The following is a 288358-nucleotide window of genomic DNA, read 5'->3' as shown; positions in this document are numbered from 1 at the left end:
CCCATTGATATTCAGTTTACTGCAATTACAACACATCTGAGGAAATGCACTTTAATCTGTAGGTCTGTGTTAAAAATCAGAGTAATTTAAAGTTTCTGTATATAACATTAGTAAACCTGAGTGTGTTGTGAGTGCAAGAGGGGGCTGATACACCTTTTTCCTGCATCATCAGCAGTTTAAACTTAGATAATTGTTCCAAACCTCCCTTTTCCTGTCCACTCTGCTGTGCCCCACACACACACACACACATTAATGGAAGCTGAACTCCCACAAAGGCCCAAGTGGAGTAGGGCGTTCTTTGCCTGAAATTCACTTCGGCACATGATTTGAAACTCCTGGGACCTTTCAAGACACTCGGATTTCTCTTTCCAAAGAGGAGTGAAATGGCTCCATTTGCCTCACGCCTCCCCTCCACGAGCCCCTTGATGGTCCTAATGCGACAATCCCAGTCTGTGACTCTGTTGAGCAGCAGACCTTTACGGCACAACGCTGTCTGTGAGACGAAGGGGAAACTAGATACTTTCTTTAAAAACCCCTGTGTGTACTTTTCCTTCTCTGCCCCAGAAAAAAATTAAGTCTGCCATCAGCGTCATAGGCACTTATAGAAAGTACTTCAAATCCTTTTTTTTTTATTTTCTTTTTTTAAAAAGGCAGAGAAAACAGAGTAGAGATCCAAGAGGATTTGCATGCACGCCTCATGTTCACTTTAAACTTAGCTTTTATTCATGGAAGTAGATCATGTCCAAATCCAGGATGTTGACTTCCATATGGGTCAGTCTGACTTAACGTCTGTAGAGTCCAACTTAAACCGCTCAGGGGATGTCACGGGTAAATGTATTGTGCTATGGACAAACTCAACAAGGGCTCTCTGTGTTCACTGACCTTTTTGTTACACACACAGACTTTAGTCTATACAGTAACGTCGATCCACATACAGAAGCCAGAAGTCTTTTTTATCTCCCCGTCAGCCTCTCAAAGCAGTTACTGAGCCGTGTGAGCTGGACTGCTAGTGCGTGACAGTGTGAGGGAGCCGTGAGTGCACACGGCAGTTAAAACATAGAAAATACACTCTTTAACAGAGCAGAGTCAGATGAAAACCAAATCTCTCAAACACACACAAACATAATTAATCTCAATAACAAAATACATACATGAATTGCATCTTAAAGGAATAGTTCAACATTTTGAGAAATAAAGTGTATCCGCTGTCCTGCCAAGCGTTAGATGAAAAGATTTGATCTCGCTCTCATGTCTGTACGCTAAACATGAAGCTACAGCCAGGTAGCTTAGTTGAGAACAAAGACTGGAACCTAAATCCACCTGCAAGCACACGTTACGTCTTGTTTGTTTAGTCTGGACAAAAAAACTACGAGAAAGCACGAACATCAACCTGTCGACCCAAACATTGACTCAAAATATGGAACTATTCCTTTAAGCGGGACAATACATGTATTCAACGCTATGATAATAAGCTAATAATAATAATTATTATAAATAATAATAATAACGCTAAATAATGATTCGTCCCCAACCACTGGGCCCGGTACCGGTCCGTGGGTCCCTTGGTACCGGGCTGCACAGAAAGAATGAATTACATTTTTTGGGAGTTATTGTCAGTCGGAAAGATGTTTTATTTTGAAAAATGACGCGGTGCGTCTGAGCCTCTTGACACATGTCAAGAGGTCACGTGATATGCTACCCCAAAAATGTAACTTAAAAGTATGTTTTAACTCTGGATTCAAATCAAGGCAGAATATCCTGATTGCAGATAAACAAGCAGTGACCGTGAAGGCCTGTCCGTGAAAATATTGTCACCGGTACGTGGCGCAAAAAAGGTTGGGGACCGCTGGTGTAGAGGACAGGGCCTCTACCTCCCTAACATCCTGCAGGCCCCTCAGGTCCTTCGCCGTCACACAGGCTGCGTACACGTCCCTCCTGCCTGCCCGAGCATAGTCAGGCTCGAAGTAAACACCCACGGCCACAGTTCTCTGGAGCCATCTGCAGTATAGGCGACCCCTCTGAGGAGCCAAAAATATGGACAGGGAAGATATTCAGTCTGGATACCACTAAGAGGTGTGTCCTACTAAAGTATGATGTGCTCCTACGCTATGAAGACTTCAGGACGCTCCTCTCTCAGGCTGCCGACAGCGTGGGGGGCTGTGGGGAAAAGACAGCAGCTGCAAATCTACTCCAAAGTGAAAAACACGGATCCTGAACGTAGCGGGAAGCTGCTGGTACTGTCCCGAGGTCGACAGTTGAATTGCTCAAAGCCCAGCTCGCCGTGTGCGTCTCTCCTCGCCTGAGTTGGACTGCAGTGTGCCATAACCCCACAGACCACACACTGACACACTGAACTGCCACGATTAAGCGGCTGCTTTTCAGTGTGTAAATAGAGAGGTCTGGCTCAGGTAAAGGCTCTGATTCACACCATGTGGACATCACTCTGGAAGCCTCCATCGATGAGGTGCTCACCGCACACAGGCTTGATTACACTGAAGCCGAGGAGGCAGAGAGGCTGTAGGTGTACATTTGATGGACTGTCAAAGTCAGTCATGCAGAACCAGAATGTGTTACAGTAAGCTACGCTCAGTCAGACAGGCTTCACAGTAGCAACGCATTGTGGGCTCTTGTCGGGCCATTGTCCATTGAGCGACTGCAGAAGGCATTGTATTGTTGAATGTCATGCGCGTCAGATGGATTACCATGGACCCGTTTTCTCTCAGCCTTGTTGTGCAGTAAGGCCCCGACTGTGGTTGCAGAAAAGTAACTAATACGAGAGAAATATAACAATAGATGCAGGGAGATAGATAATTAAAAAGGAGAAAAGGAAAGAAGCAATGCTACCCGCTCTGTGAAGCTGCACTAAAGCAAGGCATAATAATATCATGACCTAAGTCAAATGTTGACTTCATGTTGCAGCAGGATGGAAGTAGTTGTTGAGATGAAGTGGTGGACCGACCAACCGACCAACATCACCATCCATCCAGCCATGCCGGTAGCATGACAACAGATATGTGTAAAGTAATGCTACTCTCTTCTTCCAACACAGAGAAGATTTCAAGCAGATGAAAAACATATAGAAGAAGATGGAAAATAAATTGAAACTGAATCCCCATCAAAAGGTATAATCTGGTTTGATGGAGGGATGAGAGAGTGAGTTGATTATGACAGAAAATAAGGGCTTTCACCGAGAGAAACTCCTGTAACACACAGGAGAATGGATTCAGCAAGATCAACCGACTCCACCAACACTCTCCCTCGTCGTCCTTCACTCCGTTACGTATTTGGCCATTTTCCAACTGTGCTCCGGCACACATTCATCCCGGCCCCCTTATCTCTCGCTCACTCACACTCTCTCTCTCACACACACACACACACACACACACACACTCTCTCATTTCCTCCCAGACATCTCACCATCGCTGCTACTACGACTGTGTCTCACTCTCACTCTTCGTGGCCACACATTCTTTCCATCCCACGCTGTTCTCCAACACCTCACTCTGTCCACCTCACTCCCTCTCACTCGACCCACGGCCTGGAAAGATGCCTGTTCCCCTTTGTGAGGAATAACAGATTTGAACTTTGTCAACCAACGTGCCACTTCCCCGTCACCTCACGCCGAGTACATCTGTGTTTGTAATCCTCACCAGCGCTATCGCTCACACACTTTACCCTCCGGTTAGCCCAGCTCTGCTGAGGGCTTACGTGTGGGTGTTTGGTTGCTCTAATAAAAAGCAGCAAATTGTGGATAATGTTCCCAACTGTTCAACACAAAACTAAACAGCAGAACAAAAAAAGCAGGAGCTCTGCAGCCTCTCCATCCTGCAGCACCCAGGACACTATTTATTCCAGATGAGAGGGCAAACTTTGGCGTAAATCACACTCACACTCTCTTAAACACACACACTTATAATTCTACGTCATGATCCATACATCTATCTTCACTCCAAACAGTGCCATAAGGGAAAGGAGAAATGTAATTTGTGCGAGTGTCAGTGTGTCAGCGTGCAGCCATGAATATATGCGTGTGTGTGTGTGTGTGTGTGTGTGTGTGTGTGTGTGTGTGTGTGTGTGTGTGCTCCCGGCTACTGTCAGCTATCCCTGGTCGGCATCACGCAGCACCATATGTCTGTCTGTGGAGCTGTGCTGACGTGTGCCACCGCTGGAGGCCAAGGCAGCCGCAAACAGCACAATGACAGCTTTATGCCCACATGCCATGCATTACAACGCTGGAGCAGTGAGCACGTGGGACTGAATACCACTGAATTACAGAGGTGAGACAACACGAGTGCTGGTTTTACACCTGCAAGATTCTGTTCATGATTACAGGCTTAGCAGCCCCTCCACTCCACCCCCCAGTCCCCTAGAGTCAGAAGAGGATACGTAGTTGGCTTGTTAGTATCATGGACGGATTAGTGAAAAGCCCCACCGGCTACAGGACCAGTTGCCCCTGCACCAGGGCCTCTGTCTGAGGTGACATTCACTCATTTCAAGTCAATCAACAACCACAATTAGACACAAAATGACCACAAAAAGAAAAAAGGAAAGAAAAAAACAACCACAAAGAGTTGAAAAGAGATGCTAAACGACCTCATAGATTCAGTCTGGAAGTCTTGCTTCAATACCTTTTTACGATATCTGTGTCCAGGGGCCGGTTGTATCATAATCTGTCCATGGCTGTATCTGTTACAAATATCAGCTAATATTGTATATGAGTTGATATTCAACAAAGGTATGTATTCACTGAATAAATAAGGTAACACTAAATGTTGTTATATTAGTCAATAACCAGGGCTTTGACTTAATTTTAAAGTTTCTCACCGTGCCCCTGTGCTGAGCTCAGGCAGTGGATGCAGACTCCTGTTGCAGAGGCACATCTGTGCCAACACTTAAAGTCATGAGTCAATACATTAATGTGTGTCTCATGGCTGTGCTTGGTTGACAGGGAAGAGGACCTGTTGGGCCAGCATGAGACCAGCAGCCCTCAGCTGACAAAGCCCTATATAAACACAAGTCTACTGGCCACAGCACCAATACGACACTGATTCAGTCATTATGCTGATCCAGTCGAGCCTGATGGAGTCTTTAGCAACCCCCTGAAATTAGGTCAATCTTTCTACCTTCTCACATAAGGCATGCTCTTGAAACCATCACAACACAACGTGAGTGAGGGGGCTTCTGCTCATGTCAGTAATCTCTCCCAGAGAAATGCTGATGTGGAAAAGGTGACAGGTGAGATCAATGTTGCTGCATGTGTGCCTGGCAAAAAAAACAACTGAAAATATAGGCCAACGTCAGTATCCATAACGTTATTAATATTATGATTTAAAGCAGGCTGCAGAGACACATGTCTCCTCGCTGTTAGGACCGACACAGCTACACTTTACCGGTCTGCATTGCATTGCATGAATTCATACCTTGGTTTTCCTCGTCCATGTTTGCAGCCTATAAATCAAAGATCCCCTCCAAAAAAAAAATCGGTCACAGAAACTTCCCTTGTGCGAAAAGGGGCTCCGGGTAGCCTTCTACAGCAAAACACGCGCCCTAATTTCCAGGACGCTCTTGACTACACAGGTTGTCTCACTGGCAGCGTCTTTCTTTGCGCAAATGTTGTGGCCATTTACGCCTCACGGTCGCGAGGCGGTCCCTCCGGTGCCCGTCAGTCAGCGCGCGGCGCGTGTCTCGAGCGGCAGCAGAGGTGTCTTTTTGCCACAGTGGTCGAGCGTGTTGTCGTTACCCCTCCACATACGCCTTCACTCACTAGTACCGGGAGAGTAGTTGACATGCGGCTGCGTCAAGTTAGCTAACACGCCGCCGGAGCCTTGACGGAAGTGTTAGCAATTAGGCCTTCAAAGTAAGAGTCACGCCGAGGTTTTACCGAGGAGGTTATTTTTATTTTGGAAGTACACATAGAAGGTCTTTGTGATATTTTGTGTATCTTGACACTGGTTGTTAATCTCAGCTCCGCTACACAGCGCCGTGCTGCGCTTCAGCGTTCATCGCCGACCAGCGCCCACGTGACTCCAGGCAATAATGAGAGTATAGCCAATAAAATAGACCTACACTATTTGTGTATTGATTATATGAAAAGGTTTGATTATGCTGTCACATTTGGATGTATCCCTCAATAATTAATACCAATTGAATGTAACATGTACCTGAATAGATTAGAAGATCACTCAGAAAAACTCATTTCAGATATTATCAAAAATGCATCATATTACTTGTTACTTCATGTTGTATTTCGTTCATTTCCAGCCAATTTGAGTAACTAGCATATTTTACAAGAATAGTACAGGTTTAGCTTGCACAATTATAATCTGAAGAGTAATAATACTAGTAGAGCAAACATGGCGCATTTTCTTTTACGCGAGAATTATAATGTTCAGTTTGGGTTGTATATTTTTTAAGAGGTGTTAACTCAACTTTATTGTCATTTTGGAGGATGTCGGGTTTTTTGTCCATCCAATTCATATGAATGAAGGCAAATACCACTATCAACTATTCAGATCCAGATGAACACAATTCCACAGGCAAAGGACTATTTACAGTATGTGCTGTAATACACAGTGATACACATTGAATGTCTCTTTGGTACAAAGCCCTGTGGTCAGCAAGACTTTAAAGAGCTTTATAGAGTATTTCAAAGGCAACACATTTATAAGATTGAAAGGTTTGTGGTCTGCGTGCAACAGCTGCCTACCTCGAACAAGTCTGACCATAATATAGCAAATTGATCTAGAGCTACACAGCTGCTCCAATGTAATACAATAACGTGTACTCTATAGTCATACAAAAAGTTACCAATCCAAAATATGAAAAACTGATTTCAGATCACCATGAGGAATTATGGAGGAGACTCTTACATAAGCAGGGAGAGCGATCAGGTTAAGAAACAGTGGGATGAGGTACACACACACAGGAGAGAGAGAGAGATAGAGAGAGAGAGAGGGAAAGAGAGAGAGAGAGAGAGAGAGAGCTTGTTTCTACAACACACGTGGTTTCAATTATAGCATTCCTGCCTCCGCAGAGAAGGAGGGGGTCTCACTTCCTGTGTGCATTACTCCAATGGTCAAGCATGAACAGATGTTTTAAGGTATTTATTCATTTGTTTATTCATAGGTGTCTCTTTTAGACAGATGTTTCGCTCACAGTACTCTGTCCTAAACAAAGTGACATTCTCCAGACATAACACAAACAGTTCTCTCGATGTCTGATAGTCGTGAGGTCCAGGCTATAACTTTACAATATTTGTTGAAGTAGAATAATTAGCAATGGATTTACCTCCCTTTTCATATTCAATTCCATTCAATTCTGAACATTTGTAAAACTGCATTAAATCATCATTGATATACTGATAGCATATTAGACAAAAAGCCTAAGATTGCTTCACCATATTCCAAAAAACATAATAGTAATAGGGGACAAGTAGAAACCAAGAGGCTCACATTAGTCATTTTCTACAAATTCACATCAGTAAGATTACACAATCCACTCAACCCCCTCAATCCGGCACAAGCCAGTCTCGTGCAGTCTGGTGCCAAATAACAAGAGCAAGAGCAATTGGAAACCTACAGCGTGATCCTGAATTTACACCTGCAGATAAACACTCTGCTCACACTAGGGGAAGTTTTGCTGTGAATATCTTAGACATTTGGGTGCATGCATCCAGACAGTATTTGTTTTCTTTGCACTCTGGCGTTAAACCTAGTGAAGACTAAGCTGTGTGTTTGAAAGGAACCCAAATTATTTGAGATGTGCACCACTTAGTAGAGAGGGGAAAAAAAACAAAGGAAAACAGGGGGAAAGGAAGCGGTTAGGAAAAGGAAATTTCTCACTTTCCTCCAGTTAGGAGGTTTTGCATACTAGGTGGATTGATGCAAAGCAGTTATCACACATAGCGAGCCCTGATTTGAATGTTTTCTGTGCTATAAGTGCAAAATACGTCATATGCATAATTTCTGCGCTAGCTTTGGGAATATGGTCCGACAAATAGGGTGTTACTGTCCGTTTATGTCAGTGCTGGATCCGGTCAAGCAGCGCATCCTCAGCGAAGTAGTAAGTTCCATTAAAAGCAATTAGATTGCTGAGTCTCTCTCTCTCTGGCACACAAACACACTCAGTGCGCTCTACTCCACATAAACGTCATGCTAATGTGTTTGTGAGTCATGAGAGAAACCTCTCGGTGTGGCCCACATATCCTTGGTGATGAATTTAAAGCTTTCAAAATCATCCAAATTGCAGTTTTGGCTCAGTCTCTCGTTCACGTCCGAACCACAAAACGAAGGCCGCAAAGTCCTCACATGTAAGTCTGTAAAAGTCTGAGGCTTGAAGTGAACATGTGTGGGGGTTTTTTGGGGCGGTCTATGTGTCTCGTGCCACTGAGGTCACATACATTCCCTCAGGGAGATGCACGTCTGGCAGATTAGGCCGACCATCACGGGAAACGTCTGTGGTTCTCCTGACCGACTTCACGTGACCTGATTGAGCAGTCATACCACTTCATATGCTCCAGTCACCACGGCAATGCCCTGAGGGTGATCACCTCCTCCCTTTAACGCGGCCCAACCCATAATTATACACACACAGACACGCATGAGCAACCCACGTTTCTCTACCTCCAACCCCCAAAATCACTCCCATCATAATCTAATCATCGTCCCCCTAAATACACTGTGAACGGGATCAGTGAGGCGCAGCCTGTGTTTAAAGTTAGGGAGGAAATTGTGGTTCAGAACCAAAGAAGAAATTACGCATCCTCCTCATAGCGTTTATCCCCCAAAACAAATGGATAGACTTTCATAAACCAAGGGACGTGACAGGGTTTTACACCTCCTTCCTGTTGTGGAAGGTGAAAGGGTTAATATTTTGGTGATGGCATGTGCGACAGAGGGTCACAGGAAGCAGAGGGCAGCAGGATTTCCTCCCTCCCTCTGCATCTTGACCACCGACTGATTGAAAGGCAAAGTTGAGTTGATTCTCTGCACCCAAGGACACATATGAGTAGAGTCTTTATTTGGATTCTGTCTGCTGGGCACAAAGGCAGCAGTGTATGCCCGAGAACCTGTAGGTGAAGCTGTGTGTGTGTGTGTGTGTGTGTGTGTGTGTGTGTGTGTGTGTGTCGCTACATTTAATGTACGATCCCTCCTCGACCTGCCGTGGTTACATAACACGCTGTAAAGGTTATTACTCCTAAGACTTTCTCTACTGAGCTTTACAAAAGGATTTACATCCCATACACTCCATTACCACATGCACAAACACACAAAATCAACCCCAGTTACACTTCAGTGATTAACATTGGAGAGAGTGTGTGATGAGAATACAGGATAACAGCACAAAGATGTGCAACATGCTGGATCAAACAATAGCCTGAGATAAGATCATGGTCCTCATTAAGCTGTAATGAAGCAGTTTACACAGAAACATTTAACCAGTCATTGCATTTAATATATTGATGCTGCTAGAATGAAAATCATGCACATGGGTCATATCTGCAGTTTTTCTGAAATATGTGTGATATATGAAATACATAATGGAAATAATGAAAATAAGGTTATTATGTTGACAGATTGTTGATGCCCTGCACAATATGAAGCTGAACTCCAACACATAATGCAAGAAGGCAAATGTAAAAAGAAAAAAAGTCACACCAACACCTCCAAAAATAATTGGATATTGGAATGCTCTTTTGCTTGTGTGACCTAATTCGTTCCCACAAAATGACTGCAGCACATACACAAGTCTCCCTCCTCCACATTTCCCTCTCTCTGTTTGGCTTCCTCCTCTTCTCCTCCCCCACTCGCTCTCACTCCTTTGATTCAGTTTCGAGGTCAGCTTGGAGCTCATCTCCGCACCTGATCTCTTCCTTTTTAAACACTTTGCATACGCCTCTTGTCCTCCGGTCCACCGCGTTCAAATCAAAGGTCTATTTAAATAAAGTGCAAAGAGGACGTGACACAAAGTAAAGCCAAAACCTCAAACTGGGGGTGAGGGGGATCAGCATAAATCTCAGTTTAAAGACTAAAAGCATCAGAGATAAAAAATCATGTGGATTATTGTTTGATTACATCTAGCGTTCCTAATCCATTCTCTAAGCATGCCCATGGTGTATTAATGTAAGCTATTTATAAACTGGCTGATGGATCACATCACAATAGAAATGTTGTTTGTAAAGCAAATAAGCTAACTTTGCAAAGATGTGGAGTTTCATTGTTTTTGAGTGTCTTGTTTTAAAAAATGCAGACGTGACATTAAGCGGCTCCAACTTTGTCAAACTTGGGCTTTATTTCCTGTTTGGTTGCGAAGCAAAAGTTGATGTCAAACAAACACTTTGGAGTTTAAAACTGAGTGTAACAGATGCATGATCTAAAGACTCAGCTATGTGGTCTGGAGAGATTCCTTGTGATTGGTTCAACTTTACAGAGAGAATAGACAAATGAACCAAAACTATTATTGCCAAGATAAATAAAATAGTGAGTTTGTGGAGGAAAGGAAACCGTTCGCTTCTTTGTCATGAAGTTCAAGTCCGGACTTTTTTCAGGACTAAAACTAAAGCTGCTCTTTGCGGTGTCACCTGGTGCAGATGACAGTCCCACAAGCTGTTTCACAGGCAGGAGGTTGGTTTAAAGGAACATTTGGACATTTTGAGAACTATGCTTTCTTGTGAACAGTTAGATGAGAATATGACTTTCACGTCTGTACAATATGCAGCTGGAACCAGCAGCTGGTGAGCTTAGCATAAACAGGTGAAAACAGTTCTTCTAGCTCTGTTGTAAACAAAATCCACCTCAAGCCCTCCAAAGGTCACTGATTACAACGTCACATCTTCTCTGTTTAACTCGTAAAAAACATTACAAGCGTAAAACAGCCACGTGTCATTTTTTAACGCTGCTGATTTTTCTTATCCAGAACCAAGCAAGCTGTTCTAAAGGTCAGTAAGCAAGGAGTGTATTTCCCAAAATGGCACACTATTGCTTTAAGGCAGAAAAAGACAAATCTGAATCTGAATATTTCAAACACACTAGTGGCTCATAGTCGTATTCATTCAGAATTTGACTCCTGAGTCTGAGAGAAGATTGCTATTAGGAGTTTTATGAAGGTATAATGCAGGCGTTGGGAAAGTAACTCAACTAGCAGACTCAGTTTAACATCTGTAATAACAAAGAGGCAACTTCTCTTCGCTCTCACGGGCAAGATTAAAAACTAAAGAACCCATCTGTTAAAAAAAAAAACCACTCTGAAAAACTAGTTTAAACTCAAACCTGGATAAACGTAACATGCTTACGTTTCAAATACTGAATTAAAAAATCAAAAAAACACCAACTCCACACAAATTAATTGCTTAAAGTTCATGAACAATGTGTATGGGCTTAACTATGCATTGCAGCTTTAATTGAAGCCCTGCCATTTCCTTTTGCATTATTATCACTCTTTTACACTCACTCAAATAAAACACGTGAGCTGCTGCAAAGGCTGAAACTCTCTAATCTTTATTCCACAACCCTGTTTTTTTTCTTCTAAAAGGGTACAAATGGTGGTTGGGAAAAACAGAGTAAAGATAACCCGACTTATCTTTCATCTATAGATCGCTCCCTCTCTTTCCTCTATGATAACCCTATTAAAATATTTTCCTCTGGCAAATCCCTTAGAAATAAATCCTCTATTTCAGAAAAAGTGAGCGGGGGAGGTGAGGGGAGAGAAGAGGGGGGGGGGGGGTTGTCTGTCACATGGAGGAATACAGTTGCCTTGGCAACCCCTGATGGTTTTACTCCGCAGCCTGGCATCAGAGTGACTGGTGTGACTGGTTATAGGGTAAGTTTGCTGGGGATATTTTGCACCGAGCGAGGGTGTCAGCAGTTTGAACAATCTACTTAAAAGAAGTGCATATTCAAGGGAGGTGCCAAATGGGTCTGCTGGCTCAGATTAATTTATTACAAGTGGGGTTTCTTTACATTTAGAAATGGATCACAGATGTATTTTTAATTGACGTAGATGAGATGAAGGAGATGGAAGTTGAGTTTACATTCTCTCTCCAGAAATATAGATTCATGGATGACGTAATCCGTGGTGTTGGAAGTGTGGAACAATAAAACAGATATTATGAATCTTGACCATTAGCAGCACAGCAGTAGAAAATCTGCTTCCACTGATGTTCTGACAGATGTATTCTTATTATGAATGTTTTATTACAGCTTGATTATTCTCCCCTCTATCTTCTCCAAGAAGGTTACCAGCTCATGATGTCCTGTTATTACGGGGCGGTGGATCCAGCACAGTGACGAGATGCTTCCCCCGTGTGAACAGTTCTGGTACTGCAACGATTCTATACACCCTAAAGTGAATGTCTCGACTATACAATAATGTGTCAAGTGAGGTGACAAAAAGCCCCTCAAGGTCAAAGGGTTACATGTAGTAACATTAGACACATTTTTTTCATCTGCTTGAAACCTGTGAGGTTTGCAAGCTGTATTTGTGAGAGGAAACGTTGACTGAAGATTGGAGGAGAGCGTATGTTACTGTTCAGAAAAGTAAAAAAACTAAGTTATAACTGCTTCAATATGACTTAGGTATTTCTGATACTTGTTCTGATGTACTGAGTCTCAAGGAAATTGGTGGGGGTATGTTACACTGTTATTATGATCTTAATATATAATAAATAAATAATAATACATATTCCTTTTGCAGGTGTTTTCTTTCAGTTTCATGCTTTGAGTGTTGATGTAGATTAGCAGCAATGTAAATTAACTCACCTTTATCTCAAGAGAATATCTCTGGGTTGAAAACAGGCTCTGGTGTACTGTTTGTATGGGAAAAAAGTACCAGTTTGAAGCAAAACTCTGGAAACCATTCAACCAACATCTAGTGCATGAAATGTAATGATTCATCAATATTCTATTCTCTTGATGTGTAGTGTGGACATTCATGACATTTTGTTCTATTTAAGATTAAATCATCTACGTAACAGAAGATAAGAAAGAAAAAGAAAAGGAAGAAAGTGGAAGACGTGTAACGGAAGAAGGGGCTGCATTTATAAATGTTGATAAAAAACATAAAAGAAATTTCAAAACACCCTAAACATGTGCCAAAATATATTTTAAAACATTAAAAGGCACTTCATAAAAATGAATGAATGGTTATTAGGAGGACAGAAAAGGCTCATGATTGTGATTTAATTAATTTATTACTACCCAAATTCAGTTATCCTCACCCTCAGTTCTGTAACTTCAAAGACCAGCCCCACACACATTTTTCACAGAAATAAAACTAATGTAAAAAAAAGTAACTTTGCAGGAAAAGAACATTCACCAATGCCTTTCTAGTGATATGCAGAAAGTACCAGAATGAGTGAGACGACATGTGTGTGCACACAAAAAGAAGACATGCAGTGATTCCCATTGGGACTGCACTTAATGACAGACGGTATATTTCCGGAGTGGCAGCTGTACTGCTCTGCTGCAAACCTCCGCTGACACAGCTCACCCCAAATAAAGTGTCCGAGCCACAGAGGACAAGAAAAACAACATGCTTGTTTGCATCATGCGGTGTAGATATTTACGTTTTAAATTAAAGTGAGATGTTGACACTGAGCACCTAATAAACATGTGAAAAACAATGAAGAGTGGCTACAAAGTACCATAGTAACAATCATCTGTTTTCAATTCCACGCCCAAATCCTCAATATCCAGAGAGAATAGGCAGTGTCACAATCCACTATTCATCAGACGCGATCTCCACGGACAGGACGGGCGGCTCCTGGATCTCAGGTGGCGAGCTGAGAGGGTTAACGTGAGGCATTGGTTCCCCCTCCACCCTCACACATCACCGCTCACTCCGGCTCATTGTTGCGGTCTTCACTGTCGTCCTTCCCCTGCGAAGGCACTGGGCGACAACCAGCCGTGTCACTTTGTTGCATCTTCACACAGAATTAAGCGTCCTGTTCCTCTACATCGCTGTGCAGTGCCAGACAGTTTCTTTCAGAGGGCTGAAACATGGCATTGCCCACAATGTATGGATTCAAGTCCAAATACAGGCATTGAAGATTCAGTGGATTTCAATATGCACCTGTGAAGAGATGAGGAGGTGGTCAGGCAACAGTTATCTATCCAGACATGCAAGAAAATGGTAAGGGGTCGCTGAGCTCATACTTTACATCAGCTGCCAGGTCATTAGCTAAACTATGTTTATTTTGGAGGCACTAAAAGCAGTTGACGTGAAAATAAAATATTAGTTCCTATTTGAAAAGCAAAATAGTGTCGGCTGAAGATCGGAAATTTGCCCAATTTACTTGTCTTTTATTGCAGTAAATTGCAATTGCAGTGAAGACATGCCAAAGTAGGATTAAGGTTTGATCGTCCTCACTTATGTATTTTGGTCACAATTTGTAAAAAATTGAAATGCATATAATTAAAGGGATGCAAATAGTTTCAGCCCAGACATTGTCATGAGTATGTTAAAACTCCCACTCAGTATCCTTGCAGCCTCTGCCTAAAAAAAAAACAGCATTGGCCATATTCATCCTTTAATTCACAAGATACTTGAAGCCAAATATAGCTAGGATAAAATAATAACACAATATTAGAAACACCTGCAAGAAACATAGAAGCAGCACATACTGCAGCCACCAAACTGACCGTAACATCTCTTTAAACATTATTAACATTAGTATGTCTGGATGAAGCTAAATGCTGACTAGTAAACTGGAAATTGCTTTTAAATTGAGTTAAAATTAATCTAATATCGATCTAAAGAGGACAAACGGTTTACAGTTGGTACTTCATCTCACGTCAGCTGGCCCCGTTGAACTTGTGGAGGAGTGCGTGTTGAATAATTACCTGTAACCTGACATTAAACATCATCGACGCGACCAGGTAGATATAAGGGAATCTGATTCGCAGTCGCCATGCGAGATCAAAAAATATCAACAAAGTCCTCGTCAAGCCTTTGGAAAACACTCCGTAAGTCCGACCAGCGGAGCCCGAAAACCGGAGCACTAGATAAGACAGACCCGCCATACAGGCCGTCTGCTAAGGTAACGGTGTCCGTTAGAGAGGCGAAGATACCGGTGAGTGACGGTTCATGTTTCTATCGATGGCTGACTGCGAGCTCCATTTTTTGGGGTTCTGGTTGTTTTGGCAGAGCTGCTCCACCCCAACGGCGTCTCTATCTATTCCTGTTATGGTTAATGGGAGGACTCGTAACGGTGTGACACACACACGGAAGTGGAAAGTGTACATAGAATTTGTTTGCCCTGTAAAAAAACTGAAGGCAGATTTTTAATTTGTATTTATTGTTTGCACACTACATACAATTTATGAACAAGCAAAGCTGCTGGGGATGCGCCTTTTAAGGCAATACAAAATATATGAATTAATAAAAACAAGGTATTGGGTGTATTTGGTAATAATGTTATACGTTTATAAAAAAAGGATTTTTTTTATTCATTTGACATTTAATGGCTTTGCCATAGTCAAATAGTTTTTCTCAATAAGTTAACATACGGCTAGAATCAGTCCTTTTTTTTTATTGATGCGGAATTTCCTCATTAATAAATAACTATACATTTGTTCAAGATAAACAGGTTTAAAACATATGTGTCGGGCTTCTACTTTCATTGATCAATAAACATTAATAAAATAAAAATTAAATTAATAAATGCAAATTAATGTTAACTTTCTGTCAATCAACTAATCACATAATCCTTGAAAGGGGATTTATTGATTAGTCAAGCATCTCTGCGCACAACAAGTTGTTACTGTGTCAAGTTGCCTTTAAATACGCATAAGTGCTGCTTCACATAATTGAGATGTATCAGAAATGCATCCGCTGACACTGTTTTAACCTGACGTTCTACTAGATTGTTTATTGGGGAAAGTGCCTTGAGAGCGTCGTTCAGAGAAGCACAATAAGGCACGTCATTTCCTCAATCCGTGTCACACTCTGAATAGTCCGTATTATTCGTGGTTATTTTAGTGTATATTCGTGGTTATTTAGGTGGCCAAATTAAAATGTTCTTGTAAAAAACACAAGACTCCCGACACTTTTAGATGATATTTTCTGATTTCATAAAAACAGAACTGGTGGCTCGTCAGCTGCTTATTTTGAGGAGGTAACTGATCGTGAAAATGTCCGTGGGCGTATCTCCTCCGCACACCGGAAGCACCATCTGGTGGCGGTGGCTAACTTCATTTTTTTTTCCTCCTCCTCAGGGGTGGTGGCCGCTGTTTTGCTTCATAGCTTTCCAGATCAGCCCACGAAAGCATGGGAATGTTGCGGGGGATTTTCTGACGAAACTTGTGTTAAAAGTGCCCGATAAGTTACTTTAAGTTCTCCCCGCCACTCGCCGTTGCACTTCACAGGAGCTCGGCTACACTATCCAACGACCGTAAGCGAAGAGCAGTTGGGACGGTCCACCGGACAAAGGAAAAGAGACGAGTGAGCTAACGTTAGCTCCCCGGGATCACTCGGCATTCCTCCCGCTGCGGCGCGATGCAGGCCATAAAGTGTGTCGTTGTTGGAGACGGGTAAGTTAACGCAATCGAGCCGACTGTGAGTTGGTTTTGATATTTAACTCGAATAACGAAGTGTAAAATGCTGTCATCGGGACGAGCTAACGTTATATCCGTTTTCTTAACGGGGAAAGTTAACTAGTTAGCTAGCTAACGAACTTTAACTACTTGTTCGTGCTTCATGGGTTTTATTACGTTAACTATAATCTCACGATATACGAGTTATTCGCCGATGTTTTTTTTAAATGTAGTGTTCAAATGGCAAACTATTGCGTTACATAATTGCTAGTATGCAAGCGGTCGGCTAATCCTTGGACTTAAGTTACTCTCGGGTGAGTCAGACATCACAGTTCACACGTCCCTCCTCACCCGAGTCCAAATTTGGCAACATTTACTTTATAAATTGAGACTTGTAAAGAGTTAAATGAGTTAGTTAGGCGCAATGTCTGTGTGTTGGTTTTAGTTATCCGCTGGTGTGTGTCACACATGCGACGTGTTTCCAGCTTCGTATAAGTATATTTTGTAGACTTTGTCAGCAACAAGTACAGATTGGTGACTGATTAAAGAATGAGCCTGCGACTTTCAAACGTTTAACAATATGTGAGGTAAACATACTCGCAACTTCTTGTTCAGGGTGTGGTGGATACCGCAGCAGCGGAGTCATTGATGGCCCTACGACGACTATATTGTTTTCGGTTTTGACGAAGGGGGAGCTCTCAGTAGAAAAGGTTCATTCGGCCCTTGAGTTTCATGTTTGTAAGCTTTCACATTCGGCCAATGCAATCTTTATTTGTATACATATACTTAAATACACTATTCTACACCGAGTCTGTTCTCCCACAGCCATGGTTCACTGACACGGTTGGTCAATTAATCTGCAGAAAATACAGTTACAGCTTCTCAAGTGTGATTTAATATATTTAGGTTTTGGACCATAGGTCGGATACAACAAAAAATATTATATCTGAATGTAATGAAATATAATTGCATACATAGTAGGAAATCATGTCAATGTATAACCAAAATGGCCTTTTGCATGCTTTTTTGGGGCGTGTGAGACCATCAACACATTTTTTCTTCTCTTCCTCTCCTCTAGAGCTGTGGGTAAGACATGCCTGCTCATCAGCTACACCACCAATGCCTTTCCTGGAGAGTATATCCCCACAGTGTGAGTATCTGAGTCTGGAAGCTGATCAACACTAGCAGTCATCCCTTGTTGCCACCTTTATGTCCATAACAGACACTGCACGATTAAGAAGGCGTATTATTCTTTAGTTGCTTTTAGTTATTAAAGTACAGTTGTTTACAGAACAGGTTACTTTCACTGCTGTGGACTGCAGCTAAGTATACAAAGCTATTTGGGGGAAACTATGTTGTGGGGATAAACGAGCATCGTTTCTTATTCAGTGTGGCATGGACTGGCTCAGAAGTTGATAATCATGAGTTTTGTTTAGAAAAGTAATAAGTGATAAGTCATTTTCAGATTAATTAAGAGCATGTTTCCCATTTTAATGCGTAAGTAAAATTTTGATGTAATAAATTATGTAATTATTAATAATTCATCAGTTTATATTTACCCTGACGGCTTTAACTCGTGGTATCATATTTGTTTCTTTCAGGTTCGACAACTATTCCGCCAATGTTATGGTTGACGGGAAGCCGGTGAACTTGGGTCTTTGGGATACAGCAGGACAAGAAGATTACGACAGACTCCGCCCACTTTCCTATCCACAAACGGTACAAAAAACCACAGTCGGACAATTATATATGTGTAAATTATTTTGATTCTCTTTGAAGTGTGGTGTTTACCCTTTAAGTATATTTTGATGACGGTGGCTGTCTTACATAATACTTTTGGAAAGTTTGGGGATAAAGAAGGAATAAGGAAGTAAGAAGGAAAGAAAAGCACCACACCTTGGTGCTGCATGAGCACATAAGGAGCATTTCTTACTCTTATGTTGAGGGGATCTGATTGTAATGCTGTCTTTTTATCACCAGGATGTGTTCCTCATCTGCTTCTCGCTTGTGAGTCCCGCCTCATTTGAAAACGTCCGTGCCAAGGTGAGTTGATGCAGTGCCGGTATGATAAAGACTGAAGCCTGCAAAGGTGTCGACATGGATTTGTTTTATGACATGGAATGATAAGAGGCACCAGGGGAGATTGTGATTGGCCCACGTTTATTTTCCTGGGATGACTCATAGATTTGTAAAGATTTATTTTGACTCATATATCATCATTACAGCATCATTCAAACATGTCGGAAAGAGGCGCAGAGTTAATAAAATGACACATAATAAGTTCACTAGTTAGTTTAATAATTTTTCTCCTCTGAGAACTATTTACAGCAATATAAGAAACCGTTGTTCCACAATTTGATTAAATAGGTTGAATACAGGACTTTAACTCCCGGAAGAAAGTTGAACTTGCTAAAAACTGATCGCATTCTCAGCAGCATGTTTATTGCACTTGACTAGAACTTGTAAATGTAGACTTATAATCAACACAGCATATATAATAATCTCCACACTGTGTCACCGTGTGAGTTTGATTGAGAATAATCTTGTATTGTGCAATAATCAGCATTTCATGCCCATAGCTGGGATAACATTTTTTTAAATTCTTGTCAACTTCACAAACCATACTGTAGTTTTAATGTGCAGAAAATTCTGTTTTGCAGATTTACAGCATCTATTATCAACATGATTATACTTCCAATGAATCGCATGACCAGTATGTGAAGGCAGTCACTGTTAGTGATGCACCCAAGATATTATCCTCTGACTCCCACCGTTTTGGTTCTCTATCCCACCGTTTTGGTTCACTCACTTTAAATGTAGTCTTTAGTCATTCTAGAAATCACATGTTTAAGTTAACATAGACCAGTTCTCAACGCTGTGTTCTCTGTGCAGTGGTACCCTGAGGTGAGACACCATTGTCCCAACACTCCCATCATCCTGGTCGGTACCAAGCTGGATCTGAGAGATGACAAGGACACCATAGAGAAGCTGAAGGAGAAGAAACTCTCTCCAATTACATATCCCCAAGGACTGGCGATGGCTAAAGAAATCGGTAACAACACACATCATCTTGACTGAGTTATCTCTGACTTTTTTTTTTTTTTTTACTGAAATACTAAAAGAAAACATATTTGGTGTGTGGTTTCCTCAGGTTCTGTCAAGTACCTAGAGTGCTCAGCCTTGACTCAACGTGGCCTTAAAACTGTGTTCGATGAGGCCATCCGGGCCGTCCTCTGCCCTCCACCCGCCAAGAAGAAGCAGAAGAAGTGCTCCCTCCTCTAAGACTTCCTCCACTGGACCGGTTACAGGGGAACATGGCCGCTAGTGGTGAGGGGTGGCAAAAGATACAAGAGAAACACACCAGTATACACACAAAAACATTGTACTTCAGATTCTTTCCTTCCATAAGTGTAGCTACAGCAGATCTACCAACTGTTTCCATGAAAGATTTGACGTAGGGTCAGATTTAGGAGAAAGGGTTGGAAGATGATAGACTCTAGCTCTTTCTCAACAACATATACTGTATAGACAACACTATAACATTCTTGAGGCCTTCTAAAGTGGATTGGATGTTTTGTAAAAATAGACTGTGGAATGTTTTCAATTTGCTCTTCCACTGGTTGTCCACCTTTTTTTTTGTTTTTTTGTTTACAGTCTTAGTTGTTTGTTTTGAGTGGAAGAAATATTGCCAAATACATCCTGCAGACATGCTGTATTTTAACAGAAAAGAAAACCTTTGTTCTATTGTCTCAACCCTTTTAAACCTTCAAAATACAGCTTGCTGGTGTGTGTTGCTGTTTGTTCAGCTCCATAATCAATAGCATTTTATTAATTTTCCCTTTTGCGAGGGCGGTCACGTGTCATCGCACTGTCAACAAGGAACTTGAATCTAATCATCTGTGAAGTTCTTTTTGCTTTAAGTTGCTGTTTGTGCACCGTGAATCTCTTTACCAGTTGGGTTTTCAGTCCAAGCACATGATTCATGGTAATTCAGTCTTGTGGATTGAATGATGCCTAAAATGGACTGAAAATTGAGACCGGGAACAGATCTTCTGATGCCAACTGTGCTATTAAACAAATGTCAAATCTAAAATGATCCAGTATTTTATGTGTTTGGCTCTAATCCGACCTGTCATTCATGTTTTTTTTTTCTTCTCCCGCAATCCTCTTTGCAATATTTCCCTAGAAGTGTGTCTCAACTGTGTAGCTGCCCAGAAGTGCAACGCTGCAAACTTTTATTAGATATTGGATTAGAACTGTTTTGGTGGCGGGGAACAAGAGCACCTTTATTGCTCTGTGGGCATTTTATCAGAAACATTTTGTGCAGCACAATTGATTCCTAATAGCATCACTACTGGCTAAGCAATGCCACTAAGAAGAGCATTTATGCCTGCTAATAACGGTAACAAAGCTACTGTCGGTTATGGTGTAGTATACGGCGTACTCATCTTTTTGTTATAATCATGTGATTTGACTGTTTTGTATCTTTCTTCAGAGGTTACACTTCACTCACTGTATTGTTTAACTAACACTATGAATATCCTTTTGTTTATTACCTCTACAGTTAACGCTACCTTAATCTCCCTACAAGCCTAGCTTTTTGTAATTAATGCGGATAGCATGTATGTGCAACATATACTGAAAACTAAGATTAGAATTGCAACGGTTATATTTTTTTGCTTATTTACAAAAATGTATTTGAACTACTAGATCAGGGGTTAAGTACATGTTGCTCATCTGTATTGTATTCAGACATCAAGCTGTGCTTTAATTCAAGCCAATGTTGTGACTCTTTAGTCTTATGGATAAAAGCTATTGTCACTTTTTGAAAAAGCCAATAAATTCAAGTAAAACCGACTCTTCTGCCTCTTTGTTGGACAATGCAGACGCACATGTTCCTTGATGCAACACTTGTCATGCAAACATGAAATTTAGGAAGTGGGAAAGACGGACACTTGTAAAAGCATAAAGTAGAGCTAAACAGGAATGGAACTAGACATTTGTTTTCATTCTGTTAGCTCTGTAAAAGCTTGTATCTGTTCATATAAGTGATTATTTTTACAGTCAATGGAATGTTATAAAAAAATATTTATTGTAACCATGGAGTTAAAGACTGAGGACCAGGGGCACGTCAAAATCAAATGCAATACAGTTTGACCATAAATTCTAGTTTTACAAAAGAAAAAACTATTTGAGTGACGAGTCAGAGGTATTAATTCAATGTTTGATTGTAGTTTGAAGCGTTGAACAGTGGACTACATTATATTGAAGCAGATTTACTGCTCTGCCAACCCCATTTACAAAAATATAGATATGAGAAGATATGGAAAATGAAAACATTTCAACATGCAGTCCAGTTTAGCACCACAAACATAAAATATACTTGAATAAACACCAATAATTTAACATTGATCTTGCCAATTGGCAGATCGGTTGCATTTGATTGCCAATAAAGCAGCCAGAGACTTAATAAATTAGATTAACACCAACTGATAATAAAATAGAGCTTTATGACAGTGAAGATCTCTGATCAGACCAAATGTCAGTTCTGGAAACACTAGTGACGGATCTCAATGAAAACCCAAAGTTCAAACATCACACAGATGTGACAGTATCAAAGTGCTTCAATTGTGTGCAAATAAACTACAACTTGCATATGTGGCAAAGAAAACATTTTTATTACAAGATAAATCAAAACCTGACACGGTCATGTCAACATAATTGACAATTCATAAACCCACAAGGTTTGTTATAAAGCATTTGGCACAAAAATCAAACTACAATCTTGGTTAATTTACCATCAGTCATAATACAAACACTTTTTACAATCTTTGTAAATCTTCAGGCTTCGACCAAGCACCCGTTTTTAATCTTGTTGCTGTGGTTCAAGACTCAACACATCGCAACAATGCCCCTGAAGTTGTAGGTATGCTGGGAAGAAAACAAAGTCTTGATTCAGAAAAGTATGATGCAATGAACCGAGTATGCAATGAGTAAGTTTGTCATTGGCAGATGGAATAATAAAAAATAAAACAGCCACTTTGAGTTGAGATTTTAAGCAATCACATGTTATAGCTGCGGTAATCAAGCTGGCTAGTTTTTAAAGGTTTGACAACCACAAGTTTTAACACCGGAGACCCAGTATATGGCCTGAGGGTTGTTCAAGCAAGTACAAAAAACCCTCAATTACTGAATTGCAAGGATCATAAATGAGCGGCTACAAATGCCCGTTGTTTTCATTGACAGATGGGTAAACTCTGATCTACTGCAAAATAAAATAAAAATCAACCCTTTTCAGAATCAATAGCATGCAACTTGTTTACAAGCAAACATTACCTTTCTACCAGCTCTGCACCAACAATGTCATGGATGTGGTACTTCATGTGGAATTTCACATGGGAGGTTGTTCGGCGCTCCTCCAGCTCTGCCTTTAAGACTTCACTATATTTGGACTTCTTCACCATTCCTAGCACTGCTTTACGACCTAACAGGAAGAGCGGTAAGATGGGTCGAAAACAAACAGTGCTCCAATTAGCAAGGCGCTGTCAAAAACAGTCAAATGAGAAATTTACATGAAACATCATTAAAACAAAGTATTGTTGAGACGGTTTTTTCATAACACCCACCTTGTAAAAAGTACTTGGTGAATTTGCCCGAGTTGGGAATGGAAAGCCACCAGCTGCCCGCATCCCTCACAGTCAGAACCCCTGACTTAACCAGCTGCCTAGAGGGTGAGAAAATGTGTGTGCTGATCTTTTTAAATGTACTTTCACACATTGTGGACGGATAAAGAAGTGCCAAACACAGGAGAAGACACACATTAAAGCAATTTCAGGTGGTAAGTGAGTCGTTCATACGTTATTTCGGAGTCCGTGAAGAGAAACTCCTTGAGCATCTTGTCTTTGCTGAAGCTCAGTTCTGTGCAAGGACAGAGCAATTTCTCCAAGAACTTCTCCACTGTCGCCCGTGTAGGCCTGCCATCCTCCCCTGCCAGCACTTTGGTCTTGTAATCGGAAGCAAAAACCAGCCCGAAAGCGTCCGCATCAAACCCGAGCTGGAACATCAGCAGTTCTCCTCGCTCCCTCAGTTTATTCTGTGGGCCATAAGGAGGACGGTGGGTTTACACATTCAGATAGATACACACACACAACCTTCCTGACACGAAAGAGTTGTCTTACCAGCTCCTTGTCCACCAACGTCTTGTCATTGTTGATGCTGTAAAGTTGGTGCTTCATGACAATTTGAGGCAAGCGGTCGTTGAAGAGCTTCCTGGGGAACAGCGTCATGAGATACTCAAGGGTGGATCTGATGTCAGTCGGCCCTTTAAAGTCAAACAATTCATTTTAATATTAAATGAGATTACACATACATGTTAATAGCTTTTAAGCAGCTCCACCTACCATCTCCATCATTGACTGCTCCGAACTTCTGCGTTTCATTTCTTCTTTTCTTCAACTTGAAAGTGTCTGAAATCAAAGCCCGTTTCCGGTTCATACCTGGAAAGAAACACGTGGCAGACAAATCGTGACTTGCAGAATAAACCTGTTTATCAAGACAGCCGCTTTTCTCTCTCTCTCTCTCTCTCTCTCTCTGTGCCTTTATTTATAGCCAAGCAATTGCAACCGTTCTCTTTATACATCTGGTTAACGCTAGCTATCGCTAGCTTACTTAGCTAGCACTTCGTTGTGTGTACTCTAAAGACATGAGCCAATATTTGATCAGTTAAACTAGATAAAACTTACCTAATCGCTACTAATAGCATTAATATTGGTATTCACATCGCTTAGGTCACATTCGTCACCACAGGTCTAACGGACAGCTTAAACAGTGTTCTTTATGCTGCGGTTTGTTTTATAACGGAAGTGACGCATCTGCCACCAAGCGGATTGGAGGAGAAACTGCACCCGGAAGTAGCGTTGAGTTTGGTGTTTACAGAGAGAGTTGTTGTTACTTGTTAGCTCGTGGCGCTATTAGCTTCCCAGCCAGCGAGACGAAAACACGTTGTGTTTTCTTTCTTTACTTGTTTGTGTCAATTAGAACATACGCTGCAATATATGATAGTCGTTTTTACACAAAGTCCTCTTGGTTATTGTGTCTGACGGGGCATTGACAGAAAGGTAACATTAGCTTAACGTTAGCTGCTTTTGTTGTGCATGCTGCCCGTATATATAGTTTTAACTATGGATGTATATAACCGTGGATGTAGTTTTAGTAGTAATAAAGTCGTTTTCATGTTGTGACGCACATGCGGAAATCAATACACAAAAAGTAGCTGTTTTTGCAAACCTTCATTAACCTAACATACAACAGGCATGCACAGCAACACACCTCTACAGAGTCAACGCAGACACACGTCTGCGGTACACGACATTCAATACACACATCTGCATCTTTACATTGTGTGTCTGCATTCACATAACACATACACAAGTGACCGTTATTTACACAGATCACGATGGGATGTGCTCAATTCGGGTGCATATATAGATACATAATATAAACGTTGTTGATTCCATGCAATAATATAATAGATACATATCCTTAGAAACTGATATACAATAAGCATATATTATGTTCAATATAAAGCATACAAAATAAAAAAGTGCTATATACATGATACACAAATAGTGGGTTGTCTTGTGTCAAACAGTTTTAAAAACAACACAAGTGATGAGGAATCACGTTTGTTTCATACATCATTGCTCTTTTCCTCACTAGGTATCAATGGACCAGCACAGATCCCATAATCCCAATTCCAGCTACCAAAACCCCCAGTCGGCATATAGACGACAAAGAGATACCAGTGGAAGAAATCACAGTGAGAATAAACGCTCCAGACCGAACCACCACCAGCATCAGTCTGGGCCAACACCAGGGCAAAACCCACGCAGCTCTCAGGATTTGAGCACCAGAAGGGAGTTGTATGAAAGAGACTTTCCAGTGTACAAACAGCCTGTCGAAGTAGGATGTTTTTCCCTCGACTCTGCGGGTAGATTCGTCAATGACAACAGGCAATTGAGATACTATGTGGAACCTGACAGAAATCCTAATTTCGACCTGAAGGATGGATACAAGGACCGCTTCATAAAGAAAGACGAAAGTAAGAAGGAGAAGCTGGACCACATCTTACGATGGATCTTGGCCAATAAATCAAAGCTCAGCTCAAAGGCGACTGCAGCCTCATCATGGTAAGTGTTATTGTTAGTTTCCAGGTCAGATAGATACTCCCGTGGGATCTATAGTTGCTACTCCAACCACCTCTAACTTTCCTGTCCGTATTCTTGGTTCTACCTCTGCTCTTCCCAGTGCTTTAGATTCCGACTTTGTGACATGGCGTGGCCATCTGACCAAGCTGCTGACCACTCCTTATGAGACACACGAGGGCTGGTTGCTGGCAGTCACCAGGTTCAGGGGCACGCTTTACATCAGCGAAGTGGAAACTGAAGTTTCCCAACGGGAACGAGAGAACCGCACAGAGAGACACAAGGAGATGATGTACTGGGGATACAAGTTTGAGCAATATACATGTGCAGGTAGGTAGTTTAATGTAATATAGTATGATATTGGCTGCTGTTTACTTAGTTTTCTTTCAAACTTCGATCTTTGATCAATCCTAATATTGATTATTTCCCTAACATCAGCTCAGCTGTGATGTGCATCACAGAAAAAAACATATGGTTTTATATTTAGTCACATCTGTGGAAGCCCATATCTGTCAGGAAAGGAAAAGAGTAACCTAAGCAACATGTTCTTAATGACACAATTCAAGTAAATAATGTTAATGTTAAATAATGTATCTAAATATGTCCAAATTATAAGATACCGAGTCATCACTTTATGATCTATTTTTTAGATAGTCAAAATTATGTTAAAAAAAAGTTATAAGTTCATAATTATGTTGTATTTTAACTTTGGACTTACTTTCTCAAAATGGAGCATCCCCTCAACGGAGTGCACCTGTGCTCAAGCTATACAATCTAAACTCTGACTTAATATGGATCAAAGTCAAAGTTTTTCAAGTTTAAAAGTAAATTGCGACTTTGCGTCTCGAATTTAGTCCCGAATTATTCTGATTTTGAAATTATTATGAAAACTTTACATCAAATACTTGCCTTTTCATAATATTGACTTAAAAGGCAAAATTCTGTACATAATTCTGATGTAGAGTAAGTATTTTTATTTCAAACTTTTTGTCTCCATGTCTTTCCGTGACACAAATGTACTTCCATACATTCAAATCTAATTTTATTACATTTGACACATGAATCCAAATCTTATAAAAGCAGATAGGGTTTTAAGCACATGTTTAAAAGATAACGCCTCACCTTTGTCCATCCCTGTAGATAGCATCCACAGTTTACCTGACCCAGGCGGAGTGGTAAACACTAATGAGGCCTTCTGCACTGTGGTGCAAACTCGGCTGGCAGATCACAGACTCCTGTTCTCCGGTGAGGTGGACTGCCGGGTTAAAGACCCCAACGCTCCAGCTCCTGCATGCTACGTCGAGCTGAAGACCTCTGTGGAGATCTGCACCCCGAAACAGCGCAGCAGCTTTCACAGGTAGATGACGAAATGGGAAAACATCACATGATTCTTCACTTTTTCATGTCATGCTGTTTGTTTGATTTTAGCCACTCAAAGCTGTTATAATCCTCCTTGTGGTGGTCTTCAGGTTCAAACTGCTGAAGTGGTGGGCCCAGTCTTTTCTCCCGGGAGTCCCTCGTGTTGTGGCAGGATTTAAGGATGAGGAAGGAGTGGTTGTCACTGTGGAGACTTTTCCTATCTCTAAGATTTCACAGCTCATCAAGGTACAGTGAAGTCGATAAACTACTGGTCATCAAAAGCTTATCTGAACTTTGAGAAATCTATTTAGAGCTTCTTTTTTTTTATAAAGTAACTATTAATAAAAAAATGTTTCCACTTTTTCTGTCTTCTGTATTTTTCTGGACAGAATGAACACAACTGCTGGAAGCCAACAGTCTGTATGAACTTCTGTTGTGACTTCCTGTCTTTTGTGAAACAAATCGCTACTGAAGACAATCCAAGGTAATGACAGACTGTTGTTCACCTTTTCAAAACAAATTATAGTTCAACCAGATATCTTTCATGAATCCTTAATATTTCCCTTCCAGCGTGGTGTACCTGTTCTCCTGGGAGCCCCGCAGAGATGTGACATTCTCCATCCATAGGGACTCCCAGTATTCCTTCCTGCCACACTGGTATGTGTCGGAGATGACCAGTAGTCAAGACTCACACCAGCAGCCCTGATTTACAACCAAGACGTGGTCAACTGTTAATATTCATTCAGACCTCCAATGGAGGATTCTCAGATTTTATGATAATGTTTAAATCTTCAGAACAGTGGTTAATTGTTCAATGTTAATTGAAACAAAATTTGAAAACAATGTAGTTGTTTTTTTAAGTTTGTATTGCATCCGCAGTTACAAGGTTTATTTTCACGTTACATGTTATGACAAAACATTTCATTCGTGAAGAAGACCGTAATTAATATGCATGGTGTATTCTTGTAATCATTGCCGTCGTTTTATAATGAATAGTGACACATACGTCAGCTTTGGATTCCTTAACTGTTGAATAAAGCTAATGTTGTCCATCTGCCGACTTAGTGACAGTTTCTGTTTTTTCCACACTTTTCTATCCTCTGATAGTCAGTTAACATGTCTACAGTACCTGACATTTAGTGCCTCGCCTTCACGTGAAAGCTGCATTTTATTTTCTCAATCTTGAAATACACATTTATTTGAGATTACGAATTTAAAAGGGAACACAAATTACTCATTCATTTAGTTGCAGGTATATAGTTTGCTGATGTGCACATACATGGTTAACCTGAGAACAACAGGCGTGTGAGACAGCAAAAAGGTCTGAAACTTAATAGAGACGAGCTCATACGTGCTAATGTCATTCCTGTTTTTTGGTAAATTGACATAACATTCTTAGTATGCGCTACTAGCGACACAACTGGCGCTGATCAATACGATGAACAGTCCTAAATGTGATGTTACAAAGTAATACTGAGAGCAGAAACTCTTGTAATGATTAAAAAAACAAGTTAACATATTGAACAATCAGTGAAAAGGTTTCAAGGGGAAATGCAGCAGAATTTCACCAAATCGGAAAAAGAAAACAAATACTGTCAATTGCTGCAAACTTAAATACACAACACTGCGAATAGGACACCGACAAATAATGGAAGACAAAAAGTTCATACAGATCAATACAATCATGCGGACTGTAGACGGTTGAGTGCATCATGGATTTGTGTAAATCGTCAACAGTCGTCACAGTTCATAGTACAGTTTAAGATATATTGAGAGGCACTTAGCGCCTACTGCATATTTATACACATGTAAGTTTTACTCTGTGTATCGTTAAGTACTCGTTCCCATTTATGTTAAATTCATTTTTACTTAAAATATTATAATTGTTTAAATTAAGACCTTTCAGAGCAGATTTTACACATAAGTTTACAAATATGAATGGGAGCTTCTCACCCATTTAACATCTTTGTGTAATAATGACATCATAACTCAGAGGATTAAAAAAATCTGGCAGGAATTCCATGAGGATTCTATCAACTCTGTTAAATTCATAGTTAAAACATAAGACGCAGTGTGAGGAATGGTCCGGTAGCTTACATCAAGGCAACACCTACTGTAAGAAGCTTATCTTATTGGTATCATCATTTGCAGCCCTAGAGTTGAAGGAAAAGTTTTTCCATTTTGGGAAATTAGCTTTTATATCTATACGGAGAGATTTTCGATGACAAGATTGCTACCACTCTCGTGTTTGAAAGGAAGCTGCAGCAGTTGGATAACTTAGCGTAACACAAAGACTGTAAGCGAATAAACAGTTAGCCTGGCAACACAAATCATCGACCAGAAACTCTAAAGCTCACTTATTTACCGGTTGTAGTTTAAAACCTTCAAACCGAACTATGAGTTGGTCAGGAGCAGTAATTCCCAGAAGTCTTAACTAATGAGTGGTATCTATCTTCTCATCGATCTCTCGGGAAGGAAGCAAATAGGGGTATTTACATATATTTTATGTAATATTGTGATGAAAATCTCAGCTGTTAAGGTTAACATCTCAAGAGATTAAATCAAGACCAGTTCGCACGAATGGAAGCAGTTAAGAGGTTAAAAAAGAGGTTATCATAAGTATCACACGGATCTGGTCATGGTGTTTGTTTTGGGCACCAATCCCGCCTCTTATTGCAACGTTTACGTGACTGAATCAATTCCTGGCATCAATACATCATCGGATTGATTTTAAAAAATGGCTGTATTCAAGTAGGCGTTTTGTTCACTGCTTTAGTTTCGTGTTCAGGCGCATGACTTTGAAAGTAGCAGCAGTGATCTTCTCGTACACCACAAACATGAGGGCGGCCGTCAGTACTGTCTGTAGCAGCTTGGCCTCCAGGCCTTTGTACAAACCCAGAACACCATACCTCCTGTGAGAGAGAGACAGGCGTGTGTAAATGATGAGCTGAATGCAACAGCCTCTCACCAGCGAGCTCTCTGTCAGTGTCAGTTTGTGTTCGTGGCTGCACTCACTTGATTCGGTCCTTGAGCAGGGAGAAAATGTTTGAGAGGCCTCCGATCACGCCGCCTTTCCCATCACCTTTGTACTGGCCGAACTGATGAAAACACGTTCAGCAGGTTAGCTTGATTTGATTCAATTATATTTGGTGAGCGACTTGAGATCTCAAAGATTTTCTGCACCATTAAAATCTGCACGGTCAACCATATAGTGTGATTACAAAACACTTCAATAGAGCTTGTCAAGCTCACAAAAAGATGTTGAACTTTTATACATAGATTTTCTATATTTTATTATTATAGTTTTTCTTTTTCCTAATTAAGTCTGAATGTGGCTTTAATATTATCTTGCCACCAACACATGTAACAATATAGATAAAACGACCCAAAAATACAGAATATCTTCTCACATAATGTGTGAGATATCGAAAAAAATAGACAAAAGGGTTTCATATAACTTAATATTTACCCTCAGGATGGCCTGAACTGTCTGAAGAGGATATGTTGCCGTGGTAGCAACGGCCTTGGCAATGGCTCCGATGAGAAAGATCTCTGCTGAGGAAATCTGTGGTCGGAGACAGAGATTTAATCCACTCATATCAAATGCTTTTGCTTGAACATTTATAGAACTATTAGATTGAGAGAATGATGAAAACATAAAATGACCAGCGGGTGACTGCCTGACAAACGGACCCTTTAGCTTCAGAGATGTCCGACTGTCAGTGTCCTCCACTTGGGTCCAGTTTTAAATATTACTATTAAATGGATTGCCATTACATTTCTTACAGACATTCAAAGTCCAGAAAGGAGGAATCATACCAACTTTGGTGATCCCTTCATTTAACTCCACCATGAGGTCAAATTAGGAATGCTTGTTTTTATTGGATAAGCATTATGTTTTTGTTTTTTTTACTTCCTTGACTACAGTTGAAAAAAAGTCAACCGCCTCAAACAGGAGACGAGGCGCATAGATGAGCTTCGGTAACGTAGTATTCTACACGACACCGGCCGTGACCTCTCACCTTCTTCCCTCCCTCGCCTGCCCTCCTCTTCAAGGCCTCGTAAAACATGAACTGCACAGCCGGGTTGAGGACGAGGATAAGAGAGGGCAAAGTGCCGTTCCACAGCGTTGCCACACCCTCATTGGCTATGATCTGTGAGAAAGCATCTGAGTAGAAAAAAGCCCAAACAATGCAGGGTTTTACAAGAAGAAAAGAAAAAGCACGTGTGAACGGTAAGATATATTTATGAACACACACCAAAGATGCCCTTGTACTGGGTTTGCTGGAGGTCTTCGTTCCTGAACTTTGCTCCTTGCAGCTTCAGTCGCGTGTTGACCACCCACATGGGAGTGGTCAGGATCACATTCACCATCCCTGAATGAACAACAGATTGTTAGCGTTCTCATATAGTTCCTGAAGGTACCACGTGGAGTTGTTGACCTCCAGCGGCTCTCTGGAAAAGTGAGACGTTTACATTGTTCCACGGATCAACAGGTGGCATTAATGCACCAACTAAAGTAGAGAGGGAGACTGCTTGCTAGCAAGGAAACATGGATTTCAATTCATCAAGCAACAGAAAATACATTATATTTTGATAAAGAGATGAATCATTTTTAGACATATGTCAATACAAAATGGATTCTCTATTCTCAGGTTCCAGCATCTCTGTTGTGAGGATGTATTGCTTTTCTCTGTTTTAAATCCTTATGAACTGAATATCTTTAGGTTTTGGACTGCTTGTTTGACAAAAGACATTTGACATAAGTACGTTTTACCGTGCCATATTTATTTTCACAATTTTCACCAAACGATTCAACAATTACTCAAAAAAGAATCGTCAGATGAATCAATAATGAAAATAATTGTTAGTTGCAGCACTAATGTTTAACAGTACAGGTAAAAATATGCTTTTAATGCTTTGAAACGCATTTAACATGTACACTTTGTTTACGCCACAGGGCTCCTTTAAGCCCGTCAGTCAAAACCTTTGAATAGTTTTCTGTCGGGCCATGAATAATTACTAGTTTTTACCCGACACGACCCCCATGAGCAGATCTTTGCTGGGTCTGGACTTCCCTGGACCAGACGCCGCCAGCTTCTTCAGGGTGTTGAAGGTGTAGAAGTAGACAAAGTTGGAGCAGCAGAGGCTGGAGATGACTGGTAACCAGCCTCTGTACAGGGACTGACTGGGAGACGAGATGGAGAGTCAGACTTGGAAAACTAAGCAAATATTCACATTGGAGAATCCAGAGAATATTTTGACATTTCTTATTAAAAAAATGACCGAAATGATTAATCATCTACTTGATGAGGATCAACTAAATAGTAACTGAATGATCAACTGTTTCCGCTCTAGTTAAGACAATTAAAACAGCCATAACTCAAAATCAATTTAACCCAGACCCTTTACTCACAGGCCTTCTTCCTTCGCTATCTCCGCCAGGATGATGGGGGTGGAGTTGGACTTTCTCTTCTCATCCACTGAAAAACCAACACAATGGTAATTAAATAAGTCAGCGAAACAGGCAGCTCGAGTTCTACTCATCCTCAACGGTTGGAGAACATTTTCTGTGGCTTTGGAGAAGCTTTCTCAGGTCAGAAGTAAATAACCCAGGGGATGTCACCAGGGTCATCTTACCTTGAGTGTAAGACTTCAAATTTACAGCAAAAAAACTACAAGTATAACAAACTAAAAGTCAACAAACGGGTTCAGTAAGTTCAGTAAATATATACATTTAGAGAGCACCTTTCAAGAGCAAAAAGTCACAGAGACAATTAAAAGTAAGGCTGTATAAAACATCATAAATAAATAAATTAATAAAAGCCAGGACATCTTGGTCTAGTAGTGAATTAGTGGACTAAGTTAGTTGTTATAATAGTTGCTCCATAAACCTCCAGCTCACCCTGCAGTCTGCTTTTGGCTGTGTCCAAAGGAAAGAAGACCGTCATCGCTGTCACACTCCCCTGAAAGACAAAACCCATTGTAATGAAACTAAACAAATGGCTCAGTCAAGTAAAAACAGTTTGTTTTCTTCCATATCAGCGCTGCTGACATCGATGTAGTAAGACCTTAAAGACCCTGCTCGTCCATAAACTTCACATATATCTTATTTTACTGCTCACCATTGCACCTGCCACAGCGTGAACCAGCGTCTCGTAAGACAGAAGGCCGTCAGCCAAGGCCCCGCTGGCGGACATCTCTGGCGTCTCTCCCGGTCAGTCAGACCACCGCGCGCGGATCCAAACAGCGGGAAGTGACCGCGGAGGGATCTGAAGAGTGGAAGCTAGTGCTCGGTCTGTTTTTAGTTTAACGTTTGTTTTTATAGCTGCGGTCAGGGAAATTGTGGAAACAGTCACAGCTCCAACTCCATGGGGTTGTATTAGCGACTTGAGAGAAAAGGCAATTTAGAAAGAAAAGTGCTGATAATGTTTCCTCCCAGTCTCCATTCATTGGCTGAGGACGGTCGGACCGGGTTGACAACTTCTTCTTCGTTGGTTTCTCTTCGTGGGTTCTTCACTCTACGTCTTCTTCTTCTTCTTCTGATGGCATTTAGGAAGCAGTTAACATTCATTACAGCCACCTACTGACGCAGCTGCAGAGGTCGATTACAAATAAAAACAAATAATATTTTTTGTAATTGAGTCATTTTTAGAATTGTTCTAATTACATTTGTGTGCAATTACATTTGTGTGCATTTGTAGTTCTATATTAAACGTATATATTCCTTTTTTTATTTTGAAATATCTAATTGTAATGCCATATTTAAATAGTTCACTTAGTTCAGTCCACGTGTTTTCTTATTAATAGAACAAGACAATGAAATCTCGTCATTCATCTCGTTAAACATCACTTGAAATCATTAAAATCTGTATGACCTGTGTCTTTCTAAAGATGTCTACCATATTATTTTGAGTGTTTAACATGTTATTTTCAAGAGCCTGGGGGGAACGACAAATACACATCAACTATTTAACTACTCAAACTATTTATTGTTAGAAATCCCCAGTTGAGAAAGTATCGTTGAGATCTGTAATTCAAGCAAAAGTAGTAGTCAAAGATGGAATGTATAACTACATATATTTATTCAAGTATTATACTTATATTGAGTATTTTCAATTCCATTACATTTATTTCACAACTATAGTAAGAGATACTTTGCAGACAATTATTCTACATTCATATTATACATTATATGCTGCCTATGTTGTTATTCAACACTGATAATATTAGTTATATTACATCACACTGACTAAACTTACTTTAATATTGTAGCTGGTCGAGGTGAGGGTAATTATAACTTTTACTTTATACACTGTTTTGCACTTTAATATCAAATAAATAAATCTGTACAAAAATGTAGAGTCAAAAGAAGTATTGTAAAGTAGCAGAAAAGGTGACTCAGAATTGTACTTTGAACACCTGAACTCTTGCTCTGACCACTTCATAATTAAGCTTTACATAACTCTTGATGATGATCTCGAGCCGTAGTAGTTAAATTCTCCGTAATCTGCTGGGGAGCAGCACTGGAGCAGGAGACACCGGCAGACTTAACAAACTGGTTAAGAAGGCCGGCGCCAGGCTGCAAACTGGACAGTCTGGAAAAGGTGGTGGAGAAACTGAAGAAACTGTTATCCATATTGGATAACCCGGACCACCCTCTCCACCACACTGCAGGGACAGCCGAGCACTTTTTAACAGACTCATCCAGCTCCGCTGTCACAGGCACAGATACAGGAGCTCATTCCTGCCCTCTGAAATAACACTTTATAATAAATCACCCTTTAACACACAACTATAACACCTTTACACTGTTGTTTGTTCGGTTACGTCTTTGCACTATTGTTTTGTTAGTTAATTTAATATTATTTTATTCTATTTTTTAAAAATATATATTGTGCATTTTTGTATTTAATATACTATATTTACTTATATGTATAAATGTTGCTGTAGCAAAAGTAATATCCATCTATCTATCTATCTATCTATCTATCTATCTATCTATCTATCTATCTATCTATCTATCTATCTATCTATCTACCTAGTGTGCAGCTGACAGCAGTGAACTGGACTTTGCTTTTGTTTTATGGCTCTGAGTTGCTGATCCGTTGACGCACAGTGGCCACTTTGTTTGCTCGGGTCTGCGGTCGAGTCATTCTGTGTTTCGAGTGTGGGAGAAAAAAGTGAACGAAAGGAACAGATTTGTTTGGACTTTTTCTGCTCTTGTGAAAAGATGTCTCGGTACCACAAGGCAGCAATTGATGGCTACTTGGACCTCTTAAAAGAGGCCACGAGGAAGGACCTGAACACTGCGGATGAAGATGGCATGACTCCCACCTTACTCGCTGCTTTCCACGGACATGTTGATGCGCTTCAGCTCATATGCAGCAGAGAGTAAGCAAGTTACAAGTTACTTTACTTCCTGGGCTTCATTTCAAATTTAAATAAAAGTTATAGCCATGATCATCGCCTCAGTTCTCTAATGTTTATTGAAATGTTCAAATTTGTGGCTGTATTGTTGCACAAAGACATATAAAGATGTACATTTTATTGCAAATTATCTTTTAATATAGTATGTATGATGCTCTAAAACTAAAGTAAACTAAAACCAATAGAACTTCATGGCTGAAAAGTTATGTGTTTGATGCCTTTTTTTATTTGTATTACCACTTTAACAGTTATTTAGGACTTCCTCTGCGATTTTCAACACATTTTGCATAATTATATAATGAGCTAAAACTTAATTCCACTTTCCCCCCATGAGCTGAGCCAAATGTTTAATCAGCCAAAGAAAGCCTGAAACAAAAGACCCCTTTATCTGTCCCCACCGGCCTTCATGCAACACAACAAAAGACAGCCTTAAAACTAGAACAACATTCTGACTAAAAAATTAGGTTAAGAAAAGATGTGTGTCGGATATTTAGTCGGGCGTAACACACGCATAACCTACGTGGCCAGAATTGACTGAAGCTTTTTCCGCTTTGGTAGCTGGAATTTATGACAAGCTGTTGCAGAAACATCAATCAGGCCTTTTATGACAGTGACAATAAGGCATGGCACAGGAGGACTTTAAATCTTAATAGTTTACTAATTAGGCTATCTGTTTGATATTATTTAGTTATTATGTTGTGAGTATATGTATGAAAGACTTTATGTAAAGTTATTTTCTTACATTTAAAGGAATAATTTGACATTTTGAGAAATGCGTTTATGAAATGTTCTTGTATTTGGGTATATTCATGTGTGTATTCTTTTTTAAATAAATTTGCACTGATGTGCTTTGTATTTCAGGATGAATACATATTCCCACTTTATAATTGTGTCCCTTTAAGAAGTGGGTTTTGTAGTTCAAATCAAATACCAAAATATGAAATAAATAATCGTTAGAATGTTTCTTTTTCGAACCAGTTTGAACTGGATAGAGGAGGGATCATTATTACATTATATGTTATTATATTATATTATTATACAATAGAGAGTGGCAAGAAATACAAAAGTAAATAACTTAAAATTAATATATTTTGTGTCATATAGAGGAGATCCCAACCGGAGTGACATCTGGGGAAACACACCGCTGCACCACGCTGCGGTGAACGGCCACATACACATCCTCAGCTTCCTGGTCAACTTTGGTGCCAACCTTTTTGCCCTGGACAATGAATCCCACACCGCCATGGACGTCGCTGCGTCTCGTGACCGCATGGACTGCGTGCGCTTTCTAGATGCTGCCGCCTCACAGCAGACCAACCAAAACCCCAAGAAGGTCGCCAATCTGAAGAAGGAGGCCGTCAAAGAAGCGGAGAGGCGCGTGAAGCTCTGTGAGAAGGTGAAGAAGAGACACCAGAGCAAGATGGATAAAATGCAACGTGGAGCGGGCAATACCGGGTCTGTGTCAGAGGCCAGCATGGAATCAGGATTCTCAGACGGTAGTACCATGTCCAGCGTCAATGAGCAGTTCTCCAAACTTATTGCCGCTGATAAATCGGGCTCCCTTACAGCCAGAGTTAAGGGCACACTGCAGAAGAAGCTTGGAATGAAAGATAAAGGCACACTGCAGAGGTTGGGAGGAGACGGGAACGTTATTTTCCTCAAACAGGAGAGTGGATTGGCCGAGCAGCCAGAGTTTCTGGATGTCTTCAATGAGCAGGATGAGAGCACGTTAGACATAGATGGAATGACAGGCTTTGAAGATTATGACAACGACGAGCCAGGCCAGGTCAAACAGTCCATCTTCAATCGGCCCGGGCTTGGAGGTCTGATTTTCATGAAGAAAATAGGGCTGGAGTCAGAGGACATGCCGAGCGAGAACAACGAAAGTCTTGGCTACCTCGTTCAGAATGAGTTGTTTGAGAACGAAGACGGTGCTGGCTTTGAGGGGAATGGTGATGCTGACCTGCCCTGGGATCAGGAAGATCTGGGACTGGATGATGAGGACGATGAGGAAACTTCTCCTTTGGATGCATTCCTGTCTGCCATGTCCTTGCCAGAGTTTGCCCTTGCATTCAGCAGAGAACACCTAGACCTAGAGGCGCTGATGCTTTGCTCTGACGAAGACCTCAAAGGGATTCGCATTCAGCTGGGACCCAGGAAGAAGATCCTGGAAGCTGTTGCCCGCAGAAAGAACACATTGGAGACTCCTGGCATCATGAAGGACAGCTTCTTGTGATCTAAAACACATTATCAGTGATTTATAATCCAGTTTGAATCTTAAAATTAGTCTACTTTTTGTAAATAGAGCCACGAGTTTAATTTTCTGTATAAAACAAACTGTTTCTCTCAACACATATTTCTACTGCAAAAAGAATCAAACTTGTAATTCACAAGATCTTGCAAGAATCTGCTTATTGAGAATTATCCATGCTACAAACAGCATGACCTCCAGCAACTTGATCTTAAATCCACATTATCATTGTAAACATGTAAACACAATAATTTGTAACCGTTTCTCAACATAAATGAGATAACAGAGTCAGTGGCAGATTTTTACAAATCATGTTTGCAGTTGACGAAGATAATATCAAATAAATGAAACGTAAAACTAATTTTGTCTCCTAGGTAATAAGTGTCTGTGTCCTCTGGTTGTCATTACGTTGTGGGTTCTTAAGCCTGGTCACACAGTCACATTGTGAGGACTCTTCCTACCTACCTTACTGCAAGTGAGGAAGACACAAGCAAATAAAGAAAGAAAATGTACCCATTCGACACACATGTACATCATAAAGAATTGTGCTGATCAGATTTGGATCTTAGTCTTCTGCAGTTCAACAAGAGACGTAAACTAAACCCACCAGGCAGCTGTTTTCAGATAAAAAGTTCTGATAAAACCACAACCTGTCCAGCACCAAACGGCAGACAGAATAAGCAATGAGCTGGTGACCATAGTCTAGAATTTAACAGTTAGAAATCAGATTATTATTTGACCAGAGCCAAGACTTGAAATATTCCCTAATGTCCAAGTCTCCATGTGTAAATAGGCAGTACCAGTCATATAATGAAAAGCAAGATTAATACTTCTGCTCGCCCTGTCAAAAACGTTGAGACGTTGTTAACCTTGAATAACTTTAATAATAACTCATAATATACAGATATAGAAACAGAAATCCGAATTATCGCTCAATCAAAGGTCTCAATTAAATGAACGCGCAGGAGCTGAAGCGAAGCCGGAAGTACTCAGAGGTAAATTCTCTTGACCTGTGGGCGGGACTTCCGACGAGACCCTTTAAATCTTGGTCGTTACTCGACGGCGTGAGAGGAGAGTGTGCTCGCGCCGTAGCGGTCACGAGTATGTCCAACAGGTAATACGCCTCACTGTGACAGCTGTTAACCGCCTGGTCTCACCTGGTCTCACCTGTCTGCACCTGCCGTGTGTTTTGCTGAAGCGACGGATTACTTTAACTCGAGAGGTAACGAAAGGCTCCCTCTGCGCCGCTAAGCTTCATTAGTGCGCGAATAAACAATCTCAGATATTCTCTCTGCCTCGTTGCTTCTCCCGCGACTTGTGCAAACCATCACTCTTTAAATTAGAGCTAACTTACTGAGAACTACCCCGCCGACTAACATCCAAACCGTGGGTTTCATCCAAAGTGGCCGTGCATAACTGTCATGTCTCGTCTGCCTCCGCTAACCTCCCAGACTCGGCTCGCTAAGGGAGACATGGCTGAAATAGTCGCCGCCGGGTCGCCCTCGCCGTCCACGGTGTTGCAGGAGGACTCCGCCGCCGCCACTTTCTCTCCGAGCAGCGAGGACTACCTGTTCGTGGAGGCCTGGCACCCCAACGCGGTGCTGCAGGGCCTGAACAGCCTGCGCCTCAACAACGCCTTCTGTGACGTGACCCTGTGCTGCGGGGGGCAGGAGTTCCCCTGCCATCGCATCGTGCTGGCCTCCTTCAGCTCCTACTTCCAGGTAAACCTCTCTCTCTCTCTCTCTCTCTCTCTCTCTCTCTCTCTCTCTCTCTCTCTCTCTCTCTCTCTCTCTCTCTCTCTCTGTCTCTCTCTCATATGGTGCTGTCAGTGACTGGCACGAGGAAGCCGGATGTTAGAGTTAAAAAACAACATGCAAGCTGCTCTGAATTGTGTTTCTTTCTCTCCTCCCAAGGCCATGTTTTCCACTGACCTGATTGAGTCCAAGCAGGAGCGTGTTGCCATCAATGGAGTTGAGCCTCAGATGATTGGCATGCTGGTGAGCTACGCCTACACGTCAGAGGTCTACATTTCTAAAGAAAATGTGCAGGTAAAGTTTCTGCCCTTATCTCTTCTTTTTTTTGTTTTGTCACTGTTCCTGAAGAGTGTGTTTGCAGAAGCTCTGTTCTTTGTGTCCAGGCGCTGCTGGCTGCAGCCAACCTGCTGGACGTGATGGCGGTGCAGGAAGCCTGTTGTCGTTTCATGGAGCGCCAGATGGATGAGACTAACTGTGTGGGCATCCACTGCTTCGCCGAGGCCCATTCCTGTAAGCTGCTGGAGAAACACAGCATGGACTACATTCATGAGCACTTCAGCACTGTTTCTCAGCAGGTGAGATGCTGACTGCGCAATATGAATAATGCCTCCTGTCATGGGCGGTAGAGTTTTTATTTTTTATTTTTTTGTAAACTTTCTGGATGGGTGTTTAGTTTAAAGAAAAATAACAGTCTGTTTTGAAAGTATGCATGTAAATTGTTGCCTTAGTCATTTTTCAAGCAAAAATGTCAAAGCAGCTTCTTAATGTGACGGATTTGCTGTTTTTCTTCGTTTTAGTTCCCATTATATATTGAATATCTTTGGGTTTTCAATTGATGGTCAGAGAAAACCAGTAATAAAGGCATTATTTTCTGCTGTATTGCAGGGGGACATTTTTAAATGTAAAGATTTTTCACAGCTAACAATTATACCTGCTATCGGCTAATAAGTGTTTGTGTTTGCTAATCTGAGAACGGATAGTCCAGAGTCCCTCACCAGGATGCTTGAATCCGGTGTTGTGCGGTTCATGTGTGAAAGGGTTTTGTGCTTGTAGGTTGTCATTCACACTTTTTTTTTTTCTCTCGTGCCTTTTTTCTTTCCCCCACCAGGAGGAGTTCCTGTCTCTCTGTGTGGACAAACTCACAGAAATCATTACTAGTGATTCACTAAATGTGCCTCAAGAGGAGATGGTGTTTGAAGCTGCCATTTCGTGGTTGAATAAATGTACCACTCGCAAACAAAGCTTTGAAAAGGTCAGTTTACACAAGCTCGGGTACATTTCAGGTGCATCCATTTTATAATGGGCAACATACTGAGCCCTGTGACTTTGCAAGTAGAAATGATAACTGTCACATCAGATCTCTCTCGGTCCTCAAAGGTGCTTGAACATATCCGGCTGCCTCTCATCAACCCGTACTACCTCCATGATGTGATCGAGTCTCTGGATGTGGTGAAGGAGAACCAGGCGTGCCAGAAGCTCATCTCTGAGGCGAAGGACTACATGCTGCTGAAGGACCGGCGTGGAGAACTCTACTGCTCCAGAGCGAGGCTGCGCAGGTCCACAGGTGTTTACCTCCTTGCATTATCTGTAGTGGCTGCACCTTTGTCCATCTGTAGATCTTGTGCGTTTACTTTTGCTACACTTGAAAAATAAGTACTTTCTAGTTTCATAACTTGGACCCTCTTTGCACCGTGCACTATAAAGCGTTTTGGGTGATGATCCGATAGAGCTTGACCACCTGAAAGAACGGGTGTAAATGCATACATAAGTTGGACTTATTTTGTTCCTTGTCTATGGAAAGGTACATATTCATTAACCTGCAATGAATCTACAAAAAACAGATGATGAAAATAATCATTAGTTGCACCCGAGTATGTTTTATCCTAGAGGGAAGGTTTACACGTTTTGAAGGCCAGCGCGCCTCGCCTCACTCCTCTCTGTTACTCTACTCCTGTTGCCATGACAACAGATACAGCTGAAGTGATAGTGACAGTTGGCGGGGAGGACGACAAGGTGGTGCTGCGCAGCGTCGAGAGCTTCGATCCTGTGACCAATCAGTGGAAGATTCTGGCCTGCCTGCCCTTCGCTGTGAGCAAACACGGGCTGGTCGTGTCAGGTGAGGAAACGCGAGGTTTAGGATCCTCCATATTGTGTCGCCTCTCTGAAATGAGCAGCAGCTAAGCTCAGACAGTGACAGGCTTCTTTCCGTCTTCTGCGTCTCTGGAGATTCCACCCTGTACTTGGCGGGAGGAGAGTTTCCTGACGGCTCAGCCAGCCGGGAGATGTGGCGCTACGACCCTTGCTTCGACTCCTGGATGGAGATGGCTGCCATGAATGTCGCTCGTTCGGAGTTGGGTAAGGCAGTCGTACAGAAAACTTGCCTCACCAAAAAGTACCTTGTATGAGAACCTACGAGTTCCTCAGTGAGTTCAATCATTTAAACTACACTATTAACTGTAAAAATGTCAATGACTGTCAATCTGCTCTAAGCTCCCAAGAAAGTCTCTGAGCAAATGGAGCATTCTCTGGTTGTTTATGTAAAATTGTCTTCTCTGTGACTGGACTTTTATCTTCCTCCTCAGGCCTGGTGATGCTGGACGGCTTCGTGTATGCAGTGGGAGGCTGGGAGGGAAGCTCTCGTCTGGACTCTGTAGAGTGCTACAACCCTCGCACCAACTCCTGGCAGTTCACGAAGTCTGTCAAGATGGCCGTCACGAGTCCCGCTGTGGTGGCCATGGACGGACTGCTCTACGTCACTGGTAGGAAACGCAGTCTACACGCACACTTTTCTCTAGGTTATCCTTTTTTTTGGGCGGGGAGGATTTACAGATTTAGTTTTTCTGTGCTGCTAGGTGGTGCGGTTCTAGAGGATGGGGACGGCACAGACCTCGCTCAGGTTTACAACCCTAAAACCTCTTTATGGACAGAGGTTGCTCCCATGCAGATCGCTCGCTCTGGTTCCGCTGCTTGCACGCTCAAAGGAAAGATTTATGCGATAGGTGCGTGATATACTTTATAGCGCTGCACAACAAAAACACAGCAACTGCTCTCATGAAATCAAGTTAAATGTCATTTGTTCTCCCAGGTGGATGGCACGCCTCGACGGAGAACACGGATAAGGTGGAGTGTTACAGTCCTAAGACCAATCAGTGGACCATGTGCGCCCCCATGAAAGAGCGACGCTACCGGCCCGGCGCTGCCGTGGTTGATGGAAAGATCTACGTCCTGGGAGGAGAAGAAGGCTGGGACAGGTGAGGGGTCAATCTGGGAAACCGTCAGAATAATGTGCTTGTGAATCTAATGCACCCTTAATGCCAGCGGGAACCTGTGCCGGAGCCCAAGAACCATTTTAGGAACCTTTCAAACATCAAAGTCATGAAACAATAAATGCAAAGAATCTTGTTTTGAAATCCGACCAATTCATCTAATCTTCATGGTGCAGTTTAAACGCAAAGACAAGTGTGCAAAGGGTGCTGATTTATTTCCTGTGGCTTCTTCTAATGCTGATCACCTGTTGTGTGCAGATATCACGACACTATCGAGAGGTACTGTGACGAGACGGACACGTGGGAGCTCGTCGGGGAGATGCCCACCAGTCGCAGCTGGCTCAGCTGTGTATCCCTCCAGCTGAGGAAGGACATCCCCATGAGCAGCTTTCCCGGGACGTCGAGTGACAACTGAGCGACGGCGTCTGAGGAGGAATTCTTTCATGGTTATTCTTTGCGCACTCCGCAGGGGACGATGTACCATAAAGCTCGGCGCTGTGGAAAACGGCCAACTGAGATGATGCCTAGCTTCGGCACAGCGCTCTTTGAGCCGTCACTGGCGCCAAAGAGTAGTCTGTTTTTAATCCGACAGCTTGTGGAAGGAGTCTCACTTCGGTCCCGTCTTTTGGCGCGGTGACGAAGGAAAGATGGTATTCTGAATCTTAAGTAACTGACAACTCTGTGAGCAGTCTAAACTCACTCTGTATGTTTATGGTGCTGTTTTAATGTCCGAGCGCCACAAATCTTTGACGGTTTGAAGTGTATTTTTGTATTATATTGTGGCGTATTTATTTAGGTGTTACTACCTGTGAGGAAGACTTAAAGTAAACATTTTGCGCCTTCAAAAGATGCTCTATGAGCCAAATCTACTGTGAAAAAGTTGTTTAAACGTGAGCAGTGTTTTTGTAATTAATCATTCGGAACTTACAAAGTTCCGAATGATTGTCTTGCCACTTGTAATATGTTGTGTATATTTTTGTAACGTAATGAGTCATACATTTTAGTAACTTTAAATGGAGTGGATTCTAATAAAGATTTGTAATTCTTAACAGAGTGCAGGTGTTTGTTCTCCTCCCCCCATTTCACAAATAGCCTAAAAACAACAAACACAGGAGTGATTTAAGAAAAGCAAATACCGGTTTGGTGTCATTAAATGTAATCCAAGAGCCCTGCCCTGCTTTTTTAATTTTAACCTAGAAAGACTAATTTTTCATTATTGAATATTCAGTCAGCGTTTTTTTTTTTTTTTTTTTTCAACTGTGCCTAGTTTCTGGCGTATTTACATTCCTACCAATGGTTTCAGAATATTACACTGATCTACATGTAAGAGCGAAGATTGCAGTAATGTGACAATAAACAAGATGGGACAAGTATACATTTATCACATTATTCACATTATCACATTCACATTATTAAGGAAATGCAGGGATGCCTGAAACTGAATGTAAATATACTGTTTGTTTTAAAACACTCCAGGATACCTAACTTAAAGTAAATTTTTACTCTTGCTTAGACCAATATTAATTTACCAAGTAAAGATTATCAGTAAGTACAAATGCTGCTTTAAAATGTCTAAATTAGGGATTCATTTAATTGCGCATTAAGTAATTCTGATTTGTGACTTCTACTTTTGAATAATATTTTTTTCTTTCTTTTCTTTCCCTAAATCTAACTGCTGTCAAACTGTTTACAAACCAGTTTCTCATAGTTTATAGTAACTCTGACGGTCATGTCTAGAAGGTAGACCAAGTTGAGCGAGAAGGTTAAAACTGAGCCGTTTGACGACGATGATAATCTAATGACACTTCAGGAACCGAGAGCTCGTCAGACAAAAAGCGTGTTACAATCCAGACACGACCGATTCTGAGCCTGCCATGAGAGTTTATCTTGAGATCCTCTGTCGTCTTTGATCGGCTGTGAGATGCAGTGGATTGTGGGTAAACGTCAGTCCGCCGCCATATCTGTCTTTCGGTACCGGTTGAAGGAGATAGTCTGGAGCCATGAGAGGAATCCGGTCTCTTAACAGTCTCCCCGTGAGTCTCGTAGTTTCCTCCGTTTGATCGGAGCTGTGTGACCTCCTGGAGCTGACCTCTGCCCGCTGTTTCCTCTCGGGCTGCTCACGAGGCGCGTTTAGCTCCAGTTAGCATGCTGGCTAGTTAGCTCGCGAGGCTAACTAATTGTGTAACGTCAGGTTTGCGTGCACGGTTTTAGTAAAAACATCCCGGACTCGTTCCTGGGCAATGATACGGGATATACCGCGAGGTGCGCGTGCTGTACGTTAGTCTGTTGGCTCCGTTTAGCTCTGTCGCTTTTCTTGTGGTTCAGCTGAATGCAACCTGAAGGTCATCTCTGAACTTCACGTATTGCTTGTTTTGATCGAGGTGTCTCGAGGGGAACAACCCTCCTTAGTTCAGTGACATCCGGGTATTCGAACTGACAGCTTTGTTTACGTGCTCGTCTTGTAACGTTTCTAAAGCTGCACAGGTCATATTGGGTCGCACTACGAGAGAGAGAGAGAGAGAGAGAGAGAGACTCCTAATTTTTAGCCTGTCAATGTATGTAAAGCCTTATATAGAAACGACCATTATATTGTGTATAAATGTCATTATTCATTGGGTTGATTCATAAAAAACTGAATCTGATGTACAAGTAAAACTATCAAACAAAATCAGTTCTATCAACTATTTTCTCCCTTGTATAGTTACATCATGCTTGTTGGTTGTCACCAGGCCAATCGTAAAGTGATTTATTTATTTTTGTCCTTATCTTTTCTGTGTAACCTTCAGAGGCAACAGGGCGTGAATGTATAAAGTATCAAGTAAGATAAAAGGAACTTAATGAAAAAGAAACATGTTTTTTTGGGCAAATTGAATGCTTTTATTTCCTGTTGGTCATCTGGTGACCTCTCATATTTATTATTATTACTTGGAGGAGGTGTTGTGGGAAGGGAACCACTGGAATCTCTCAATCACTTGTGTCCTTAAAACAGAGTTAGGTAGGCGACAGCTGCTGCTATGACATGCTAGATGTCATGTTACTCTTCAGGGATCTAGTGTGAGCCTGCTTCAGTGGCGCGCTTGCAAGAAAGTAAATCCTCTCCCAGTCCGCCGTTGAACTGGACCCAAACGTTTTGCACTACTTGAAGCTTCACCACTTTCTCGAAGAAACACTGTTGGGTTGAGTCGAGGTCACTGGACGCCAATAGTCTTGAATTTGGTGTCATCCCTTCCCACAGAAACGTTGCTATGCCGCTGCCAGGAGGAGCGAAGCTCTGACTGAACCCCTCGCGGGCCGCACATCACCGGCACCTCTCCCTCCCCAAAATGTCCAGGTAGGTGCTGCTCTCGACTATGCAGCTGTTGCACCAACTGAACATGTATGTATTTATCTTAACAGTTTGATTTACAAGTTTTCAGTAACATGTTCCCTTTTTCTTCTTCAGGTGTCCAAGCTCCCGAACGGTCTGGTGATCGCATCGCTGGAGAACAACTCTCCCATGTCCAGCGTCGGCGTGTTCGTAAAAGCTGGGAGTCGATACGAGACTGTGGAAAATCAGGGTGTCGCTCATGTGCTGCGACTGGCAGCAAACCTGGTAATTTTGAGAACGTGTCTTCTTGTGGGGGACAGTTGGCTCCCATTTACCTTTTGCAGTGTGTATCGTAAAACACAACCTGTTTTTAGATCTTGCTGTAAAACAACTTTTTGTTGTTTTTTTAGACCACTAAGGGTGCGTCTGCCTTCAAGATCTGTCGCGGTGTAGAAGCACTGGGAGGCAGCCTGAGGTCAGTGACTCATGCACACACTGAACGTCCCTGCATTTTCAGCTATAAATACATACCAGTGTGACCATAGCCCACCACATTGAACCAACTGTGTCGTGATCTGTTTATCTCCAGTGTGACATCATCAAGGGAGACCACCGTCTACACGGCAGACTGTCTGAGAGATCATCTGTGAGTCCTTTTGTCAAGTCTGTAATGTGGTTTTACCCCTGTGTTGATGCCTCAGTATGCGTTAATGTTACTTTATCTGTATGTGTGCGCAGAGATTCATTATTTGAGTTTTTGGTCAACGTGACTGCAGCTCAGGACTTCCGGCCATGGGAGGTGAACGACCTGACCTCCAGGGTGAAGATCGACAAGGCTATGGCTCAGCAGTGTCCTCAGATAGGTCAGTAACAGGAACAGTTCAGCTCCTAACAAACTTTAGCAAAACATTGTTGTATTGGGTTTTTCTTGCTAGCATGTCGGCACACCTTTGTCCAGTTGAAATAGAGCAAGATTGGACCGATCTGACAAACGCATGTGCATTATTTACTGGCAATTTCTCAATTGGCCTCTTAATTTCTGTGGGAACAGAACTGGGGCATAGTGGGTTGTTGATGATCATGTTAAAGACACATGTTACATGTGTCAAAAATAATTTAAGTATAGTTTTGGAGGTTTAATTAATTAATTGAACCCTTATCATGGAGCGGTAAAGAGAAATGTCTCATTACTAAAACTAAAGACACTCCAGTTTTTGTTTCACTGTGACTTTACAAGTGCTTGCTTTGTGTAATTTGGGCCTTTTTCTATGTTCTTTCACAGGTGTAATTGAGAAGTTGCATGAAGCAGCGTACAAAAACGCCCTGTCCAACTCTCTGTACTGCCCAGACTACATGGTCGGTCATGTCTCCTCGACACAGGTATAGATCTTTGTTAGCAAGGTGTGTGAATAAACATTTCATTGTTTGTTAGTGCGTACGCAGCTCATGCACACCTCTCCTTATCGTCTTCCTGTAGCTGCAGACATTTGTGGAGGACAATTTCACCACTGGCAGAATGGCTCTTGTGGGACTAGGTGAGTGTTTTTTTAATTATTTTTTTAATAAATGTGTAGTCTGTATTCTGCGGTCATAGTGGTAACGTTGATCTAAGTAAACTGCTGGTGTGTCTCCCCCTCTGAAATATTATAAGGCCTCTGTCCAAGGACATGGAGGTAGTCGGGCCACTCCTCTGGATGTTTCTATCCTTGGGGTTTGTGCGGTGTGTTTCAGTTCGTGAAGGTGCTCTGTGTTCCATTAAAGTTGTTTGTTAAAGTTAGTTTTCTCTGATCTGTGCATCCAGGTGTGAAGCACTCCGTCCTGAGGCAGATGGGCGAGGGGCTCCTGAGTGTCCGCAGTGGGGCTGGAGCGCCTGTGACTCGGGCTGTGTACCGTGGAGGTAAAACTCTTAACTTCAATCGTGACATCACATCTTTTGAGCTCTATCATTATTGTCCTGATGCTATTGTGCGTCTGTGTTTGAGTGTAGGTGAGCTGCGGGTGCAGAACAATGACGACCTGGTGCACGCACTGATTACCAGTGAGGGCGGTGTGACGGGCAGCGCGGAAGCTAATGCCTTCAGCGTGCTGCAAAGGATCTTGGGAGCTGGGCCACATGTAAAGAGGGGCTCAAGCATCACCAGCAAACTGAGCCAGGGTATTGCCAAAGCTACCACACAGCCCTTTGATGTGAGTAAAAATAATAAAAGTAGTAAGGCATTGTTTGTTTATTGTAGGAGGGTGTGTCACATTAGTTATAAATGCAGAGTTTGTCTCCTAATGTCAGATGTCTTTCAGGCCACAGCCTTCAACGCCTCATACTCTGACTCGGGCTTGTTCGGCGTCTACACCATTGCACAAGCTGACTCTGCAGGAGAGGTGATTTTCTAAATTCACTTCTTTTTAAAAGACAAATAAAACAAATGGAACTGCATCTAAAATGTGTTGTTTGTTGCCGTCGTCTGTGTAGGTGATCAAAGCTGCCATTGCTCAAGTGAGAGGCGTGGCAGAGGGAAATGTATCGGAGGCGGACGTCACCAGAGCAAAGTGAGTTCACTTGGTAACGCTGGACATAGAGGTGAAGTGGCTGTGTACCACAATAATAACAACATGTTGTTGACTCTGGTGTGTGTGGCTTCTCTGCCTAGGAACCAGGTGAAATCAGAGTACCTGATGTCAATAGAAAGCTCTGACGGTTTGTTGGAGGAGATCGGAGCTCAGGCGCTGACCACTGCAGCGTACCAGCTCCCTGATGCTATTCTCCAGGCTGTAGATGCCGTCACCCATGACGATGTGATCACTGTGAGTGTCTCATCTCCTGCCGATCTTGAATCATCATGTTCAGTTTCTCTTCACGCCCTGTAAACCTGTCCGAGAAAAAAAATCACAGACGCACACATTAAATGACTAGCTGGTAAACAAAATGGAGCATTAATCAGCTAAAGAGCCCAAAAACGGAGCTTAAAAAATGAAGTTAATGGACTTATAATCATCAAATTGCCAGAAGCGTGAGTCCACATGAATGTGAATGTTGCTTCATATCGGCTGAATGAGTAAATGGGCAATTGTTTGCTAACTGGTTCATGATAACAGCTTTATATTGCGATAATGTGTCAGTATTGTGCTGACAGCAAAAAGAACAATGAATTCAGCTTAAGTTATTTACATACCAGACCTTGATGCACATGGGAGAATTTTGTCTTTAGGATTTTCTGCCAGAAATGTTTATGTTAACCCAAATTGTGATTGTTTCTCAAACCTAATCAAGTTGGTTTGTTGCATAAACCTAAGGAGAAAACTTCTCCCATGTGTCTTTTATTTCACTTTTAACCAAAGACTGTGCGTAACATTTTGACAAATGTTACGGTGTGTGTGTAATCCAGAAATAACTCGAGATAAATGCAGAAAGATTTCCAAAAATGTTAAGTTTATTAATCCAAGAATGCAGATGTTTTTGTGTTCAAATTTAGATATACGACTATTTTTTATGACGGTAAATGGAGTTGTCTACTGTTTGAGTTATAATTCACAACATGGGAACTAACTAAGTAGTATATTTTAAAACCCTCTTTTTACAGGCTGCAAAATCATTTGTTGATGGCAAGAAGACCATGGCAGCTAGTGGACAGCTGGTGAATACACCATTTGTGGATGAAGTATGAAGATAAAGTCGAATAACTTGGTCATGCTGTGCCTGGCTGCTTACAAAGGAAAGAGGACCTTAAAGCCACAGTCTCCTGCAACAATTCATTTGATGTCACCAATCATTTGTAGTCTGTCCTGTAAGCACCAACAGAGAGCCAGGGGATCATAATGCAATTTCTCTTCTTTTTTTTGTCAATTTAACTGTATATCTATGTAAATTAAAGATCGTAATAACTACTGGTTGTTGCTTGGATTTGTATTTTGGCATGAATCCAGATCTACTGAAGGTTTTCATTGCTGCACAAAGAGTATGAGGGTCATCTAGTGTTTTAAAGAGCTGTTCAGGCAGCAGCTATTTTTAGCAATCAAGAGATGTTGTTTCACTCAGTGACCAGTAGGGGGACTCAAAACAAACACGCAGGATTAAAAGTTGCCAATGTTGAACATTCTACTGTTTTTGCTTTTGCAGAACAGTTGTGGAATAAGTATTGAGTATACTTTCCTGAAGTAAAAGAGGCAGTATCAGCTAAATGTATACAAACACTCAAAATAGAAGTGTTTTACTTTATCAAAAGTACCTCGGAGTGTGTAAGTTCTTACTTACACACAGTTCTTGGTAAGGTGTACCCTAAAGAATAATAAGCTTATAGCTTAAATGAATGGCCAAATTAATATTTGGTGCACCTGGAGCAAAACGATTTGCTGCCTTTTTTCCCAGAGACACAAAGTACTCATGTGATGGAATAATACTTCCATTTTGTTAGTTTATGGTAAATGTATTTAGGGTTGAAACTAATTAATATTATTACCGATCAAAGCAGTTGTTTTTGGTTAATTGTTTATCAATAAAATGCAAGATCAAGTGTAAAATTATCAAATCACAATTTCTCAGAGCCCAAAGTGAAGCCATATTTTTTTTATCACATACAAAACTTACATTTTGTGAAGCTGGAACCGGCGATAGTTTGCTTGATAAATGTCTTGAAAGTTGAACTGGTTATCACAATTGTGTGTATGCCCTAACTTGACAGGTCTGGCTGATTAAACGCAGCTTTATTCAGGAGTATGCTTCATGTGAGGACCCTAATGTAAACATGAAATACAAATTACAAAATAATTAAATAAGATGTCAACACCAGACATACCATAGTTCATATTGTGGGTTCTCCTGTAGCACTGATTATGTTATCACAGACTACGGTTATCAGCGACCCCCTAGGAAATAGGGCGACTCAGGACAACACGAACCCCGATTTCTGCATAGTATCGCGAGAAGAGAACGGGAGCCCCCCCTCCTGAACGTGAAGATACTGAGCTCAGTGTGTGAGTGTGTGTGTGCGAGTAAGTGTGTGTCTCGCTGCGTGGGGGTGTTCGCCTGATGTCATTTGGCAGAAAGGGAGGCTGAGCTAACGGGTGGCAAGCACAACAATAACGTTACCGCTTTAGAGTCCGCATCGGGACTTGTGACGTCTCTGTGGGATTTAAATACCGTTCGCCCGAAGAAGAAGAAGAAACAGCAGCAGAAGAAGAAGAAGCAGACGAAGAAGAAGTGAAGCTAACGGACAGAAAGTACCAGATGCTATTCCAGCGGAGAAGGAGAACAGTGATGGGTTCTCGTTCTCCCGACGGCTAACGTTAGACCTCCTCCTAGAGAACACGGACACTACGAAGTGAGGGGAACTGGCTCGGCTTCCTCCTCCTCCTCCGCATTGTGTGACATTGTGACATGTTGCGGTCTCGGCCGTCGAGCAGCCTCTGGGCCGCAGCTCGGCACACCGAGCTCGAATCTTGGAACTAGCTAGCTAGCCTGTCCGCTAGCCGCAGCTGTGCCCGATGCTGCTGCTGCTAAACACGGATCCGAAAGACGACACGAGCGGTCCAGGGGCCCCGGAGCCGAGTGAGCTGTTGGTTTACCTTGCCGGGACCACGAGTTGGGAGGGGTGGTGGTGGGTGGGGGGGAGCGTTTGAGATGTGATGCTTTTGCGCTTCGTGTTTGAGTCGTTTGTAGCTGGAGGCTCTCGCTTGCTTGACGCGAAGGAGCTAACGTCGCTGCAAAATGCACAGCAGAACCACAACAGCGGGCTCCTGTTGAAGGGGGCGAGGTGAGACTGAAACAAGACCGCCTTGCGGCTTTTGCCACACTCGGGGTCACACTTTGGACGACGACCGCCACATTTTCCCACGTCATCCCGCCGCTTCATCAGCCGGCGGGATGGATAAACTAACGATCATTTCAGGGTGCCTGTTTCTGGCTGCAGATATCTTTGCAATAGCCAGCATTGCAAACCCAGACTGGATCAACACGGGCGAATCAGCAGGTAAACGATTCAGAACTACTGTAATATGTTGAGTGATTTTGTTTTTGTCCCAGTGTTCATCATACCGCATGGGCCATCAGGTAATCTCCACAACAAAGATGTGCTCCATTGTGGGGAGGGTTTCATCTGCAGCAGCATCTTTTGTCCGCCACAGCAGTTTGTTCTGTGCTTACTTGAAATATAAGACCAATAATTACAATGTTATACCTTGTTGATCAGCAGGAACAACTAATTATTAGTTGTATTCTTTAGTCTATAAAAAGGTTAGAAAGTAGTGAAAAGGACCGTCAGAGTTTCTTGGTGGTGTCTTCTCATCACCACTGTAAACAAAACATATTTAATTTGCAGTGATATTTTAAAAAGGTAAAGCAGCCGAAACCAGAGAACGTTTGACCTTTTGCTGAAATTTGTATTAATCAAGTATCAGGAAATTCACTGCAGATAAGTGATTGATCGACTAATGAATTCATCAAGCCTAACATGCCAAACTCTTGCTTGTAATAGCTGCTTCGATGGATGATTTGCTGCTTTTCTAGGTTTTATTTGCCAAACTATTTTGAGTTTTGAACCCTGGTAAAACAGGAAATTATTTGACAATGTATTCTCAGGAAATGGCATAGACTAATAGTTGATGAATGAAGGAGAAAAAAAGAGCAACAGATTAATCATTAGTTGCAGCCTTTTTTTCTATCGACTGACTGATTGATTCATCGGCTTATCATTTCAGCACTAAAAGTTATTCCGCTCCTGTATTTCTCTGGTGCCTTGACATTTGAAGTGACCTCCATATGATCAATCCAATCAGCGCTCACTTGAGGATTCAAGGCAGGTGCTCATTTGTGGGGTCCCTGCTGATTTTGGACAGAAGCACGTGCTGCCAGTCCTCGCTTTATTTGTGTCAGTCCCGAGAACACATTCGGGCTATTGATAGACAGCTGCTCCTCTTTGTTCCCTCAGCAGGATGACAGCTTAGTAACTGGGTCAGGGAGGGTCCATCATCCACCAACGCACACCCAGGCTGTGTTAGCTCTACAGAATACGCTATCTGTACAAAAAAATAGTAATAATAGGATGCAAATAAAATGAAGCCACCATCTTTATTGGCTTGTATTGAAGAGTTCCCATGTGAAGTTTGTGTACTACAGCCAAAGGTTTGTGGGTAATTTCTCACTACCTGCAGACAGAAAGGTGATACTTTGCTCCATTTAAACTGCATTGTGCTGAGTGAGGGTGTTGTAGAGGGGGTTTCAAACAGCAACTGACTTCCACCTTGCTGTCACTGTTCTCACTTCCACTCAGCGGGAGTACTTTTCTTTCATGGCCCTCTTTGATGATTGTGATGTAACTTCTCTTTTATGATTTTATGAGCGACGTAGGCGATGGACTAGAACTCTGTCACATTTTTTTCTCTCATCATTTTGAGAATGTACCAGTCGCTGTTTTGGATTATATTATGATCGTACACTAATACAGGTTTTTAATCCAGTAAATATTATGTCATGTGCTTTGGTCTAGAAAGGCAGTTAGTTTGCTTGTAAATGAGAGTTTGTGTACATTTTCACATTGGGCCGACGGTTACAGTATCAGTCCATCTTGGTTTGGCGTGAGTAGCAAATCTGTTTATAATAGTTTATTTAGATTATCTAGTCAAGGTTCAAATAAATGCAGATTGTTATTATATAGCTGCACATTAACTAGAAATTCAGCATTATCTGTTAAAGTTATTTGAGACAGAGCTTTGAGTGTTTAAAGATGTTATATCTTTATGGGTTGAGTGTGCCCTCACACAGGTGTGGTTAGTTATTGTGGTACCACTTTTCTTTAACCAAATCATCAAATGAATAGTAAATTAATTATTTATGATTCATTATAATGAAGTTTATTTATATTTCACATTTCAATTAAGTAGTTTAAGCACCTCACATAAAACATCAAAAGCATTGACGCAAAATAAATTAATTTTAAAAGCACATTTAAAGAGAATTGATCTTGTCATTACAAGATAATAGAAAATATAACAAGCATATTACAAGATAATAGAAAATATAACAAGCATATGATGTAAGCAGAAATAATTAAGTGAAAGAAAATATATATATATGTATGTATGCTTAAAAACATTCTTCTTGCTTTGATGCGATTGTACCATTTTGTATCTTTTATACATGGTTAAATGATCTTTCCATGACACATTCACTAAACCAAAACAGTGTGTTCCTTGGGTACATCAGTAGGCATAACGACAAACCTATTTAGAAAAAGGTTTGACATTTCTTGCAACCGTGGTTCCTTTTTTGACCTGCCTTCTCTTTTAAGATGGCCTATTACATAATTTTACAGTTTCTTTTTGGCTCTCTGTTAAACAGTCTTTTGTGTGAGTCCTCTGTTACAGGTGACATGACGCTAAACAGGATTAAGAGAGACATTTCTTGCAGTGTTTGCAATTGTGTTATTTCAGAGTTGAACTGTTTGGTCTTCTACACCGTTACGCAGACTAGAGAATTGCTTGTAGTTGTAATGAAGTAGGAGCCCCTGCTGACTCCCCACATTGTGTTATCTCCATCAGCTGACCCAGCTGTGTTGTTGTCTTGTCAGAGGGACTCGGTACTTCACAACCTGCCCTCTTTGGACCTCAATAGTCCAAAGAGTCGTCTTTGTGCTCAGAGCGCGGAGAAACAGACATGTCCTCCTGGGCATTTAGCGTCACTAAAAGCTGACTCTGCTGGTTTGAGCAAAGCTTTTTTGTTTTTTGAAGTAAACAAACCGTAAGACTTGGGCATGGAAACGCAACCTAGGTCATTGGCCAGTTAACGTTTACGTATATGAACTACTAACAAGTACTATTCCAACTTAGCATTACCCTGATTTTACTTTGCGAAGGGTTTTAGTGTATGCAGTGAGCTGCTGAATGAAATAAACAAGGCTGCTGTTGCTGGAGATTACAAGCTGATAATTTTGATAGAAAAATGTCACACTGTTTCTCTTTTCAAGTGAGCGTTTTTGAATAATGACAATGCATCTCTACCATTTTTCATCATTGATTATGAATAATCGCCACACCAAAGAGATTTCCCCTCACAGCAGAAGATGTTTATTACCCTGAAGTGAATGCTGTTCAGTATCACTTATGTGATAATAAACAGACATTTATTTTTCCACTAAGTATTAGGGAGCTACATTACAGCTGGTGTCAGTCCCAGAGTATTCATTTTGCTCAAAACGTAAGCATTGTAGTCAAAGAAACTCGTCAAGCTGGTTGTAGTTAGATATTAGTCACAGCATATCAAAAACAATAAATTTACAAAATGCCCGAAAAATACTTTTAGTAACTCAGGTAAAAATTGGATTGGTGCGCACTGCTACTGTAGATTTTTCTGACATCTAAAATGAATAAAGTTGGAGAATATTAAATTGTGTTATCTTAGGTATCCCTTTTCAAAGCACAAGAACACACAGTGTCATTGACGCAAAGCAACTGAAACCAGGCCAAACCAATATCGTCTAGTTGCAGAGATGCAGTCAGCAGTTCAGACCTGCAGTTCAGTCCAGCCTGTGCCACAAACGGGAAAGGACAAAAAAAAAAAAAAACAGCACTGCAGATGCAAACATGACTGTTAAGAAAATTGTAATTTTGAAATGTGCACTAGAGTGTTGATTGTGAGCCTAAAACTCACTCCCTGCAAGTGGCCCATGTGTTAAAATAATTGAAGCGGATATTACTTTCATTGCCTGTTGTGGTGGAAGCATTTCATCTGCTGCAGAATTACTTATTTTGCTTTCACATAGTTGGGGGTTGTAGATTAGACTAGACTAGATTCATCATTTAGCGCTGAGGTTCAGAGAATACAATACTCTTGTGGGTTTGTCTACCGTGTTTTTTTTAATGTAAGTTTGGAGCGTACACATCAGCTTTGCTCCAGTGGCTCTGCAATGCAAGTGGGCGCTGTAAAAGCCTCCAGCAGCAGCAGCGGCAGAAGACTCAGCTGTTGGCAGCTTTAGCTTGCCTGTAATGCCGCCCACCACAGTTCAGAGGCCTGTTTGACTCATCCCTCCAGAGCTTCTAAAACAGCAGCAGCACCCACCACCCCCCTATACTCCACTAATGACAGCATCATCATGCTGAAGATGTGCAGACACAGACCTCATTTCCTCTCATTTGGACCGAGACATGGTGAGAGGAGCATTTTGGTCATTGTGAGCACAAATCTCACTGCAGGCTTACCGGTGGGGGTGTGAAAATATGCAAGGCCCCAGAATGGAGAATTGGCCCATTTATTTTCTAACAAAAACAGATTAGTTTGTTTACTAAAAAGAATCCATTTTGACCGTTTCTGGCAGGCTCAGCATATGGTCACACTGGCCGCCTCCCATTTAATTATCAATTAATGCCTGTGCAACAGATGAGTTCAAGCTTCTTCTTTTTCTTGCTTTAGTTAACTTGTAGGTCAAATCTCACGTTTGTGCACATTGCCACCAATGTTAAACAATCTGCCAATAGAAATATTATTCAGTGTTTTTTTCTTATTTTTATAGTGATGCTACCAGACTGCAAACTGCAACTCCGTTCTCACAGACTGTCTATGATCTCTCTGCTTAATATGTCGGCTTTGGTTGGGGTTGGCGTGGGATTGGCCAGCGTAAGAATAGCCAATCAGAGGCAGAGTAGGGTGGTTCATGCCAATTTAGGAAAAATAATCTCGGCAGGCAAATAACCCCCTAAAACGGCAAATTGTAATTTGTATACTTTGGTTGCGTAATGGGAAAATATAGTGTTGTAATGTTCCACCACTCTGCGGTAAAACAACTATCTCATCCACTTTGTCATCCAAATTAATCAAACCAGATATAATGTTTTAATTGACAAGCTTTTGAGGTCCTGGTTGGGGATTTAGTTCCTTTTAGGGAGAGCCAGGCTAGCTGTTTTCCCTGGTTGGCACCAGGCGGCAACTTCTGGGTCTGAAAAGTGATGGCCATTCTCTTTAATGGCCATCATGGGGGGCGGCTCCTCTGGTTGCAAAAAGAAATCTGATTGTATAGAAGTCTATGAGAGAAGGAACCTACTTCTTGCTTAATTTGTTGCCTCAGTACGAGGGATGCATCAATACCGATACCAGCATCCGGTCCGGTACTGTGTTCATGTACTCATAAAACTACTCCAATAAAACCTCACCCGATACTAGTATTACAACGTGAAGTTAACCTCTCGCCAGTGGAGGCTCATTAGTCGCCCAGCTGCAACAATAACCCGATGCATAAGCAGGTTGAATCCATAAAAACAGACTCTAGTCAACCCGTCCAGGAGAGTTAGCAGCCACAATGGTGCTTGCATTGTCATGGACTCATACAACTACTTTAATCTTCCCTTATCATCTGATTAAAAATAAAAGATTTGGAAATCATTGTTAGAACTGTAATGGTATTATTAAGTGCTCATATCAATACTCAGTCTTGACAAATACTCAAATGCACTTGTACTTGTTCTTAGTCTGGGAAAAATGTTATTCCTGCATCCCTACTCGGTAAATGTTGTAAGATTTTGAGTTTATGGTCTCAATCGTTAGTTTCAAGTCTTTTTCAACACAGTTTGATGTTCATTTAGTAAAGTATGGTCCCATAAAACAGATGATGAAGCAATGTATGCTTTAGGGCGTGGCTACATGGGGTGATTGACAAGTCGCTACCGCAGTGTTCTCGGTCTGTGAGTTGTCCTAGTTTACGTCTTACTACTTTAACCAGTTTATGAAAGTTCATTGTAACATTTTGGTCACCTCAATTGTTTATAATAATTCAGCATTTGATTGTACTTAGCTCCACCCTTTCGTATTAAAAACCTGGTGGCAAAATAACCAAGATGGCGACAGCCAAAATGCCAAAATTCAAGGCTTTAAAACCGTAACCAAATGGTTGACGTCACAGTGAATATGTATACAAATATACTGTCTATGATCTCTAGTCAAATAAACATACTACCTAAAATATCAAACTATTTATCCTCATGTATATTCTTGCACAGTAAACGTTTGTATTTGTGTCAGCTGAAGTGAAGTCTCCCGCGTATGAATGAGAAGTACTTATCATGAACAGACTGTTGCTGTTTGACTATCAGTCAGACATTAACCAGAACTTTCTGCGTACGCGCCTGGCTGTTGACTTGTTTACCTGTGTCTGTCGTAGCATAGCGTGCCTGCCTCTTGTAAGGCAGGAATTCCACAGAGAGCTAGTGAAACAGCAGGAGGCCAGAGGATCCAGGGGAAATGGCCATAAACCGGAGCCATTAACTGCAACTTTTTACTTAATGTTACCCTATTCCCAGCACCAGTCGCTGCTTTCTTTACTTCGCTCACCCCCTGTACCTCATTTGCTCGAGGTTACTCTGTGCCGACTTCAGGGCTAGGCTGTTGAGTCAGCCGTTACCCAACAGCCAGGGGCCATTTTTGTCACAAGCCATGACCTCCATCTATTTTTCCCTTCACACTTTACTTCACTGTTATTGCATAAGTGTTCTGCTCGGCGATAATTGAATTGCCATAGAAATAATTTAAGACTGAGAACATACTTATGTATTTTTTCCTTGACTGTGATGAAGTGTGCGTCTCTGTGTAGGATTTAGGTGGGTTTTAATGCCTGTAACAGTTGACATAAAGTCTGCAGTTCCTTATTTAGCATACTTTAACGTCAACAGACTCCCAAGGAATTTCTCTTGAATCATTTGAATTGTTTGTGTGTGTGTTGTGACTGTAAAAGCAGTTCTTTCCCCGGGTGTTACAAAGGGGACAGGATTTCCTCTGGACCGGCTGCAGAACCCACCACACCCCCGGGGCAATAAAAGCATTCTTCTCACACACACTTTCTGTTTGTATTAAAGTGCTTTAGACTCAATATGGTTATCAGCAGCATCATATATTCATTGTGTAAATCGCGAAAGGGCTATAGTAGACGAGTTATGAAATATGGAGATTCGGGTGCCAGGGGGAGCAAGTAACATGCTTGACCTTCTGAAATTCCAGCTTGCATGCTTGTCTTATGCTCGCCTCCACCCACCTGCTGAGCCACTGTTGAACTTTATAATGTTGCCCACAAAGAATTGCATTTTCAGTGAATGGGTTATTTTGTGGTCAGTAGAAAGTGTTAACCACTCACAATTTGTTTTTGCTTTTATTAGATTATGCCCCAAATATGTGGAGGGATTAAAGTCAAGGATACACACAATCAGTTTGGCTGAGTAACACTGAATGCATACATAACTTTTGTTTGTTCACACGCAAACTCCACATGCCACCTTAAGGTGAAAATGTGTTTATCTGTTTTCTAGAATTTATTTAAAATGTACTTATGACTCAAGTTATTTATAGCTAGAGCCATTTTAGGACTGAGCCTTCCGACTGAAAAAAGCACTGCGTTAAAGAAACGCAAGGAACTGTGTTTGTCGAGGAAAGTAGCTCCAAGTACCCGCGTGAGAATGAATTATGATCCAGGAAGGTCACTTTTTTTAAAATCAGTGATTTTAAAGGTTTTTGAAGTATGTGTCCTTTGCTGTTACCTTGCAAAGGACACAAACTGGATTTGACAACTCGTGGAAAGATACCACGGTGACAAAGTCTTTAACATCTGGTGAGACAATAAGCACGTAACCTTCAGAATTATCTCGTTCATGTTACAAAGTAATTTCCTGGAAAGGTATGCGGTGCTTTGGTGAATGACGATGCATTATGGTACTGCAACATCTTATTTTGTGGCAGGAACCTGCTTTCTTTGCCGGAGCCTTGTGTACCAACCTAGTGGCTTTATTGAAAATGAATTCAAGTGCTGCACTTTTCATGCAGTGCTGTTGTCTCTCTGAACACAGTCTCACAGGGTCCTGTTATGTGTGAGCATATGCTAAGTGTCAAAGCATTAGGGTATAGCAGCTCCTCTGCCATCCAGGAAAACCACTACATCACCCAAGTGTACTAAAACCCCTCTAAGTTTTAGAATGAACGCTTCACAGCGTATAAATTATCGTCACCTTTCTTTTGCTGAGGCTTGTGATTAGCAGAGGCCTGAGTGATGGACGCTGTTCTGCTTACTCGGGTAGAAACTCCCCTCGAGGACGTGCTCTAATTGAATGACGTCCCTCCAGAGTGGCTGTACCACTGGAGCATGTTTCTGGCCTTCACACTCTAACTTTAGCAGAGCTCTGCTCATGACTCAGAGGAAGGCATGAGACCACGACTCCCCGTCTGATCAATGATGGATACAGCAAGCCGTCAATGTGCATAATATCATCGCCAAAGACGAGAGATGGAGAGAGGAGATGATTATGGGTACTGGGTTTTGAAAGCTGCTAGTCTGTGTGATCATTGCTTCTTACGTGTCCTTAAGTGTCCTTTTCACATACCTGCGTGGGATAGATTCAGTAATTGGCAGGATTGATGTAATCCTCCCTTTCTCTTGTAGAGTGTGAAGGTGCAAGAAAAAATGTTGGCCTCTCGTTGGCGTAATTGGGCCCACCGGTGTGGAGAGAGAGAAGGGCGCCAGCGAGGAATTGGTGACAAATTAAAGGAGCTTCTCTCGTTTCTCGTCCTCCCTGAATCTTGTGGTTGATCAAGGCCTTACTGTTCAGCATGAGACCGTCGGTCTTTTTTTTCTTCTCCTATTTGATCTTTTTCCACTCGCTGGTTTTCTTCTTTTTGATTCTTTTTTTTTTAATAAGGTTACCTTGAAAGATGTAAGCTTGTCTATGAGATTATGAGCGCATGCTTAAAAGTTGGCCTACATGTAAGAAGCGTGGAAGCAGTATGTCTTCGGCTGCTTGACCGCCTCTCCATATTTTGACATTTGCCCCATGGAGCATAGATAACAGGATACAGTGTAGACAGAGCTGCTTCTCTTGTGTTTGCATTTACTGATAATACATTTTTTCTTTTCTTTTAAACAATAGTAATCAATATTTTTGTGTGCCGCAAATGATTAATTAATGGATTAATTAAAATGGTCAACTCCTCTCTTTCTCGACAGGTGCCCTTACAGTCGGTCTAGTCCGGCAATGCCAGACCATCCACGGACGAGACCGGACCTGTATTCCACCTCGGCTGCCCCCGGAGTGGGTCACCACTCTTTTCTTCATCATCATGGGCATTATCTCCCTCACCGTCACCTGTGGACTACTCGTGGCATCGCACTGGCGCCGAGAAGCCACCAAATATGCCCGCTGGATCGCCTTCACTGGCAGTAAGTGAACCCCCCCCCACCCCACCCCACATATTAGCCCCGTTAAGCATTGTTAATTTAGATTTTTAGAGAATTGGGTCAAAAACACCCAAGACTTTACACAGGACCTTTTGTGTGTTTTATGTTTTGGGGAGTGACGTGAGAATCTGTGTGTGTGTGTGTGTGTGTGTGTGTGTGTGTGTGTGTGTGTGTGTGTGTGTGTGTGTGTGTGTGTGTGTGTGGTTGGCTGCGTTTGCAGTGTTTCTCTTGCATGCCTAACAACTGCGCTCGCCCCCTTAAGCTAATTTATTGAGTAATGCAGCTCCTTTTGATACCTGAGGAGCTGGCTTATGTGCCGCAGCATTTCTCAAGTGTTTTTGCTGTAAGATTCAACAATAACCCGGCATCCACCTCGTGCGGCGTGGCCAGGCTGGTTTCTTAAGGCTGTGTGGAAAGGGCAGAGCGTGATTGGTCGGTTCGTTAATGGAAAGGACCGCCTCAAGCGCACTCGTACAGATGGAGCAGTATCCTGTGAAGACAATGCTCTGCATTATTGTTTCAAAGCTGGGTGCATTTTTCAGGACACTGGCCTTTTTGTTCTGCAGATTTGAACAAACACCCATTGCAAGTTTTTTTTTTTTTTGCCAGGCTAAATGCTGATTCATAATTAGGTTTTATAAGACTCCCTAATCACTTCCCGATGAATCACCACTCGCTCCACAGACTGGTCTGTCTGTCCGGTGAACACAAATCTGTGTCACAGGCTAAATTGGACGGCGTTAAATCATTGTTTAACCATCACACTTGACGGGCGTAAAGCGGCTGCTATGGAAACGGAAAGCAATTGTCACCGTTGTGCCCTCGTTAAGCGTCCGTTGTCCATGTTAGACAAGAGGTATATCGTTGTTGTTGTTTTTAAGGGGATTAAAGTAGGATGATGATCACTTTCAGGAAGTAAGGCCCGGGGGGACTTATGTTATATTTTAGGCAAAACCGAGAGTTTGATATGTTGATGAGTCGGTAAAGGGAAAGAAAATATGGTAAATTATCCCTCTTTTTATTTTGTTTTAGAGCTCCCATTGGCTGACACTTTAGGGACTGATAGTCTTCCTGGGATCCTTTTGTATTTCAAGAGCCGTTTTGAAGTGTAGGAGAGGGACGTTGCTGAACGTGTAGCTGTGATCGCACGCACTGGCCGGAGGAGAGGGTGAGAGGTTAAGTGAGTGAAATGGCTCAGGGAAGAGTTGAGTAAAGAAGGTGAGTTGAGTGAATAATCATGTTTGCACAGGTCAAGAGCCAACGTAAAGACAGAAATGGACGTGGAGTAGACGCAGAATAAAGTGAAGCTGGTTGTATTAAGGAGCCGGGGGCGGCGCAGTCGGGTCAACCAGGTGAAGGTTGAGAGAAGGTGGGCAGGCTGTGGTGTAACTGGCTCCAGGCCTCCGGCACCTGAATGGACAGCTTTGTATGACCAGCACAGACCCACCTCTGTGTCGCCACACAACACACAACACACACACACCAGCAGTGTTTTCCCCAGGTGTGTGGGTTCATAGTGGGGCTATGATAAATCTGAGTCTTAACAGTAACTTCAGAAAATGTGGTTATTAATGATGAAATTACATAATAAAAATATTTTCCTCACCCTCTACAGCCCCAAATACCTGTATGGTGGGGCCATAAACTTTATTTTTAAAGAGTGACTTGACACTAAATCCCCTTTTTAAGTGTGTAAACTGCTTGTACAGTCACTTTATTATACTATCTGTTGATTCTGGTCCCATTTTCATACTTTACTTTGTCTAAAATCGAATTAGTTACTGTGAGGGAAAAATATTTTTGGCTTCCTTAAACATAAACATGCAAAATATGCCTTTTATCATCTAACACAAAGGAAAAAACAGCAAATCCTCAGTATTGAGAAGCTGGTTTTAATATGTTTGCATGAAAAACCTTATCAAAATATTTGAAGGTCAATTTTCTGTCTAACTAATTAATCAATAGATTAATTGTTTCGGGTCATATCTCTTCCATGCATTAGTAACTCTTAGGCATATCGGCTAAGATGATACTCCCTCTTGAGGACGGTGAGCAAGGCGCCACGTGTCATCAGTTCAAACACTTTAGAGAAGCAGCGGACAGTGAAGTGCACTTCAATTAACTCTCTGGTGAAGCTTGCAGGAATAATGCTGAGCTGTGAATTTCTGGCTCCACTTTAGCCCCCCCCACCTTCCCCCCAAAATGGCAGACTTAGATATTAGTTTGTGTGCTTTGTGATGCAGCTTTACCAGATATTGTTCATTTATGCGTGTTGGCGGATGTTTGACCGCACAACGTGATTTTGATTGGTGCAAGGATTGTTTGTCAACACATGTTATTGAGTATTTAATGTTTTACATGTCAGAGATTTTGTTGACCATAACACTATAAACCAGTTTATTAGTGAAGCAAGTTGAATCATGAATATCCCAGTTAATCGTATTCAGATAAAATAACGAAGTGGGTGATTTTATGACATACCGTTTATACCACGATTGGCATCCCATAAGTATCTCTGGTGTTACTAGAGTATTGTGGTTAGTGTAAGAAATACATGAGTAGGACTGATGACAGTATTTTATTTTTATACTTTCATCATCTTGATTTAAAGGTTGAATAAAACATTTTGATTTGTCAGGTATTTATTGCTGGACAGTATCCCTGTCCGTTTATTTGATTCATATCGCCATTTCCTAATTAGATATTTAACCTTTTGGGTGTATTGGAGCTGTTGATTGGCTTATTGACAAAATGTCTTTTAAATCCCAATACTACTCTAAATTCCTCTAGCTGCATGACATTACAAAACTGTAACATCAGTGAGATCTTTGAGACCGTCAAAAAGTCATCCCTCAGGTACTGAACAGCTCTGCTAATTGAAAAGAGAGTGAAAAGGTGAAAGCTAAAAATGGCTGCGTGTGCTGTCACGACACGGATTACACACTGTTGAGGGGACCAAAGGCAGACAATCAGTCCAGTGAGAAAGGCCTTTTAACATCCTCTTGAATGCAACATTAAAGAGTTATTTTTAAGTGCATGAAGTTGTTCCACAAATTCTGCACAGCCATTGATCTGCGATTCACAAGTGTCACACAGTTGGCTTTGCTGTTTTAACGTCACTCCGTGTTACATAAGTGGACTCCAGGCTGGGCCTAAAGCGTCAGTAATAACGTATTCAAAGGAAAAAGGGAGATATCCTCATTAGTAACAACTTTGTTACCCAATCACAGGCGCCTTCTTCCTTACAGCACGACTTAAGGCCCTGTAATGGCTTCACTATGCTTGGCTGTGCACACGCTGTGCACATCAACGCAACGTGCTCGTTGTTTTTTAAGGGGCTACTTTTCCTCTGTGAAGTCATGCACACGTGTACTTCTAATAAGCCAATTAAAAAAATCTGGTTAGAGGGGAACTCCATTGGTTTTACTCATCAAAGTGTGTTTTCAGGTCCTGATACTTCGTATGTTATGTTAAAAAGAGAAAAGAAACACTTTTGTGGCTCCAGAGGGAGCTGCCTAAAGACGGGTACATTTCCTCAAGTGATGTCACTTGAGTCAGCGTTAGTTGGGGATGAAGACTACAAGTTAGAAAATTAGACAGCATTACCTGCGAGCATAAACACCTGAATCTCAGACCAATGTGTTGCATTGTGGATGATATCGATTTTATTATTAAGGAAGATGAATTAATGGAATAAAACGGACGATATCTCTCTCCACCGAAAATGTTCAGCTGGAACTCGTGAACTGACTCCAGTAGTGTCTGTATCAGTGGAGACAACAAGGCTCTGAAATGTGTTTTATACAAAAAAGGATGCTTTTACAAGCTGGTTGCTTGTGGAGCTCCTTTTAAGCTCTACTTCACTTTCACTAAATCAGTTTCACCTCGTGACAAACAAAAACGACCTTGATGCACAATAGATTTGTAATAATGTAATGTGTAATAACTTTCCATCAGTAAATTAAAGCTCTTATGTAGCATCTGGTGACGGTCGAAAGACACAACAACATCTGCATACTTGTGTCTTCCTCCTCGCTCTTTATTTTTGTCTTTTCTTAAATGTAGCAACTTCTATTTCAGGATTTTACTAAGTTGCAGCGACAAAACTAGATGTGGCTGTTAAGAAAGTGTGAAATCTGATCACTGATTTGCAACTTCAAGCATGTAGAGATATTTTAAACCGTGTTAATCAGCCTGAGGCTGTTTTATAAAATCTTATTTATGGTTCGTGGGGAAACATTTACTGAAACTAAGGCTGCATTCATGTGGGGTTGGAAATGATGCAAATCTGTGTTGAGCTCAAGAATACTTGATTATGATCCGGTTTTACCCACAAATATTTGCCTAACGCCACACAAAAGCTTGACTTTACTAACTTAAAAGCTGAAATCAAAGCATCCTCAGGAACACATTTGACTGGAGAAATGCTGCCTCGAAATATGAAGAGAGCCATGCAACATATCATTGCATAAAACATTTTTTTTTTTTTTTTTCAAAGGTTGTATTTTTAGTTCTTAAAGTAGTTACAAAGGTCTGGGATTTTAAATGAAGTTGTCTTGCGTCATACGGGACAATTACTGGACACCCATATAAACTCAATGTTATCCACAATCCTCTTCTAAAGAAGACATTGTCGTGAAATGAGCAATACGTCTGTCATTTCTTCAGTCTAGTTAAAAAAAAAAAAATGTATGTACTGGCACTCAAATGTGTTGCTTGGTATTCTGTTGCTGCAAACTAGGCAGAATAATGGATAATCTACGACTTGTAATCTTTGAAAACCATTTTGAGACATTAATTACATAAATGACATTTGACTGAACCGTGTGTGTCACAGTGTGTTCGACCGATTCTGTCGTCGTCCTAGAAAACGCGCGAGACCGAGTCACAGTGATCATGGTACTTTCTATGATCTATGCTCGCTACGAAACTTGCCAAAATGTAATTCCATTTGAGCAATTTTTCTGCTTAAATTGAGTGAGCGCAAGCTTTAATTTCCGCACCTTGTGTGGAGAATAAAGGCTCCGATGATGATTGAGTTTCACCCTTTTGAGTGCCATTTTTACACCTTAAGTGTACATTTAGTAAAGTTAGTTTGGTTTACATGTGAGAAAAACTATTGCTTAAAAGTGATTAGCTGTTCAGAAAGTCTTTTGTTCCAGCAGCAGTTAGATTTTTTTTTAATGAACACCTTTAGCTGTGTTTTTAATTTTATTTAGCATCTTTCTGATGTCAGTCATGTTTCACATGTTTCTGGTGTTTGTTCCTTGTTATGTGTTTCTTGTCTGCTGTGCACTGAACTTTGTACATTGTTGTCTGTATGAATTTGTGTGACAAATGAGTTTCCCCTGGGGATTAATAACGTTTTCTAATCTAATCATATAAGATATTTAAGTACTATTTTAAACTAACATTTTCTCTCTCGCTCCTTACTTCCAGTGATCCTGTTCTGTATGGCGGCGCTCATCTTCCCCATAGGCTTCTACATCAACGAGGTGGGAGGCCAGCCGTACAAGCTGCCCAACAACACAGTGGTCGGCTCCTCGTATGTGCTGTTCGTCCTCTCCATCTTCTTCACCATAGTGGGACTTCTGTTTGCAGGCAAAGTTTGCCTCCCGGGATGAGGACTCGACTATGCCCGCCTCTGGACTGACACAAGAGGCTCTGAAAATGTTTATGGGATTGACAAATACACGCAATGACTGAAAATCAAAAGCAACAAACTCTGGCCAGGAGCCTGAAACAGGGAAGTCTTTGATTATGTGTCAAGGGACCGCAGCACCACGGAGTACCTGACGATAAAAAAATAAATAAGAAAACGAACAAAACACTAAAAGTGGGGACTTGGGCACAGAGGGAGAGAGAGAGGGCCGTCGAGGCTGTCGCAGCACCCTTCCAGTGTTGATTTAAAAATATGGCCGCCTCTGTTGTTCTGGAAAAGGGTGCTTAACGTGCTGCTGTCATGGCAACTGCGGCCACAATGCTGGCGCACATTTCTTGAGGACCGCTGCAGCCTCTCTCCACCTCGACCCCCAGCCGCCCGCTGCACCGCCCTCGGCACACATCGGCGCCGTCACGACTGCTCCTGTTGCTATTTTTGGCTTCTATTAGCTATTTCAGTTGTGTGTGTGTGTGTGTGTGTGTGTGTGTGTGTGTGTGTGTGTGTGTGTGTGTGTTTTTTCTTTCTTTTTTTTCTGTTGTACATTTTGTGTTCCTTTTTTGTTTTTCCTTCCTACCCCCACCACCTTTTCACTAAAGTAGATTGAGTGTAATTGAGGTTCACTGAACTGAATCCTTGAGGGGAACTGGCTGTTTTTCTGCCTCGGCTTTAAAGCAGGATTTATCCTGGCCCGTCACTTCACGTGGCCTCAGGTGTGTGTGTGTGTGTGTGTGTGTGTGTGTGTGTGTGTGTGTGTGTGTGTGTGTGTGTGTGTGTGTGTGTGTGTGTGTGTGTGTGTGTGTGTGTGTGTGTGTGTGTGTGTGTGTGTGTGTGTGTGTGTGTGTGTGTGTGTGTGTGTGTGTTGCTCGGGTGAGCAGCTACGAGTACAGCTGTCTGGACCAGCTCTGTGGACGAGAGGAAGGTGCCGGTGTGACGCCTTTTAGTGTCCGACCAGCTGCAGCTCAGGAGCAGGTAGCAACGAGGGGCGACCTCCTTTGGCAGCAGAACAGGAGGTTGAGTACCATAAAGGAGAATGCCACTCAATGTAAGACCTCACATTATGTTATTTATACGGATTGCAACAGAGTACTTGTCAGTATTATTTTGCTAAGCTAAACGCATAACAGTAATGCACATCTTTTTGCCAATAACTAGAAGACTGTGACTTTAGAGAACAATCACACGAACATACACACACCTCCTTGTATTTGTAGTAATAAACACAGTGGCCTGTTCCAAGGTGTTACATTTCTGCGGGGATTGAGATGAATCTATATCAGTAATTATAGCAGACAGTATTGACTTTTTATAAATGGAAGCTGAAGTTACATTAAGGTGTGACAATAACGTGTGAATGCTGAAAATTGGTGGTATTCTCCTTTTTTAATGTTGGAAAGGAAAAAAAGCGAGCCAGGAGCTTTTTGTTTGTTTTTTGTTTAGTGCAACAGTGGAGGCAGAGGGACTGCAGGTCAGGTCCGTGCATGAGGCTGAGCCTCAGTGTGCTGCTCTTGAGGCCCGTGAATGACACACACACACACACACACACACACACACACACACACACACACACACACACACACACACACACACACACACACACACACACACACACACACACACACACACACACACACACACACACACACACACACACACAGCTACCACACCGTCTGTCTGTACTGCGTAGATTCACATATTAGGGCTGCAACCAACGATTATTTTTATTTCAAGCTTTTAACTTAAACACACGCGCAAAGGTGCAGAGTAGTTTTCAGATTCTAAGTAGAGGTGCAACAGATCATAAAACTCGCGTTCAGGTCGTATCCTGAATCAGAGATCAGTCACTGATTGGATCGGCACTAAAGGAAAAAAGGGAGCAAATATAACTTTTAGAAATTCCTGGTCGCAGTTGTTTTTTTTGTCACCGATACTAATTGATGATCATTGATGATCCAGACTGGTAGATCCAGATCCCTTTGTTTGATTATACAGCTCGTCTACAAGGCCCCAGACTATTTATTTTTGCCCCCGTCCAAGAAAATCCTTTCAAAGTCGGTTTAAACCACCCAAAATTATAATTGTTATCCTTTTACTTTGGTATAGTAATTTATAGTGTTTTCTTCCTATTTGAATAGGAAGAAAACACACAATTCAAATGATGGGAAAATAAAAGTTGTATTTTTATGGATTAAATCAAATCTGGTCATGAGTAGTTTTAATGATGTATTATAAGATGCTTAGATTGTGTGTAAACGGGTCATAATTCATCTCTAATATCTATTTATGTTTGTAATAACATCTCCTTCAAACAACTAGATTTATTTCTAAACTAATTCATTTTACAGTTGACCTGAACACAGCCATCCTTCAACTGAATTGCTCTCAATTGTCACAGAACCAGTTCATAAGATTTACAATCCATCATTAATATAGTTGTAGATTAATTTTGTTTTGATCGCTCCATCACATACTACATGTACAAAAACACATACGCTTGTTCTTTACATGTTTACATTCATAACACTTTAAAGAGCATCAATCGTGTGTGCGTGTGCGTGCGTGTGTGCGTGTTTGTGAGATCAAATCAAATCAATCACGGAGCTCTGTTGCCAAGTCCTAAGAATTTTGTCTTGTATTTCTGTTTCCTGCTCAGCTTTTCTTCCTCTTGGTCTAACTCTGTAGTGCCCTCCCTGTGTTGGTTGGTTCAGTATTGTGCCATGACCTGTTTTTGCTTAATAATGTACAGACACACACACGGCAGGCTGTATTAGGAAGCACTGTGCATTCAACAGTATAGGTAACAGAAATAGAAGCACCACAAATGTATAAAAAAAGAGAACTTCTTACCTCATTGTTTTTGTTTCTGCTATTATTTTCTAATGGTGGCAACGTGTGCCCTCTAATTTGTCTCTTGCCTTGATCAGATGTCTTCACATAAAGGTTATGATCATAGGAAATTATTTATCACTGAATAAAAAGATGAAAAAATGTGTTTGTGTGACTGATGCAGTCTTTATGATTTATTGTGCTTAAGGAGATGTGAAGTATGAATCTAATCAATACCTTGGAAGATAAGCAAATCATTCAATTAGAGGAATTCTCCTTAACATATTATTTTTATAATCAGCATGCCACTTCTGCATGATGTGACTCAAATGTCATTAAATCTGCTTCAAGGGCAGCCACCCAGGATGCATCAGTGGAAGGGCTATCAGTGTTCCCAGAGTGCATCTGTTAAATGCTTTTCAGTGGCCTTGAAATCTATTTTCAGAATAGTATTGTCTGGGCTGAGTGGTCGTATTAAAGTCAATCACCTTGAGGCTTTTAATTCGCACAATTAACATTTTCCTTCACAATAGCCCCTTCGTTTTTCAGACAACTAGTAATACGCATCATCGTTTTGAGGTTGTACACTATATGCATAGAAGCGTTTGTGTCTTTGAAGGCTGTCAATGTTTTCAGAGGACTTGCATTAGTTGCAACCTTTTATGTTGACCTTGCTAGATTGCCAGAATTATGTTTGACTGTTCACTGGAAATTCACTGGTCACAGCTTCTGGCAGTACTTTTGATTGTAAGTCAACCTTCAAAGGGACAGTTTTTAAGGATTTTTCTTTTCTTAAAAGAATAGCATGACCTTGTGGAGATAGAGCTGGCAAATGACACAGTTAGTAAAATGCCGACCTGTTCCTTTAAGGCTCATGCAACCTGCACTAAGCCTCCAGCTGAAGAGAACAAAACAGACAAATCTTTGAAGTTTGGGTTTTTATTTGTTTTTCTGCAGCACTAGCGCTTCAGTTTATTGGTTCTCATTCCCTCACTAACAATACACTCCAACAGTTCACACGTGGGATTCCTCAACAAAACAGATCTCACACTTTACACAAATGGGCACAAAGATCTGAGGAAAGTCTTCACTAAGTACCATTTATATTCATGTTTGTCTCTCATTCAGCTGGACCAATCACCTTCCTTCAATTGTCAGTTTCTCACTGTCGGTGTGCAGCTGAAGATGAGGCAGCTCAGCTCCTCTCAGGACTTCACCTCCATTAGCCTCTCAGTGACCCGCAGCGTCGAGTTGAGCATGAGTAGTGTTTCCATTTAGGATTTCAGAAGGTCACAGTATTTTGGTTGAGCGGATCACATCAGTCCAAACCGCTCTGCTCTCTGAGGACCGCTGCGGGACTTGAGCCGAACGACAGAAAAAGGCACCTCTGAATATTTGATCTCAACTGTCACACAAAGCTCCTTGTACGTCATTTCTCTTTGTCATTGTATACATATATGACGTTTTACCTGTTCAGGCATCATAATTTGATTTACTGCCAAGTAGGTTTGCCTTAATATTTTGGTCACAAACATAGAAAGAGGCGAGGCAATTAAACGAGTAGTGCACGTTTAGAATCTTAAATATAAAACAAATCTACAACAAAACATGTGGAAATTTCACAACGCAATTTCAGCCTTTTTACAAAGCATTAAGGCATCGATGTATTGAGAGGTACAAGCAGTCTTCCTGTATGTCAAATGACAAAACACTTCTCATCAGAATGTGTGTGTACATGGAATTTGACTCCGGTTACACATTGCTCTCGTCGTACATATTATATACAATAAACAAGATCAATATTTAAAAAAAGACATTAAAGACGACAGAGCAGTCAGAGTAGTGTAAGTAGTGCAGATGGAGGTGTCTGATTAATTGTTCATCAGAGTCTCTACTTCATCCAAACAGAACCCACCACATAAGCAGCAGAATACATGTTTTATGTTGTATTAGTTATACTTGAAGCTCCTGCAGTGTTGTCTTTGTTTGCTTTTACCCAAACGTCCCCCGAGTCCATTTTATCTTTTATCCTCCATCACAGTGTGTGCGTCTAGCATCACCCTGCACATGCATCGGGGAACAAGTCTCTGTGTGAAGGACGACTCTCAGATGAGACTGCTAGACTTGATTTTGTCGGCCCCCCCTGATGGGCAGCAGATGCTTTAGAGTGAGTTATTGGAGAAAGGATGAACACTGACAGATCCCAGAACAGTTCTTTCTAAGACCAGATGGAGGTGAGACGTTTCTCTGGTCCAAAATATTAGGTTATATCTAACCAGTCTGTTGGCTGAGGAAGGAATGTGCACTCTGCTTTACCATTCAAGATGAAGTAGGTGATTAGCTATGAAACCATCCACAATATCCATATGTTATTATAAATTAAAAATGACTGTTGCAGCAATTCATATATAATACAGTGTGTTGGATTGAAATAAACTGGACAAATACTATACAGACCAAAATTGTGTTTAATGAGGAAAGTTATCAGACGAGCTGCAGCGCATAATGATGAATTATTGCAACACGACTTCCATTAGCTGATGTTTCCTGTGCAAATGTTGCACTTTACTGCTGGGAGCTCAACATGTTTAATGAGACAACATCAAGCAATGATCCCTTTCTAATTAAGTGGAAGCGTCTGTCATTTAACAAGAGTCTGCCATCTGCTGATCCGTAATGTGGAGCAAAGGACTCTGCAGTTAGTGTAATGTTGTTTTCACATTCACAGAGACAATAAAAGAGACTCGAGAAGAAGCAGAAGAACTGCTCTGGAGGACGGACTCAGAGTCAAATACTGGTTTTGTGCATAATTTGGCAATTCCAGCCAAGTATCTTTTTTTTTCCTCAGCGCCATTATTAATGTTATTTAACAGATTGCTGTTTCAGATCACATCTAAGATGGACGATATCGATCTAATCTAATCGGAAGTCACTCCTGTTTGGTGCTGCACACACTGATAGGTAGCATGACATAAGTTGAGTGGGTGGAGGAAGCGGTGAGAAAAATTATCAGCATCAGCACATATTCCTATATTATATATAGCAAATGTGTGCACACAGTGTTCATGGTTTACAGTGTGGCGCCCCGCCCGCCAAACTGGATTATTGTGTCAACACACTGCCAAGCGCATTTAGATAGAAATATGGCCGCCATCTGTTCTAGTGAAGGCTGCTCCAGCTTTCTGTGTTCCACCTGAGGACCTGCTGATCTATCAATCTATCTATCTATCTATCTATCTATCTATCGATCCATCGATCCATGTTGAGGAACAACTGTCGGTGTCCTATTAATTTACGAGGCACCGTTTTCACACTCTTTTACTAAAGATGCCCTCCAGTTTTCATTCATAATACAAATAATCTGCCTTTCATTTCAGTTTCAGTTTCTGTTATTAAAAAAAGAAACGATCTAGATATTCTTCATCTTTTCTTCTTTTTTTTAATGTATTTTGCATCGTGGAGATACTGTACCAGGTCACAGCTTATGATATATTCAATTGAATACATAATAGTATAATATATACTTTCAAATGCATTCATTTTAATTACCCAGTTTATTGGACCCAGCGTTTACAGTCACATATCCTGAATATCTGCTGTGAACAATGTCCATGCAAGCAGTAAAAGTGCAATGCACACTGCATTCAAAGACAGTGAAGTGGGACTCACTGGTCTGAGGCCTGTGAGATTCTTTGTTGCTGCTAACTTTAGCTGCCACAGTATCGATGAGTCAGTAGGAGATAGAGGCCCAGCTGAGGATGCCGTGATGTTTCCTCCCAGGCGGATATCCGTCTGTCTGCTGCTCATCAGCATCCGCTTTTTGAATGTGTGTGTTTGTGCAGACGTCAGGGTGACATACTTTGAGTTATTTTAATCAAATTTAATGTACTTTTTTATGTTTCCTCCGTAGTAACATTTGTGTAATTATCTTCTAATACTAATATAATTATTTGTCGTCAAGGTGATATTTTCTGAAACGGAATGATGATAGAATTGAAGACTCTACGTCAGCTTTTAAACAAATATATATATTTCATGTTAATGCCATGTGAGAGATACAATCAATTGTTAACTTTTAGTTTTACTCCACATTTTTCGTAATTCATGACAGTGTTTCATCACCTTGTTTTCATCTTGGTTTTAAAACTGCACACATCCATATTTTGTATTATTAACAACGTGTGATGTGAAAGGGGTCATTTGTAGTGATGAACCAGCAGACCATTAGCACCAACTCAGCTTTAGCTTCTTTTAGCTCATTGATTCGGTTCTGCTTGTCTCACCTTTACTGCATCATTCAGTCTCAATACTCCCAGCACTCTTTTTCAAGAAGCTTGTCCAGCACCAAACAGCAAACACACTAAGTTAGCGACAGGCTGCCGAATATAGTTGCGGATTTACAGCTTCTTCCACCACCACCCAGTTGACAAAAAAAGAAATCTAGTTCTGCTGCTTTAATTTCAAATTCCCAGTCTTGCTCTGCAGCTCCATTGTCAAAGCTGCAGCAGCCCCTGTGTCATTGCTCCACATGTTGCTGTCATGTCTGTGACAGCAACAGTCAAACAACTGGACTTCCTGTGGTATTTCTGACAATACCAGAAGTCTACACACAATAAACACAAACACATGTTAGCATGTTAGCGCCACACCATCAACACTGAAATGCAAAGGACATTAGCTATCACTTAAGTGTACCCGTGTGTACACACAGATGCAGCTGAAAGCACCCACACACAGACCCACACACCCCCCCCCCCCCCCCCCCCCACACACACACACACACACACACACACACACACACACACACACAGCTGTTGCCACGGCTCTGTGAGTGCACCTGTGACTGGTGTGTTTGCTGCAGTCACATCACATCCTGACTGTTTAACTAAACTGGAACAGGACAGACACTGTCGCTGTCTATATTTACACATTGTTTAATTCATTATGTAGTGTTTGGAAAGTATTATTTTCTGTGTGAGTAAAGCGTCTGGAGAGAAAATGTCCAGTAAAATATTCTGTGGAGGGTAAATATCTGCCCATTCATTAAGTCAATTATCAGTTATTCATATTACCCAGATGCTCATTAAATGTAATGTCAAAGGACATAAAGTCAGCCTGTCAACACACTTCACTAATTGTAAGCTACCAGTTGATCAGTAGGCTTTTCGGCGTAGCAAGTTTTTCTTCCTCCGTCTAGCATGCTGAATCTATCAAGCTGTTATGTCATTTTTGGGGGTTTTGTGTCCCTGCCAGGAAGACCTGAAAATGAACCAAGCAACACCTCATGATGTTATATCAGACTTTGAGTGATGGTAGCTTTAACGGAATTAGATGCTGGACATGAGTCAGATTTTTATAAATTAGATACAATTTAAAAGACTAGAATCAAACAAGTATCTGTCAGTGAGTGTGCTCTTTCAATATTCTGTTTTGTGGAAGATAAACCCAGATAGCCCACTAAATCCCACGAGTCCAATCAGACAAATCACCTCTATCAGTCATCGTGCACCAGCTGTTACTGCTGATTTATATCCTTCAATTGTTTTGCCCCGGTGAAAGCACCCATTATTCATTAGACAACCTTGTGGTATCCCGAAGAGCTGCTCAGTCACTTGGGCCTGAGCTCCCCGAGGACGTGGATGTGTTTGGTATGTTGTTGTAACAGCAGGAGACGGAGGAGAGGCTGCAGGCTCTGCAGTCTCACGGCCCACAGACCAAGCTCGCTGACCAGTGTTTATTTCTGCTGGGCCCCACTGTTTATTTTCACGAGGGTATTAATGTCTAATCTGATATGCCTCTTGTGTTATTTTAGATGAGTCATTGGGGAATGTGTGGGTACATGTGAGAACAGTCTGTGCCTGTGCGAAGACGGGCGAGACGCGAGAGAGGATTAAATGAACACACACACACACACACACACACACACACACACACACACACACACACACACACACACACACACACACACACACACACACACTCATATGATAATGTAGGCTTCTGTATCCTGTTGAAAAGCAGAGCTTGTTTCTTTATCCATAGTCAACAATGCTTTTGAGAGAAGAGGAGAAAAGACAATGTGAAAGTCTCTGTTGTGCTTTTATTATTACTTAATAGTTTGGTTAAAATAAAATATGGTCCATCTACAGTGTTCATTGTTTTCTGTATTGTCTAGCTAGACAGAAATAACTCGGCCACTAGGTTTGTATGTAGCCCAACTGTTTTCTGTTTGTCCCCCTGACTCCAACAGAGGAGGCAGGGGTATGATGGGGGAGTTCCTGGGGGAGGAGAGTGTAGCCTTGTTTAGGCCCTAAAGAGAGGCCTTTAGCTGGCATCATTCTCAGCCATCTTCTTGAAAAGCCCTGAAGACTCAAATAACTGGAAATAACTCACAGAACTTCCACATATTCTCCTGCTTTCCGCAGTTGTATCTTGGCAGCGAAGGACAAATCATTGTTATCCTTAAGACACCATGGATGTACTATAAGAAGTGTATACTTTAGCTTGACTTTACTTTGGGATGATGTCACGCAAACAAAGCTGGTGCTTTTGAGAAGAATTTCAGGCACAATCAGCAATCACTCATCACAAAAAGAGTATTAAACATACATTTTATTTTAAATTACTGTTCAATAGAATATATATAAAAATTGAATTAATAACAACAAATTACAAACAAGAACATTTTAGACAACTTAACATATTAAAACATGATACATAAATGAAAAAGATGGGCCTGTCTGGAATGCTTCTACAAGGCGATTATTCTAGACATTTTAAACATGATTTTCAACGTGACATCTCACAAGCAAACACCAGATGCAACAATGTTAGGACAATTCTGGCTAGAAGTGGGCTACAAATAGCTCATCCAATTAGGAGCTGAGTAATTAAGCTACACTATTCATTGTTGACTTTGCTGACATGATGGAATAAAATACATCTCACAAGCTTTCCTCATCAGAAAATATTCAAATATAGCTTACACTTAAAAGTCATGTTAATCTTTCTTTTATGTATCTGAAATATGCTGCCCCCACTTTGCTCCCGTGCTGGTTCTCCTGTCTGCTTCTCAAAACTGGCAATGCACTGACTGCCGTCCACCGTAGAATAGATGATGCACTGACAATGGATAAGTAACATTTTACAACCCCACTTGTAAACACCCAAACAATCCTTTTAAGTACAAAGCTGCAGCCAGACCTTGATTAGCGTAGCATAGCATAAAAACTGAGTAGCTATAAAAACACAAAACAATCTCCTCCTCACTCTCTTTTTCTCTTTTTCAACTTCTGTCACCGTCTCTTTAATTATTCTGCCCTCTTCAGCCCTCAGCACACATGCTGAGGCCGACTGTGGACCAGTGCATGCTGGGACTGCAGCAGCTATCATGAATAGACCTCTGTGTCACAAACAATAACCGCTGAATACACAAAGAAAATGTTGTTATTGTAGTTTTTTCTCCAGTATATATGAATGATTAATGTGGTCCTGGTTTGAATATATGTCAGAGGGAAAAGACCTTTGCTGTGTTTTATATGTGTGCGTTAGATAACAGAGATGCCCATGCTCTGATCTCTATGGAGGGAGATCAGAGCTGAGCCAGACTGACGGCCTCTGTCGGGGACGACTGGAGGGCGTTGCAATCATTGTGATAATAAAAGAGGTGACTGTAATCTTTTTGTCCTCTCCTCCTCTTTCTCTGCAATTATAAAACATGTGCACATGCATTCTTTTCACTCTTAAATGATTACATATCTTGTTTTTCAGCTGCAGCTAAATGCAGAGTTAATGTAGCAACCCCCTCTCTCCTCTCCTGTCCTTTGCTTTAAGCCATCAAGTGCATCAGTACGGCTGCTCGGGCTCTGGAGCGATGGATTGAAAGGTAACTGCCAAATATTGATTGCTTATAAGCCTTTGACTTTAACATGAGCGGGCTGAGGGTAGAAGCTGTTTGTCCGAGTCTGCAACAGTATTATCTGTGCTGCTGCTCAGCCTTCTCTTGGGTTTTGGCAAAATATTGATTCAGGTTGATTAAGAGAGCAAAGTATTCTGACCAAACATCCCTCTGTCTGCCAGAAAGAAGCTGAACTAAGGCCTTTACAAATGAAGAGATCCTTGTTGCTGTCTCACAACATATCCATCATATTCTCTGTTACTAAGCTACTGTTTTGTCCGACTCCTTTCAGTCAGACTAAACAGGCTATGCCACACAAGCAGGAGTTTTACACCCCCCCCCTTAACAAAAAAGAAAATTTGTCCTTGAAGCAGCAGTGCCGCCATCATCTTTGTCCCAAGCTTCCAATTTCGTCCTCTAAGGACTCATTGGCTTGTCTGACACTTTCTCAATCGCTTTCTCCTTTATCTCTCAGAGCGAGGCCGGAAACGAGCAAGCTTCATTCACTGGCTTTAAAAGTTAAAAGGTTTTAAAAATTCAACAGCTGTACTGACATCCTTTTACCAGTTTTCGTCATACATTAAAAGCAAGTTTTAGCAAAAGAAAATGTGCCACTGATTTGTAAGGGACTGAGTAAAAATCTAAAGCTGGTGATTAATAATGGCAAATAGTATACTTTATATAGTAGAATCACCTGATATGGGGGCACAGTGAGAACTGTAGCCAAATATACTGTATCTATTGTATTCAGTAGGCTCTACTTAGTTTTGATAGCACGTATTCAAACAAATATTCTAGAAATGGCATGTAACTTACTTTGCTGTGCATGACTTTCATAGCAAACAGTTGAACAAATTCAACCAGTTCCATGACATTCAGTGTGCTCATCACTCGTTTTTTTCCCCTCAACCTGAGGATTGTCACAGTGATGTCACCAGGGTTATTTCAGCTTTTGTTTAAAGTTTTTAACAGAAAGCCAACCTTACAAAACTGGAGGTGGTGGATTCGAGAGACGCAGGACCAGTGTAATGAAGAACTGTGTTGAGTTTCATTATGGGAAACATTAGAATCCAATATTTTTGACTTCAACTTAGATACAACTTGTAATATATTAACTGAAGTGCTTTTAATTTAATGCAACTTCAGTGTACTGGTTGAGTACTGGCGATGCTTTCAGAGTATTTTCAAAAAAGGTATCATCTTTTCTGGCTGGCTGCCCGTCACCCACGGTCAAGTGTTTGGCTGGTGGCTGATAGTAATTTCCTTTCCTGTGTTTAAGGTTGACTGAAGGTCACTGAGGAACACTTCCCTTTCTGTCTTCTCTTTTCTCCCATCTCATTTTTGCAGTGTAGAAAGCCCGTATGCTCTTTTATATTCATTACATTTCATGGGTCAGGTAAGAGAGCGGAACACCAAGGACTTAAGGGTTTAATTAACCTTTATCAGTAAATCAGTGATCCTGTATCAATACTTCCCGCAAACCCTCAATTACATCCTCTTTTGGAAAAGTTATAGCCACTACTGATATTTTTTACTGCAAATCAAAGCCCCTCTTCAGCTACCGTCTTTTTTTAGTGCTGTGCTTAAGTATGTGTGTGTCTGTCTGTGTAAACAGTTAAAGAGCAGAGAGTTTCCACCACATCCGCCTCTAGTGTTGAATGACAATTGTAAAAGAGTAATGCTGCCTTTTCTTGATGCTTTTTTTCAGCCATGATAGTGATGTGACTTGTGACGGATGGCGATGTCGGTCTATCAGTCAGTCCACCATTTTGGTCCAGACCAAAATATGTCAATGGATGGATTGTCAATGCATTTTGTACAGACATAATGGTTCTCAGAGTCTGGAGCTGATAGCTAATCCTGTCTGAATCGTGACGTAATGCAGCCCTCATGATGAACAGTAAGACAATATTTGGTTTATGACCAATAAAATGCAAAACTAATGCCATTCCATCAGCCTCAGTTGTGCTTTGTGTTAAGTGATAATTAAATGTTAAATGTTGCTCACATGCTAAACTGAAATGGTGAACACGCTACACATTACACCTTCTAAACATGTTAACTTAAGTTCCGCTTCACAGTCTTTTGCACGGCTTTAGACTTTAGTTTCAGTTACTGGGATGAATTAAATTCCTCCACTGCCTCGTCTCTCATCCTCCTCTCACTGTGTCCCACTTTATCACACAAGTGATGTCGGGGATGTTATACATAAAGTCAAACTAATTGATTTAGCTTAAAATCCTCTCAGTGCATTAGCTTGTCAGGCTTTCTTTTTTTCCAGAAGTGTGACCTCAGAGCTCTCGCTTCTTAAAATGAGCATTAAATGAAATGACTAATCCACTTCAATTACTCATTTCAACAAAAAACATACCTGCCAACATCAAAAGAATATTGCAATTACGTTCACTGATGGGTATTAAAAGCAAGTATGTTGGGTAATTGCTCTCTTTGGAACTTGACTATAGTTAAAGGCAATTAATGGATAACATAATTATGTGGCATTTTTCACTGCCACATATTCATTGTGACAGCGTGACACTGAGGGTTATGCCATTTATTTGCACATTTGTGTTTGTCTTTGGTATCTTTTCCCTTTTCGTTGACAGACTGAGTTTCAGCATGACGCTGTGTGAATAAGGATTGCTCCTTTACCTCAAAAAACCTTCCACCCATCTGGGACTGAGGCTCTGTCATCCATGTCGATGTGAGTTTGCTGCATCCAAAGTGTTTTCTTTTTGGGGTTTTACTCATCGGCTATGAAGGTATATGAGTATATAAACATATCTATTGAAGGTTTCACTGGATTTTGGAGTTTGCAATTCTGTCTTTGTTAGAAGACGTAGAAGCCCATGAGAGCATGATCCTCTGTTCTCTCCTCTTGGTTTAGAAACATCCTGAATCACAGCATGAAACACCTCTGTTCTACCAGAGGACTGGAGGTGGCTGGGAGCAACTGATCAAGCATAACATTTTAACTAATCATGCTACACTGATTCTAGGTCAGCTCACCTGGAATAAGAGAGACCATCTTTGACATCCAACTGATCTGCAGTGTTTCAAATGCTGTTGTTTGCTGCCCCCTGCTGCCCATTGGTCATATCTGTGGGCTTCTTATTCTTGTGTCTCTTGACCTAGAGCAGTGGTTCTCAAATGGGTGTACATGCACCCCTGAGGGTATGTGAAGGCACTCCAGGGAGTATGTGAGATTTAAAAAAAGATATATAAAAAAAATAGCATCAATTCAAAAACCTTACAAAAAGAGTTGTCTTCTGGATGCCTGCCTTTTCTTTAATGTAGACCTCTCTCACCATGGCCATCTCTTTCTTTTTTTATGCTGAAGTCCCTCCTTTCCCCACACATAGCAGTTTTTTCTGCATTAAATTCCTTTATTCCTCAAGTTAAGTTCTTTATTGAAGGCTTTTCTTTCTTTTTTTATGTTCCCCTTCTCCAACTGGATAGCATATCATCCTCTGGAGGTCTGACTTTTCTTGAATATAGGCCTTCCTCATCATTGCCATCTCTTCCTTCACTTCCTTGAAGGACACCTTGTCATCAGTCATAGCATCCTTTTCAGCACCAAATGCGTTCCTTTTCATATTTGGACACTGAGCTCTTCATTGAAGGTTTCTCTTTATTTTTCTATGATCTCCTTCTCTAACCGTACATCTCTCATCCTCTGGATGTCTGACTTTTCTTGAATGAATGGCCTCTCGCTCTATGGCCATCTCTTTCCTTCCCTAGCATATTTTGCCTTTAGTTCTTTCTTGAAAGTTTTTCTTTCATTTTGCATGTTTTCTTTCTTCAACTGAAATTGCTCGTTCCTCGTCTCATTCATTTGAGCCCACTCTCTTTGAAAGGCCTCTTTCTCTCTGGCCAGTGTTTGCTTTTCCATTTCCAGAGCCTCCTTCATCTGGTATATACGTCTCTTCACACATGAGTTTTTTTGGCTTCTACCTTCATCTGCCTCTCCAGCATGTCTTTCTCCATAGAGATATGATTATGAAGCACAACCTCTGACAACCTCAGGCTGAAGATGATCACATTCTTTACCATCAGACAGTTAGCCTTGTTGTCCTGAGGGATCTCTTCTCTCTGGAGCTGCTGGGGGTTTTGTGCCAGCCAGTTTAACTCTCCATCCTGAGCTTGTAGTTGTTGTTGTTGTTGTTGTTGTTGTTGTTGTTGTTGTTGCCTTAGCACAGACGGTGGCTGTAGATTTATCTAGAAGCACACAAATACTGCCTTAACTTGATTACTAGTGATACACACATGAAAAAACAAAGAATACAATATAGTATTAGTATTTAATTTGACCATTTCAGTGAAAAATGTGTTAACCGACTAACTAAAACCCTCATGGAAGCATGCAGTTCATTTATATTCATATGACCACTGTTTTCCTTACTGCTTCTCTCTAAGTTTTTGTCAGAAAAACATTTCCTTAATGTAGATTTAGTTAAATACGGTACTTACCATCATATAGTTCTAAATTCTAAATTCTAAATTACAAGCAGTAATCCTCTCTTAACATAATCTGCTTCACACAAGTCAGCTCAAGTTAAATTTAAATCCACTCAAACAAGCTTGATAAACATATATATATACATTAGCATGGTAACATACTAATGAAGAGTTGTGTGGGGTTACAGCTACCTGCACCCAGAGATAGTGGAGAGATACAGAATGATTCAAAACTTTAGGGTGATGACTACTTAAATAACATAGAATTAGGGCTTCCAGTAGCCAAATGGTTAAGGTGCATACCACATTACCGCAATGTCCAAGGCTCAATTTCAGCTGCAGACCGTTGTTTCATTTAATACCATACTATCAATTTTCCGTTAAAGACAAAATGCCAAGAAATACCTTAAAACAGAGTTATACAACAGCAGGGCACTGAAGTGTTGTTCACCTCATTGTGATCTTCAGTCACAACATTTGGATTGGGAATTGCAGGAAAGAAATCCATTTGTCAAAATACTGTCTTTTAAAAAAAGACCCAATCCCAATAAAAACAGTTTTTTAAACAGTTTTTATTGGGATTCTTTCTTCAGTACATGAATAGATCAATAAAAACGATTGATGTCTGTCGATTACCCAGAGTCAGCAAGACATTGTTTTAGGAGGAAGATGTTGCTGTAGAGTCTTAAGATGTCTTCTTTCAATTTTCTTTTATATTCATGAGTTCATTATCTGTCACAATTCTCCTCCCTTGATCATTGCAGTAGCTCATGGCGGCCTCCACGCCACACTGGGAACTAGCGGCTAATCACAGTGATCCATACTATTTCCAGTCCACAGAGTCATGTTCACATCGGGGGGAGGGCGCTCCATCCCCTCCACGCTGCAGCAGGTCAGACGGGTCAGACAAGGTGATGGCTCCCTGCAGACTGTGATTCGTGGGTGTTCTTTGCAGCTTTTAATGAGAGAGTAACTCAATCCTTTTATCACACGAATGCTGAAATAACAAATGAGCAGCAGAGTAAAGAAGGCAGTGGGTTAGGATGGATTTGATTAGAGTTTTATAGTGAAGCCTATCCACACACTTAAAATCACAAGCACATTATTAACCAATACAGGTTTATTTTAATATAGTTATTGGCATTTCTTTTAGCAAAGTCTGAAAAAAAAAAAGAATGTCAGAACAATATTATAGCTTACTGCTTCCCTATTCTGTTTGTTCTTCATTTCAGAAACCCTGACATTTATCTTGTAACCCCTTGGATCGAACCGCTGCTCTAAAGTCACAGTCTGAATAATCTGATTGGAGTTATGGAATTGATTGGGAGGAGAGACACATCTGTCTGATGTGATATATAGGAATAAAACAAGCTGAAATTGATTAAGGATCTAAATCAAACAGAACTCAACCGCTTTAATAAAGGGGAGCTCAATATTAACAATGTTTATTACACAATAATCAAGATTATACATACATACAAAGGTGCACTACATTTATGAATAAACATTTTCTGGCTCCACCATGGGGCCTAAATCACTGTACATCCAGTTTACTGTTGTTAGTGCACGTGAGCGTGCGCACTGGCTAGCTCACGGCCGCCGCTCTGCACTGCGCTGCCTGTCCTCTGCTGATACATTCATGGGGAGGGTGAATACAAAAACAGAGGCTTCTACAAAACAACCTCCACTGACGCACAAAAGCAGTACTAGAGCTGCCATTTATCCCAAATAAGGGTAAATGCAATCTGTGATCGGAATTTATTTATTTATTTTATTTTATTTGTTTATTTTGCAGGGACAATGCACACCAATCATCAGTAAAACAATAAGTGAGATTAAGTGAATTACATCAACACATCAGGTTAAATAAACAAAACAAGCCCTTTTTATATTGCAGTTAATCTCCACATTGCTTCCATACTCAGGACCTCCAGTCATTTGGCAGCTGCTAAAGATTTTTTCCCCCTTTTTTAATTTCATTCAGTGCTTTTAACTGTCAGCTCAGGTTTGGCAGTCTGTCTGCTAAATAAAACATGAAGCGTCTATTTCTGTGCTCACCAGACACTCAGGAAGTGACTGCTGCTGTTTACCTGGCCCGTTGTCATGTTGCAGATACATTAGTTATAGAGAGCTTTCATTAATGAACTTGTGTTTTCTTCCACAACAGATTAGTCTAAAAAGTGACATTCCTATTAGATGCTGTGGTGTTTTGAGGATAGTGGAGTCATTGGATTTGGATATGCTTTGAATAAGCAGCTTGGCTTGTCATCAAGAAGACAAATAACGGTTAGGGTTAGGGTTAGCCTCAACCAGATGTTTAGACTTACACTGCAGCCTAATTAAGCCTTTCAATTAAAACATACTCAGTATTTTTTTCCCCTCTGACTTACTGTTCTATAATTCCTATTTGGATAAGAATTAACAGCACCACTATTTTTTAAGAAGTCACTGATTGGCCAGATTGGGAAGGAAGTTAGCTTTTCAGTATCAGAACCTCCGTGTGAAGGGACAGTAACCATTTAGTGGTGGAAAGTCAAACAACCACAAAGTGGCGCAAAACAACCACAAAGAGATGAATAACGACCACAAAGAGATGCACAACGACCACAAAGAGATGAATAACAACTACAAAGAGATGCATAACAACCACAAAGAGATGCATAACGACCACAAAGAGATGAATAACAACTACAAAGAGATGAATAACGACCACAAAGAGATGCATAACAACCACAAAGAGATGCATAACGACCACAAAGAGATGAATAACAACTACAAAGAGATGAATAACGACCACAAAGAGATGCATAACAACCACAAAGAGATGCATAACGACCACAAAGAGATGAATAACAACTACAAAGAGATGAATAACGACCACAAAGAGATGAATAACGACCACAAAGAGATGAATAACGACCACAAAGAGATGAATAACAACCACAAAGAGATGCATAGCAACCACAAAGAAATGCATAACGACCAAAAAGCGACACAAAACAACCACAAAGTTGTGTAAAGCAACTACAAAGACATACAGAGCAACTACAAGACTGGCTGTGTTACTCCCGCGGAGGACCAGTGGGGGAACTGTGTCCAGGGCCTGTTGTCTTATCTCTCCATGGTTGTAGAGTATTTGGAATTGCAAAAAGGATTATTAATTTCTATAGTTTCATATCAGAATATTATAATTTGTTTATGTGGCATACATTTATGACACTGAATATACAATCTAACTGTTAATAAAGTAGGCTACGATGTATTATTGCCGAGAACCAGGGCTTTAAATTCACTCAAAAAAGCAAAAAGGGTAGGAGAGGTGGCTTCTTGTCCACTTGATGCTCCTGGAAATGTGATCCTCACTGCAGCTGGGGAGAGGTTACAGCTGCAGCTACAGGAGGAGAGTCTTGAGGTAAAGCTGCAGGTGATTGAGAGGTGAGAGACGTGACGCATCAGGAGGCACTACGGCAGGGAAGGGAAGGTCTAGGATGTTTCAGGAGTCAACCGCCACAGGTATGGATGTGAGAAATCGAAAGGACTATTAAGGTATGTTCATTATTGTGAGTATTTTGAAAGTTTCAAATGTACACGTGATGGCAATCTGATCCACGTATCGTTTATTCATCACTTTGTACGCTAAATGTTGTATTAGTTGAGTCATTTTGGAGGAACATACAGTAGAGGTTTTGTTAATATGACATATAGGCGCAGTTCAGAAGTTCTAGGATTTGTCGGCTATATACGGTCTTAGAGTACAATGGAGTAATAGATAGACTGATGATTATTGTACATGTGTTTATTTCGTAGTGAGTGTGTCGTGGCAAATGAGTTTAAGTCCATCAGGTTATTATCATAACGTTTATTGAGTTAATTGTGGGTTTGCACAACCACAAATAGGCAAAAGCCCTGAAAATGTAAATGAAAGGTCAAAGGACAAAATGGTTTGAAATGGATTTCTGGCAGGCTGTTATAAAACATGTAAAAACATGAAACTACACACACACTAATGTTGCAAGGCAGTTGAATACAGAATCATTTGGATTAAGCACATAATACAGATTTCTCCTGGGGGGCTGGAATTCCTAAAATGGGGGCCAGAGGCTGTAACAGGTCAACTAAAACAATGAATCCTAAATATTTTTCCCATCTCCACCCATCAGGAGATTCATGGAGCTGTGCGGTCCCAACATGAGTGAGAGTGGAGCATCTCTCTGCCAGGTGCAGCAGCTTGCCTGCCACAGTGCCCCGCTTTGTCGCCTGCAGGCTAGCGGGCCCCACATACGCAACCTCTCCCACCAACCGTGGGTCAACCACCCGGCCCTGGCCGTTGCCTCCAGCCCGATGGTGGCCGTCCGCCACAGGGTGAGCGGAGCCATGGCGGCCGGCTGCGGCAATCCGGAGTGTGCGGTGTCCAGACTGGGAGAGGAGGCAGCACTGCCCCGAGGCGTCTCCACAGGGAAGGTGGTGGTGACAGGAGGAGGGGGATACTTTGGGTTCAGGCTGGGCAGAGAACTGGCCAGTCAGGGGATGTCAGTGGTCCTTCTAGACATGAACAAGCTTCCCTGTGATATCCCTGATGGAGCCATCTTCTATCAGGTATGGGACAGTGAAGAAGGACCTGTTTATTTGTTAAAATCCTGCTATTACATTTTTAACAAATTTCACTCATAACTTTGCCCTAAAGCCATTTAGTTCTAGCCAATGATAATACTACAGTGTGATTGTACACAACACAACACTGACAACTAGGATTCCTCAGTCATACAGATGTATTTTTCAGTTTCTATTTTTGTGGCATTTTGCCCCAAAACAACGTCCCTTCACTACTCTTTCTTTTAAATGTGTAGCATAGACATATTACGCCCTGTGCGTACAAAGAGCAGTCAATAATACAACCTCCTATTAAAGGCCCAACATGCCAAATGGTTTGATTTATACGAGACTTGAAAGGATTAAAAACCCTTTTAACTAACCAGAATGATACACAATATGGCAGGAATATCAATTACTTTCACCTTCACAAAAAGGTAAATTAATTATCAATGCGTAAACCCAAAACTACATATTTATTAGAGTTACTAAGAAAACTGTTTTCTTTTTTTGAAATTACAACTGTTTTTTTTTAACATACACATTTAATGCAACCTGTGCAAATAAACAAAACCAAATATAAATCATTCAAAGTCGGTTTGACGTCTTGCAATATATAATAGTGCATTCCTACTTGGATATTTTAGGATATTTTAGTTTGCTTTCTTTTGGGTTTATGTTCCATAAAACATACAGAATCTGTTTTTCTTACAACCCCCACTGCTCCAACTTGAAAATCGACTCTAGTATTTCTTTTCTTGGGCCGGTGTCAGTGTGTCTTGTGGTTAGTCTGGCTGGAAACAGACACAGGGGAGTGATCCTCCGCAGAGTGTCAGCTGCTGACTGGTTCAGAGAGGGCGGAGACATGATTCAGGTTTCACCTGCAGACCTCACGGCACACTTACCTTAATTAGAACTGGCCTTTCATGGGATGGAGATTGACTCTAACTCTGAAACTGCAAAGCTCTCAACTTGTCAAACTGCTGATGTCGAGAATACACATGGGGCTCAGGGGGTCGAGCCGTCGCCCACGAGTTGAAGTGTCCAACACGTCTCATTATAGCCTGCTGCCATTGGTGTGTGTGTGTGTGTGTGTGTGTGTGTGTGTGTGTGTGTGTGTGTGTGTGTGTGTGTGTGTGTGTGTGTGTGTGTGTGTGTGTGTGTGTGAGAATGTGTGAAGGAGAGGCTCAAATTGTAAAGTGCTTTTTATATAATGTCCATTTAAGAAAATTCAATTTACACAATAAATGTGCTAATAGCATATACAAGGGTTGAAAAGCAGTAGCACTAATTAAGATACGTGTCCTCAGAGTTGGCATTGATTAATTGCTTTCTTACAGAGTGACATCCGGGACTATTCTTCCCTCTATAAAGTGTGCGAAGGGGTCGACTGTATATTCCACACAGCGTCTTACGGCATGTCCGGACCAGAACAGGTGACTTCTCTTCATATCTTCTTATGCATCTCTGTGTGATATGTTAGCCATGGCTAATGGATCATCGATGAGCAGAGAGGAGATGCGACAGAGTTCTCACTTCCTCCCTACTCCATAACCCCAGATTCATTTCATCTTCAAACTTGCAGTCTTCATCCACCCCAACTGACGCTGTGACATCCCTTGAGAGAGTGCATGAGAGAGCGAGTGATGTAAGACCAAATGTGTGCTGACAGAGGTTCTGTCATGATGAAACAGGAGGTGGAAATAAGGGATGTTTTCTTTGTTATTGTTATTGTTATTATTATTATTATTATTATTATTATTATTATTATTCTCTCTTTCTGCCAGCTGAGGAAAGAGCAGGTGGAGTCAGTCAATGTTGGAGGGACAAATAACATCATAAACGGTAATGATTCATGTAAAAATGATTTTATTAATCATAGTGCCACATACAATGCGATGAAAACATTCATCGAGTTCTGAATATAATAAATATTTAGACATAATAAAGATTTTCAAAGCTCACTTAGCTAAAACAATAAGTCAATATTTGAGCAGAGATATTTGTAATTTGTTATGTCATTCGTGTCTGCCAAGTTTAATTTAATAGTCTAAGGCCTTAGAACAAGTGTATTATTAATCTGCAAACACCCATGAAACACCCTGAAGTCTTTCATGTAACGATGTGAACTGCTCTCTTTCAGTATGCAAGGAGAGGAGCATCCCCAGGCTGGTGTACACCAGTACAATCAATGTGGTGTTTGCTGGGAAACCAATTGAGGAGGAAGATGAGGCCTCTGTGCCGTTTGTGCCCCCTGACGTAGTGAGTAAATAAAAGATTACAAAAAAGAAAGAAAATGTTTCAAACTAACTATTGCATGGGTGGAATGTAACTAAGTACATTGAATACAAGTGCAATTTTCAGGCACCTGCACACAACTTGAGTGTTTCAATTTTATGCAACTTATTACATTTATGTAATACTTTATTTTACTTTTGTCAGATACAAATATTGGACTTTATAACAACTAAGAAATTATGATGTTTTTACTGTAATGTACCATCATCAATCAGCGCCAACATTTCCCAGCTGCAACATTAAAGGGATGTACACATGAATGCATCACTATGTGTAATCCAATAATATAATGGACATTATTCTAAAAGGATTCTCTTTGCATAATGAGCATTTTTGCTTATATACAGTTTTATCCTAATACTTGCGCTGAACTAACATTTTGAATGCAGGACTTTTACTTTCCATGTACTTTTCACTATGCTACTTTTCTGAGTACTTCTTCCATATCAACTGAAATGTTTACAATACGTTCTTATAAATGTCCGATCCACTGGCGTATCATCAAAACTTAAAAACTTAGAAAAGACCAGAATGTGTGAAAGTCCCTTACATTTGCCAACACTAATACATAGTCGATATGTTTCTGTCTGTTGCAGCACATCGACCACTACTCCAGGACTAAAGCGATCGCAGAGCAGATGGTCCTCTCGGCCAACGGATGCTCCCTGAAAGGTGTGAGACGATCAATCAGTCGACAGCTTAATCACAGGCAGGATAGTTCCAGTTTGTAGTGCAGCAGTCACGTGACTATTTTATAATAACTTTTTGATGGGTTTCGAGTTCGTCTAGATTCTTTACATTAACAGGTGTGACGTGTCACATTTCCTCCTTCAATGTAACCAGACACCCAATCAGTTACCATCACTTTATAAATAGCGAAAGAAAAAAAAAAATAGCGAAAGAAAAAACAAAAAAAAAGTCTCTCAAATATGATTATTTGTTGTTTTACATCACTGTAAATTGAATAGACACAAGTTAAGGACACTTTTTTTACCTTTTTCTTTTCTGACATTTCACAAAAAAGTATGAATATATTCGTTACTTGCAGCTTTGGTTAAGTATTCTCGGATGCGTTAAGCTCAGAGCTACGAGCTCATTACACATTGCAGGTCAAAGTTCATGTATCTGCTTCAGGAGGATGTGGTTTATATTTGTTTTACACTACTTCCACTACTACAAGACACATCAGCAGTGGTGGAAAGTACAAAATACATTTACTCAACTACTTTATTTCAAGTTTTTTTTTATGTCTGTGAGGTGCTAGGGAGGCAAAACATATACTGCCTCACCAAGCTTTAAATGGTATTTTGAGGTGTTTATCCAACTAGATTGGTTTGCTAGTTGCTAGTTACTTTTGAGACAAATATTTTATATAAAGACTCATACAATACAATGCATTGAAAGAGTAAACAAGTGCTCTCCAATTGTTTCAGTTTGTAACCCTGTGCAAGATAGCAGTTATTGGGTGAAGGTTTAATTCCTCTCATGTGAAGGTGGAGGTCTGCTTCGGACCTGCATCCTGCGGCCATGTGGCATCTACGGACCAGAGGAGCGGAGACACCTCCACAGAGTGATGGTGAGAGACCAATGCATTTATAAAACATTTTGTCATATGATAAAGATCAAAAAAACGTGTGTTGGCGCTGGAAAAATAAACATCTTGCAAGTGTGTGAAGCCTCCTAGGGAGAATGTGTTTCTGCCTGAAGAGTTTACATTATTGATGGAACTCTCCAGGCGTCCAGTTACAGAGGCGGCAGAACAGCCCGCTGAAGGGAAGGACGGTGCTTATGTTCTGGGTTTACTGTCGGCCGAGTGGCCAAGTTTACTTTTTATACCTTTTATATTGTTGGTTGCCTTCAACCTTATCCACTAGTCAATGATAATTCGTTATGCTCGACAAGTTTGAGTTTATTAGTATGAAAGCAGTTTTAAATCTGCGCTTTTAGAAATAAAGGTGATAATTATTGGGTTCTCATAGGAGAATCCTTTTTGGTTCCATTGTAGAAAACTTTAATAATTTGTATTTCTGGTGGAACTATTTTAGGGGGTTCCATCTACAACCCAGTATCAGGGGTTTTACCTATACTTCTGTGAAAGCTTACACCCTGAAGTCCCCCTGGAGATCCTATCCAGAACCGCTCTCCTTTAAAGGGTGTTGAAAACCCACCCAGGGGGGTCTATCGAGAACCAATTGTTTTCTCGAAGCCTGAAAGGCAGAGCAATCCATAACCATCATCCTCCACAAGGAGCCCAAACTACATGATAAATGACACAACCCCCTTTTAAAAATCTTGTAGTCATACTCATTCAAATATATAAAAAATAGAACAGTTGGATTATACATGGAAACATGCTTTTGGCTTTTTGTCAAGGGAATCATTCTGATGCTAAATTCTGGGTTGGCCTAAAAAAAAAAAGTCATACCTGGAGCACTCTATTACGGCAGCCCTCTTTCCCCAAAATGTTCTGCTTGACCCTTGCCTGTTGCCAAACTCTGCCTTGAACATACCAAGGTAATGTCTCTTAGTCATGCTTTTCATTTCTCACTCTTGCATGTCAGAGGTTTTCAAAACACTTTGGAAAATGTTAAACACAGGTGGCCAGACAACACAAATGAGTGAAAGGGAATGATGTTACACTAGCCACTAAACAATCTCTCTCTCTCTCTCTCTCTCTCTCTCTCTCTCTCTCTCTCTCTCTCTCTCTCTCTATCTCAGGTGAATGTGGAGCGCCGGTTCTTCAGTTTCAGGTTTGGGGACCCCCAGGCCAGGATGAACTGGGTGCATGTAGATAACCTGGTGCTGGCCCACACCCTGGCAGCCGAGGCTCTCGCACCGCGGAGGAGCTGTGTCGCTGTGAGTCAGGACAAACTCACAATAGACAGACAGACAGACAGACAGACAGACAGACAACCTGATTATTGGTTATATTTCTAACAGTTATCCCATTGTTTTTGGTTCTTTTGCAGAGTGGACAGGCCTATTTCATTAATGATGGAGTTTCCGTCAATCTGTTTGAGTGGTTGAGACCTTTGGTGAGTTAAATTATAAGGTGGGTGATACTCTATGCTTTTGTTTATGTCAACAAATCTCATTAAAATACAAAAACCAACAATGAATTTATCCTACTAATAAGTATTGTCTGTGAAGCCAAAGCTTGATAGATGTATGTGCTGTAATTGTTTGTCTAAAAACTATTAAAAACCCATAAATGAGCCACAATGTTCTGGCATTTACTTATAATAATGAACACATTCCACGCCGTCCTGCTGCTTTAAACACTCACAAGCCCCAAATGTGTTTTAAACTACAGCTGATGCAATTAACTCTGAAGTAATGTTTGCTAAAAACTATAATGCCTCACTGTTTTAGAAAATTACTGAGCCTAAGTAAAATATTTTATTTGTGACGCATTTTTAATTAAAGATTCGCATCCACAATGAGTAGGAAAATAAGAAGGTTGTTAGTCTTGGCCTCTTTCTGGGAATTGTTGACACACAGACAATAGACTATCTCCTGCATAATCCTTTAAAACTACTATGGATATTTACAGTTTACATTAAATTAAAAATAAATGCATTTTGTCAAAAACGCAAACTCATGTTTCATGTCACCATTGCAGTTTGAAAAGCTTGGCTACAGCAGACCGTTGATAAACCTGCCTGTTTCACTCGTCTATTCAGCAGGTAGCTCATCTCCCTTTCTCTGAAATTAGTCCACCTTTTAAATACCCCTTGTATTTCATGAGGCAAATTATTTGGGATGTTGTTACACTAACTGCCTGTTGTGTTTTTTTATTTTATTTTCAGCCATCCTGGTGGAATATTTGCATGTAATTCTGAGACCTGTGATAGGAGTGCCCCTGCTCTTTACCAGAAGTGAGGTAACTATACTTCTTTCTGCCTCTTCTTTCTCTTTTCAAACTTGTATTTTTTCTTAGACGACACTCAACTTCTTCAATAAGCTTGTTTAGATGTCTGATCTAAAATGAATTAAGGTGCATTTTTGATCAGAATGACATGTCTCAAGTGGTGAAAGTTAAAACACTGGAGCTGTAAACACAAGCTAGCTGCGCCCTAAAGCATACCCTGCTTTATCATCTATTTTACTCTGAAAAGGACCATAATTTACAAAAATGAACATCATGCTGTATTGAAGATGACTTGAAACTAGCAAATGAGACCATAAACTCATGAGTATAATGTTTACTGGGGTAAGAAGTATGGTCATTTTCTCATAGATTTTTATACAGTCTGACTTTTTGCATCCAGAGGAGTCGCCCCCTGCTGGCTATTAGATAGAATGCAGGTTTAAGGCACTTCCATATTGGCTTCACTTTTCAGACCCGGATGTTGCCGCCTGGTTGGAGATGGGTTCCCTGCTCTCTCATGAGTAGATTTGTGTTTAGGTCTCTCCCACAACAATGACGACAGACTTCATTAGGGCGAGTATTTTCCTATCAACCCCCCCTTGTTCTCCCCCTCCATTGTCTGATGCTATCTCTCGTGCATAAATTATGAAAAACCAAAGAGAGCCTTGAATTAATAAAAAATATTGACAAATAACATTTCCCAATGTTCTCATAGTTGCTGGAAGCATTTTAGTACTATCTGCTGGTCTGTACTGCTATTAAAAACAAAAGAATGACACGTATCAAGATGAGGGATGTTTGCAGTAATCCTGCCAGGGGAGACCTTTACGGTGCATCTTGAGGAGCCTCCGCGGCCTGTAAGGTCCTCATGAATGTGTGATGAGGCAGAAACCAAAGCTGAGCCCGTGGGCCTGCACCTGGAGCTCGGTCTGTCAGGCAGCTGCTGGCCCGGGGATCGATGATTGTCCTGTGAATAAAACATAAACTGCTGAGACTCAGAACAGGAAGTTCAAGATAAAGTCTGCAGGAAGTGACCTTAGTGCAGGGGCTGTTGCTATGGTGCGCGGCGTCAGGCGGCCTCTTCACCGGGGTCAAATGATCCGGCCAACTCTCAGGTTATGTGCGAGAGGTGTTTTTTTTCCTCTCCCATAAATTTCAGGTCTTCAAAGATGTCGCTTCAAATGTCAAATCAACTCCAGTTGAAACACTGCAGGGAGCTGCATCAAGGTTTAGTACTCAACTGGTCATTAAGCTTAATGGATAAGTCTGGTGATAGTCTATATTTGACCAATTATCAACTAATTCAATAAAAAGACCAAAACCAACAATTAATTGATTCGACTAACAAGTATTGTCTGTGTAGCCAACGTCTGATATATCTTATTCCCCTGTGCCATAAGGCTTCATGGTCATAATACGCAGCTGAAAATAGTCCCCAACAAATGCCTTATTTAACCTGTTTAAGTTATGTTTGCTAAATACTACAGTGCCCAGATGATTTAATAAATTATTCAGACTCGTTTCCAAAATCAATCTATCTATGTGTTACCTGTTTTTAAAGATTCATGTTGATGAAAGGGCTTGATTGAGAGCACCACTTTGCATCATTACACACTTTGTCCTGAGTTCACTGAGGTAATGCCTGTGCCAGTGAATTACTTTTTAATGCTGATGTATCTTAAGTTAGGGAAAATTTAACAAAAAAGGCACATCTATCAGAAGGAGATAATTAAAGTCAGGTTGATTGTCGGGTCAAGCAGGATGAGCAGGACTCAGTAATTTGTGGTTGCAGTGTGTCCAGCAATGCTGATACACAGGTAGATCAATACAAACTGGCATGAGTCATACAGAGGAGATCTTTTGAAAGAGGTATTTGCTGATAGAAGCAGTTATACGTCATGTGCGAAAAAGAACTCTGTGGGAGGATGGAAAACTGTGAAATAGCTTTAAGGAACTCTTCTTATCTCACTGACGTCTGCTTGAACTCTTCCGTCACTTCACATGCAGACACCTTATCCCTGAGCGGTAAGAAGATGTAGTAGCCGGAGGCATCCATCAGTCACACGCTATCAGAATGTAAAACTAGGTTTGCCAAATTGAGGTTAACGTGAACCATTAGCCGCAACGGTACGACCTTTACCATGATCTTTTCACCTGGACTTCTTTGCAGCAGCGTTTGGAGTCTCGAGAGATTTCTGTCCTGATGACACATTTGTACATCTAGCATCAATGTCTTCCACTGCAGGTGAGGAGCATAGCTGTGAGCCACACCTTCAAGATTGACAAGGCCCGTCGAGAGCTGGGTTACAGTCCAAAGTCCTACAGCCTTGTGGACTCTGTGGAGCAATACATGAAGTCCAGACAGCCTCGCTCCAGATCGGCTCTTTTCAGCATCTCCTGGGCCTCCCGGCTGCCCCGACACCTCCTCGTCATGCTGCTGCTGGGCCTCAGCCTGCTGCTACTGATGCTGGCCTGCATGGTCTCTCCAAGCTAAACCCCTTTCACTGTAGAAGTACTTGATGGAAAGCGGGGCAATAAACAAGATAGTTTGGCAATTAAATGTTTGATGATGTGTTCTCGCCACATGTTATTTATTCATGAAATCCAGCAGATGAAATAAAAAAATCCCTACATATAAGTCTACAGAACATCAGGTTATGTAATAATTTCTCCCATCTTTTTGATGTTGGTATATGTGTCTGATTTTCAAAATGATTAAACTACCAGGCTGCTGAAAAGTATTAGAGTTGTGTGAATGTTATTGATTTCTCTAGGTTACCGTTTGAAGTTACTATGTTTGTAAAACAAATATTAAAATGTCATTGATTGTATTTAAAGCATGTTTCCAGGTTCTATGATAATGATTTGTTATTTGTCTTTAGAGCTAGTATTTAATTAGTAATTGTGTACACTCTTAGAAATAAAGCAGTAACAATGAATGCCTATAATAGATTCCCTATTTACTCTACTTAAGTGAAAAGTATAATTTGTAGTTGAAAACCCATTGACTCCGGTATTTGATTTTAGCTTGTAAACTACCACAAGAGTGCGCCCTTGCACTGTCAAAGATGTTTCCAGTGCTGCGTATTAATCATGGACTACCAAATAATCTGTAGCAGCAATATCAGAGTTTTTGTGTGACGTGTCCCGTAACCGATCAGTTTCTGCATCCACAGGTTTTATCTATAAAAAAATAACAGAAATCTGGCAGCGGTGGGATTCGAACCCACGCCATCGAAATGACTGGAGCCTAAATCCAGCGCCTTAGACCACTCGGCCACGCTACCACTAAGCAGCTTTTGTGTGATGTTGTTTGATGTACTCAAAGGTAGGCTGGTTGTTACGCGCCACAGTCTAATGCTAGACACACTATAATTGTTTACATTACTCTGTTTCTTGTTATTTAAGCGTCTGAAAAGAGTCTCGCTCAGTGTCACGTCTCGCGTGGTCACGTGTCTCGCGTGGAGACAGCTGTGGAAACACAAAGGGTTCACACCAGTTCGAGTCTTCTTGTATGTAGACTATATCATATGGTTGTAATACACACAGCATAACTTAGTGAGCTAAAGTATAGACTGTGGTATGCAGAAGAGGATCGAGGAGGTGGAGGAGGACGACTCAGTGAGTCCGTGAAGCTCAGGAGGCTGGTAGCTGCAGCTGCTGTGACCCCATGAGGCCCACAGAGGAAGCATGCCGTAAAGAGAGGAATCTCATCAAATTGTAAAGATGTAATTACGCCAAATGGGCTCCAGACTAACTCTTCCACTGGAAGCACAGATGCTACCAACTTTCTCAGGGGGCGGCATCTGCCCATGATTTAGTCCCAGCCTTGTGTTGGTAAAGCATAGTAGATGTCGTTTTGAGCCATTTTCACCCATGAAATTCTGACTTATTTAAAAAATAAAATGTAGTAAGAAATGTCAATATTGCCTTTAAGGTGTTTCATCACAGTATAGTCATAACATCTATTCTATAGTTTAAAAAATACATTTAAGTGTGCAGTTAGTGTTACCCTTTAAGATCCATATGCAAAATACGTGCACACTAATCACGCGCTGTTCACCGCCACGTGCATGCCCATGTTCTTTAATCTAAAAATCCAGTGAATCCAGTTTTCATTGCTAGTGTGCAGCTTTGTGTTTACAATATATTTGTCCCAGACCTCTGATTGCTATGCTGATGCCTTTCACAAGATGTCTGCTTGTGTGATTACGGTCTTGCTGAGACCTGTCCCATTTCGGCGTGCTGGTGTGCAATCCCCTTGTATGGAGGTTTATTGGATTTGAAAGCATGGTGGGGAAATCTCAGTTATGCAAAACCTAATTATGAAAAGGGACAAAGTCCCTTTAATTGTTTGCTCAACCTCAGGGTTTGCTGGGGGATGGAGGACTTTGAAGAATGAGGATTCCTTTGCAGGTTCTGTAGGAGAGAAAATGCTTCTCTGACACACACACACACACACACACACACACACACACACACACACACACACACACACACACACACACACACACACACACACACACACACACACACACACACACACACACACACACACACACACACACACACACACACACAGCGTTCTCTTTTGCTACAGCGCCCACAATTCAGCATTCGGATGCCCTGATCGTGCCAGAGTTGGTGTTTTAGACATTAGACACAGTGAAAACTCAACAGGCTCTTGCGTTAATGTTTTTAATAACCATTAGAAGAAATGTTTCACAGCTTCAAATCCACATGTACTATATTCAACTGTATTTTAGTGCATCAGTGTTGTAAATTAAGCATCTTCTTTCACATGAGCGTCACGTCACATGGAAGGTTCGATCGTGGTAACCTGATCAACACAATTTCAGTACTACATTAAGAGCAGGAAATGTTCAAGTCAGAACCAGAGGAAAATTTAATAAACAAGGGAATATTTTATTTTGTCTCCATTTGCCTCTATTGTTTTTCCATAACCTGCGCCAGACAAAATATGAACATCCACAAAAATAAGCACCTCAGTGTATTACTGACTTCGCTGACCAATCTGCTCTGCATATTTAACAACAAAGAAAATAAATATATTTTAATCTTTACTAAACTTCTTTAAAATAAATAAATTAAAAAGGGGAATTGTGATTCAGTCATAAAAAGTGCACAGCCGTTCTGTGTCTTCCTGAAATAAAGACGTGTTCCAGTGTCCACAGATATTTGTCTGGTGACACGCCAATGACCCTCAACTGGTGAACCAACTATTGCCAACTTATAAAACCAACTCACGTTAGCTGTTAAGCTAATTACCATAAACTCCTGGGTCTTTAGTTATTACAAAGCTCCAGTTTTTCCATCCTATTACAACATTCCTGTCATACATAACAGCTACATCTCTAACTTATATCATCACACAAACAACGTTCCATGTGTTCATTTCTCTCCCAAGCACCAAATAATCAAGTAGTCACAGGCTTAACATTACATAACAGAATACTGTAGTTTCTTTTAGCTGAGAATCTGATAGTATATATTAGTCTCACTATAAATATCTCCCCATACAATAATATTTTCATCTATGGTTTTAATTTTTTTCAAATTTGTTGTTGAATGTCAATATTCACACAGCTGCTTTGTGCAACACATTTTATAACACTTAATTTATTTGATAAGGACGGTATAAAAGGAACAGTGCTGACTAACAAAAGCCTAGACGTATCAAAATGACAGAAGATCCATCCACACCCTCTGGCTATTATGTTTTTATAGCAAAGCAACCAAGTTTCTACTTTGTCAAAAAACTTTGACAGACAAACTAGTGCAAGTCCCTGGTTTATGAATAATACAATGTTCAGGCAGAGCCACTGGCCTCGAATGGACTTCTGTTGATGCCGAGGTCGTCTTTGGTCTTTTGGATGCAGGTGAAAATCTCCTTGAAGAGAGCCTTGTACTCGGGCTGCTGGCCGTCCAGAACCACTGCTGCATAAGACTGAGCAGTAGAGGACCGGCGGCGGCGGGTGCGGCTGCTCGCAAAGGGCCCGTTGGGCGTCTGCGCGGCTTGATGGCTCGGCCCGTCTGCCTGCTGGCACCGCCGCAGCAGCTCGTCGTATTTCACCTAAACAATAAAAAATATTTTACTACTCACTGCTTACTTCATTCTGAATATTTATCATGCATGAATTGTACCGGACATGCTTTGAATACGCCACCTGCAGTGCGCTGTACTGTGCATCCACCTCGTTGAGCAGAGAGATGCCCCTCTGTTTCACCGCCTCTGTTCGCCTTATACACAGCTGCTCGTGACCGCGGCGAATCTCGTCTGTGCTCGCCGTTCTCAAAACACTGTCACTGTTACACCTCTGCCGGACGTATTGTCTCTGCTCCTCGTCCTTTTCTACCGTTTCCTCGATCTCGTCCTGCCCTGAGCTCGATCTGTCCTCTGAGGCGAAGAACACTTTATCGGGCAACAGCAGCTGCTCCGGTCTTCTGATACTGGGGAGAGTGGAGGGGACAAGGAGGCACAAGTCAAGTATTTTGAGAAGTAATTACACCTATTATAGGTCTGTCCTTGTGCTGTATGTCAAATGTTGTATCGCTAAGTGTCAGTCATAAATGAGAGCCAAAATAATATGACAATTTTAATCTAGTTTGTATATAAGTCAGGCCTACCTGTTGGCGCAGTCGGCGCGCCACAGGAGCCGCAGCTGCTCCAGCTGGGCTTCCAGCTCCTTCTGCCTGGCCGGGCAGCCGGCCAGCGAGGCCAGCTGCTCCTCCAGCCCTATGTTCTCCCTTAATGTCAACTCCCTCTCGCGCTCTGCGGCCTCCCTGCGGCTCCGCTCCACAGCGATCTGGCTCTTAATGGTCTGGACGGAGCGCTGGAGAGCCGCATTCTCCTCCTCCGGGTCTTGGCGTCTGTCTCTGTCATAGAAAGAGCTCCGCGGGGACCAGAGTCCATCCACACGCAGACCATCGTGGTCTAGATGCCTGAGCCAGGATGGGGAAATGTCAACAAATGTGTGAAAATAGCACTTTAAAACAAACACGGAGATCACAAAACATGAATCGTTGTAAACAGAGGTGTAGCTAAGGGTATCATTTTTAATTTGGCCTACTTTTACAGTTTAATTCACTAACTAAAACCTCAATTCTTAGTGTCTAATATCGAGTGATTTGTAGGGGTTTACCCCCTGGATTTTGTCTTTCTACTCCGACTTTGTCATAGGTTGTCGGGGACATGGCAACCTCAGAGGGAGACTGGCTGAACAAACTAATTCACCTCCCCACATGCTATTCTTTTGGGGTAAACAAAAACACATTTAATCAATGCTTTTAATGCAGTAAATGTATTTATCATGAAGTGTCAGATCTCTATCAAGGGAACTAATTGTGATTAAAGGGTTAAAGCATTTATTATGCAGCAATTTAAGCAGCATTTTGGCTATAGTAATAATTAAATATACTATAACCATAATATGCTATTTACTAGACCTCTTGTTTTATTGTTTCCACTATTGAAATGCCCCTTGTGGGCTGCCATGACAAATTGTCTGTGTACATATATATAGAAACACAAGAGTAACCATTGTTTTGTTGACCAACAAACAATAAATTACATCTCTGCTCTCTCCAAAGCACATCAAACAAATGACATGACACGTATCAAGTTACAGCAACAGTTGTGTGTATGTTAGTACGCGGCTGACAATATTCGAGGATTAACTTCCTCCTCCTCTGGATTATGTCTAAAGGGGGACGTCTGGTCGGGCTCTGGGTCACCTGTAGGTGTCCAGTCAGCATACAAGAGGCTGAGACAGCCGTGAGGTTAAGAGATGAAGGGGGATTTACGAGTAGAACAGACAGATACACCTGAATATGTTGTTGGTAAACTACTTTACTATTGTGACTTTATCTCACAACATGTTCCCTCCCTGGAAAAAGTCCCTCTGTCTCATCCTGTGGTTCTGATATTAGCACTGTCCACTGGAATATGTGCAATGACTCACACACACATGAAATACCTGTCATGTTGTAAGTCATACAGCTCTTTGAGGCAGGACACACTCTGGGCTCCGAGGTTGCGTCGCTGCTCCGCCAGCTCTCGTTTGTTTCGCTCTGCCTGGGCTGTCTTTAGCTCTTCCACCTGGGTCTGCAGGTCCTCCATGTAGGTCTGAAGGCCTTCAATAGTCTCTGTGAGACTGAAAGAAGAATGTGGTTCTGAGGTTCTACACACATTAAAATAATTAATATATAATTATGTAATATATCATTTAAATACAAATTCAGTCAGAACTGGTAGACGGACCTGTGGATCTTCTGCTGGGCCAGGCGGCTGTCCTGCACCAGTCTCAGGTTGCCTTGCTCCAGATCCCTGGCAGCCACGTCTAGCTGCTCATACACTTTGGCGTGCTGGTCGTTCATCTGACGCAGCAGGTTCACCTGCTTGTTCAGGTGCTGGTGAATCAGGGAGGGAACGGACAAAGAATTAACTTCATTTGTGATTTTCAGGTTCGGTAATACATTACATGTGTATAAATCAAAAAGTCTGTAATGGTCAGGTAAAACTGATGTGCATGTTTTCTCTGTTTTATATCATTGCAGACTGAATATTTGTATTGTTCTGAGTTGGACAAATAAAAAATGGTATTTGAGACCTTGAAAATTGTCCTTGACTTTTTTTTTTATTTCAAAGTCTTTTATTTTAAACCCCTTTAAAACTGACCCATAGAAAAAGAAAAAGAGGATGTAGCACATTTCAACACACATCTTGGCCTGGGTTTTATATCCCAGGCCAATATATTGTATTACCAAACAAACAAATGTTTCCTTAGAGGCAAAGAGCTACCTACTAAGGGCCTTTAAAAGGACTCCTAATATAGTTGCAGAGAAATAAAACATGAGTCTGTGAGCTATATTGCGTGGTTGACAAGAATAGCCATTATCGAGAAAGATGTTTCTGCAATAGTCCCGTCTCTTCTTTCGACTAAATTACTTTTCTCTGGTAGAGATCAATGCAACCATGTATCTAGTGCAGCAGCACAGCCCCTGTATCCTTGAGGCTGTCATTAGTGTAGTGCAGGACCAGTGGCGGACACTGCATGAGGATGAGGGTCACCGAGACGTATGAGGATTACCATATCAACCTCAATAAATCCTCAAGCCACAGGCCCTCTAACTACCGTAAACAAATTAAGGCTCTTATCTTTGTTGGCCTGCTTAATGCCATGTGCTCAAACTCAAATAGATAATTCAGCACTGTCTGTGTGCGCCAAAATGAAATGTCTGAGCACTGAAACAAAAGACCTAATTGTGTTTATTTATAAGCTTCACCTGAAAACTCCCAGGGAAAGAAAAATCCATGCTGCGCTGTATTAAGTTAGACAAACATAACTTCCAGAGAGTTTAATCTTGTATTGATTTAGGGATTGTATATTAATACAAAAATAAACATGTTGTAGCAAAACCGTAAGATCTTGGTTAGTTGAACAGTGCCTCAAGAACTCTTGATTAGTTCCCTCCTAACATTTATCACCTCTATCTCCTGCAGCTGCTCCTGGTTGGTGGAGTACATCTGCTGCAGGGCCTGCTCCAGCTCATGGTTCCTGTCCAGGAGGGTTTTCCCAAGCTCCGCTGCCAAGTGGAGATCTGTCAAAACACAGGAAAACATGTAAACACACGATAGAAGACCGATAGAAGGAAAACATGTAAACACAAGACAGAAGACCGATAGAAGGAAAACATGTAAACACACGACAGAATCAGAACCAGAACCATTTATTTGCCAGGTATGTTACACATACAAGGAATTTGTCTGGGCGGGTGGTGCATACTGTTTCAATGCCCAAACACAGGCAATGGGTAGAACTAGACGCGTAAAGGGTGCGCACATCTCTTTGTCTCATGCACAGAGGAAGCTAAGGCATGCTTTGGGATCTCCTTGTGAACACTTTTCCCACTAAATTCTCTTAAGAGTTTGGATGTTGTCCAGCAACATTGTCGAATCGCCCTCTGAGCCGAAGTGAAGCGTGCCTAATGTGGGGCCGCTTTAATAACAATGCAATGAAACCAAACAGGTTTCACGCAATAAGCAGTGTATGCCCGGTGGTTTTATTTCAACAATCATGTCACGTGGTAAACAAATACCAACCTTGAGCCCTACTCTGAATTCCTTAGAGTTATTAGAGGAGAGGAGGATGCTGCACAAACTGTTCATCTGAATCTCCAAACAGTAAAACAGTTTTATTAAGCTTCTCTGTAAATTGCTCCAGGAAGCCTTCAATTCAATTTATTTTCATATATGCCAAATACAATTATCAGATCCTCACACTTAAGAAGATAGCAATTGCAAATGTTTGGCTTTTTTCTCTTGGCAAATAGATGATGGTTATTATTTTTTTTTTAATCAACTAATAAGTTTAGTTCTATAATGTTTCTGATTAATCTTTCCAATACTCTCTGCTGCTCTCTTACACTTTACAACATTCCGACAATCTGTCTATATTTAGATATTTGTTATCACTATATCTGTATTGTAACATACCTCTACCTGTGAGTATACACACAATGTATATTACATTTACAAATAATCCTACAATGTATGCAAGCGCAATCCCAGAGCTTGAGATACAGCCCATATTAGAAAGTCAGGTTCTAGTTTCCTCCTAGTTATTTCTTAGTATTCATGGCCATATTTATTTGCTCCCTTTTTAATTCGTACATGTTTAGTGTTACTTGCCTGCTGTAATCACAATGTGTCTTATGCATTAATAAAGTACTCCACCTACAAGTCTCTTTATCTCAAACCACACACATGAAAAGTATTTCAGAAAACAAACAACGCAGGACCTCTGGCCACAGCCTTCAACTCATGACTGGTGTGACTATGTATCACAAGTGTAGAGACAGACTTCCATCTAATTTCATCTCTGAGCCAAATGGAGCTTGAGTCATGTTATCAATGCAGAGAAAACACATCATCGCCAACTTCACAAACAACCATAATAGCCTACTCCAAGTGTATATTTATTAGCAAATAATAACACATCAGTCCACTCCGATCAGAGTTTAGGGTGCGACCTCAAAGCCGAGCGTCTCTTACCGCGTTCAAGATCCCGCGGGTCGTACCACGCCTCTCCATTCTTGTCAAAATCTTCCTCCAAAATCACGTCGGTTAACATTTTTTTGATAGTCTGCCTGCAGCTTCACCTGAGACAAACCTGACACACAGGTTTGTGTGCTGAGAGGAGCATTCAGAAGTTGTCTGCCGTCCACCACCGTGTGTGGAGGAATGTGAACTACATCCTCCCTGTGTGTGCGTGTGTGTGTGCGTGTGTGTGAGGCGTTAAGTTGAGACTGTTTTACAGCAACGTGGCAAATACACTCCAGCATCCGGCAGGTGGCAGATATAGCTGAGATAAAAGACCAGTATTTTTTAAAACCTCTTTATTGTAACCGAATTTTGAAATCATATTTTAATACGATTTAAAGTCAAGTTCTAAAGAAAAGCTTAACAGTTGAATATGTTGGGGGTGGGGAGGAGGTCCCCGTTGAACTAACATTTTGCTTCCGTTGACAGCCATTCTTGTCGACCAATCACATAGCAGCAGATTGAACCAGAGAACTCTTCTGGCCAATCAAATGTTTGTTTTGTTTGTGACGTAGCTGGAATCGAGTTTGACATGATACAAGTTAAAACAGTTTCCGCCAACACAAGTAGTTTCCTCAACGGGGGGACAAAACCATCGTGACATCATGTAAATGAGACGACTGGAACAAGAACAAGCTCCGCACTGAACGCCTTTTTGCTATTATCAATCATTTGTAGCAATGCTAAACAACAGGTAACTTCGTTGTTACCTGAGCAGTCGCGGCCGCGCAGAAGACACCCTGATCCGGGAGAATGGATGCTTTCCGACGTGCGAACTACTTTGGGCTCAATCCTGCAGCTGTGGCTTATTCTATGACTACACTGGGAGCTGGCATGATAAACAGCTTATTCAGCTTCTACTATGTCAAACTTTTTGTCAATAAATACAATATATCAGAGGGAGCGTTCCACAAATCACAAGTGAGTATGTTATCTATCGATTAAGCTGTTGTTTCTTTTCTTTCTTTTTTTACTCTGGATCATTCATTGTTTATGGAAGCTCATTTCTGACACTGTGATGAAAACATTAAGTCCTATATCGAAATTATGAGATAGTATCTCATAATAATGATATACTAAATACAAATTATAAAATAGTATCTCATAATTATGACTTAATGGATCTTAATTTTTTATTACAGTGGCGTAAATGGGCTCCCATAATTGTTTTAGTCACATGAACTCACTGACACTTGCATTAGTTTGCATGAGGATATGTGTTTGCTGACTAGACAATGTATGTGTACATAGAGGAACAATAAATTATGGCTTACAAATAAACTCTTGTCCAACCAGAGAAGCTACTCTGAAAAGCTGAGCGAGAGAGAGACCTATAAATACGTTTTCCAATATATATATATTTATATTTGTACATAGTAGTCAAATGTCGTTGTCAAATTCAAGCCACTCTGTCAAATGAATTGTGTGTGCACATCTACTTGGCCATTCAAGATGATTCCGATTCTGTTATAGTTGATACATGTTTGAGCAATAAGTGAACAAATACTCATTACAATTTCCCAGAGTGTGGGTTGATGTCTTCGTATTGCATATTTCATCCGGCCAACTGTCCAAAACTCAAAGATAGTCAGTTTACAATCATGTAAATTACAGAAAACCTGCCATATCCTCACATTTGAGAAGCTGGAATGAGCTTCAATAACAACTCTCTGTTGCTTGACTTATCAGTTAATAGAGCCCTACTTTAAACATTTTAATCAATATCTCCACAGGTGGTGTTCATGGTGTGGAATGCAATCAACGACCCTCTTTTTGGCTACCTGCAAGATAATTCCAAGGTGCCTTGCTGCTCTCAGAGACGTCTCTCCATCCTGTATGGTGCTCCCCTCTACTCTCTGGCTTTTCTCCTAGCCTGGTTCCCATGGCAGACCTACGCCCCCGGTGACTGGTTGAGTGGCGTACACTTGATGGTGGCGCTGTGTGCTTTTGACGCCATGTTGACTTTTGTTCTGCTGGCACAGTGTGCGTTGTTTGCAGAGATGTCCAGCCACCATCAGAGCCGACTAAGACTTGTGAACTACAGCCAGGTGTGGACTTTGTATACCAAACGCTTCCACTTTATTTCCTCTGAATGCCTCTCAGCCAACAGGGTAATTAATCCCTCTCATATCCCACACCTTGTATTTCCCAGGTGGCGTCTCTCCTTGGCTCCTCCAGTGTCCTATTCTGTGGTGTGTTTTCCAGTAACATGGAGGACTTTGCGTCCTTCCAACGCTTCACAGTGCTGATCGCTATCCTGAGCTGTCTCTGCATGCTCTACACAGGCCTCTACAGTGAGAGCCACTTTGATAACAACAAAGGATCTGAATTAGAGAAAGAGAAGTCTCCTGATCAGACTTCCCATCAATCACTCTTTTCCTTCTCCATGTTAACAACTTTGACATGGCAAATTCTGAGCAACAGGGACTTTCTACATTTTGTGTGCATGAACTTCTTCCAGGTTTTCCTGTTGGCTTTCTTCAATAATTTTACCATGATATTTGCTGAGCACCTGATTCCTCCAAATGTGCTTCCATCACTGGCCAAGAGCATCATGTACGGAGCAGGATTCATCTGTCCACAGGTATTGTCCCTCACTGGCTTTTCATCTTCTTTTGTCCTCCCATTACCTCAAAGGACCATATTGACTGTTACTTACAACATAACCCACTCTCAGAGCTCTGTACAATCACCTGAATGCAACAGCAAGAACATGTGTGTCATCCTACTTTATAAACTGCTACTTTATATGAATGTGCAGTTCCTGACCCTTTTCTCCATCCCAGTTGTTAGTATTGAGCTGTCAGGGACTGATCCGGGATCTTGGCTACTACCGGATAATCCTCTTCACCTTCTACATAGAAGCTGGAATGGCAGCTGTCATGTTTGCACTCGGTCCTCATAACTACTATTTTATGGCTTTCTTTCTCACTATTAACATGTAAGAGGTGATACAACTGTTAGTCTAACACGCTTTCACTTTTTCTTATAATTACAGTTTATTTTCAGTGCACTTTGATTGAGTTATACCGTCATTCTTATCTTTTATGCAGGGTCATGATCCAAGCAGCCTTCAGTCTTTTTGGCTTGCCTTTGGCTGACGTCATTGACACAGACCTGCAGAAGTACAAGCGCAGGTAAAACAAATATCTTCATCAGCATACTTCCACAAACTCAGTCATTCTTCACATACCCATTTACAGCACGTCATCAGACAATAAAAATGAAATTATGCAATAGAACACTTTTGTAACCAACGCCAAATGATGTATCTAATGAAGCCAATCCGTCATGTTGTTATTGATTTAAGTCAAGTCAAGTCAAGTCAACTTTTTTTATCAAAAATACCACATGTGCAAATATATAAAAAAATATTTAAAAAAATGTAAGCGTTGGTAAAAGTGACTGGTGCAAAGAAGAAGGGGGGGGGAGTGCTGGGAGGGAGTTCAGCATCCTGATGGCTTGGTGGATGAAGCTGTCCCTTAGTCTGCTGGTTCTCGCCCGGAGGCTCCTCATTCTCCTCCCAGAAGGCAGGAGGCCGAAGAAGTGGTGGTTGGGATGAGTAGAGTCACCCGCAATGCTGAGTGCTTTGCGGCCAGGTGTGTGTTATAAATGTCCTGGAGGGAGGGGAGGGGGGCACCGATGATCCTCTCCGCTGCTCGCACTATACGCTGCAGGGTCTTACGGCAGGATAACCAAACATATTCTTATTATTTGACTGGTGATATTGTATTGTATTGTATTTTGCCTCCTCTACAGTTCCCCTCTTTCCTCCATGGTCTTCGGGACGAATGCTCTGTTCACTAAACCGGCTCAGTCTCTAGCCCCGATGATGGTGCTTAATATCCTCAACCAGTTTGGATATGAAGAGCTGAAGGACGCTGCAAGGGATTCAAATAAAAGGTACAGAGTTTCTTGCTTCTTCTCAATTTAAAGGTCAAAACTTAAGTCGAACCAAATGAGTCTAACAACAACAACAACAAAAAACTTATTAAAGCAGTTATTTTTATGGATGGTAACCATTCTGTTGTAGTACTACTTCAGTATCAAGTAATATTTGTTTGCTCCCCTAGGCTTAGCCATATTCTCAAGTAAAATATGAATATTATAAGCGGTCCACTGTATACTTTATATTACTGCCAACCATTTCCCAAACATGCCTTAAATGTTCAGTTTGATGTCCAGCTCTCTACACGTGCCACTATATTATGACAATTAACTTCCAGTAAATTGATTTGTGATGGATTGAAAGGATGGGTTCACTCTTCACAGGTGTGTTCTAGGAGAATAGTCCAGTGCATTTTACGACAGACTCAAAAAAATATATGAACCTTTCAATTGAGTTTCAAAGGAATAGGAGCCAGTTTCTCCCTGGAAGCAGCAATTGGAAGCTAATCTATAAACCTTTATTATACTCTGGAAAATGAACATCTGTCATGTAAAGTATACATAGTTTAGTGAGCGTGGTCCTTTTTTAAATAATTTATTTTAATGGTTGGCGATTGCAGCTTGTGCTGTTATTCATATCAACATCTTATTCAATCATTATCAACATCTGCCGAACATGCTGAGGTTGTTGCATTTACAGTTTCACATTATTGCCATAACACTGTGCAACAAGTGAAATGGTGACACCTACATCGGCACAGTTATAAATGAATATAAACGTACAAACACTTGAACACAATGTCTCATTGTTTGCAGCGCCTCAGAGAGTCTCCAGAATGTCATGTTCTACTTGGTGTGTCTGGTGCCCATGTGTGTCGCTGCTCTGCAGGCCCTCGCTTGGAGGCCGTTTTCCATACGCAACAGTCACACAGTCGACAGAAAGTACATTGACGGCTAAGCCTGTTGCTATTTCTACAACTGGGATTTGAGGAAATTATATATATATATAGATATATATATATATATATATATATATATATATAGAGAGAGAATTAACAGGAACATCCTGTGAGTTTGCTGTGCTCTGCAAAAAAGGACCAATACCTCAGAAGGCGTGTGAAACATACTGTTTTGTTCTTAATAGAGGAACTGTACTTGGTGAAACATTGTAGCTGAATGTAAATTAGGTTAAGTGATTCATACTGTAGTGAACAATAGAAGTATGCATCTTTCCCTATGGTAACAGCGAATTAAAAAGAAAAAGTCCAAGACATTGTTAAAAGGAAGCTATGTACAAACATATTTAGTTCAATCAAGGACCTTTTAATTCCTGCCTTGCTCCAAAATACAGTAATTCAACTCCATGCATTTATTGTATTGATCTGTAGGGCTTTACAGACCTGTGTGTCACTGTACATGTTAAACAATACTTGAGGAGAGCTTAAATGTTTTAAGTCAAAACGTGGCTCACACATTTTAGGCTTAATCATTGGAGATAGAAGGCTGGGAGGGAATAATCCACACAGACTTTGCACAAAGGATGTTTGAGTGAATGGTATGAATCCAAAGGTTCATATCACAGCTTTTAATGTGTAAAAATGTACATTGCCATGTAAACATCCACTTTGACTTAAAGTAAATGATAATGTTATCTGTCTGGATTATTTCTGTTGGTATTTGAATAAAAGTTATTGTACAGAATATGACACCGCAAGTTGCCTAACAAACACATCAGGTTGTTAACATATTGCCTTAATGTAAATGTATTCTGAGTTAGGGTTAGTTGTATAATCTTGATATGATACTATCAAAATATTATGAATCCTCTCAAGGGAATTGTTGTTGTCTTCTAAAGCCTTATTTGCACTGTTGCACAATTGCAAAATTAGGTGTAATCTGATAAGGAAAAGTATTATAATAAAAGCCTGGAGTGAAAAACTAAATAAATGAACTAGTGGGAATTCCTTGTTTTGTGTGCACAAATGCACGGGCCACACACACACACACACAATCTCACAAGCCTGGGTTCACCACTTTCCACTTTCAATAGTGAACAACATGATCTGTCTTAAATTACCTGTGCTACTTTCTATTCCTGTACATTTAAACTGTTTTCTATCAGATGCATTACCATCACAAATATATAAAATAATTAAATTGAGGAATTAAAATCATGTGACTCTAGATTTCTGAATTGAACTGGATTTTCTTTATTTCTTTTCCCATGTAAACACTGTACTGGTTTTCAAAAAGGTTGAAGGTGCCCCCACAATCATTACAATCAACAGAACATAAATAAAACTACAAATGCCTTAAGAGGGAGCTGTCTGTCCATCATTGCTGAAATTGGAGAAAAAGGTTGTTATGTCTCACTTCATGAGAAAAGGTGACCAAGCACACAATGTAGTTGCAGCCTTTGATGATTTGCTCACTTTCTCTGTCACATCATGGCGTCCTCTCTCAGGTGTTTTTTATGGCAATACAATGTCCTCTCAGTCCAGATGATGGAGTTCTGCGACTGTCATTTAATATCCTTTTATGACACTTAGAGATTTTGATAGATGTCATCAGTTGAGTTCTTGCACTCTGTACTTGCAGCCTGCAACGTGATTAAATTCTATATGAAAATGGTGGCAAGACAATGTACTTTCTGTAACACAAACTATGCAGAAGTGCCACGCTTACTCAATCTTTCTGTTGACTAAATCGAACCACAACATGCTGCAACAACATTTACCTCAGCTTGAGAATGGTTTCTGCTCACAGTTTTTTTGCTGTTGCCCAAGTTCCTTCTGCTGTACATTTCTTGCAGCACATCACGAAACTGTGCCTTTTTAGCAGAGTTTTTCTGTTTCGAAAGTTGAGAATGAATTTGTTATAAACCAGAGACATTTGGAGAGTGCTTTTTTCAAGGTATTAAGAAAAGCTGGTCAACAACTGCTTTGTCACTGGAGTTGCTGTATGAGCCTTTTTCTGGACAGTTGTTCCTGTTCCTCTTTTTTTTTCTGTTGGCTTTTCCCCCCATTTCGTGAACACATCAAACACAAATTGTTAAGAAAATCCGATAGTTTTCTCCAACCTTGTTAGTTTTGGGCACACTTCTGCAGATGCTCATATTGCAGCCATACTGGAACCGAGAGGAACACACATTTCACAACAGTACATTTTCAGTATTTAGTCTTGTTTTTATGAACTTTGATAGATCTTAACAATGCACAACATTTGAAATTAAATATGTAAAAGTAATGTACCTTCTTTATCATTAGTATAACTACTGCCAAGCTGTAGATGGCCAAGAGGACACATGATACCATCATAATGGGCCTCGTCATTGCTTTAAATCGTTCTGAAAACAAAAGAACAGCTGTCTCTCCCAAGTCATGTTAAATCAACACATCTGTGCTTCACCTGTAATTTTACACTCTTACCCCTCACGACAAGAGTTGTACCCAACCCTACATGTTGGGCGCCGGGTGCTGGGTCTCCACTCGATACTGCAGCACAGTGGTAGATCCCGCTGTCGTTAACGTGAAGTGACTTAATGTGTAAAGATGCTCCGTCCAGACTGTACTTCGGAGATTCGCTACTCTGGTTGAGACGAAGATGGAAGTTTTCCCTAAAGGCAAACCACTCATAATGCAGGCCTTTGGCTGAGCAATGTGAATGGCACTTGAGAACAGCATTTTGTCCGCTTTGCCGCCACATCACCTTGTTTGGCTGTGATAAGCAGCTGTCATCTTTTGTCATGCCCTCTGGAATGAAAGGCGAAACATTTAACAGATTAAACATTCAACTTCTTGCCCAAAATGTTTCAGAGAAACCACAAAGCTACTGTTAAAAAGAATGTTATGCTTAATTCATATTGCTTATGTGGAAAAGTCCCTTTAAAAAAAACATTATTCCCTAAAGGACTGATTACATGATGCTTAGAAAGACATCTTACCTGTTACTGGCAGGTAGCTGAGCAGGAGAGAGAACCAAATCAACCGGTCCATGTCTGAGACTTGGCAGCTTGAGAATGATCACATTATTACTTGCATGAGGCTGACAACATGGGAAGCGGGTATATTGCACTTCCTCAAGACTTTGTTCCTACTTATTTTCCTATCCTTTGCAACTGAACGGTAACTCTGTGGATTATCATAAACATGAGGCATTTAATTGTGTTTATAGTCAAATGACATAATAACGATGGCATTTATGATATCAAGTGCAAGTAGTTTTACAGATGAATTTACATGTTTGTGTCATTATAAATCAGCCTGTTATCACCAAATATGAACACCATTTTCTGTAAGAAGTAGTTAGAAGTGAACCACATCCCCTTTTGTTGGCGATGGAGTAATCTAGGAAAGGAGGGAATTTAGAAAGCAATATGCAATGTGGAGGAACGGTGACACGGCTGAGCCTATATGTGATGTTGTTCACTTGACTCAAAAGACTATCAGCAAACTTTTTAAGGAGGTAAAATACAGCTATGTATACATAATGCAATACACAGCATAGGACCCCACTTTGCATTAGGGCTCTGATGTTGATAATATAAAGATGCAGCACAAAACAAAACAGAGTCACCAGACAGGTAAAATAGAGCATAAAGAAATACTATAACAGAACATTGATTACATTGTCAAACTGCAGCCTCAGCCCTCATTCTTTTATTTGACTTCAGCTATACAGAAGCTTTGATGAAAGTGTTAAACTGGACGAGCTCTTCACTCATGTTTCTGATTATCATCTTTTGATTCAACTATTTTGTCACATTACAATAGAAGACAGTTGTGTGGCGTTTCATAAACTGTTGTCTGCATATTCTTATAATCAGATTATATTCTGCATATAAACCATAACAACATAAAGGGATATGAGGCACACATATGACACACATTGTTAGTGGGATAACGTATTTAATTCAGCATGTTTGAAACTGAACAATAAAACAGTTTGTACTCTGAAAAATATCTTGATTTCACTTTCATATTCCTTCTTTCATTTCCTCGTTAATGAGGTAATACTTTGAACCGGGTTGTTTATGTTGTTAATAAAGTAATACTTTGAACCGGGTTGTTTATGTTGTTAATAAAGTAATACTTTGAACCAGGTTGTTTATGTTGTTAATAAAGTAATACTTTGAACCAGGTTGTTCGTGTCGTCTGCATGACGCACTGTAAGAATACATGGACGAAGTATTTAAGATGATCTTTTTTATAGTCTTCAAAACATTGTAGTTTCAACACTGCAAACCGACGTCACTAAGATCCGCCTGCTGTCGCGTCATAACTACGTCGTTTAGTTAACGTGGAGTCGGATACTAAACACCGCGGTTGTCTTTTCCTAACTCCTCATGAATTCTCCTTCCCATCTTTCCTTGACCCTGTGACGTTTTCCACAGAGGTCAAGGAACAGTGGTTCGGGTTAGACGTTAGGAGGTCATGTTTTGACTATTGGACTGCAGCCTCCGCTCCTTTTCCGTTCAGCATGTTGAAGGCGGATCTTCTCGTGCTGTCACTCAGCTTTAGGTCCAATCACAATCCCTCTGTGTGTTTTCTCACGCCCCCTTCCACGTCGACCTGCACTCTCGCCATATTTCCAATCCTGGTTAGCCCGCAGACTGGCTCGCTGCTAAATTAAGAGAAGCTTTCACAAAAAGACAGCATTTAGTTGGAAACGATCTACTTCCAAGTAGTAAAGGGGCATCTGCGTTCGCTGCACAGCTAGTCTCTGTTATTTTCATTCTGCAACAATGAACATCTTCAGACTGACAGGGGACCTCTCTCATATGGCTGCTATCATCATCCTGCTACTCAAAATATGGAAAAGCAGGTCGTGTGCAGGTGAGCCCTAGCTATAATTTATATTACAAATGCCTCATTATTATTTCCCAAACGTTGCTGATTAACTTTGTCTTTCTTTAATTTGCTAAAAATGTCGTTTTAGCTGTCTCTCTTCACCAACAAGCTCCATGCTAAAGTTAGCTGCATGCTAACGTTCCCCACTCATTCATTGGAGTCTACGGCTATTAGCGTTAGCATTCAGCGGGCTAACTGCTGATTACAGACATAAATGTCTGCCTGGACCTTCCATCACTTCTAGCAGCAGACTACGTGCTAGTTTTACTACAAATGTGTATATTTAAATATTGAAGTCAGCAATTAATTATAGCTTTCATCATCTAACTAATGTTAACTTTGTTAGGATTTGGCGCTAAACTAGCTGCATGCTGCGTAGTATATTTTTTTAGAGGGGTATTCCTTGCTTCTCTTTTGGTGTTCGGTTTTTCTTTCTCTACACATCTCCCATCCATTCACTCCTGCTCTGTTAGTCTGAGGTTTTGTGCTCGATTAGTTGGTCTGGCTTCTGACGTGGCGTTCCAGGAGGCGCTGCAGAGCTAGATGAGCTGCGAAAGTAGATGCTTTTTCTTTTACCATGCTTCGTTCTCTCTGTCTCTTACAATCTGTATTAAAGGTAAACTGCACCTTGAAGCACACACAGATAATAATAATTTGTGGTGTGCAGTCAAGAGGACACACTGGGGGATCCTACTTTGGTCATTTGGAGTGCAGTGATTGGCCCAAGGTTTAATTACCAAAACGCTCTCTTCCAGGACTGACAGACATGCAATATATGTTGTGTGTAGTAGATAGAAAAAGTGCCATTACACAACGGAGAAACAGAATGGTAATATTAGGTATATTAAAGTGCACTCGTACACATGGATCAGATGAGATATTGATCAACGTCAAAGTGTTCCCAAGCACTGCTAGGACTCTGAAACCTCCTGAAAAGAGGACAGACTAAACTTGCACTGGCAGAGAGATGGTATAAGCAAAGATCCAGTGAACTCTTGATCAAGCTCCTGGAGGAACATGACCTGCTTATCCTTTCCCGGAGTCTGAAGCCCATTTCTGCACGAGTTAGGCTGAGAATCAGGGGTACGTTTAGGAACGTTTGCCAGGCGATCACGGGGCTGACAGGCTACAAATCAGCTCATTCAATACATTTCATTTTGAGTTTCCAATTCGCCTTACATGCATCTCTTGACACTGTGGGAGGAAACAGAAGCCACATAGACACAAAGTATATACAACTCCAGACCTTTTTGCTAAGACGTCAGTGCTAGGTGACCACTGCTCTGCCACCCAGTATGGATCTGTATGCATTTTGAGCTTATTTGCAAGGTAAGCAATGTCATATCTAATCATAGTAAAGGTCAGGGAAAGATAAGTGATGGATGTCCATTTCTGCCTGTGACCAAAAGGATATTATGAGGTTCTGTTTGGCCCTTGCATCCTTGCTTTCGCATGACTCCCTGCTATGTCTGGGGTACTGTGCAAGTGCAGCAACCCAAATCCATGCACTTCAGTGGCTGTTAGGCCCGCCAATCTGTTAAATTGGTTTGTGCTATTTCATTAAGATGGCATTAGTTAGTAAAGTATGTAAGATGACTCTAAATAAAGTACACTATACATGTATTTTAACTATGTATGCCTATAAAAGCAAGTCCAAAAGGACTGAGACTGTTGATTTTTCCAGATACATATTCATCATGTTTCCAGTAGATGTCACCGTTCAACAAGGAAACGTTTTTATGATTCATGTTTTATCCAAACTACTTGTGAAGCTGCTCTGAAGTTGCTGATGGTTCAACATGAATGTTAACTCTGCTTTATATCTCTGTTCAAGGTATCTCTGGAAAGAGCCAAATCCTGTTTGCTATCGTGTTCACCACACGCTACTTGGATCTGCTCACTTCCTTCATCTCCCTCTATAACACAAGCATGAAGGTAAGACCCCAGTCATGTCTCAGCTCTGACCAGCAGCCTTTCATACAAGTCCCTTGCCAGTACCTTCAATGACGGGCTTCTCTGCTTTGTTTACCAGGTGATCTACATCGGTTGTGCGTATGCCACAGTCTACCTGATCTACGCGAAGTTCAGGGCCACCTACGATGGCAACCATGACAGTTTCAGAGTGGAGTTCCTGGTTGTTCCTGTCGGGGGTCTTGCTGTTCTCATCAACCACGACTTCGCTGTCCTCGAGGTGGGTTCGACCTCACATATTGTTGTCACACTGGGACATAAGAGCGAACCACAATGATGAAAGTCCTGTTGTAAACATATTATCTTACTTTAGTATGAATGATATACATTTTCATCAGATCCTGTGGACATTCTCCATCTATCTGGAGTCGGTGGCAATCCTGCCGCAGCTCTTCATGATCAGCAAGACTGGCGAGGCAGAGACGATCACCACCCACTACCTGTTCTGCCTGGGCCTGTATCGGGCCCTCTATCTTTTCAACTGGATCTGGCGTTTCTACTTTGAAGGCTTCTTCGACATGATCGCCATTGTGTCCGGTTTGGTCCAGACTGTCCTCTACTGTGACTTCTTCTACCTTTATGTCACCAAAGGTGAGTTTCCTGTTTGTATCATCCATTATGTCATTATATAACCATGGAAAAAAGAGAGTAATTATCAGACAATACATGTAGAACAAAATGATGAATTATCTTTTGCTGTATAGGGACATTTGTTATACAAATGAAATATGGTGTTGTGACCAATTATTATGTTTCCTTATTCTGCGACCGTAAAAAGATTTTGAAGTCTATCATAACACAATAATAATTATAATAATACATTTTAATAGGCACTTTACATGGTAAAAACAGAAACAATAAAAGCATTAACAATATAAACAAGTCAGATAGATTACATGACGGTAAGAAACAAAAACATTAGCATTACAGGTTAAACGCAGATATAAATATATTCGTTGTGCAGAATGTCTGAGGTGCTGGGGGAGAGAGTTCCAGAGGGAGGGGCCAGTAATGGAGAAGGTCCGATGCTTGGACAGAGTAGGAGAGGTTAGGAGGTTGGCGTTGTGGGTGGGGGCGTGTCGGTGCAGGAGGTCAGAAAGATAAGAAGGGGTTTAGGGTTGTGAAGGGCTTTGTTTGTGATGAGGAGAATCTTTAACTGGATTCTTTGCTTTATGGGGAGCCAGTGGAGGTTTTGAAGGAGTGGGGTGATGTGATCTCTGGAGTGGGAGAGCAGTGGGTGGTGGGGGTGATGGATTTGATGGAGATGTAAAGCTGGTCATCAGCATAGCAGTAGAAATGGAGACCGTGGTCGCGTATGATCTTGCCAAGGAGAAGGAGAGCAAATAGAGGAGGAAGAGGAGAGGGCTGAGTACACCATCTTGGGGGACATCTTGAGAAACTGGCCCTGTGTCAGACTTCAATTTATTGATACTAATTAACTGTTGGCAGTTGGAGAGGTAGGCTGTGAACCAGGAGAGGGCTGTGACAGTAATGTGGAGGGAGGACGAAAGGTATTGTGGTTAAGAGGACCTTGGGGTTGGCAGAACCGAAGTGAATAATGCTGAGTAGTAGCAGGAGTGTGCACTATTGACAGCTGTATGTATTTCCTGTAAGCCAGGGTGTGTACTGTGAGATCGGTTTTGTTGTAGAGTCGCTCTGTGAATTTTCTGAGGCGGAGTTCAGGGGTATATCAGGTAGCAGTCTGGGTGAAATGCCTATATGTCTGTTGAAAGAGTTATTGGATGATGTCATTATTTTTCTAGTCCTAACTGGAACGAATCCTTTCCTAGAGTACCTTCAATGAAGGAGCTCTACAATCCGTACTCTCTGTAAAACATCATTCTAAAGTTCAGCTGAAGCTAATTTGTGGATTTAGAGGTCTGAGCTTCTTGAATCAAGTGGTCTTTTTAGTAAGACATTCCCTCTTTGTATTACTGTCGGTTCACAGTACGCAAGGAAACAGTCCCAGGAAACCCACAAAGAGGAATGTGTGCTCATATACACTTTGGAAGTACGCACTTGATTTGGCAAACTCAGACTGATGTAGCTTCAAATTAGCATCGGTTGAATTTAAAAAAAATCAATTTATCTCCCGAAACCACAACTTTGGATTTGTTTCTCTGTAGCTTTTATTGGAATGCACTCTTCTGCATGGCAGTGCTTCCAAAACTGCAACTATTTATACTAGTTTGCTTAGAAAAACTTGGACATCACAGTTTGTCAGTTACTAGAGCCAAATGTTTCTGCGCTGTAACCTCAATACAGTCGTTTTCTCAGTGCCAAAATCTAGTTGAGGACCTTTTCAACTTCTTCATTGATTTGGTGGTTGTTACCTGAAGCCTGTTCACACCTCAGGAACCTTTTTAGGATTGTAGGAAACTTATTTTCATAATGCATATTGATCAACAGCACGGTACATGTGCCAGTGTTAGCCAAAAGGCAATTGTTCCACTATCCCTCAGCCTGATGTTGAAATTTGCCATTAAAACAACAATTACATCAATTCTCCAAAATATTAAAACAATTATAACAGGAGAAAGCAAACTAGAGTCTAAATTCAGACACATTCGCCCCCAAAAGGTCTTAGTCGTACTTTCTGATGGCCCAGGACCAAGAGAGAAAAACATTAGTTATATGTCTTTAATCAGTTTACTTGAAACATTTCCAAATTAGATTCTTTATCTTTTTCAAGGGAGTCCTGGTCAAGACGGCAGCATAAAAAGTTCACATAAAATAACAAACAACAGACTTCAAATATGACATTTCACATAAGAGACAAGCAGTTTTAGTTGCCATTTGTTTGATGTTGTTAAGCTAAAATAATAATGCATAATACACTGGAGACAAACGTTTTCAGTCTCCTTTTTCTCCTCAAGTGTCTCGTCTCTGTGTTATATCTTCTGTGTGAAAATTGTGTCTTAAGCACTCCATTGTTTAAAAAAAAAGATGTAATCTCCATGGTTCTTTAGATGTGTGGAGGGATAAAAACAGGAATGTGCACATGGGAATTCTTTTCTCTCTAATTCCTGGAAATATTTAGTTGAAAAGGGTCTTTATAACCCTTGGGGGCTACTTCTGAACGCAAATCAATGAATTCTCCTTTAAACACTCCTTGAAAGAGGAAACTCTGGCACAACAAAATGTTGAGAATCATCTACAGGAGAATGTTTTCTGACTGTCTATCTTTCTATCGCACTCCTCAGTGTTGAAAGGCAAGAAGCTGAGCCTGCCGGCATAAAACATGCAGAAGGAGATGGAGACTCCCAGCAGACTCAGGGGGGTGTGGAGATGACATCATGTAATCTCGTGACCTACAACAAAAGATGCCTGAGACAGAGCGCCAACTATCGGGGGGGGAAAAACACTAGTCTTCTTGATGGATCTGGTAAATGCCAACAAACACCAGAGCTGAACAAAAATCATAGCTGGTCAACCTTTGGATTTCTGCGTTCAGCATCTTGCCTTAACTTCTTTTCATTGCTGTTCAAAATAGGAGAAAAGGCTCTTTTTTTTTCTTTCTTCTTTTTCTTTTCTTTTTTTATATGTATACGCTTGTTCTTGAATTTGTTTTTTAATGTCTCAAATAGGGTTGACTCTAAAAAGTACCTTGTTTGACTTAGTAATGAAATGCACAAATGTACAGTCTTATTAAAGAGTGCGAAAAAGAGGTAATGTGTCAGAGTGCCTGATGAGGATTATGTTGACTTTCTCACAGTATTTCATTTTTTTTTTGTTTCTGAATATACTGTTCTACATGTACCTTCTCCTGGAATATTTAAAGATGCCAACAGCAACATTTACACGCCAACACACATGCATTTTGTAAAAGCATCGCTTTCTAAAATTGCTCTAAACTTGCTCTAACTCTATAATTCTGAAACTTTTTGTAAACAAAGGTCATTAGAAGGTTTGTAGTTTCATCTCATCAAATTAATTAATTTAATGTCAGCAATCAATTAGACATTGATATTAGTATTTTTCAAATGGTGGATATCTTATTTGGAATGAAACCTTTCATGTGTTTATTGATCTTTTTTCCTCAGCTTACTGTAATGAAGGGGAAATAATGCATCAATTGTTTGACAGCTTTAATGTAAAAAGAAAAAAAAATCATATTTTTGATGTAGATCAAGCAAAAACGTTGTTTCTGCTAGCGTCAACAAACTCGGCAACACCTTAAAACGGTGACTTGTCGGTTATCTCAAGGTTGAAATCTCACTGAAGTTGAGAGTAAAGCAATAAGGAATCTCTAAAAAATTATATTTTGCATTAAAATGCTGCAGCACTTATACTGGTTGACATTTTAAGTGTATGTCTAATTAAATAGATTTGATATGGTGCTGGTCTATACTCGAGTGGTGTTCAATGGGTGCATTTCTATTACATTTATAGGCCTCTTGATAACTTTTTTTTTTTCTTATTCAAATTAGTCATTCCTAAAGAAATATTTCAACTTTCTATGTCTTTGTGGTTGTTTTTTTTGTTGCATGATATCACCTCCATTAAAGATTTTATGAGAATCACCCTCCGTTGCTGTTTGATTATTGAAATCATGTGAGAATAGAAGTACACCTTTTATTTTTTAAGGCACATTAGGTTTTGACCACTAGTAGTGTGATGCACAGTGATAGAGGAAGTGTTGAGATCCTTTACCTAAATTAAAGTATACATACCACACTAGGATACTCCGTTACAAGTAGAAGAAAATGTTACTTCAGTAAAAGTATGCAACTATAATCAGGCAAATGTAACTAAAGTAATAGAAGTAAAAGTACTCGATGCAGAAAAATGTCCTCTGTGGCTGTTATACTATTAAATAAACGTTACACAAAACATAATGTCAAGTAAACTCATAGTTCCAATAAAGATTATTACAACCAAAATGCATATTAAGGATGGGCTCCTTTCCTAAAATCACATCAGGTTCCTTGTAATACACAAAGATATCTTATGTGGAAAAATGTATAGTCGTATCAATTAATGTGTACCATACAACAGATTGCATTTTATATTGCCAATGATGCAGCGTTTCTGGTTTCTCCATCTCTTTTTTGACAAAAGACCAGCACAGATGTGAATCCTGAGGAACATTTATTCAAGGCTACATTACGAACATACAGCATTGTGCTCTTAGAGGAAACGGCAAACAAACATATAACAGTTCTTTCTAGGGCTCCTTTTCAAGGTTCCTTGGTTCATTAGTCAATTTGTATGCTTTTCTTCATGCCGAATGACTTTTTTCCAAGAAACCTAAAAGTGAACACAAGATATGAAGTGGTGTCTGTATGAAGAGAAACTCAGTTTTACAGATCAATTAGTCGACAAAAAAGTGCACGTCAACTAAGATTTCTTTGGTTAGTTTTTCTATCGTGTATTTCTTTTGCATAATAGGCATGGACATCAGATATCGGCAGAGATAAGCTTAATCAACACACACGCCTTTTCAGACTGAAAACCATAATTTGGAAAATGGAATAGCACATGGCTTAATCACACTATTCAGCCATGAGTCATATTTTCTCTTTAACTCAATTACTTGAAATGAAATGCCATTTCAAGATGACTCCATAGTGCATGTATAGGTCATGTAGTACAAATTAGATTTACATAAATCTTCTGCATTTGACTAATAAGGCAGTTGAAAGATGAGTTATTCAATGCTTTGGCTGTTGTAGACATTTAAGTCTACTTGTATAGAGAGCATTATCTCTATACAAGTAGACATACACATTTTATAAATAAATATGAAGCTACAATATTTAGGCTTTCGACATACAGAAACCATCAGGAAGTATTTGTGCTTAGAATATTAGCTGAACAGGGTACATTCAAGGGACTGAATCCCGGCAACAGAGCTTCAGTAGTTAAGGTTGCTGACACTCAGCGAATTTTCAGCTTTTCCACATGAAAGTTGACAATTCGAGAGAGAAGAAGAATTAAGCCACTGCATTTCCTTCAGTTTTTAGCTTTCACATTCACTCTTCTTGGACTCTTCCTGATCCTCCTGGACTTTACCTCCCTGGCAGGAATAAAGGACAACAGAGAAGAAAATAAAAACAATGCAGAAACAATGTCACAGATATTAATACTAATACTGACATTGCACTGTATGTTTAATTTGCACTTGCCTTTTTATCTATTTCTTTTTTTAAATTGTATTTTAGCCTATTGTATACTTTGGTCTTATGTTTATTTTATACTCTTTTCCTCTTCTGTGTCTTTATAGACTTCTTTATCTTCAACAAACATTTTTCTCTTCCTGTCTTTTTTCGAAACCTCATTATGTAAAGCACATTGAGCTGCCTGTGTGTATAACATGTGCTGTATAAATAAACTTGTCTTGCATATGTCCTTTAATAAGAGAGGATCACTAATATCAATTGACTTGATTTTACCACTGACCTTTCTGTATGGACTATACAGTGTGGTCAAAACAAGGATACAATTAAATCATGCGAGGTCCCAAAACATATTTTCAAATTACACATTACCTTTGTCAGATAATAGCGACTGAAGATGTTGGAGCTGCTGACATAAAGAGCATTAGAGATGAATGCAACCATGACAGAGAAGAGGGCGATGCCGGGGAGCACACACATCAGAGTCACCCCTCCTACAAACAACAGGAACACTGACATACACACAGAGAAACAACATGGGGTTTGGTTAATAAAAAGTACATTTTAGATTGTAGAAGGTAGGAAATTGTTTGTGACATGATTACAAATACCTTCAAAGAAAACAAAACCGACAGCCGACATGACGATGGTCACAAGAGCAAAAGAGAGGAACAGTCCCACGGGCAGTGCAGCCATGGCGCTGAACATCAACCCTGTCAGAGCTAAGACGGGGTGGCTGCTCAGGTACTGACCGACTCTCGTGTCCATCAGCCACGCCACCTGTGAAAGAGAGAAAGACATGATGCAGCCGTCACCTTCAGGTAGAGAACACGGTCCCCTCTCATTTGCTGATGGAAAAGCAAACATGTACACGGAAAATAAAGAAAGATGTCTGGTCTCTTGTCACCTTGGGGTCGTCATAGAAACGGTTCAACAGGCTGTTCCATCTTCCCCACAGCTTCTGAAACTCGGTCACACTGTTGTTGCTGCCGTTGTGCTGCATCCTCAACCTCTTCTGACCAGACTGCAGAACATGAGGAACACATTAGTCAGGTTAGATAGAGACTACAGGTTTCAAGTGAGCCAACAGTGACTGGATCAGAAGACAAGCCTTTAGTTAGCTAACAGCTGGAGGCTTCTGTTTCACAACAAACAAGATTTAAGAAGATTTCTGAAAACACATGACAAAGTTAAAAAGTACAAACCTGAACAATGAAGTAGACCTGGTTTCATTCACAGCTCAGAACATATGGAACTGTGTCCCGTAGTTGCCTCGGTCCCTCCTTTTAAAAAGATCACAGCTCTACTTCCTCCTCCTCCTCCTCCTCCTCCTTCTCCTCCTCTTCCTTCTCTTCCTCCTCCTCCTGCCTTCTTCGCCTTCTGGATTCCTGGTAGAGAGACTCTAAAAGGCTTGTAGGTATTGTTGCTGACATCTGCTGTTCGCCAAATATGTTTCAGCACAAGACTGGGGGCTTTACTTTTCCTTAGAATTGCTTCAGGGTTATTACATATCATATTCATGTGACGTATTTTCTAAATTATTGGGAAAAGATTAATCTAAAACTCATAAAATACATAATACAATTTGTTGATATCGGTACGGTTGAACTCAATTTCAAAATAAATTAGAAAATAAATGGGAGCAGTATATTTTGCAGAAAAATGGAATACATTAACAGCCGAAATAAGCAGTTAATCATCAATAATTAAAGAATGTATTTGTGTTTGTATTTATTTTATACTTTATTTTGTATTTTACTTTATACTTCGGTGGAAATAACACGGAAAGTTATACTGATAACCGGTATTCTAACTGTTACGATGAGGTACCAAAAGATTTCTGAGCTGACATTATTCACAATTGTTTTACGCCCTCCAGCAGTCCCATCGGGCCTTTATCGGCAGACCTCGGTTTTTCTGACAAAGTGTGACCGTGGTCCGTGAGTAACCTGCAACTTGGGTATGTTTCCCCCCTGAATATAACGTTTTTGCCCATAAGACTTAATAGTAACTTATACAACTAATAAACACTAATGAAATCCACGCTCTACCTTATAACTGTAGCAGTTGAGCCAAAGCATGCTACTACTATGTCTATTTACAAGACTGAAGTTGGCTTGTGATTCACCGCTTGTGATTTAATAGTTGAGAGTAAAATTAAGGGAAAGTGAAATTACCTTGCTGAACACTTGATCCTCTGTGTTTATTATTTTTACTACATCTAAAACACTTGCTAGATTTATTCCGTTCTTTGCACTATACAAAGTTAATTTCACCCGCTGGACAATCACATATCTTCTCTTCCTTCTCTGCCATATTACTCATTGTCATTAAAGGACCACTTACACTAATTATGATAGATGTCATGGCCGGCCTTCTTTGCTTCTGCCTAATTGTGCCATAAACTACCAATCATCTTTATTGGACAGGTGATGAATTGTCTATTAATTTGTTTCTCTCTTATTGTCTCTCAGGAGGCCAACATTGTGGCCTACGTTAGCGAAGGATTGAGGAATCCATTAAGAATTATTTCCTGAATGTCTGTACGAAATAAGGAGCCAACCAGTGCACACGGAAATACAAACGAGGGGAATCACAAGTATTTCTCCAGAGATCCAGTAGATGGAGTTCAAAGTTTACTTGAACCCTTCAGACTGAAACTGCTCCTTCAAAATAATGACCACACTTTCTTCTCTTCTGCTCTGTGCTGCTATTAGATTGTAACAGCCCGATTTCTCCGTGAGGCTGATCAGAATGTTAAATGGCTGAACTTCACCACCACTGGTGATTACTTCCTCAATCATAGATATGAGTTGCCATGGCCACCCACAAATTAAGTTTATCCCCTAGCTTTTTCGATAGCATTAAATATATGTGGGCACATAATTGCGAGGGAAATGTCAGTGTGGTCTGTTATGAACTATACACCAAAGAGAGACACCCCAAGGGCCGCTGGTGACAACTTACTGTGCGTGGACCCTTTATAGCTGCCGGCCATACTAATTAATCACTCTCTTTTTGTATTGAGGGGAAGGCAATGATTTGAGAGAGAGAGAGAGAGAGAGAGAGAAAGAGAGAGAGAGACTGCATCTACCTCTCTAGACTGCTAAACACAATGAACTCAGTGAACCCAGGCTTGTGAGATTGTGTGTGTGTGGTCTGCGCATTTGTGCACACAAAACAAGGAATTCTCACTAGTTAATTTATTACGTTTTTCACTCCAGGCTTTTATTATAATACTTTTCCTCATCAGATTACACCTAATTTTCCAACTTGACTTTCTTGTACAGTTGATAGCAGCTTGGTTGCTGCCATGCTTAACCACACATTCGTCACTTCATAACATGACCTGGATGTCAAACAGTAGACAGTTTTTGCTGAAAGGTTTCATCTTCTGTCACAGTTGGATAGAGCATTCAGCCAGTGGCTAAACAATCAATAGTGGTTCAGATTTCTACGCAACTCCTCATCATAGGTTACATAAAGCCTTTATCACACAGAGCGCGTTTTAGCAGCTTTTTAAAAAATGTTTTTAATGAGAGTGAAGTGCTTTGAGCATGCTTTTGAGTTGCGTTGTTCTTCTCAATGCGCCTTGTGTTTCTGAACGCCTCGAGTCAAAAGATATTTAATTCGGAGTGAAAAAGTGCCCAACGTCATGAATGTTTTTCCTCACTGTGGTGACTTTTGTTGGATACTCAGAACTTTATGAGTCAACCAACCATAGATATCGTGATCTGAACAGAAAACAGCAGGCCTAGAGGCAAATTGATGCATTACGCATTACTTAAAACTTAGCGAAGGTTGTTTTTATTGATTCATGGAACAGTGTGTAGGATTTTAAGGGGATTTATTGGCAGAAATTGAATATTATATTCATTACCATGTTTTTCTTACTGTATCACCTGCAACTAAGAATGGTTTTGTTTCCGTTATCTTTGAATTAGTAATTTCTATCTACATAGGGAGTGGGTTCACTGGAGACAAGTTTATAGGAATGGACAAACCAGTGCAGATATGTGTCAGCCATCAAGTTTGATCAGTATTAGTGGCTGCAATGAGCCTGCCTTCCTCTACAAATCTTTTTAAAAAGGGGTTGTAGTTTTGATACGGCTGCTCTCAATTCATGCTCAATGTTGAGCTTAGATCTGTATTTTGTTTTTAAAGACGCAACAGCAGAACAGCCGATCTGACGGAGATCAGCTTTTGGCAAAACACCAAGAATTGGCGAGTCGCGCAAGCGTAACCTGTTAACTGTTACGGTGGGTGGAGGCGGACACGGAGACGGCAGGGTAGGTGAAGGAATGTTTTTTTATTGAAATGACAGCTGATGGTTTGCAGGGCAGGAATCGAGTGCAGGTAGAAAGGTGTGGTGAGGTGGCGTGATCGGTGGTGGCTGGGCTGAAGTGCAGGTACTGGAATCCACTGAAATGGCGAAATAATCTGGCCCAGGTGAGAGGGAAGCCGGGGTGTTTGACAGGAGGGATTGATGAGAGGATTGCAGACAGGTGTTGGAGATGAACCCAGGTGCTGTGGCCAGGTCCATTTTGCCCAAGAAAGATGGGTCTAAGAAGCAGTTTAGCCAATCACTGATTAAAGATAATAATGAGTGACATACATTTTATCCAATCAGCGCCCTAAAAAACGTCCACGGAGGTACCATTCTCAGTTGGCCCCACGGTGCGCATTTGCGTCTCTCGAGGGCTAGTCTCTCGTTCTCATCTCACATGTTCTCTCTTGTGTTCACGTCTTGGCGTCTCTCGCAGTGTTTTTTCCTGGCATTGCCCTCTGGAACCAAGCGGCGGCGAGGGGGAGGCCAGGGTAAGCGGGCTAACGTTAGCTGCCACTGCTACACAAAGTGAAAACGGTTGTTTAGTTACAGACGTGGCCAATGTACAAGATGATGCCAAATGTGGGCATGCTATTCAACCAGCTGCAGAAGAGGAACATTGACCCTGTTTTCATTAAAGGACTTGTCCAGAGGTTCACAGACATTATTTAAAAAATCTGGTAAATAACTATATTTACTACTAGCTGATAAAGCTTTTGTTGTTAGAAATGTAGTGGGGAACGCTACCCAGAGAAGGGTTTTGAATGCAGCCCTTGGGCTGGCTCCTCCCCCAATCAGTATATATATAGGCATATATATGCCTTATATATATATATAAGGCATCACCTGTCACCATTCCTCTTTCGGTCCCTGTCCTGGTCCTGTGGTGGCTTGTGGTGAGTTTTAGATTCTTTCTTAGAGTCAGAATCTTAATTTGTATGTTGCAGCATGGTGTTACCCTTTTTAATCTCTTTTTTATCATTTGTAGGTTCACCTGCTGCTGTTTAGCTTGAGTCTGTTTTGCTTTAACTTGTTTTGCTTTTGCCCATTCTACTTTTCCTTTTGTTTGTTTTGCCACGTCTGTTTTGCTTTGGTTTGTTTTGCTTTTGCCTATTTAGAGGTTTCCATTTTATATCTGTTTTGCACGGTTTGGCTGTGATTTTAATCTGCATGTTTTGGCTTTTAGCATTGATTATATTATTTTAATTACTGTAATAAACATCTGGTTAATTTTATGAAACACGTCTCTGGCCAATATCATTAAAATCCACCAGCCGCCACTGGGCGTAACGTAAACATTTCCAAGAAAGTACAGGCATTTCGCCATATATTTATTAATGACGTTTTATGTCGGTGTACTTTGTACCTTTTTGTAATATGTGAAGTTCTCAATAAAGAAATTCTGCATTGCCCAACCTGTAATAGCTTCAGCTTTTGTAATAGCCCCACAGTTTGAGAACCACTGTGCTAAGCACTCATTCGGTGGCAATTTTTTTTTTTAGTTATTCAGAAATTTACAAGAAAATGGAGAAAATTAAAATATAATCATAACATGTGTTTAGCAAATGTTTTTTTTATTTGTGATTTCCTCTTCTGTTAATCACCTCTCAAATTCATGTTGCAGTGGTCCATTGTGTGCTCACTAGACTGCTAATTCTTCCACAACCAAATCAATTATCGATTTTATTCAAATGAGATCATGGCATCAACAATTAATGAAAAACAATGTTGTTTACCTGTGTAAGTGTACAATGCACTGCCATAGTGTGAACTGGGCTGAACTCAATATTATCAATCAACTTCTGAAATAATAAATGTTAATCGATCTGTACTGTAAATCATGCCACAACATACATATACTGTATATTACTTGTTTTAAGCTGTAACAGCACATACCCATGTGTAGTTCAACTATTACTACATGTAATGTCGTGGTTTTTTGTTTTGTTTTTTTGTTTGTTGCCATAAACGCCACATTCAAATTACATTTTTAGCCTCAAGTCATGGGATTGCAGCTTACCAAAAATTTAAATATGCCACATACGATAGATTGTTTTCCTGCTTAACAAAAATAAGACGGGTGAAACTAATGGAGTTGTTGTACGGCTCTTGAGACAAATGACAAAGCAGCACACTCTACTAGATGGAAATTGAAAGCTCTTAATGTGTCCCACATACCTGTCGTGCAGAGATACATCTGAGTGTATGAGAGCAGATTGACTGCGATATGTCCACTGGCACGTGCCGATAGTTGAGCAACATGTTGCAGCCAGGATGTGATTGATGGCCTGTCAGTAAATTCCAATTTGCATTCTCTGATTGTAAAAACTAATCACTGAGAGAGGAGGGGCGTGAAGTAATCTCCTGTGGTTCCATGCTAACTGATGTCTACCTATCGGTTCCTGTCCTCTGACTGGTGAGAGCCAGAGGCTCAAAGAGAGCTCCCAAGAGGGTGTTTAAGGGAGCGGCGGAGGATGGCGGACAGAGCGCTCGTAAACCTCTCAAAAGCTCACCAACAGCAGCAGCAGCAGAGTACACACAGGAGGATATACATTGTTAAAAATAAGAATATTGAGAGAAAGTAAGCATCATATAAGAAGATTACTACTCTATGTGCGTGTAGTAAGTGAGCTAGCTAACTAAGCAACAGGGCAACGGTTAGCCTGGAGGTCTAGGTCATAAAATCCACCTACCAGCACATCTAAAGCGCATTATTTCACAAGCTGTATAGCTTGTTTAATTAAATACAAGTACAATAAGTACTGTAGGGTAAACATGATTTTACTTGCAATTATTCAGTCTCTGCTGATTGCCAGGCAAGTGGTCCTAGCCAAGCTATAGTCCAACAAATAGCTAAGCTAACGCTTCATATTTGCCTTATAGACCTGAGTAATGTCAATCTGTTCGTCTACAGCTGAATGAATATATCTTCCCTAAAAGTCAGACTATTCATTGGAGCAATAATTGCACCCATAGACATTCAAACAATCCTGTTTTAGGAGTCACATGTTGCTTTTATCAGCGCATTGTACATCTCTTTTGATTAAGACAAACATCAGGCTTTTTTAAGTATCACCCACTTCATTATGGGCAATGATTGAATTTGTGATATTTAATCAACGTGTTTCCCCACATTCAATTATAATGAATCAACACAGCCGCTCCAGTCTATCAGAAAACAAACTTTTAATAACAAATTAGTGGAAATTCTCAAAAGTTGGGTCAGTGGGTTTATGGAAAAAAAAAGAAGGAAAAAAAAGAGAACCTGAAAGAAAAATGGATCTGATCTGCAAAATGCTGTTGCATTGTGTCGTTTGTACTGTACTCCTCATCAGATATGCATGAGGCGCCATTGTTTTGATGGATTGCTGTTGCTGCCATTCGTTCTTGCATTTTGATACGCTATTTGATTAAAGAGGGAGACTGCTAAAAGATGAAGCAGGATTAGTGACGGCTCTTCAGAGAGGATAAAATATAAAGAGGAAGAAGAAGAGGTCGTCATTAATACACGCTCATCCATTATTTGCAGCACTTTTGTGGGCGTCTGACCTGGAGGAGACCTTTTGACTAGATAAAGAGGAGGAGAGCAGAGAGAGAGGATGCATGGTGTGGCAACATGGGGCTGCAAGAGGAGTTCCTCTGTCTCATTAAACCTGGGACCATCCTTTTGTATGTTTCATCACTTCATGTCCCTGAAGAAGGTGGGGAGCGCCTCTTCTGTCCATGCGCCACAGCTTTAATGTCAGCTGCTGGACTCGCTCATTAAACCTTGTTTGATTATTTTGGACCTCAGTGAGGAATTCCTGCAGCAGTGTGTATTTTGTGCATGGAAAAGAGCTTTGGATCGATCATATTTCATGTGGTTTCTAGGGTTGCTGCAGTGCACCACATGCTAGAATATCCTCTGATCAAACTGTTTCGGGGTCTTTCACAAACACATCTTTTATGATGCAAACATTAACAAATTTGTCAGGTGCATGTGCATAATATCTCACCCATACAATACTGCCGGCGTCAACTTCACAGGGGACCTTTTGTGTCTGTAGTTGTCTGGATTTGCAGATTTTTTGATGCTCGAACCAGCCTGAATTAAGCACTACTCCAACATCAAGGTGGTGTGGTTAGCTGGATGAAAGCAGAGGCTGCACAGCGGGTAATACATTAAGCAGGCAGGTATTCAGAGCCACAGGCGAGGCAGCTGGGGAGAAGGATAGGTGTGATGAAAGTGGGATTAGCATGGATTCATCATCTCGCTCTATCACAAAAAAGCCATGAGTGCTACATGAAGCGACTCTGCGATCGTCAGGAGATGAGCTCAGCAGGTTTGTAGCACCTTTATATCTGACAAAACCTCAAATGACTTATTTTAGGTTCCAAACCATAAAGCCATTGAAAAGTGGAAGAGGCTTTAGGGCTGCATTTCTCTACACCATGAAATATTCATCACCAAATAAACGAGAAAAAGAAAGAAGGAGACGACGAGCTGGCAAACATGTAAACATTGGGTGTAAAGTATTAAAAACAATTGTTTTTGCAAATATTTAATTAAGAAGGAGGTTTGTTGGACCTCAAGGATAAACACAATGGACCTCATAGCAAGAACACTTTTATATTATCTTAACGTTCTCTTACTTTTTTTGTACGATGGGCTTTCGGATTCAGCAAAAGCTCCTAACTTTAGATAATCCCGGTAATGAGCAGCGTAAACATTATGAATGTGTGTAAATTAGAATTGTAATTAGCATAGTTAACGCCCCAATAATACTATTTACTAATACTATTTATGTCCTTGATTGAAGTCCTGTTTTTGGCGATTCATAAAGGAAAGTCTATAACTTTAAACAGCAATTCATAAGTGAAAAACGTTGATTACTTGGATAACAGCAGAATAATTGTGCATGACTTCTACGACCACTCTGGACCACTCGTACATTGCGTTCGTATCTAAGTGAAAATGTGTAATACGAGAAAATTCACGAATGTGTCAAAATCACTCGTACAAACCACTTTATGAATTTGTTCATACAAGTGGTTCTTGCATGAGTGTTATTGTGAGTGGATGTGATTTGATCAGGTTAATGGCTGGCAAATGTGGCTTTCATCACATTTACATCAAAATAAAATATGTCCAGTTTGGTGTACCCGAGTATGACATCACCCTTTTTTCAATTGAGCTGAAACATCACAGATGCAAATTTCTGTTGTGAAATAACCAAAATATCTGCCTAACCTGTGTGTTCATTTTGGATATCTGATGCTTAAATTGAGTGAAATATTAAATTATCAGACTAATTCATCAAATATAGATATTTGGGCATTTTGACACCCTCCATTAGAAATGAATAGAACGTTCTGTGGGTTTGAACAGTGTTACACTGCACAGCACGAGTGGCTTAATAATGATTTTACCATACTGCACGATGTTTGCTCGCCTGTGTCCCTGAATATAAACCTCCAGTTAAAGAACCGCTTTGAAGCACCATCATGCCAGAGTGCAATTTTGTCAAGGAGTAATTTTCCACCAGCTGCAGTCCCAGTTAGAAAAAGGCTCAGGTGTGACACACTTGTGACTGTAATTCTGCAGGACTAAATTGTTACTGATGTCTCTTACCGTGTCAGTCAATTATCTGTGCACGGGGAGACTTGTTTGAAAATCAATTGTTGGTAATTCTTCTACCCTTTTCTTTGTGAGGAACTTGAACCTCAGTTGAGTCACAATTATTTTTCTCCGACCTCAAACACTTGGTCTGAAGACAAAAGATGAGTGGTTATTGCTCAGTAAAGAAGATGAGTTGAGTATTTTAGAGAGAGCCTGAGGCTGTCAGAGACATGGAGCAGAAGCAATAACAATATAATGCAATCCAATAAAACATATCTGCAATGAATTCAACATTTGTGAAGAAAACAGGAACTACGAATCGGACATTTTGGTCTCAGTCGATTAAGATTTCTTAGTCCGTTCATCTTTTTTCATGCTTTTTTTCATGCTGAATAACTTATTTCCAAGAAACTTAAATATATATGAGCACGTGTCTCTAATAAGTATAAAGACTTAAAGTTTGGTTTTTATGTGATTTCTTTGTGAAGAAACTCAGTTGTACGGATCTGTAGATTAAATTATCTAATCTAGTGTAGTGTTAGTTCTCTAAAAATGTTTTGTTCCAAGGACAGCCCTTGTCTGTGTGCTTAGAAATACATTGCAGTCCAGTAATATTTGTTGCAGGGTAATTTCATTGGATTGCTGTTTCTTGTCCACCTCCTTAATACATTTTACATTAGCAGTTTATGATTTAAAGAATGAAAATCTCCGCCTCTTCAAGGTTAAGTGGATGTGCATGCACTGTTAAAAGCCCAGCTCAAGTGGTAAAAGCCAAAATGGTGTCATCTTGAACTGAAGGCTCTTGTGATGCACGAAAGACTGCAAGAAAAAAATATTTTGTCTGGCGTAATAATGATAATCATAATACTCCCAGAACTTTATTTGAATCCGTAAATCGTCTGAGAAACCTGCTGCCTTAAAATGTCTGTGTTAAAGCTCCATTAGGCAAATTAATGGAATTGCAGTAGCATCAAATCAAATGACTCACTGTAGGGTTGCTTGCACTTTTTCTGTGATCACACTAAGAACCAAGACCCAGCTCTTCAGGTCTTTATGGGCCCGGTTTGCAGCTTCATAAGGGTAAACGTCAAGCCACAGAGGTATCAAACGAACAAGAGCTCCTTCTTGAAGCATCGTACAGAGACATCTTTGCTAAAAGTCAGATATTACATCCTGCAGCTGTCTGGTGCCACCGGGCCGCGCTCCAATCTGGTCCCCCTGGATCTCTGTGCTGCTTGTGAAACCATCGATCGCTCGGATCTCATTCAAAGTCTAAAATATTCAGAGACGCACGCACGCACGCACAGTTTTCTGTCAACATTTGCAGCTCTTACTCTCTTACGAATTACCACAAAAGTAATCCAGAAGCAGATCCTTTACTAACATAGTGGAAGAAAACTATTGGTCCTCCTATTTCAAGAAGATATCATCATTTCCTTGAAAAACTAAAAGACAAGCTCTTTATCATTTTTGCCTGGAAACCACGACTTTTTGTGTGAGCCAGCATGAACAACACCAAGACCCTGAAACTGAAGCAGCTAGAAGGAAAAAAAGCCATTGTCAGTTTTATTCTTTAAAGTTTGACAACCCCTAATTAGGACCCTTGCAGCTTGTATTTCAAAGAAAATGTAAATGTTATGCATTTGCATTATTTCATCATATTAGGAATATAATAATATAAGCGAGAGAAATGTGATGCATTTTTTTTGTCACTTACTGATTTAATGTCAGTGGATACATTTTAAACATATCCGTATATGTGTTAAATTGAGCAACATCAGGATCTGTGTAATATTTTATGTGAGTACACTGCCTAATAAAAAATATAAACCATTAAAAGAGCAGCTTGGTTGGAGTAAAAGTCTAAACATTGTCAAAACATTGCATGATTCATAGCTTCCACTTTGGATATTGACAGACATATGGAACAAATAGCTTTGACATAGATTTAGAAATGTCTTTCTCTCGCAGTGCACAGGCGATGTAATGTTTTTTTTTTCTTCTGCTTTTCTTTGACTCTACCAGCCTGAGGTCCAAATAAATAAATAAATCTTTGCATGTGCACACATTCACTATCAGCAGCAGCCCAATCACAGACAGACTCATCCATCTTTACCACTGCAGCAACACACACACACTTTTCTTCCCGTCCTTCCATCTTTCTGTCTTCAGTCTCTCATTCTCTCCCTTCCTCACCTCGTCTTTTGCATACGCGTCACATGATTGACGGGTCAGGGCTTTTTCTACGGTATAGATGAAAAGTGCAGTGACCTCAGCTTATACAATGTGGTGATTTTTTGAAAGAGGCCAGCTGCAGGTTGTCTAACTGAAGCCAACACAGCGATTATTTTTGTTGCAGCTGCTGGTGACTTTTGATTGTATCTGCACGGAAATGTCAGCAAACAGTGAGCAGGCAGGACTGCTTTGGGTGTTCATTGTACTGAGCTCTGTGTTTTGATGATTGGTGATTGGTGATTGGCTGAGTGCGCCTGCGGATGAAACCAGGGGGAGTTTGAAAGGTGACACACTTGTGTTGCTTTAACTTCAACCAGAGGTGCTTATGGGCTGATACAATCTTTGTGTGTGTTTGATCGCATGTATGCTGTTTCCCACTTATCTTGACAGGGACAGTGTCAACGGAATCAGGGCTGCTGTGAAGACTTTAATTGGTGTCTCTCTCTCTCTCACACACACACACACACACACACACACACACACACACACACACACACACACACACACACACACACACACACACACACACACACACACACACACATACACACACACACACACACACCTTTCTCTGTGAGTTTCTGATTAACACCTGGATTGTTAAAGCTGAGCTGGTGCTGTGGATCAACACAGCTCTGTTTGTCACTGCATAGCAGATGAATCATAACAAAACTCATATCACACTAACAAAAGGCACTGTGAACGCACAGCAACAAACTGGTGGATGTAGAAGTGCTCTAAGCTCTCTGCAGTGTGTTTAGCGCACTTAAAAGTCGAGTTGCTGTGCACATGTTGATTCTCAGTGATCATCTAGCGACTTGTATCTTCTGTTGGAAAACTCACAGATGGAGGCAAATACCCTGGCGCGTAGCTCACATCATTTTAATGCTGTACAAACAGTTGGATTTGGATCAGATTTTAAAATGTCAATAAGTATGACGGAAATTCTGTCCAAGACATTAGGTCAGATGCATATTTAGTTCAGCTGTGGTTGGAATGGGTTACTAGAATCAATATAAAGGGTTTTAGTCAAAACTAGAACAAATGGGCAACACTATATTTTATGTTAACATTTCTGAGGTGGTTTCTTGGAAATAAATATCAAAAAGGAACATTTAAATTTAAATTGAAACCCAAGTAACTATTAATTATTCCTCAACTTATTATTGGAAAAGTAATTATTTTATATATGTTGAATTTGATCCTCAGAGCCAAAGTTAAAATTTCTGCATGTTCTGCTCACGCCTGCTGTGCACTAATTTATCTGTAATTGCAGGTTTGTAATTATAGTATTTGGAATTGATTGATTGCCAAAAAATACCATTTTAATTCACTTCTTCTATTATGGTACTAAATTACACTATTCCTTCCTGTATGTGTCAGAAATCCAAGTAGACGACTGCGAAACTGTTAAGAAATTAAATTGTGATTTAACATTAATGTTTAATATATCATTTAAACTATCTAGAAAGCAAAAGTCTTTCAAAATTCAACAGGAATGATGATACTAATCACAATGTTTAGTTTAATCCCAGCAACATTTGAGGGGTGCAGAAAAAAAGACACCAATAAACAGTGGCACTATATCTCAATCTTTAGAGATACTGTTCTTTATTTCTTCAATCAAAACTGTAATACATATTCTTTATACAGTCAATACATTCATTAGGAGGGAAAAAAGGAATTATGCAAGCCTATAGTTACCCAAGTACAATCAAAAAACACAGTTCTGAAACACTGCCATGGAGAAAGGTAAAATACTCAAAAATGGTCATTGTGTAGAAAATCACGATCAGAAAAATACCAACAAAAATGACAGAAGCGTCAGTTGTACATTCATGGCTATATCGTTATAATACTGTGCTGTATGTAATTATATTCATCATGATTGAGTAAAAATACATATTTGATTTCATACATTACAGGTCCTATGGCACAATTTTATTTTTTAAAGCTTCTTTCTGTCTAAGACGGACATTTTGTACACACACTCGCACACACACACACATTGTCGAGCTAAGCAGGTAGAGAGAGAGACGGAGAGGTGTGAGAGAGAAAATACAATTTCACTCTCTGATTCATTTATGTTTTGTTATCTTTTTAATATCTGGCTGAAGAAAATATAGATCGTATCATAATAGAGAGGATTTCTTGGCATCACACACACACACACACACACACACACACACACACACACACACACACACACACCCTCCCACCTGCTCCCGAGTGCCTCACGTGGGAGACGCAGAGACACCTGCATGTGACACCACTCTTTCAACACCCCCCACTCATCCATTCGCTTTGGTTTCCTAAAGCTGGTGTGCCTGCCTCGTTCCCAGGAGGCCGCGGGACTGAAGGCGTCGGTCCTCCCACAAATGTTGCATTAACATCGCCTGAAACACTGGAGAGGGTTAACACGTGCAATGAATGTCATGGCAACATTGATCTGGCATGACCTCTCCAGGCTGATGCCTTAATCATTTATTTGTGTTCTTACTTTCTTAATGATCATCGTCGGATCATTAGGCAGTATTGATTGTGGATTACAGCACATATCTTCGTGCCTTTACACTAAACGTCCTGCTGAGGATGTCTGATGGACTTGGAGTCAAAGAGCTCGCTGAGTGATTACCGGTTATCGACCCTTTCGGCTGTTCATTTACATCAAATAACTGCCGACATCCACCGGCTTCTTCTCAAGGTCCCTAACCGCTCGGATCCATTTTCTAAAGAGAAATGATGTCGCTGTATGCTCAGTATGCGAGATGTAGCTGCAAGACTTCAAGGTAATCAGTTAACGAGTAAAAAGGACACTTGTGAAATGAACTTTGAGTGAGTGCATTTTACATAAAGTGGGAGGAAAGAGGCAGCAGTGGGAGGACTGCAGAGTGAAGTGAGGTCAGTAGCAAGTGGCGATCGGTGCTCCTTCATTAACATGCAATTTTTAAGAAAATCTATTTGTGAGGAGCAAAGAAATGGAAATTGAGAGTGGAGGAGCCCGTCATAGCCTGAAGTCACAACTGAACTGTGAGTTGGGGGGATTGGAAAAAGGTTTTTTAATGTAACTCTGGCTGATAAAAGATAATTTCTCTTTTTTCACAGTAACAACTTGGGTCTTTGTAGTTTTGGTCATAATTCTTATTTGATCAAAGTCATTCATCAACTATATTCTTGATATCTGCTTTACATCATTGCAACACAGTGTAAAAGCTTAAGGGCAGACACCCTGGGTTTATAGGGAGAACATAAATTATTCATATATCGCCTTGAAACTTGCAAAGTTAATCACTTGCATTAAGATTGTTCATTGTATTACATGTTTTCTAAAAATATTTGTTAAATATGCAAATTAAGCATTCTCTGATTATATATATGCTAATTATATTAGATTATTGTTTTATTTTATTGATATTTTAGAGTCACAGGTTTTTACAGAGGGAATTTTGACGACACAAAATTAAGGTAAATAAAACTAATAAGAATGAAATGTCCCCAGTTTATTAATTACATTTCAACTATTTCTTTTCTATTACACATTTTCTGAACATGTATGTTTAGATGTGCAAATTAAGCATTATGCTGCTTATAAATGCAAACGTTTCACTATCTGAAAGAAGACATACTATGTAAAGCCCAAATAATTCTGAATTGACCAGTGCATGACTTGTGAGGTGCACGGACAAGAGACAGCAGGTCAAAGGTCAAAAGTGCACATTTTATAAGCTCTTTAATTTATATAAATACATATTCTCTAAATCTTTCGTTCATGTGCTTTTTTAAAACTTGTATTGATTGCTCTCTTTTTATTGCTTACTTTACTTTACTTTTCTTGATTGTTTTTGTGAAGCATTTTCAGTACGGTACAATTTCTGCACATTAACCTTCTTGCGACAAATTCCTTTTCCTTTTTATAGAAAACAAATTGTATCAACTATACATGCATCACAAGACACTCCTTGTCTCTCTAGCAGTTATGTAATTTGATTGGTCGAAGGCCGTATCCTGCCCTATTGTCATATTCAAATGAGATGGAAGGTAGCGATTTGAAAAATGTGAAACATAGTACGTTAGGTAAATCTGTGTTAAATTACCTTGAATTGCAGACTTTGGCTGACATGAAGCACTATGTTTCTACCTGGCTGCATTCAGGCCCTCTTGTTCGTTTGAATGAGGCCAGTCCAGCTGCGTACAACGCAAAAAGGTTGAACCAAGCTCAAGTTATACCGCGTTGCAAGATGACATCATCTGGCAAGCCGACATGTCAGCCGATTAAACACGTCAAAATAGTTAAAATAGTCCCTGTCATGAATCCCAATTTAACCCAGAAATAGGGACAAACGAGCCAAGTGCCTGTAATAATCATCTAATATATTTCTTGGTTTAGACAACACAGCATTGCACTGTTAAGTTGTTTGAACAGGCTGATCCCTCGTTCTTCTCGCCGTACAGGATGTGTCTTGTTGAGTGGTCATGTCCCGATACCTCAGCAATGAAGCTGTTGAGTTACATGTTATATAACTGACTTAGAAAAATGGCCAACACGATGAAACATTTGCCCTGATTTTCATCTGCAGACAGTACTTTGTTTAAATTATTGCTGAGAAAAAGAGCCACACCTACAGTCGCGCCCCAAAGTGTCTCAGACGTTTGAGTGTCGAACCAGAGTTTGAAGGGCATGAGACCATCTATGACAGAGGAACCGAACATCCATCAGATTTAAAGACTCATCCAATAAAACAAGGCCTGATGTGTCTGATATCTTCAGGCAGGTATTAGCAGAAATATACCCTTTGGCACAGCTCCATTCTTGCTAGATAGATGAAGACTGCTAATGCCGCAAGGTGACTGGAAAATGGATGTGCATTGATCTCAATGTGCTGTTTCTGTGGGCAATACAGAGTACATACAAAGCGCGGTGTGTGTGTGTGTGTGTGTTAACATTTGTTACCGGGCAGGACTCAGGCAGCACTGAGGCAGTGTTGATGTACGTGAGTGTGTTTCGTTGTAAATTTTACTGTATTTCCATCAGCCAGCAGCAGAATGAGCAGAGCTGAAATGTGCCACTGTGGCCCTGAAACCAAATTCACTGCTGCATCATGGGACAGAAAACCTTGGACGAGGGAAAACAAACCATCCTCTCTGTCTCTCTCTCTTTTTCTCTCAGTCGCTCAGAAAGCTAAAGGGTTGAAGAGATGTTACATTCATTATATTCATCCAGATAATGGCTAACAGTAAGTCATCAAGTACCATTAATAGTTAATAGAGGACTATCTACTAATAGCAGAAATTTCCTCTACCTAACATTGGAAATGTGATAACTAGATTAACGACACCTTGAAGCCGTCATGTTTTTTGTCTTGTATTTTTGTGAAGCTACAATAACAGTCAAGTATACCATTAATAAATATTTAACCAACAACAAGCAGAGATAGCCTACTCATCCTACAACGATCTGTGGGTTGACTTTCATAGCGAGCGCCGACTTGCAGACTCCACTGCGAGGATCAACTCGGCACACACAAAGTCAGACAGGGCTGTTCATTTTTAGGAAAGCCCAAATCAAAATGCCTTTGAGATGTTTCTGCATATTAAACTGGAAATGACAGCGCTGTTTTAGCATTGCTTGAGAGACAGCCAGAGTGAACTGCCTGAGTGAATCACCCCTCGAGGTGAGATGTTCAGTGCCCAGACTCTGACTGGATGTCTCTGCTTTCTGGAAATGACTCCGGGCGGACAAAGACGCAGCTGTTCAAAAATCCTCATCGTTCGTGGCAGTGAGCAACAGAGAGTGTCAATAAAGAAATCAATGTCAGGCGTTTGAAGCTTCATCAAGGATTCATCTAGTTGCTAGTTTAGTCTGTAGCGCTGTGGCTCATAAAAGTCATTGATAGATGGTGGCGATATCCTGTGAGTCACTTAAAGTAGCTGTATTTTTTTTGCATGAGGGAAACAATCAACATCTGTTTGATGCTGGTCGGTGCTTTGTGAATACTTTATTGAACGTATGAGGCTGTTTCTTTGTCAAGCATGCATCTGCTGTTTGCTTTTCCACCTTGCTAGCCAACCACTTTATTAGCGCTCAAAGCTAGCTAAACTGTCCCTTGTGTGCTCTCCAGGCGTGTTGACATTTTCAAGCCTCAAAGAGTCCCATGCGGGCAAAACTGGTCATCAAGGAGACAATGTGTTCCCCAACAACTGAGGGTAGGGGTGGCTGCTGGTGGCTGAGGACTCAAGAGGAAATACAGATGGGTTTCCCATTTTTGTCATACTGGTACACCAACATCTTGATGCAGTGGGAGTTGGCTGGTGAGATCCAAGGGCTGCTTGTGATGGAAAAGTTGTGGCTGGCATAGAACGGCGGTGGCTGCTTCCGGCAGTGGACCAGGGCTCGCAGGACATTGGCCGCCATGCCCCGGAAGCGCTTGCTGATGAAGCAGTAGAGGAAGAAGTTGACCCCAGTGTTGAGCAACGCTAGCATGTTCGCCAGATCAGTGAGCACGTGGAGCAGTCGGCCGGCAGCTTGTGAGACCGGAGGAGGGGAGTAGAAGTGGTAGAGGATCATGAGGGTGCGTGGCGCCCACAAAACGGCGAAAATGGAGGTGATGGCGAGGAGAATGGCGGTAGTCTTGCCGGTTGAGTAGCCGCGCAGACGGAAGCAGCTGCGGCGTCTGCGCAGCTTACGAACGATGACAGCGTTGAGGGAGAAGAAGACAGTGCAGGGAAGGATGTAGACGGTGGCGCAATGGGCCCACACCAGGACATGCTGGATCACGGTTCTACTGTTGCCCTCTCCTCCTCCAACACTGCCAACCCCAGGCAGGCTGTGCCACAGCTCAGGCCACCAGTAATAAGGAGCTGCAGAGAGCAAGCACCCAATATACACAGCAAATATCACCCTTCGTGTGCGGGCCGGGAAGGAGACGGTATGGTAGCGAAGCGGGTGGCACACAGCGATGTAACGGTCAATGGTGAGAGGCACGGTGATCCAGATGGAGGTGTGGATGGAGGAGAACTCCAGAACCTGCACTGCGTTGTTTAGTGACGGAGGCAGCGCCGTACCTAAAATAAAATCCTCCAATATGAAGTCGACAAAAACAATGAGGAGCAGGACCATGATGTCGGCGGCTGCCAGAGCTAGGAGATAGTTGTAGGAGGACTTCTGACGACGCAGCACCAGCTGGGACAGGATGACCACAGTCAGGATGTTAGCTGGGAGGATCAAGGAGGGGATGAAGGTAGGTGATTGAAAGCGGAAATTGGGAAATAATGGGAAATGAAAAAGTATGACGAGATTGGAAAATGAATGGGCACAGATTGGGGAAGGGAAAGAAAACGGAAAATTTGAGTGTTAGTCGGCAGGCAGTTGAAAAGACCCAACAACAAACATAGTGTACAATCAGTGCAGCCAACACAGAATAACACAAACACACAATACACAAAGATTAGAACAAAACAATATTTGCAATATGTGCACCACTAACAGCACCGAGCACACATTATGGAATCTGTTATCGTCCCCAGTCAGTATGCACCACGTTCAACCAACCCTCCTCCCTCTGTGTAATCCTTCCTCTGTTTATTGCTCCCTCCGCTTTCCCTCTTCATCTACACCTGCTGTGCAATTCCAGCAGCATCTGCCTCTGCCTTTGGCCAAATTGTTATCTTTAATAAAGAGTAAAGCCACAACAAAAACAGGAGGGCAACGTGCGGCATCACAGCCCTGACAGTCTGCTGAGTTCACTTACTGCCTGCCTCTCTGCTGCCGGCGATTTGGTTCCTAAAGCAAAGTGCAAGGATGCCCCATCGCTCCCTGTCGGCTTCTCTTTTTTAATCTTTACTCAAAATTCCTAACCATGTTGCCTTCATTATGTTTCCCTCGTCACCTTCTTGTTCATTTATTCCAACTCCATCAATTTCTTTCACAAACAGCACAGCTGACTCGCCGAGGAGGGGGGACCGCTACTCTCATTTTTCGCTCAAGAGAACGTGGACACAAAGGCCGGGATGTGATTTATTCCACTGCCACGTCTACCAAAGCATGACCTCTGTGCGCCTGCTCCAGACAGAAGGATCACGGCTCTGTGCCTCTCGGGAGGAAATGCCGTTTGGTGATTGCATTGAACAGACTCATTAACATGTCTTTTTTGTCCTTCAATAGTAATATTCTGGTGATCCCCATCAGTATGCAGTTGCGTTACAGGTTGTGAGCTTGCTCAAGCATGGAGGAGGCAGTAAACAGTGGCTGTGCTCACACTGTAGTGTGAATAGAATCAGTGAAATTAATTATTGTCATCATCGGTACAGAGGACTCCTGAGTCGTAAAAGTATTGAAGTACTGTACTGGACAAAATAAAATGGAGGATCTTGGGTCAAATTAGCCAGAAAAGCATGCTTGCTTACTGTTACGAAAATATTTACTCGACACCTGGTGGTGAAATCATTGATCAGGACATTTATTCGTTGCAAGGAAGGAGCAGAGAAGAATTACACAACATAGTATGTGAAGTGCGTATTCTGGACTGCTCAATGAATGAGCAAAGAGCTACCTCTTAAATACATTAATGACACAATCACAATCACAGAAGCTCTTGTGACAGCTTCAGATTGGCTTGCATGGTCATATGCTAACAAGGAACTGTCCGTTCCTCAGACATAGACATGTCGGCATCCCCAGTGTCATGACTCTATCAGAAGGTTACTTGAAAAGCATATGTATGTTTTAACAAGAAAGAAGTCAATGAGAAGTCACAAGCCTTTACACAGTATATGATTAATAAACAGAACATATGATTATTAATATAACAGTGAAACGGTAATTGATTAAGAGTAAATATTTTTTCTTCCAACACTTACATAATGCAAACATGACATCCAGTTATTTTTTGTGTAGTGCATATACATATATATATATGTTTTTCTGGCCTACTAAATAGTACGGGCTACAGTGTGTGTATTGGAATGTAGGGATTGTGTGTATTCAGCAAACTAATCCTAAAAAAACTCCTATATAGTATTTGGACATATATATATAGTTCTTTAAGGAGATATTAGTGTGTTAGCACATTGCACATTGAGAACATTAAATACATGTGTGACGTGTAAAATTAAGAGGCGAAAATCAATACTTTCCAAATGTATTCCTATTTCATTAGTTCAATTACCTGGAATAACAATCAAATACACACATTATTCTGTCAATCCTTTACTGTTGCCAACCAACCCCATTTAGTGAAACTTGCTGGTGCAGCATGAAGAGTTGTCGGATCTGTTTCCTCAGACGAAGATGCCTCTAACATTGATTTACATCGCAGCATCACTGTGACATCAATGCACTTAGCAGCTGTCCCTGCCCATACAGTGTGTGTGTGTGTGTGTGCGTGTGCGTGCGTGCGTGCGTGCGTGTGTGCGTGTGTGTGTGTGTGTGTGTGTGTGTGTGCATGTGTGTGCATGCATGCGCGTGTGTTTGTGGTCCTGTCCCCCTCTGCAGTAATAGATCTTGAATTGGATTAAGTATGGCAGCTTGGAGTCTGGTACATCACACTTCACAGCCTCAACCACTGTCAGCTGATTACAAATTTCAAAGCCGGCTCCAGATAATGACTAAAGATGTCCTTGCCAGACTGGAGGATGTGCAGCACGCACACACACACACACACACACACACACACACACACACACACACACACACACACACACACACACATTAACACACGCACAATATGACACACACACACATTAACACATGCACACAAACAACATTAGGGATGCGCCAATACATTAACGTACAATCTATCAATAACATAAATGAGACGTCAAAGCGGTTTACAAGACACTACAAGCCAATATATGTGTTAATGTGGGGCTGCTGGATTGCAGCACACGCCCCACCATTACAGTCCTCTTCACTTGTACCACACCAACCTCGGCACTGGCCAGTTAAATTGCTTTCATGTCGAATCTTGGTCGTCTGTGTTATTGATCTTTGTTTTCAGCTACACTTTCTGTCCGGTTCTTCGCCTGCTCTAGTGGTCTGTTTTTTCCAAGATCGAAGCAAATTTATCCACAATATTTTTAATTTTAGGATGACCTTGGACTGATTTTGTACATTAAATATTTATTCAGCCTCGCCTTGTGCAAAGACTATAGTAATTTCAATGAAGAAATATGAATGTCCCTATGTTACAACACAGTGTACTTTAGGTTTCAAGATCAGATGATGAGAATATACCAAATATATTTTGGTTTGACCGAGCTATGGCAATAAAGGGAAACTCCACTGATTTTACACATTAAAGTCTGTTCATGGGTCTTTGGTAGTACCAGGCCGACTACAACAGTTAAATACACCTATGATAAATGGGGTAATGCTAAAAACTAGCATAACACACCCGACTCTCCGACAAACTTGTTGGTGGTCCAGTTGCATTGTGGGGAATATAGAAGCCAGGTTTTGAAAATGAAGACGCACATATCCATCATGATTCTGACCATGTTATAGCAGTGCAAGTCTAAATCCTAACCGAGACTGTTTTACTATTTTTTGTATAAAAACGGAGCTTGTTTTGATTTGAATTGTTTTGGCCTACTGCTTGTTTCAGTAATCCTACTGACTTGTTGTACGTGCTTTTTCCCATACAAGCGCCTCTCACAGCTGCCAGTGTGTACTGTCCACACACCTGCAGGCTCTTATCTGGTTAAACCAAATGATCTTATCAGTGTTTGTGTTCTTTGTACCAGAAAAAGTGTGCTGCTACGCTTTGAGCTGCTCATAAACTTTCTGGTGGAGGCCCATTACAGACCCAGCACAATGTGCATCGCCTTTAATCCACAGCCTCACTCTCTATTGTACCTCTGGCCGACAATTCTCTCACTTTCCCTCTTCTCTGTCCGCTGACTGCTAAACAGAGAGGGGTGACATGCAATGGAAACAGGAAGGCTTCGACTGTCACTGGGTATTATTCTGTTTGGGCTCCCCGGTGAGATGGGGCCTTCTACAGACAAACAAAAGGGATCCATAGCGAGCTTGACATTTCCATTTAGCTTGAGCCAGCTTGTTGCTCATTCATTTCAATTGACTCCTGCTCTTTACGTTGTATCGGGACACAGGGAGGGGAAAAAGCTGCACATCCGTGCACACACAGAACAGAGGCTTGAGGAAAACACATATAAAGAGGCATCCGTGCACACACAGAACAGAGACTTGAGGACAACACATACAAAGAGGCATCCGTGCACACACAGAGAAACGTGCGTCTCATGCCTGGACACTTCAGATGGAGGCACATGCAATGTATCACCATCTTCTTCTTCTTTTGCAGGGAACAATAAGTGTCTACAGCTGAGAGGGGATTCGAATGACCTGTAGGACAGATAATGGGCTGCTGTGTGTGTTTGTCCGTCTGTCTATATGTGTGTGTGTGTGTGTGTGTGTGTGTGTGTGTGTGTGTGTGTGTGTGTGTGTGTGTGTCTGTATGTGTTTGCATCGGTGACCCTCTCTGTGTGTTTGTGTGGGAGTGCTTTGTGTCTGTACTCCCCCTGCTGCACCCATAATATGACGAGGGACAGGGCCATTGACGTTGTTTAGTGGTAAAAGAGAAGGCACAGCGTGCTCCTCGAGGTGTGTAACGAGGCTGACTCATCCCACCACTAAAGGGACGTGTTCAGAAGGGTTGTCGACAAATGACACTGTGCATCTTAACCCCTCAAAACCGGCGACAAGACATGAAATGCTGCACCCGAGTCGTTAGGCTTTCTCCTGGGCCTCATATTACACAAAACATTATAACAATGACATTATTCTACAAAAAAAAGACAATGAAAGTAAGCATTGCAATTATCTTTTTCTTTTTGTCATTTTCTTTTGTCATTTGGAGAAAATTGAGGTTTGGCTTTGGTGGCTTATCCGGAGGCTAATAAGACAAGATGAGTGGAGAAGAGAGGGATGAGGAATCAGATGGAAGGTGAAGTAAAGTCTGGTCTGAGAAAGGTCACAGATAGTTAAAAAAGAGAGAGGGAATGGAGGAGAGGATTAGATGGGAACACAGAATGAGACAGAAAGAGGCACAGAGGAGGTGGGAGGAAAGGAAGAGAGGCGAAAGACCGAGAGGGGGTGAATATCAAAGCTTGCTTCAAAGGTCACAAGCACTTTGTTCCTGATGACAACCATTTCCCTTTTGTCTTCTCTAAGTGTCAGACCGGACATAAAGCAGGGCGATTCTTTAATTCCCCCAAACGAAAACCAGGACCTGCAAAGCCACTAAAAAAACATGCATTGAAGATACAATTATGATTTTAGGGACACGTTTTAAAACGGTTTAAAATGAAGGGAAAACCCCATATTTTTTTCATGAATTGAAATCCTACTAATTTTCACTGCGAAGCTGGCTCGTACTGTTATGAAAATGTGATATATATCAATCCAACACATTTTATTGTGAGCATCATCTTGATGTGTGTGATCTGAGAGTTAATGAGGACGGGTAGAGGGAGCTCATAAGAAAAAGGAAGATGCAATTAAGAATATAGGCTATTAAGAGAGAGAGGCCCTGGTTGCTGCTAATGATATTGATGCTACTGCAGTGCTCTGCCTCTGCTCACCTCTTACAGACATTAATTTTAAAGACAGGCCACAGTGAGTCAAAGTTTGGTGGAGATGACTGTCCTTACATAACTGCTGACCGTGCTGCAATGAGACGCTGCAGACAGTTTGTTGTGTTTAAAGTGTTCTTAAACAATGCTCACAATTATAATGTGCCCGTGGATCTTCTCCAAATGTTTTTATTCCCATTCAGCTGTGAACAAAAACAACATGAATGGTGAAAGTTTGTTTGAGATTGAGGGTAGAGGAGAGAATTAAATGCAGAGAAGAGATGAGAAGAACGGTAAATGGATGGAAGAGGAAACATTGAGATGACGTCCAGAACACAGCACTATAATTGTCCTCAGATTGATGTCTTCCTGTTGTCTAAAACATGCCAATCAAACACAGCGATTTGGTTTTCAACAGCGGTGACAGCGTTTTGTTGTCAGCTGGTCAAACAAAGTCAACTCTGTCACTGCACCAACACCATCTCTAATTTACTGCCTCAAACAACACCTCCCTCCTCTCCTGCCTCCTCTGTCCTCCCGCGCCCTCTCTGGCTCGTCTCCCCCTCGACAAGCTGACACTCTCTTGGTCCTGGAGAGAAACCAGATCTAAAAAATCTCTTACATTTGATTTACTTAATGTTTGTCTTTTCCCCACTTTCCTTGCTTCAACACATGCTATCACATCCTTTCCTCTTTGTTTAACACCCACTAATCTTAAACTCCCCTTTTGGAGTGATAGTATCCGTTAACAAGCCCCCATTCCACCACAGATGCCCTATCGCTGTTGCAGATTGACAGATCAATAGTGCAAACTGCAAATCACTCGGGCCCGACTCTTCATTAAGGAGCTTCTCACACCTGGTCTCCACTGCGACGTGGAACAGAAGGTTGTTAGTGCGTAACATCCCCAACCTTTTCCTCGTTGTGTGGGTGGATAAGTGGGAGTGTTGAGCAGACACACAAACTGCAACTCAAGGAAGAGGGAAGGAACTGAATAATGTGGAGTATGTGAGGTAATGCATGTTCAAGGTGGAGGAGGGAAAGACACATGTTTATGCTCACACAATGTTCATACATCTCAACTCCACACAACCACTTGTTGTCATATATTCAACCTTGAGGGGATTATGAGACGATGCGCCACTGAGCACAGACATGCAAAAGGTCTCAAAAGGACTTTATAGTTGTTTAACCTATTTTTGCTGTGTCCTTGTGTAGCTATTTTGATTATCGTTGTCACCATTTTATGTCTCTTTGTGGTCATTTTGTGTCTCTTTGTATTAATTATTGCTCTTGTTTTTCTTTTCACCCTCTCTCCAAGGTCGAAGATGTCCTTGCTTGAATACTTGAACTTTAGTGTTTACGTTGTATGCTTCTTTCTACCTCTGCTCCACTGCAGTACAGAGGCAAATACTGTTATATCTACCCTGTACTTTTAATTTCAAGCATAGGTTACTGGTTGCTTTGCAGATTATAACTTTTCACAAAAAACATATAATAATTGTATATAAAGTAATTAATCTGAATTCCGGTTCAACCACTGTAGCTTGTGACCTTGCCATCTTAATTAATTCCCTCAAATCTACATTAATGCTTAAATATCTATAGTTTGAAACAGCACTTGAAAGCAACAATGCAAACAACATATTTGCATACATACAGTAATGAGGTGTTGCATCAAATATGTATTTCATGGAAATATAAATGTAGTCATGTTATGTCAATGAACACTTGTGTAGTGATGAACTTGATCAACATGATGGAGGTTTTGGTAAAAAAAATATTTTATGAGACCTTGAATTCAATTATAATTACAAATGTAGAATTATTAAATATAATTCAATAGATTTTATTAACATGAACACATTTGCAAATCATTTAAATGCAGGCCTCTTTAGGCAAAATTCAGTCATCAACTGTTATCTCGAGTTGAATAACACCTGAGCAGGTAGGATTTTAATGTGTGCAGGTAGAAAGTCTGCAAACCGCATCGAAAATAACTGATTGTGTAGAGAAGTGTTCAACTCAAACGAATACGCACGCAAGCAGCTGTCTCGGCCCCGATATTCAGAGCAGCTTCACTCGAACATCCGGTTATGTCACACAGACCCATTCATCATCTTCAACACACCGTAAAGTATCTGTCTTTGCTTTGAATGTTTTGAGATTTGTACTGTACAAAGAGCAGGCCTCACTTCTGTGATTCCCGGCAAAAGCAACGAAACCTTCATTGTGCTGTTTGCTATGCCAGCACACGTCTGTTCTGTCTCAAGCACTGTGGTTTGGTGAGCAGAGAGAGAAAGAGAGAGAGTTAGCGATTAATTAAAAATGTGGCAATTTGTCTCAGCTGCCCCCACTCAGGGCTCAGATGTGCTACTTCACTGGATCTGCTGTTATTAATCTATTTCTCTTAATTCTGCTCTTCCTCTTCTGGGTGTCCTTGTCTCCCTTATACTCCATACTGTTCATCCAGAGATTTGGGTTCATCATTTCCTTCAGGCCACGCAGAAATCATTCCCCACCACTCGATGTGTGTGTAATCCCTTTTCTTATCACCTTCCATCGTCTCGCTTTTCATCCTCTAATCTGGGTTTTTGATGTGACCCCTCTCTGGCTGCTGTTTAAAGGTCAAGAAATGTACGGACATGTACGACGTCTCCCTGAAGCCCTGCTGCTGTTATAAGTACAGAAACAATGGCTGGTAATCAAAGTAACAACCTCACATCCATTGAGATCGTTCTGTAAGTCATGCCACTACTACTCACACATGCCGCGTTCATGAAAGATTCATGATTCAGACTGAGTGAAACGTCATAAAGATTGAATAAGTTAATCTCGGCTGCTGCAAAGTATCAGTCCGCCACACTCAGCTTTGCCATTAATTCAGACAGCCATTGTAAGATTCCATTACAATCCTGGGTTATTGTTACTATGTGATTAAACACACAGCCTCAATCACATTTGTACATTTGTAAAGACGACTTGTTAAGAGAATTGATGAAACGTCTGACGCAGGAGAGACTTGACATGACAGAAGAGAGAATTGCTTGTGCAAGATTTGATTTGCCAATCCAGGAGAAATAATTAGGCGAGATTTCATCGGAAAGACATACTTTTACTTTTACAAGGCTGTCATTTTTTTGGAGCAACTGCAGTCTTGGCGTACAAAAGCTTTTCCCTTTGCATTGCAGATGTGTTTTGAACCAGAACAGCTAGGGTTGTTGATAACATCTCACTCCCAATCTTGATCAAGGAAAATGTATTTTAATCTGTTGTATTAAGACAAATAAGACAAGAAAAGCCACCGATTGTACTCATCAGAATCAGGGTTAAATAGTGAAACACTTGAATTAACCTTTATGTTACGTGACCACAGAATGAGTCCAGCATTTTGGTTACAGGTTGAAGCAGAGGGGATGTGTATCCGACTATCCAGAGGGATTTCATCATCTAAAACCCAACCTCTGCTTAGGCTTCCACACCTTTTCTCTTTCATTCGACCTCCAAGTTTCCTGTCTCTGTCTGTCTCTCTCGCAGACACACATTCATAATCGCACATATGCATGCACACAGCATGCATCCCCGTGTGAGACTAGGTCAGTGCTCATAGATCACGCAGTGGGAGAGAGGCAGTAAATGGGTCCGACAGTGTGTGTGAACGGACTAATCAGTCAATGGAAAAGACGCAACAAGGAAGTGTCATTAATTCAGGCCATCAAGACGAGCCATGTAACACACTTGTCCCTGAGGTCAAGCCTGAGTCATTACTCACACAATCTTGCATGCACACATAAGCTAGAACTACTAATTATGCTCTGCACATTAAACTACTGGTTTCCCTCTATTGTGCATTGAATATGTGCAACTAAAGAGATGAATGTACAAACAAACTCCAAGCGGACAGGCACAAGCGCAGACAAGAGCATGCGACGTACGTACGCATGCACAATTGATTTGCCACAAGGTCAGAATGACAAATCAACAGTGTGTGTATGGTGTGTGTGTGTGTGTGTGTGTGTGTGTGTGTGTGTGTGTGTGTGTGTGTGTGTGTGTGTGTGTGTAACGAGTGAAGAGTGGAGCAGCTGACACACTCACTCAAACAACCAGACAAGTGCACAACAAATCAAGATGCAAAGCATGACTCCTGCAACCCACAGATGAGCAAATTAACACAGAATGAGACTTGCCTGTGATTAGGCGCACAGACATAACACACAATTATGTGTGCACATTTCTTACCTGGAAGGCCGAGACAGAGCAGGACGCTGTAGTAGATGACAGGCAGTGGTCCGAGAGGGCATCCATGGGCAAACTCAGTGGGATGCTGCCCTGGGCTCCATGTACTCCCATTTGGGGAGAAAACAGGGAAGATGTGGCTGTGTTCCATGGCCTCTTCCTCTTCCTCAGCTGAGCTCAGTGTCCAGAAGCCTTGCCACACGAGCAAACCGCCTGGTCGCCGGTGCAGGAGAGAGGGTGCTCTGTCCTTGGGTGCCAATCAGCATGAGTGTGTGCACAGGTTTGTGCGAGGAAACAAGGTTGAGTGTGTGTGAGAAGGAGGGATAAATGGAGGAGAGGGTGGAGGGAGACAACAGGCGGGGAGTTGCGAGAGATGATATGTGTTAGTAGGTGATGGTGAGGAAGGAGGCGAGAGGAGCGGAGAGGGAGGTGTGAAGAGGTGAGTATGAAGGTAGAAATGGTGAGGGGAGGATGCTACATGAGTGTGTGAGCGAGGGAGAATGAGAGCGAGTCGAGAGCGCAGCGGGATGAGAAGGAGGAGGAGGAGGAGGAGAAAGGGGAGAGGGAGGAAAAGAAGGAAAGAGAGAGGAAGGTAGATGGAGAGCAAAGGCACGCTAGCAGCAAGTGAGGGAGAGAGACAGAGGCTGAGGGTGGCGGGAGGCGGGAGGCAGGAGGCAGGAGGCTGAGGGATGCTCAGAGAGAAAAAGAGGGGTTCCAGATAGAGGGCAGTGAACACAAAGAGACAATTAAACTGATGAGGATGTGACAGATGACAAAACATAAATGGAGGATTAAGTTGAAAAGGAAATAATGTGTATGCCCTTGTCAGATTGTCAATGTGTCTCTTTATTGCACATCTCTTTAGTCCATATGAAGTAACTTTGACCACAAATGAATGCACAAGCAGAATCCAAGCATGTACCCATAATCTTTTGTGCATTTCATACAGTGTGAATGCATGTGATATTGACACGTGTGTGTGTGTGTGTGTGTGTGTGTGTGTGTGTGTGTGTGTGTGTGTGTCAGTGGGAGTGGGGGTTGGTATTGGCTGCTCAATCTAATTTGCTATGCAGTGTGAACTGCTAATGAGATGAAGGCTGACACTAAAAAACGCAAGAATTCCTTCGTAAGAAACATTCCAGTCTCTGGTTCATAAGGGTTGCAACAGATTCATTTGTTCAATTTCACAATACATCCATGAGTTGTTTAGTCTGAAAAATGTGATGTCTGATATTATGAATGCATGGAAATGTGAAGACCATTGTGAACATAAGCATAACGGATGCAAGTCCATACGAATCTAATTAATTCACATTAATTAACAAGATTGTTTGAAACAGAACACTGCTTTCACCAGGCGACGTAGCAGAAAACATTTGGGGAATACAATGTTGGAGCGGAGCTGTGGGACCTGTTTATTAATTGATTCTTGGTAGAATGAACAAAACAATGAGTCCATAGTGAAGTCTAGAAATTACTTGTTTGGTTTGTCCAGTGGTAAACCCAACCCCCAAAAACAAAAACAAAAAGAGTATGCAACTTGTAATGATACCATATGCAAAATTAAGCAAAATATGCAATTATTTTCATTTCTTTTTTTCATTTTATGCTGGCGAAACCAGCTGCTGAGTGATGTGTCATTAGTGCGGAGCCTGAGCATCACTTAATTAAATGAATGTCACTAATATTATATTACAATCATTAGCATTGAAGCGGAGATGTTTGGTTAAATCACGGTGGGTAGTCGCCCCCTGTGACAGATGGTATGCCTGCAAGTTACGACCCAACGCACTCTCATGTAGGTTACTATGAGACAGGCTTTGATGAAAAAACTAAACAACAACCACTTCTGTCTAAGCTGCACAGTCTGAATGTGAAAGTGTTGAACTTATTAATAGCTTATTAAACCAGGAGGGAAATACTTGCTGCTTTAGCTTATGTCAAATAACTTACATATCATCAAACTCCATGATTTCTTGTATTTTAATCAGAATAGATGAAGAATTTAATAACAACTCCGTAAGAACAATAATGTGAAAGTGGAATGTTGTCGAGGAACTGTGATAGATAAGTTGCCCAACTATCAAGAGATCCGAGTTAGCGACTCATCGGCCTGGAAGCAGATTGCTGGATCTTCATTGGTTCGTGGTCGGAATCGTGCCAGCTGCTCAGAACGCCATCAAAACACGAGGAGGAAATAATAATGTAGATTTAGGAAAGTAAAATGTACAGTATTTAATATTTTTACGTTTTTAAGTCTTAGTTTGTTGTTGGAGCAGCTAACAGCAGCACAGAAAAGACATCCAGCCCTCAACAGCTGAATGACATTTTGTTGTATACTTTTCTAGATCATAGCCATTTATTTAAATGGCATTTCTTGACTATATTTTCAACACATAACAATTTATATAAGCTATATCGGATCTGCTGGACAGTTTGAAAATTAGCTTCACCTCCACTGACTATAACATTAAAATGCTGCGCACATTAATGCAACGTTAGTAGCCTAATAATAATTGGTATTTAATAATTATAAAAAGAAATCTGCAGAGAGTACCTTTAATTTTGATAATGTATTAAATTCTACTGATAATACTTGAATCATTAATTTAACTTTTACTTAATTTACTATATTTTATTTAAGTAAAACATCTTTTTCCACCATGGATTTATAATTATGTTTTTTTCAGCTCTCACATTTGCGGTTTTTAATGTATGCAGTCAGAATTGTGGATGTATAGTAGTCATTATTCTTATCAATGACTCGCAGACTCCTCTGGGCTTTTAGTCGTTGCTTAATGTGCAGAAGGTACAGTGCAGCTTTGGATGATTATGGACCAGCGAAACATAATTTTCTTTTAGAGAGCTGTCAGCTGTGTTTCTGATCTCTTTGTGCATCTTCAGCACAACCGAGGCCTAAGCCACCTCTCCACAGGTCTGAGGAAACACAACCACGCTCTGCTCTGCTGTCTGAGGGAGATACAGTATATCATTTAAAAGGTATAGCGCATGTGGCTGCGACAAGGACCCGAGGGCAGACGAGATTAAAGAGTTTTACACAAAGAAAGAGGAGAAGAAATAGGTTTTTGTGGGAGAAAACCCATGAGTCAAAAAGCAGGGGGATCACAAAATGCTTCAATTATGGCATCTTGAGTATCCTCCACCCATCAGATGGAGGGTATCATGTAAATTCATTAATTCATTACAGAAACGGTCCAATATTGGCTGCCCTGTTTCTGCTGAACGCCACTTGGATCAGATGCAGTGAAGTCAAAGGGAGTGTGAAGGAGTGAGGGTATAGGTGTGAAGAGTGTAAAGCAGCAATCATGTGCTCTTAATTTTCTTCTCCTACACATGAACAAAATGAGCCGCGGGGGACGCAGGGAGAGGAGCGCCGCGAATAAGTGTTAAATAAAATATGGCCAGCTGATGTGAATTGATCACGCAGAAATGTGGGACAGAAGAAGGTGATTCTTCAAGAGTAGCTAACATAGCTGTGAAAAAACCCCACAGCGGTAGTGTGCGCTTGCTCTCCAGTACTTAATACAACATCATCATTGGTCCTTGTCACACAAACTCGATTACGTGTAATCTTCTGGCGCTTTGAAATAGGCGTGATTGTGTTGTGTGTGGGTTGTTGTTGGCTTCAATACAGGACAACAGACACTGTACATGTGTGATGTGCCACTGTCATGTGGTGAGACTCTGCACACCAAACCAGGCCAGGTGATGGTTGTCATTATGCAATGTTGGTTATGTAGTGTGGCCACACCTGCACCTGACCTCATTACTCCCTGCAGCAATACTGTGTGTGTGTGTGTGTGTGTGTGTGTGTGTGTGTGTGTGTGTGTGTGTGTGTGTGTGTGTGTGTGTGTGTGTGTGTGTGTGTGTGTGTGTGTGTAGGTGTGTGTGTGGGTGTGTGTGTGTGTGTGTGTGTGTGTGGGTGTGTGGGTGTGTGCCTGTGTGTTATCAACCCGTTACATTATCGTTGCACACGTTGTCTGGGGACCTCACACTGTCACATCCTCCCCAAACTGAACAATCAAATGCGGACATGCACAAACACGCAAAACCTAACTTGTGTTGTCGCCTCAAACGCCGCAGACATTTTTGACATTAACCTGTTGACAATGACATTCATGGCTAGTGGCTAAGCAGAACAGAGCTGATGTATGTGGCTTTGTAATCTCACGATTTATGGGGTGTGATGATTGTATATGAGACTCTCTGAATATCTATCAGTAAAAATGACGACACATCGGGGGACAAGACCAAGAGCGTACATGCTGGTGTCCTTGTGAGGCCGTACATAATAGAAAGTGCACAATGACAATGCCAACATGCTGATGTTTAGCAGGTAATGTTCCCCGTCTTCGTAAGACATTTCATTCCCTAGATCAAGCCTACAATTTAAGAAAATCGGGAGAAGGCATCAATCCTGAGCGTGAGACGACTATTCTGTAGCCATGGCGGCTTTGTGAGGCCGTGCTTTGAGCATGCTCACTTCACATGTGATGTTAGGGCATTAACCACCAACGATCGCAACCTAAACTAAATGTACTTTCCAGATCTGTGTACTATTAGATAGATTAGCAAGTGGCCCAGTATTTAGTGCCCAGATGTATTTTGTGGAGAAACCTATAGCGTTTGACGTGACACCGCCAGAGTTTTTTTTAGTCTATTGAGTTTTAAAATGGGCATTACAAACATGAGCATTTTTGATCAGTTCAGTGGTCATCAACAAGTTAAAAAGCAACATGGATACTCGTTAAATCTGTGTTTCGGTTTAACGAGTATCCATGTTACCTGGTATTTCTCAGCCAAATGCCTCCTTGGTTGCTCATAGTGACGACAGCTGTTGAAAACACAAACAGAACATTAGGTCTCCTTTTAAAAGCCTTCAATTAATTTTAAGCAAAGTCACCACAAGGTCACTCGTTTCACACATGTCGCTCCGAACCCGTTGTGATCCTGTCAGGATTCAAGACCACTTGAGTCTGCTGTTGTATTGATTCTGACCACCGGACGTGCAACAACTAGACATTTTGATGCTGTTATCAGTTTTAATTCAATATATAAAGCTTGCTAACACGTCTGGATGCCTGGGGCAAAAACAACTTGCATTGCCAAAATAAGAAAAAAGGAGAAAAAAAAGCAGAAGAGGTAATGAGGAATATGATGGAGATTCCAACATGCAGGGATTTCATTTCCAGCCTGTTATTCATCAGAAAGCCGTCAAGTCACAGGTGACATTAATAATACATTTCTCCTGTGATGTTTGTTTAGCATGCCTGTAAAATTGAACCCGGGATTTGAAAATGAATGGGTCAGCAAGGTCACACATGAGTGCTCAAAGAATAATGAGAATTGGGGAGAGGGCGGAGAGAGAGGGAGAGACCGTACACTCCAGTGTATGCTCTCACCATACAGTCAACTAATTATTAGTGTATGAACGTACATGTAATCAACAACAACTTTGGATTTCACCTCAGACCATAATCACGAGGGAAATTACTACAATCGTAGTCATTTACACATTAGCTGCAGCTCTGCATGTCGGGGCTGGCTCTCTATCTGCTCTCCCCACCCCAGGGCGAGTCTCCCTGGACTGGGCAGTCAGCTCCTGCCCCTGTCCAGCACTGGGGACCAGCTGGTCCGAGCAGGCTCTTCTTATACCTCCGTTATTAAACTTAGGAAATGGAGACGTTTAACACGGCTGGAGCTGAGACTAAAGCCCCACGGCCCTGTCTGCAAATTACATTGCTCTCACAAACAATCCCATTGAGATAAGGCCACTGAAGAGGGACTTTGTGCGGCTCTTGTGAGTTTCATCGTGGCCAACAAAGAATTGCTAATCACAAAGTTTTACATTAAGGATGGATTAACTCAAAATACTGGCACATTGAGTGAACTAGAAGTTGTTATAAAGCTTTTATTTTGTGTTATAGATATAAGATATACATTGTGCAGAAAACTTAAGAGCCTTACTGCACTCGGTTTCCATCTAATCATCCTGTCCTCTTTGATTTTCACTTGTCTACTTTAGCTGATTGTGTCGAACCCCAATCTGGCCATTGGCTGTTTGCCATTGTCTAAACCTGTGTGTGTTTGTTTGCAGTTCAGCTTAAGCTATTAATCACAGCAGATAGCATCCCATTGTGTTTGATCAAGTGTGCACATCAGGAGTTCCTGATTCTGATCACACTGCTGAGGAAAATAGTGGTTCAAAAATTGGTGGTTAAATATTATTTTGAATACATATGTACATACGCATGAGTGTAGCACAATTGTTTTAGGCAAATATGCATATGTCATACATGCTAAACCCAGTTTTAAGATTAAGAAGCTTTAAAACTAAAACTGCATTATTTACCATGTGACTGCTCATCACAGGTGTTTGGTCTTTATGTGGATAGAAGTCACGAGCAATTCAACCAAAGGGTTTTCCTTCTTATAGTTTCATTAGAAGGATTTTGCCTGAAGAGGTGACAATATTCATATTTCACAAGAAAAATACAAAAACTTGAAAAAAGTCAGAAAGAAATCTCACATATTTCCATCCCTTTAATCACCCGGTGGTCCTGATCTCCAGGTTAGGATCAACTGCACTGGGGAGGTCAATGATGTGCTCTTCCATCTGGCAAAATGAAAAAGACTTGAAACTACAAAACTGTTTGAGTGGCCTTAAAGGTGCCCGGCCCTTCAAAGGTTAACAAGATAAATCTAGGGAGTCATGAGATGATGGAAGAAGAAAAGTCACCAATTTACGATTTTTTCCTCTTTTACTACTCCTTCTTTTGTGAAGTACTTTGAAAGGCTTTTTGATGATATCATGCCGATGATTCATAGACACCTGAAACATGACAAGGAGTCCCAACCACACTTCTCCATTGTAAGGGTTCACAAGTGAAACAGGTTGGGAACCACCGGCTAGATCTTTAACAGTTAATTGTATTGTACGAACTGATTATATCCAATATTTAATCTGAGAAGCAACTAGTTGTTCAAATCTGTCAAATTAGCTACATACCACTGACTTTGTATCCGTCATATAATTTTTTACAATTTTACTTTTATTTTAGTCTATTCTATTGATATTGTTATTTAGGATGTATTTCTTTTAAGCGTTATATTATGTAAATGTGTATTTCACTAAGCCAACTGTACTGAGCGTATTGGGCGCAGACATGTTCTTGTAGCATCATTTTTTATTTATCTTATCTTTTCATATCTTATCGTATCTTAAACCGAAGTGCTTTAAACTCAACTTCCATCAGTCTTGCACGCTCACGCGAAGGTGTGTCTGTCCTGCAGGACAACACACAGTCAGCGCTGTGTTACAGCAGCGCCCTCTGATGGCCTCTATTTGTCATTACACTGACCACAGTCAGAACACAGTGAGCAGAATCGGATGTGGTCATCATCTCCTATTTTCGATCGAGAGGCCCAATCCGTGCAGGACGTTGTGTTGTGATTCATAACCAGCGGGCAGAGAGAGGGACCAGACCGGCCCGGTACCGTGATTCAGTCCGTCTGTAGGTACCGAGCATCACTGCTGCTGCTGCTGCTGTTATTGTTGTTGTTTCTGCTGCTGCTGCTGCTGTTGTTGTTGTTGTTTCGTACATGTTGGACCCGCCCTTAAAACACAGACCGATGCGTAAATATGTAGCTGCGTTTGTGGCTGTAACATTGAAGCAGGTTGTAGAAAAGCAGCACCCGGATCATTGTGTGCCGCCAGAAGATGCGTTACAGTTGTTCTGACTCCACATGAGCTTAACGCTATCAAGCGGGTGCATCTACAGATAGAAAGCGGAGCTCGCTCACAGAAAATACATGCATTGTACTTTGTTGATCTGACTGACACTGCTGAAAACGTAAATTCGATTTTAATTTGAGACGCCTCCAGTGTTTGTTAACGGTGTGTAAACAGAACATATGAGGCCCATCGTCATTGATAAGGCAGCAGTGCATCAAGACCTGCGGCAGAAAAACTGCACAATCACTGATGCTAAAACAGCATGAGGTCATTAACTGGGTACTCATGACGTATTAAACTAATCAAACAGGAATAATACTAATGTAGTCACGTGTAGCTACAACATAGCATGTTCTTGAAGCTGGGAGGTTTGAATTGACTTGAATTTGTATTCATTGTTATTGCATGGCGTTTTAATTCTTCTAACTCTGTTTTGTTTCCTTGTGAACCACTTTGAGTTATGCACTTGCTATACAAATAAAGACACATTTTGTTTTATGTATCAATTATTATAATACATTTAAATAATGATAAAACAGATGTTTACCATTGCATGTTAGCATTTTAAGGCATCAAACATACCAGACAAAAGCCATATTAAGAAAACTATAAATCTGTAAGACATGACCACATTAATTAATACCAGCATTGTTAGGCAACGTTTTTTAATTGAGTGTATCCCCTGAACATTTTATTTTGTAAATGCTGACACTTTGACACATGGCCGCGTGCTTTGGGAAATGCAGAACCTGTTTGAACTCTTTCGAACTTCTTAGTTGACAATTAGTGATGGGATTTCTTTCTTTAATACATTTTTATCAAAATGTCTGTCACAATTCTTTTCCAGTATTATTGTCCGCTGATGAATGTGAATATTGTTGTGGAGTCATTTTCCAGTCAACCTCTAACGAACCTCGTGCTGTCCTCACACTTCAACATCTCATTATCTCTTTCTCGATCGTCCTGCTCGTCACGTCTTAATTGTCTCTTCTTGTTTGTAGGACACATTGATCCCTGCTGCACCGACAGCTCGACTCTTCAGTGTCACCATGAGCTCCTGCACCACGTACGCCGCTCTGCTGTGTCTGCTGGCGGGGGCCATGGCAGCTGTTCACACGCCCCACACAGGTGAGAGTCGACGTGGAGCCAGATGGGTCTGCAGAGCTCGACAATTGTGTAGTCTGAACTCTAGAAAGAGGAACGGTAGGAATTAAAAGGAGGTCAAGATGGCAGCGTGCGGAGTATATGACGTCGTGTTTTTAAGAGCTTCAGGGTGGTGGCTTTCGCCTCAGTGGATGAGATGCTGCATATTAGGGTTAGTTAAAGCTGTATTTGTTGCAGTTGAATTTGTTTATTTCTGCCCTGTTTGAAGCACAACGTTTTCTTATGTTTTCTGGTAGGAAGGTATCATCTTGTTTATTTATTAGTCGACCAATGTAGGACAACAACTAATGATTATTTCCATTATAAACTAATCCGCTGATTACTAAAAGCAATTCTTGACATTCTCACTTAACGCATTGCTTAAATGAAAAATCCACACTATCCAAACAGTTGCTAATTATTTTTCTGTCAACTAGCAGTTTCAGCTGTAAACCTTAGTCTTTGGAAGATAAAATAAAACCCCATATGAATAAACTTTTCGCCCATCGAAAGTTCCAGAAACCAAGTCAGCCAGTACAGATGAAAGAAAAACAATTATAATGTTATGAAATAGATAAAAGCAAACAAATCATAGTATTTGTGACCCGCAAAACAGTAAGATAGCCGATTATATTAATTGAAAGATTTCCATACTGCGATTTCAAAACCTCCACAAACTGTAGTTGCGTCTCCCACAGATCTGCACAGCTTCGAGCCTCTTCATATACAAAAAAACAGCTTCAAATTGTGAGTCTGTTGTGGATGAACCAGCTGAGACATTAACTGTTCCACCAGTGTTCCTGGACAAGCAGCAGGCGAGCTCGCTGATCTCCCGTCAGAAGAGGAACGTCGACGGCAGCAACCCGCCGCCCAGCCTGGAGCAGGTTTGCATGGAGAAAGTGTGCAGCTACGAGCAGGCCAGAAATGTCTTCCAGGACTCGTACCGCACGGTGAGCGCCATGGACTTCACTGTTAACTCCCTCATGATTTATTCATCACCTCAAACCTCCTCAGTGCCTTCTCCTTGCTTCGTCTATATTCCGGTCTGCCTCTATTTCATGAATGCACTGTGTAAATGACCTTTAACTGTGCACTTATCTTGCATGTTTTCTCCGGCAGGATATCTTCTGGGCTGTCTACATTGGTAAGTACTGAGTTTAAAATGGTTTTCAATCACTGCCCGGTCATTAGCAGTACATTACATCGTCTCATAGACTAGCTGTCTGTGTTTAGACGGAGACCAGTGTGCAGAGAAACCCTGCAAGAATGGAGCCATGTGTTCGGACAGCGTGGGAGGCTACGACTGTGTCTGCAAGTCGGGTTTTACAGGGGTCCACTGTGAAAATGGTGAGGAGGAGGTGTCGGCGAGTTGTGTGTGATCGCCGTTGTTAATTTACTTTTCATGTGTGGGCGTGAGTGCCGCAACCTCTCTCCTGTTTCCGCAATGCAGACCAGACTCTGTGCACCCTGGAGAAAAACAAGGGATGCTCCCAGTTCTGTAAACCAGGCTACACGTCCTACGAGTGCTCCTGCGCACGCGGCTGGAAGCTCAGCCCCACGGTCAGGGACAAGTGTGAGCCTGCAGGTACGTCTGTTGCCACTTCCTGTGTTTCAGTCCAACTGAAATTAAAATGCATTTATGCATCCGCTCTGTTAATCACATACGTAGACGGAGAGCTTGTTTCCACACACGCGATCACTTTCTGCCTCGAGCGGTAACATCTGCTACACAACACAAGAGCCACAGACTGTGGACAGCAACCCACATTAGCTTTCCTGCATATGTCTCCTTCTTTTCTAAATAACATGAAGTCTCGTCCTGCACCAGAGCTTGATGAACGAGCCAAGCCCAGTTTGTGCATTTCATGACTCTCATGTTATCCAGGTAGCCAGTGGGACGCCAATCTTTGTTGTAAATCTTTTTTTTTCTTTCTTTGAGTAATAAAACTTTAATAAATAATACAACTTTTTTTACAATAAGTACATAAAAAAAACATGTTGATGTTATTTGTTCTGGCTAAAAGGGATAACTAGATATGGTTTCAGTTGGAGAAATAATGTAATTTGAGAAAGTTATTATAACCATCTCACATTCTTCTTTCAGTTACTTACCCTTGTGGTAAAGTGAACAGTCTGTGGCAGTGGAATGAGAGACTATCCAGCAATGTTCGCAACAACTATGAAGGATTTAGCTGTTCATCTTCAGAGTGTCCCTGGCAGGTAGGAACACACACACACACACACACACACACACACACACACACACACACACACACACACACACACACACACACACACACACACACACACTCTCTCTAACACTGTGACACATACGGGTCACAATAAACTTATTAAACTTATATCTGCATGTCATGCTGTTGCAGGCTCTTCTGATGAGTCCAGAGTCCACAAATTTCTGTAGCGGCGTCATTCTGAAGGAAAACCTGGTCTTGACTTCAGCTCAGTGTGCCAAAAAATACAGCTCCTTCCAGGTGGTGGTCGGTGAGTAGACGAAACACATTTTACACTTTTACTGCTGCTATTAAAAAGACAAAAAACAACTCATGAAATGAAACAAAATAACACCCATTATCCCAAATTTTAACATAAAAAGCATGTCTTCATGTACATATGCAATACCCATTTTTGGATACCAACTGTATACAATGTTAAGATTATACTCGACAGAGAGTCTCTTCTATGTCCGGGCTCTAAAATACTTTGGACTTTGCTGCACTGAAATGTCATTATAGTATTTTAAAAGCATATCTCATCTATTATAATATTATACAATGATATGATGATGACCATAATAATAAATACAAAATAAATCAGTATTTGTCTTTTTTAGGCACTAATACACAGTAAGAGAAGGACTATGTGACTACACTATTTCTTTGGTATAAAATGTTATTCAAGTAAAACATATCAGGGACAAATGATTTAGTTTACATAAGACCCACGTCAGTAGGGCTGCATCCAACAATTATTTGCATTACCAATGTGCTGATTATTTTCTCAATTAATGGATTTATTGACATAGTGTCAGAAAATAGTGAAAGATAACTGTTATCATTTCTTAGAGCCCAAAGTTGATGACTTTAAATGTCTTGTTTTGTCCAAATATTCAGTTGCCTATCACATAGTTACAGATACGCTGTAAATCTTCACATTTGAGAGTGCAACTATTCGGCATTGTTTCCAAACTACTGAAACGATTATTTGATATTAAAATAGTTGCTCTCAATCAATAAATGAATAGATCAACTAACCATTGCAGCTCCGTATGTCCGTTTGTGTGAATGAGCTTGATAAGCACCATCATCCTGAATGTCCTGTCTCCTCAGGCAAGCTCAACAATGAAGAGGGACTGCAGACTCTGTATGTAAAACTAGTTCACGTCCACCCGAACTTTGTCGAAGGTCGCCCCAAAAATGACCTGGCTGTGATTGAGCTCCGTGACCGCATCCGGTTTAGGAAGGAAGTGACTGCTGCTTGTCTGCCAGAAAAAGACTTTGCAGATAGCGTCCTGATGTCGGAAGAGTTGCCAGCCATAGTCACCGGCTGGAGAAAACCCAATCAGGAGTCTGCTTACGAGGGCCCTCTCACTCTAAATCAACTCGCATACGACCGCCTGTCTCAGTGTGTGGATACTCACCCCAACCTGGTGACCAATAAGATGGGCTGCACCAAAGCTCGGAACAATGCTGACTGCACCATGGGCTCCGGCAGCCCCCTGCTCACCGTCTACAGGGAGGTGTTCTTCCTCACCGGAGTGCTCAGCGAGCCGCCAGGGGCCGACTGCAACAAAGGCTACATCTTCCAGAAGGTGTCTCGCCACCTCGGCTGGCTGGGGCCTCTCATGGCTTCACGTTAGGTGGGGTAGTCAGGGAGAACATTATAAGTTATGAAACATTATTATAATGTGGGTGAATACATACTAAAACAGGGAATCAGATTAACCTTTTCATTTAATAGTCGTAAAATATTGTCTTTTAATAGTAGCCATCTCATAACAACCATATAGTTTTAAGATAGGTTATTGCTTCCCATCCGTCTCTGTGGACTTCCTTATTTTTCCACAAGGTGGTGCTTTTGTATCAAGCAGGGTCAAAGCGGCAAGAAGTGTATTGAATTATTCAGCATGTGTTTTGTGAGGCCGACATATATTTATGTTATGTTATTTTTAGCAACTACTGTTTGACAAGCACCTTGTAACCTTCCAGTTAATCACTGTTCTGTGAATGTAATAAACCCTAACAACACACCTGATGGCAGTTCTGTCCTTGTGAAGTATACAGCAGTCTTTCTGGAGGATGTTGAGAAAAACATGAAATACCTGAACATTTGTCATAAATCCTAAGGCCATTTTGAAATACATTTGGTTCATTAAACAATAGAACAATCAACAACAAGAATAAAAAAAGGTTCTTCTACTAACCCAAACACCCACTACAAAAAAGGAACATCAATAGTGATGAGAAATGTAACCTTTCAGTTTTAAAACATAGAGAAAACAAGAGTAAGTGTCTTAAACATCAGTATGCTAGCATGCAGATGTTCAGTGTGTATAATGTTCAGCATATTTATCATAGCAAGCTAACATTTGCTAATTTGTAAACACCATCATTAGTTTTGCAGTTAATGTGTCATAAACCAAAGAATTGGACAAAATAAAGCTTTGAGTGGATGTAAAGCTAAGAGATTGTGAAACATGATTATTGATCCTGAGATTGACATTGATGTTGTATATCCAATAGTTGTTGAGACATTCGCCAACCACATGCAAAAGAAAAATGTCAGTGATCCCCAAAGTCAGGATTCATCCGTCGTGGGGAACATGAATGTCTGGGCAAAATGTTGTGTCAATCCAATTGTGGAGATATTTCGGTCTCCACAATTGCGCCAACTGACTCCCACATCTCCAGGGCTGCTAGCATGCAAATAAGAACAAACATACTAATGATACTGTGGTCAAAAATAAGAATTAGATAATTTGAAACAACCAAGTGATGATGACTGACAGATTTAAATTTAAAAACTCTTCTATTTCCGTTTATACCTTGTATTAAAACCTGACAAAGAGGTAAGCATCTGCAGTTCCATACAACAGTAGTTAATCCAGCTCTAAAATGTATTTTAACTAGTCTAATATTCCCTTTTTGTCCCAAATGATATTAGCTGGCCCTTACTGCCACATACCCCCGTGTTGTCTGGCAACATTTTCCCACAGACACTCGCCCTCCGCAGTCTTCTCAGAGCCTCCCTGGTGAACAAGGCCAGGACCGTGTCATGCAGGAAGAGAAAAGAGAGGCAGAAGAATGGGCGAGAGAGAGAGAGTATAAGGCCACATAACAAATAAACCTGGCCTGCCACTTCTGATCAGGCGCTTGAAAAGGACAGCTCTGAAGGCTGGGGCCCACGTTGGCTGTTGCCATGGTACTCACCTAGGAGATGGCTCCTTTCTCCCAAAAATGGTTCTGCTCCTTTACTGGGCCGTTCAATGGAGATTAATTTGAGTGGCGCTCCTTCCTTCCTGAGTCTGGTCCTGCTTTCTTGTTCCTGCCAGCTCCATTTATATGCTCAATCCTCCATATACACAGAGACGCACATAAACACACAGAACAAGGTTAAACTTAAACTTGCTCTGTACTGCTGAATTCAGGATGTTTGAAAGTCCTGTTTAAAGTATCACTTAAATATCAGAGAGCAACTGGATCGGTTTGATTCTATTCCCTGAATTAAACATCTAAGCAAATAAGGAGACGAGGACGTGACGTGAAAGCTGAGAGGGGAAGAAATAGCAGGCGTGAGGGATGTTTGACAGGCTGAGAAAGCAAAGAGATGAAGAGATGGAAAGGGCTTTTAGAGGAGGAGTAGCAATAAAGCAAGAAACCTGGTATTTGTGACGTTGACACAGAAAGAAAAAAAAATCTGTCATTGTGTGGACGGATAGATGGACCTACATTACATTAGACAACATGAATGAAAAGGCCCCGGAGAGAAACATTAGCGAGGCAATGTGTCGGGAATGTGTGTACATCTGGCTAGTGTCCTACTAAATCAATAATCCTCCACTCTCCCCAAACCCCCAAAATCATTGCATGCTGTGATCGCAAATCCCCTACCCCACCCCTGTGTGTGTGTGTGTGAGTGCTTGTACGTATACCGAGCCCATACAAACTTATTTGTGTCCTGTGCAACTCGGGGGGGGGGGGGGACAGGGGACAGGGGACACATTAAATGACAGACTCAGGGAAGGATAATCTGTCTGTGTGGTGTCTGATTCCACACAGGGGGTTAACAGTATGTCTGGGTGTGGAGGGCAGATTGAAAGAGTTGAAGTCTCATGCTATGTGTGTAGTGAGCGCTCCAGTATCTTCTGATCTTGCCCAATAATCCCCCGTCCCCAAACACCCATGTCCCCAATCTTTTCTCCTTTTAGGACTCCACAGACACACTGTTCTGGAGTCAGCCCACCCCATCTCAAACTCTGCCGCGCGCCAGAGCCGCTTCCACTTGGTTGGGCAATTGTGAAGAAGGGTGGAAGTAACACAGGACCTCGAGAGGTTAATGCCTGGACTGGGATGAAGTGGCTGCAGGAGAAAGAAAGAGACAGGCTGTGACTTTATATAACTCGGCTGTAGTCAAATCCCGCCCTCATATTAGTTGTTTAACAAGAGCAAGAGTCTTCAGTCATGTTAGCGCTTCTGTGAGGTGTTGCTTAGCTTGAGCTAAATGCTAACATCAGCATGCTAATATGCTCACAATGACAATACTAACATGCTGATGTTCGCAAGGCAATACGGGTAACCATCTATGAATGAGCATAACCATGTTGGAGTAACGAGAGATTGTTCTAGAGACATTGCATAAATGCAGCATTATCACAAAGTACAACTAAGGACGATGGGACAGTCATTAGTTTTGCAGGTACTTGGTCATAAACCAAAACACTGGACAAATGTATATTTGACCTGATGATGGCAAATGTGAAGGGGTCTCTAAAGCCAATCCATGTCAACCTGAGGGGGATTTGAATGTCTGTGCCAAATGTCATGGTAGTCATCCATTAGCTGTTGAGATATTTAATTCAAAATTAAAAATATCAACGCATTGACAGCACACAGAGGAGAAGTCAGAGGATCATCAAAGTTAGTAGGATTCATCTTCTGTGGACCATGAATGTCTGTTCTTGGCAATCTATCTAATAGTTAACATATTTCAACATTAGACCAAAGTCATGGACCAGCCAACAGACCCGACCAATCGCCCTCCATGATCGTTGAGCTATTGTGAGACAGACAAACAAACATCCCTGTTGCTAAATAAAAGTCTAAATTCCTTTGATCTTTGACTGTCCTGTATCCCACTTTCATCGTGTCTATGTTCGTGGATATTTCTGCTCTGCTGATAAAAAAAGATCCTCCTCTGTCCTTGACTAAGGCTTTAAAAACACTATGTCACTTTCAGCATGTGGACACAATGAGTGGATGATAGAGGAGGAAGGTAAATCCTTGAGCTGCCTTCATTCCACTGACCTCACCCTGACCTTTCAAAGGTTAAATCCTGTTTAGAGCCATTGAGAAACCCGAGGAGCTGACAGAAAGGTCTCTAAGGCTCACTGAAGGAAAACAAGTGTGCTACTGCCTATGCGGTGGTCTTTGACGCGTTCAGATAAGACTGCTTTGTCTGTGTTTGTGTGAGGTCTTCTATGCATATGTCCTGTCCTCCAGATACAGAACATGCAAATTGTCTCAAATTAACATTGTCACATTCAGTTGACCTTTAATATTTACCCTCCTTCAATGGTGCTTTGCTACTATGAATGGCCATGACCCCTGCAGGTTTATAGTATTCTGGGCGGCTGGTGACAGGCGGAGGGTTTAAATCAACGTGATGAACACATGAGATCAGGATTATCTCACGAAACACACTACCTTCAGTTCCTCTGTGACCAAGTCAGCACATTTCACTGGTATTTGTCAATAATTGTAGCGTTTATACACAAAATACTTGGTCAGCTGACCGTTTCTCCATAATGCATTCTCCACCTTAAAAATGGGATGTGTGTCTGGAAACAAAAAGCTATTTAAAATAAGAGTTTTTCCTGCATCCTCTCATAGTTAATACATCCTGTGAGGTCGTAGGCTCTCATCCTGATGCTTGTCACTGGAAACAGCTGCAGCAATGTCGGCCATCCTGCCATCATTCTGTGGTTCATTGTGTTTCAGCTGAGAAGGGTCTTAACGAGGTGAGGCAACCTCCGGGCAGCACGGGGGGCATGTAGCCTATAATGAGGGACGGAGGAGAGAGAAGGAAGAAAGAACATAAACAGAGACGAAACTATAGACCCCAAACGTCATGCTTACGTCACAGTGTTAGCTGGAAGCAAAACAAAGGAAAGACTGGAGGCAAACACGAAAGACCTCAGAGTGGTAGACTAAAGTTACACATCGAACATGTCGACTTACTGTGTTGTTGGGTGCCAGAATCCATATCACATACATTTGAGATAAACTGTGACTCTAGAGAGCTACAATGTGACATCTGAATGTTGATGTGTCCAGAATGTAATAATCAAAGGTCACAAAAGGTAATTTTATACAGTGATGTCAAGTTTAAGAAAATGCTCTCACCATTTGAATTGGCTATGGGGACTAACATCATCACCCATGAATACAGTCGGGCTCATTGGAGCTATTTCAAGAGATATAAATGGGTGGGCTATAGTCCGTCAAATATAACACACATGAATGAAATAGTGATTTTTAGACATAAATAAACTTTCAGTGACACGGTAGGAGTGTTATCTGTTTTCAACAAGTGGAAAATTACATTTATGGGATTGCAGGCCGACTACCACTTATATCTAAACTAGTAATACATACAGAATCGAGATTAAATATACCCCCCTCAACACCATCTCAAGTGTGATTTTATTCTTTACTTTTTTGCTTATGGGATGAGTCAATATATAGATACGTTTCAGCACTTTTTGCGGTATTCTTGCTGTAGAAAATATTTTAGGTATGACCATGTCCGGCCAATAAATAGTCAGCCACATAAACCCCTTAACACTGCAGGTTACATGTTGGCTTTTGTATTGCTGTTTCCCCTTGCCCTCCAGTCTTTGTTTTTTTGTGCTAAGCTACGCTAACTGGATTCAGCTACATATTCACAATACAGAGAGGAGAGCTGAGCCTATCAGTCTACAAATATAACTTTTGGTCAAAAAGATAAAATGCTTATTTCCCAAAATTATTATTTCTTCCAGTCACAAAATGTAAAATGTATATTCAAAGCTCAATATTCAGTAATTTGGCTTATATATTGATACAACTCTTAAACATACTATCACCCTACATGGCAAATTAATGTTCCTCCCATAAACATTATGTATAACCGAGTAATGATTGCTTCTTATGTACACACTCTCTCCCTGCTGATAACAAAGATGATGGCAATAAGCATGGCACTGCCTGAGCCGGTTTGCTGAGAAAGTGAGAGCCATTAATCTCCTTAGTCGTCCTGTTTCGAGGAGAGACCCCTCCCCTCCTCCTTTTCCTCCACCCCCTCTTCCCATGCTGTCACTCTCAGACTGCACCTGTCAGATTAGTCTCACATCCTCAGCTGCCACTCCATATGATACGCCTCTTTACTGCCCAGAGCCTGTATGTCATCTCACTTTGCATGTATTTATGTATGTGAAAGGGAAAATGGGGGGGCAGACAATGAGAGGGCAATCCCATGCAGAATGTTTGCCTGGTCGTTGGTTCTCAGCTCATATTGCAGAAGGATTTAGCTTTCTACCATTAACGTTTAAGAGTAGATTAACACAACGCCAAATCACTAGATTATTTACAATTCCATAAAATGAGAGATGAGAGAGTGGATGTTTGTATATCTATTCTCTGATAATATGTTATACCCGTATAGCAGCATTAGGAACACCTGGTCAGAGGTGTCATGGCTGCTTTGCTCCTGATTGGCCAAGACTAGAGTTTCAAGCACTTATGGGACCCAGTGTAAATGGTGACAACATTGTCATAGATGACTTCCACTGGCCCATATGCACCATTATAAAGGCAGGGTAGAAGCTAGAAGCCCTAGTGGGGGTGGATGTAGTGGGGGTCGTTTGGGCTCCACCACTGAAAGCCTCCCTAGTAGATGGACTGAAGCAGCTGAGGCGACAAGCATGTGACGAGAGGGAGAAATAATAGGCACCACAGCGGTTTGTGGCTGTGTCAAGCAGCCAGAGATAACCAGAGTACCCAGCACAAGAGGCTGGATTACTTTCAAAATAAGAGCGTCACCTCGTAAAGTTGCAGAAGAAGGGGGCAGGGATTTGTGTGTTGACCTTTTTTAAACATGTAATAGACTGCAGTAAGATGGCAGCGGGTCCTGACTCAATGAGTATGATGCCACTGCTCAGCAGGTTGGAGTGAACTGAACTCTAAACCCTAATTTGCAACTAATGGTCTAACCCAGTGGTCCCCAAGCTTTTTCAGTGATGTACCCCCTGTGAAATATGTTTTCAGCCAAGTACCCTGAACCAACGCAAATAATTCTTGGTTGAAAAAAAGATGTAATACACAGCGCTGTGCCATCCGTGTCTGATTTAATACAGAATCAAATTCACTTGTACTTACACTTACATGTTATTGAAAATGTATTAATAAGTATTTTTAAACGATTTTTGAATAGATGCTGATTTGGCATAATAGCAATATCTTCACAATAAGCTGATTTGATTTGTATTTTTAAAAGGAATCTCACTTATCTTAAGCACTTTATTCTGAAAGATATGCCCGGAAATAGAGTTTTAAGAGTATAACTTGATACTGAATGGGCACATTTTCTATGATTTAGCGCAGTCAACCAGGCAAAACCACTACCGCTACCTGGAACTGAGCGGGAGTAGCATGCAAAAGAGTCCAAGCTGTGCGTACAGCCTGTTATACTGACATTAAGATAACGGAAATATTTAGGAGGTGTGCGTGTGTGTGTGTGTGTGTGTGTGTAAGAGAGGAAGACCTTTGCGTCTAGAAAGGTGATCCCTCTGTCAGCCACCAATTCATTTATCGTAGAGTAAACCAGTTAAAGGGAGAGAGAACAGAGAAGTGGCGGATCTGGTGAGCTGTCACTTTCTGTGTGTGCGTGTATGCGTGTGCGTGTGTGTGTGTGTGTGTGTGTGTGTGTGTGTGTGTGTGTGTGTGTGTGTGTGTCCGCGGAGGGGGATTATCAGTACGCGCGTTATGCGGAGCGCAGTTTTGGTGATGCACTCAGTCGGGAGATGTGCAGCAAGGAGCAGTGAGCGTCAACTCGGACATTAAGCGGCACATTCAGCACGGTAGCAGGAGGAAGGCACCCCCGACTCTGCGCATTACAGGATTTGGACTCTGTGTGTTCCATTTATTTTTGATGAATGCTCTTTTATTGGTGCAGCGTGAAAGTCAAAGATGCGCACCGATGAACAAAGGATTTAGGTGAAAACGATCAAGAATCCCTTCCACATTTTAATCCTGAAACCCCGGTTTGTTTCGTCCATGCCCATTCTGCCTCTGAGGACAACAGACACCGGCTGAATAATCGGGTTCCCCTGTTTTCAAAGCTGGAGCAAGGGGAATCATCTGGGCTCATCGCGCACGAGTCCATGTGGATGGACAGAGAATACGCAAACACTGCGAGCGGGGCTCATTCCGAAATGTGACATTTTTACTCCCCCAGTCTCCCATAAAACCTGACAACTGTGCATCTGCATTCGCTCTCGACCGGATTTGTTTACGTCGATTAAGGTACGTGCTGCTCACCATGTAGCTCATGGGGTATTGGTTCATAAGAATGGGGGTCGGCGACGGTGATCTCCTTGTGGAGATGGTGCGCGTGATATATATCCAGTGGGTCGGACTATTTTAGATCTCGGTTCATTTGAATGCATCGAGTTGTGATGGGGGCTTACTGAGGTGGAAGTTGCATCAATGACAGCCCAGACAGAAAGGCGATGTCGATGCACCAAATGCATAGGTGTGTGAATCAGAAAGGGCACGCAGTATTTCAGACAGAACTGTACATTTACGCACAAGACATGCTGCAGAAATGTACATTTACACACAGGGCTTGGCACATATTACTTCAAAGGGCATTTGTAAAAGCCATGTTAAGCTTGACTAAAGACATGGAGGACTTTGACCTGTGTGATATTCAAGCTCTGATTGGCTGTGGCACATTTTTCTCAGGGGGATGAAAATGTTGGTTTCTTTTAGTAGCTGCACCTTCATTTTCACTTAACAATATACTGGCATTTTTTTAGGAGAGTCAATCACTCCTCCATTCTTTAGTTGAGAGGATAGATGTCATTCTTTATATTTGGATCACACACACATCAGTAACAATGGTCTTACCGCTGCTCCCTCAAACAAACACTCTCTTCTGGAAGCCCCCAGGGACCCTCCCATGTGGCTAGTATTGTTAAGAGGGAGGGGGAGGGTGTGGGGGGCATTTGTGTTTGCATTAAGAGCTGCTCCTTAGGTCAGCTAAAACCAATGGTGTCACCTTAAGGAGACGTGTCCCTCCCACACTTGCCTCATAAACAAAAGGCTTGTTGTCCAACTTACGCTTAAATGACCACTTGTATCCAATTAGACTAAGAGAGTTTGTATGGAAATGGGAGTCAATGCATGGATTAACTTTCTGTTGATCAATAGATAGATGATACATGAGCCTCGAGCCTCCATCAGTGCAGATGTGTGTACTCAGAAAGCTCCCGGGCCTATTTTGGAGTGTTCTGTTTTCCATCATTAATCAATATTCAGCAGAGTGGAGCTGTTTATTCTCAGGCTGTGCTTTCATGAGTTAGTCTGCTTCCCCATGGGGAAAGAGGATGCTACAGTATCTCCTTGGGGCTGATGCCATATGTAGCTTGTTTCGATGGTGTGTGTGTGTGTGTGTGTGTGTGTGTGTGTGTGTGTGTGTGTGTGTGTGTGTGTGTGTGTGTGTGTGTGTGCACGACCTCATTATGTACGCATGATACGGAACCTAGCTATACTTCCACATACATTGGAACTTCTCTGGTTTTCCTTTCATGAGCATTTGTGTTCACTCCAATTCTTTCTTTGCACATCCGCCTTTTCCTTGTTTCTCCTGCTGCTCTGATCACCATCACACTCTAGAACCAAATCTGATCTCCCTAGGCTCCTGTGATCACCCGCATCACTGTATCTGTAACAGAAGATGCACAGTGACGTCCCAAAGAAGCAGAAAACACAACACTGGAGGTCAGTGGCTCTGTTTCAGGGGTGCTTTTTTTAGGTTTGGGATGCCTTTACATCTGACTGATCACAACCACATCGGTTGTTGATGTAGGAAGAGGAGGGGAACGAAGAAAAGGGAGCAGAGGGAGGGGTGTAAGGCGCTGGCGCTGTTAATTGTTAAGTCAATTAGCATATGGTTTTGCTGTGAGCTCGGTCACATGGTAATGAGGCCTAATTAGGATGGCCGGGATTGTCTGAAGAGGCTGGGAGAAATGCTTCCACTGTCAGTTTGTTTGTGCTGATGCCCAGGAGGACGGCGGTGAATGGACCACCCTTTTTTCAGTCTCGCCACTCAATATGCCTTTCCACTTGGCTCTGCTACTCCTGTCATCTGCGGGTTTATTTCTTTCCTGAAACCTGTCCTCAAAAACACCGTTTCAATATTTTAGCACACAAATACGTCATGCCTTGACGTTTACCGCATTGCTCCCCTCTTTCCTTCTCTGCATTCCCTGTTTTATTCCTATTTTTATCTGCCACACAAGGGATTGGTGACGTCACTCTGGAAGGTTAGAGATGTGGAGAGATTGGAGACTAAAGCACCTTTCACACATGCACTGCAACCTCAAAATTATCTCGACATTACTCAGAGAAGCTGTGTGAGGAGTCAGACAGATCAGATCCTGCAATGTCATTTATGGTTATTATGCATTTTATTTAAAGTAGAAAGCGGGTTGAGTTTCCTGTGGTGAGCGTAATGCATTCCTTTGCATTTGTTCACGAAAACAAACATCTGAAAATCAAAATGACTGTTTTCAAGCCCCTATCTATTCATGGGAAATAATATATTAAAGGTTCGGCTGTGTTGTGTTTATTTCAGCAAACTTACACGGGAGATTTTTGGAAATGTTTTGGCTGTGCTTTTGCAATGTTCTGCGTAGGAGGTCTCTGAGTGAATGCACCATTGGTAAGGACATCCATCACAAGTCAAAAGTTCAGTGATCACAATGACTATTTGTCCTGTCGCAGCATCCTTGAGTGAGAAAGAGAGAGAGCTATCTTTTGTGAATGAGCATCCAGGCGAAGAGTATGTCGAATGTTGAAAATGTTGAATGCCAGCTTGATGACGTCGGAAACACACATGTAAAGGAAGCAGGAAAGAGATTTACCAGCCAACCAGCTGGTCAATGTGACACATGAATCACAGAGAAGAACAGATATATCTGGGATCTCAGGTCTTTATTGGTCCTTATTACCATTCCTTCCCCTTTCTGGACAATGTTTCAGGCCAGACTCAAACGTAAAGCCATTTATTCTCACTCAAGACACCAGAGAAGGTCAAGAGAGCTGACAGAAGAAATAACTGATAAAAGACGAGTCTTGGATGCATCCAATTCCAAACCCAGTGGGCAGAGCATGCAATCTTATTCTGAAGCACAGATGTGTTTTTAATCCAAAGTAAATCCCATATAATGAGACAGAACATCCAGACAGCCCGGGTTAATTTAACACGACTGATATCTAAGGCCTTATGTAATCCCAGCCACTGATGTAAAATGGAAATGAATGCGCTGTCAGAAAAGGAAAGGTCTGTTAGTGTTAGACAAGACAGTGGATAAGGCTGTAGACTCTCACGGAGATCACAGGTCCTGCAAATGACCTGCTCACCTCAACAGCTGGACCGTGTGTTCCCAGACAGACACCCACACACTCATACAGACACACACACTTTCTCCGTCAGTAGTCTGAATAAAACAAAAGTGTGGCGAATGAAAAAAAAAAACCAAGGATTGAAGAAAGCCGTCAAAATGCAATGATCCTTCCAATTATCACCACGGTAATTAGCATCTGCTTGTGCGCTATGTCTGATAATTACAGGAGAAGGTAATTGTACAGGACGGCTTGCTAGCTTCCCCCATCATGGCCTATTCAGCCAGGAGATGATTTGAAGGACTGCAGTGCTGCACATTTGCAATCTCACGCCTGTATTCCTGTTGTGTGTGTAGAAGGAATGCATGATGCATACTTGTCACATTCAGCTTTTTGAGAGAATGTGTTGCCTTCACACACAGATGCATAATACATGCCACCAAGATGAATGTTCTAGTTACATGCACATAGAGCCAGTACAAATGGGCATCGCACCAGCCTGTGTGTGTGCGAGTGACATGTGCAGCATGAATGCATGTAACCCCGCTATGTGCAGAATACAAAACTAAGATGGACCTCCGAGTGCCAGCAGGCTGCTTGGCACTGAGGAAGAGGATGCCTGAGAAACAGCAGCCATGCAGCAGAACTGGCAGGAGCTGGATCCTTACCCAGTTACATAAGATACACAGCAAGAATAAAGGCAAGGGGGAGGGAGGGTGGGAAGGAGGAAGGGGCACAAGGAGGGAAGAAGGAGAAGCCAAAATGGAAGGAAGAGGGGTGTGTTTGAGATTAGATGGTAGTTGGGGGGTGAACAGAGGGAGAAAATGTGGGGAGAGGAGTCGTGTGGGGTGCATCTTTCACAGCACATCTTCAAATGTAGCAGAGAGATGAGACCGCTCCGGCTGCTCTGGAGGAGAAGTGGCATTGAAACCGACAGTATAGAGGATTTTAAATGGAGGAGAGGACAGAAATGGCTGCATGGAGCGGGAGTGACAGAGAGAGAAACATGTCTAGAAAGATGGGAGGGAGGGGAATGGAGGATGAGACGGAGGCAGCCTCCTCTGTGCTGCACAGAGCGGAAGGCCAGGGGCTCTCTTTCTCTTTGCACATGAGTCATATTAGTGAGAAGCAGGGAAGAGGACTCAAGTGTGTGGCATGTGTGCTGGAGGTGTGTCTTATGTACTGTGTGTCCTGCATGATTGCAGGAGCATTGGTGATTTTGCGTGTGTGTGTGTGTGTGTGTGTGTGTGTGTGTGTGTGTGTGTGTGTGTGTGTGTGTGTGTGTGTGTGTGTGTGTGTGTGTGTGTAGGGCACTCTGTGTGCATCCTTCAGCTCACCAGTCTGCCAAGTCCCACTCAAAAAGCAGCCAGAGCAACCATCTGTGCAAGAGGGAGTTTCTGGGTGAGAGGGTGAGTGAATGAAAAAGTGGTCACTCACTAGTGTGCACAAGCTCCTGTCTCTGTGTCTCTTGTGATTGTCATTAGGAAGTGTGACAAAGAAGACAAAAAGGAAAGGAAAAAAAGGAAGAGCAGGCTTGTTGAGGATCCCGAGTGTTTCAGTGAACAATGAGCTCACAGTGAACCGTTCTCTCTATTTCTGTCATTTAGAGTAACCATGGCAATCGCGAGAAAAACAACATAACGAAAAAAAAGCATGTGTTTATCAGGAGTGTGTCTGTTTTTGTGCAGCTTGTTCAGTTATGCATGTCAGTGTAAAGTGTGTGTGTGTGTGTGTGTGTGTGTGTGTGTGTGTGTGTGTGTGTGTGTGTGTGTGTGTGTGTGTGTGTGTGTGTGTGTGTGTGTGAAAAGCTCCAGCACTGTGTTTTCTATTTTGAGTTGTGGTGACTCATCCTTTTTTTTTTTAAGCATGGATTTGATTGATGTTAATGTAGACCAATAATAACCTGTGGCAGTGAGCTGCAGCATGAAGGCGGTAAGGAGACGACAGGAAACGGCAGGCGGAGATAATGGCAGGAAACAAGGGAGCGAAGAATTTTTGTAATGAGGAAGAATTCGGAGGGTGTAAATCTCTGAAGGATACATGAAAGAGCTCTAAACAAATGAATATGCACAAACACACACTTTCACTGTTATGCCCTCTTGGGTCTCACAGGAATAAATAATGATATTTCACAAGTTGTAAACACTGCCTTAAAAACATACTTTATTTTATATGGATATTAGGACAGACACATGCATTCAAAATGAGGAGTATGTAAGAATAATTAGGAAAATATACTTCAAGCATTAAAAGGAAAAGTACTAATTAAAGAAACATTTCTGTGACGGTTATGCCATTAGACCACTATTTATTATTAATTTGTAAGCAGCATGTTGCTTGTAGTTGGTTGAGCAACTTTTAAACAATTATTTATAGGGCAGCATTCATTTAATTAATATGCTGATTATTTTCTCGATTAATCGATTGATTGTTTGGTTTGTGATACTTCAGAAAATAGTAAGAATTGCCCATCACCATTACCAAGATCACCAGTGACACCAACATGCTGGTTTTGTTTGACCAACAGATCAAAGCCTCGACATTTTAGTGTAGCTTAAGACGATAAATCCTCACCTTTGAGAAGTTGGGACAATCAAATATTTTAATGTTTCAATTTTCAATTATTTATATACAGTTAGGGTAGTTCAATTTATAATATGTTATAGGCTCTTCATTTGTTTTGCATACAAAAACGTATTTGTAGAGTAACTGGTAACTATTTTGACGCTGTACAAAGAACACTATTTCCCTCCAAATTGTAGTGGAATAGAACTACAAAGTTGCATGAAAGCAAGAAACTTAAAAGTTTTCGATACAGAAGTCAAAGCATATTTATTGCCTCAGCGGCTATCGACACAGCGACGGCTGAGCTGGCGGCTCGCAGCAAGCAGTGCCAGCAGCACGAACAGTGCAATCAATGGCAGCAATTCTAACAGTGCTAACGTAGTTAGCCTGAGGGGAACCGGAGGGTGGGTACTTGGCTGCAGCGACGGTGACGTCGGTTGAGACAGCGTTATCAGCTGTAACAGTCGTGCGAGCACGGAGCAGAAAGGAGGCCGTCAGCTCGCAAATGGAGCCCTAAAAGAGAAGCGTGACCGGCCGGCAATGTCAACAAAGCACAGAGAAGCTCAGATTACAACACATAGAGAAGAGACTTCATTCTCTGCTCAGGTAGATAAATTACTCCATTACGTCTTTACATAGAAAATAGTTGACGGATGCTAAATGAAGGCTCTCAACTTTGAATTTAACACCTTTAAGTACCTCAGATGTGTGCTCAAGCACAGTACTATACTAGTAAATGTACTTCACAACATTACACCACTGGAGAAAAAGTCAGATGTAGTAAAGTGACGGATCATACAATTAAAAACAAGTCTGGTTATAGTATATTTGCTGCAAATCCACCAGTCTTCCTCCCTCTTCTGTCCTTATTTTCCTCATGATAAAATAAATCTAGTATCTAAGAGTCTGTCTCTTTCTCGCTGTCTGCCCCATTTAATAAGCTACGCGCTGGAAGGGATGTGTGTGACCTGTAGCCCTGGCTAGTGTGTATTTAAATCTACCACTCCCCAGTGACGGCTACACCATGTAACTCTCTCTGACTTACTGGCATGGAGAAAGAACATGAAGTCAGGGATATCCAGTGTCCTTTATGTGGTATGTAAATATTGTGGTACGGTCTATTTGTGGACCCCGGGAGATTTTTTGATGTCAAAAACTACAGTTGAAATAAACAATCCAAAGAGTAAGAGCGCCGAGAAAAGCGTGTGTGTGTGTGTTCTTTGAACGAGCAGAATGTTTGACACACTAGTGTATGAGCCAGCTTGGAAAGAATTTTCCGAAAGCTTAGCGATGATGTGGAGAGACAGTTGACAATAACCTGGCAGAAAGAGGCCTTGTGTGTCTGTGTACGTGTGTGCTGCTTCGTGGTGGCTTGAAATACAGATCAACCTCTCAAAAACACACAGCTTGTCAGGTGAAACGACAGCGCTGATTATCTCAGCAAAGGCCTCAATGAAACGAAAGAATGCGTATTTGTGTGTATGTGCGTGCGCGGCTGTCTGACAAGTTGTGTCAGAATAAAGGAATAAGTAGACTGAGACAGCATTGATTTCCCCTGCTGCTGTACTTTAATTTTTTCACTCAAAGTACTTGAGTGTTTGTACTTGTGCTTGAGGTGCTGTGTATTTGTGTGCAATGCAGTATGCATTGTCTCACGGCTTGCTAGATGCCCTGAGATGCCTGATAGTTGGTAGAACTGCTTGTACACACTTCTGTATCTTGTTTTTTTTCCATAAAAAAATATGCATGATGCTGCAGTTTTCCTGTCAGTGCCCCGGCAGCCGATTCACTGGACAAGACTGCACAAATTATACACTGTAGCTGTTCCGATTCTGACCTCACTTCTCTGTGGATGAACTAAAGACACCTTATCTGGGCCTTTTCTCGTTGTTTAGGTATTGTCCTTGCTTAATGTTGTTTAATTCAACATACAATTAACCTTGAAGCCTTTAAAAGAGGGTAGGGTTATAGGCTACAATTGGTGAAACAGGATATGTGTGTTTTGTGCATTTGGAAAGGTTTTAGTCATTCACCCTGCATAAACTACTGCCCTTTGTTTCCTCTCTAAAGCACAGCAGTGGCTAATTGTCTGAATTGTCACTCAGAGGCGGATGATTACTGTGGGAATGACTTCTCGGCTGTGTTGCATTTATGACCGTAATGACTCATTCTCTTTCTGTCTCCATTCCTTTGACTTTCTCCATTCTCTGTCTTTTGCTTCCTCATCTAGAGATGGTGTCCCTCCCGGTCCTCCTCCTGCTGCTGCTGACGGTGACTCATGGTGCCACCGGTCAAGACTCGGAAAACCCTGAGGATCTCCCAAGAGGCTGCGGATGGGGCCTTGTGCGTCCCTACACACTTCTCTGTGACCTGGACTCCATCTGGGGCGTGGCTGTCGAGTCAGTGGCTGCCGGCGGGGTGCTGACTGCCCTCTTGCTAGCCCTAATCCTGCTGTGCCGCTTACACCACATCGGTGAGGCTGAGAAGCGCAGCGCCGTTGGACCCATGCTCTTGCTGCTCCTCGGCGTCCTCGGCTTGTTCGGCCTGAGCTTTGCTTACCTGATCGATCAGGATGAGTCTCTATGTTTGCTCCGCAGGGCCCTGTGGGGTCTCCTGTTTGCCGTCTGCTTCTCCTGCTTGTTGGTGCAGGGTGTCCGTCTGCGAAGGATTGGCCAAGAGCGGCGGAGCCCTGGTGGCTGCGCCCTTACAGGCCTCGCTCTGGGTTTGAGTGCCGTGCAGGGTATCATTGCTGCCGAGTGGCTTCTTCTCACCGTGCTGAGGGAGGGACGAGCTGCCTGTCAGTACCTGCCACTTGACTTTTCACTAGCCTGCAGTTACGTGCTAGCCCTCCTACTAGCCGCGCTGACTGCCGCCTCCCTGGCCCTGTGTGGGAAGACACATCAGTGGCGCTCCAATGCCATCTGGCTGCTGGTGACCTGCCTGCTGTCGCTGCTCCTGTGGGTGGCCTGGGTGGGCTTCTATCTGTACGGCAACACCTGGCTGGGGAGGTCCCCAGAGTGGAATGACCCGGCACTGGCCATTGCTTTAGTAGCTCAGGGTTGGCTGCTGCTGATCTTCCACGCCATTCCTGAATCCCACATCTGCCTGAGACCCCCTCCACAGCCAACTGCCCCAGATTACTTTGACACCTCCCAGAACTCGACAAGGATGCGGGAGACCAGCTTTGATGAAGACATCCCTCTTTCTCACAGGCAGTTTGTGGAGAACCAGGGCTACGGATACAGCGATGAGAACACTGCAGGTACCGTACAATCCAATAATTTAGAGCAGACAGGCGTAATATGTGCGGACAGGCAGCAGGTTAGATGTAGGCCGAAGTGAGTAATAGAACGCCAGGAAATATTTGCATGCGTGGGTAGAAATAAGTACAGGAGGAAATGCAGGGTTACACAGCAAGTTTGTCTTTCTTCAAGGGAGACAGGGATGTGATGAGTCACAGTAAGTAATCTCTGTTTGCTTCTCTGTGTATCTAATGCAAGGCTTGAGGACCGCCGCCGGTGCCGGGCAACATAACAGCAACACCGCCCCCAGGCCCAGCGCTCCTTTCCGCAGCAATGTCTACCAACCCACCGAGATGACCATGATCCTGAACGGGGGAGCGGTGAGTACATCCTCCCAGTCACAGGTACACGCCGCTTACACGCCGCTCTCTCATTCGACCACGCCGACAAGACTGCATGCACATTTGTGCGTTCCAGACCGTTCGTCATTGCACACGAATGAGGGAGAGGTGTGAGTATGTGTGTGTGTGTGTGTGTGTGTGTGTGTGTGTGTGTGTGTGTGTGTGTGTGTGCATTATCAGTTTGCTGGATGCATGGTCATGTGCCTGTGTGTAGTATTTTGTGGGCACACGCATGGATGGTTTTGTCACAAATGGTCACTCATCTGACATTGAGTTTGTGTTTGGATGAGTGTGAGAGAGCTTCCATGTGCTCCTGTGTGTGTAAATAAGCCGCGATGCTATCTGTCCACTGAATGATGCGACTGTTTGCCGGCCTGTCACGCTCTTTGTTATGCAGGATGAATGCGCACTCGGGCTGGCACAGGTGGACTTATTTTCAGTCCCTGTGTTGTGAATTTAGCACAAGAGGCCAACGCAGCACTGGAGGCTAAATCACTGAAGCAACACTCTCCGCTGAGTAGAAGATAATTTGTAGTCACTATACCGAGACATAGCAGGCCGCTATTGAATGGACAAAGGGAACGCTGAGGGTCCTTAACTGCCCTGCCTAAAATAGCATCAGTGTTTTTGTAAATTCATTCATTTAAAGACAGATTATTTATCTAGCATGCTTCAAACTCAAAGTAGTGCTTTGCATAAGGCATACAATGCATTCAATGATACATTCATCTTAACGTAGCGATTTAAGAGGATAAGATATTTCAAAGAGGAGAGCACATAATTAAATAGATGGGAGTGTAGGATGCAAATACAAGATATTTAAAAGGTCTACGTGTGTAAGATTGCGTTAACTGAACAGTTACTTACCCTTATTCACGTCATTGCAGAGGGTTAAATGAGCAGATTGATACCGCCGTCTTGTCCGTACAATAAATATTACGCAGCAGTTAGCTTAGCTTAGCATAACGACTTGCCGGGGCTCTGTCCAAAAGCCTATTACCCGCAATTTCATACCTTGGTTTTGTGCGGATTAAACAAGTAAGGTATGCAATCAGTGAGCTTCAGAGGATGCTGGTTGGTAGATTTTGACACAGTCAGGCTCGCTGTTTCCCCTTGTTTCCAGTCTTTGTGCTCCTCTGCCTGAAAGTGGTATCAATCTTCTCATCTAAGTCTTGGCAAATAAGCTAATAAGCTTATTTCGGTAGATATCCAACACTTATGGTCAGATTTGAGACAGGTCTAATACCTTTAGGAGGTTTGTACACGGGCAGAGTATAAGTAAATGCTGCTTTGCTGTGGTTTGCCTAAAAATCTGGTTCAGTCAGTTAGACACGAGATAATTTAAGTTGAGTTAAAAGACAGTCAGAGATATATTTTTCCTAAACCACAGAAGGAATAGAAGACAATGTATAAAATGGGTAAATGTGCAGCTACCGTATGCATGTGTGTGTAAAGATGCATGTGTGAGTATTGATGGCATCCAAATTGTTCAATCATTTACAAACTGAATTTTTCCTTCTACAGGTGCCCTCTGCTCCTCCAACCTACACGGGGAGGCAGCTGTGGTGAGGGAGAGGATTGTAAAGAAGATGTGTAGTAGAAAAAGATGAAGAGGAAGGAGAGGGTGAGGAGGAAGGTGTCCGGAACGAGGGGCCCCTTTGGTTGAATTGGACTTAAAACATGGATGCCAACAGGGCTGTTTCACTGTGTACAGACTAAAACACTGACTGTGTGCCAATCAACTATTGTATGAGTGTGTGTGAGTCTGAGAGAGAGTAGGGCATGGAGGACAGAGCTAAAGCTCTTCTAGCACACAAATCTCTATAGAAGGGTTCAAAAATTCGAAAATGTGACCAGCAAGTAGCAAAACAAAACACACGCCGACTCAGATCCGAAAACATCAACATGCAGTATACTTTTTCATTTTGTTTGATTCGCTCCCCTGAGACTATACAGCACTGTAAAGCATCCTTGAAAAACTGTGAAATCTATCGCCTTTTCCTGCTATTCACTTTAGGATGTCTTTTCTGCTGCTCTTCCCAATGCTGACTCTCTCGGGGAAACATTTGGCTCTGTCCTCCATCCATCCACAGTGTAGGTGAAGACATGAGCACATGGGCAACTGTACAGCTCACGCACCACCGGTTTAAAATAATCAAGCTTTTGTGGGTGTGTATGTACAGAATATGAGAGAGAAACAAAAAAGAGTGTGTGTATTCCCAACATCTCATCGAATAAACCTTCCCGTGCGGACTGTTACCCCTCCGTGAACACCTCTTCTTCCTCCCTCCCCATCTCTGTTTCCGGTTTCACTGCACCGTTTGTGAATATAAAACATAACTGCTGTCCCATCCTCACACCTGCATGGACACTTTGCAAGATGTGAAACAAACTGAATCCCGAACTGCGGGTCGGAAAAGTTCCCATTGACCGTAAAAGCGGCCTGAAGCACCTGCACAGAAGGATTGCAAGCTGCTAATGAACTGCTGTTGGATACGATGGAGCGGAGTGGATTCTGATTGGACGGGGAGGGCATCAGTCGTCAGTTGGGAGGCACCTCTTCATGAATCTAGGTCAACTGCTCTCCCACATCTCCGGTGGCCACTGGCGTTTTGAACAAGCCAGTAGAAACTGTCACTTTATATCAGCAGGAAACGGAGCGAGGAAATGACACGTTCTCTTGTGCTTAGCTCTTCTATCTGTGTTTATGTGTGCGTTCGTGTGATTTTATGAGTGACGGGGAAAAATACAAAAGTCAAGGTTGCTTTCTGGTGCTAAATATCCCTCCACACAACTTCCCAGTGTGGCACAGAACTACAAGAACAACGCTGATGCAGAAACGGCAGTCAAGACTGTGAGTGACAGGCTATAGATAGAGCTGTGGCTGGTGTGTGGAGATATCCTAGAGCCTTAGAAAGATCAGGTTTACAGTGCAAGGTAGAAAGAGGGAGATCAAATGTTAGAGGAGGAAAAAGGGGATGGGAGCGAGGAGGAAGGAGATAGCGAGTGACGGGCCGAGGGGAGTCCATGTGACAGTGTGAGATCTGTGTGAGGAAATGTCTCCCTGGTCTGTGTGTCTTTGTGCGGGCGGACGTGCTGTTCTGAACTATGTGGTTGTGTTCTTCATCTGGTGAAGCCCTCCTCCTCCTCCTCCTCCTCCTCCTCCTCCTCCTCGCTCAAGTGTAGCCCCGTGCCAAGAAGGACTCTTGTTTCACTGGAGTCTCCGTTTCACGCCCTTTTCCGTCATCACGACACCAGCTCTCTCTCTTCACCCGAGAAGCTGTGTACATAGTAGTGCTGTAAAGCTTTGCTTGCTTACTTACTTTTTTTTTAAACTGTAGCCTGAGTTTAGACACCAGTGTCATATGACCCACTGGAGAACTGACTACTGCAAACTGTTTTTATCTGGGTATTTTTTCAAAAACTGGTTTGCTTTGTTGTTCATACTTTTGCTTATTGTACAATATACTTTTATTTCTCTCTCGCTGGTGTCTTTTAGTTTTCAAACTAGCATTCTTGGAAATGTTTTGCCAACACTAGATATGCTTTTGTTTTTGGATTCATGTTCAAATTATGAGTTGTCATTCATAGGGATCTACTCCAGATGTACCTCCGGTTCTCTTTGCTGTAACAGTTATGGGGACACAGAACTTTAATTTTTTCAGAAAGATTATAATGGATGTGAATCATTTTTGGCACTTAATGCAGTAAACAATGACTTATTCTTCAATACTTAAGAGATAATTATAGAAAAATAAATTAGAGCAGGCAGGGCTGAAAAAACTTCAATCCGTCACCAACAGTCATTTTGATGACCCCTGGTCAACATCAACTCTCAACTAAGAAAAACCAAAGGGTCTCCTCTTGACTGCTGCTGTACATTCATGTCTTACCCACTGGTTATTCTAAAATAGGACAGGTTTCAGCAGGCCGTCTCGATGCCCAAAGAGAGCGCGTCCTGCTGGAGAGGCAGGCTCTGTTTGGGCCGACCCAGAGCTGTGCGTCACGAAGAGGAACGGTCCTCAGGGGTTTGGGTGGTCAAAACTCTCAACACTTAGAGTGGAGGAGGGAGGTTTCAGTTCTTGCGATGTTTTCACTCAATGTGGAGTACAAAAAAAAAACAATATCATGTGACTTTGTAGATTTTGCACTTGTCGACTACCTATCTGTGCATGCTTATCACCATTTCTACATGTAAGACCTTTCTCAGACGTACTTTTGAATACTAACTATTTATGTAAAGGTCATGTGACTGCAATCATAATTTCCGTGTATATCAGATGACACACTAAATGTCTGTGCTTTCTTAAACACAAAAAGAGAGCTGGCTCTTGAGAAGCAAAGAGATTAAAGTCAGGGGAAAATGGTCCAAACTAGTATGATTCCCCAAAAAGGAACAAAATGCCATCATAACTGGACCTAATAATAACTTCCTCTGTTAGTTTGAAGACTCGAGGGGAGAGAAAAAAAGAGAATCTTCGAACTGATATTGTCTTTGTGTTGAAAATCAAATAGACTGTGGTGAAATTTGCACAAATCTTCTATATGTTAAGTTTGTCATCCCTGGGCAGCCCACTGAACACCCACCCTCCCCGGGTTTGACATGTCCTTGCCTGTCCTCTCCTGATTTGTCTTGCCTTCAGACTGTTCCAACGGGGCAGCTGACGGGGGTGATATTGGTTTTCACAGCTGTGACTGTGCAGTGACGCAGCATGCCTATGTATAGAACTTGATTCCCCTGATTAGAAAAAAAAACAACAAAAACAAACAGTGAACTCATGTTTCTGTAACTGAATCAGGAAAAAAATAAGTACAATAAAGTGTCATGTTTGTAGTTAACTCCTAATTGGACGTGGTGTTTTTTCCCTAGGTAGTGATGCAGTGACATACCTGATTATTCTGAAGTGTCAAAATTAGAGCCCAAAATTAGAGATATGACATATTGTCCCATATATATACAGGAATGCACAATTTATATATATATATATATATATATTAAGTATACTGTTAATCTGGTTATTGAAGATCAAGATATTGAATATGAACAAAAAGGCAAACGTGTTACATTTGAACAATAAACTTGAAAAACATCAACTGCCTATAATTCAGGCCTTTAACTTCCTACATGTTTTAGGGGTTTGAACAATGTTTGTGGCATACTGTGTCTATTAAAGAACATGGTGTTAATGTAACTTATAATCAGTGTATTCCTAGCCCACACAGGATTACACTCTGTGTAAACACAGGCGTATTCTACACTTCCATTGCAGCCCAGCACCAGTTGTTTACTGGCTTTGCTCCTGCGGCCCAGACCTACTCCCCTCTGCTGCTGTGTGATTTGGTTTCAGTCGGGCCCAGTGCTGCCAGACTCTGCGGAGCTGGCTGCACTATCAGATGTCCCCAGAATTAAATGAGCTGTTTTATCACCTCACCCAGTGGCAGCTGTCTCCCAGGCATCCACATACCTGCAAAGAGAAATACATGACCCTCCTCATGCCTCCCTGTGAGGCGGTGTGCATCAGTGACTGGTATAGTCAGGAAGGCAGTCCATCACTAGACCGCCGCCTCGCTGCTCTGCAGAGACACTGGAGGGGAAACCAGAAGTATCCTCTCAGGTACGTAATGGAAATAAGCCAGGAGTGCACTCTATGCATGCAGTCCTTTTATCCTGAACCTTTTTGCTCATCACATTTTATGAACTTTTCATGACTGTTTTCGTGACATTTAAGATGACGTTTGAACACTACAAAGAACAGAAAGACAGCTGACGGAGTCATCAGGGGCAAAATGCTAAATGTGTAACCGTTAGTTACATCTAGCAAAGGACTAAAAAGACAAATACAAATATTCCAACTCTGAATAAAATGCAAAATATACAAATTAACAGACTGACAACATCATACAATGTCAAATTTGTATGCTAGTGAAAATGTTTCTTTTCATTGTGATGTTGGTATTTTACGTTGTGTGCTCAATGAGTACGACAGGGTTATTATCACTTGTAAAATAGTAAGATCTAAGGAGAGTGTAGGATATTACTCCTTTCTGCTCTGTCAGGTAGCTGTCAATCACCCATCAGTGACTCAGTGATGTTTTTAAAGACTTTCTTTATTCCCCTTTTCTCCGACAGGATCATTTCTTTTCCTGAGAAACAGGATGGAAAGTATTGCGCCGCACGCTGACTCACTTTTCACTTTGCCCTCAATTCCTGGCCTGAATGGAAATACTATAACCTCTTTTGTCGAGTGATATATATCGCTAAGGAAATACGATTTGGTTATCTTCCAGGGAGCTATATCAGCTAGAGGTGCAGCGAGGAAATATTAAGTCTGTTACGGGAGGCTTCACCCCGGCAGTAATAATATGTGAACCGTACTATATGGTGTTCATTTGTCGGGTGAGACTCGCAAAAGGAAGCGATCCATCAAAAAAGCAATGAAAGCAATCAACTAATTAGACACAAATCTCAGATCATAAATCCCTGGCTGGCCATATCAAATTGGTTACAGGAGTATTTAATTGCGTGTTTGACTGATCATTTTGGTCAGTTCCACATCAACCTCACAGAGTTTAAGAGCCTCTAAAAAACAGAAATAAAACTTGTTCACGGTAATGAGCTAATGACTTCAGTTCACAGCATCACCAGTCTATCTCAGTTTTGGAGTTCCTAGTAAAGAAGGAGACGATGCTGTCGGGGATTTGTCACCATGCACGGACACAGCCAGGGAATCAGTCGGCAATGGTGTGGAGGACATTTTTTCCATGCTGCAGAGGCTAGTGGTCAGCCACTCAACACCATCAGGGGTCATCTGAGGGATGGGGGTGTGGACCACGGTGCTCTGGGGGGTGGGGGAAACCACCTGGATGGACACATCTGAGTCGCCGGGCTGGGGGCTTCCTGGAAGATCTGTCATTGCAGAGCCCACTGGAGACAAACAAGAAGTGCATCCTTAATATGAACACGTTCATTGTTGTTGCAAGCAAACCGTTATGTTAACGTCATCACTGCAACAATAAGCTCTTTTTTTGAGAACCTCTGCACTGCACTGAGGCAACGGTTTCCTTTTAAAAGTGCCTTCATAATACAGAAAAAAAAAATCAGATACAAAATAAATTGTCAGAGAGATCCTTAAAGGAACCATATTTCAGAAAGCAAAGGTTTAGGTGCTATTTAATTACTGTGAAAGTTCCAAAAGGCTCAACGACGTAGCCGATCTCATTATACTCTAAGCCTCTTGCTTTTTGTAAGTACATTATGTTGGTGTTCGAAGGCATTAAACCATTAGCAGGAAGGTTGTGCTACTCTCACTCATAATGCATAGAAAACTATATCTAATAAGACCTGGGTTGAAACCTGTTTAACAAACTATGATTCAGCCACTTACTGACACTTTCTCACGGTAAAATCAGCTATTGTGTTGACCTTTTTGTTATCTGCCAGTAAAAGACAATGGCATTGACGTTATGGAAGTGAAGCTATGATGAATAGATTGTTATATTTGGCCATTTAAATCACAACAAGAGCCGCAGACAGATTGTAAATGATGCTAATGAAAGTTGTTTTGCTGTATTTACAAGGTAATCGATGTCACTGGTTTTAAGTGTGGTTCTGAAAACTCTTTGGGGTGCATCAATACATTCTGTAGCATCAACATTTGCATGGATGCAGTTATTTATTTCCCATTTTTATCTTCTAAAGATGCATTTCTTTTTTTCAGATACCATGAATCATACTGTTGATATTGTGCAATTTAGAAACATTGGTGTTTGAAGGTCTTCTGAATAAATGAGGAAGGTAATAGAAATGCAGAACGTAACAATGCAATTTGTGCCAGACTTGGGTACAATGCACTGCAATTGACACATTTATATAATCGTTTGATTTCATGCCAAAATGTTCAAAACCACACAAATTGCCATTTTAAGTTGTTACTATTATCACCATTAGGAGACACTGTGTTTTCAAAGGTGAGATAACGACTCTTTCACAGCGCTTGGGACCGATAGCACACATGTCAGGCTACAGTCAAGGACAGACGTGGGGATCCATGACCTGTTGAGAGCTGCACCTGCCCAATGAACCGTGACCTCCTGACCTTAAAGTATCATTGTGTGTCTGCTCTCTGGGTTACTTTGCCCTTTCCCCTTTTCCCCTCCAATTTATTCTGATTTCAGGCTGGGAAACGTGAAATGGCAGAAGAGGTATCACATGCTGGTCTCCTCTGGTTAAATGTGACGAGTGCAGCTGTTGCTGGATCGACTTAATGTGTATACAGTGGGGAGGGTGCTTCCTTAAATAATTTCTCTTCGTTACTCACCCTCTCTCTCCCACAGCCTCCGCCCCAAACATGGGTCATTTATTTGTCAGTGCTTGCTTCATTACGTCCAAAACAACAACAGGCAAAACCAGCCTTCCTCTATCTCACACATTTCTGGTTCTATCACAGTCTCATCCATTTCAGACTCTGTGGAAGAGGTCATAAAATGGCTTCCATTCAGGACAGCCTGGGCAAAATCTACCCCCCAGGCCCCTTGCTTAAATGTCAGGTCAGCAGTTGTGGTGCAGCAGCATGGCAGCAGTTAGCAGCAGCATACCAGCCAGCCCGTGGCACCCCAGTTGAAGAATGTTCGTTGACCCGCCGCAGCTGCAGTGAGCGCCTTTGTTGTGTGGAATGTGTCGGTGTGGAAGAAACCTGTGTTTATGGAGCGGCCATTGTTTGTGGGCGACAAAAACAGAGATGCTACGACGCGCAGCTTTAGTGTGCGGGTTGGAGTGCGTGTGTGTGTTCAGCATCACCTACAGTGTATGCACATTCATTTAAAGTGGCTATAGTCAATATTTTTGGATGGATCACGTGACCACTTGAATTTTGACGGGTTCGCTCGCAGTGGCAAACTACTTAAGAATCGTGACCCGACTCTTCTGGCCCACAACTTTGCCATTTTGGTTCACTCCCACCGCTCTCAGTGTCGTCTCAACAAGAGCAGTTCACTTCCCATCTTGTTTTCATTCACTCACAACACGTGGTGGTACAATGTAACAATAGACTCCTGTGCAGTTGGCCCGTTGAGGCTGGAGGGTTACTAGCTCTTGTGATAATAAATAAACTAATCAGGCTAACTGCTCTGTACTTTGTGCTAAATGCTCAGGCTTGAATGCTAACATGAGCACAATAATGATGCAAATAGGCTCATGATTAAATGGGGACCACACCACGTTCATCATTTTAGTTGCATGCTAACATTTGCTACTTATGACGAAATACAGCTGAAGCTGATGGGGGTGTCTGTTTTGCATGTATTTTTTCATGAATCAAACCTGATGGTGGAGCCAGAAGAAACACATGTCATCACAATACATCCAATAGTTTAAAGATTTAATCTTGACCAAAGTGGTGGACTGACAAACCGACATTGCCATCCTTTGTCCAATTTGCTTTTCGCCACACTTCATGTCCTCCACAAGGTAACCCCTTGAATAATACTGAATGGACAGGAATCACTTGTACAGTGTTCCACTGAGTGTGTGTGTGTGTGTGCAAGGTCAAAGTTGTGTCAGTCATTGAGCTATAAAGTCAGTCACACTGGGCATGGACCTGCATTCTCAGCTGCTCGGCTCTGTCCTTTATGCGTGCACACAAGCGCAAACACACTCAGGTATCGACACACTTTATCACTTTATACGTCTCTCTGTCACCATGTCCCTCCCTCCTCACGTATCTCGTCTCTTTCTCCACATGTATCCCCAGTCTCCATCCTCTCTCTCTCTGTCACTCAAACACACTCTGAGCCCTGCGGACATTTTCTTTCTCTCCTTCGCTTTCAATCTTCTCTCCCTTTCTCCGACTCACTCACGCCGTCTCTTTCTCTTTCTCCATCTCTGTCTCTGGCCTCATTCTCTCTGTGTCACTGCTCTACTCATCTCCCTGCTTTAACTTCAAAGCCTTGCTGGGATGAAAACTGTATCTCTGCAGTTTATATATGTGTGTGTGTGTGTGTGTGTGTGTGTGTGTGTGTGTGTGTGTGTGTGTGTGTGTGTGTGTGTGTGTGTGTATATGTGTATATATATATATATATATATATATATATATATATATATATATATATATATATATATATAAATAATGTGCATCGTGCTGTACGGTTTGATATTTATGAACTGTTTGTGTGAATGTTAGTGTGTGTTGGTATCCTGCCTGCCTATCAGCAGCTGATGTCGCCCACATGAGAAAATACACGATCAATGGTATTGTGTTGCCAGCCAGCCTGAGGCCTGGCATTCACTGATTGGAGTGAGTGTGTGTGTGTGTGTGTGTGTGTGTGTGTGTCTGTATTTGTGCTCACCTCGGCTCTCTTGTCGGGCCCAGAACTTCTCAACAGTTCTACCAATGTCGCTGTTCTCTCTCAGTTCTTTCTGCCACTGGCGTAGCTCCTGCACATCTGGGCGTGCTCTGATCTAACACACACACACACACACACACACAGACACACACACACACACACACACACACACACACACACACACACACACACACACACAATGAATCAATAATCAATAGTGCAATTAAGTTGCTAGTAAGCTGCCAGTGATGTCCATTTAGAGTGTCCAATATGTTTTTTAGTAATATATCATTCTGTTTACTTGTACGGTGGCTAAACGGTGGAAGTGGCTCATTTACTGTGTTTGAAGACACAGCAACCTCCATACGCAATACTCTGCTATTGTCAGATCACATCTGTACAACTAACAATACTTATGCTCTACCTTCATCCCTTCTGTGAATACTATATTATATACTGTGTGCTTACAACAACAGAGAAAAACATCTTAATAAATATGCCATTAGATGCTCCATCATCTTCTCAGCCGGGGCCCTCAGCTTTGGACCTTACACGGATATGAGGCTATAAGAACCAGTAACATCTTTATTTGTATATTTCACTCTTTTCATTGTATTATATTTAGTCTACTTTACTTGCCTTACTTTAATTTCCTTGATTTGATGTAACTGTAGCGCTGAAATCTGGATATTGCCATGTAATATCCTGTAACATTGTTTTCAAAAGGTGCTCTATTTGTATAAACAAGCTTTATTATCATGATATGTTCTATCATTTGAACATGTGACAAGTGAATTGCAGCTTTAACTTTGATGCTACACCTCTGAACAACATAGTTTAGAACATATATTAAGACGTTTGTATGTGTCTCAGTATGTGTTATGTAAAAGCTTAAATTAATGATACAGCACTCTACAGTAGTGAGCCGTCTTGTGGGAACAATAACTGAAAAGGTCCATGCAGAGAAAAAGCTTCCGTTAGTAATGAAGCATGTTATGATGTATAGCTCAGTGTCTTTGAGCATCTGTGTCCACATAGGTGGTTAAATGGGTCAAATTGTCAAGAAGCTGTCTGTGATTCTTCTCTCTATCAAGTCTGTAGTTGTGCCATTGTCCCTGGAGGTAACCCCTGTAGTGGTTGTGTGTGCGCTGATGGTTTTCCCGAGAGATTATTAAATCAGATTTGCTGTTTTTGATGAATAGAAAATGTCCCTGAAGAGCCCACTCTCCTTTATCTTCGCCCCTTCCTCTTTCTACTCTACCACTCGGCCTCCTTCTCCTTCCTTTTCCTCCTCCCCATCTTTTCTTTCAGTACCAAGGTGCGCCTCTCCCTTTCCTCACTCAATTTCTGAAAATATCTCTCGTATTAATGCCTTATTCTCCCCTCATTCTGTTCATGTTTCATCTCTGTCCTCTGTATTCTCTCCCAACACTCCAATCTTGTGTTCCTCTTACTCCTCCCTCTCTGTTCGACATGCTTGAAAGGCTACAATAGTGTTGCTATTAGCAGTGGGTATAAAAGTGGGTCTGTTATATAAGCCTGGCGATGGTTTGAGGAATGGGTAAGACTAGCGGGCTCCAATAGTTAATTCACCGGGTGTCACAGTTCTGCAACAGCCTCTCTGCTGATGGGAGCAAACCATAGAAATGGAAATGAGGGGTGAGGGTCAGGAGGGATGGGGGTTGGAGTCTGTCGTGTCTGCTCACCATCGCTTTGGTGTTTATTTGTGTCTGTGTGGCCATTTCAACTCTGTCACTTTCCATTGGTGTCCTGCAGAAACGTTGTAGCTCCCGTTCTCCTTCTGTACCGCTAAACAACGGGAATATTTCTTGGTCGGGGGACCCCCGAGACAAAGCTTTACAATGTGCCACACAAGGACAAAAATCAAAGTCTCCGTTCTTGGAAAGCCGACTTTCTGAATATACATGTTTTTTACTGGCCGCTGCGATAGCAGGAGACAAAGAGTCGAGTTGAGTGGGTGAGCGTTTTGAAGCCTGTCTGTGTGCATCAGTACAGCTGATTAGCAGGGGTGAGGTATTGTTTTGACTGTGTGCATCAAGGACTGTGTGTGTGTGTGTGTGTGTGTGTGTGTACATATATATATATATATATATATATACATATATATATATATATATATATATATATATACATATATATATATATATATATATACATATATATATATATATATATATATATATACATATATATATACATATATATATATATATATATATATATATATATATATATGTATATATATATATATATATATATATATATACATACACACACATATGATTGGACACTAAAATCTGTCATTTAAAAAAAAAAAAATCTATTCTCCCTGTTTTTCATAATTAAGGATATACGGTGACGTGTTGCTATGATCGTCCCTGTCACAACACACATATCTCATGCTGGCTGTATGCACGTAGGTTGGGATTAGAACAATTGGAAACATTACATTTAAACATTGCAAGGCTACGTGGACCCACATACATTATTTGACATGCAAACCACAATAAAACACATGTTGAAAATAACACAAAAACACAAAAAACAACCCCCTCCCCCCACGCTCCTACAGAAATGCATACAACCACACAGTGGCACAAACTGTGCACACTGCCTTCTTTCACACACACACACACACACACACACACACACACACACACACACACACACACACACACACACACACACACACACACACACACACACACACACACACACACACACACACACTTCAATCTTGCTGCACAGCCTTTCAAGCCGCCTTCCCTTTTTGTGCAAAGCTGCCTGTGAGACTGAGCTCCTCTCGCAGTCTCACACTCTGCACAATGGCTTCTGTCATTCAAAACTGGCTGCAGTCACATCCTCAACCGCACTGACAGGCTGCATAAAGACACCACCGCAGCCTGCTCCATCTTCTCCTCGAGCCGCATCCACCCACCGTTCCATCATGTGTTTTGTTGGCCGATGCTTTCATCAAGGTTTAACCAGCTGAGCAACCTGTGATTTGATTCATGCACTTGTCGACTCGGGCACATACATTGGTCGCACTATGACCCGACTGTCCTTTGTGCGAAAACGTAAGACATAAAATGCTCTCTATGTTATATATAATAGTGGATTTTACAAGACTACCGGAGTATGAGCGATCCATCTCACTCTGGGACAGCGTGCCCCCTAAAGCGAATCTGCAGGAAGGGAGACGTGAGGACGAAGCAGAGCCACTGGACTGGACGTCCTGAGTGCCTTTGACATATTTTCTGCGTGAGTGTCACTCCACGTGGCCCGTCACTGACTTTATACTGAAGCTCAATTCAAACCATTCATCTATATACCCTCGGATCATTCATCTGGAATCGCAGACCTAGTTCTGCTGTTGACTCTGCAGCTCTCTGGGTGGGTGTGTGTGTGTGTGTGTGTGTGTGTGTGTGTGTGTGTGTGTGTGTGTGTGTGTGTGTGTGTGTGTGTGTGTGTGTGTGTGTGTGTGTGTGTGTGTGCGTGCGTGTGTGAGAGTGAGAGAGAGTCTTTCAAACAGCTCTATTAGTTTATGTCATGTGGAATACAGTCAGTACTTACAGTGTCCTACTTTCAGGCAACAACAGGATTTTGATTCAAATTGACCTAACAAGTAATAATAGATTCTATTGTGTGTGCATTTTAACTTTTGGAAACAAAGCATCCACTTCAGTTGAGAAAATCTACATCAGGGTTTCTTACATTTTGGGAAACAGGCGTATTCAGTTAGATAAGAAGATTGATACCGCTGTCTTTGTCTGCATGGTGAAGCAAATTGTCATTTTTACACTTCTTGTTCCCTTCGTCTATACTCTTTATGTTAAGTTAAGATAACCAACTGTTACTTGTAGCTTTGTACTTAATGGACACATGGAGTGGTATTTATTTTACTCATCCAACTCTGTCAGAAGGTGAATAACCATATTTCTACAAATGTTGAACTTTTCCTTTCAGTTTAAAAAAAAAAACTAAACAAACAAAAACATCATAGAATCAAATCTGACGAACGAATCGTGGACTGAAAAAAGGAAACCAATCACAAACGTCTTGTCTGCCCGTATTAGGCTGTGCAGCACAGGGCAGTGCTGTGACCAGGAAAAGGCCAACCTCAGTGTGTCCACGCTTAATAGTTCAATAGAAGTGATCATTATGATAAAAGCCTGCTTCTCTACCTGACCACAAAGCCTTAAGACTAACGGCCTAAATGCCTATTTATTACACAGCAGCCACATTACTCCAACTCAGCTGACCAGACCTGCGAGAGCCTGAGAAGTCTTAGTGATCAGTGTGTGCACAGTGTGTGTGCGCATGTACATATGTGTGCATTACAGCAGCAAGCATGGATGAATGGATTAGTGTGGGCGCAGCATAAAGAAGATTATGTAATATGTTTAACCCCAGCAGCTCTTCATAGTTGTATATTAGAGAAACGGGAGACAATCGCATTGTCTGGGTCATAGATGGGAGTTAGTGTGTGTGCGATCTCTACCGCTGCTCTTCTTCACTCCTCAATACATTTTGGTGAAAGAGATTAATAATGCAGGGATAACATTCCCAGCTACAAAAATACCCTGCTCCCTGGCCCTCAGTCTGTCTGTCTGTTTTACAAGCACACACGCACACACACACACACACACACACACACACACACACACACACACACACACACACACACACACACACACACACTGCAGTCAGCGCTGCGTCAGGCAGGTTATATAACAGCAGAGAGTGAGGGGACAGGGGGCGAGGAGCACAGAGTATATTGATGAAAGCAGAGGTTTGTAATTTGGATAAAGTTGTTAATATCATACTAGATATATATAAGTTACTATATTTAGTGAAGTATTTAAAAACTAAAGCAAAATCCTGTAATCCTATTATACTCCTATTATAAACCCTCAGAACTATTCTCAAACATTTACAAATTAGGACAGATTATGGTGAAATAGAGCCTATTATTGTTCACTTTGATATTTATTCTGAATCATGATATCTTGATCTGAGAGTTTTGTCAGAATACATTTAGAATGGGAGACATTACATGATAATGAATATGTATGTAATAATATTAAATAATAACATGCTATTTAAAAAAAAAAGAAAACAGCTACAGTATACATTATATATCACCAGAAAACACACAATCGACGTCTCACACAGAAACTGAGGACGATCTACAGAGCGTTAGTGCTTCACAGAGGAGTCCTCCTCTCTGCTCTGCTGCCCACTGAGCCGTTAACGGGCCGCGGCAGCCGTGACAAACTGCAACGCCTGTCAGGACTTTGCCTCAGTGCCTACCCAAAATATCTCCGCCCTGTGTACATTGAATAAGTCATGATCTTAGGACGCAACCCCTCAGCTTCAGACCCTGATTGTGCTGCGTCTACATGCGCCCATGTGCTTCTCACAGATTTCACCTCTTTCCATATTCCTAGCCACTACAGGTGCTTCATGTCCGGCCTCCACAAATGCCCCATTCCTACTCCAAAGCCAAACTGCAACATCACCTAGCCTCTCACCTCCCTTTTTATCATCCATCCATCTATCTGAAAAATGTTTCCTAACACAGCCTGAGCTTCATCCTTCCAGACAGATCAACCGATTCCCTCACTACTGTCCCTTTCTGGTTATGCCTCTCCTCCTCTAAATCTCGTGGGGTGCTGGGCTGCAGTGCCATCAGCAGCCTCACTGAACCTCTCTGAGTTCAGGGTAAACAAAGTGAGGCGTGACAGGCAGCCGGCTCACTGCTGCCACCTTAAGTGAGCAGAGACTGGTACGATTTTGAAAGTGTTGCCCCCTGCTGGTGGACAAGTCGTGCAAACAGGGATAAAGCACATGCGCACGCGCAAACATGCGCACGTGCAAACGCATGCACCCACGCACGCAGACATTCAGCTCCCATGTTCAGATTGTTCAAACAGAATGTAATTGCTCTCGACAGCACAGCTGGCATCTTTTCCTCTCAATGGTTTGTGCAGCGACACTGAAGCTGAATCCCCCCAACAAGCACGAATGATGAAGAATTTAAAAAAGAAGTGCTTCTGTTGAGAGAGACCAAAACAAGACCCCCTCCTTACATCCCTACAGCGAACGAGACTGTTTATTTGTGTGGAGAAATTGCTGCCGTTTGCCTCTTGCAGTGTCTGTTTGTGTCTATTTATATCAGAGTACTTCAGACCACGACGCCCACACAGGAAGGACTTAAATCCCGGCATCATGACATAATCAAGCTGCTGAATGAAATTGCAGTCCCAGTGGAAGAGGAGCTTTTCAGCGAGCTGGGATTATACAACAATATCGCACTGTGGGCCAATGCACATGCAGGAGGGCGGCTATTGTGTGTGTTAGGAGAACAGAGCACATCAATCTGAAAAGTTTGGTAGGGGGCAATTAGAGTTGTTCAGCCTGACAAGTGCAGCCAGGCACGGCGAAGGTAATGTGTAAATATGTGTCAAGTGCAAGGGGTTTCTCCCAAGGCTATTCATCTCGTTTGAAATGTCCCTGATATTCTTAGTTTATGTGTTTATTTCCATATTTATGAAGGTGTTTAAAGCCATGTGTTGAGCCAATCTAAGTATTTTCCTTTCCCCTCTGCCTGTTTTGCTCAGAGCTATATCCAGTGTACCTTGTATCCCCTCCAGAAAGCCTGGATGAGCAGAGCAGCCTGATCCTCACTCAGCAGCAGAAACAGAGGGACAGGGGGCCTGGGGCTGAAGACAGAGAGAGAAAGAGAGAAAGGAGAGTGTGTCAGCTCATCTGCATGAACAAAATGTGTCAGTGAAAGAGTTTGTTTGTGCGTTGTCATAACTGAAACCTAGTTTTTGCATTTATTTGTCTCCATTGAATTAATGTTTGTTTCATACTGTAGACACAGCCACCTGGTGACAATGGAGCTCCAAACGGCTAGGGACAGATTTGTGTGATTTGCTGACAAACAATTAATTTGCTGGTAACAGCTGTGGCGGGGAGACACTCACTGCATGCTGAGAAAGTCTTTGACAAAAGGGACGTCATGGAAGTTCACTGGGACCTGGTCTCGTCTGCGGGGGTTGTGGCTGAGGAAAAGGTAGGCGGGAGAGGACAAATAAAAACATGACACACAAACAACTTTTTTTTGCACACAGCATTAAGAATAACACATTATAGGGAATACATTTGGTGAGGTGCACATTATACAGTGAAGAGACAGAGAGCGCCGTGTGTGTGTGCTCTTACTTGTAGAGCCACTCAGTCAGGAAGTCACACGGGTTAAAGGCTGTTTTTAGTCTCTGCAAACAAAAGAAAGTATCTCGCAGAAGTAGTATTCAGCATTACTGCTACATATTACGGTAAAAGTAACAATACATCAATTTAGAAATCGTCCTTTATGATTGAAAGTGCTGCATTCAAAAGCTCACTGGAGTAAATACACAGAAGTGTTAAAGCAGAATTTAGTCAAATATATAAAAATGTTGGCCCCTGTCAATATTATACTATGTTACCGGATTATTATTATTAATGACGCAGTAATGTGTCAGTATTATACGGCTTCTAATTTAATATGTATCACATATTCTAATATTTGCATTTTTATTGATTTTCTAGATATGCATATAAAGAAAAGATGTGCACAGTACATGTACATAAAGATACACATGCACATCAGCAAAGTAACTAAAAATTACAGTTTGGAAATAAATGTGGTGAAGAAACTTTTTCCCATATGATTTGTTGTGGATGTTGTGTATGAAGGAGTAGAACATTGAAAGGCCATTCGTAAAGTAAAAATAGCTCAAAACTGAACTTAATCACAGCTCGTGGGGTAATAATCTTTTTCGTCTTTTTTTTAACCATATTTATCCAAACAGACCAGCAAACACATAGCTTTGATTTCATTTAAACAACATGGTCCACATGTATTTATTTGTTAGATTTTAAGAAGAAATTCAAACCTGGAAACAGCCTTGCTTCTGGGCTTCTTTCAGCAAAGCCTCAAGTCCAGGCAACAACACAGGAAACACACTCCTCTCCAAAAAACGTGTAACCGGACCTGACACAAACAGAAAAAAAACAACAATTCTACACAATATTCATGCCCCAGGCATGGCCAAGTTGGCCCCCGTCACCCTAGGGGGCAAAGTTCAATCACCATCTTACGTTCATGTAGTGGTGGAGGCGACGTAGTTTCAGCCGGTGACGGACACCTCTGCCTTGAGGAGCCAGCGGGAGCCGGGTGCCAAAGAAGAGGGTCACCGTCTCTCAGAGGACCATCGTCCACAAGCACCTAAAGAACCAACCATGATAACTTCAGGGCTTGCCGGGAGACAGGAGACTAAAACACTGGATGGATGAGCTGACCGTGGCTGAGGCGAGTCCAGAGGACACAGGAGAGTGTGTACTGGTGCTGTACTGGGAGAGCTGGGAGCTCATTAAGCTGCCATCAGTCCACACAGCACTGGGAGGACCAGGCTGTTCAGCTTCATACTCTCCAAAAACACATAGTACATTAAATGCTTTTAGTCAACACAGTTTTCAAATCACAAAAGCCGAAGCAAATGGAATAATGTCACCTTAAGTTACCTTCACACACTTGTTGCCAAAGGGATTTTTTTTTGGCACCGATTACCTTCGCCATTATTCTGAACGGTCGCTCCAGTGGTTGCTAGGGACTCGCTCGGTTGTCCAGGAAGTAGTCATGCATTTCGACTTCCGCTGCTCGGACGACCGGAGCGGAACTAGTGGTTGGATACGTTCAGGGACAAGTGCTGCGTGAGGGTGTTTGCAAACTAGAAGCACGTCCGACTCAACAGTTTGTAGAATACAACACGATGGCTCACCGAAAATATATACAATTACGAAGAGTCGGACTTTCATCCGTACCGTCAACTACAGCTTCAATACTTCCGGTGGTATTGATACTTTATCATCATAGTCTAACACATCGTTATAACTAGTTGCAGAATAACGTAGTCTACCTGTATGGGGCCTTTCATGCCGAACACACGTACCCGTTGATTCCGTTGTTCCGTTATTCTCCACTAGAGGGAGACAGGTCCCTTAAAATAGATTAACGAAAGCCTTCATGAGCGAAGAGCCATGAAGGGAATCTACATCTGCAAACAGTATTTAACCCTCTAAACTCGTGGAAGGCAGCATGATTTACCTTGAATCGTGAAATGCCAGCGCTTCTATTTGGTAAATTATTTCTAAAGACAGCTGTAAATATTTCAGTAAACTAATAATTAACACTATTCTATGTGTGTATGCCTGACACCATGCTTAACTTAATTAATTAACACCATACATATCATTTACACATTCAACTTAAATACCATGTAATTAATATGCTCCTTTACCTTTTCTAAATAATATAAAGGGATATCTGTCTATAGTTGCACCTAATTAATAATTGCAAAACGTAAAGCATTTGCTGAAGACCCGCATCACAATCTTATCCTTTAGCAGTGATTATATGAATCTTGAGAAGTTCTTCAAAATTAAAATCTTTATTGGAATATATTCCAAAGCAGTTAAGTCAGCTCATGACTGAACAAAAATAGCCATTTATCTTAAAAAAAAGTCCCAAGGTGGTTCCAAAATGCACTGAACAGCTTTTGACAAAATATACATTGCAGTTACTCATTTCTTGCATTCACTATTTGACTTGTTAATAAATAAGATTGTGAACAAAAGATTTTTTTATACATAACATTTTAGACTTCCCCATATATGCAACCGAAAATAATCCCTACCCGCCATTTTTTTAAACAAATTGTGAAGATCTGTGCCACAAACATTTCTCGAACAAGCTGTTGCAGTGCATTCAAACATACCAAAAAAAAAAAGGAAAAGCAAAACACCACAATGAGTAACAGTAGAAATAATGGTAGTAATACAATAATAATTATGGTATTGATGGGATGATTTTTCTTTATAAAGCAACACTGATAAAAGCAGATATTATAAAGGACCAGCTATCAACAACGAAATATACAAATTACATTCCTTCAGGGTTTCAGAATAGAGGGAGCCTATGTGAGGAGGACGTTTATAACTGAGCTAGGAGACAGACAGAGTCCCCTCTTTAGAGAAACGGAAAAGAAAAGTCACACTCTTGTCTGCAGGAGTAGTTATATTATTTAGCCTTCAACATCAGTCATAAGTAATTTGAGATCCAGGCACAGGAGCCAAAACTTCAAAGCAGACACACATGTAAATCCATGATGCATGTAAAAGTTAAGGAGTACGGTTTGGGAAGAATCACATGCTAGAATTAATCCTGGAGTCCTTCCATAACCATATACATATTTTGTCTAATGTACATAGTGAAGAGCCTCCTAATACTCTGAACACAGAGCGCAGTTCAGTTGAGTGTCGCTGTGAAAGTAAAGGATGATTTGCATCAAGCCTCCACTTGAGGACACATTCAGAGTGTGTCCATAGGCAGCGTGTTCTGTTCCAAAAGGTATGGCTATCTGGATGCATGATGCCGAGCCTTGAATGTAGTAAACCTTGCATGTCCACTATGCACCCACTGTGAGTGTGGTCCAGTCCTACAAGCTGCCCAAACCGCTCAATTAAATCCATTGACGGCAACAAAGAGAGTGACATGCCTGGACAGCGCCACAGGCAAAAGGTCCGACAGGAAATCAAAGTTAAATACAGATGATTGAAAACAGAACTAAAAAATATGCAGTGTATAAAGAAAAATAGTGGAGATGAGTCTGTAATTCCCCATTTCAAGCGTGCACCTTCCTGTAGGAGTGGAAGGTGCCAAGATGGGGATGGATTTGTCCGCTCAGTGGAGCCTGCCGCTCCTCAGGCTGATTCAGTGCAAGAGGCCTTTTTATGAAGAGGGGACTGGGAGTTTTAGCTTCTTCTCTGGTTCCATTCCTCTTCCATTCCCTATACAGACTTTCCTGTGATTCTTCCAATATTACAAAACACATGTCCATGATTCAGTCCGGGCACATTCCTTTAACAATCCACAACTTCACCGTCTTCGCGTCATTCGTACTGAAGAGTAACGCAGAGTCCCCTCAGTCTTAAAGAAGTTGGCGAGAGCTATGTACAGATAGGCGATATGTCATATACGAGTGAGAATGGCAACAGTCTGTTTACTGAGGCCGAGGTTCTCCATGAACTCGAAAGCGGTACATGCAGGTGTATTCTGGGTGACCCCAATTAGATAGCACCCGCACCTCGATGATCTGGAAGGCCCCGTCATTCTGCTCCTGCAAGAGAAGAGGGGGAATATTCACAACACGCTGGCAGACAATGACCCGAGTTATATTTCTAGGTTAGGTGGTGCGTCTTAAGTTACCATAACAGGAAAGCTTTGCAGTGACTCCCCATCTTCCTCGTATATGTAGTTCCCCAGCAGCTTCCCTTCTTCCTGGTACTCGTCATCTAGACCCTGTACGAAAACAAACAGTGAAAATAGGCACTCATCCACTGTGTCCAGTTGCAACGCTTTTATTTGAGTAGGCTTCTTACAAAAACAGTGAAGTTGCGTGGGGCGCTGGTGATGTTTCCCGTCGGGGACAGGGCCTTGGGGATGTGCTCCATGCAGAAGGATGTAGGCAGGATCTTCAGGGACAACCGGATCACCAGATAACCCTGAGAGCCTTTGAACGCCCAGCAGTTACCGGGGTACACATCGGGCTGGAGAGGGGAAGTGAGAGGAGAAATGCCAAAGTAAGTTTCACAATAGTAGCCAAGACATGTGACTGAGTGTTCCAACTAATCACTTTTATTACCCACCAATAATTAAACAATAATTGAATTAATAATTAATACTCATTGTTCATCAGCCAAAGAAGAACCACCTTTAGATCTTAAATCATAATAAGCTTTAAGGATACAATAGACTGGTGAAAAAGTAAACATTTAAACCAGTTTAACTGGCTGTAATATGAAGTTTCAGCAAACTGAGTTAGTCAAATCAAGTGAATGTCTTCCAAACAACACAATTCACTCTTTGTGTTTCCCCGCTGATGGGAGGAGTGATTACAGCAATAAAAAATTGTTTCAAAGTTCACCTGGCTATTGTTTCAAGACAGGAGTGAAACGTTGGCGATCCTTTAACTATCTTTACATAGTCAGTAAAACAGACATTTCGCTCATGGATACCTCCTGGCGAGGCTCACCTGGATGACGACACGTGGCGACTGGGAGAAGTACCAGAGCGGCAGGCCGAACAGACTCATGAGGGCCGTCTTGGTCTCGTATGTCTCAGAGCAGCGAGTGCTGAGAATGCTGCCACCTGAACGCACGCAGAGGTGAAGAGGAAGCGTCAACTTGAATTTAATATCAAATGACTTAACAATGATTGTAGAATTTGAAATGGAAGTCGAGGGTCAATCACCCTGCACAGTTTGTGTGTATTGTTCCAACTGCTGAGGTTTCCTAATCATTAGCTCCTGCCTCAGTGACTTAAAAGGAAAGCATTCACTCCAGGGTTTCCTGCCTGGCCTCAAATAAAAGACCTCATCTAAATTGAAAACAGTTTAATAAAATCATTATAACCAAGTCAGGCGGTTGTGATCATATGGGTGTGTCTGAACTACTCGGCTACCAGGACGTCTTAATACCGACGCGTAATCAAGTAGGTCAACAGACTGCTCACTAACACGCCTCACAATGGAGCCTGAGCTTTTTCTGTTAATACCCTGTTGTCCTCTAGCCTGACTAATGCCTGCACAAACATTACATAAGAGAAATACATTAGAGCACAGTGCAGCTAGCTGACACATCTACCCATTATAGGGAAAAGACCCAGGTAGACAGGCACTGATATCGATGAGGCTTCTTTCTCACCTCCTGACTCCAGGGAGTAGTCCACCAGGCCGGTTCGATCCTGGGAGTAGAGCCTCAAAGCGTTTTGGACAATCAGCTTCACTTGCTGGAGTAGAGGCCACATCACAAGAGTTAAAGATTAAATAAGGGCCTCAAAGACAAACACTAATTTTAATAGAGCTCAGCCTCCACAGCGATGCTGATGTTGACAGCAGACATGTATGTTCATTACCTCTTCTGTCAGTCCCTCAGCAGCAGCACTGTGTTGGACAGTTCCTGCTACAGTTTTAACGATGGTCTTGGCTTGGGACTCGGCCTCACCCAGGGTTTGGGCCCGGTTAAGGTCCAGCTGCAAGGACACATTTCTCAGGATGCTCAGCTCCAGTGAGGACAGGGAAGCCTGCAGGTCAGGTGTGGTCACGTAGCGTTGGGACAGCCAGAGGATCAGAGACTCCGGCACCACTCCCTGCTCGCCACTGCCGAAGAACAGGGCCTGCAACTCCTTACGCACCTGAGAGGACACCTGAGAGGACACCTGAGCTGATATCTGTGAAAGGGACACACAGAACTCTAATGAATAGACACATATAGAAAACAGAATCACAGCAAGGGCAGATTAAAGCCCAAACAGGAGTCAATATGTGTGTTACTTACCGTCTCCTGCAGTGTGTCCAGCTGCTCACACTTGCCCTTACATCCCACAACACCATGCAGGTCTTGTCTGATTTTGGCCAGCTCCATCTCAAGTCTCTGCACCTCGACTAGCAGAGCATCATGGTCCTCCTGCTTCACACCCACACTGAGTGAAAGACAGAATCTACATGTGAGCGGTCATAATATTGATGAATATCAGAAAATATGCGTAGCCCGTAATAAAAAAAATTAAATAAAAAAAAATTCTTCCTGTTTTTTGTACCTGATGGGAACTATGTCTGCTGCCGAAGAGACAATCTCTTTCTCTCTTTCCTGCTTCTCATGTTCATGATGCTGCTGCTGCACCTCCTAAAACAAATCATGTATATGGATTACTGAAAAAAGCACAGAAAATACAAACAATCACATTTTCCCAAGCACCACTGCTCATGGTGCTGTATCAAATTTGTTTGGGACTATTTAAATAATTTTCTGGGATGGTGGTATAAAAAAAGTTAGTCTAGAGCTTTGCTGTCTATTATGATTCCTCGAAAGAAAATTGGAATCGGCAGGTCAGACTTAAAAAAAAGAAAAAAAAGAAACGGAATCAGCCAAGAAAATTGCAAACAGTGCATCTCTAGTTTTGTCACTTAATAATTACACTTCAGGCTTTGTACTACTGTCTGTGTTGTATGTTCCTTGTTAATGTTTACCATTCGTCTTCTACTCTTACATTCTATACTTTGTCATGGATTACAATCTTGTGGCTACTTGTTTTTATGATTTATCTACTTAATTTTGCTTCTACTTCCACAGACACTAATTAACAATTTGACATTTACATTACAGTGGCAAGTGTGTGCTTAGCATGTAACATAACAAATATCAAAACATGCACGATAAAGTCATCCTGCTGGTATGTTTTCAAGATGTATTTTAGTTAAAAAGCAGTGAAGCTGCTGAAAGTACCTCAGTCTTGGCAGTCAGAGCATTGAGCAGCAACTCTAAATGTGCCAGCCGTGTTGCCTGACCCTCTTGCTGCTGTTTCTGCTGATCTGCACTCTGCAAGGAGCAGGGATGAAGAGAAAAAGAGTGAGATTCTCGTAGATTTTTGAATAAAAACTGTAAGACAACACATATCTTCATCCGTTTACCTGTACTCTGTTCGTGTTCTCCTGCTCCACTTCTCCCCGTAACACACCGAGTCTCTGCTCCAGCAGGGAGGACACCCACAATCCCAGGCTCTCCCTGTCGGTCTGAGTGTGGAGCTGCTCCCTCAGGGTGCTGTGGAGAACCAAAACGTCCCTGTGACGCTGCTCCTGCCTCTGGTCGCCCTGCTGGACACGCTTCCACAGCAGGGTTAGTTGGCGCTCCACGCGCTCCAGCCGCTCTAAGTCCATACTTGAGACTGCCACAGGGGGAAGGAACGGCTGAGGAAGAGAAAGAAGGTTGGCATATATATATATATATATATATATATATATATATATATATATATATATATATATATATATATATATATATATATATATACACATACACATACACATACATACAAATAATAATAATTGTGGTGACACAAAAACAGCATGGCATTGCACCAGACACACAATAGTGATGATTTATGATTTATCTCTAAAATACACAGTATATGTGCGCAATTAAGTATAGGGCAAAATAACTGTGCTCATTGCATATCTTAATTAAAAAATGCTTTAACTGCAAAACACATCATGTAATAATTTAAAACACACACACTCACACAGTGCTTTCGAATAGTTAACTAGAGCGATTCACTGTTTCATCTTTGTATCTTACTGGTGCCTGTGAGACTGGAGTGGCTGGGGTGAACTCCACTGCACTCTCTACTGCAGGGACGGGGGCTGAGGCAGGAACTGGAGCCGACGCTGGCACCAAGTTAGACAGGAGGGCGAAGGGAGACGCAGGACGCCACTCGGTTAGGTTTATGGCCGGGAGGTAGGCGAGCAGGGCGGCAGGGGACGGACCCCACAACCAGAAAGCTGCATATAGAAAATAGATGTGCTATTGACCATAATTTAAAAACACATTTCTGATGGGTTTGAACAAGGTTAATCCGCACTTTGTGAGTTTATGAGTGTGTGTTAACTTTCCCAGACGTCAAACAGGCTACCATACAGATATTGAATGTAAAGTTGCAGCAAAAAAAGTGTGTCTTATGTTCAGCAGCTGCACTTAAGTGTGCTGAATTAAAACTAAAAAACAGACTTCAAAGAAAATAAAAAAATAAATAATAAAAAAAAAAAATCAGGATTCAAGGGACAAGTATATTAAATTATGGAGTAATTCACCAGACAACCAAACAGAATAAAATAAAAGTGATTTTTTGTGTTTTGGTGCTGTGTAAGTATGTGTGAGCAATTCTGAAACAGACTGGAGTAACTCTCTAGAAGCCCAGAAAGTCCGACCTGAATCGGATACGGATTTGCAGCATACTCTGGGGATGTGTGCTGGTAAGGATATCTCTCGTCTCTCTCAAGGCTGACCCTTCTCTGTATTTGCTCACTAAGTGAGTTACATCTGCTTTAAAAGGAAGATAACGCTTTTTAAAAACTCACCAAAGAGAAGCAAAAAGGGCAAAAGGAGCAGCAGGAGCCTCCAAAGTTTGGGAAGGCATCTGAAACAGAGTCACACACTGGTTAGATAGAAGAACAACTGACAGGAGTGTATGCTGTTAATAAAAACAGACAAGAACCCTTTTGAATCAAAATGGTCAAAACTCTGAAGAATACAGACACTGCTCCTCTTGACAAGTTACGTTGAATTATTCATAAAAATCCAGTATTTCAAGACACCGAGTAAAAACCTGCATCATGATTTCTGCCATAGCTCTAAAAATGTTGTCTTTATTGGAAAATGTGTGGAATATATTTGTACATTTCAACATTTTGAATTGTCATTTAAATATTTAACAATCCTAGAACATCAATGACTAAAAACGATCTCTTCTTAAAAAGCAGTCATTAAATCTGAATGATTTTGAGAAAAAAAACATTACAGGGACATAATAATAATAACATAACAATGAGAAAATATCACCTTATAAAGATCATATGGTGAATCTGTTAGCAAACAGTTGCATATTTACACATCCAACAATTAAGGTTTTAAAAAGGGGGGGGATGGGCTCTTACCGCGTCAGAAAGAAGACGTTGAGGAGAGACATGAGAGACACCAGCTGGTACCATCCTGTTGCAAGAAACCACAGAAGTCCCCTGCCTGCCTTCACTGGACAGATTGAATAAATATAAAAAAAAGACACATACAGACCGGGAATGAGAACACATTCAGACCTTGTTGCTTAGAAAGAAGCAGAGAAGACGCATTTTTTTTCTAAGAGGATGAGACCTAAGTGCCACTAACCTGGAGCTGCCAAGAGCATCCAGAAAAACGAAAGCAGTCTCTGCACCACTGTCCCAATCCCTGATCCCAGCGCTCGGCCCGCTCTCACCACACCGTAACCTGGCTGGATGAGAAAGTGACCTGAAAGACAAAGGAATATAAGTAAACTGATTAATTGCAGTAAGAGTGGTCTAAACCCACAAAGAGGTTGAGTTATAGACCGAGCAGTAATGTAACAGTATATGTACAGGCTGTCGTCAACATTAGTGAGGTGCTGGTTAACCTGTGTAAGCTAGGACGCTCCACAGTGCCCCCGCCAGGCGGCGAGGCCTGGAGGACTGTGTGAGGAGGACGGTGTGCGTCTCTGAATGTTGCTTCCCTTTACAGTCATCGCCTGTGTGCGCCGAAATGGTGGATGGCAGGCAAAAAGAATACACAAAAACAAAGAATGCGTGAATGAATGACATTAAGATGGATTACAAGAAGAAGAAAAAACATTACAAAATAATTCCACAAATAGTCAAAGCAACAGAAATTGAAATACAAAATTAATAAAAGCAACACTAAATCATATGTAAATACAAGCGGGCCACCTGCATGCATGTTGCACAATATACAATCTACTGCCTGTGATGACAACATGAAAAGCTAAACATATATATGAATGAAACTTTCACTACATTGGAACTGTTTAATTATCAGCATAATTGTACAAATGTGGGGCTGTATATGTGGACTTCAATCCCCATATTAGTCTAAAGTCTTTTCTATCATCCAAAAATTGGATTACCGTCAGCTGAGCGAAGCTGCATTGTGTGTCTCTTGTTTTTTTTAATTCTTAAAGTTCTTTATACTTGATCTATGTTTTTTAGTTTTTGTATAATTGTTATATTATTTCTAAATTCAAGAGAAAAGTCCACTACTTGACAGCCTGTTTTTTTTGTATGAGGGTAAAATAAAAGCTTAAACTACACTTCTACAAACAGGCTGATAAAGTTGATTAATGTCTGAAAGGATCATCATTTATGTCAGGATTTGGTGTCAAATTGGTCCCTTGAAACAGATTTGGAGGACTAACTTGATTGAAAGAGAAGTCTCAGGTCACGCATATAATTAACTCTGTCAATCACTGATACCAAAGTAGAGGGAGAAAGGAAAAAAAATGTGTGTGTGTGTCTGCTTACACAGGGAACCATTGAGTTTGAGATGCGATGAATCTTCAGTCACCAGATCCTTCACATTCATGCTTCCACAGAAACTTGAGTGAGCTGCAACAAATGCACAACACATTTATTTACATAACAAAAACCACGTCGCGTGAGAACATTTTGACAATATCAGCGATGGAAGAAGAAGAAGAAGAGTAAATGCACATGTAAGCAATGTGACGGCAGAGGAGCTTGATGTCATCGTGAAGAAAGTGAGAATAGATGTGCATGCAAATGGTTAAAGAGGATACACGTTCACAACTGCTAGAAACAAGAATAAAGAAGTCTGAGCTGAGGAAACTCTTCCGCAGCTGTGAAAGAAACAAATTGAATCAGCAGTATACTAGAAATAAACATTGGACAAATGTTTATATTTGAGTCATCAATGAGGTAATCAGGGTGTCTTTTTAGCTATGCTCGTGTTTTCATGAAAGTGTACATTTTCTCACAATCTCATGTGAACTGAAGATGCAACTTACTCCTTAAACAAAAAAGGAGAGAAATAGTGGCAAGAAAGAGTATTAATAGAAGAGCAGCAGAAGAGGTCAGGGGCTGTGACCCGCAACCTCGGCCCTTTGTAGTTACGGCTGGTACCTTTTCCTTCATAGCCATTAGCCCTGTAGACCATCATCCTGTGGAGAGTGGTCTGCTTAAAAAGCCACAGTTGGGACAAACTGGAGGACACGCCGTGTCTCATCGAGTCCGAAAATGATGCAAGGACACCTGGTGACATACCAATCACTGTTAGTCAAACTGCACAGTCGAGGCATCACTAGAGATACAAAGTAATACAAAGAGAAAATGGAGATAAGATAGCCTGGGAGAAAAACAACAGGATGCTACGTAAAGCTCGGTGAGAGGAAAGGATGTGAAATAGAAAGAGACCATGAAACTCAGGAGAAAATTGCCACTGCAAAAGACAGAAGAATGATGGGTGTAGGAAAGAGCAAAGAACCACTCTTGTTTTTATACCTTTTCCTGAATGGCTCTTGGCCCGTGAACCCAGCCAGAGCACGTTGTTGAAGAGCAGGGTGACTAGGGACACTATGGGGGCCATGGCTCGTTTGCTGTAGCGCACACATGTGTTAGACATAGACACCAGGACACCTGGAGAGAGACGCCACGACCAATTACATTCTCCTCATCACAACATACTGGCAATTTTACCTTACAGCTCCAATCAATTGGTCGAATGTGAGGAAGGACAGCATTTTAAATACGACATTTCACTCCAACGCAACAGTTTCTCACCTGTCTTGTTCTTTCGACTCCTGTCTCTGGAGTATATGCTTGTGAAAGGTGACAAGGAGGAAGAGAAGAGGCCACCTGAGGAAGCTTCTTCAGCCTGAGATGATGATGATAATGATGATGAAGACTGTGTGATGGGGGAGTCTGTCGTCTGAGAGTGAAAAGAGCAGTCTTTGCAGATGTATCCATTGGTGAGTGAGGTGTGGGACTTTGATGCACTGGCGTCGCCGTTGACATTTGACGACATGTGGTCGTTGCTGGAGCTCCTCCCTGAGAGAGAGGACAGCATGTGCACGGAAAAATAAGTTGCAACGCAATAAACACATAGGAAAACTGTTATTTGTATAAAGCATTAGTAAAGACATTACTAAGCAAGTATTATATTGCTTCATGTGTTACATAGTGGAATAGTAAATACATACATTGGTGGAGAAAGTATATCTTTTACTTTTGTGAAAGTATTAAGTCATAGTAGCATTCATAATCTGAACTATTGGAAAATCTTCAAGTACTCACTCAGTACTCATTCAGTAGTAGACAAAATGCGCTTCGCCAGCATTACTTTAATATATAATATACTGCTGCATTTATTGTTGTAGTTGCCTGCTTTCAAGCACATTTTACTCATTTTACGTACTGTTGTGTGGGTTAATTTAGTATATAACAATGCATGCATTATATCCTTCATATTACATAGTTTTAATAATGTGCATGGCCCTGCCAAATAAACCAATAAAATACATATGCTCATTATAGGTGTTTAAGTTCTAGTATGAAAATAAAATGTAGTCTACCATACTTGAGTGAATAAGCAATAGAAACAATCTCAACGTTAGGTGTTATATAGTTATGAGAGCAAAGCAATGCAATAATCTCTCACACATGACAATTTAACCTGTAACTAGTATTTCCCATTGTGTCACTTTCTACTGCTTCGAATACTATTCTGGCTTTGTGTTTTAATTACATGTATTTTATTCCACTGAAACACATTTTGGATCCACGGCACCCAGTTTTCCCATGCAGTTCAATCGTTTAATGTTATTAATGATATACTCCACTCTTGATTAATTACTTTCTTGCTACTAATTAGGAACTAGTTGATAACCAGATTTTGAAACCGGATATCCAGGATCGCAAATGTTAGGTCAACAAAGCTAGATAGCCCGAAGAGAAACTGAACGAGTGAAACTTGCTGTGTGATCTAGGCTCAAGGAATCGCTGTGGGAAACTCTCTCTTGCATAACTAACACTGTTTAGATCATGTTAATGAAAGCCAAGATTAACCAACTCAATAAATAAAACATTAAAATAAAAGTAATTTACTGGTGTAAAGTTAAGTTGTATATTGTGCATAATGGAATTGAATTAAATATGCTCAAATAACAGTTCCTTTGCGATGGAATCCACATTTTCATCAACTGACCCCAGTGTCCATCCACAGAAGTAGAAGTGGTGGTTGTGGTGACGGTGCGTTGTCTCAGGTGTGACTGGTCCAGGATGGAGGTGAGCAAAGCGCCATCAGACACTGTGTTGCCTTCATGAATGATGCTGCTGCTGCTGTTGTTAATTGGGGTATTTGCGGCTGAGAAGGAGAGTGTTTTCCTCGGTGTGGCGGCTTGGCTCAAGGATAAAGACAGTGAGCTGGAACTGGATTGCTGCTTTTTACTCCGCAGCGTCCTGGGAGAGCAGAACATGAAGAGGTGTGAGTTTTGTCGCATGTAAACAAGTATGGCAGAGGCATGTTAACACCACCAGAATCCATACTAACACGCGTGAAAACGAATATCACTGACTATTAATAATAGTGACTTGCATAACTTGTTGTCGGTTCTTACACTCGTAGCTCTGCTGGTGCTTGAAGTCCCTGTTGTACTAGAGAGCATTTATAATTTGTTCATTTACAGTTTCTTTGTGGACTTCACAATAGTTTTGCAGAACTAAAAAAAAGAATTGACAAGAAAAGGAAAGTCCTCTGTTTTGTCTTCATCGCCCTCATCAAAGCGCCGCAAACCTTCTATAATAATGTCGTTGGACATGCCACTCGCTAATCGCTCCAATAACAGCTTGCTTCCTCCGCATGTCAGCAGTAGTATAATTATTAAATGCAAAATGTAACTCAGTGCAGTGTAAACGTAGCAAAACATATGCATTTAAAAATGGAAACGCAGTAGTGTGGATATAGCCCAAGTAGTCAGGATTGTACGCACGGTAACATTTATTGCGTGTACAATGGAGACACAGCATTTTTCCCTGAATGTCCTCACATACACCCAGTTTTAAGACTTCTTTCATCTGTGGGCCATATGCTCATTTTAGTGATAGATAGTGGCTAAAAATGAAAATTGTTGAGATTTTTTTCAAGAGATTTCGAGATACCCACTTTGGGTAAAGACATGTCAGGCAGCCACGTCAGTAAATACACTCAGTTAATTTAACATGCACACTTCTCCCAACACAGTTTCAAAGCAGTTTTCAGAGCCAAGTGTTGCCCACAATTCACTGCGATCTATTTTACAACATCAGTTCAGCTGTTGGCAGCAATGCAATAAAGGCTGGTTTCAGGACTGACATTTATCAACAAACATGAAGAACTTGAATTATTATATATAAATATAATACATCTATTCTTCTTAATGGAAACAGTGATATGAAATTGCATATCTGCCATTTTCTACAATAATGTAAAAAATTCATTCCCTTTCAATGATTTTGAAGAAGAAAAAAACAATTACTTCCTTAAAAAAAAAAAAAAGGTAGTAAGGGAGAACACTTTCTAAATAAAGCATGTTGCATCCCTTTTCTAAAACAGCAGGGCTATGTGCTCCACGCTCGATTTAATTGCTAGTATCCTTTCCTGGTCTCACCGTGTTTCTCTCTTGGTGCTGGTGTAGCTGCTGCTATTGCTGTGGTTCTGGGAGTAATCAGCCAGAGTCTCCTTGTCATAGTGACCGGCACCCGTCTGCAGACGCAGGCTCCGCCGTGACATCCTGGGCGACTCGTACACGGCAGCAATCTGGTGCTCCTTCTCAAAATCTAGAGCTGCTGTGGAGTAGCTGGAGCTGAGAGAGACAGGAGGGAGGAATGGAGCAGAAAGTTAGAAAGTGGAGACAACAAACGGGCAACTCCAACCTCAAATCAATGAAGGGATATATTCTGCACCTAATTTGTGCACCATCTTCAAAGAGGCTTTTTTTTTTAAAACAAAAATAAACAAAATGCAGGAACAGTCTGTATAGAGAGCTGTTGTTCCCTGCAACTGGCTGTGGGCCTAGAAGGAAATGACTCACTCACAAGGGAGGGAGAAAACAAGACAAAAGAATAGGCCCTGTGTGTTTCTAAAAGTAAAAAAAAAAAAAAGCCACAAACATCCCAAAGTATGCAAATAGGCCGAAAAATGCTACTCCACTCACTGCATTCGAAAGCTAACCGTAAGTCGAAACAGATCATGAATGTTGTACGTTTGCCACACCACTATGACTCACATGGCCACACCCACCTGGCAGAGTCAAGGCCAACATTCAGACACGACTAACAGGCAACAGGGAACTGAGGGCAGGAGTGGTGAAATTCAGTGGAACCATGATATGATAAAAATCGATTGATATGATCCCTCCTAGCTGGTCCAAACAAAAAAAAGAAGCTAAAAACGACCACGTCTTTGCCCTCTCTCTATACTGTGGTAAAAGCAGGTACAATTTTAAAGGCAAAATAAAACCAATCTCTGATTTAATATTGATTTGTGTTCACTGATGGCTTACAATATTTGTATTGTGTGATCACTTATAATAACACAAACTGAAATGGCCAAACACACTGCTGCACTTTGCAGACAGTACACTCCTCAGCATGTGGCTCAACTAGGTCAGGCAGAATTACTACACGTGCAGGAGGGTGGATGAAAAGAAGGGACACTTTATCTGTCGGACAGAGAACAAACTTCCTGTTGGCGCTTGAAAAGGAGGGACCTTGGCTGTTTAAACAAGAGCTGTTTGGTTAAAGGCACAAGCATAGAATCCCTGACGGTGGTCCTTGCTCAGCAGTGAGTTTATCGAAACAGAGTCTTTCACACTGGACAAACTACACTGAGCAATATCAACAGTACAGCCCATTTTGCTCTCTGGCCCTCCCTCTGGCTTTAAACCCTAAGGCTTACACACCGAGAGCCAATTATGTGCTTTCACCCTCACACCGCCTCCTGCTCCAACAGGCTTTTCTCTGAGCACATGACCAGGGAAGCACCTCTCTGTTGATCAGTTAGCTACCATAACTGAACATGTTTAAGACCAGAGTCCTTGCTTACATGTGTATCTGTTTTTTTTCTCAGTAAAAGCACAACACTACTTCTATTTGTTCCAACCCTAGCAGCCTATCATCGTCTTTTCTGTTTAACACAACCCTCTTGAGATGTCTCACTGACCACCAAGAAAGATATTTTTGAGAGGAAAAGTTTGTCCTGCGTAAAAACCAGAAGTCGAAGATATGGTTAGGGTGATTTAAAACCTGTCCAGAGTGTGCAATTATTTCTGTGTGCTTATATACCTCGAGGGGCATGTTTCTGTGGGACACACCCCTCTCCTGACAGTCACATACCTACGAAAAAGATATCTCACCCAGAAGGAACGCTGGCGGTATCAAGCAGACCATATATCTCTACATGTACGGAGTTGCCAGCGAGGGATAGTTAAACACTGCCAATAATACCAGAACAAGCGGCCATGCAAGGACAGTTGAGCAGAGAGCCGAAGTCACTGTGGCTTCCTGCCGTAGAGAATGACTCTCAGGCTGTATCTGAACACAGGTGGGCCGGATGTCCACAAAACAAACAACTTTCCATTACATTTACGTCACTGCTCGTCCAATTCAAATTTGACTTTCAAATCATGGAAAATAGCAGCGGGCGGCACAGTTTGTTTTTGTGTTTGCTTTGAGTGCAGAGTTTCCAACTGAAAAGACAATTAAACTCATGGGCCTTAATAACATTGCAAAATGCAGCTACAGAGCTCCAAAACTTGCTTCCGGGTTACATCCTAAGCCAACAAACTATGTGGTGTGTCTTCATGTGTATACAAACAAACGATACATAGTTTTTCATACCAGGACATATCACTTCAGGATTCATTGGTAATATGACTAACGGAGCGCCTGGGGCATTGAAGACCTGTGCATAGCAGGGTGTGTGTGTGAAAAAGAAAACACAGACAGACAGACTAATGTGTCTGTGTGTGCGTGTGTGTGTGTGTGTGTGTGTGTGTGTGTGTGTGTGTGTCCTACAGCCAGGAGCAATTGTTAATGTAACGCTCTGCTCTACCTGGTTAATCAGGAACAGTCACATAGATCTTTATTTGAACAACACATCCACCATCTGGTTTGCACACAATTAGCCTCTCCAATGTCACACAGTCCTTAAACAAACCAAAACAATGTTGAACACTTAGCGACTGTTTAGAGCCCAGTATGCCGCTTCAGAAGCTGTAAACAATATTAAATTAGTAGGCAAACTCTTTTCAGATGTTCTGGGTTGCCAGATTCATCGGTGTGCTGCTCTCTCTCGGGCGCTCCCACGGCCCACACTGATAAAAATAGAGATGGACACTGTGCTTTCAGAACTGAGTGAAAAAGACACAGATTTAAAAAAAAAAAAAAAGAGAGAGAGAGACAGAGAGCGAGAGAGAGAGAGAGAGAGAAAATGGAGAAAGAAGATACTTCCATCCTGGTATTCAGCTTCCTGGAATCTCTCCTTACATAACACAAAAGCTTTGATACTCTTCCCACACTCGGTGGGCACAGCCGGCTTTCTTACAAGACACAACTACACAGAGCAGGTAGTATTCTACATTTTAGTAGCTTACGTTGTGCTATTTACCACAGAATATTATGCACAGTGACATGTGCATAAATGATGGGCCTCAACGTTGGTGGGAATAAGCTGCCTGATATCAGACACAATTGTCAACTCATTACACTGTTTCCATCTTCAGTCTGTCTCTACCCTCCAAATTCCTCCATGACAAAGAAAACATACCTTTAGTGACATCACTTCTGGCGAGTCTACACCTCCAGTACCATGTTTGTTCGCTGCCACTAAGGACTTGCCACCCACCCACCTTCTGCCTGCTTTGCATGGTCTATGCTAAAAAGAGTGAGCACCCTTCACAAAGCACATAGAATGGACACAAAGAGATATCCGGTTCACATGCAATGACAATGCATATGATCTTTACCTTCTACAAAGCAGATGAGATTTAATTATTATTATTATTATCATTATTATTATAACAGAGGACATTCTGGACTCAAAGAAACATTTCTGTTTGGTTATTTGGAGCAATAATGCATTACCTGAACGATGATGTAACCATAACCTTTTGGGGCTGCAACTAAATACACATAGAGGCACTACACTACAGACACTAATCTGCACATATTTCTCTTTATGGGGGCATTAATCAATGAATTGTTTGGTAAATAAAGTGGGTTCCTAAAACTCTCAAATTGCTTGTTTTCTCTGACCAAGAGTAAAAAATAAATATACTTGTTTTGTTAACTGATTAAACCGCTAACCGATTTCTTTCTTTGCATCCACAGGGAACAAAACTGTCAAACACTGTCAAAATAAGATCACCTTATTGCTAATTCTGCTAACAACAAAACAAACAGATTTTATAATCAATCCTAATCTGCAGCTCTTGGATTAAAGTCTACTATAGAGAGTTCAAATAGAAACACACTTGCAAACCCAACTACACTGGCCACCGTTTGTAGTCTCAAACATACACATTTTTTCGGAGATTATAGAAACCAGGTGGATTGTAAATCTCCACTTCAAAACCATTTACAAAAGCCCTGTCAAATGTTTGCCAGAAAGCCTGCACACTCACACGGCAAAAAAAAGTTCTCACAAGACTCAGAGATTATTGTCCTACAGATTAAAAGATTAAAACAACAATATTTGATGCCTGCAAATGTTAACAGCCTTACTAACAGAGTTGGACATCAGATCTATGACACTCTCTGTACCAATAAATCAGTAATCTCATAAAACTTAATTATTTTTTGGTTGGCTCTATAATCCAATTTTAACTACATATATTGTTGTTTATCACAGCTCATGGGTTGGATCACTATCAACACCAAATCATTTTAGAGACTAGATGCTGCAGTTTGGCTGAAGTAAAAAGTATTTTGTCCTTTATTCTCAACATTTAATTGCAATCTCCTCCCTACTAGTGGGACCATGCTGTGTTTACTAAAATGATGCTGCACTCATTCATCCCGCTGAAATTCAGCTAAAAGAGAAATCTGGGGAAAATCCCAAATTAGGCACAAACATTGCACACTCTGTCTTCGTGTTTCCTCAAACCGTTACAGAACGACTTTTCCCCCCCCGAGGTACTGAGGCCTATATTTACCAGAGGCCAGGAACTGGGAGTCTGGAACAGAGCGAAGAACCTTCGAATTTCCATCCAACTATCTCTGGGTGGGTAGAATTTGGCACTGTGATTAGGATCGTTCCAGCCCACCCTCATATTCCCTCCCACGGAAACCACTTTCCTTCTGCCCACACTCTCTCTCCCCCCATGGTGTCCTTCGCTCGCCACGTTATAGCACTATAATGTGCCGTTTCATGTTGCTGTGGTTGCCAGGGATACCACTCCAAACAGCTGCCTGGCTCAAGAGCGACTGATCGGTAGCAGAGGCTGGACATGTTAGCATCTCCAGCAGACAGATGCTGAGACACGAGCGAACACAAGCCTGGCGGATGCAGAAACAGAAATGCTTCCGACGTCTGAAACGCCTCCACATGTGCTTTATGAATGCAAGGAGACACGTCCGGCTTTCATAATTCGCCACAGATCTGTTAATTGCAGTAGTGACAGTTTGAAAAGCAGGGAGAGTTAAAGAAATGTCTGTGTTGTCGTAGGTTTGGCCCCCAAAATGGAGCGACCTCAGCACAGTTTGGCTCCAGCTGCTGTCATTTGCTTGGCCCTCACCCAGTGTTGCATGAACTGAAATACAGTCTGACCAGATGTCAGAACAACTGTGACAGCGGCGTGAACAACACCTGTCCAACTGGCATCCCTGAACCTTGTGCTGTAGAGTGCGATTCACAAAAGAGAAACTGTATTTTATATGCTCCCTCTCATTTATGTAAACTACTTTTAAAGTAACACTAATGAACAGTGTGGATGAAAATAAAGCTTTTTTAACCAGCTTTTAAAGTTTGAATAAAACACACCTGTGTTTCTGTTTGCACTTCTACAGATCTTTGGAGGATGGGAGTTTGTACGTTTTCTACCGCTTATCGCTCATACAATGTTTTATCTTTTACATCAGTTATCGGCTGCTGCTCTTCCCAGACGACCACATAAAAAAAAAAATCTGACGAATATCTGTGCTGCTGCTTACTATTGTCACACTTCAGCTATCACTTGTGGGGTGGAGAAAAAAAAAACAGAGCCCCAGTGACCCACTTCCACAATCATAAAATATGAAGGGTCTGAGGGAGTCCACACACGCACACTTTTAGTGAGGAGATGGGCACAGCCTGTCAGTATCGAGCTGTTTTAACTCTTGGAAGACAGAGTGTAAAGAACCACTGTGCCACATCCAGCTGGGATGCAAATCACAGGGCTTTATTGATGCAGTAACTTTCAGAATTATAGTTTTGTTTTGGTATAACCCCCCCCCCACTAGAAAATGTAAATTAATTGTCAAAATGAAGATTTTGCAACAAAAATATTACTGGTTTTCAAAAAAGGAAGGATTCACGTTTTCAGATCCAAGGGATAAAACTGCTGCAGAGAAATAAACGACTAGATTATTTTAAATCAAAGTAAAGGCTTTCAAAATGTATGTGAATTCTCAAAAGATGTGAATTAAAAGTTAGCTTCAAGACATGGTAGATTTTTTCAAATCCCTCAGTGCACAAAAACATCTTCATATCTTCTATTTGACACAGATAATGATCCAACACAAGATTAGAGTCTCTCTTACTGAAATCACTGAATCCCTCCAGTAAACAGGAGAGTGAGAGCCACTGTGAGGAAGTGAGAGAGTAAAGAAGCCTCCCAATGCACCAATAAAAACATTTTGAGTTATAAATTTATCAATAAAAGTGTTTCCCTCAATGTATACAATATCAATTAAATCCAACCAAGGTTGGTGGTCCAAGTTGTAACGGTCTCTCTCTGGTATGTGGACGGAAACAGATTGTGATTGGGTGGCCTCCTCACACTCACTCTCTCACTCGGCCCATTCAATGGCACAAAACGTGTCACTGCCCTTTGAGTTGTGGCAACAGATGGGCCAACGGTTTCTGCCACCTGACTCCGTCAGTCTTTGAACTGCTCTCTTGTATTCACTGTGGGCCACAGACACAACAGACACACTAACATCTGAACACAATCAGACTCTGATGGGTTCATATTGATAAAGAAAAAAGCAAATATAGTATTTATTGTCTAGCTGTGCTGCTATTTACTTAGAGGCAGAGACAAAGACATGCAACTAATCGCCTTCAGTTAGCTGATTTACATTTTATTACGCTTGTTTCTCGAGAGCTGAGAGCACACAGAGGCTAGTCAACACCACAGGTCTACCAACAAGCTGGTCAAGAAGCACAAACTATTAGTCTAATCCTGGGATCAGGGCCACGGTTGTGACTGAGGTTCATTAATAGCTTCTCAGCTGACGGCATTCAAAAGGAACACGATTAGCTAGTTTCAGCTTTTCAATCTACCTGGGAGAGTCCAGCGGGGTGTCAAACAAGCTTTAGCACATTCATCTTGCTTCGCCTCAGTCCAACGTGTGACTCACTAGACTAGTTTTCACATTACTGGTATGCACTTCGTGTGCGACAAAGCTGACCTGAAATCATGAGGATGTTATGAAGGGTTTATTTAGCCCTTTATGTCATCATACAACATACCAGCTGCTCTACATATCAACATGAAATCACACAACAGGCAAATTCCCCACTGTGCAGCAATGCCATTCACACAACCTAGAAAATATAAGAATTGCTGACATAATAAATACAGAATGCAACTAAAATCACTGTCACCTGAAAGAGACTTTGGCCTTAACTTCAGCTGGACAGGAAATATGCTGACTGCAGTTCTCACAATGCGCTCTGCAACAAACACCTGGAAATCTGATGGAGTCTTTGTTCAAATTGGATTTTTTCACAAGACACTGTTGTACCCTCATTTAAGTGATGGGAGGCCTCTACTCCCAAAAGTAATGCAATAACTCTCAACTTCCCCAAAGTCAAAAAGTGAGTTAAGCATGGGGCAAGGTGTCATTTAATTGTTGCGCTACACACCCTTTCTCTGTTCTGACAGCACCAAAGACAACAGCATTCCTCCACATGCACAGACCTTCCTAGTGAAGTGCCGACCACACCCACGGTATGAGCTGTGATGAGGAGCTGTTAATGCGTGCTAATTATTGGATGCCTGGTGTAGCCTCCAGAAGAACTCAGTTCAACAACTTCTCTCGTTCTCTATATTTATTTACTAAATGATCACAAGCAAAGTACTCAGCGCTGCAATTGCAAAAGCAGTGAGTGGTACAGCCAACACGCAGGTTGGGTCAAGAACCACTGCCCCCCAAACGGAAGTGGGGCCTTTCATACACAGGTTATCGTCACAGGTTCGTCTCGCCTCGTTCTAACATCTGATTGGCTCTATCCTGTCAAGAGGAGGAGAATCCCATGTTCTCATCTTTTCTCACAAGACTGGACCGTGCAACGACCCGTCTGCTTCACTAATGTCAACATACTGATAAACAGTTGTGAGTGTTGAAGTGCGCAGGCGTGTGACTGACTTCCCTTGAGAACTGGACCTTTCATAGACACAACCAACTCCAGCTGCATAGCTGTGTTATACTGACCTCGCTGACCTGAACTTTAATAGGCATGAAGAGTAATGGAGAATATCTGCAGAATATAAGGATTTATATTATCAGAGCCCAAGAAACAACACATGGATGAGTAGCGCGAGTAGAGGTTGGTGTTACAGGAGTGGTACGTACTGTGTATCCAAAACTGACTGGGCTGCCTTTAACTTCTCAAAAGCTGAAGTTGGCAACTTGAATCTACATTATAGTAAAAGTAAGTACAGAGAAATCTGAGTGTATTCTCTGTTTTTACCCTGTGCAAGGCCCTCAAATTCCCCACTAAGTATACAAACACACACCAACTGACTCATGAGGCTGAGTCATCAAAACCACAGGATTTTTTTGGGAAAAAAAAGAAAGAAAGAAAAGGCGCTGACTTACTAGTTAAAAAACAATAATGTAATTAAAAGTAAATATATTTAAACATTTCATACTGGGATTGTTTTTGTTATCAGTTTCCAATCTAACTGGGAAACAGGGCTGGACTATCAAAGCGAGCTGCTTCCTAAAAACAACATACAGTCAGCTCATTGCTCTTAAAGGTTTTGTCTTTTAACAGAAAATCAGCACCAGCAGTGAATGTAAAACAACCTCTGGCATAATCCTAGAATCCTTTCATAATGCTGCACTGACATATGATATGAGTAAGCTGACAAAAGTTAACATATTATCATTAAGTTTGAGAGCCCGCAATAGCATAATTTTCAGAGAAAAACAAGACCGGAGAGCAAATGGAATATAGTAGCTGGTTGACATTCTGAGTTCGTTCTACCTGGAGACACAAAGGACAGGCAGGGTGTAACTGAAATGCCATAGGCCTGACTGTGATGCTGCAACCAGTGTACTGCAGCACAGCACTGAGGTCTCACCTGAGAGAGTAGGTATAGCCGGTGTTCTCTGGAGCACACTGTGGAGGTGTGTATGTGTGCAGTTGGGAAAAATCCATGGTCATTCTTCTTTGTTTAGGCTGCAAAAATCAGGATGCAAGGGATAGGACTCTTTAAGCCAAATCGGACATGGTTCACGGGGATAACAACAAGCACAAACAAACCAACCGTACACACTCACACAAACGCATGCATTGCCCTGTTCAGCCTGACTCTTGCAGACAACTTAATTTTGCTAATGAGCTCAAGAGCTGCCACTGTGTTAACCAGTCATTTAAAAATTGATTCAGAAGCACATCTACACATTAAATACAATACAGCACTGGGAAATGTCCTGCCTCTTCCCAAAATCCAGCGCGGTTCACCGAGCTGCTCTCCAACAGTCTCAACCACTGGTTACTGCTACGCTGAGCAACCATGTCAGAAAGTCCAGCAGGCCCTAATGAGGACACAGCAGGCTGGACATTCCTTTTCCTCAGGAACACAACTAAGCTACTGTGGTTCTGACAGCGGACGAGCATTGGCCGACCTCTTCCTGCATGTTGGCTCTGGCTGGTTGTTGACGAAGCTGTAATGAATGACTCGTCTCTTCTCCTCCGGTCGCCAACTGACAGGAATGGCTGGTAGAGACAGGACGGAGACCACGACGATCCTCACTCCCGTTGTATTAAGTAGACTCCTCACCGGGACAGCTACTTCTACCGTGACTGCTTGGTTAAGCTCCACACAGAGAATGAGCAGTATTATGAAACAGCAAGGGGTGGGGCTGAGTTTTAGGCAACGGGCGGGAAACAACTGCTCTGAGGGCTTGTCAAAAGAGGGCTTGGGAAACTGGCATTATGGAAACAAGCTGTGCAAATACTGTTACCATAATACACTCAACTGCCAGTTCATTGGTGCACCTTGCTAAAACTAATGTAGCCTAATACAACAGTGCTGCAATACATGACAGAAACTGTACATTGTAACCTCCATGAAGGTAGGATGCATTGAAGTACTGTATTAGACTGCATTAGTTTAAGTAAGTTGTACCTACTAGTGCAAATGTGTGTATATTTTCAGCCAAAACTGCATAGTTCATCCAGGTAAAATGTAGATTACTTTTGTCAGTTTACATAAAGGTTTTAAACCTTGCTCTATTTTCCGCCTACTCCAACTTCTGATAATGCAGAAACAAAGCGACAAATAAAAACAGATGGCTTTTCCTAAAATCCTCCTCCAAATTCCCAAACCTTAATCTTAATCATGTTTCAAATCTGCGTCCAAGTCTCCAAGCCGAAAAGACGGATAAACAGAAACAAATATCCAAAAGCCAAGGGGACTACTTTAATTCAGCTCGGATTAGTTTTATTTTGACTCGACAACTGGTGAATCATGATGCCAATGCTTAATGTGGGCACTCCAGAATGGTATACCAGACGGCTCCTACAACTGTCAAACAACTGCAGAATTGAGGATAAGGCAGAATATGGTGTAAGACTGGTGTTCTTAATAAAAAGGCTATATCTGCAGTTGGCATTTGGCTACATTTTTTCAGAAATATGATATAATGTAATCTTGAGCTCATAACTCAGGAGACAGGTTCAACAACAACAGAGCATGCGTTCATCCTACTCTCACTCACACACACACACACACACACACACACACACACACACACACACACACACACACACACACACACGCAACACGGGGACACCTGTCCCAGTGCTGCACGTTTGTCTTGCTGGCTCCTTTACGCACACTATATGAGTGTTAAACCAGTGTTTCAGACTGGCGACGTTTAAAAACACACATTCAGTGTATTAATAACTGCACATAGGGTCCGGCCAAATGATATATAAGCCCCGTTACTGTCTCACATTGCCCGGTGCTAAATTTAGACGTCATGTATTTAGACAACGCGAAAGCACTGACTTACAGACTTGAGGAAAGAAGCGCTATTCCCATGTCATATCATACTGGCTCTATTTACATCTATCCGTCAAAACGACAAACTCTTAATGACACACGCGAGACATTGTTATTGTCTGCTAGTGTTGCAGCTGTGAAATATTCACCAATGAAAAATAAGGCCTGAGATTGCGTTAGTTGTGGGTAAAGGAGCTCTGGCAATGACACAATAAACCTGGGTAAGACGAAATGCCTCGTTCACAACAGAACATAGTAGTAAGATTAACGCAGAGGATGTTATCGTAGCATGTCAACTTGCCCGCGTGGTTAGAGTCCATGTATGTTATTATTCTTAAAAAGAGCGTAATCCAAAGGGAAAAGATCCAAACATTACGATCACGGAAGATGCGCAAACTTCTGCCAGCATCCCGACGAACGGAAACAAAAAGATGATCTATCGCTGCGGACCCACAGATCCTAAACGGTATTTGTCTGGTAAAAAAAACAAAAGTTTGCCAGTAGCTTGAGAGTGTTATGCTAGTGCACAACAAGCAGATTTCCAAAATGGCTTCCCGGTTGTAACAAAGCCAGAAGGATCTCTGCCGAGCTGATCCTCCCACTCCCGGGCTCTATTGTCGGCCAGGGCGCACACTTTAAATCTATTGGAGGAAAGAAGCATCGCTACGACGGCCAGCACCGGCCTGCTGCCGGAGCTCCTGCACTGAGAGGGACCACACTATTGTTTAAATTGACATTGAGCCCCTCAACTGAAAGTAAAGGCCGTTGTATCACATCTGCCACCAAAACAACCGTAAATCACATTTATGAAATATTGAATGGTCGTTGATATACCACTTATAATGTATTATTGTTATGTAGTATGTGTATGTGCATGCACTATTATGCATTATGACTATTATTGTCATTATTTGACAGCTCACTACCGTTCCTCCAATACAACTAGAAGCACAATTAGTCAGTTAAAACCCCAAATAACAATCATTATGAAATACATTTTAAGCAATCAATGTTATTGATCAATCATGTAAACAAGTGCAAGATCAAAGATGGTAAGCCAGTGTCATATCCTGCCACGCTTAATTGCGGGGACATATTCAGGAATTTTAAAAACGTGAGGTGATGAGATCAAATCACACTGGAAACAACCCTTTGTCAAAAAGAAAGTCTGTAAAAATGTTCTAGTCATTTTATTTGTCCTATTATGCTTGACAACTTTTAAATGATGTTTTCTCAGTGCTCCTGTCTGCTTTATTTCAGCAACATACTTGCAACAGCTAATTCTTAGAATGCAGTAAGAGGAAAGGTTGCCGTCAGTATTGTTACACACATTTTTAAATGGCATTTGATCAATGAATAATGCAATATAAATTAAGTTATTGCAATGTTCTCTCTATTCTTCAAGTCAAGATGAAACAAAACAATGAACGCTCTCTTAACATTACTCACAGAAATGTTATTAGGAGACAATATAGTGTGTTATACTGCTTATATTACTCATAGAAGTATGCAAGTGTAGACCTGTATCCAATATGTCTTAATTAAAGTTGGGCCACCGTCACTAAAAGCTGTATTAAAGTAAGTGTTAAGCAGAATTAGTATTGCTAGTGAAAGCCAGATAACCACCACATGTCAGCACAATGTTATATATATTTAAAATATATTTATTAAAATATGGTTTGTGGCAAGGTGCCATCTGCTGGACAGCAGTCTCTGTACACGTCATTTAGAGATGGACTTTGGATCAGATCTGACTGAGACCTTACAAAAGGCAGGCTAACTCTCTGACAAAGACCAAGCGAGATTGACGAGATTGTTCACACCCTATTTCAGCATAGATAAGACCTTTATGAAAAAACATCTGTGTTTTAGATTAGCAAGCCAGGGGTGAAAGAAGTATTACAATCCTTTACGCAAGTAAAAGTACCAACACCACAATAAAAAAAGTACTCAAAATAATCGCATTCCATTTACAATCTTTAATTAAAATATCAACGAAAGTATCATCAGCACACTCGCATATTAGGTAGTTCAGTCCAGTGGTTAAGGATGGGGCCACTCCAAACATTGGCTCTGTTATATTCAATGCGTTTTCCAATACCTCCATGATATTCAGTATGCCAGGAAAACATGTTGTGTGTAAAATGCAGTACATTCCAAAACTACCAGGATGTTCTACATTCTGGTCACATTTTGCAGTAAGCAAGCCAGCATGCTTTTCTGTCTATTCTAAGGCCACAATCCTCTATGCAGGAGATACATGAGCCAGCGGGTCAAAGTTCATGGTGCATTGTTATGGCAAAGTAGTATGTACTGTTGCATGCATGGGCAGCTGCATACTAAGAACAAAAAGAAAAAGGATGTGATTTTTCAGTGAGAAAGCATGCACAATACCAGACCACAAAATCAACGCAGCTAAATGGAATTCAGCGAACATCAATGTTATTATTTACACCTGTGCCTTTCCTACTGTGGTATGTCAAAATGTCCATGAACAACTCTGATATGTCTCAAGATAAATCTGAGAGGTTTATTAATAAGAGGAACAAAGAAAAAACTAAAGCATGTTGCCATAGTAATTCTTATGTTTGTCTTTAAGCAGGTGCTTTGTTGTACAGTTCAATTACTGCATCTCACTACTGCATTTTATTTCTAAAACTGCACTGCAACTTTTATTCAACTTTTATTTTTTAAGTTGCTTTTTATACTTTTATTTTGTTTTTTGACTGTTTTAATGTTTTCTTAACTGTTTTTAAATCTGCATTATGTTTTGATGCTTTTAATGGTTTTATGTGAAGCACTTTGAATCGCCTTGTTGTTGAAATGTGCTATACAAATAAACTTGCCTTGCCTTGCCTTGCCTTGCCTTACAAGGCAACAAGAAAAATGGCCTAACCCGTAACTACAGCTGTAAGATGTATGTATTGGAGGCCAAAGTACAATAGAAGTAAGAAGTTGCACAAACAGTAAAATACACAAGAAAAGTACCTCAAAATACTAAATGAATGAGTAAATGTACTAATTACTAATACTAATAATTACATACTAATTTAAAATATGATTTATTGAAAGCCAATTAAATAGCTAACAGCCTTCCCATAATTTCAGTGTGGTCTGTTTAATGAGACAAGCTGCCCAGTGACCAATACATTAGCTTAACTTAGCCTCCTGCTACTGCACTGCTTAGTGGTCAGGGAAAAAAACATAAGCCGAGTCGGTCTCCTGGCTTCTTTATGTGCCTCTACTTGTTGTTTATTTTCAGTAAATACTCTGCATAGATACTAACAGTCCCAAAAACACCGCAGCACAGAAACAAAAAGTGACGTTTGCTATCAGCAAATTTAAATTGTAGCCTCTCCTGACAGTTCAGGACAGCACGTGTGGATTAATACAGAAGATAGACTACTCACATATAGAGACTCTGACGCTGGCGACTGTCAAATGTGTGTTTCCTGAGGTTAGTAAGCGCTGCGTCCAGTTTGTTAGAGCTCCACAAGCAGTCGCACACTTACTCCCTGAAAAGAGGACCTTATTCCAACGTTCGCCTTTCCCGCACACACGGTCATATTTTCCGTTGCGACAGTAACGTCACGTGGGTCGATCCTTATATGGTCAAAATGACCATATATGGGATCTGTCAAACCGCCGCTTGAAACCCGCTCCAAACCCCATGCTTGAAACTGACTATCAATATAAAACAGCACCACTTAGTGGCCACTGACAAAAAATACAACAATAAAGTGAATTAATTTAAAAAAGAAATGTTACTACTGCTATACTACCACAACTACTTGTAGTAAGCTAGCTTACGGCCACTACCGATTGTAAAGAAGAAGAAAAAGAAGAAGAAGAAGAAGAAGAAGAAGAAGAAGAAGAAGAAGAAGAAGAAGATAAAAAAAAGCATGCTCCAACCAATTTCCAGTGATTTACTCTGCTCACTAATACTTTTACACACTCTTTACAGCATTTCAGCTGTTGCTCTGAATATTTCTTCTTTAAGCCTGTTCTTTCCCCCGCTCCTATAGCTATACAAAAATACTGTCCATCTCTTAAGTCCTCCTGTATTGTGAATCCTAAAGTACAGTGGTAAAATATGTGTTTTGGGTTCACAGTGCTTTGAGAACCCTGTAGACCAGAAGTAACTGAGTCTGTAGGCAACCAGAAAAAACCTGAAAAACTAGACACCTGCCATTTGTGGAAGAATGGTGGTATGAGCCCATTGTCCTTGAGATCACATGACTCCATTATGTGAAAGGGAATATTTTGCCTGAGTGCAGTTGTCTGCTCTGTCTTTCTTTTCTTAGTGTTAGTTGTGTGTGTTCTTAGCTGTTAGTTGTGCGTGTTTGTCTTCAGTCACTGACGATGAAAATCATAATTTTTCTAATGTGTACGTCCTACCTTCTTCCTGTGAAGCCTGAAGACATGGACCGCTGTAAGTAAATTAAACACTACAATTCTGGAAGACACCGGTCATGATAGTGGGCTATTTGTAGATTGGCTAGTCTTGGTTTCTGTTGACTGTTTTTCTTTTTAACAGACGCCTATTGTGAAAGTTGTCTAACAACAGCACGAGGTATATGGTGAACTATTCAACTATATTTTCACAAGCACAAGAAACAGAGGTTTAAATTAAAGACACTGAATTATCTCTGCTAATTGTTTTGATTATTTCCTTTGACAGAGATTGAGAAAGCCATGACGGAAGCCTCAGCTGAAAGCAGGCAGACAGTAGTGGAGAACCTCATCAGTGGGGGTGTCTGTAAGAAACTGTTGTCCTACAAACATGACCACGTCTCTATGGACCAAATGACATCCGCCTGCATGCACTTGTTAGGTGAGATCAGGAGGAAGTGACAGTGGATTTACATAAATTTTACACTTACTAATTAATAATCTATTTTGAATCTCCAATCCAGAGTCTCAGTATGACCAGTTCCATGAAGCTTTGGTGAATAAAGAACCAAAACATCTGGATATCGTCCTGTGTTATGAGCAGTCCATGGCATGTGTAGGGGTGAAACGGCAGTCTTTTGGGGTAGGTTAAAAATCTAATTGTGAAACATAAATATCCATGTAATTAGCCTAAATTGCTCATATGAAAACTTATTCTGTGTAACTTTTATGACAGAGTTCCAAAACCACCTTCACAGAACTTGACATTGAAGCGCTACTTTTGGACAACAAGGCACATGTGCGCATTGCTCAACCTGTACGCTCTAAAGATGAGTTGTGAAAACAGCAACCTCATTTTGATACTGAATGTTTGATGGCTTGTTGTTATGATGCTGTGTTTTTGTGTGTCATTCAAATAAAGACATTATTGACAATTATTGTCCTGGGCTGTATTTTATAACCGACATGGCCTCACCTTTCAGCAAATTAAAATATTACAAATAATTTTAGACCCACCATAATTTATATTAGATTAAATAAGGCATATATATTGAGTGTTAAGAATAATCATATAATCTACAGTATATAACATATACATATATACATCATATATATATATATATATATATATATATATATATATATATATATATATATATATATATATATATATATATATTTGGAATCTTTTCTACCTTGGTTGAATACACTGTGCGTCAGGGTAGTGATACAGTCAAAATATTTTTTTATCCAATTGACAAACCATTTCAGATTCAATTCAGCACAACCTGCCAACACAGCCACAGGCTGATATCGTGGACATCAAACATGGTCCCGACAGAAGGCTAGAGGAGAGTTAAACAACTTCTTATTGACCCTCCAAACCCACTTACTGCTCTCTGTGCATTGTCCTGTCTGCACCAGTAAGATACCCTGTGAAGAAATGATATGAATGCCTGTGTGATGGTGAGTAATTGGTTATGTGATAAAACAACAGTTATTTAGGAATATGTTTCTACTAAACTGGTGACCCAGTCTCAAGTAGGGGCCATACAGTGTATGTAAAATAATATCATTACTATCAATTATCAGTATTTCATCTTAAACTGTGCACAGTCCAAATTTGATTTATTTTAAGATTGCCACACAGTAAAACAAGGGCCAGGGGAATACTGTACACAATGCACATAGTGTAAAATGGGGAGTTAATAGGACCAGTGGCTCATTTTGTAACCCTGAGATGAACAAAACGACAACTATCCTTGCTTTAACAAATTAGATGATTTAAGATCTAAATGATGAGGCAATCGTTCAACAAAGATCTCATTCCATATTCCATATGCACCCTTTCCTTTCCTCTGCTACCTCTTTATCACCTTGCTGCGACAAAAATAATAATCCCTAAAATATTCTAAAACCATTGAATTCTCGGTATGTGAGTAAAATGGTTGACAATGGAATTACATGATTGGTAATTGCAACATGAGCAGGTCGCGTGCACCATATTGGGACGTGGCCGACGCGCAGTTGCTAGGAGGCGCTGTTGGAGCCCGGAAGAGTTGAACATGATGATGATAGGCAACCCGAGATTGAAGGAGAAACACAAGGTGCATGTTGAAGCTGCACTGTGTTGTTTCCCTGCGACATTTGTACGCGTCTAACACTCCCGCCGTCGGGAGAAAGGAAAGGAGATATCACTTTTTATTGTATTTGTCTCCTCTTTTTTTGAAGGTAAGAAATGGATATCGAGCAATATGCACGCGGGTGTAACGTCATCCACGGTCACTCTGCCAGGGAACATCTGGACTAAAACCTCTTTATGGTTTCAAACGATGCCGTAAAGTATCATTTAGATTAAACCGTAAAAACCTCCGGTACCAAGCTTGCTCTGTAACAGCTGGGTAACGTAAAGAAAAGGAAACCCTTCCCACCTCGACCGTGCTGTCACTGTAATGAATCTATGCGACTGGCGACCACTAGGTTACTGACAGCATCGTAAGGACCCCAGGTTGAAATAAAAACCTAATGTACTGGATCAACTATAAAGAGTAAACGACACTAATTGCAAAGCAGCTTTCATTGGAATGATGTTTTCATCTATACAGCTGTGCGCTAACGCCCCGTGTACACTACCTGTCTGTGAAGGGCTGTAATGTCCATTTGCTGACCGGCATTCTCATAAATGTAAGCTGTATTGATAACACGCGATACCATTTGCATTTCCGTGACACACGGAAATGGAAACCGGCCACCAGCGAGGTCTGATAGAAAGGAATGACAGGAATGTGATGAGTTTGATGAAACCATGAAGGGCATACAGACCCTCTTTTGTTGTAAGGCTGTTTGCCCTGCTCTTCCACATGTGATCCCAGATGATTTCCTCATAGTCCAGTGCAGTCTAAATCCACTGACTAATCCCACACTCTCCATTTAATTTAACAGCTGGGTGACGAGGGCTACATGGTGTGTGTTTCCTATTCAGACTGTGGATGTGTGGGTGTCCAGAGATGGAAGACTATGAGGAGTTCTGCCTGCGGAGTTTGGCCGTACTGCAGGAGGAGGGGAAATTCAAGAAGACGACCTGTGAGCCACTGTGGTCCCTGAAGGCTCTCTCTGTCATCCGCTTCCATGGAAGAGCTGCACTTTCACCTCTGGTGAGGAAAAAATACACATGAGACAACATGAGACATGACATTAGAACTTAGGGGAACCAAAACAAGATATAGCTAAACTAATTACATTTTCTAAAGTTGCTTCACGAAAAGTAGACAGAAATCGTAGCTAATGTATGCTTTTCAAATATTTGGTTATTGTCTGGGTCCAGACATTTAAATACGCCAACTCTGTTGGCCAATATGCCAACAACTGATATCAGGCAAGGTTTTTATCAAGAGCAAGTAATATTGTTGACTGTCTGCTTCTTAATGATAGAATATTTGGTTGGTTGCACTATAAATCTGTATATCTGTCACGCTGGTGCTGTGGCTGTGTTTTTGTTTACATTGTTCAGTCACAGTAAAATGAGAAGGATGTATATATATATTTCAGGCATAAACCACAGATATAGACAGAGGTACATTATCACAGTCTGAAGTGAGTTAAAGGTAACTTTTAGGCCTACATAATATATCTGAAGAACATTGGGCTGAGTATCGTTCCAATTAGTTTAGCAGTTGGCAGGGGAACGAGAGTGGACATAATTGATGACGAGGAACATCAAGGCTGTTTGATGTTAGTCAGGAGAATCCATCTAGTGACCGCTGACAAAACAAGTGCTCAGTAATAGCCACATGATAAAGAGGCTAATGTGAGGCTGAGGATTGTTGGATATTTCTCTTCTACTTAACCGGAGGAGACGCAAACATTTGTATAGCAGAAGATGAGCGAGTGTGTTATCAGCAATGACGGAAAATAGATCACAAACAAACCTCATGAAATACATTTTGTGTTTTAAAAAACGTGCCATAAATAGTTCTTGAATAATCTTTTCTCGTGTGTTTGTGTGTATTTTATTTTTCCAGTTGAGTGCAGAGCAGCGTAGTGAGATGCGGGACCACAGACAGAAGGCGGTCCAGCTGGAGGTGAATGTGCAGAACATGCAGAATAACAACCTTATGGCCCGGGTTCAGGGCATACTGGACCTGGCTCAGGTCAGTAGCACAGTCTGGTCCTGGGTACAGACCTATGAAGTCTATGAAAAAATGAATACGGAAGATGTTTTTTTAAATGAGTGTGATGTTGTGCATACCTTACAGTGTGCACTAAATAGGCTAAATTAAATAACAAAATCCATATGCCACATCCAAGTGCTTACTAAAGTCATACAACATAGATGTTGCCACTCTGTTTAGAAAATAAAACATGAAGCCACTTTGTTTATATCAGAAACACCCTTCATCAAAATTTCTTAAATATGCCCACATGTGTAATTGGACTGTGTGTCAGTCCCACGATGTAGCACACAAACTAAATTACAGTCTGTCCCAGAATCTCTTGTGACATTTGCAGACTTGGATACAGGTTGTCTGACTCAACACTGTCTCTGGTAGGCTGTGCTATTTTTACCTGATGGTTACAACTGCGTGAATACAATGTATTTCACCTGAAAAACAAACATCAACAACAACAATCAAGACTGGTCTATTTAAGAGATCTGGATTTATATCAAACATGTTACTAGTCTGAAATTAATTTGGATAACATACTTGACTTTTTTTGTTTTGGCACTGGATTGTCTGACATTTTTTACATTTAACTGTTTGTATGTCAGTGATGAATGAACTGCTTTAACCAATGAGATTTGGGGTATACAATTCCTTCAGCTGGTCATCCTTTATGGTTGCTTTTGATTTGAACAATTGTTTGATGATTGATCATCATTGTCTCTGCACAGGCACATAAAGGACCAAGTGAAGATGTTGAAAAGCTGCCAGTTTATCAATCTGCGACAGTCAGTGGCTACACCCTGGTCACCGACTCTCCTGAACTTCCCAGAAACGCTGGATTTGGGCTTCAGACAAATGAACAGCCATGCTCTGAGGCCCCCATCCTCAACGGCTATAACGCAGTGGAGGAAGTGACGGTTGAGAAGGAAGAGGAGAGTGAGGAGGAAGAGGAGGATATCAGTTTAGACAGCCTTCTTAAGAGATCAAGGGAGTATGTGAAGAAAGAGCAGACTCAGCAGGAGTCAAACGTTGTCCACACAGTCACCAGGACTCCCCTACCGGAGACTATCTGTGACAAGGAGAAGAAGAGCTGCAGTCCCATGGGTGACACAGGTTTTGAGTTTGGATTCAGTCTGCACCATAGCCCTATTGGCCAACCTCAAACCCAAATCCAGGATCAGACTCTGTGTGACCCCAGTCCCCAACCGCCTGGCTGCCTCTCACCTAGTCCGCCCGATCGTTATGCTCGTCTCCCAAGTCCCCAGTCCAGCATTATCCCCCGTACACAAAAACGCAAACCACGCCCATTTTCTACAGGGAACATCCATATTTCTTTTCCCATCGGCCCAGCAGACCTTATACCCCGAAGTCCGGTGAGGTCAGAGGAAGGTGCTGGTTTGGCGGACTGGGCAGAATCTCTCTCAGGGGCCATGATGCCCCCCAGTCACAGGGGCTCGGTGGGGAGTGAAAGTGATGGTGGTGTTAGCAGTGGCAATCGTCGATCCAGCCACTGTGATACAAGTTCATTGCAGGAGCCCTGTAGTCCCATTAGTGCCTCAGGGTTTAGCCCAATGGGACACCTTGACCATCTAGTTGCAGGTTTTCGCCGGCGCTGCCACACTTTGGACAGCCAACTGCATAACTGCCACTCTAGAGTTGAGCACATAGACCGCACACAGGAAAGGGTTCCTCGCTTCATGGCAGGAGTTACATCGATGGCTCCAAATTGGCGCACCCCTCCAGCCCCCTTAAACCAGTCGTGTGAGGTAGATACTCCCTCGTCATCTCTGCCGAGGCCCTGCATGACTTCTGACTTGGCTCAGGTCACACTCAGAATGGAGCCTAATGACCCTCAGGGGACAAACAATGGAAAGATCACACCAACTGTCCTCAGATATGCAGCTGAGGCACAAGTCAACAAGACAGGTGAGTCTCTCTTGTACTGTATTTACTAAACTCTACAGACTGAAAATATTTCATTTCCACAGAGGTCACAGTTTGTCCGATTGACAGCTTTAAGGTATAAAGTATGATTTTCGGTTCATTTATTTGTGCAAATCAACAGAGGAGACCCAGAGGCGAGCACTGGCTCTGGAGGACATGCAAAGGCGTCTGGAGGAGGAGCATTCCTTGCAGATGTCTCTCCTCCTGGCTGAGCAGGAGAAAGAGCAACAGCACCTCTGTCTGGTCAGCACGTTACATCACAGATTCTCTATTCTAAATAGAAGTAGATACCTTATTTTTTGTGCAGTGCTTTATCAGTTATTTTACAGATGGCAAGAATTATTTAGTTTTTTAGTTGCAACGTTGAACTGTAAATGTATTCTCTTTCACTTAGGGTTAAAGTACTGAAATGTTTGTCTCCGGTATACGCATGTGTGCAGGAGCTCGAGGAGACAGATAGAAGACTGAAGGAGCAGTGTGTGCGGCCTTTGAGCGGGGATGCTTGTGGGTGGAACTGTCGGTCCGTGAGTGACAGCCGTCCTGTGGTGAGCCCTTCCTGCCCAGGACTAAGCCTTGCGCACACACCATCGGAACCATCACAGAGACACAGTATGGGTACCACTTCACCATGCTCACTTATTACTGTGTTGGAGTTTGTAAAACAGTGTTGACAAAAGACAAAAAGATTATTTTGGTCTATTCATTCTTATGATTACTACTTATATTTCGGACAACTCTTCTTTCACCATTTAAACAAGATAAATTGGAGAAAGAGCTGCATATGAAGTCTGCGTGTGACGAAGCCGCAAGTGACGGCAATTCCATACCTGCAGACAGCTCAAACACCGAAATTGAAAGTATGTTTCTTTCTCCAGGTTTTCCCAGTCCTGTAAATTCCAGTGTGTCCTCTCCCTCTGTCCAGCCTCCCGTTTATCAGTGGGGACCCACATGGGCAGTTAGCAAACCTCGAACGAGGCTCAGTCTGGTAGGTATGCATAAGTAGACATGGTGTGTGTGATTGCATATGTTACACATGTTGGGATCTGGCTGTTGCAGGTTTGGTTAGTGTAATGTATTATTGATATTAATACAATTGTTAAAAGCAATAGGATTATTAACATAGATCAATAATATCGGGGCACCACCCTGGGACCAGGGACCAATAATCAAACTGTGGATTAAGTCTCAAAATTGGTGTTCACTCAAAATGTAAATAGTTAAAGTACGATTCCACATTCAGAGTGAACAGTGAAGGTTTGAATCAGCACTGACTGTAAAAACAACTACTATTATGAACAATACTTATCAATAATATTGTAATTCAACATACATCTATTATACAATTGAAAGCATACTAAACCTAAAAGCAACAAAAAAGGCATGTGTGTGTGTGTGTGTGTGTGTGTGTGTTTGTGTGTGTGTGTGTGTGTGTGTGTGTGTGTGTGTGTGTGTGTGTGTGTGTGTGTGTGTGTGTGTGTGTGTGTGTGTGTGTGTGTGTGTGTGTGTGTAGGAGGGGATAGAGAAAGAGAGAGCATGGTGGGGTAGGTGACAGTCAAATGAGTTACAAGGTAAGGCTCCACAATGGCAGCGTGGCCGTGATTATTTAAAGCAGGAATGAGACACACAATGCAGATCCTCACCGCAGTGAGAATCTTCAGTAACTGCAACTGTATCACACAGAAGCCTGACTGGTGAACTCAGGATAAAACACCACGGCACTGGTGATTTAACTGATAAAATGCGGTCTACCAAATTTACTCGTGTTGGCAGATTTAAACACATCACAGCTCAGCAGTGTGGGCCAACACTATTACAGCAGCAGGCAAACAATTATATTTCACAGCACTGACCAGAACTGTAAAATACATAACATGGTAACAGTGACGTTAAACTTAAACAATCAAACCAGGTTACAACAACAAGTACACTGGACTCTCACACTGGACAAATCTCACACTCAGCTGAGTTTTTTAATGCCTGATGGGGGTTTGGCACGTTTTCATAGCTTAGGCTTTTTTTTTTACATGTCGACCTCTCATGGTGAAGTCTCAAAACATATTAAATGGAGGTTTATTTTCTCAAACCCTCTCTGTGCTTCTATCTTCACGTTGCCATCTTCTTGTATCATCTTGTTGTCCAGGTTATGACCGCAGAGCAGCAGAGAGCCTTCTGTCGAATCGGCGCCATCATTCGCGGCTTCCTCACTCGCAGACTGCTCACAACAGAGAAGGTCAAACACCTGCGGCAGACCATCGTGGTGAGATTACACATTTCACACAAATAACACGCTAAAAATGTGCACAACCAATTGAAAACTGCCATGTGATTTTTAATAAGGAGTTCATTAATAAATGAATCATCATGTTAGTGACTGGGAAAAACTGTATGTTTAGCAATGTGTACTGTATATATGTGTGCTTAGGATACACAGGAGTTCATCCGTTCGTTCCAGACTGAAGCTCCACAGAAGAGAGGCCCCTGCTCAGCACAAGATCGCTCCCTGCAGGAGAGAGTTAGAGCTCAGGTATGAATGTGTAGTTACTGTCTACAGACAGCAGAGGTCCATCTTACTTTGTGTTTATGTGTGCATCTTCTGTCCCTCAGCTACGTGCAGCCCTTTATGACGTCCATGATATCTTCTTTGAAATGCCTCTCTGGGATCGATTAGCATTGCTGCAGCAGGACAGGGAGCTCCGAGCAGAGAGGAAGCTGCGAGACATGGTAACCTGTCAACCAATCAATCACATATCCATATTTGATCCGAAGAACGTGACTTGTGTTGCTCCTAACTTGAATTTGCAATCGTACTTGGACAATTTGTGTAATGATTAATTCTAATTGGTCTACTAGTTGATAGCTGGTGGTACTGTAAAAGCTTATCACGATGAACTGTATTTATATTACACCTTGATTACCACACGTACAAAGGGACACTATTTGGTGACAACCTGCCTCATCTTATACCGTCAGTTTCAGTGCTTCTGTCATAAACCATGATCCTTATTGACTGTATCAAAAGGAGAAGGCCAAAGGCCCCAAGGAGAGAGTGGTTCTGTCTGCTGCCACACAGAGGTCTCTGGTCAGGAAAAAGAGGTAAGATGGGAAAGAGGAACAGAGCCTAACATTTAGATGCTAATGTGTTTGATGATGAGATACAGGGATCGGCAGGGTTTTTTTGTATGTGTTTGGTTCTCCTCCAGGGTCGGTGAATCGCCGTCAATGGCTAGAAAGAAGCAGCAGAAGCCAAAGAGCCCCACTGCTAACAGGTGCTCTATACTGTCTGGTTTTGATCGTTATACTGCAATTTCCTGTGTTGAATGTTTTCCAGATTTTTTTTTCTCTAAATACATCCCTTCTTCATTCCCAGAGTCCTGAAGCCAAGCCAAGGCCCAAATTCTCCTGTGCCAGGCCAGCTGAACGGCCAGGGGTGAGACTCGTTTCACCATTACTGCAAAGTGCCTTATCGTGCTGTCATAAATCACATAAACTGCCACATAGACCGTTCTACTTCCAATAAAGTGTGTTGCCTTACTTCAATCTGTGTGCTCCTTTGGACCTAAGCTCTGAAGTCTCTCCTGATTGCACTCTTCATATTTCATATGCTGATTTATAATGTATTTCGCGTATCAGCAATAATCCAGAAGTGAATGTCATGCTTGACAATGAACTGTAATTCCAATACGTTATGTGCCTCAGCTTTCACAGATGACTTTAAAGCCAGCAAAGTATGACAGTGGCTTATTCTTCTCAGGAGCTGGCACAGAAAGACCCCAGAGGAGAGAGTGAGACGCTCAGACAGCCTGAAGAAGCAGCACTCGGTGGGTTAACAGGCAACTCAACTTCCCCCGACCTGTGAACTTGAATTTTTTGTCTTTGAATACAAACTTTGCCCCACGGAAAGTCCAGTCTGTGCTGCTAATATGATTGTAACTTCTGAAACTCAAATGATTGTATTCACTACCATACTTGAGCTCATTGGTATACATCATCACAATGTCTTTGTGTTTTATTGTTGGAGCTTTCTGAAAAGGTTTTTGGTGACAACAACTGAATTGAACACAAAACTCACATGGAGGTTGATACTGTCTACTAGGCACATTTTACACTTTAAAGAAGAAGACAAATCAAGTTAGTCTATTTAAATGCAAGCTAGAAGAAGGTCAGAGTTAAAGGGAAATCATTTGTATCCGTGCCTAAGAGCATTGCCTTTTCTATCTGTAACATATTAGCATGCATATATTTACAGGTTGTGTTCATAAACATCCAGTGCTCATAGCTGTATGATAATTTACAAAATTTCTTTCATGCTGACAGCCACATGCAAGTATTTAAGTGAGTATAATGCATTCATTAGAAGTGTTTTGTTCAAGGGCTTTAAGTACCTGTTTGTGCTTTGTTTCTTCATTAAAAGGTGCTCAGTTTACATTACGCATTACTACATTGGTGAGATATATTTTTTCACAGTGGCGCACTGTTACATTAATGTAGCTTCACACAACAGGAGATGCACAGCAGACAGAGTCAAACTAAATGATGGAGACGATTAAGTCAAATGTATGCCATGACTGTACGTTTGCCCTCATTGTCCTCTGCCCATGTCAACACTGAGGGTCAGACTCTAAATATAAGAATATTCATGTGAATATATTATTGTTAAGGAATTGGTACACCCACTAGTTCACTGTGATCCCACACAGACTTAATGTCGGCGTCAATAGTATTCAGTGTCTTGATGTTGTTTGCTGACATTGCTGTACTCTCTTTAAAAAATGTTTTTGCTTTTTTATTTTAAATGCCAAATTGTCATGTTTTCTATGACCAGAATAAATTCTGAAATTATTTGAATTTTCTAAACTGTATTTGCTTCTGTGATCCATCTTTTCAAGCATATAATGACATTAAGTTATTATTGTTCTTGGACAGTAATGAGAAAGAAACTGATCACTGGGCAGAATGATGCCTGTCTCTATTTATGGCCGATCTGTGTGTCTGCATGTTCCATTTGTATTGCATCAGTAAGTAGCACGAACAGGTATAATACATTCCATTACCATGCGTCCTAAATGAATAACAACACACCTTTACCAAACCTGTTTGTACTGGAAGAGCAGTCATTATCAGGACAAACCGACAAATCGTTTTTGATATAAACAGCATCTGGATTGTGTAGATTATTTCTAGATGTATAAAATTAGGTCCAAAAACAGCATGACCTTGCAATGGCAACGTTAATGTCATATCAGTACTACCTAGATACTGAGTAAATCAGCTACTAACACACATAATTACACATCCTTACACAATGGCACGTTCGGTTTCAAGAACATAAACTGGTTTGGACACACCCAGTAGAACACGGTGCATGTACTCGGGTACGAATGCAATAACAATGTCAAAAAGTATGCAAAACAAGGACAAGCCTTTTACTCCATATTTGACTCTTCAGCCTGCATTGCATTATGGTTAAATATTGGTCTGACATAGCTGCTTGTTTCTCTTCAACAATGTTGTTTGTGTGTTGAAATTGAAATTGTTATAACTTGCTGGTGCATGGTACAAACAGCAGCTTACTCACCAATGCACACATGGATGGTTATTATAATCACCTGGATAATTATCATATACAGTTTAGCTAAAAAAAGCTGTTTGATAGATAGATATTTATTTTATTAATCCCGCAAGGGGGCATTTTTATAAAAGCTGCTGTCACAAACAGATTGTGTGTAAACATAATGTATAACTCCCTGATAGCAACAGCAGCTTACTCACCAATGCACACACCCAAAAGAAACAAACTCATGCAAACAGTTTATCCTGAAAAAAAACAAACCTTCAGGCAAACAAGGTCAGCCACTTATTAAAAAAAGAAGGTTCACTGGTGATCTGATATATTGCCACTGATGTTATTGTCTCTGTGATTACTGTTCTATTTCTATTTAGTTAATATAGTGACTCAAACTGCATTGTTTTTCTTGGACAGTAATGAGGAAGGAACTGATAACGGCAGAATGTTGCCTGTTTCTATATATGGCCCATCTGTGTGTCTGCATGTTCCATTGTATTGTATCAGTAAGTACTTTGAAGCATGAACAGGTATAATACATTCCATTACCATGGATCCTAAATGAATAACAACACACCTTTACTAACCTGTTTGTACATGAAGAGCAGTCATTATTTAAGACAAACTGACAAATCCTTTTAGATATTAACAGCATCTGGATTGAAGGTCATTTCTAGATGTCTAAAATTATGTTAAAAAACAGTATGACTTTTCAACCACAATGTTAATGTCATATCAGTATTTACTCCTCATAGATGCTGAGTAAATTAGCCACTAACATGCAGAATTACACTTCCTTACACATTGAAACGTTCTGTTTCAAGAACATACGGCTACAGTGTGTGAACACACCTGGTTTTTAACTGTCATAATTTATAATATATAGAGTATTTGTGGTGTATCACTAAAAAATATTTGGAACTGTAATGTAGATTTGTGTCAAGACATTTAATTGTAGGTCAAATCTAAGACGATAGGATAAAAGTAAGAAGAATTTGACAAGAATAAAGTTGGAAAATCATTTGTTTATCTCACAATAAAAACGGATGTTAGGGAGAACCTTTTACATCCTTTTACAAAATAAAAGGATAAAGAAGCCAAAGTACATGTGGCACTTTTAAAGTAGACTTTATTGGACAATACAACATGTCAGATGCTTTAAATACATTTAGAATCAGTGTAGATTAAAACATAACAATTATTTAGTAAATAATGAGAAACCAGATAGGCTGGTTTATTCCTATCATCTATACAATTTCTGATATATGAATTAACACACTAAGAAAACAATATTGTGCAGTAAGCAGGTTTTGTCCTTGAACATGAAAGAAAAAAGGTCAGATTACATCATCACAATGTCTTTGTGTTTTATTGTTGGAGCTTTCTGAAAAGGTTTTTGGTGACAACAACTGAATTGAACACAAAACTCACATGGAGGTTGATACTGTCTACTAGGCACATTTTACACTTTAAAGAAGAAGACAAATCAAGTTAGTCTATTTAAATGCAAGCTAGAAGAAGGTCAGAGTTAAAGGGAAATCATTTGTATCCGTGCCTAAGAGCATTGCCTTTTCTATCTGTAACATATTAGCATGCATATATTTACAGGTTGTGTTCATAAACATCCAGTGCTCATAGCTGTATGATAATTTACAAAATTTCTTTCATGCTGACAGCCACATGCAAGTATTTAAGTGAGTATAATGCATTCATTAGAAGTGTTTTGTTCAAGGGCTTTAAGTACCTGTTTGTGCTTTGTTTCTTCATTAAAAGGTGCTCAGTTTACATTACGCATTACTACATTGGTGAGATATATTTTTTCACAGTGGCGCACTGTTACATTAATGTAGCTTCACACAACAGGAGATGCACAGCAGACAGAGTCAAACTAAATGATGGAGACGATTAAGTCAAATGTATGCCATGACTGTACGTTTGCCCTCATTGTCCTCTGCCCATGTCAACACTGAGGGTCAGACTCTAAATATAAGAATATTCATGTGAATATATTATTGTTAAGGAATTGGTACACCCACTAGTTCACTGTGATCCCACACAGACTTAATGTCGGCGTCAATAGTATTCAGTGTCTTGATGTTGTTTGCTGACATTGCTGTACTCTCTTTAAAAAATGTTTTTGCTTTTTTATTTTAAATGCCAAATTGTCATGTTTTCTATGACCAGAATAAATTCTGAAATTATTTGAATTTTCTAAACTGTATTTGCTTCTGTGATCCATCTTTTCAAGCATATAATGACATTAAGTTATTATTGTTCTTGGACAGTAATGAGAAAGAAACTGATTACTGGGCAGAATGATGCCTGTCTCTATTTATGGCCGATCTGTGTGTCTGCATGTTCCATTTGTATTGCATCAGTAAGTAGCACGAACAGGTATAATACATTCCATTACCATGCGTCCTAAATGAATAGCAACACACCTTTACCAAACCTATTTGTACTGGAAGAGCAGTCATTATCAGGACAAACCGACAAATCGTTTTTGATATAAACAGCATCTGGATTGTGTAGATTATTTCTAGATGTATAAAATTAGGTCCAAAAACAGCATGACCTTGCAATGGCAACGTTAATGTCATATCAGTACTACCTAGATACTGAGTAAATCAGCTACTAACACACATAATTACACATCCTTACACAATGGCACGTTCGGTTTCAAGAACATAAACTGGTTTGGACACACCCAGTAGAACACGGTGCATGTACTCGGGTACGAATGCAATAACAATGTCAAAAAGTATGCAAAACAAGGACAAGCCTTTTACTCCATATTTGACTCTTCAGCCTGCATTGCATTATGGTTAAATATTGGTCTGACATAGCTGCTTGTTTCTCTTCAACAATGTTGTTTGTGTGTTGAAATTGAAATTGTTATAACTTGCTGGTGCATGGTACAAACAGCAGCTTACTCACCAATGCACACATGGATGGTTATTATAATCACCTGGATAATTATCATATACAGTTTAGCTAAAAAAAGCTGTTTGATAGATAGATATTTATTTTATTAATCCCGCAAGGGGGCATTTTTATAAAAGCTGCTGTCACAAACAGATTGTGTGTAAACATAATGTATAACTCCCTGATAGCAACAGCAGCTTACTCACCAATGCACACACCCAAAAGAAACAAACTCATGCAAACAGTTTATCCTGAAAAAAAACAAACCTTCAGGCAAACAAGGTCAGCCACTTATTAAAAAAAGAAGGTTCACTGGTGATCTGATATATTGCCACTGATGTTATTGTCTCTGTGATTACTGTTCTATTTCTATTTAGTTAATATAGTGACTCAAACTGCATTGTTTTTCTTGGACAGTAATGAGGAAGGAACTGATAACGGCAGAATGTTGCCTGTTTCTATATATGGCCCATCTGTGTGTCTGCATGTTCCATTGTATTGTATCAGTAAGTACTTTGAAGCATGAACAGGTATAATACATTCCATTACCATGGATCCTAAATGAATAACAACACACCTTTACTAACCTGTTTGTACATGAAGAGCAGTCATTATTTAAGACAAACTGACAAATCCTTTTAGATATTAACAGCATCTGGATTGAAGGTCATTTCTAGATGTCTAAAATTATGTTAAAAAACAGTATGACTTTTCAACCACAATGTTAATGTCATATCAGTATTTACTCCTCATAGATGCTGAGTAAATTAGCCACTAACATGCAGAATTACACTTCCTTACACATTGAAACGTTCTGTTTCAAGAACATACGGCTACAGTGTGTGAACACACCTGGTTTTTAACTGTCATAATTTATAATATATAGAGTATTTGTGGTGTATCACTAAAAAATATTTGGAACTGTAATGTAGATTTGTGTCAAGACATTTAATTGTAGGTCAAATCTAAGACGATAGGATAAAAGTAAGAAGAATTTGACAAGAATAAAGTTGGAAAATCATTTGTTTATCTCACAATAAAAACGGATGTTAGGGAGAACCTTTTACATCCTTTTACAAAATAAAAGGATAAAGAAGCCAAAGTACATGTGGCACTTTTAAAGTAGACTTTATTGGACAATACAACATGTCAGATGCTTTAAATACATTTAGAATCAGTGTAGATTAAAACATAACAATTATTTAGTAAATAATGAGAAACCAGATAGGTTGGTTTATTCCTATCATCTATACAATTTCTGATATATGAATTAACACACTAAGAAAACAATATTTTGCAGTAAGCAGGTTTTGTCCTTGAACGTGAAAGAAAAAAGGTCAGATTACATCATCACAATGTCTTTGTGTTTTATTGTTGGAGCTTTCTGAAAAGGTTTTTGGTGACAACAACTGAATTGAACACAAAACTCACATGGAGGTTGATACTGTCTACTAGGCACATTTTACACTTTAAAGAAGAAGACAAATCAAGTTAGTCTATTTAAATGCAAGCTAGAAGAAGGTCAGAGTTAAAGGGAAATCATTTGTATCCGTGCCTAAGAGCATTGCCTTTTCTATCTGTAACATATTAGCATGCATATATTTACAGGTTGTGTTCATAAACATCCAGTGCTCATAGCTGTATGATAATTTACAAAATTTCTTTCATGCTGACAGCCACATGCAAGTATTTAAGTGAGTATAATGCATTCATTAGAAGTGTTTTGTTCAAGGGCTTTAAGTACCTGTTTGTGCTTTGTTTCTTCATTAAAAGGTGCTCAGTTTACATTACGCATTACTACATTGGTGAGATATATTTTTTCACAGTGGCGCACTGTTACATTAATGTAGCTTCACACAACAGGAGATGCACAGCAGACAGAGTCAAACTAAATGATGGAGACGATTAAGTCAAATGTATGCCATGACTGTACGTTTGCCCTCATTGTCCTCTGCCCATGTCAACACTGAGGGTCAGACTCTAAATATAAGAATATTCATGTGAATATATTATTGTTAAGGAATTGGTACACCCACTAGTTCACTGTGATCCCACACAGACTTAATGTCGGCGTCAATAGTATTCAGTGTCTTGATGTTGTTTGCTGACATTGCTGTACTCTCTTTAAAAAATGTTTTTGCTTTTTTATTTTAAATGCCAAATTGTCATGTTTTCTATGACCAGAATAAATTCTGAAATTATTTGAATTTTCTAAACTGTATTTGCTTCTGTGATCCATCTTTTCAAGCATATAATGACATTAAGTTATTATTGTTCTTGGACAGTAATGAGAAAGAAACTGATTACTGGGCAGAATGATGCCTGTCTCTATTTATGGCCGATCTGTGTGTCTGCATGTTCCATTTGTATTGCATCAGTAAGTAGCACGAACAGGTATAATACATTCCATTACCATGCGTCCTAAATGAATAGCAACACACCTTTACCAAACCTATTTGTACTGGAAGAGCAGTCATTATCAGGACAAACCGACAAATCGTTTTTGATATAAACAGCATCTGGATTGTGTAGATTATTTCTAGATGTATAAAATTAGGTCCAAAAACAGCATGACCTTGCAATGGCAACGTTAATGTCATATCAGTACTACCTAGATACTGAGTAAATCAGCTACTAACACACATAATTACACATCCTTACACAATGGCACGTTCGGTTTCAAGAACATAAACTGGTTTGGACACACCCAGTAGAACACGGTGCATGTACTCGGGTACGAATGCAATAACAATGTCAAAAAGTATGCAAAACAAGGACAAGCCTTTTACTCCATATTTGACTCTTCAGCCTGCATTGCATTATGGTTAAATATTGGTCTGACATAGCTGCTTGTTTCTCTTCAACAATGTTGTTTGTGTGTTGAAATTGAAATTGTTATAACTTGCTGGTGCATGGTACAAACAGCAGCTTACTCACCAATGCACACATGGATGGTTATTATAATCACCTGGATAATTATCATATACAGTTTAGCTAAAAAAAGCTGTTTGATAGATAGATATTTATTTTATTAATCCCGCAAGGGGGCATTTTTATAAAAGCTGCTGTCACAAACAGATTGTGTGTAAACATAATGTATAACTCCCTGATAGCAACAGCAGCTTACTCACCAATGCACACACCCAAAAGAAACAAACTCATGCAAACAGTTTATCCTGAAAAAAAAAAAACCTTCAGGCAAACAAGGTCAGCCACTTATTAAAAAAAGAAGGTTCACTGGTGATCTGATATATTGCCACTGATGTTATTGTCTCTGTGATTACTGTTCTATTTCTATTTAGTTAATATAGTGACTCAAACTGCATTGTTTTTCTTGGACAGTAATGAGGAAGGAACTGATAACGGCAGAATGTTGCCTGTTTCTATATATGGCCCATCTGTGTGTCTGCATGTTCCATTGTATTGTATCAGTAAGTACTTTGAAGCATGAACAGGTATAATACATTCCATTACCATGGATCCTAAATGAATAACAACACACCTTTACTAACCTGTTTGTACATGAAGAGCAGTCATTATTTAAGACAAACTGACAAATCCTTTTAGATATTAACAGCATCTGGATTTAAGGTCATTTCTAGATGTCTAAAATTATGTTAAAAAACAGTATGACTTTTCAACCACAATGTTAATGTCATATCAGTATTTACTCCTCATAGATGCTGAGTAAATTAGCCACTAACATGCAGAATTACACTTCCTTACACATTGAAACGTTCTGTTTCAAGAACATACGGCTACAGTGTGTGAACACACCTGGTTTTTAACTGTCATAATTTATAATATATAGAGTATTTGTGGTGTATCACTAAAAAATATTTGGAACTGTAATGTAGATTTGTGTCAAGACATTTAATTGTAGGTCAAATCTAAGACGATAGGATAAAAGTAAGAAGAATTTGACAAGAATAAAGTTGGAAAATCATTTGTTTATCTCACAATAAAAACGGATGTTAGGGAGAACCTTTTACATCCTTTTACAAAATAAAAGGATAAAGAAGCCAAAGTACATGTGGCACTTTTAAAGTAGACTTTATTGGACAATACAACATGTCAGATGCTTTAAATACATTTAGAATCAGTGTAGATTAAAACATAACAATTATTTAGTAAATAATGAGAAACCAGATAGGTTGGTTTATTCCTATCATCTATACAATTTCTGATATATGAATTAACACACTAAGAAAACAATATTTTGCAGTAAGCAGGTTTTGTCCTTGAACGTGAAAGAAAAAAGGTCAGATTACATCATCACAATGTCTTTGTGTTTTATTGTTGGAGCTTTCTGAAAAGGTTTTTGGTGACAACAACTGAATTGAACACAAAACTCACATGGAGGTTGATACTGTCTACTAGGCACATTTTACACTTTAAAGAAGAAGACAAATCAAGTTAGTCTATTTAAATGCAAGCTAGAAGAAGGTCAGAGTTAAAGGGAAATCATTTGTATCCGTGCCTAAGAGCATTGCCTTTTCTATCTGTAACATATTAGCATGCATATATTTACAGGTTGTGTTCATAAACATCCAGTGCTCATAGCTGTATGATAATTTACAAAATTTCTTTCATGCTGACAGCCACATGCAAGTATTTAAGTGAGTATAATGCATTCATTAGAAGTGTTTTGTTCAAGGGCTTTAAGTACCTGTTTGTGCTTTGTTTCTTCATTAAAAGGTGCTCAGTTTACATTACGCATTACTACATTGGTGAGATATATTTTTTCACAGTGGCGCACTGTTACATTAATGTAGCTTCACACAACAGGAGATGCACAGCAGACAGAGTCAAACTAAATGATGGAGACGATTAAGTCAAATGCATGCCATGACTGTACGTTTGCCCTCATTGTCCTCTGCCCATGTCAACACTGAGGGTCAGACTCTAAATATAAGAATATTCATGTGAATATATTATTGTTAAGGAATTGGTACACCCACTAGTTCACTGTGATCCCACACAGACTTAATGTCGGCGTCAATAGTATTCAGTGTCTTGATGTTGTTTGCTGACATTGCTGTACTCTCTTTAAAAAATGTTTTTGCTTTTTTATTTTAAATGCCAAATTGTCATGTTTTCTATGACCAGAATAAATTCTGAAATTATTTGAATTTTCTAAACTGTATTTGCTTCTGTGATCCATCTTTTCAAGCATATAATGACATTAAGTTATTATTGTTCTTGGACAGTAATGAGAAAGAAACTGATTACTGGGCAGAATGATGCCTGTCTCTATTTATGGCCGATCTGTGTGTCTGCATGTTCCATTTGTATTGCATCAGTAAGTAGCACGAACAGGTATAATACATTCCATTACCATGCGTCCTAAATGAATAGCAACACACCTTTACCAAACCTATTTGTACTGGAAGAGCAGTCATTATCAGGACAAACCGACAAATCGTTTTTGATATAAACAGCATCTGGATTGTGTAGATTATTTCTAGATGTATAAAATTAGGTCCAAAAACAGCATGACCTTGCAATGGCAACGTTAATGTCATATCAGTACTACCTAGATACTGAGTAAATCAGCTACTAACACACATAATTACACATCCTTACACAATGGCACGTTCGGTTTCAAGAACATAAACTGGTTTGGACACACCCAGTAGAACACGGTGCATGTACTCGGGTACGAATGCAATAACAATGTCAAAAAGTATGCAAAACAAGGACAAGCCTTTTACTCCATATTTGACTCTTCAGCCTGCATTGCATTATGGTTAAATATTGGTCTGACATAGCTGCTTGTTTCTCTTCAACAATGTTGTTTGTGTGTTGAAATTGAAATTGTTATAACTTGCTGGTGCATGGTACAAACAGCAGCTTACTCACCAATGCACACATGGATGGTTATTATAATCACCTGGATAATTATCATATACAGTTTAGCTAAAAAAAGCTGTTTGATAGATAGATATTTATTTTATTAATCCCGCAAGGGGGCATTTTTATAAAAGCTGCTGTCACAAACAGATTGTGTGTAAACATAATGTATAACTCCCTGATAGCAACAGCAGCTTACTCACCAATGCACACACCCAAAAGAAACAAACTCATGCAAACAGTTTATCCTGAAAAAAAAAAAACCTTCAGGCAAACAAGGTCAGCCACTTATTAAAAAAAGAAGGTTCACTGGTGATCTGATATATTGCCACTGATGTTATTGTCTCTGTGATTACTGTTCTATTTCTATTTAGTTAATATAGTGACTCAAACTGCATTGTTTTTCTTGGACAGTAATGAGGAAGGAACTGATAACGGCAGAATGTTGCCTGTTTCTATATATGGCCCATCTGTGTGTCTGCATGTTCCATTGTATTGTATCAGTAAGTACTTTGAAGCATGAACAGGTATAATACATTCCATTACCATGGATCCTAAATGAATAACAACACACCTTTACTAACCTGTTTGTACATGAAGAGCAGTCATTATTTAAGACAAACTGACAAATCCTTTTAGATATTAACAGCATCTGGATTGAAGGTCATTTCTAGATGTCTAAAATTATGTTAAAAAACAGTATGACTTTTCAACCACAATGTTAATGTCATATCAGTATTTACTCCTCATAGATGCTGAGTAAATTAGCCACTAACATGCAGAATTACACTTCCTTACACATTGAAACGTTCTGTTTCAAGAACATACGGCTACAGTGTGTGAACACACCTGGTTTTTAACTGTCATAATTTATAATATATAGAGTATTTGTGGTGTATCACTAAAAAATATTTGGAACTGTAATGTAGATTTGTGTCAAGACATTTAATTGTAGGTCAAATCTAAGACGATAGGATAAAAGTAAGAAGAATTTGACAAGAATAAAGTTGGAAAATCATTTGTTTATCTCACAATAAAAACGGATGTTAGGGAGAACCTTTTACATCCTTTTACAAAATAAAAGGATAAAGAAGCCAAAGTACATGTGGCACTTTTAAAGTAGACTTTATTGGACAATACAACATGTCAGATGCTTTAAATACATTTAGAATCAGTGTAGATTAAAACATAACAATTATTTAGTAAATAATGAGAAACCAGATAGGCTGGTTTATTCCTATCATCTATACAATTTCTGATATATGAATTAACACACTAAGAAAACAATATTTTGCAGTAAGCAGGTTTTGTCCTTGAACATGAAAGAAAAAAGGTCAGATTACATCATCACAATGTCTTTGTGTTTTATTGTTGGAGCTTTCTGAAAAGGTTTTTGGTGACAACAACTGAATTGAACACAAAACTCACATGGAGGTTGATACTGTCTACTAGGCACATTTTACACTTTAAAGAAGAAGACAAATCAAGTTAGTCTATTTAAATGCAAGCTAGAAGAAGGTCAGAGTTAAAGGGAAATCATTTGTATCCGTGCCTAAGAGCATTGCCTTTTCTATCTGTAACATATTAGCATGCATATATTTACAGGTTGTGTTCATAAACATCCAGTGCTCATAGCTGTATGATAATTTACAAAATTTCTTTCATGCTGACAGCCACATGCAAGTATTTAAGTGAGTATAATGCATTCATTAGAAGTGTTTTGTTCAAGGGCTTTAAGTACCTGTTTGTGCTTTGTTTCTTCATTAAAAGGTGCTCAGTTTACATTACGCATTACTACATTGGTGAGATATATTTTTTCACAGTGGCGCACTGTTACATTAATGTAGCTTCACACAACAGGAGATGCACAGCAGACAGAGTCAAACTAAATGATGGAGACGATTAAGTCAAATGCATGCCATGACTGTACGTTTGCCCTCATTGTCCTCTGCCCATGTCAACACTGAGGGTCAGACTCTAAATATAAGAATATTCATGTGAATATATTATTGTTAAGGAATTGGTACACCCACTAGTTCACTGTGATCCCACACAGACTTAATGTCGGCGTCAATAGTATTCAGTGTCTTGATGTTGTTTGCTGACATTGCTGTACTCTCTTTAAAAAATGTTTTTGCTTTTTTATTTTAAATGCCAAATTGTCATGTTTTCTATGACCAGAATAAATTCTGAAATTATTTGAATTTTCTAAACTGTATTTGCTTCTGTGATCCATCTTTTCAAGCATATAATGACATTAAGTTATTATTGTTCTTGGACAGTAATGAGAAAGAAACTGATTACTGGGCAGAATGATGCCTGTCTCTATTTATGGCCGATCTGTGTGTCTGCATGTTCCATTTGTATTGCATCAGTAAGTAGCACGAACAGGTATAATACATTCCATTACCATGCGTCCTAAATGAATAGCAACACACCTTTACCAAACCTATTTGTACTGGAAGAGCAGTCATTATCAGGACAAACTGACAAATCGTTTTTGATATAAACAGCATCTGGATTGTGTAGATTATTTCTAGATGTATAAAATTAGGTCCAAAAACAGCATGACCTTGCAATGGCAACGTTAATGTCATATCAGTACTACCTAGATACTGAGTAAATCAGCTACTAACACACATAATTACACATCCTTACACAATGGCACGTTCGGTTTCAAGAACATAAACTGGTTTGGACACACCCAGTAGAACACGGTGCATGTACTCGGGTACGAATGCAATAACAATGTCAAAAAGTATGCAAAACAAGGACAAGCCTTTTACTCCATATTTGACTCTTCAGCCTGCATTGCATTATGGTTAAATATTGGTCTGACATAGCTGCTTATTTCTCTTCAACAATGTTGTTTGTGTGTTGAAATTGAAATTGTTATAACTTGCTGGTGCATGGTACAAACAGCAGCTTACTCACCAATGCACACATGGATGGTTATTATAATCACCTGGATAATTATCATATACAGTTTAGCTAAAAAAAGCTGTTTGATAGATAGATATTTATTTTATTAATCCCGCAAGGGGGCATTTTTATAAAAGCTGCTGTCACAAACAGATTGTGTGTAAACATAATGTATAACTCCCTGATAGCAACAGCAGCTTACTCACCAATGCACACACCCAAAAGAAACAAACTCATGCAAACAGTTTATCCTGAAAAAAAACAAACCTTCAGGCAAACAAGGTCAGCCACTTATTAAAAAAAGAAGGTTCACTGGTGATCTGATATATTGCCACTGATGTTATTGTCTCTGTGATTACTGTTCTATTTCTATTTAGTTAATATAGTGACTCAAACTGCATTGTTTTTCTTGGACAGTAATGAGGAAGGAACTGATAACGGCAGAATGTTGCCTGTTTCTATATATGGCCCATCTGTGTGTCTGCATGTTCCATTGTATTGTATCAGTAAGTACTTTGAAGCATGAACAGGTATAATACATTCCATTACCATGGATCCTAAATGAATAACAACACACCTTTACTAACCTGTTTGTACATGAAGAGCAGTCATTATTTAAGACAAACTGACAAATCCTTTTAGATATTAACAGCATCTGGATTGAAGGTCATTTCTAGATGTCTAAAATTATGTTAAAAAACAGTATGACTTTTCAACCACAATGTTAATGTCATATCAGTATTTACTCCTCATAGATGCTGAGTAAATTAGCCACTAACATGCAGAATTACACTTCCTTACACATTGAAACGTTCTGTTTCAAGAACATACGGCTACAGTGTGTGAACACACCTGGTTTTTAACTGTCATAATTTATAATATATAGAGTATTTGTGGTGTATCACTAAAAAATATTTGGAACTGTAATGTAGATTTGTGTCAAGACATTTAATTGTAGGTCAAATCTAAGACGATAGGATAAAAGTAAGAAGAATTTGACAAGAATAAAGTTGGAAAATCATTTGTTTATCTCACAATAAAAACGGATGTTAGGGAGAACCTTTTACATCCTTTTACAAAATAAAAGGATAAAGAAGCCAAAGTACATGTGGCACTTTTAAAGTAGACTTTATTGGACAATACAACATGTCAGATGCTTTAAATACATTTAGAATCAGTGTAGATTAAAACATGACAATTATTTAGTAAATAATGAGAAACCAGATAGGCTGGTTTATTCCTATCATCTATACAATTTCTGATATATGAATTAACACACTAAGAAAACAATATTTTGCAGTAAGCAGGTTTTGTCCTTGAACATGAAAGAAAAAAGGTCAGATTCATTGTTTTAAAGCCTAAAGTCTTTGTTAAATCCAACATACAGTGATCAAGGTTCAGGATTTATGTTAAACACCCAAAAATCTTTGGAATTTAAATCCCAATCAATCAATACTAAACTACGATTAAAAAGAAGACATTTCTTTTAAATCATTGAAAACAAAATGTATCTGCGACATCATAGTGGACTGGTGACGAAGACCCGCACCATGTAAACCACAATATATTAAAAGCAAAAATACCCTCCCAGATGATGAACATATACAATCTATCTGCATTTGATTTACACCAAGCTAATGCAAAGTACAAATAAAGAAAACACTGAAAGAAAAAAAGATGACTTGACAAAAAGGATTGAGACCAAACCCAGAGGCCTCTTGTCTCTAATCAGCATGCACACAGGGCTCTTTAGTTGATAGTGTAATAAAAAGCATTGTTAGCATTATTCAGAACGGCTCAATCTGGAGGCATTATTATTACTTTAACAGCAGTTTTACCAAATGAGTGGTTCTTCATCTGGGCTTCCCATCAGTTCTTTGTAGTGGTTCGTCACCATCTCAAGCTCTAGTGTAACGTCTAAACAAAAAGCAATGTTGACATCAAGTTCACTATTCATTGACTTGTTCATTTTAATCAAATATTTTTTGTATTTTTAGTGATCAGTTTTATTTAGTTTTATTGCCTTTACCTGGGATTGAGACGCCATCTGTCTTGAGCGACAGCTCGATTGATTCCTGCATTGTTTTTTTCAGTTTCTTCAGGATCTCACTCTAAATCGGCATTAAAATCGTTGTCACTCACAGCCAAAATATGTATTGGACTAATAACAATGAATGTTTGTGAAAGGACCTGCAGTGTTTTAGTAGCAAAAGCAACATTCAAAAAGATGCATATTCCACTTGATTAAATATATGATGACTGACAATTGTAGATAAAGATAAACAGCATGTTTTATTAAATTCTCATCCTATGACGTTTTATACAATGTTACAAACCATCAAGTCTCTCAGCTGGTCCAACATAACCTCTTTAGCTTTCTGAAACATGACGTCTTTTGACCCAAGTACGTGCTTCACAATAGTGTCCCTCATGTTGTTCAGACTGCCGGCTCCTCTCATTTGTTTTGCAACTACAATAAAACAGAACACTTTTGTCAATTATTTTTTATTATAATTGAATTCTGCACAATTCTGAAATGAAAAATGACAATTTTTACAGTGTTAGGTTTTATGTCATGATTTTTATCGTACCGTCATAGCATTGCTGCATGCTTGTCTCAATTGTCGTCGTTAAACTGCTGTAGATCGTTTTCTTACAATCACGGATTATTTTGTTGAGTTTTGTCTTCATCTTGTCTTCCTAAGAGAGAGAATATGAATTAAAGATCAACAGCCGGAAGCTAAATGTATCTGGTTTCCTGTTTTGAGAAAAGGTGCTTTTATTTTGAAGGCAAAAAACTGAGTTGAAACGGAAGTCGCATGGTGCGCCATTTAACGGCTAAAGCTACGGTCTTTAAAGACCATCTGTCGGAGGGGTACGGTACAAACTGTAACGCCGAGATAACTGTGGTTACCAGCGATGTCCAGTAGTCTCAGTGGGAGCAACAGTTGGTGCACGTTGTAACGCCGTCACTTCTGTAGTGCGCTCCGTTTCATTCAACGCGCGTATTCTCTTGACGACAGTGCGCCTGGAGGCTCATACGCTCCGTCATTTGTTGCGATTCTAAGGACGCTGGTGGCTGCATCAATGTAACGTTAAGCCCCTATATATATATATATATATATATATATATATATATATATATATATATATATATATATATATATATATATATACATATATATATATATATATATATATATACATATACATATATATATATATACATGTGTATATATATATATATATATATATATATATATATATATATATATATATATATATATATATATATATATATTCGAACTGATGTCAGATTACCTCGAAATCTCCAGTGTAGTATGTTGTCATAAATATGGGCAGGGTCATCAGCTTTGCAGCAGCAGTTGATTTTTCAGTTGTAACTGACATTTACTGTATTGATAGACTTCTTCATATGCAGTGTATATATTTTAACAGCTCAAAACAGCTATATTTAATTTACTCACCCTCACCCTTCTGCTTCAGCCTTTCTGACCTGGCCTAATAGCTTGACAATGGATTAATGTTACTATTGTCTTCTTTTACCTCTGTACTGAGAAATATTAGTTGCAGTTCGACATCTTTGTACTCTGTCTTCTTTATCATCATCTTCGTGTCAAGTGAAAACAAATTGAGGACTCCGTTGAATTGTCCACATTCTCCTTCATTTCTGAAACATGTGAACACGTTTAAATGTTTCATGAACAAAAGTTTGCATTTCAATAATGTAATTTGTATGTATGTATTATATCACATAAGTTGTATAACTGTATAATGTATAATTTGTTAATTCTAAACATTCTCCATAGTTTGTCAAATTAGCCAGCACAGGATGTTATGTCTTTATTGAGTCATTTCTTACGGGAAGGTCTTCTTGAATTTCTCATCAATGCTCTCAGTCAGGCATGAAGATAACTTCATGTTGAGGTTGATTTGTTTCCCCTTTTTTGGTTTGTAGATGCCATCGTTTTGTACGATGCACTTCAGTATCCTGTGGAAACCACGACCTGACTTATCCTGAAACAAAACAGACAAAAGAAAAACATTTATAAGACATTCATATGAAATGCAAAATCCATTGTAATGATGTTGTCATAATTAGAATACGTACACTAGTCTTTATGACCGACTTCAAGTTTTCTTCACATGAACTTTTAGATTTCTTAACGCCCTCACTGAGGCACTCTTGAAAAGCCTGATGAGTCTCTTCCATTGATTTCTTGACTTCATCAAGTGCATCCCTCATCTTTTGTTGAAGGACTGTGCACACGGCTGTCTTCATGTCAGCCTGAAATCAACAACACATTCAATATTTAAAGCAATGAAACTATACTGCTATGACTGGGTTTTCTTGATTTATTTACATTTATAACTATTTTGTAATTACTGTCATTGTGCAGCCTCTCTGAAGCAACAACAATTCAGGAAAATAACTAACTTGATTGCTAAAATGTATGTATGGTGACATTACATGTAAGAAATCTATCTTTGACTTTACCATGTTTTCTGTCAAATTTAATGATGATTAAAGACAAAGAAAGATATTTGTTGACTTTATCTTACCCCATCTGTAAGTCTGGCCCCTTGAATCAGAGAGAGAATCCCATGAGCCCCAGACACATAGTTTAATGTCACTGAGTGATGGTCATTGAGACCCTGCAGAAATTCCTGAAGTTCTGGTATTTCTGTAAAAGAAAATGCAGTTTGCATCTTACATAGTTACACAACATACTTACATTTAAATGCCATAATCTAATTAGTCATTCAGGTTTGTTCTGTTAAAGTAAAGTAAATCTAAATGTGCTCATAGACTTCACCAACCAGTGTCATCTGGATCTAGGAGTTTCTTTCTTAGAAACTCTTTGGAGCTCACTGTGAACACATTGAAACTTTCATCACTGAAATGTTTCTGAAAAGAAAAAGTTTAGATTTTAATGCATGCTTGCAGTTGTAGAAACGATTGGTTTACTTTCTGTCGGTCTATAAAACTCACCTTAACCTCGTTTAGTTTGTTGAATTTTTCTCTCACTTGTTTCTTGGCTTGAACGTTTGTTTTCAAGATGAAAGCACGAGCATCAGTTGATGATCTAAATTACAAAATAGTTGCATTAATTGGCACCTCATACTGTATTTGGACAACTTAAACCTCAAATTCAAACTTTTTTTGCATAAAAAAAAGTCTAAATTATTTCCTTATACTTGTAACTATTTAATCTGCCATTTTTTATTGAAACATGCAACATTTTATTTTATAGGTCTGAGATCTCCTAATACTATAGTATATAGTAATATAGAGGCTTCAGTATTATTATTGAGACTGTTTCATAACCACTTAAAAAATCCTCACAGTAAGTTTATTATATATGCATATACAATTTTGGCATCTTAAATACCTCTGTTCTGTATCTTCAATAAGATCAGACTTGGTGCAGATAAAGTGAATCTGCTGACACTGGCCAGCATTTCCCATGAAGATACAGGCACTTTTCAGGATCTCCCAGGGTTCTTTCTCTGATACAGCTCGATTTATGTCAGTCACGATCCACACAGTGGAACAACTTCCAACAACCTGAAGGGACATGACAGCAAGTTAATGATGATGGTTATCAGTACTTTGACATAACATGATGTCACAGTTAACACACAACACAGTGATACACAATAAACAGCATTGAATGTGATAAATTACCGTTTTCCACATCTTGTCTCTGCTCTTGTTACAGTCCCCATTTCCAGGAAGATCCACAAGTGTGACATGCTTCAGAAGATCATTATCTGGCACCCTGATAGTCACACACTTCACGAGTGGCCAATACAACTTCTTTACTTGTCCATCTTTTGGGCCACTTTTTGTGTATATGGCTAATTTTACAGGAAGCTCTTCAGCCTGCAATAAATAACGAAATGAGATTAAGGCAACATGTCATCGAAACAACAAAAGCAAAAAGCTAAATTTGGATAAACAAACATTGAATACTAAACCTGAAATGGATACAAAAGTTACATTTTTGTTGACAATTAGGTTTTCAATTGATGACCAGATTTTGACAATGTCTAAGAATATCTAGATCATAGCAAGTATGTTCATCATCCTAGCGTAATGCAGCTTCCCTGTGTTTCATGTTGACTCTTGACAGTCAGCAGACCCGTCTGATGGTTATGTTTATATGAAGGTTTAAATGGATAGAACATGTAAGAAACGTAGATTTGATCATCGTCAGCGTTAAGTGTCCCTTTATAAAAAGGGATCATGAATAGACTGAATAGAAGGGGGTCAAGTACTGATCCTTGTGGTACTCCATAAGTCATGTTTACCTTCTTGGAAGTAAGGTTGACAATTGAGATAAAATAATTACTATTATTATTACCAGACAGTTGAACACAGCTTTCTAGTAAAATGTGAACAAAAGCAGATTTAAGATTATATAATGCATTTAATCTTTATGTGAACTGTTTGGGCACAAAGATGGAGGAAACATCCTCATTGGATTTTGTTAAAAGAGTTGTGAACATGTATTTAGTTACTGGTAGACACACTTTTTTAGGATTTCTCTATAAAGGGTAAATTGTATACAGGGTTGTAGTTATCGAGGACGGTGGATCAAGTTCCACTCTTTTTTTAGTGGAAAATTGTGGAAAAAAAGTGGAAAATTTCACAGACAGAATGAACTAAACCAACCTGGAATGGCGAGGCAGTGTGCATATGACATAACATGCCACTGTCAGGCAGATAGGAAGGCTTCTTATGAAGTTTTTAGTCTTACTTACTGTTTCGCATGTCAAGATCTTTCTCTTGGGATGGAGAAATTCTTCAAAAAAAAATCCTCATAAGATGTTGTCAAAAGAGTTCTTTAGGATTTTTCTATAAAGGGTACATTTTATACGTGTTTGTAGTTATTGAGGACGGTGGATCAAGGCCACTCTTTTTTTAAGTGGAACATTTCACACACTTTAAACGTGTTGAACTACCAATGAAGTAAACCAACCTGGAATGGCGAGGCAGTGTGCATAAGACATAAACCTCAATAAAATGTAACTCAGGCAGATAGGAAGGCTTCTTATGAAGATTTTTACTGTTACTTACTCTTTTGCATGTCAACATCTTCTTCCCGGAGGTTTGAAATTCTGGGATCTCTTTGAAATATCTGACATCCATGAGGTCCTCAGGAGATTTGTTTTTCCAGTCTTCTCCATACAGAGCTGACAGTTTTTCCACAATGTCCTGATAATCATCCTTTTCACTCTGATCACTTTCCTGATCCACATAATCCCGAAGGAAATTTGTAGAGGACCACAATTCATCTTTCCACTCCTAAATAAAATAAAATAAAAATACTTATAACTTTATTAATTTAAATGGCATGCTGTGTAATCAGCAACTGTATTTTGTCAGCCACATCATACCCTTTTTAATAGTTTCAAGTCAACAAACATATTCAGCTAATTTTACCTCTTTTGTAATGAACTCAATGTCTGCCTCATACTTTGAGTTCTGCATGTTAGCCTCCACTTTAATCATGACTGAGGTACATGCACTGATGCTTCCAGAGGGCAAGAGATTCTTCACTCCAATGACGGCATTTATCAAAGAGCTCTTTCCAGCCCCGGTTCTGCCAAAGACACCGACCACCTCCCTCTTGTCCATCTCCAAATCACGGATTTGTCTCCTGTCAGACAAGAGTTGAAGTGTGGGTTAATTCATTCATGTCAAAAACATAAAAACACTGAACAAATGTGTCAAAATGAGAAAGAGATCCGCCTATGAACAGCCTCCCTCAGCATATTGTACTATCTTCAGTAAAACTACTTTGCTGTAAATGTTGGGTACAGTAAATTAAAACTTTTTTTAAACCCATGATGCCTGGCTCAAAACTACCAGTCTTAAATTTGTCTTAGTGAAACTAGCTCCTGGTCAGGAGTGGAACCAGGCCCGTACAACAAAAAGAATGTGAAAAACTTAATAAACGTAAAACTTACCTCAGGAAGTTGTTGAGCTCGTCTTCTTTTTTAGGTATTTTCTGATCGACACATCTCATGATGTTTTTCACATCAGACAGTAGTATTTCTTCTGTCAGAGTGAAAGTAAAGAAGTGTTCAGCAGGAACCATGAACCAGTGTATCAAGTAAGCGGTAATGCACAATGAGGAGAAGAAGGTAAGGCGTGAGAGGAACTTTCTCTGCCAGGTCCATTGAGGATGTGAGGAGTGGATCATCAGGCTTATACTGTGGCAGAATAGCAATGGATAAACCACGGTCTGGGTTCAAAACATCATACAGTTAAAGGCCATGGTTCAGTTATTTACATTGAAGCATACGCAGTGTTGCGATGGATACCTGCACATATGCTGCTGACTGGGGTTGACTGATAGGATTACAGACGACAGCAAATGCAAGTATTTTATGTGGCCAAGATAGAGGAACAGACATTTGCTTTGTAAGTAAGCTAACATAACCTACTAGTAAGTTGTAGGTTGCTATTGTTTGGAAATTATAAATACCTGTGTATGATCCTGGTTTTGTGTCAATTCGTGGTTTTCTAGTTGGGGATTGCCATTGGCTGGACTCACCCTGAAGATCCAATCTTCTCTTTCCTTTAAAAAAAAAAAAGTTTGTTCTTTACAGTATTATTAAAGTTGCTTATAGTCAAAACAAGATATTACAGCCTTTATTAAAAACTTCAATGAACAATGCATGTGATCAATACGATAATGTGTATCTCACCTTTAATATTTGTTCCACTGGTGGACGGACAAACCTGAAGGTGAACATGAACATGTGTGTCTTAAATCAATACTAAGTGGCCATGTAAGGTTTGAGCAGACAATATTATCTGTATTATTATAATAAATGCCCTATAGTGATTGAAACTGTATTCAGTGCAACTTACTTGAGTAGACGAATCAACTGTTTCTGGATTTGCTGTGTTTTGTTCCTTCTGATGCCGAAAGAAAAATAGTTGCAAATCCATGAAAGTAAATTAATGTTACAATTCCAGCAAACACTATTATTGTTTATGAGACATTATTATCAATTATTGGTCATGAAAAAAAAACTTTCAACAGAAGTCTGTGCTGCTGTAAATTATAAATACAGTATTAGTGTAACTTGTGTGCACAGTACAAAACATTACCTTTAACAACTTGAGTTTCTTCTTGAATTTTGACATTGGCCCCACGGTTGGGATCAAAGTGGCGATATCTTGATGATCCAGACAGTAAAAACTTTCTCTGTCGATGCCTTGATCTGCAATTTAAAAACACGGAGGGATCCTTCAGTCATGCAAAAATAAATCTTAAACTGCTGCAGAAATCTATTATATTAGGAATTAAATAGGTGTTGGTTTAGCTGTTTATAAAATATTTTTTAAGAGTATTACAGCCTGAATATAGCGTGAATGTATACCGATTGTATTTGAATTATTTGTCCCTCTTTAGTCTTGATTTCAGTGCCGCTGAGATCCTCATCTCAATAACATACAAGATACAGAACAGCGGTTCCTCAACTTTATTGATTTAATGTGAAAATGAGATTTAATGTCAAGTAGATCAACATGTTCAATAGTTCTATTAGTTCTGTAGATGATTAGATGTTTAAGCATTGGGATGTCACATGAACACTGTCTGTGCCTTTAAAAAGAGGCATTGTAATACTTTACCTTTAAAAATGTCTATCCAATCGCTGAGATCCCATTCAGTTAATTTATCACGAACAAAATCATCCATGACCACGAACGGCAACTGGAAGGAAAACAAATAATCATGTTTTAAATCAACCACTGCAACCTTGGAGAGTTTTAGTACATTACATTTCACTGAAAGAAAAGAAGGGTTTATGGAACTGCTACTATCAGACTCAAGGAATTGTCCAGAGCAAAAATTGAGAGTCACGTCATAAGGAATGATACACCTCATATCGAAAAGTTTGTACCAGTACAACTGAAGGTGTGGCAACAGTACAAACCTAAAGATGTATTCATTAATTTCCCGCGCACTGCTTTCTGTCCTTAATATCTTCATATAAACTCCAGCGCTTACCTGCGGCGTGGAGGCTGCAGATGAAGATCAATGGCTGTTCTCCAGGCTTCAAGCGGCCAGTCCTTTGCTCTCAGTAGTTATCCGACCCTGCACACAATGAACGAAACCTATAGTGTTGTTGAAACTCCTGTTGAAACTCCGGGTCTGAAACTCCTCCCATGATACATTTCCTTCTGAATTAGGTTTGTACTGTATTCGTTCTTATACAAATACCGTGTTCTGCTCCATACATTTGTATTTGTATGTACTTTTCTCACATCACCTGGGTAAAATGATGTATAATTTAACTTTTAGGGGCTCAAACAGTGCAACAATTTACATTTCCCCATTTAACAGTAGGGGTTTCAAACTGGATTGGTGTGCAAGGAAAAATCTTCCGCATCAATATATACCTGATATGTTATTAACTACCTGTCTTATTGCCTTTCGTTAGCTCATCTAATTGCAGAGCAAAACGACCGTTTTTTTCTTTTCAATAAGCTGCTCTTCTATGTCTGCAGAGGTCGCCGATATGCCTTGAAGCAGAGTTGTTTGACAACGAAATACGTTTTGAGTCTATTGGCAGTTAATTGCTTCATTAATAACTTTTGATACCATGTCAATGACTGCAGGTAGTATTAACTCCTCCGCTGATTTGCGCTTTATATGAGTCACAAATATGTCCAAATATGTCCAAGTTTAAAAATGCAAATAAACTTTAGGAATAAATACATGTTATGGTAGACTAATGTTAATGATATCTAGGTTTTTCCAATGTACCTAAAAAATTGTTTGAACATGTATTTTTTATTAAAACGAGTGAGTTATCCTGATTGTGCCAGTTGTTTTGATTGTTTATAAGTCTTTCAGGTGTGCGTGGAATGTATTACACAGAGTCACTAGTCTGCTCTGGGCTGTACTGGAGAGTGACCACTCACATGCTCATTTGCACACAGTGATCAATGCTGCTGGTTAACAAAGGAGCCAGACCAAAAGGACTGGACCACCTGAGGTCTAGAGGGTCTGCCATCCTGTCTAGAAGGGTATTGCATTTGCATTTGAACAGCTGAAGGAAAGAAGGTACTTGCAGGGGTGTCTAGAGCAGTGGTTCTCAAATGGGGCTACGTGAGATTTTCTTTAAATATATTTGAAGTGAGCATCCATGAAAAAATCCTTAAAAAAGTTATTTAATGGATATTCAATAAAATATAAGTGGAAGTTCATAAACTGAATTGTATATATTCTATATTAAATTAGACACTGATGGCACAGCACTGTGGATCAAATCTTTTTTTCAACCAAAAATTGCTTTGCGCTGGTCAGGAGGTCCTCGGCTGAAAAAAATATTTCGCAGGGGGTACATCAGTGAAAAAAGGTTGAGAACCACTGTTCTAGAGCAGTGGTCCTCAACTGGTCTGGCTCCAAGACCCGTCATCACCCCTTATTTACGACCAGCTGGTGGCGATGTTAGAGAGGGAACTATTCCCTTTTACACTCAATTTGCTGCATTTTAATTAAAAAAACTGAAAAAAGTCCAACGAAGTAGTTTAAAAAAAACTCAAATTACCTAACTTTAACTGAGAACAGTTCAAAGTAAATTTATTCCACAAACAAAACTCAGGTCAGGCTTTCAAAACAGGCCGAGGAACGAACAAACAAAAAACGGACTCCAAAAAACGGACAACACAAGACTACTCACAGGACAGCTAACAGGGGTAACAGACAGGGTAAAACCAGTACAATCCGACAAGGGTACAGGAGACAAACAGGGTTTAAATACAAGATACTGTATTTGTTTTGGTCAATCGTTGTTTAGAGAAGCATGTGAAGCCATTTTCTTTTCTTTTCTAGAGGTAGTTAGGCAGGCCTAGTTTTGTTATCTTGATTTCTATTTGTTTCTCGACCACACTGTCCCAGCCTCTCCCACTTCATGGAGAACCTTTGTTTTTGTTGTTAGCCACAACCGTGTGTGAATAAATCTTGTTTAAAAATGTTACTCCTACTTTTTGACTTTTTTTTTCTCCATTAGTGGCTGCCATGACTTACAAAGGATGTAACACTGGGGTTAATACAAGTCCACAGATGGAGAACTCTGTAGGCAATAAACAGACACGCATGCAGCTGTGTCATCAGGGCCTATTAGGCTATAAACAAACGCATGTAACTGTGAATCGTCCGGGCTTAATGGTAAAGGGCTCTGCATTTTACAATAAGAGCCGCTTCTCCCAAAGGTCAGGAAAGGGGGAGGGAGATCCCCTTTGGCCCAGGGCCACTGCTGCATGTTTAGGGAATAAGAATGACCTGCTTATTCTCCTGATGGTCACGAGTGTCTGAGGCAGATAAGCACTTGCTTTGTGCAACAGGAATATGATAGATAGATAGATAGATAGATAGATAGATAGATAGATAGATAGATAGATAGATAGATAGATACATAGATAGATACATAGATAGATACATAGATAGATACATAGATAGATACATAGATAGATAGACAGATAGATACTTGAGTGCATTGCAGTTGATATTTACTAAATATATTAACTAAATAACTTGTTTGTAGCCTTTTTGATCGGGCTTAAATACTCTTGCCAATGAATAAATATAAAACTGGAGGTCAAACCTTAAATAGGCCTTATGTTTTGTATATTCTAGATCTTAAATAGATATTAGAATGCACACTGACGACAAATTTAACCTACCCAATGTTGTCTTTAAGCTGAAATAACAAATATCCGAGAATACCAGAACTTGTCTATGATATCATGTATTCCCTGTCCAGAGAAGAGGCACCATTATACAGAGTCACACATGAGTCTGCCCAAGGATGCACTAAAGAGTGACAATTCACATGCACAGAGAGGAAAGGTGGGGTTTACAAAGGAACATCTGGTTTCAAGTTGTGATAAGAACTAAGGGACTGGGTCAGTGTGGGAATCCAAAGGTCTGCCCATAATTTGTGACCTGTCCACACAACTGATTGATTACTTGACACTGGTATGGGTAGTATGGCATTTGCTTTGTAAACCCCCCAGTCCCACACTGTAAAATAAGATAGTATGCACATGCACACCTGCCATTAATGATTTGCTGGGTGTCTGCAATGGGTGTGATATTCAAATGTATGCTGATGACACAGTGATTTTTGTGCACGCAAAGGACAAAAAGCAAGCTGCACTTAAACTCACGTCAACAATGACAAATATAACTAAATGGCTTTCAGATTCCTGCCTTCAACTGAATGTAATGAATGAATATGCAATATTCTCATCAAACATATCTTGAGTTGGGAGGATTCACTGATGTGTGTCTAGTTTTTAAAATTTGACATGGTATGGCTCCGCCTCTGCTTAGTTGATTTTATTAAACAACACACTCAAAGTGGCAGACACACCAGATCTGCTTCAAGAGGTGATTGTCATTTCACATAGGTCAAGCTCTTTTAGTAAATCTGCATTTTCTGTGAATTCAGCACACTCGTGGAATGCTCTTCCATCACACATATGCACAAAAGAAATGTACAAAACATTAAAATATAGCCTTAAGGAATGGCATGTTGTCTGTCCTCCCTGCTTATTTGGTGTATATGTGCATTTTGTCTTGTTTAGTGTTGATGTATTTTATGTGTCTCCATTGTTTTATATGTGCATATAGGTACACTTATGCTTTGATGTGAATAAGTTGTGTCGATACGTTTTGGTCTATCGACGAATCTTAGTTGCATTATGTCATTGAAATTTTGTAATTTCAGTGAATTCTCAGTGAATTCAATCAGGAGAGACTTTAATTTAACAACACTTATTACATAAATTAGTCTAGTGTAGTGCAACGTCTTTGGCGATTAGACGCTATACTGAAGCGGGATAATCAAGGGGTAGTGATGGTGAGGTCAGATAAGGCATAAGCCCCCTGGAGTCCAGACACTGGTGGTGAAGAAGAAGGGAGTTGCTGCAATCCCATGTTGAATGAGGAGCAGGACTGATGCTGACTGGGGTGGAGGAGGGTCGCAGTTTCGAGCTGAAATGACAACGACGCCCCCTCAATCATCTGATATGAGAAATAGACTGAGATATTTATGAATGAAAAGTATTGTAAAAAGAGTCTTCCTTTCTGATCTACCACTAAACCTCCATTATGTTTTGTTTAGCATTTGTTCAAAACATTTTTTAATCATAAAAAGAGTTACTGACTCACTAAATGAAGTGTGGCTTTATACACTTGTGCAAACTCAAGGTTGATCAAATCTCTAAATTTGAAATCATCTGAGTTTGTACATAAAATGTAAAGTTAAGTTAAGTTCATGATAACCACCTCTGTTTATGATTTTAGTTTCCTGTCAAAAAAGGATGTTTGTTCTGCAAGAAATGTTTTGCTCAACCAAAGCTCACAGACCACCATCTTGTCTGCGTTCCCCTCCTCCTCTTCCTGTCTCTCAACCAGGACACTGATTTGTGCGGAAATGTTGAGGTAGATTCTTCCAATAATTTACGATGCATTTAGGTACACATATCTCCATAAGCATGGCTGTTGTAGTATACCCTACGTGCCATGAAAACAAGGTTGTCAATTGTGTAATTGTGTAATTCATTCTAATTAAACTGATCCAATTTTATTCAGTGATTCTTATCAAACTGAAGACTACAGTTCTGCATTTGAGATAGCCAAACTTTCAAATAGGGAATAATTAAACAGACTACGTTAAATAGCAATCATTCTGTAAAACAAGGTTAAATGAAATAAATGTTTGTTTGTTTTTGAATAGGAGTGGTTTGCAGTTTGTGCGACATAAAACGGCACACTTTTCTCAGAAGATAATAGCAAGAAGAAATATATATTCTACTCGGGTTAGAGGCTGAACTTTGATCTCTACAACCCATTTCTTATGCATGCATGTGGGTAGCATGCTGACACATTGTATACCCACACTAAGTGTGTCTTGCTGGGAACACCAGAGGGTAGTAGAAGTCATTCAGTCATTCAAGTCAGTGATGCCAGGATCAGAAAGCAATAGGGAGGCAAAGTATGTGTCTAGGTAGGGAACGCAGTGGAGCATTTAGCAGCTAATCAGCCAGATATTTTCCTCAGGAGATATTGGAGACGGATGGAATACTGGGCATTCACCAGGTCACAAGAAATACAACTCCAAATGAATACTAAATTGATCACAATCTGCCAGATGTGCAGATTAGCACTGTTTGCTAACAAGTTTAGCATCTCAATTTACAAGGTGATAATAGTTCATAGCTTGTTTCTGCTGTGTGGCCCAAAAAAGATTCTTATTGCAGGTTTAACGATTAAAGTTACATTTTACAATATCTCTTTATTTCTTGCTGTTATGGCTACAGGCAAAAGACAGGATCAGTATCAAGTTAACTGCACGTTTTATACACAGTAGACATGCAGCCCAGTTAAAAAATGCTACAGAATAAAGCCCCAAATATAACCATAATCAATATGCCAATAATAAGGCTCATATGTATTTCCAAGCTACTGTATTGGATGGAGCTAACTACCAAATATACTAGCAACTCTGGGTGACTCCAGTGCCAAACCCAGCTGACCAGACCTTTCCATGACCCTGCTCAGTGGTGACAGCTGCACCCAGACTCTACGGAACAACACACCATCCCAGAACTGGCCAAACAACGGCTCCTTCAAGACAGACAGGCCGGCAGTCAGACCAGGTCTTGAGCAGGACCTGACTCAGCCCCAGCCACCCAGGTGTGCACAGCACACCCCAGCACAACAACTCTTCTATTTTCACCTTGTTTACCTCACTTTACCTCAATTTCCTGACCCTGGTCTATATTTGTAGTCACTCTAAGCAGTAGGGGGATTTTCCGGCGGATGGATAAACTCTAGATAAGAAAATCAAGAAAACAGATTAGTGGTCACCTCAAATGTGGATTTGAAAATGTAATAGAACATTTAAAAAAGATCGCACGAGAGAGTGGGAGGAGGGGGAGAAACACAGGTGAGAGGGGCAAATAAACATACACTTGTGAACCAAAAATAGCAAAATGGTTAACTTACAGGACACCTGTATGTGCTCTTTCCTGGGTACAGTGTGTGTGTGTTTTTGTGCTGCACTTCGTGCATGTGCTTCCACTGCTTTTCAGAGCATAATCTTAAAGAGGTACTGTAAGCAGCATGGTAATTGGGAGGGAAGTCAGGGTTCTGCGGCTGGATTAACTTTGTGTACGTATAAATCCAAACAAGCCAAGTGTACTGGCACCATCTCAGAAACCTCGGGATCCCTCCTGAAGAAACACTGAGGATGCCAGTGTGTGTGTGAGGCATGCATGGAATGATACTTCACAAAGTGAGGCTATTGGTCTGATTTAAGAGGCTCCAACTCTGAGAAAGCTAGGTTTAAATAGTGCTCCTAGTGATAGCTATTATAATAATAATATTAATAATTTTATTTATAAAGCACATTTCACCGACAATAGAGGTCACAAAGTGCTGTACAGTTTAAAAAACACAGTAAAAAAGTTTAAAAGACATCACCGAATCAGCAAACCGTAGGGGTTATTATGTACAATGTTTCACAATGGTTACAAAGGTCAAGCCAAAGAATTGACACGGAATGTATTATGCAAGTATATTAATGAAGTAACACTGAATGTATACAATTATATCAATAAAGAAACACTGGATGTATTATGCAAGTATATTTAAGCAATAAAGTAAAGGCAGTACTGTATCGGCGTACAGTACATTATGGCTCAATACAGTACACCCCGTGACTCACTCTCAACCAATCAGAATGCTTGACTTCATCTACCCGTATTATAATTATGAATAACCGTGCACCCCAGCCCGTTCACTCCGCTCGGCTTCTGCAAATCGGCTTGTAGTTCCGTCACTGCGCGCTAAATACTCAACAAATTCACGACTGGTTGCTGTCCTGGCTCCTCAATGGTGGAATGAGCTCCCCATCGACATCAGAACAGCAGAAAGTCTCTACATCTTCTGCCGCAAACTAAAAACACATCTTTTTCGACTATACCTTGAATAAAGAAAGTAGCACTTTAGCAGCACTTAAATGGCACTTACTTATAGCACTTTGTAGTTTGACTTTCTTGAAGAAATTGTACTTTCTTGATTCCTGTTTTTCTGAGTTTGTACTCATGGTTGTATACACTTATTGTAAGTCGCTTTAGATAAAAGCATCAGCTAAATGAAATGTAATGTGATGTAATAACACTAAATGTGAGTTCAGCAGATATAATTATTTGAAGGTAAGACTGCAAGTGAAGGAGAGGTCACACTCAGGAATTTGAGGTGCAATAAAGAGGGGGATGCAGAATGAAACTGGATACGTAAGGACCGTCTGAAGAGGAGCAGGAAGTAAATATTGAGACATTCTAAATATCGATGGCTTTTCTCACGGACTATCGAACAGATTTTAGTTAATGGTAGTCTGGACGAGGTGATGCATTTAAGGCCCTGTTCCGCGCAATATTCTTTGTCGTACTTCAAAGTGTTATTCAATCTGTAATTGTGTTTGCTATACTTTTTTATATAAATCATTTATATTATAACTGCAACCATCGATTCGGCCTGATTTTCTTGACGGACCTCTTGACCCGGGGAACGCACCTCAGAGAAGGCTGGAGATCCCACACAACCTAGAACTAGATTATGGCGGATGTTCAGAACATTTCAGTTCTCTCTCTCTCTCTCTCTCTCTCTCTCTCTCTCTCTCTCTCTCTCTCTCTCTCTCTCTCTCTCTGTCTCTCTCTCTCTCTCTCTCTCTTTCTCTCTCTCTCTCTCTCTCTCTCTCTCTCTCTCTCTCTCTCTCTCTTTCTCTCTCTCTGACCATAAAGGTAGTTTCTCCATTCAGCTTCATTCACAGATGACAGTGCAGGGTGAGCCTCCCCTCCAACTGAGCAAAAACACACATCCTGCCTGCACTCCCCTCCCTTGTCATGAGATCTGGACCTATCTGTCTTACCACCTCTTTTTCGGGAGAGGGTGGAAACACTTTTTGGCTGAGGGTTTTTGATTTCCCTAAATGTCTTACTCCCTCTTGGAGGGGTTAGGCAATATACCTTTTCAATAATACACATGATATTTATGAACCATGTGATGGTCAAAATTCATTCTTGAAACAATGACAGCTTTACATTTTTCTGGACATGTTTTATTCTCATCTAAAAAAAGGAAATGTATTTGCGTCTTTCTTATGCGGTTTGTGGTTATCTGTCTTTGTTAAAGTGTATCTTCTTTCAATGATGTATACATAACAACATATTGAGTCACTTGGAAGATTGCTAGTCTTGTAGGAAACAAAGGGAAAGATACAGACATTGTTCCAACCCCACAGAGAAGAGAGAGAGAGAGAGAGAGAGAGAGAGAGAGAGAGAGAGAGAGAGAGAGAGAGAGACGTATAAAGCGCACATCAGCGGAGGAGTTAATACTACCTGCAGTCATTGACATGGTATCAAAAGTTATTAATGAAGCAATTAACTGCCAATAGACTCAACACTTATTCCGTTGTCAAACAACTCTGCTTCAAGGCATATCGGCGACCTCTGCAGACATAGAAGAGCAGCTTATTGAAAAGAAAAAAGACGGTCGTTTTGCTCTGCAATTAGATGAGCTAACGGAAGGCAATGAAGACTGTTTGTTACTAACATATCAGGTATATATTGATGCCCAAGATTTTTCCTTGCACACTGTTCAGACCCGGAGTTTCAACAACGCTTTAGGTTTCGTTCATTGTGTGCAGGGTCGGATAACTACTGAGAACAAAGGACTGGCCGCTTGAAGCCTGGAGAACAACCATTGATCTTCATCTGCAGCCTCCACGCCGCAGGTAAGCGCTGGAGTTTATATGAAGATATGAAGGACAGAAAGCAGCGCGGGTGACTCTTAATGGCCGATTGAAAGCTGGTCGTCCCCGCGAATAAAAACCAAAGGCTCGAAGTGATGTTACACGCTAGAAGTGGCCTCGTCCCGATTTGATGAGAAGTTGGTCTTGCTGATGGCGACGCTCCCCACATTAGTTTTACCAGGCCTGGTTTTGCAATGGTTTACTCAGGAATATGTACTCAAAGTATTGGAAGGAGAGAAAAAATGAATGCAGAAAATAGCCCCAAATGCATGTTATTCAATTATATCATTCGATTTGCATAACTCTCGCTGGAAGCAGCATTATACTGTTGTAGATGAGAAGTTGGTACTCTTGGGTACAGACAAAATATTGCCAGATCTCTACTTTAAGCCTAGTTTATGGTTCTCCGTCAGGTCGACGGCGTAAGTACGCCGTCGACCTGACGGAGAACCATAAACTAGGCTTTACTCTATTGCGTAAGCGTACCGTAAGGTGATGGCGACGCTCCCCACAGTATTTTACCAGGCCTGGTGAGGGAAGCATTATTATTATTTATGATCATGTTCATTATCGATTAATCTGCTGAACATTCAGAAATTAGTGATAAATTAATGAATATATTTTAACGTTTGTACTGCCACACCTTCAGTTGTACTTGTGCAAACTGTTCCTTGATATGACTCTTGATCTTTGCTCTGGACAATTCTTAAGTCTGCTGTTTCATAACCCCTTCTTTTCCTTCAGTGAAATTGAATTTACGAAAACTCTGCAAGGTTGCAGTGGTTGATTTAAAACGTGATTATTTGTTTTTCTTCCAGTTGCAGTTCGTGGTCATGGTTGAGTTTGTTCGTGATAAATTAACTAAATGGGATCTCAGCGAGTGGATAGACATTTTTAAAGGTAAAGTATTACTATGCCTCTTTTTAAAGGCACAGACAGTGTTCATGTGACCTCCCAATGCTTAAACATCTAATCATCTACAGAACTAATAGAACTATTGAACATGTTGATCTACTTGACATTAAATCTCATTTTCACATTAAATCAATAAAGTTGAGGAACCGCTGTTCTGTATCTTGTATGTTATTGAGATGAGGATCTCAGCGGCACTGAAATCAAGGCTAAAGAGGGACAAATAATTCAAATACAATCAGTATACATTCACGCTATATTCAGGCTGTAATACTCACACACAAAAACAACCAACACCTATTTATATCCTAATATAAATAAAATTTCTGCAGCAGTTTGAGATTTATTCTTGCATGACTGAGATTCATCTCCGTGTTTTTTTTTATTGCAGATCAAGGCATCGACACAGAAAGTATTTACTGTCTGGATGATCAAGAAATAAAGGAGTTGATTCCAACTTTGAGACCAAGGTCAAAATTCAAGAAGAAACTCAAGTTGTTAAAGGTAATGTTCTGTACAGTGCACACAAGTTACACTAATACTGCATTTATAATTAACAGGAGCACTGTTAATATTCTTTTAAAAGTTTTCATGACACATAAGTGATAATAATATCTCATTAACAATAATAGAGTGTGCTGGAATTGTAACATTTATTTACTTTTATGGATTTGCAACTATTTTCTTTCGTCACCAAAAGGAACAAAACACAGCAAATCCAGAAACAGTTGATTCATCTGCTCAAGTAAGTTGAATAAAGTTTCAATCGCTATAAGGCATTTATTATAATAATACAGATCATATTGTCTGTTCAAACCTTACATGGCCACTTAGTATTGATTTAACACACATGTTCATGTTCAGCCTCAGGTTTGTCCGTCCACCAGTGGAACAAGTAATACACGTGAGATACACGTTATCTTATTGATCACATGCATTGGTCATTTAAGTTTTTAATGCTGCAATATCTTGCTTTGACGAAGCAACTTTACTAATACTGTAAACAACAAACTTTTCTTCTCTTTTTTTTTTCAACGAAAAATATCCAATAAGGAAAGAGAAGGTTGGATCTTCAGGGTGAATCCAGCCAATATCAACCCCCAACTAGAAAACCACGACTGGAACCAAACCCAGGTATTTATAATACTGTCCAAACAATGGCAACCTACAACTTACTAGAGGGTTAAATAATTTTACTTAGCTTACTTACAAAGCAAATGTCTGTTTCTATATCTTGGCCACAGAAAATACTCTTATTTGTTGCCGTCTGTAATCCTATCAGACAACCCCAATCAGTCAGCAGCATATATGCAGGTATCCATCGCAACACTGCGTATGCTTCGATGTAAATAACTGAACCGTGCCCTTTAACTGTATGATGTTTTGAACCCAGACCGTGGTTTATCCATTGCTATTCTGCCACAGTATAAGCCTGATGATCCACTCCTCACATCCTCAATGGACCTGGCAGAGAAAGTTCCTCTCACGCTTTACCTTCTTCTCCTCATTGTGCATTACCGCTTACTTGATACACTGGTTCATGGTTCCTGCTGAACACTTCTTTACTTTCACTCTGACAGAGGAAATATTATTGTCTGATGTGAAAAACATCATGAAACGTGTCCATCAGAAAATACCTAGAAGAAGTACGTACTTGGGTCAAAGGACGTCATGTTTCAGAAAGCTAAAGAGGTTATGTTGGACTAGCTGAGTGACTTGATGGTTTGTAACATTTTATAATACGTCATACGATGAGGATTTAATAAAACATGCTGTTTATCTTTATCTACAATTCTTGATCATCATATATTTAAGTGGAATATGCATATTTTTTAGTGCTGCTTTCGCTACTAAACCTCTGCAGGCCCTTTCACAAACATTCACTGTTATTAGTCTAATACATATTTTTGGCTGTGAGTGATACATATTGTAATGCTGATTTAGAATGAGATCCTGAAGGACCTGAAAAAAACAATGCAGGAATCAATCGAGCTGTCACTCAAGACAGATGGCGTCTCAATCCCAGGTAAAGGCAACAAAACTAAATAAAAACATGCTAATCACTAAAAATACAAAACATATTTGATTGAAATTAACAAGTCAACACATTTCCAATTTTGTAATTAATAGTGAATTTTATGTAAACATTGTGTTTTCTGTTGTTTCTTTTAGATGTTAAGAGTGAGCTTGAGATGGTGAATAACCACTACAAAGAACTGTCCAGATGAAGAACCAATCATTTGGTAAAACTGCTGTTAAAATAGCAATAATAATAATAATGCTTCTGGATGAATTCTGAATAATGCTAATGCGTTTTATTACAGTATCAAGTGAAGAGCCCTGCGTGGACGCTGATTAGAGACGTGAGGCCTCTGGATTTGGTCTCAACCCTTTTTGTCAAGTCATCTTTTTTTCTTTCAGTGTTTTCTTTATATGTACTTTGCATTAGCTTGGTGTGAATCAAATGCAGGCACAGGGTACGGGTCTTCGTCACCAGTCCAATATGATGTCGCAGATGCATTTTGTTTTTAATGATTTAATAAAAGAAGAAGATGTTATGGGTGTTTAACATAAATCCTTAATTTTGTTCACAGTATGTTGGATTTGATAAATTCTTTAGGCTTTTAAAAGAATAATCTGACCTTTTTTCTTTCATGTTCAAGGACAAAACTTGCTTTCTGCAAAATAATGTTTTCTTAGTGTGTTAATTCATATATCAGAAATTGTATAGAACTAGATGATAGTAACAAACCAGCTTATCTGGTTTCTCATTATTTACTGAACAATTGCTATGTTTTAATCTACACTGATTCTAAATACATCTGACATGGTGTACTGTCCAAAAAATGTTGCTTTCAAAGTGCCACAAGTACTTTGTCATTTATTTTGTAAAATAATCTAAAAGCTAAGAAGCCCAAAACTAAGATGAAACTATATTAAACTACAGACAGCACTGCATCATGAGATATTTACAAATATTGTTGCAACACTGCGTAAAAAGTGTTATCCAATAATTTGTTGATGTTTTGGTTGTTAACGATATATGGATCTTAAAGGTAAAAAAAAAAAAGAAGGAAAAATATATAAAAAGAAGGAAACAGCAGAGGTTACGGGCTTTTATTTTTGGGTTAATCTTTTTTCTCTTTTGGGTGTTTTAAAAAGGCTTTTTGCTTTGTTGGTTCTTCTTTTATGATGATTTAGAGAGGGTGTTTTTACTTATTTTTGAAACATTCAACTTTTGTAACTTGTAATCACCATATTATTGTTAAAACACAATAAAACTTGATTGTATTTCATACATTCCAACCAAAATCCAGTCTGGTTCCTTTGAGGTTGTCTGGTTGTTGGTCTTCTGGGATCGTAAGTAATTAGCCATACAATTAAGTAATAAGCTTGCTGTGGTGAAAATGATGTTCATTTGAAGTACTTCCAGTCCTCCACCACCTATTGCATACACATTTTGCTATGTTGGAGAGGCCGACATCAAATGTCTGAAATAAGCTCAGTTAATGATTTAAGCCTACCTAAGCAGATGTTCGATACCTAGGTCAGAGGTTTCAGACCAGCTGTCCTCTAGTGTCTTACTCCCTTTTGGAGGGGTTATACTGCAATATATATTTCCAATAGTACACTTGATATTCATTCAACCATCTGATGCTTAACCTTCCTCTTGTGTTAGCTTTCTAGTTCCATCTCTTGTGTTAACGGGTCGGTGCCGACCTATGTCTTAAATCAGCTGTAAAATACACTAAAAACAATTATCTATCATCACATTTGTTTCTCATCTGTTGGTTTTCCTCTGAGTCTGTTGAAAGGATCCAGGTATCAGGCATCAATAAACTAGCTCAAATGGTCAGGATGAATATTAAATCTGGTTGTTGTTCTCCTCTGTGAGTTTATCTTGGCCATGTAGTAAATTGAGGGTTTGTCACTCAGCACCTTTAGTGCCCTGGAGGTCCTGCGGTCACCTTTGACCTTTGCCATTATTTTGAGCCAAACTAAATAAAAGATGTTAATAGAATTTTAGTGTTTTATTTCAATTGTATATTAAGGTGTAGTTTGAATTTATATGTCGAAAAAATAATATTAAAACAAAAGTTGCGGCCCGGAAATATGATAATTCGGGAATTATGTAGCGGGCCGTTGGGAGGGGGGGCGCATATGGCCCGCGGGCCGGCAGTTTGAGACCCCTGAGCTACATCATCAGGTATACATTTTAATTTGTTGTGTACTTTGGTTTAAAACTATATTATTTATAACTTCAATAACTTCAAATATTGTTTTTTAAATGTTGTATTACAACAAGTTTATTTAAATATATTTAAACAGTTCACAGTGAATTTAATACAATAAACTGTTAAAAACATATACAGTATTAGGAATATTTATTACTTTAAGTAAATTAAAAATCTATCTATGCACTTAAAAAGCCAAACATAACATTGCCTATCCTGACATTTATTTTATTATATAGATTATTTCACAATTCACAGTTATAAACGTACCCAGTTTATGTATTGATGCATCGCATGGAATACTAAAACATACATAGTAAGATTGGATGTGATATATGGACTGCACTTTATGCATAAAAGGAAACATGCAGTCTTATAGATCTGTCCTAGGCCCTGTTTACATTTTTATATATATATCTATATCTATATCTATATCTATATATATATATATATATATATAGATATATATAGATATATATATATATATATATATATATATCTATATATATCTATATATAGATATAGATATAGATATATAAATATATATATATATCTATATATATATATATAGATATATATATATATATCTATATCTGACTGGGCTTGATGTGAGCCGAGTGTTGCTCTGTTGACAGCCTGTGTTTCACTGAGTGTAAACGCTTGTATTGAACACACAGCCAAGGGAGTGCAGTGCACACATCCGCACACTCACATTTACAAATGTTAATGGAGCTGAGGCTGTCCCACTACGCCGCTGGCTTCTGGGAAAGTTAACAACGTCCCTTTTCCCTCCGGGTTTCTTCCGTCCCACATCAGTCCTTCTTTCCCTTTCTAACCAACATCCCACCACCACTGCGTGCCTTTCCATCATTATGAATACAGGCCGTTTCCTCTCTTTTCCATATGTTGAATGTTATATAATATCCTTTCTGATATTTACATTGCAAGAATATTCAGTTACTTTGCAGTGAGACCATAATCAAAAGACCGACATCAACACTACTCCTGTGCCTCCTGGATCGTATAATTAACTAGATGCTGTTGATTTAACATTTAGCAAACCAACTCTACACAACATTCTCTGTCCATATCCTGCTGTCGTCTGTGATTTCCTCTCACACCCAACCACCATGGTGACACAGTGGCTTCGTATGGCCACACCTGCTTTGAGATTATAATTATTTTTGTATCAGTTGTCACGTTTGTATTGTGAGCTCGTATTGCGTTGTTGAAACTAAATTCTTCCACTGTTGAGGAAATAAATGGTGAGTATTAGCGCTAGAGCTTTTCAATAACAGGGTTCAGCCACTACATCATGTGTTTGGCAGGACAGCAGCTATTACCTCAGGTTGCACTACGTGGTTGTGACTGACAGAAGATAATTTGGCGTTGATGCTATGAAGGTAGAGAGCGTAGCCTCACATCATTCACTTCCTGTCTTTTGGTGACACAACACTCACCCTGTCATCCGTGATGTACGGCAGCATAGAGCTGGCCTATGTGTGCCAGCTATTGTCTTACCACCCCTTTTTCAGGAGAGGATAGAAACACTTTTTGGCAGAGGGTTTTTGATTTCCCTAAATCTGTCGAGGAGGAATTTTTATTTGTAGCTGGGCTCAAAAGAGTATGACAGAGTAGGGAAGGAGAAACAGGTGCAGTGGGTACAGTTCCCTCTTCCCAGCTCTGGAAATAAGACACAATTGACTGTGCTGTGTTGATTTTATCCAACACATATTTTAGATTAAAGTTTACCCTGCACAGCCATAAAACATGCAGTTTTTCTTCTTACTTCTTTTCACTTCTGATAACCTTGCAGAGAGGTACTATAGTGGGCTACACAGACGGCATGCTACATGCTCACAATGCTAGCATGCTAATGTTAAGCAGGGGCCTTTTTCATTTCTCGATTTTGTGCCTCCTCATCTCCTGAATCATCAGGCTTTTGACCACAAATCTCAATGCTCCATTTTGAAGGACGTTCCGATTACTAAAGTGCATCTCCAAGAGTGAGGAGGCTTCCCAGATGAGCATAACATGTAAAAGAGTGAATGTGAAACAATGGCAGGATTATTATATAGGCTACACACAAATGCACTCCTGTCCACAAATTGGTGTTTTACCGCCACCAACTGGTATGGATTGTGGATCAGTCAGTATTTTACTTACATTATTAAAAAACAAATAATAAATTGAGGAAAAAACAACAGCCCATATGTTCTCAATAATATTAGTCATAGATAGGTAAATTGTATTTTATAAGAGTTCATTCTTGAGTTATTTTGCAGAATAACTGTTCAAATCAAATGTATTTTTACATTCTAAGGTTTTCAATTGTCTTCCTATTTTCTTTCTCATATTTTTGACTGTTTCCACTCGCCCACAGTAGTTGTGTTTGCATGCATCATGTGTTCCTACTTTTAGTAGTGAAGTACTATTTAGTCCAGTATGTCCAAGATATTACATTGCATCTCTCTTGTTTTTTCCTGCACATCTAATTTCTCCACCTTTTCTTGGAACTGGGTCCATGTTCACTTCCAGTCAGCTCGTGTCATTAACCTACAATGCAACAAGGAATAATAATGATATATGTTTTAATATTCCTTGCAATGCATCAATAAATAAACTGGGTACGTTTAGAACGGTGAATTGTGAAATAATCTTTACAATAAAATAAATGTCAGGATAGACAATGTTTTGTTTGGCTTGTTAAGTGCAGATAGATTTTCAATTTACTTTATTAAAACCAGAGTAAATAGTCCTAATGTATATGGTTTTAACAGTTTCTTGTTTAAATTAACTATGAACCGTTTAAATGTATTTAAATAAACTTGTTGTAATACAACATTTAAAAAAAACATTATAACGGGTGAAGTTATAAATAATATAGTTGTAAACCAAAGTACACAACCTAATAGAATGTATACCTGATGATGCAGCTAGTTTAAATTCATCCCCTGGGCACCATAAATATCTACGTGGATGGAGAGAAGGAATCGCAAGATGGAGAGAGAGCACTCACGAACAACCTGAATGTGACACATTATTAAGGTCTATTAAAAGAGGTAACTCCGTCAAAGCCAAAACATACTTCATGGGGAAGAGAACAAGCGGTGTAGCTCAGCAAAGTATTTAAGGAGCCTATTCATACGCTGACCTTTTCTCCTACTTGTCTCTTGTCATTCCCTCCCTCCTGTCGTTAACACAGAAAACAAATCCAAAATTATTCAGTGGGAAAACATAAAACGAGGCATATGGAACTTTACTGCTGAATGGAGCACACAAAAGACAAAGTGTCAGCTTCTCAGAGAAATCCTTGTTCTATATAAGGCTGTGTTTGTATTCATTTGGGTTCATTTAAAACTTTCCAATCGGCCCGGTAAATGTTTTAGGAAAAATTAAATCTCGCTTCGAAGCTGCTAACTATGGCGAGTGGGAGTGGTGCAATGGCCAGGAAGACCCAGTGTGAATGCTGCCTCTCTCTTTCACACACAATATTGGCAGGAAAATGGAGGGAAAGACACAGACAGTGTGCACCTACATATACGTTCACACCCATTCACAGGCAATATCTTCAATGCTACTTCACACATGCTGCAGAGTGTAACATCTGGTATTGTGTGTGCACAACACTAACGCCCCTTCATTTTTCTAATGTATCTGTTATCTCAAAAGAGATATAGTTGTAGGAAAGAAATGGAAAGTATATCCTGAGAGAGACTCACAGAAAGTGTCAGACTTTAGGGTGAAGAAATGTCTGAGAATATTCAGCAACTAATCCTCTGTGACCTGCAGATGGCGCAAGATGATCAGTTACAAAGCGACATTTCTGCTTGGATCCTCTGATTCTGTGTCAATGCCTAACTGAGACATGAACTCAATGTGTGAATCCTGAGTTTGTGTGTGTGAGGAAGTGAGTTGCTTCCATTACAGCATCTGGGAAGGAAGTTGACACACAGAGATTTCTCCTGCCATATAATAGCCTTTAAAACACTTTGATGCACATAGGCGTATTATTCCCAGAACACTTCCCTATTGTGTGGTAAAATCTAACCACTTTTTAGAGGGTCAGTAGGAAGATGACCTTAGAAGTAGGGCTCAAATGATAATAATAAAATGGATAGGCATACAGGCATAACAGAAACATTATGTGGTGACTGTTTTATTGATTCATTCATTGTTTGAGTCAGTTCTAGCTTCCCAAATATGCACGTTTGCTGGTTTTCTTAGTTGTCTGTAAACTGAATAGCTTAGATCGAAATAAAACATTTAAAGATGTCACTTGCTGCTCTCAGAAATTGCATTTTATGGACAAAACCATTTGTCAATTAATTAAGAAAATAATAAGCAGAATAATTGATAATGAAAATAATCCAAAATGGCATATACTGAAAAGGTGATGAACAGAAAACCATACTCTCTCTCTGTACTGTACATACAGCCTTTGGTGAATGCCAAATGATTTTGATCTACCCTGTGTAAACATATAAAAGCTATATCTGACTGTGGGAGCCTTTCTCTGACTATCTGACTATACAGCAGCAGTGTTAGTGGAAGCCTGACTGGCTTCACTGGGATCCACCTCCCGGTTCCTCCACAAACAGAAGGAAACTTTGAGGAAGAGCAGTTGATTGAATTCAGTTTCCACTCTTCCCTTTGCTTGGAAGAAGTCTGGGGAAGTCAGGAGGTGCACTGGGAGCTGACTGGAAAACTAAACATGACAGTTTTTTTAACTGGTATGGCACAATTAAAGGGTTGAGGTGTTGGAGAGCATTTCAGACTCCTTAACAGTTAAATCCCTCACCTTCCCTGTCCCAAATCTCACCACTCAATGTCCTGAAAACACACCAGAACGCCCACAGGTCAGTATCAATATTTGCTGTACCAGTGTTGGCCTTCCTGCCTGTTACTGCCTCCCTCTACCTGCTGCACTGCCTGCTCACTTCAGGCCCTGCTATCTTCAAAACTTGATGAATATTGGCTAACATGAGAGGCATGAGGCGACAGGTGAGCATGCCACACAGGAATACTGACCTGCACAAAGTTAAACCTAAAGTCTGTTCGGCCATCATTTCTGATTACTTGAAAGTTTTCCATGTGCATTGTAATCAGAAACCAAAGGTCATAAATACAACAAAAGTGGATTTTTCGACCTATACATCTTTTATTTGTTATATATTTCTTGAATGTGACATTGTTTCACACTCATTTTGAACTTGCTTATTTACCTGAGGTCCCTTTCTTTCTATGTATGGCCAGGTTTGAAGGCCAGTCTTTCCCTTTAAGAAAGCTGACCGGAAACATGGGAGAGCTATAGAGGGTGTGACATGCTGTAAAGGTCACCAGCCGGAGTCGAAGGCAACAATCTTAACAGGCCTCCCACCCAGGCCAGCCAAAGCCACAGGCTCTCGTCAGGTGTGTCTGTAAGGAGGATGCACCTGAGTCATAAAGCTTTGCTCTGTAACTACCAGCCCTTCAGCTGATGGCCCATTAGATTGGCTAGCTGACCCAACTGCGCTGCCCAAGGGTTCAGAAATAACAGGGCTGAATGAAGCAATTGAAGACGAAAGAGAAAGAGAGAGGGCGGGTAGACACACCAGGACATGCATCAAAGTATGTATTCAGTATACCTACCCCCCAGTGCCACCACCACATGGCCTCATGGGGCTGAACATCTCACACCATGTCAGCAAACCAGGGGAATTGTCATGTATTATTAGTTACTACGAGTAGTTCCCATGAAAAGAGTGCTGCAGCTTTTGTAACCCAAACATGATCATGTGCCTGTTGGATAAATAAAATACCATCTGAATGAAAAGCTGGCTGTCTATAAATGCCAACACTGGATGAGCCTAACACTAACCCTAGCCCAAGCCTATTGAAGTTTATTCAAGCTCTAATTCAAACCAACAAATGTTTCTTTGAGAAGAAAAAACTGAGAGGAAGAATGGAGAAAACCAGAGAGGCAAGTGGAGAGGTACTATGTACACAGAAGCATATTGCAGACAGTAAGAACAGAGGCATCAAAATGCCTCAATATTGGACAGTTCACAAGGGGGAAATGCACACAGATATGTTTCTTCTTGTAGTTTGCAAGTGCCTGTAGTTTGCAAGTGCCTGAAGTTGTCTTTAGTTGCTCTTCCATCCTCGTTATGAAATTTGTCAAGCTTCAAAGAGATAAAAACACATCTACAGAGTCAGCCTTATTGAATGTAAAAAATAATTTGTGTGCAAGAGCATCTTTGCCGTTTCTCCGTTTCAGCTTGGCTGTTTTTCAGGTTAAAAACAAAATTGCAGATGTAGTTTTGCTGGAACCCAGAGCAGCAATGACGTGAGGTTTCGTTTTCTCGCTGCCTGTTGATGTTCTGTTCTGTGCCTCATCTTTCATGTCAGACTGTCACTGGCATCCTGCAGGGTCGAGTGTTGGGTCACGTCAGTGGGGTGCCAAGTGTCCTGGTGTCTCCATCGCTGTAAAGCCACACTAACACACACATGGGTGTACACAGAATTTACAGACAGGCAGATACACAAATGTCGTTGGTACACACACACACACACACACACACACACACATGTATGTGACATGCATACTGCACATGCATGCACAAATGTATGCATGCTCGCACAGACTGTAGACCTATAATGACTCTAGCCTCTTTGCCACCTGATCAATCATCCCAACTGCCATTAGATCTACAGGAGAGGCATTCCTTCCTAACAACTGGAGAAGGGGGTAGTGTGGAGTGGAAGAAGGGGGGGATTGAGACATGAGGGGAAAAATGTCATGTCTTAAGTCAAATACATTTAAGAGATATATTTTCACTCTAAGCGAACGAGCAAAGTTTGTATAACTGAGAACACAGTCGACACAATGAAAACACTTTAATAATCTGTCTGTTGATTTTTCTTCAATGGTGGACAAGATTTCCTTTTTTCATAATTGTCAAATTTCTCATTCCATGTCCCATCTCACCTCTCTTACACTCTGTGAAACATAGCTGACAAATGTAAGAGGGGGGGAAAGCAGTTGGAAATCTAGAGAGAGAGAACAAAAAAGCTGCCTCTAGCTCAGGTCGTGTTGATGCATGTTTTCTATCACACCAGTGTAAAAGTAGTAGAGGAGGAGTGAGGAGTAAAGCCTCTGTGGATAAGGTACTTTATCTCCCATGCTGTCTATATATTTCACCCTGGCCCTCCTTCTCCTCGCCTCTTTGCTCTTTGATTTTTCCCTTTCTTCTGTCTGCTGAAAGAGCTGACTGTGCTGCTCTCAGCGAGCGCTCCAAGTGAGTGTATGTGTGTGCTAGGCATTGTTCCCTTCTTCCTCAATATGATGAGAAAAGCTTGAAATAACAATGTCTGAGGGTGGATGGAGTGTGACCCCCCCCCCCCCCCCCTCTGTTCTCTGTTTCATCTCTTTTCCTTCTCAGTTCTCAGTTCTCCAGATGACAGTGATGCTCTCTGCAGATCTCCTGCAGGTGCAGGCCTTTTGACCCCCTCTGGGACAAATTGCACACTCATACCTGTGCACACATACACATTCACAATAAGACAAAAAGATGTGGGTGTAAATGCGTGTACAGACATGTACATGTTCACACGTAAAGGCTCTAGCACACGCGTAGAAATGAGATAGGAAACCATCTGCCAAATAAAGATTGCATTGTGTTTTCCTTTCGATACAAACCTGAAAAACCCATTGTTGAGCGGGTGCGACGATAAGCAACCAACGATAACAGCAAAAAATGACAAAAAATGACAGCGCACAGGCACTGAAATACGCACACAACTTCAACCACTCTGGTTTAAGGAGAGGACAAACTTATGCACGCCATGCTGCTATGCGGACAGGATTATCAAAGGATCTGACCCGCTGACCTTGAGGAGGTCATGTGTGAGCCGCAGGCTGCAGCCGCTGGCCCCACCAACACCAGAATGTCTGACGTCTCAGGAATCTGTGCAGAAGCGCCGTACTGCCTGACCACGCGGCACTACACAGAGCTCGACACCACAGTTGGGCCGTCTGTAAGCCAAGCAGGAGCCCAGGGGACAGAAACACACAAACGTTTTTTGGGAAGTTTTCTGATTCCGAGATAATAATTTAGATATGCTTTAGAATGCAAATTCAAATGAGTTCATGCATAATCGTCACTAAAGCCCTGTCTTGAAACTTGATGAATATCTTTACCGGGAACAATATATCAAAGCTATTACAGATGGCCAGAGATGCAGCGCCTTATGGACAGCGGGCTGGGTGGCAGGAACAGCAGAAGCATGATTTATTGAAAAAATCTCCCAAAAAAATGGACAGCAGCTCCACTACCATACCAAGCTATTTGGATCCCTTCAATGATCATGGGCCTCTCCTTATGTTCTCTCATGTTCCACATAATTCGAGTGTGAGTGTAATGTGTGTTACACATGTGTGTGATACTTAGCAGCCACATGTGAGATCTAATATTCAGAGGAATAAGGAAAGCTGAACAGAAAGGAAGTGAAGGATTCACTCAGGAATCGCCTCTCGTCATACCAAGCACACCCTTAATATGGGACAGGCGGCAGGCCTGATTGCCTGGCTTAAATATCCCACATGCATCCGATTGTTCTCTGCTTTGTTGGTTAGAAAGATCTCAAGCTCTTTTGTCGGATAGATTACATCAGAAGTAATCTGTCGGATCAATCGTATTGATTTGTGTCACTCCGCTTCATGAGCACACTTTCTACAGGTGGCGGTGCTCAGCTTCTCAATTAGCTGTTTGCGCCCACAAAAAGTATCAAAGAATAGGAGATTGATTTGAGGTTGACTCTTCAGGCAGTGTTTATATTGTCAGGTGACCTCACAAGATAAGTTTGCGGCAAAAGGCAAAAAGCCTTTGCAGTGGTTACGCATGTCTCCCCCAGCCTCGCTGTCTCTTCTCTGGACAACTTACTGCTCGTTATCCCTCCACTGCCTTACCGTCAACACCACAAAAATCTCTGCTCTGTGTGTCCGGCAGCATGCTTGGGTATGTACTTTGTATGTGTTGCTATGTGTGCGAGAAAGCATGTGTTTGTGTGTGTGGACATAATTGTGTGTATATATCTAACTGTGTTTTTGCAGGAGCTCGCACCAGCCGCAATCACTTTTGATGGATATCTACTCTGGCTTTGGAGAGCTGTACGTTTTCCAGTGTGACTCATGGGGCTTCTGACGGATGTCTGTACCAATTTACTGCTACTGCCACTGCTGCTGCTCTTGTTCTCCACCCCAAGTGTGTGTGTGTGTGTGTGTGTGTGTGTGTATGTGTGTGTGTGTGTGTGTGTGTGTGTGTGTGTGTGTGTGTGTGTGTGTGTGTGAGTGTGTGTGTGTGTGAGTGTGTGTGTGTTAGTCTATGAATAAGTGTCCTGTGTATTGGCTGGTTGTGGTTGTAGTTTCCAACTTCTGCTTATGGACTTTCCATTTTCTTTCTTAAACAACAGAAGAGGGGAGTTAAGGGAGAGTGGGGCTGCTCGAGTTCTCTAATGACACTGAATACAGACACACAAATGCAAAAATGAGTCAGCCAGGTTTTCCAGGTGACTCACTCCCATCTTCTATCTTCTGCAGTCAGACTCACTTAGATGATCAATCCAAGCAAAGATATATGTGTTCTGAGCAGCCTATCATCATGTTACACACCCTGTGGTACAGACACAGGTGCGTGCCATTCTCTTGTCGAGGTTACATAATGTCATTGTTGATCTGAACAGACCAATCTAGGGCGATAACAAGACACTTGCTGTTGAATCACCAGACAAGGCTGTGGCTCTGTGGGTCACCCAGTTCAGGTGTCATATGGGACTTGAACTTTTGAACTCGCTCTGCCCTGGAGTGATAGATTTTTTTTTACCTGCAAAGCCTTACCTGGAAAAGTTCACTTGCATTGCCTCATTCATTTATCCTCTTGACAAACAGAGTGACTCACAAGCTAGTTCAACTCTTTGAACAGCCAAGATGTCAAAGGATCAGACAGTTACCAATAACCTGTGCTACGTACACTTCCATGACAGAAATAAAGACAACGTGTGAACTGTGATATTATGTGAGGTTTACAGGAAATAGGTAAATATATGACACAGTGAAAATGTGATATCAACGAATTCCATCCTGCCAAAGTCAACACTGGACAAGCAGGATTTGTCTGTGGTCTTTGTCTCCTCGCCATAAGCAGCTGGGTATGTGTGATTGTGTGTGTGATAGGAGGTTACTGTATGTCCTCTAATAGTGTATGTGGAAAGATTGAGAAGCTCAGTTAATTAAAATGAGCATATGTTTGCTTGATAAGCAGGGAAGTCTAAACAGTTAAAAGTTAGCTCAAATGAATGGATAAGTAGATAGAATATATTAAACCTCGTAAACTGAAGGGAATCCCCTTCACTGCAGGCATTCCTTACAGGACCTATAACACTCTAAAGGCATTACATATCTTTGAGCTGAAGTAGTTATTTGGCTGAAGGGACTTATTTCAGCTTTAATAACTTTGGTAGGTCCCAGTCTAATATAATCCCACCCAGTTGAGCTGAGAAAGGAGTGAGTAGCCTCATCTATCCAAGTAAAAAAAGAAGATATATTTCAGATCCCCGAAGACGACAAGCATTTTTAATTGATGGCTGCTTCAAACAATCAGAAACTCTTTGCAAGAGGACGTCCCACTTGGGAATCGTTCAGAGATCATGGCAATACAGTACAGTCTTTTAAACAAAGGATATTGTCTTACATCCCTCCTTTACATCTGTCTTCTGCTATTAAATAGCATGAAAAGAATGAGTCAAATCTTTTGGCTTTGACGCTTGTCTGAGTGACCCGACCACCCAGTCGACTGCCAGGTTTCACAGTTCATTCTCTCCAGAAAAGAGAAGCCAAATGCCAGTTGCTGACCCAGACATGAAGCCTTGTATTGAGGATCATCCCTGTGTGGAAGGACTTTCCTCTATTCACTCTGTTTTCATCCCTCCCATCCTCATCTGTAAGCAAAGGAGCCTAACACACTACTGTGATTCCTGTCTTCATCGCATGCTATTCTGGGCTGAGGTTACCCAGGACACCATGTGGCTTCACCCGAATTTAGTTTCCCACAGTATGCCTGAGTTAAATCATCTGTGTTTCTTATGCAAATAATAAATATTCATTAATGGTTCTTTCACAGTTCCTTAGATTCTTCCGCATTATTTTGTGTCACCTCTGTAATCTCTAAAAGGATTTTACCCTTCTGGACTTCTAGAAATAATCCTGAGCTAATATTGACACGTGCTAAAGAAGTGCGCCTGCGGTGGGAGAGCTGGACCAGAGGGCTGTGAAGAGGGTCGTGGAGCCAAAGCCAAACCACGAGGCTACACGGAGAGGAGAGGGCGGCCAGCGGAACAACGGTGCATCAAAGACACCAAGTTGAACCACCGGCCTTGTCTCTGCTCCTCTCCGCCTCTCACACTCAGACCCTATTTTCAGAAAGACCAACATGAGGGCAAACAGCAAAGCCTCCTTTATTGTTGTTATCATTTCCAAACAGCAATTTTCCAGGCCAAAACTATTTTAGGGACGCGAGTGTATGATGTGTATGCATGGACATGCACAGGCACTTGCATGTGTGTTTTCATAGATCTCCATGTGTTTACCCATGTTGGTTTCGCTAACGGAGAGTCATATTTTATGTTTAACTGTATCCAGTGGGACCAGAGCCCCCTAGCTGCTCTGCCCAGTGCTGTGGCTCAGCCAGGGATGGACTTGCCTCGGCATAGCCACCCTGGGCACTGGTCCCATCCTCACATTGAGGTGATGAAGGAGAACTCTGTCCCCCTCCCATGGCTACAGAGGTGAGGAGGCACCCAGGGGACACGCTGGCTGGCGTCTGAAGCCACATTCAAACAGCTGACAAGAACAGGCTTGGCTGCTCTCAGGGTGATGGTGCCAGGGTGTCTTGCCCACTGCTGCCCACGGCTCAGCTGTGAAGTGCTCCACAAGCACTACAGTTGAACCAGGTCAGCATTTCCCAATTATTTTGTTCATGTAAGATCTGACTTGTATGTAGGTCTCTACATATATGGATCCCACTTTGCATTGCTTTAGGAATATGGATTCAAACATGATGCCAGAGGTTACTATATGGTTTAGATTAGATTTAGTGGAATGAAAATGTTATCTAGTTTGTACTTCTGTAATTCAAACCATATTGGCCCCTGCTGGAACCTGATAATGATATAAGGATTTGACTCTCTGGCACTCTGCGCTTGCCCCCATCTCGTTGAAAGAGAGGACATCTCTGTTCACTTGACTGCTCGCTTAAACACAGTCTCTCAATCTCAAGTCCAATCCTCTGAACAGGGTCACGCATTTGTTTTGATAACACAGCAGAAGGGTTTAACTGTGCCAGCCTGCCCAGGTGCTGATGAATAGGGAGCTGCGA

At 40.8% G+C, this 288358-nt stretch overlaps 20 protein-coding genes and 3 long non-coding RNA genes across 25 annotated transcripts; 14 read left to right on the top strand and 9 right to left on the bottom strand.

Annotated features, from left to right (window-relative positions):
- Positions 1 to 13195: 13195 nt before the first annotated feature.
- smim10l3 (small integral membrane protein 10 like 3) lies at positions 13196 to 15052 on the bottom strand. The gene is made up of 2 exons (XM_079233356.1): positions 14838 to 15052; positions 13196 to 14067 (listed from the first exon to the last, which is right to left on the bottom strand). Exons 1-2 carry the CDS (start codon positions 15015 to 15017, stop codon positions 14047 to 14049), a joined length of 201 nt encoding a protein of 66 aa, XP_079089482.1. The 5' UTR covers positions 15018 to 15052; the 3' UTR covers positions 13196 to 14046.
- Positions 15053 to 16255: 1203 nt separating this feature from the next.
- Positions 16256 to 21386, top strand: rac1b (Rac family small GTPase 1b). Its single transcript, XM_079233186.1, has 6 exons — positions 16256 to 16526; positions 17608 to 17679; positions 18131 to 18248; positions 18510 to 18572; positions 19422 to 19581; positions 19681 to 21386. Exons 1-6 carry the CDS (start codon positions 16492 to 16494, stop codon positions 19809 to 19811), a joined length of 579 nt encoding a protein of 192 aa, XP_079089312.1. The 5' UTR covers positions 16256 to 16491; the 3' UTR covers positions 19812 to 21386.
- An 806-nt stretch (positions 21387 to 22192) lies between these two features.
- Positions 22193 to 24368, bottom strand: LOC306749828 (inactive serine/threonine-protein kinase 19-like). The gene is made up of 7 exons (XM_079233161.1): positions 24272 to 24368; positions 23930 to 24025; positions 23708 to 23850; positions 23387 to 23622; positions 23156 to 23253; positions 22866 to 23013; positions 22193 to 22460 (listed from the first exon to the last, which is right to left on the bottom strand). Exons 2-7 carry the CDS (start codon positions 24021 to 24023, stop codon positions 22415 to 22417), a joined length of 765 nt encoding a protein of 254 aa, XP_079089287.1. The 5' UTR covers positions 24024 to 24025; positions 24272 to 24368; the 3' UTR covers positions 22193 to 22414.
- Positions 24369 to 25253: 885 nt separating this feature from the next.
- dxo (decapping exoribonuclease) lies at positions 25254 to 28901 on the top strand (the record flags this gene model as incomplete). Its single annotated transcript, XM_079233022.1, has 6 exons — positions 25254 to 25717; positions 25836 to 26062; positions 26873 to 27089; positions 27202 to 27337; positions 27481 to 27575; positions 27662 to 28901. 6 exons carry the CDS (start codon positions 25254 to 25256, stop codon positions 27795 to 27797), a joined length of 1275 nt encoding a protein of 424 aa, XP_079089148.1. The 3' UTR covers positions 27798 to 28901.
- Positions 28902 to 29855: 954 nt separating this feature from the next.
- slc25a17l (solute carrier family 25 member 17-like) lies at positions 29856 to 33291 on the bottom strand (the record flags this gene model as incomplete). The annotated part of the gene is made up of 9 exons (XM_079232710.1): positions 29856 to 30003; positions 30107 to 30189; positions 30561 to 30656; positions 31114 to 31259; positions 31351 to 31467; positions 32125 to 32279; positions 32508 to 32574; positions 32997 to 33057; positions 33217 to 33291. The coding sequence occupies 9 exons, from the start codon at positions 33289 to 33291 to the stop codon at positions 29856 to 29858; spliced, it is 948 nt and encodes a 315-aa protein (XP_079088836.1).
- Positions 33292 to 35324: 2033 nt separating this feature from the next.
- On the top strand, positions 35325 to 37757 carry anks4b (ankyrin repeat and sterile alpha motif domain containing 4B; the record flags this gene model as incomplete). Its single annotated transcript, XM_079232828.1, has 2 exons — positions 35325 to 35485; positions 36626 to 37757. 2 exons carry the CDS (start codon positions 35325 to 35327, stop codon positions 37755 to 37757), a joined length of 1293 nt encoding a protein of 430 aa, XP_079088954.1.
- Positions 37758 to 39244: 1487 nt separating this feature from the next.
- LOC306750230 (kelch-like protein 24) lies at positions 39245 to 43831 on the top strand (the record flags this gene model as incomplete). Its single annotated transcript, XM_079233625.1, has 11 exons — positions 39245 to 39493; positions 39686 to 39820; positions 39910 to 40101; positions 40635 to 40778; positions 40904 to 41090; positions 41496 to 41642; positions 41753 to 41881; positions 42109 to 42285; positions 42379 to 42525; positions 42612 to 42777; positions 43051 to 43831. The coding sequence occupies 11 exons, from the start codon at positions 39245 to 39247 to the stop codon at positions 43205 to 43207; spliced, it is 1830 nt and encodes a 609-aa protein (XP_079089751.1). The 3' UTR covers positions 43208 to 43831.
- Positions 43832 to 44746: 915 nt separating this feature from the next.
- On the top strand, positions 44747 to 49978 carry uqcrc2a (ubiquinol-cytochrome c reductase core protein 2a). The gene is made up of 14 exons (XM_079232526.1): positions 44747 to 44825; positions 46028 to 46123; positions 46235 to 46384; positions 46510 to 46574; positions 46689 to 46745; positions 46838 to 46962; positions 47382 to 47479; positions 47577 to 47634; positions 47901 to 47996; positions 48087 to 48286; positions 48395 to 48475; positions 48567 to 48643; positions 48745 to 48898; positions 49675 to 49978. The coding sequence occupies exons 1-14, from the start codon at positions 44793 to 44795 to the stop codon at positions 49756 to 49758; spliced, it is 1374 nt and encodes a 457-aa protein (XP_079088652.1). The 5' UTR covers positions 44747 to 44792; the 3' UTR covers positions 49759 to 49978.
- A 1975-nt stretch (positions 49979 to 51953) lies between these two features.
- On the top strand, positions 51954 to 66911 carry mosmoa (modulator of smoothened a; the record flags this gene model as incomplete). The annotated part of the gene is made up of 3 exons (XM_079233681.1): positions 51954 to 52059; positions 61057 to 61269; positions 66727 to 66911. The coding sequence occupies 3 exons, from the start codon at positions 51954 to 51956 to the stop codon at positions 66909 to 66911; spliced, it is 504 nt and encodes a 167-aa protein (XP_079089807.1).
- A 19383-nt stretch (positions 66912 to 86294) lies between these two features.
- Positions 86295 to 95380, top strand: sdr42e2 (short chain dehydrogenase/reductase family 42E, member 2; the record flags this gene model as incomplete). The annotated part of the gene is made up of 11 exons (XM_079233624.1): positions 86295 to 86723; positions 88058 to 88153; positions 88505 to 88562; positions 88861 to 88979; positions 89612 to 89687; positions 90509 to 90591; positions 91734 to 91871; positions 91985 to 92050; positions 92638 to 92701; positions 92825 to 92898; positions 95132 to 95380. The coding sequence occupies 11 exons, from the start codon at positions 86295 to 86297 to the stop codon at positions 95378 to 95380; spliced, it is 1452 nt and encodes a 483-aa protein (XP_079089750.1).
- A 3169-nt stretch (positions 95381 to 98549) lies between these two features.
- On the bottom strand, positions 98550 to 104039 carry cdr2a (cerebellar degeneration-related protein 2a; the record flags this gene model as incomplete). The annotated part of the gene is made up of 7 exons (XM_079233160.1): positions 98550 to 98980; positions 99075 to 99357; positions 99535 to 99849; positions 100884 to 101060; positions 101168 to 101316; positions 102395 to 102507; positions 103961 to 104039. 7 exons carry the CDS (start codon positions 104037 to 104039, stop codon positions 98717 to 98719), a joined length of 1380 nt encoding a protein of 459 aa, XP_079089286.1. The 3' UTR covers positions 98550 to 98716.
- Positions 104040 to 104744: 705 nt separating this feature from the next.
- mfsd13al (major facilitator superfamily domain containing 13a-like) lies at positions 104745 to 108901 on the top strand. The gene is made up of 7 exons (XM_079233853.1): positions 104745 to 104929; positions 105742 to 106056; positions 106161 to 106592; positions 106795 to 106949; positions 107062 to 107145; positions 107768 to 107911; positions 108713 to 108901. Exons 1-7 carry the CDS (start codon positions 104762 to 104764, stop codon positions 108852 to 108854), a joined length of 1440 nt encoding a protein of 479 aa, XP_079089979.1. The 5' UTR covers positions 104745 to 104761; the 3' UTR covers positions 108855 to 108901.
- A 1189-nt stretch (positions 108902 to 110090) lies between these two features.
- Positions 110091 to 111066, bottom strand: LOC306749305. Its single transcript, XR_013771178.1, has 2 exons — positions 110634 to 111066; positions 110091 to 110495 (listed from the first exon to the last, which is right to left on the bottom strand). It is a non-coding gene; the product is annotated as an uncharacterized lncRNA (long non-coding RNA).
- Positions 111067 to 113598: 2532 nt separating this feature from the next.
- Positions 113599 to 120244, top strand: LOC306749939 (ER lumen protein-retaining receptor 2). Its single transcript, XM_079233298.1, has 5 exons — positions 113599 to 113730; positions 115580 to 115680; positions 115778 to 115936; positions 116055 to 116307; positions 118920 to 120244. Exons 1-5 carry the CDS (start codon positions 113640 to 113642, stop codon positions 118952 to 118954), a joined length of 639 nt encoding a protein of 212 aa, XP_079089424.1. The 5' UTR covers positions 113599 to 113639; the 3' UTR covers positions 118955 to 120244.
- Positions 120245 to 140228: 19984 nt separating this feature from the next.
- On the bottom strand, positions 140229 to 150974 carry gpr139 (G protein-coupled receptor 139; the record flags this gene model as incomplete). Its single annotated transcript, XM_079233136.1, has 2 exons — positions 140229 to 141208; positions 150827 to 150974. The coding sequence occupies 2 exons, from the start codon at positions 150972 to 150974 to the stop codon at positions 140229 to 140231; spliced, it is 1128 nt and encodes a 375-aa protein (XP_079089262.1).
- A 7310-nt stretch (positions 150975 to 158284) lies between these two features.
- Positions 158285 to 163989, top strand: proza (protein Z, vitamin K-dependent plasma glycoprotein a). Its single transcript, XM_079233135.1, has 9 exons — positions 158285 to 158358; positions 159581 to 159707; positions 160518 to 160672; positions 160842 to 160866; positions 160956 to 161069; positions 161173 to 161307; positions 161827 to 161942; positions 162107 to 162224; positions 163070 to 163989. Exons 2-9 carry the CDS (start codon positions 159629 to 159631, stop codon positions 163597 to 163599), a joined length of 1272 nt encoding a protein of 423 aa, XP_079089261.1. The 5' UTR covers positions 158285 to 158358; positions 159581 to 159628; the 3' UTR covers positions 163600 to 163989.
- Positions 163990 to 171371: 7382 nt separating this feature from the next.
- On the top strand, positions 171372 to 185653 carry gprc5ba (G protein-coupled receptor, class C, group 5, member Ba). The gene is made up of 4 exons (XM_079233706.1): positions 171372 to 171520; positions 179421 to 180452; positions 180691 to 180812; positions 182358 to 185653. Exons 2-4 carry the CDS (start codon positions 179423 to 179425, stop codon positions 182400 to 182402), a joined length of 1197 nt encoding a protein of 398 aa, XP_079089832.1. The 5' UTR covers positions 171372 to 171520; positions 179421 to 179422; the 3' UTR covers positions 182403 to 185653.
- Positions 184756 to 199824, bottom strand: iqck (IQ motif containing K; the record flags this gene model as incomplete). The annotated part of the gene is made up of 10 exons (XM_079233623.1): positions 184756 to 184829; positions 187540 to 187758; positions 191178 to 191289; positions 197836 to 197920; positions 198188 to 198265; positions 198426 to 198478; positions 199142 to 199239; positions 199347 to 199473; positions 199548 to 199675; positions 199770 to 199824. The coding sequence occupies 10 exons, from the start codon at positions 199822 to 199824 to the stop codon at positions 184756 to 184758; spliced, it is 1029 nt and encodes a 342-aa protein (XP_079089749.1).
- Positions 199825 to 200682: 858 nt separating this feature from the next.
- On the bottom strand, positions 200683 to 222317 carry sun1b (Sad1 and UNC84 domain containing 1b). The gene is made up of 22 exons (XM_079232520.1): positions 222229 to 222317; positions 213325 to 213519; positions 211884 to 212137; positions 210461 to 210727; positions 210182 to 210316; positions 209804 to 209932; positions 209186 to 209269; positions 208285 to 208395; positions 208023 to 208142; positions 207794 to 207887; positions 207218 to 207276; positions 206439 to 206641; positions 205775 to 206050; positions 205590 to 205682; positions 204904 to 204989; positions 204642 to 204786; positions 204220 to 204534; positions 204009 to 204093; positions 203339 to 203454; positions 202686 to 202853; positions 202513 to 202605; positions 200683 to 202423 (listed from the first exon to the last, which is right to left on the bottom strand). Exons 1-22 carry the CDS (start codon positions 222309 to 222311, stop codon positions 202307 to 202309), a joined length of 3228 nt encoding a protein of 1075 aa, XP_079088646.1. The 5' UTR covers positions 222312 to 222317; the 3' UTR covers positions 200683 to 202306.
- An 8332-nt stretch (positions 222318 to 230649) lies between these two features.
- On the top strand, positions 230650 to 239514 carry ccp110 (centriolar coiled-coil protein 110). The gene is made up of 14 exons (XM_079232830.1): positions 230650 to 230781; positions 231533 to 231704; positions 232572 to 232700; positions 233444 to 234641; positions 234781 to 234902; positions 235100 to 235274; positions 235535 to 235644; positions 236800 to 236916; positions 237082 to 237183; positions 237264 to 237380; positions 237679 to 237752; positions 237860 to 237925; positions 238027 to 238086; positions 238411 to 239514. The coding sequence occupies exons 2-14, from the start codon at positions 231540 to 231542 to the stop codon at positions 238484 to 238486; spliced, it is 2511 nt and encodes an 836-aa protein (XP_079088956.1). The 5' UTR covers positions 230650 to 230781; positions 231533 to 231539; the 3' UTR covers positions 238487 to 239514.
- A 13520-nt stretch (positions 239515 to 253034) lies between these two features.
- Positions 253035 to 262064, bottom strand: LOC306750052 (nuclear GTPase SLIP-GC-like). 3 transcript variants are annotated; one of them, XM_079233435.1, is made up of 21 exons: positions 261978 to 262064; positions 261599 to 261680; positions 261074 to 261186; positions 260831 to 260878; positions 260665 to 260698; positions 260442 to 260534; positions 259921 to 260011; positions 259394 to 259610; positions 259028 to 259255; positions 257633 to 257830; positions 257337 to 257512; positions 256937 to 257030; positions 256765 to 256852; positions 256507 to 256628; positions 256055 to 256231; positions 255806 to 255960; positions 255490 to 255613; positions 254514 to 254622; positions 254259 to 254392; positions 253952 to 254033; positions 253035 to 253839 (listed from the first exon to the last, which is right to left on the bottom strand). In XM_079233435.1, exons 2-21 carry the CDS (start codon positions 261663 to 261665, stop codon positions 253757 to 253759), a joined length of 2433 nt encoding a protein of 810 aa, XP_079089561.1. In that variant the 5' UTR covers positions 261666 to 261680; positions 261978 to 262064; the 3' UTR covers positions 253035 to 253756. The 3 variants fall into 3 exon arrangements, with proteins under 3 accessions (XP_079089561.1, XP_079089562.1, XP_079089563.1); XM_079233436.1 differs by having other exon boundaries at positions 260511 to 260534; XM_079233437.1 differs by lacking the exons at positions 253035 to 253839; positions 253952 to 254033; positions 254259 to 254392 and having other exon boundaries at positions 254539 to 254622; positions 255411 to 255613.
- A 9603-nt stretch (positions 262065 to 271667) lies between these two features.
- Positions 271668 to 272215, top strand: LOC306749534. The gene is made up of 2 exons (XR_013771185.1): positions 271668 to 271698; positions 272102 to 272215. It is a non-coding gene; the product is annotated as an uncharacterized lncRNA (long non-coding RNA).
- A 193-nt stretch (positions 272216 to 272408) lies between these two features.
- Positions 272409 to 272827, top strand: LOC306749533. The gene is made up of 3 exons (XR_013771184.1): positions 272409 to 272455; positions 272575 to 272614; positions 272764 to 272827. It is a non-coding gene; the product is annotated as an uncharacterized lncRNA (long non-coding RNA).
- Positions 272828 to 288358: the final 15531 nt, after the last annotated feature.

This window comes from Taurulus bubalis (assembly GCF_910589615.1).
Source record: "Taurulus bubalis genome assembly, chromosome: 17".
NCBI classification, from domain to species: domain Eukaryota; kingdom Metazoa; phylum Chordata; class Actinopteri; order Perciformes; family Cottidae; genus Taurulus; species Taurulus bubalis.
The sequence above is the reverse complement of the archived record's forward strand: the minus strand, read 5'-3'. Positions and strand labels throughout refer to the sequence as shown.

Excerpts from the sequence above, each read along its gene's own strand:
- proza (XM_079233135.1), top strand. The coding sequence starts at position 159,629 with ATGAGCTCCTGCACCACGTACGCCGCTCTGCTGTGTCTGCTGGCGGGG. Across the intron at positions 160,673-160,841 it reads TCCAGGACTCGTACCGCACG|GATATCTTCTGGGCTGTCTA; the intron begins GTGAGCGCCATG and ends TTTCTCCGGCAG. Across the intron at positions 162,225-163,069 it reads CTCCTTCCAGGTGGTGGTCG|GCAAGCTCAACAATGAAGAG; the intron begins GTGAGTAGACGA and ends CTGTCTCCTCAG.
- gprc5ba (XM_079233706.1), top strand. The coding sequence starts at position 179,423 with ATGGTGTCCCTCCCGGTCCTCCTCCTGCTGCTGCTGACGGTGACTCAT. Across the intron at positions 180,453-180,690 it reads CAGCGATGAGAACACTGCAG|GCTTGAGGACCGCCGCCGGT; the intron begins GTACCGTACAAT and ends ATCTAATGCAAG. Across the intron at positions 180,813-182,357 it reads TGATCCTGAACGGGGGAGCG|GTGCCCTCTGCTCCTCCAAC; the intron begins GTGAGTACATCC and ends TTCCTTCTACAG.
- LOC306750052 (XM_079233435.1), bottom strand. The coding sequence starts at position 261,665 with ATGGATGATTTTGTTCGTGATAAATTAACTGAATGGGATCTCAGCGAT. Across the intron at positions 260,012-260,441 it reads AAAACCAGGATCATACACAG|AAGAAATACTACTGTCTGAT; the intron begins GTATTTATAATT and ends TCACTCTGACAG. Across the intron at positions 259,611-259,920 it reads GAGCTCAACAACTTCCTGAG|GAGACAAATCCGTGATTTGG; the intron begins GTAAGTTTTACG and ends CTTGTCTGACAG.
- sun1b (XM_079232520.1), bottom strand. The coding sequence starts at position 222,311 with ATGACCATGGATTTTTCCCAACTGCACACATACACACCTCCACAGTGT. Across the intron at positions 210,728-211,883 it reads TTCTGTGGATGGACACTGGG|GGAGGAGCTCCAGCAACGAC; the intron begins GTCAGTTGATGA and ends CCTCTCTCTCAG. Across the intron at positions 209,270-209,803 it reads TAATGGCTATGAAGGAAAAG|CTCACTCAAGTTTCTGTGGA; the intron begins GTACCAGCCGTA and ends CATTTGTTGCAG.
- LOC306749828 (XM_079233161.1), bottom strand. The coding sequence starts at position 24,023 with ATGAACCGGAAACGGGCTTTGATTTCAGACACTTTCAAGTTGAAGAAA. Across the intron at positions 23,851-23,929 it reads AGCAGTCAATGATGGAGATG|GGCCGACTGACATCAGATCC; the intron begins GTAGGTGGAGCT and ends TTGACTTTAAAG. Across the intron at positions 23,623-23,707 it reads CGTTGGTGGACAAGGAGCTG|AATAAACTGAGGGAGCGAGG; the intron begins GTAAGACAACTC and ends TATGGCCCACAG.
- uqcrc2a (XM_079232526.1), top strand. The coding sequence starts at position 44,793 with ATGAGAGGAATCCGGTCTCTTAACAGTCTCCCC. Across the intron at positions 46,746-46,837 it reads GACTGTCTGAGAGATCATCT|AGATTCATTATTTGAGTTTT; the intron begins GTGAGTCCTTTT and ends ATGTGTGCGCAG. Across the intron at positions 47,635-47,900 it reads AATGGCTCTTGTGGGACTAG|GTGTGAAGCACTCCGTCCTG; the intron begins GTGAGTGTTTTT and ends CTGTGCATCCAG.
- ccp110 (XM_079232830.1), top strand. The coding sequence starts at position 231,540 with ATGTGTGGGTGTCCAGAGATGGAAGACTATGAGGAGTTCTGCCTGCGG. Across the intron at positions 231,705-232,571 it reads GAGCTGCACTTTCACCTCTG|TTGAGTGCAGAGCAGCGTAG; the intron begins GTGAGGAAAAAA and ends TTATTTTTCCAG. Across the intron at positions 237,753-237,859 it reads TCTCTGGTCAGGAAAAAGAG|GGTCGGTGAATCGCCGTCAA; the intron begins GTAAGATGGGAA and ends GTTCTCCTCCAG.
- smim10l3 (XM_079233356.1), bottom strand. The coding sequence starts at position 15,017 with ATGGCGGGTCTGTCTTATCTAGTGCTCCGGTTTTCGGGCTCCGCTGGT. Across the intron at positions 14,068-14,837 it reads TGTTTAATGTCAGGTTACAG|GTGCATATTGAAATCCACTG; the intron begins GTAATTATTCAA and ends ATCTCTTCACAG.
- LOC306749939 (XM_079233298.1), top strand. The coding sequence starts at position 113,640 with ATGAACATCTTCAGACTGACAGGGGACCTCTCTCATATGGCTGCTATC. Across the intron at positions 115,681-115,777 it reads TCTATAACACAAGCATGAAG|GTGATCTACATCGGTTGTGC; the intron begins GTAAGACCCCAG and ends TTTGTTTACCAG. Across the intron at positions 115,937-116,054 it reads ACGACTTCGCTGTCCTCGAG|ATCCTGTGGACATTCTCCAT; the intron begins GTGGGTTCGACC and ends CATTTTCATCAG.
- mfsd13al (XM_079233853.1), top strand. The coding sequence starts at position 104,762 with ATGGATGCTTTCCGACGTGCGAACTACTTTGGGCTCAATCCTGCAGCT. Across the intron at positions 104,930-105,741 it reads GAGCGTTCCACAAATCACAA|GTGGTGTTCATGGTGTGGAA; the intron begins GTGAGTATGTTA and ends ATATCTCCACAG. Across the intron at positions 106,593-106,794 it reads CAGGATTCATCTGTCCACAG|TTGTTAGTATTGAGCTGTCA; the intron begins GTATTGTCCCTC and ends TCTCCATCCCAG.
- rac1b (XM_079233186.1), top strand. The coding sequence starts at position 16,492 with ATGCAGGCCATAAAGTGTGTCGTTGTTGGAGACGG. Across the intron at positions 16,527-17,607 it reads TGTGTCGTTGTTGGAGACGG|AGCTGTGGGTAAGACATGCC; the intron begins GTAAGTTAACGC and ends CCTCTCCTCTAG. Across the intron at positions 17,680-18,130 it reads GGAGAGTATATCCCCACAGT|GTTCGACAACTATTCCGCCA; the intron begins GTGAGTATCTGA and ends TGTTTCTTTCAG.